Consider the following 288,358-nt stretch of genomic DNA (forward strand, 5'->3'; position numbering starts at 1 on the left):
GTGGGTATAAGCAGGCGGATAGGATATCTAATAAGGACTACTTTACTTATCCAGTGAAGCCAGAAAAAAAAGCACCACCGTCCACCGTCTAGCTGGAAAGTGGGAAAGCCTATTAAAAATAGCACGATGGCTCGGTGCGTTTATAAGATTTTTCTTCCGGCCAGAAACAGTGTTTTGAAACACTGTTTCTGGCCAAACAGTGATTCTAGCTCGAAAAAAATTCTTATAAACGCTCGCCGTGATTTGAAACAGTGTTTTGAAACACTGATTCAAATCGCACAAAATAGTGCGTTTCAAAACAGTGTTTCTGTAGAATCAGTGTTTCAAAACACTGTTTATGTGACGTCACAATGCCTTGCGCGCACCCTGTTTGACCTTTTGCCGAGGAAAAACTGCGCAGAGTGAGTTGCGCAATGGCACAATCTGAGCGAGAGCCCCAACACGCTCGGAGAAAAAAATCTTATAAACGCTCTCCTGACGAAAGTGTGATTTGAAACAGTGTTTCAAAACAGTGTTTCAAAACAGTGATTCTAGGCCCGCAAAATCTTATAAACGCATCGATTTTTTTTTTTTTTGTGGGAGGGTCCCATGCTGAACAGGACAATCTTATCAAAAATGAAAAATTGGTAGCAATGTCGCTCCCCGATGCGTGACAAAATTGCCCCCGCTAGTATGTAATAACTATTTTCCCCTTCATGAAACACCCTGTACGGGTACATGCATGACATGTAAATGACGCTGTTTATCCTGTAGGTCTCGTGAGCCTTCTATGCTTTAATAGTGTCGGTCTCGTGAGCCTTCTATGCTTAATATCGGTGTCGTGGGCCTTTGCCTAGTGTCGGTCTCGTGAGCCACTTTTGCGTACTGTCTGTCTCGTGAGCCTTTATTGTGTAGTGCCGGTCTTGTGGGTTTTCTTTGCTTAGTGTCGGTCTCGAGAGCCTTTTGTGCCTAGTGTCGAACTCATGAGCTGTATGAGTCATGAGCCGTATAACTCATGGGCTGTATAACTAATGGACCTATTTTTTATGTTTGTCTCGTGGACCGTATGACTCGCGGGTGTTGGTCTCGTGGGTAACCCCATCACTTCTGTGTGAAAAACATGAGACGGGGTCATCCCACTAGACCGACACCCATAACACGAGTCATACAGCCCATGTGTTCGACACTCATAGACAATTAAAGCCCATGGGTTCGACACTAGGTAAAAACAGCCCACGAGTTCGACAGATACAATACGGAGCTTGATGTGTCGGTCTCCTGGGCATTGTTAGCTTAGTGTCGAACTAATGGGCTGCATGACTTGTGAGCTGTTTAAGTCATGGACTGTATGACTTGCGAGCTGGAAGACTCGGGGTGTCGATCTCGTGACGAGCACCCGTTGAGACAGCAATATGATCGCTGTAAACTGGAAAGGCTGCCAGTAGACAATGCCTCAGCGGGGTCATCCCACGAGACCAACACCCATGAGTCATACGGTCATCGAGACCGACGTCAAAAATATAGCTCTGTGAGTCATACGGTCCATGAGTTATAAGGCTCATGAGTCATACACCCATGTGTTCGACACTACGCACAAAAGGCTCACGAGACCGACGCGGTGACTACGCAGTGAAGGCTCACGAGACCGACAGTACGCAAAAGAGGCTCATGAGACCGACACTAGGCAAAGAAAGCCCACGAGACCGACAAAAGGCAAAGAATACCCACGACACCAACACAAGGCAAAGAAAGCTCACGAGACCTACACTATGCAAAGAAGGCTAACGAGACCGACACAGTGCCGTATATTAAGAGAGTCTGGCCAACTGCTAATTTGGACGCCATGTCGTTACCGCGCGTATTACGCGTCACAGGATTAGCGTGTACGCTCAGACGTAACAAAATAACCAAGCCAAATAAGGGGCAGTTAACAATGGGCATTGCGTATGAGCGCACTTCAGTAACGACATGGCGCCTGTAGATCACGGGACCAGCTTTTGACCAATCACAGGCTTCAAAACACGTAAGCCAAAAACCGAGTTGGCCAGACTCTCTTAAAGGGGCATAGTCCCGGTAGTGTAGATGGCGCTGTTGATGCTACTGCCGATCACCGTTAGCATTGATACGAAGATTGCCGAAATTGAGCTGTCATCAAGAGTAAAGCGCGTAGGTGTTGCTAAGTAACGTTGCCTTCGTTGTCTTCTCTGCGCATCACGCAGTCTGTAGTAATGCCAGGGTGCGTGCATATGTGCTTCTTATTATGACATCACAAAAGAAATTTGCTGAAGCTGTCATCCCCCTGAGCCGAATCATGAGCCGAACTGTGATCAGACCACTGACACAGTGGATCGGACTTCTTCGGACTCGGGAAAGTGGGCCAAAGCGTAAGCGCCCAAGAGAAGTCGATAGCATAGGTCTCTATAGGAAACTTGCGCCGTGCCCCTGCGTACGCATTTGACTAGAAAAACACCGGGACGCGTGTTTTTTTTTAGACGGCACAGATTGGGGAAACTAAAAATCTATCGGGGACCCTATCCCTAAACCTAACCCTAATCCTAATCCTAACCCTAACCATCAAACCCTAACCCTAACCCTAACCCTAACCCTAACCCTAACCCCAACCCTAACCCTAACCCTAACCATAACCATAACCAAAAACCCTAACCCAACGTTTTTCCCATAGGTTTAACACGCGCCATGCCCCAATCTGTGCCGTCTTAAAAAAAAAAACGCCACCGGGACCATGCACCTTTAATATACGGCACTGGACCGACAGGATGAACAGCGCCATCTACATGTCAATTACAAATATCTACCTGTACAGGTATTCCATGAAGGGGAAAATTACATACTGGCGGGTGAATTTTGTCACACTATCGACAGAGAGAATGTAACTGATTGAACAGCACCATTTACATATTAACGACATTGTGCATGTATTTCTACACGTGTGGCTTTAAGGGGGCAGTTCTGTCACGCAACGGAGAGCGACAATTTTCCCATTTTTAAGTGGAAAAAGAGCAAAGAAAATGGGATTCCATCTGAATTCGAGCCCGAGACCTCCGGATCGCTAGCCCGGTGCTCTACCGACTGAGCTAAAGAAAGCCCTGGTCTAGTGTTTGTCTCAGAAACCCTTAATTCTCAATGCTAGAATGGTCAGAAGCTATAGCAGTGTGTTTGTGTGTGACACACACGCACACACTTGAACTTGGCATAAACCCGAAGGATGATTCATCTTGGGGATAAATGCGAGGGATCACCGAAGAGATGCAGCTTTTTGAGTATGTAACAAACACAAACAGAAGAAAACTGACCAGAAATGAATACGATTTATTAGTGTATAATGAGCACAGAAAATGAGATTCCATCGGGATTCGAACCCGAGATGTCCTCTTTATGGGACCCCCCCCCCCCCAAAAAAAAAAAAAAAAAAAAATGTGTGAAAAAAAAAATAACACAGGGCAAGAATAATCTCCTTGGTATGGTTTAATTTTAGATGCCATCGTGCTATTTATAGGATTTCCCAATTTCTAGCTGGACGGTTTTTTTTTTACCCTATTCATTCTCGCCTCACTAGTTAATTAGGCCTTATTCGATAATCTATCCGCCTGCTTATACCCGCCTGCTTAGAGTTCAATTTGTGATTATTTCTGTAACCATAATGTATGACATTAAACGGATGAAAACGTTTTATGTCGCAGCTATCCACCTCGATTTGTGGCTTGTATTTTTACTTTGTAAAATCATTCTCCTCAAAGCAGTACATTTTTTAATGAAATTTTGTTTTCATGGATACATCGTCTTTTTTCTAAATCCTTAACGCTACCCTGATCATATCATAGACGATTACATTGTTTCTGTGAATTTATATTAAATCAACACCTTTGAAGACGACTACTCCCCCTCCATATCATAAAAAGCAGATGTGCACTGCCGCATTGACCATTTTGTGATTTTTTTTTTTTGTAAACTTCATTTCATACCTGGGTATTTGTAGTTGGTTGATCTGAATGTCGAAATCATTTTTTTTTCTCTAAGTAGGTGTTTACCGGTATGCGGTTTGCTGAAATGGAAACGAGGGCGTTTTGGTATTTCCAAAATTAATGTGGACAGATCTGATGCACACTTTCATTGAATTTTGTTTATATTTTCACAAACACGCACACATGCAAGCACAATTAAAGATCTTCAACAGTTCAGGGGATGAGGGAGGGCAACTAACGGGTTAATACCCTTGCAACTCCTTTTCCATCTCGTGTCTTCCTTATGCCATTATCTGGACATCCTATACAATTTATTGGTCTATAGGTGGCCCTTTTCATCCTGTCGGTCTGGTGGGCCTTTTTTGCCTAGTGTCGGTTTCGTGAGCCCTTTTTGTCAAGTGTCGGTCTCGTGAGCCTTCTCTGCCTAGTGTCGGTCTCGTGAGCCCTTTTTGCCAAGTGTCGGTTTTGTGAGCTTTGTTTCCGTTTTGTCGGTCTCGTCAGACTTTTGTAGGTACTGTCGAACTCATGGGCTGTCGGCTCCCTATAACTCGTGGGCTTATTTTACTTTCATGTCGAACTCGTGGTCTTTATTTACTAAGTGCCAAACTCGTGGGATGTATAACTAGTGGGCTGTATGACTTGTGAGCTGTATGACTCGTGGGCTGTATGACTCGTGAGTGTCAGTCTCGTGACGCGCACCCGCAACAGCAGAGCTGATCGAGCATGGGAGAGAAATAGTGACTGATGTCCCCTACGTAACAATTTAAGTCTGGGAGAAGAGAGAATGGCCCACGGCATGGACGCGGTCACCTATCATTCGAACCGCTTCCTGCTCGAGTACGTACGCCCATTACTTTTTTTAAATATTTTTATCATGGCCACTACTAAAGCACTGATTAATTTAGTGCTTATTTACGTCGATTCAGGGCAATTTGTCAATTAGTTACAATAAAAACACTTCAACGGAAAAATTTCATGAATTTGAAAGACATGGCAAATTGATTAAACATTTCTTGTACTTAGTCATTATACGCTTCCAAGGTTAAGATTTAGATGGGAAAATAGGAGGAGAAGTCAGAAAATAAACCCCAAACCCCAAATCAAACTTTGTGTTTCCTTTCAAGAGTTCAGCTATCAAAAGCAGGAAAACCCAATAATTTTCAGTTATCCACGTGGAAAACGAAAAAAGGACAATATTTGCGGGTGTTGGGGAGGGGATTAAAATGTGACAGACATTCAGTTGCCTGCCTTAAACGAAAACGTTTGTAAAGGACATTTTAAGGAGCTGTTCCACACAGGCACATCCGCGGATACCGTTCGGCACAGGCGTGGGTGTGGTCGCAGGTAAAGTGGCCGCGAGTAAGATGAAAGTCCTTACAATCACCGGCACCAGCATGGTCGCAGGAGCAGGACACTGGGCTTCTCGTTTAAAATCTGTCAACAGTTGAAGTCACAACCATTGCGTGGCAACTCATAACATCATCAATCTATCAGATTTTGCATCATACTTATGGAGATCATGTATACCGTAACAATTACTTGTCTTACTGAAGTTTAAACTCATACTAAAAAGCCATAATAAGATATTTTTGTTTGCTTACTTTTTTCAGTGATTCATAACACATTATCATACTGTTGTTGTGCTTTAAAGAAAGAAGAAAGAGAGAAAATGGGTCCCTATACAACAAATAATTTGCCCCAGATAAAACTGACATAAATCAAACATAACAAATCTGAAAAGTATCAAACAAGAATAAAGAGATACCATAATGATGTCTCCACGAAAGTGTTCATATTGAAAGTCTCAGCCGTCAGCAGTGGAGCTCATTCAAATTAACTCCACAAAGGAGCTTATACAAATGTTAATGATTAGAGTGATATTATTGACAGTACCAATAATAATAATAATAATGTCTCTAAAAAGAGTTCATAATAAAAGAATACTATACGATACGGTGACAACATCTAGGTTGAAGAATTACCTCACTAAATCTTATCATATTACTACATAAAGAGTTTTATAGCAAACTGAATAAGCGTCATTTTTCAACTTCTGTAAGTAAGTCTATCATCGGACCGAGCAAACTAAAATTTTTCCAGTGATACCTCACTTGTATAATAAGAGAATATTCTCAAAGTTGTCTTATCGTGTTTTTAGCAGGTTTTCTCTCAAATATCGCAAATTGACAAAAACGGAGTTAACTCATATAGCGAGCAAACTGTTCATAATCTCCTGCAGGCAGAAAGTTACTTCTCTCCCATGAATTCAAGAACCTACCAATTGCATCTGTGTCATACTGACTGATATCCCGTTCGTGATTAATTCCAAGTGATTCTTTTACAAGTCTTGCCAATTAAATTCCTCCCTTCAGTTTTCATTTTTGTAACAATGTCGTTTCAAAGAAATCGATGATCGATGTAAACATTTCAAATCATTATATCATCACTGATAAAAATGTAAGAAAATTCTGATAGATTTCCACGACCAAGCAAAACGATTGATATGAATACGCCAAGGCAACATATCAGTACCAAACATACTAATAGCAGTGGCGGATCCAGGAGGGGCGCAATATGTCGCAAACACATAAAAAACAGGGGTGAGCTGGCTGAAGTCTACTTGGTTAAGAGCAATCTGTTTGTTTTGATTTTTTGCGTTGTTCTCTTTAATTTCAAGTCAAACGGGGGGTATCAACACTTTGCAAAGTGGTTCGAAAAAGATGACGTAGTATAGCTGCTTAACAACAAAGATGAACATCATTTTTAGGCCTGCATCCTTACACCGTATACCCATCACAGCTTTTGCCATGATCGTAATTAGTTTTCACACAACTCCCACAATACAGACACCAAACGCAGAACAAGTTCATTACTGGCAGTGGCGGATTCAGGCGGGGGCGCACCCCTTTATCTATTTTTTGTTAAGACAAAAGAAATAAAAAGAAAAAGGGGGTGGGGGTGCCCGGAATTACGGAATTCCTGGATCCGGCCCTGACTGGAACATTGCTACGACATAGAACTCTGTTTCTCTGGGCATGATGGAAAGCTGAGCTTATCGTCACCACTTCGTTGGTAAGTTATTTCTCCATCCATCCACGAGTTTGAGTGACATAGTTGAATGATATAGAACTTACCTGTTGGTAAAACTCGCAGCATAGGTAGCTAACAGTCTTGTTCGTCCAAGCACATCGATGCGTTTGTGTATTTCATCGCCTGTGAAAACATCGATTTCTACGCAATGAAAAAAAGAAAGAAAGAATAACATGGGAACGTTACCGGAACCATTGCAACAACCTCGTGATTGGAGGATGTCGTCGCATACGTTGGACACAGGACGAAACTTGTTTGTTTGTTGGTTGGTTTGTTTTCCAAGACAAGTGCCAGTAGCAGATTTTCAAAAGATTTGATTTAAGTAGGGGGTACCTCGTTTGTTAACGACACCAGGAGACTCAACAAATCAATTTTTTTTCTATGTATCAAAACTGAAATTGCACATCGTAATTCCCTTCATCTGTGCTGGAGACCAATAACCTACCAGGACAGCATCTTTTGGCACATCCGTAAATAACACTCGAGATTCGTGTGAAGAGGTCAGTCAGTCTGCAGGGTGAGACCATCTGTCGCTCACATCAGGGCGCATACCTTTGTCAAAACTCCGGTACCGGATGTTTTTCTGCAAGGTTTTTATCTACAAGTGAATTGAAGGAGCCTGGCTACTAATGTTTTGCTTTGACTTCAATAGCTCGTGACCTATAAGAGGGGTTATTCTCTGATGCCACATCATGCCCGTAACTGTACGATTTTTTTAAAATTAGAAATAGTGGCCCTTTCTGAGGGTATGCTAAGAGGGTATAGTTTTAAAAGTGAAATTCAAGTAATAATCTACCTTTAATAGTTGAAGAAATGCCTCTGATGTCTTTCATGGCTATAATGAATTGCTCTAATCTTTCATCTATCTTTCAGATTGCTTATACGTATACTTTCTTGAAAGGAATGTAGAGAATTCACTGTAAAACATCGGTGTTAGATTTAACACCACGGGTGTTAAATCTAACACCGATCAAACTTCAATAAAGGACCACACCCACAGGTGTTAAAAATGCACTGTGATGGTGTTGAAAAGTGTTCACCTGACACTTCGTGGTGTTAATTTGACACTGTACCTGGTGTTATTTTGACACTGTACTGGTGTTAATTCAAAAATGACACCACATGGTGTTGATTTGATATTTGCTGGTGTTAATATCAATGGTTTAACACCCGTCCAGCTTCAATAAGGGACCACACCAGCTGGTGTTACTTTGGTGTAGATTTATTTTCACATTTTTTCAAAAATCTAGTATCTTAATGTAAAATTCTTGATCGTCTTGTTTGAATAAAAAATCAACAAGAAGTGCAGTTACTAAAAAACTCTTCAAAAAACAGTTTAAAATTTGGAAATGACACCCGTAGGTGTTGATTTAACACCATAAATGAGCACCGAAAATTTAACACCAGCTCGGTGTTCACTATTCAACACCGGACTTTTTGCAGTGTTGTAATGTTTTCATGGTGTGGGTGCAAGAATAAATTTGTCCAATATTTTTGGAGAACAAGCAGGCGAGGGAGTGGGACGGGGACGGGATCCACAAGGGGAAGTTACGCCCATTTTAGAATTGATATTCAATGCTCTAGTGCACACTGTTGGTGGAATTCTCATGGAAATTTTCAATCCAAGATATAAACCGATGATTTTTGTTTTAATTTACTGATCAAATTACTTAAAATCCATTATCTAAGTGCAGTGTGTGTGTGTGTGTGTGTGCGTGTGTGTGTGTGTGTGTATGTGTGTGTGTGTGTGTGTGTGTGTGTGTGTGTGTGTGTGTGTGTATATGTGTGTATGTGTGTGGGTGGGGGAGGGGGCGGCACGGATTGTGGGAGGATACCCCTCTCCCACAAGAGGGAGCTCTTGCATTTTTACTATTGAAATTCATCGAGCTAGGGCACACCTTTCGGATTTTTTTTTGTCTGTGTGTCTACTAAAGGAAGACGATGCTTTAGTCATTTACTTCAGTTGCATCAAAAGAGAGAGAAAAAATAAACAAACAAACAAAGCCCGAATCAAAGCTACCTATGCGAAGAGATTATCTAGCCGGCGGATGGTGGTGGTGGTGGTAATGGGGCAAACTCCTCCCACACGGGAGAGCTTTTGCATAATCTATTATTATGTAAAATTGAGATTCAGCGATAAGGTGCACACATTAGATGGAATATTTTGGAAATCTTCAAATAGAAAAGTAAGAAAAAATATATAGATTTCCAGGGTAAATGAGAATTGCGAAATAGTTCTTCAGTGTGTAAAAGAGGGGAGGGGGTGGTGAAGGGTCATTGATCTCACATTTGTTCGGACTTTTCTTCCCTTTGAAATCTAGAAAATCACTTTTCTGTTGCATTTATATCTCTGAGAGGTAGTTGTCAAGTTCATTTTTTTTTCGAGTGGACCCTGCTCGGGGGGGGGGGGGGGGGGGGGGGGGGTGGCAACCTTCGAATCCCCCCCCCCCCCTTCATGGCTTGCACATTACAGATATGGGTAGTCAAAGGTATTTGTGGTCTCAGTCGATGCTTTGCGATGAAATGATATCACCACAAAAAGTTATAAAGGTTGATTTATCTCAAACGTTATGTGCACTCGGTGAATGCAAAAATAACATAACACATCACTGAACGTTGACGAAACACGGACAATCTGTTCATTGGATTAAAAAAAAATTGTAATTTTCATATTACACAATAGTGGAATGATACAAAGGAATTGCTAACAGTATTAAAAAAAAGATGTCATGAAATATTTACATTTCCTCGAGTTTTCATGAGTATACAATGTACCATTCAAGGCTAATAATATGATTTCTCCCGCTTTCCGATGGAATGAAGTCAAGGTGGTTTTTTTTTCTGGTCATTATTCTATAAACTAAAACTAAAACTAAAAATTAAAGAAAAAATGAATTACGTAGAAAGGCGCAGACCATAACGTGCTGACGTGTTGACGGGGGGGGGGGGGGGGGGGGGGGGGGAGGGGGTTATTCCCTAATCTCTTAATTGATCTACGGACGGGTGACAGTAGGGCGGATTATCAAATAAATTTATGGGACATGATGCATTGTGCATGTAATAAATACCCAATATATATGCCCAAAAGAAAATTGAAATACTCCTCACACCAAACCCCAGCTGACATATACCCGTATTTCCTCATTGCCTCTACGCAAATGAAAAGACACATTCCTGTTACCCTTCTTTTCCTTTCTTTTCCTTTTTTTTTTTGCCGCCATGGCGTCAAAATGTGATTCCTAATACTACGATGTGTGATAGATTTTTCGTCGTAACTCCAAGTCAGCAAAATCTTAATTTACCCGGAATATGAGGAAGAAAATTTATGCTTTCTAAATAAGCAATTGTTAAACCAAAATTCCTGTACAAGTCCACTATGGAAAGGACTGCATGCTGATAAAAAAGTGTCTGCCAATAGGCGCTAACAAGGGATAAGAACCGGGGACAAAAACACTTCTCTTTGTGAGTCATATTGCTTGTCTGATCTTACGCAAGGAAGATTTCTTGCTAGATCCAGTGATACAAGAGAAAAGGGCGGGATCTTTTTTCCCTTTTTCTCTCAGCACTTCCTCATTTAGCATTGTCAACCCTCACTCGCTCATATTTCCATTGCCGATACTCGAACTTTCAAAGACTAACCGCCATGAGAACCAGCTACAGGGCTTCGCACCAAGGCCTTGCATGGTTTCAGTCACTGTGGAAACGAAGGAGCAGCTAGCTCCCATTTAATCTGCCTGCCGTTACCAAGTGCTTAGATGACGGCTGCGATTGAACTCCTTTCTCTTTTCATTGATCGTGCATTGAGTAGGGATTTCCCCATCACTGGCCGAATAGTTAAATATCGGAAGGAACTGCACCCGCTGAAACACCGACGAGGTCAACATGTTGTTCTCAGCAAACTTTGACCTGCGACTCTTTTTATTTTTTTTATGGTTTATAGGCAGTTCGTATACCAGAGATATCAATATTCAGAGTACAATGATGTGACAGTTTGATACCTCACCCGCTAGAGCCAATTTAGGAAATCATGTTCCGGACATTATCTCGGTTGACACCAGCAGAAGAAATGATGTGATGAAGCTACGGCATCGCCTAACACAGCGATGTTTGGTGTCAAAAAGATGTTCATTTCATTCTGTATGTTCTAAAGCAATCAATTGCGCTGTGACATGATAAAATCATAGATAAAGATAATTTTCCTTCACTTGATTCAATTACCAGATCACATCATACAGTTACTGTACACATGACCTGTGTGGTATTAAATTCCTACAATCTAACAGTATTCCCATGTCTAAACATGCTAAACGCGATAGGAGTTATTCAACAATGTTTTTTTTTTTTTCTCACAGACTTCTCAATTATTCATCCCGTCTGAATATCAAAGAAATAAGTCAGCCCACATCAAGACATCGGTGAAATGTTTCATGGGGGGGGGGGGGGGTGGTTAAATAGTGTTATTTGAATACGGAAATAAAAAACAACAACAACAACAATGTTTTGTTGTATTCGTTAATGACAATTCAATCATGTAGCCCATAGTGGTTTGCTGTCGGATGACGACGACCATTTAGATGTAAAGAAGTAAACATAGAATGAACATTTTAGACATGATCACGTGGCTGTGATCTTGAACAAAGAAAATTCCTTTATACATGATAAATGTTTAGAACAATGTACATCATGTTTGACATCAATGAAATGACATGAAATTATTTATATATATAGGGGACTAGTAGGAAGCACTGCTTGTAAAATGTAAACCCCATACGGAACACAGACAAATACAATATCAAAGAAAAAGCAAAGTGTTATAACAAAAACACTATTTATGTAAAAGGGCTCAATTATGAACTCTGGTATGGATATAGCTCCATGTAATGTTACGTATAGTACAGGTTTATGTTTAAAAAAAATGTTTACCGAGTGCATTTATGTGACATTAGAATAAGAATGAAATAGAAAATAACCATCCGAGTACACGAAATGAAAATACTTCTAAAAAACATCAGTTGAAATATACAGACATTTAGGTACCATGAAATCAATTATTAATACTAATTAATAAACACTTTTTAAAGCTTACAATTAAAGCTATTAAAGCAGATTGGTATACATGTATATATATAAATATATATATATATATATATATATAGAGAGAGAGAGAGAGAGAGAGAGAGAGCGAGAGAGAGAGAGAACGATTTAATCATGCAATTCCGCGTTGTTCTAGAAAATTATGTAGAAAACAATTATTTGTGTTGATTTTTTGCTTCTTGAATACAAAATGAACTGGCAGTCCTCGGTGCCGTTATCCACTCTGTATACGTGTTTATGTAATGGGCACATGGCAGTGATGGGATTCTTATGAAGGCGTGGCCGTTCTGGGAGGGCAGTGCAAAGGGTGTCTGTGAATGAGTCCAATCTATTATTAACTGTTGTTACATCACCATATAACAACGACAACAACAACAACAGCAACAACGACAACAACAACAACAACAAATGGCAACACGCAGCCATTCGATAGGGAATTGATACGACCCGATATTTTCTTCGGATGGTTAACCTGTTATTGATTGATATTCATACGAAATGTAGGCCTTTCATACTAGTCCATTTTTAGGTTAAGCAAAAGTTCATTGTTGATCGAAATTCGCATGTATATCTTTGGGGTCATTCGTCTTTACAGTAGGGCACAGATATTTTGAGGATTACTTATCAGGAACACTTACGTAACTGTAGCTCAAGAGTTATCACATGTAGATTACTTCTCGAGCGATATTTTGTGGAGACACAATTAATCGACTTAAGGCTGATCGATGCGCCCTCATACGCACACTCATGTTGCAAGCGCATGCACATGCCGCACACGCACACACAGAAACTAGAACCACACCCAAAATAGTTTCCTTTCACAGACCAAAAGGACTATTCCTTTGAGAGCTGTTCGACCTTCGCCGCAAACAATCACTGTTTGCCACGACTGACTACACACCGCCAGGGTACGCATTCACATCCCGAATAATAGGATGCCTTCCTTATATCGAGTTAGATACAATGAGAAGAATAGAAAGTGGATATATCCCTCCGGGGAAGAAAACTAAGTACTCGTATACATCTCACACCTCTGTTGACGAAGAACAGAGGAGGATGGTAACTTCGGTTTCGATGTCAATTAACCCACAATGCTATTCATTCCGGCGAGATAAAAACAGCTAAGATGATGTGTTTGTCTTTACACAAGTATATATCTGGAAATGTTTTTTTTTTATCTATCTATCAAAACGATGTTGCATTCATCTTAACATTTGGTTAAAAAAAGAGAGTAGAAAAAAAATCATCAAGCAAATACAGCAGGTTAAGTTTGGGGACAGTAATTAAGTAATGAAAGTTTATCAATTAAAATATCAAAGTTTATCAAATTCCCATCTTGAATAGAGATGTAACAGGCTTTATCGGTTTTAGTGGATAATGTGATAATTATTGCATAGTACAGTTTTTCATGTTCAGGAATTTCACTTCTATCTCCTTTTTCCCCCTTTGGGTAAATCATGAGGAAATAATATACGAGTACTTAAAGGCAATGGCAACAGTAAACCGCTCAAGTTCCATTCTTATTTTATAGAAGAATCAAACAAAGTGGTCAAGCTACAATTTGAATTTTTAAGTGAACATTTAAAAAAGAGAATATACAGTTTACAATAAAACAAATATGATACAATTATTCCTTGAAATTTGTAAACAGGTAAGATAGTTAATACATTATGATATTAGCCGCATGCCCATATGCAAACATCGCTTAGCATATCTCATTCCTTTGTAACTGAGATATTACAAAATCATTTTATTGTGCTCATTATAATAACCATACGCAAAATCATCACACTGGATTTTATAAAGCGGGTGATATTCATTATCACGAAGGTACGTTATCCCAAAGTTTCGTTATTCTCAAGGTTCATTAGTCTAAATACAAAAGAAGGTTCGTTGATTTGAAGGATAGTTTATCCGAAAATTAAATCAGTTTCGTTTTTTTTTTCGAATATTTGTTAATCCGAAAAGGAATGAAGGTCCACAGGTTAGTTAATTCGGAAATGAAAAGAGGTTCGTTTATGTTTCGAAGGTTCGTTAATCTGAAAGCGAAATAAGGTTTGCAGTTCCGATATTCTTTAGTACGCACCTTGTTTCCATTTTCGGATCATCGAACCTTATTTCATTGATGACGAACTTTCGGAAATCTGCCAGAAATGTTTGGATTCCTGAATCCTATATTTCATTTTCCGAACAACGAACCTTCGAAGTAACGAACATCACCCAAAAGGAGATATACTAAAGTTTAGCTATCAATAAAGCTTATTTGGGCTTATTCTTGTCAATCGTTCTTCATATCAGAAATTAAGATGTAACGAATGTGATTAAATTGTGGATGTGCTATTGTAACGAAAATGCCTGAAATTGTACAACATAACCATAGGTCCTTCTGTTAAATGCCACATTTTCATATACATCGTTTTGATTTTATTGCTGAAAATTGGTATAATTGTAAAGCAATACCATACAGAGACTAAATCAAATCCAGTCCAATCAAATCAAATCAAAACAAATCAAATCAAATCAAATCAAATCAAATCAAATCGAATTTGTGATGGCACGAAACCACCATCCTCCTCATCTAATTTGCTTTTGGACTGAGACCATTTTCACTATTTAGGGAAACTAGGTATACTATAAACAACGATTTTATATGGTGGTACATATAGGAAAGATGTGAACACATCTTCTTTAAAAAGTAATATTAATAATAAGTATGGTGAATCTGATAATTTTGGTTCCTGAGATATATTCCTTGCATAAAACCATCATATTTGCATGATCAATTATCCTGACGAGATAAATGATACGCTTTGTACCTTTGATAATAATTTGAAATATGAGATTCATCGTAAGGTAATTCACATATTACTATCAGTAAGCTATAGTCTGAATAAAACGTAATAAACGCATAACACAGAAATACTAGTCCGATCTACTTTGATGTAAGAGAGTCACATGTCTCTTTTCCCACCACCCCCTGCCTAAAATGCGGAATGTACACAAAAGAACTATTGTGTGCCATCAGCTACGACTAGCTCATTCACAATATATACATTCTTATATAATGCAGAAGAACAGATACCAAGAATAAAAGAACTTAATCTACCGACAGTTTAGACTATTAACTCAAGCACATACACTTAACATGCTTAATGTGATATTCTAAATGCGGAAGCACAGATACCAAGGATTAATCTGGCGATGCGTCCAATCACTTGTCTACAACTTTTATTCTCTTCTAAGATCCCTGCTTATAGCTTAATCCTAACTTGTTGCTGAAGATTTCTTTATTCAGTGAAATCGCCAGTCAATGAATACAACCATTCAGTTTTTGTACACAGCTAATGGCTTACTGGATTAACCATCGAACTTTTGAATGACGATTTGCTTCGTCACGCTGAATCCCAAAAGACATCTATACAGAAAATATGGAGATTAGCAGTTGCGATCTCACAAAATACATTGTACAGACAACTTTTCAAAAACTGTCATTGAATAAGATGTCGTTCCTTCACACTGAATGCAGTGGAATTTGAATCCCCCTCCCCTTCCCCACACAGTAAAGGGTGACTTTAGGGATTGAATAGCAATAGAATCTCAACGTCTCTTTTCTCAAATGTAGAATTCATACAATCATGTATGAACAAGCATGTACGTAAAGCAGCACATATTTGCACTGGTAGTGATATTTTGCTCATTCAAGCCCTTTATCTAAAAAGTTGAATATTTTGAATTTTCATGATTTCTTTTTTTTATATCATACAGCAATAATTTGTTTCTCTTTGTTTCCAGAATCTGTTACCTCTCAACATTTCTCAATTGTCATTTTCGTAAATAACAGCATCCAAAAATAATTGTATTCGTAACAGTATTATTTATTTCATATATTCACAGTTAACGCAACTTTTGCTTTAAAAAAAAAGCCCTGTTGTATGGAATTCCTTATCTTATGATATAGTCCTACAGTCTTATAAATGTTTGAAAATGTTCAAAGTCACTTAAAAGTATTTTCTTGTTGAAAACTGAACATTATTGCTTTTGTCTGCACATTTTTATACGATTGTTACAATTCAATGATTTGTTGTCATTGTCGTTGATGTTTGAAATTGTAAAACACTCGATGTGCCTCTATAAGCACTTGTACATATCTTAGAGAGTTACTTCATACAAGGCCCGAAGGCTTTTTCTTTATAGTTTTCTTTTTTTCCGTATACTGCTTGATAGGGCAAGTATGTTAACTCTGATTTGTTTGCTTGAATTATGTGATTGATTTCATTTTGACTGATTTTTTTTTTGTGACCACTGTTCTTTTATTGGAATGAGTAAACGAAACGAAACGACCACCCCCCCCCCCGCCCAAACATTTATTTCGTTGGATTGTAAATATCCGATTTGATGAGTTGCGCGTCATTTACAAGCAGAGAGCACCTAGAAGAAAGATCCGAAAATAGCTAATATGTAGCTTCTTCCAAATGCATCATTTTCAGAATGTCAATTGAATATCAAATGACATTTATTTTTACTTTGATCTTTGTCATTCATATAGGACAAATCATCAAGCTATTGGAGGATACTGTTGAAAATTTCTCCGGAGATTTCTTTTCGTGTGCTTTTCTGTTTGATGAGCCCAGAGTGTGGGGCTGTAGCACCCCCCCCCCCCCCTCGTTGCTTGTGTGTATGTATGTGTATAATGTGTGCTTTTGTTGACTGTGTAGAGTTTGAGTTAACACGTTTGGACGAGAAAAACTTGGACAAAAAAAGCTAATATCAACCAATCACATACTAAATTGCTTTTGAACACACACACACACACACACGTACACACACTCACACACACACTCACACACACACACACAAGAAGGGAACATTCACCTTTAAGATTTAATGTAGTAGAAAATTCACGGAATTAGCGACAACTTTTTAAAACTGAATCTTTAGAACTAATGTGCCATTATATCAGCATTTATGTCTTGTTTGTTTGATTTTATTTTCTTCAACATACAAAATTGTAATTCCATACATAAATAAACTTTCTTTTCATTAATATCACAGAAAATATTGATATCACAATGTACATGATTCGAAGGAAGAAAATGAATATATACATTAATTCCGTGAACAAAATTTATATCAAAGTACCAAATTTGCAAATAAAGTTAAGAAATCGTGCAGAAGAGGGACTGCCACTGTAAACGATTGTTGAACACGTAGATGCCAACAAAAGCTCGTACATGTCGTAAGGGGGGGGGGGGGAGGGGCTGGGTAGAAGCAGTAACCATTTTGTTAAGCAGAATGGAGAAAGAGACCAGGGGGTGTTTCATAAAGCTGTTCGTAAAGTTACGAACAACTTACGAGCGACTGGTGATCAGTTCTTGTGCTGAATTATGGACATTATGATAAGTATAGCACATCAGAACTGATCACCAGTCGCTCGTAAGTTGTTCGTAACTTTACGAACAGCTTTATGAAACAGGGCCCTGAACATGTATACGGTGTATAGACTTGATATTCTGGTAACATAGTTTTCACACTATAGCCTTAAAAAGATAAGTTTTATGATGCAGATATAAGTTTAAATGCTAACATACATTGCATTTGATTCCAATCGTGACTCTACCTTTTTCATTTTCCCAAGTCGCATTTATGTCATGTTTACTTCAGAAATTTAATGACACCCTTATACCCCCACCCCCCCCCCCCCCAAAAAAAGAGAGAACATTGACACATATGATTTTAGAAGATTTGAATTGCCTCCGCTTTTTAGAAAATTAATCTACTTTGGGAATATTTTTTCTGGTTCAGGTTCAGGTTCAATGACATTCATTTCCAGCTTTATAAGTAAAAGTAGCACGCGATAAATATGAAAAAGTTGGGGGCACATCACTAGAAGTACCTCTACAACATAGTCTCACTGTCCAGTTTTTTGGCATTGCCAAAGATAATATATTACATTTGATGCACTTGCCTTGATATAAAATTGACAGCACGTTCCGTTGCAATGAATTCTCATTAGGATTACGTCATCGTGGCGATGAAGTCTTAGCGGTGCAATATGAACATAGTTATTTCCACAGATAATCTCAGTTAACTGTTTTTCTGTTGTCAAGACTTCTCAAAGAAAGCACATCAAACATAGTTGGATGCACTCAAAAACTTGAGTAAAATAGGGAGGTACAGCCCTCAGAATTGAGTACTTACTAGAAATAGTGATAACAATAGTGATGATACTGTAGAAAGATGAAGTGAATCCAACAGCTGGAAGACAAAGTTGCAACCAAAAAAAAAAAAAAAAAAAGACACACACACACACACAAAAGAACAAAATTGAATACAATGATAGATACACTGCCATCTCAATTATGTACATTTTCGGCCGAAATGGTTCCTCAAAATTATACATGTTGGCTTTGATGTACAGGCAATTCAAAATAAGCGAGCAAAATGATATAGGCTGAAGTTCTTTCAAAATCAAAATCGGACCTGAAAAAAGGAGAGATATAGAGTTGTAAAGTTTTTTTTTTACGTTTTCATTCAAATATTCGTGCTATGTATACATCGTTGAGACAACATTCCGAAAATTCGCCAAAGTGATATTGTAAAATCAACTAATAATTCTCATTTATCACGTAAATATCGTAGAATACGTTGATGATTTAAGATTTGCAACCATCCTCCGATGCTTCAAAAGGTCATTATTACCAATCTGAGTTGAAGAATGGAAGTTTTTCTCATTTATTTTGCGTCAAAAAAGACAGAATTAATCAGGGACAGTTTGTGAGTTGTCCCCGAGCACTTGTTATGACATGACATCATATTAACTCAATTCACTTCTATGGTCCAGCTATGTCTTTCATTTTAAAAGCGTATGAAATCTAAAATTCCACGTTTAATGAGACTTCTACCGTCGATTTCGTCCTTCTGACTTTCTTTCCATTTAGGCACGACGTAGAATTGAACATTTCGCATGTCAAATGGCAGCTGCTACGTCGTGGTACAAAATTTAGCTTTCCTGCAATGGGTCTTTTCCCTTGAACACTTTTTCGTTAAAAGTGATTGGTGTCAAGTTTGGTAAGCCTTTTCGCTGGATCCTGTGTTCTCAGGGTCCCGTTCCGTGAAGTAAAATCAACGAGTTACAGCCAGGTGAATCACCAGCACCTTGTTTGTCCACATGCATGGCCCAATGAAGAAAGAAAAAAAAAAGCACAATACTGCTGGGACGACACACCCTTTTACCTCATCCAACTTTCGTTCAAAAGAGCAACGATTATCATATCATTAGCATGCGAAAATAGCGAAACACTATACCCTCATCCCATTCGGAAACGACTTAAAAATCTTCCTTTTATGGGGGACAAAATCTCTGAGCCATCTGTCATGCTAACTAGAAAGAAGCTGACAAATCTTTAGGGCGTTGGCAACTATTTGTGTAAAAGGGAAATGCATGAAATAAAATTCCAACAACAACAACAACAACAAAAGAAAAATAAATGCTCTAGAAACAACAACAAAACCCAGACAATGAAAATCCTTAAAACACTGTAAAACCATGAAATGTTTTTATTGACTGATTTGACACGCTCTTCGAGTCTAAAATAGTGTGTTTTGCACCTCGAGAAGGTTAGCATCAGATTACAGCATGAATCCACCCTTCACGAAGATTTCACCGGGACCTAGAAGTTATTCCGAAAATGCCGCATGGGTATTAGGATAGTAGTGCTACCGTTCATTATCTGTCCGTTTCCCCCTCCCCCTTTCAGTCTTTCTCTCAAGCACCCCCTCCCCTCATATTCTCTCTTTCCTGTCTTCCCCCATACTCCTTAAAAAGAAGAGTTCAACTGATCTAAGCTATCCATCCCTTAAATCCTCTCTTCTAGCAAACGAGCCCGAGTCCAGCGCAAACACGCATGAGGTTCTTTAGTTTTTGTCTTCTACGATCGTCTGAAGGGGTTCTGTTTTTGTGTCCTCAATAATCTGTATGCCAAATACTGAACGGTGACAAGGGTTGGGCGCAAACAGTTGAAATATGCAGAATATTCCTGATTGAAGGAAACGTTCCGAAGCGGCCCTTTAGGCTTCAAGATCAATTTCTTAGACGCTTTGCGGTTTCCAACAAATATGATTGATTCTATTATTGGTACATGGCTGTCACAATTTATATATAACTTAACACAAGACAAACAGAACTCCATTCATATACACACCTACAGTTATGTACATACATAACACATACCACAGTAATCTGTTTGTACACTGCACTGGTAATGTGACAAGGAAGCTGGCAAACAATAATGAATATAGAATTGGCTATGACATCGATAAAATGATCAAACGTACGGATAATACAGTTTGCACGAAACATATGCATATAATTATAGATGTATGTTGCATATTTGTTAGCAAAAAGTTTCAGAAGTAAACGAAGTGACAGTTTTAACATGTTCCTCCTGGTTGATCAAACTTCACAAAAGTTTTAAATAATAGTCACGATATACAAGGACCATAATATCTATCGTTTTTTCTGTATGTTTTTAGAGACAGTCATCTTTCTGTTGACATTTGAAAGTGTTCACATTACTTTTCCTTTTAATTGTATTTCACTTTATATATCAGGATAGATATATTAAAATCCTTTGTTTCGCATTTCGTTATTTGTTATACACGGTTCAAATGACTGTACAGTATAATAGGCCTTTATTACAGAAACATATCGAATGGTTTTCATAATTGTATCTCTTTCTCTCTGTCTCTTCTTTTATGTATTGTTATATATACACATAATTATATACATGTATATGCAAATGTATTTACTATGTTAGCTGTCGGGAGAGTTATTCCATACCCCGAGACAGTATTGAGAGTGTATAAAAACTCTTTATCAAACAGGCCGCTTTTTTTAGACACTGCGCATGACAGAATCTGCTAATCCCTTAATGTTCACACTTCACATGAGCTTTTAAATGACAATCACTTCGAGGTCAATTCACTGCTGGAGCGGTGGACATCCTTTCAGCAATGATCATATCTAAAAGACAGTTCGCTCCAACAATGCATGCGGTAGCTGCTATTCTTCGCTAGGTGAGCCACACCCATATGCGCGTACAAGAGAAATTCATGTTTACAGTTCTATTATCTACCCACTGCACCCCTCCCGCATCTAAACGGTATTGTCCGTTACGTTGCGTCCTAACGGACAAACGTCTGTTCAACTTCATCGCACAATGAAAGCAAACATACCTGTGGCAGAAATAATCGCTTCTTTTGTCACCCGCCCTTTCCGTTATCTCGCGAATACGTGAATGACTACGGAAAGGTGAACCCTTGGGTAGAACAGGGAGAAAGTTATTCATGATCATTATGCGGCAACTGATAATGATCATGATTATGAAAGAACCTTAGCACGAGCTTAGCTTCAGTTTTCGAAAAGTATCAAACATATTCTAACAAGAGGTTTACACAAAAGGCATCGTGTATGAAAGGGGAGTGAGTTGATCAATAGAAAATGTTTGCATAGACATGAAAAGAAGGGTGCCCATAGTCTGTTACTTGGTGCAACGTAAGTGTTTTCGGACACCTATATTTTCCTCCAAAACTGACGCAAGTTGCTTTTTTAAAGTAAAGTAATATACAAAAATTTATGAGTGTAAAAGTAAGGTATGCTCATGTAATCCTAAGTGTTACGTGAATAAAGATTGATGCTGGAAACCGTGTGGTAAGCTCAGGAGGTATACATTCGGAGACTACGCCCAACCTGCGAGTCCGTTCCCCTTCAACGATCTGAAAGACCTATCAGACAGACCCCCCCCCCCCTCCTCCCCTCCTCCAACAAGGGGGATATTCTTGCTCCGTCTAGTCAGTCACAGACTATGCGAGTGGAGGAACCACAGTCCAAGACACCTCCCTGGTCCGAGGTTTCTCTTTTGGAGAGGATACACCACACTGGTCGAGGATAACGAAAAGTGCAGAAAACTTTAGTTCGAGAAGACAAAACATGTCAAGCCCCACCTCTTTATCCCCTTTTCTCGAGTTTTGTAAGTTAAAGAGCTTCACCTGCCGGCGTTTGGAGATTGCCATCTAACGTGTATTTGTATCCTCCAGTGTTTCCGTGTTACTTTGGATTTAGTCTTCCTTCCATCACACAACAGATCGTCTGGAAGAATTGATATTCTTTACCTGCCTATGGATATACTTTTGTCTTTGACGTCAATTTTTCTGTTGACTTGAGTTGAGTTCATCATTTTTCTTTTATCATGCCGCCCGGACACTACGGATTGGAATAGATCTACACTCGTCCGTTACTCAAGAGGCGCGAGCAAGCTTTGCTCTGTTTGGACAGATTTCTGTCACATCCAAAAAGGAAGTTTGTCGGACGGAAATGTGCCCGCTTGTTTCAAATACCTTCCTTAAAAGCACGGATGATATATGTCATCTTTAGGCGAGATTCCAGAGCGGTATGTCGTCGGTCAGAAGCAATGATCGCTAACGTCGTAATCTTCCTCACCCTGGCGACTTGCCTCGGTCAAGGTGTCGGAACGGTACCGGGTGAGTATCGATTTGCGAAGACGGTGCCACACCCTCATAATGGTCTGCGAGCATTTCGATATTGCCGCACATTTTATTCTTTGTAAAGGCAAATGAGTCATTGAGCCATATCCCCCATGGCTTTGTCAGAGTAAATGTTTTCATTATCATAAACAAATCATCAATTCAGTAGTGATCACGATGACAACATGGAGGATAATCTTATTCACCTACATGATTATCATGATGCTGCAAAGCAGTTAACACCATTAATTCTATTCCGCTAACTTCGACAACTATATGAGATTGAATGGGTTCGTCTTATCTTTGACACTCTTTGAAGACAGTATACACTGCAATATCTTTTTGTTTATATCACAGAACACTGTATTCTATTTTTTTTAAGAACAAAAAATCGGAAAAGGTAGAAAGCAGAATTGACACAGCTGTGTAGCTTATGTGATAACGAACAAGCTCCAAATTTATAGTCAAAGTCGTTGTGGAAACATAAAATTCATTATTTATGTATAGCCAGCTTATAATTTCTATACTCGTCAAAAAAAAATATATTCTATTGCTTTTACACTGTAAAAACTACTATAAAGGTTAAAGGTATAATTCAGTGTTTTTATGTTATATGAATAGAGCTGCTGTTGTTTCTTAACTAAATTGAGATTGGTATTCTGCATGAAGATGATAAAACAAATCTAGGCCTATATGATAGTAATAATGCTAAACAGTGTTATCAAACTCAGTGCCGTGAGGATGGTAAATGTAAGGACACAGTGTTTAGCACATATCCGATGTTGAATACCATAGAAAGACAAATAGACAGATAGATGAATAAATAAATGAATGAATAAGTGAATCAGTGAGTTATATGTATATATATGTATATATATATATATATATATATATATATATACTTTATCCAGATAAAGAGAACTTAAGCTCTTCTGAAATCAAAGCATTTGAACATTGTATTCCTAAGTTGTTGTTGTTGTTGTTGTTGTTCATTTTCCATCTGTGAAGATGGATTTAGATAAATAAGAAAAAATAGATGATATGATTTTTTGGGGTTTGGAAAATATTGTTACAGAATAATCTGCATAATTGACTATAAACCAGATGTCAGTGTAACATGACAGATACAACCATGGACCCTAGGGTCCATCATAATATAGAACAACATAGTTTATAACTATAATGCTAACATCCCCCCAACAAAAAAAGAATGAAATTTTAACTCCCCCCCCCCCCCAAAAAAAGAAAGATTTATATATATATATATATATATATATATATATTCCCTTTTATATGAAGAAACAGTCCTAATATGTATGAAAAACACTTTACACTTTCATTTCAGATATATCCACCGGATGCGGAACTTCGTCATCATTCACCACAAATTTCGGTAAGACTTCAAAATCCACGGCAGCTTTTCAAACAGCATTTAGGTACAACTTGCGATAATCTAATGTTCAATAGCATAACTTAATTGCCCACTGTTGATTGATTTGATTTGAATTTATTTCCAACTTTGTGTTAAAAAGGTATGAAACAAACATAGCTCAGTTGCAATGATTATTACAATTATTACTATACAGTAATATTTTGTCCACTTTTAGATACAAAAAAATAATCGGAACAATAATACATAGGCCTACATGTATACTAATAATATAGTTACAACACTTGGAGTCATGAAAACCAAGGTGGGGAGACTAAACCAAAAGCATAAAGCTTTGTATTACTTAGCCCCCCCCCCCCCAAAAAAAAAAAAAAAAAACCCAACAAAACAAACAAACAAACAAACAAACAAACAAACAAAAAACAACCAACCAAATAAACAAAACAAACAAACAAACAAACAAAAACAAAAACACAAAACAAATGTTATCATTATGAGACACATAAAAGAATAGACAGAATTATACCGGAATGGCATAAAGAACCACAACAATAACAAAAACTGAAAATTCGCATTAAGAGAGACAGAGAGAGAGAGAGAGAGAGAGAGATGAAATAGAGGGAAGAGATGAGATAAGTTGAGAGGAGAGGATATCAAGCAGGAGGATTGATGATTTTAAACGGAATATCTCTGTAAAAGTCTATTCCTAAATTGTCTTTTAAAATTACTCAACATAGACATTTCTTTTCATTATGTGCCCAATGAATCCCCGTTGTTGTGACATGTCGTTTCATTGGCAACAGCAAGTTGCCACGCTTCGATGCATAACCATGTGGTCGCTATTATGATTATAGTTATAAATTTTGAGAAGAAAATGATTTCAAATCCAACAAATTACGTCAATGCTATACTGTAAAATTGTGTTGAATTGTATTTTAAAATAGAAATAATCACATAGGGGAGACTGGGTCTGATATGTTAAATTTTATGGTCTATTAAGAAAACAAACAGAGAAATTAATTTCCCTTTTCTTTTCTGTGAGAATATCTTAAACCTTCTATCAATCATGGAAATAGTAAAAAAAAAATGCCAGTCAAGCAAGCATGAACAGCATACTACGGAATTAATTAACATCCTAGGCTGTTGGAGTAAGTCGTGACAGCACACGGGGTACTTCGTTACAATTTAGAAATTATGCGTAAATCAGGTGAAAGCAATCTGGTAATTAATATTGTTATTGTGCACCTGCCTGTGTATATGCATGTTCGTCTATACATTCGTATGTAATTACGTGTGTATGTCTGTCGGTCTGTGAGTGTGCGTTCACTCATACGTGTGTGCTAAATACACACCCAAACATCAGACGGTACTTCCAAACCCAAATGACATCGTCAACGCCTTTTTCACGCGCGTACCCATCATTTTTAGTGGAGATGAATGGTTTCGATGAAAGAAAACAATATCGAATATTTCATAATTTTACTCACTGAGCTGAAAAGGTACCTTTTACTTTATAGCCAACTTCTTCGTAGGGTGTTCATGGATGGTATATCTTACACACAGAGATCGTTGGATATTACAGTGTATAATGTTTGGATGTGATATAGCTTATAACGCCGTCTCCTCTATTGACTGAGAAAATTAATAACCATGTAACAACTTACCCGAGTAAAAACTAAACCGGGTATCCCCTACTTTAGAAGGGGAGTGAAATATTGGCCATTATGCTGCCCCATGAGAGTACATTGAGTACATTGAGAGGGTTTGCACTAAAAGTCCAAGTGATATGATAAAACTTCATTTTGATCATGTTGATCAAGAAGTTTTCGGGGTATAAGGAAGGAGAGAGAGAGAGAGAGAGAGAGAGAGAGAGCAAGGAGGGGGGGGGGGGACTTGGGAAAGTTGAGAACATTTTTATGCGAGGTGTTGTGTAGTCTTGTGGTTAAAGCATGGGCATCCATGGATTTATAGTCCAAGTCCAGTTAAGTGTTGGAAAGACTCATGTATCAACCGAGATGCACTACGACAGAGTAAGAAAAGAGGAGAAAGAAAGACAGGGGGAATGGGACATTATTGAGAAGAGCGTTCATTCAAAGCGCCGTGTCTAATGGCTCTCTCATGGAACTCTAGAATTATAATTATGGACTAGATCCATTTGTTGTGTCATGATATAAGATAGGGTGTATTTGCATCTACAGTGAGAAGATTCGTCTGCCTCACTTTTTTTCTTCTTTCTCTTCTGTTCCCTTCTTGAACTTCTTGAAATTTATTTCTCCTTTTCTTCGTTTTTGTCTTTGTGGTCAATGCCGATGCATAAGTATGCTCTTCTTTAAATTATCCTTGATAACCTTTTTTTCCTCCATCTTCTTTACGTTACATTAATGCTTCACAGTAAGTGTGTGTGTGTGTGTGTGTTTTTTTTTTTGTGTGTGTGTGGCCATTTCTTGGCATGAAGACTAATTGACAAGGATCCTTATAAAAAAAAAAATACCTAAAGACACGATCCATGAAAGGTGATGACAGTCTGTTCAGAATCTCCAAAATTGTGGCGATAATGCAGCGTAGATATTTTTTTTTTGTGTGATGTCAGAGAAAGGAGTCAAACAGCGAGCTACGATGTCCGACTTTATCATTAATGCTTTTAGCATCTTTATATCTTTATCCTTTTGTTGATATTTACTATCATTTCAGTAGTGTGCCCGCTTACAAAAATTATCGGTATCACTATTATTGTCATTATTATCATTATCGTAATCATTGTCGTGCTTATGATGTCTTTGGGGTCGGGACGAAGACAATCAGTTTATTAATTTCTTTCTTTCACTTGTTTCTCCCATCTGCATTGAGAACCTTAGCTCGTCTGACCAGCCTCAAGAGTGTATAGAGCCTTAATCATAACATGGCCATGGATTGAACATGTTTGTGCAAAAGAATTTAAGTTTCGAATGGGACCAGCTGGTTGCCACTCAGCGGTACTGCATTTTGAAGTAAGGTGTGGTCGAGTCTTGGTCTTGACCTGCTCCTGCATTAACAGTTGCAGGCAGGAAAATCAGGTTAAATAATCAAAGAAATTTGAGGTTGGTTTTGTTGTTTTAATCTTTATGCATTTGTTCTTTTACACTCTTCTTTTTTCTCGATTTCTGTTCATTTGTTTTGTGGGTTTTTTTAAACTGGAATATTATGTCTATTACACCATACGGTCTTACATAATGAGCACATTAATTTATGGCAGGTTTACATGATATTATGCAATCGATAATGGAGGGGTAACTTGGGGTAGGACAGACAGCCTAGTGATGATAAGCGCAAATCAAAGGTATAACAGATAAAAAAAAATAATAATTCAGTCTTGCTCAAAGCAGCCTGACAGAAAACAGAAGTATAAATAGTTGTGCTGGAATTTGTATAGAACTTCGTACAAGCATCTACAACTTCTGTAAAAATGTCAAGAAAACCATTGCGGAACAGAATCATTGATGAAATAGCACGGCAACTGAGCAATGGAAGATGCGCTCACCACACTCATTGTACATTTGTATCTACACGTTGAGGACATACTTGGTCGCCCAAGCGAGCCGATTGGTATCCTTACACTAACAGCGTAGGCCTATCGAGCCAACGAATGCCCGACGAATTCGAAAATTTAAAGAGACCAACTCATCAATGGCTATATAGATCAAAATACTGCGATAGTTCGTACTGTTTGACGTTCTTTATTTACTACCTATTCAAAGGGATTCGCAGAGATACGCTGGGAGCCGTTTTGTTTTGTTTTGTTTTGTTTTGTTTTTTATGTCCACTTGCGACTTCGGCTATTTCCTCATGAAAAATTAGTTGCTCTTCAATTGAAGATTTGGTTTCTTTTGTATCATTGTCATTGAATTGTCATTGTATCTATACATGTTTTGCGATATCCTGTCATTCATCGGCAATATCCTCAGTTTCTGCACAATGGGAACAGCGATTCGAGATTGTGCCAGAAGGAATATTGTTACTGCATAATGGATCCACTTTCTCTCTGTTTTTTCTTCTTCTTCAGCCTGGAAATTCAATTCGGAAATGCGTAACTAGGAGCAAATCCATGCAAATGGGACTGACTTGAGAGTTATAATTAGGCGTATACTACAGGGCCAATGCAAGTTCATCGGCTCAAATGAAACAGCCACAATACTTGGATTTCACGTTACTTTTCAAAATGAAGCTATGAGCTTCCGGAGTACTTTACTAAAATAAATCGATCTGTATAAGGCCTATCCACGTCGGTAGAACATTGATTAACAAACTAAAGATTCTCACTTGAAACATACGTAAATATACTGATACCACTCACTTTCAAAGAGCAGCATCCATGAATCTTTCACATTTGCTGTGACAATTCAATTAATCAATTTAATCGATTAGACAGCTATCAAAGTTTTTTTTAGCGAACAGTGTGCACTATTCAATAGTACAGAAGGTTAGATTAAACACAAAAAATAAGCTTTGAAAACATGTGAATGAAACACCATTAAACTGTAACGGTTTTGATAAAAGTTTCAACGGATAATTTATTTAGACTTCACTGAAGGAAGATGGAATGATGCGTGTTAATACTTTTAACAATTTAATCATGTGTATCTGTCTACTAAATGAAGAAATTCTTCAGTTATTTTGTTGGTAATGTGTGTTTTAGTGAGAGTACCGTTTGCCCCCACTTCGGTAATGCGGATGATGTTCGTTATTCCGAAACTTCGTTATTCCAAGACACACAGATTCCGTGTACGTTGATGTTTGTTCGAGCTCGAAAATGAACTTGGGTAATTCGTTAATCCGATCATTATTCTGGGTTTTTTTTTGCGTAATTAAGAAGGATTATTATGCCTTTAAACCACAACATGTTTAACAGAGATTAGTGATTTTTTGTCTGATAACCTTGACAAAGGCAATGTGGTTGGGGCAGTCTTTTTAGACCTAAAAAAGGCCTTCGATGTCATACCCCATGACCTGCTTTTACTGAAATTGTCCTACTTCGGCATAGACAAAACTGAACTAAAGTGGTTTAATTCTTACGTAATAGGGAGAGAGCAATGCGTTTCTTTTAAAGGCAAGAGATCCGAATTTCTCCCCGTTCAAACAGGAGTTCCACAGGGTTCAATACTAGGGCCATTGCTCTTTTGTATGTTCATCAATGATGTTCCTAACTTAAACTTTAGTACTTCGACTAAAGTATCTCTCTATGCAGACGACACGGCAATATTTCACCCAGGACGTGATGCTTATAAAGTACAGGAACAACTCCAAGCAGACACTATACTCCTCAGTAAATGGTTTTTAGACAATGGTATGATTGTTAATTTAGACAAAACGAAAGCTATGTTATTCAGACCTCGCCGAGGAAAACAGAGACATTCTCTTCAAATTTGTATGAATGACAGGCCTTTGGAAACTGTCGCGAGAATCAAACACCTTGGGGTAATCTTTGAACAAACTCTTGACTGGTCTCCCCACATCGATGAAGTAGTCACGAAAATGTCTCGTTCTATTGTATGTATACGAAGAATCAAATCGTGTTTGACACGTAAAATCATGAATCAGTTGTATTTTTCTTTCATACTTCCACATATTGATTACTGTTGTGCTGTATGGGGGTCATTAACAAAGACAAATTTAAATAGATTGCAACGCTGTCAAAACAAGTATGCTCGTGTAGTATTGAATGGAGGTTATTACATGTCAGCGCAAGCTCTTACTCATGCTCTCAAATGGCAGTCAGTTGAACAAAGAATTCAATATCATTACTGTGTCCTGGTGTACAAATTATTACACAATTTAGCCCCAACGTACATAGCCAAACTTGTGACCAAACGCCCTACTACTTTTACCACTCGTTATGCCCTTTCTTGCCAATTACATATACCCAAACCTAGAACTGAATATAAGAAATGCTCCTTCACATATGCTGCAAGCAAATTGTTTAATGAGTTACCCATTTTTATTCAAACAGCCTCCTCATTGCAAACATTTAAGAATCGTGTACGCCAACATCAGTCTCTCATTTGATATAAACCCTTTACACTAGCTACGAATTATTCAGATATTTATTTTCTCTGCTCGTTTTATGTTCTTTCTTATGTGTTTTATGTTCTTTCGAACCGATTGTTCTTTAGCTGTATCATATCTATGTTTGTGTTGTTCTTGGTTTTTTTTTATTGTGTGCACATGCAATGTAATGTATATCAACGCAGGGCTCCCTTGTAAAGCAGGCCTTTGTGGCACTGAATGGGACTACCCTGCTTTTAAAGAAGACTTAATAAATAAATAAATAAATGAATAAATAAATAAAATAAACATTCATTTTGTGAAACTTTCCGGGGTTAAAACTGTTATACTTAATTAAAGTAAGAAATGATTTATACTTCTCAGGTGTGCAGTGTACTGCCCCTAGATTCTTAATCCTGAAATATTCCATGCATGTTAATGAATATCAAAAACATATTAGAGAATATCTGGAATGTTCAAATGAAACATAACATTACCGTTTAAAAACAGATTGAACTGAAGGGAGCTCGGTGAGCACCAACCTCCTAGCTCCAATCAGCTCATTTCCAGTCATCTTCTGATTCCCATGCTATCATCTGCATTAATTTGGTATATTCCTCGACCAACAAAAAATACCGTTAGCATCTGGAATCACATTGATGTCCTTGTTTCATGAATAGCCCATTCTTAAATCGCGATATCACATTTTGACGCATGTGTAGGTCAGTTGTATCACAAAACTTCCATGATGTAAAAATTTTGCAATAAAGCCTATATAAGAGATATCACTATTTTTCTCAATAAACCATATAACTGTATACACTATATTCTGAAAATGTTTTTATTATACCTATTAATGATAATGATAATGAATAACATTTATATAGCGCTTAATACTGATGTTTCTAAGCGCATCAAATCGGGGAAAAATAATATATATAACGTAAAAACAAAATACAGCATTATGTACCTATTGTTCAAATAGGCCTAGATACGGTCTTAACATCAATTATACAATTCAAATGTTTACATAATTGGTTGTTTCTATCCCTAACTCATATTTTAGAACTATTTTGAAGTACTTATTAGACCTGGGTTTCTGTTTCATCTGCAAACGGAATTCCTGGATCCAGACGATGAATGGAGCACTATTAAATTTTATAATCTAATTCTTGTGTCATTATCAATTTTCTTTCATGGAATTTGCACCCAAATCCGTTCAGAACTCTTTGAGTTATTCAAAGAGACAGACAATCAAAACGGAAAAACAAAAACAGACAAACAAACAAACAAATCAACGCTGGCATTCAATATTGGGCGTGATAATAGTTATCATCTTCATAAATATCTTGAGGTAGAGGATTCCTACATGGCTGTTTTATTCTTACAGCGATTCTCCTTTCTAAATGAAAATTGGTGCACTTCTTGTGCACCAGATACAAAAGAATAAGGTGTCACCACTTTGCCCCTTCCCCGCCCCCTACCCCCCCCCCCCCACACACACACACAGACACTTTTTTTTTTTTTTTTTTTTTACAGCGGAAGTGCGGAAGTGGCACTAGAAAGAAATAGATAGAAACCTTGAAGTGTAAGGCTCTGTTTTTGCGCAGATTTGTTTGTTTGTTTGTTTGTTTTGCTTATCAGCTGAAGAAACCCGGAAGTGGCACCAGAACCTCATGAAACCCGGAAGTGCCCCCCCCCCCCCCCCACTTTTGAAAACGTTCCGCCGGCGGTGATAAGATTATGCTGGTAAAATTGTATCATAACTTTGCGCAAAATATCACAATTTCTAATTCCAAAGTCAAGACGCTCATGGGGGGGGGGGGGGGGGGGGGTCCGGAAAGCACCCATTTCCTCCCCCCCCCCCCCCCCCGCTCCTCATAGGGATTGCTCATTCCCTAAATCGCAGTTTCTCACTCCCATACATTTGACACAGCCAGTTGAAAAACTTGGTACAATTGTACTGTATCTCTGGATACGAAAATAACGCATTTTAAGAGCCGATGTATGGGATTGACCCACCACTAATAGGCCCTACCCCATCTTTTTTTTTTCTCTTTTTTTTTTCTATAGTTAAAGATTCAATACCGCCCCTCCTCATCCTGATCCCCCTCCTATTTGCGGCATGGCACAGCCTGTGGTGGCAGCTCCACCTGCACCAGCTGGTTGCGTCTTTACCGTACTTCCACACGGCCTAGGACCCACGTTAGGCTGCTGCAAACATCAAAGCTGTAGAGCTACAGCGCACGCAAGCAAAGCTAAAAAGTCGCCGCGAGATAGTAGCACATTAATTTAGAAAAAGAAAGTGTGGTACGTTGTCCGCTGCCGGGCCCGACGGTACGCTAAAAGAAATTAGAAGAATAGACTGTGTAGATTTGTTCAACACTCGACGGTAAGTAAACTCGTGTTCAAGCGAGTGTTTATCCGAGCGACGATCCAGCCGAGGGAATCCGTAGACATACAAAAGAAGGGTGGAGCTGGCATTCAATTCCCAGGTTCCCCACATTTTTCAATGGGCAGCAGCCATATGAGATGTTAAGCACTACTACTCATAATAGTAATGATACTTACACGTAGCAAATGACTACAGACTCAGTATATGACTCGGTGTATCTCTACGGCAGCAGTTCACTTCTCTTGCTGCAAAACGGAGGAACTCTCAGAACTCTCCCTCGACCTTGCGTAGACCCTCGACTAGACGCATCTACATGAAATATTGAGAAGCTCTGTTAGTATTTCGTACGATGGGCTGACAATGCAATCTATTAAATTTCAAGTGAGAACTGGTTGGGATCGATCTGAATATGTCTCCTGTCAGTGGCGGTGTTATTTTCATGGTTTACTCCTCTCTTAACAATTATTGCTGCAGTATACTAGTATTAAAAAGCGGTCTGATCGTCACTATCTTATAATACAGTGTACTAGTAACTTAAATTCAAAGACAGTATTGTCACACATAGGGCCTACCTAGGTAGCCCTTTGCTTGCAAGTTGGTACATGCTCGTGCAGGATTGCAACTAATGCAAGCAGGCTAGTTATATTAATTACCAAGTTAGGCTCACACCCTCCAAAGAACGAAGAGGAATTTCTAGTCCAGATATTTTAATATAAGTTTGTCTGATATTTGAAATTAAAAGAGTGAAGTCTAACAATTAAAGGGCGTGTACAGTTCATGGTCAAGGTGCGGATTTAGCTTTTCAGAAACCACTCTATAAGATATATGTCAACGAGCGTGCAATTCTAAGGGGTATCAAAAGTTTATTTGAGTTTGTAACAAATAAAGACAGAATAAACTGACCAGAAAGAATATAAATTATTAGTGGAAAAGTGAGCAAAGAAAATGGGATTCCATCGGGATTCGAACCCGAGACCTCCGGATTGCTAGACCGGTGCTCTACCGACTGAGCTATAGAAAGCCCTAGTGCAGTGTTCGTCCCAGAAACCCTTAATTCTCAATGCTCGGGTGGTCAGAAGCTATAGCAGTGTGTTTGTGTGTAACACACACGCACACACTTGAACCTGGCATAAACCCGAAGGATAATTCAACTTGGGGATAAATGCGAGGGATCACCGAAGTGATGCAGCTTTTTGAGTTTGTAACAAATAAAGACAGAATAAACTGACCAGAAAGAATATAAATTATTAGTGGAAAAGTGAGCAAAGAAAATGGGATTCCATCGGGATTCGAACCCGAGACCTCCGGATTGCTAGACCGGTGCTCTACCGACTGAGCTATAGAAAGCCCTAGTGCAGTGTTCGTCCCAGAAACCCTTAATTCTCAATGCTCGGGTGGTCAGAAGCTATAGCAGTGTGTTTGTGTGTAACACACACGCACACACTTGAACCTGGCATAAACCCGAAGGATAATTCAACTTGGGGATAAATGCGAGGGATCACCGAAGTGATGCAGCTTTTTGAAACCCAGAAACCCTTAATTCTCAATGCTCGGGTGGTCAGAAACACTGCACTAGGGCTTTCTATAGCTCAGTCGGTAGAGCACCGGTCTAGCAATCCGGAGGTCTCGGGTTCGAATCCCGATGGAATCCCATTTTCTTTGCTCACTTTTCCACTAATAATTTATATTCTTTCTGGTCAGTTTATTCTGTCTTTATTTGTTACAAACTCAAAAAGCTGCATCACTTCGGTGATCCCTCGCATTTATCCCCAAGTTGAATTATCCTTCGGGTTTATGCCAGGTTCAAGTGTGTGCGTGTGTGTTACACACAAACACACTGCTATAGCTTCTGACCACCCGAGCATTGAGAATTAAGGGTTTCTGGGACGAACACTGCACTAGGGCTTTCTATAGCTCAGTCGGTAGAGCACCGGTCTAGCAATCCGGAGGTCTCGGGTTCGAATCCCGATGGAATCCCATTTTCTTTGCTCACTTTTCCACTAATAATTTATATTCTTTCTGGTCAGTTTATTCTGTCTTTATTTGTTACAAACTCAAAAAGCTGCATCACTTCGGTGATCCCTCGCATTTATCCCCAAGTTGAATTATCCTTCGGGTTTATGCCAGGTTCAAGTGTGTGCGTGTGTGTTACACACAAACACACTGCTATAGCTTCTGACCACCCGAGCATTGAGAATTAAGGGTTTCTGGGACGAACACTGCACTAGGGCTTTCTATAGCTCAGTCGGTAGAGCACCGGTCTAGCAATCCGGAGGTCTCGGGTTCGAATCCCGATGGAATCCCATTTTCTTTGCTCACTTTTCCACTAATAATTTATATTCTTTCTGGTCAGTTTATTCTGTCTTTATTTGTTACAAACTCAAAAAGCTGCATCACTTCGGTGATCCCTCGCATTTATCCCCAAGTTGAATTATCCTTCGGGTTTATGCCAGGTTCAAGTGTGTGCGTGTGTGTTACACACAAACACACTGCTATAGCTTCTGACCACCCGAGCATTGAGAATTAAGGGTTTCTGGGACGAACACTGCACTAGGGCTTTCTATAGCTCAGTCGGTAGAGCACCGGTCTAGCAATCCGGAGGTCTCGGGTTCGAATCCCGATGGAATCCCATTTTCTTTGCTCACTTTTCCACTAATAATTTATATTCTTTCTGGTCAGTTTATTCTGTCTTTATTTGTTACAAACTCAAAAAGCTGCATCACTTCGGTGATCCCTCGCATTTATCCCCAAGTTGAATTATCCTTCGGGTTTATGCCAGGTTCAAGTGTGTGCGTGTGTGTTACACACAAACACACTGCTATAGCTTCTGACCACCCGAGCATTGAGAATTAAGGGTTTCTGGGACGAACACTGCACTAGGGCTTTCTATAGCTCAGTCGGTAGAGCACCGGTCTAGCAATCCGGAGGTCTCGGGTTCGAATCCCGATGGAATCCCATTTTCTTTGCTCACTTTTCCACTAAAAGTTTATTTGATGAAAATTGGTTTCGAAATGGCCGAGATATCCAAAAACAAGATGAAACAAGGAGATCCTAATAAAAGGCGTGGCCTGTAGTCTTTTATTATTATCACTTTTTTGGATATCTCAGCCATTTGAAAACCAATTTTCATCAAATAAACGTTGAATCCTTCTGAAAATTACATGCTCTTTCATATTTCATAAGAGGTTTCTCATTATCTCACTTAGGAATGTAAAAAACATGAATCCCCACCTCAACCAGTACTGGACAGTCCCTTTAAGTTATGGAATTGTTTTCACAAATTTCTTCAGAACAGTTCTTGTGCGATATGAATATGCAAATGAGTGAACTGATGTCATCTCACGTTTCCATTGATCATGTGCAAAAAAAAAAAAAAAAATAGCTAAAGAAATTCAATGTTTCTCTTCATTCTATTCAAGTGTAAAAGTCAGAAAACATAAAATAACTTCCGAATAGGCCTAATGATCAGTTAGGCCCTAAATATGACATCTCCCGGATTTTGAGACTGGGGCTTCAGACCACCTTATTGCATTTGAGTGAAAAACTGGAGATTTCAAAATTTTATGTACAAACTATAGTCTATGGCAAGTTGTAAGGGGATCTAACATTGTCACTTCTGTAATTTGCATGGTGACTGGTATGTTAAAAAACTGTTTCCTGAAAAATCGGTGAAACTTTAGAATGTCATAATTCTTTTTAATTTTCATCCAATATTTTATTCAAATTTTCATTACAAGTGCTAAGAAAATTTCACTCCATCTTCAGACTAAACTTTCAACAGCACTTGAATTCACCTTTAATGTTCAACCACATGATATGCAAATCGATTCTATTGTTCTTACTGCACAAGTTTCCAGGGACCATTAATTGATCACATACCAACATACCGTACAGTAACTCTTCATAAATGGATCTAGTAACACAAACATCTGGTATAACTGTTACCAGGGTACATGCAACTGTTGAAGTGTTTAAAATTGTAAATTATACCATCCTACATTGTAGCTCTCCAATTCATCATTCTTAATCAAGGCCATCAAAGCTCTTAAAGGAGGGATAATACAGTATTGGTAGAGATGAGAATTGGACTTTTAACTTTTTGCGAGATACCAAGAAAACATTTATGAAATAGTACAGAACATACCATTTTAGGAGGAATTCAAAGTTTATTTGATGAAAATCGGGTTTGGAATGGCTGAGACATTCAAAAATAAAGTAAAACAAAGCGATCGTGATAAAGTGTGGGTCTCACACTTTATTAGAACCGCTCTGTTTTGGGTATCTCGGCCATTTCAAAACCAATTTTCATCAAATAAACGTTGTGAATTCGTCATAGAATTACATGTTCTTGCATATTTCACAAGAAGTGGTCTCGTGTGTCGATTTTCAAGTTGAGGCATGCATTTATTGGGAATTAAAGTAACTATTGTAGAAGCTAGTTAAAGATCTTGCAGGATTTGATTTGCCAAAAAAAAAAGAAAAAAGAGACAAAAAAATTCTGAAGGTAGAAATATTGAGCATCAAGTAAATATATCTTATAAAAATGCATAGTACACTTTGTCAGGACAGGCTCTTGATGTACATGTATGGTAATCAGCACATTTGATGATGAAAGCATCAACCCCAAAGTGCTGTTTTGATGAAATGTGATTGACAGTATTGCATTTTTATATCCTTTTTTTTTTTGTCAATTGTACAGGTGGTCTCGTCTTGTCCATATACTCATCAAGCTCTTCTACTCTAGAGATACAGTTAGGATGGAACTCTCAGCAGCCAACGATAGTGGATTTCACAATCACTACAGTAAACGATGGGACAGTTATAACAACCCAGACTTCAGGATCTGCCGCTTTCAGCGGTTTAACTGCTTCGACGTTGCCAGAAGCAGATGTGTTTTACGATGTTACGGTCACATATGTAGATAGCAGCAATGAACAAATCACAGGAAATATCATAGTCTTCACTGGTAAGTTGCTAATAACTGTTGTCTTCAACTTACATGAACATGTCTTTAACAATATTGTATAGTACCGGTATGACCTTAAATACATGATATAAGAGTTTATAGTCTATGAAAAATAAAGAGATAATTATATCCATTTTTATCAATTTTCAATATTTGAAAACAAAGAAACTGAATGAAAATTAGTGATAATTCAGATAGTATCTTCAAAGTTTTCCTTGTCATGTACACAGCCTTGCATATGTACCCCCCAAATTAAGGACTCTTTTAAAAACCTTCTTCTCTAAAACCAGAAGTGATAGAGCCAAGTTATTACGATGAGCTAGTACAGTTCGACCTCGATTATCCGGCCTCCTTTTATCCGGAAATCTCTATTATCCGGACGCGTTCACGCAGTTAAAGACTTTTTTTTTCATCCAAAAATTGAGAAAAAACAGTGACTTTCATGGATCTACATGTATTTCACTAATTTCATATGATGTGCATGATAGGTTTCTCAATATCTAATGAGGTAAAACATGTATGATTTTCACATATACTTTATTTTTGTGAAGAAGGGACTACAATTTTGCGCAGGCTAGCATAGATTACACCACCTTTGCGGGGTACGCTACCTGCCTAGCTGCCAGTGCACTGGGACGGCAGCTTGGACGGCAGCTATATTGTGTCTCCCATATCCGGCCAATTCGCTTTAATTCGGATGAGCGCCGGTCTCGACATGGCCGGATAATCAAGGTCAAACTGTACATTGATGACTGCAGTTTCAAGATTGTTCATGGCAGATCCAGGGTACCCCCTTTGGGGCCCTGGGGAGGGGGATGGCGAAGCCCAAATGGGGACCTAAATTTTCATCTTCTTCTTGAAAACCCCTTGATGGATTTTCACCAAACTTGGCAGGTAGCATCCCGAGGAGATTAGAATCTCATTTTTTTAGCTCACCTGAGCCAAAGGCTCAAGTGAGCTATTGCGATCGCCCTTCGTCCGGCGTGCGTCGTGCGTCGTCCGTCGTGCATAAACTTTTTACATTTTCATCTTCTTCTTAAAAACCCCAAGACCGATTTTCATCAAACTTGGCAGGTAGCATCCCTAGGGGGTTAGGAACTCAACTTGTTAAAATGGGCACCATGCCCCACCCAGGGGGCCCCCAGGGGGGCCCAAACCCCCCAAAATTAAGGAATCTGTAAAAATCTTCTTCTCTAGAACCAGAAGTGATAGAGCTAAGTTAATACAATGAGTTAGTACATTGATGACTGTAGTTTCAAGTTTGTTCATGGCAGAATCAGGGGTGCCCCCCTTGGGACCCAGGGGAGGGGGTGGGGAGGGGTCCTAATGGGGCCTAAATTGTACATTTTCATCTTCTTCTTGAGAACCCCATGACCAGTTTTCACCAAACTTGGCAGGTAGCATCCCTAGGGGGTTAGGATCTCAATTTGTTAAAATGGGCACCATGCCCCACCCAGGGGCCCCAGGGGGGCCCAAACCCCCCAAAATGAAGGAATCTTTAAAAATCTTCTCTAGAATCAAAAGTAATAGAGCTAAGATAATACTATGAGTGAGTACATTAATGACTGTAGTTTCAAGTTTGTTCATAGCAGATCCAGGGGTGCCCCTCTTGGGGGCAGGGGGGGGGGGGGTTGGGAAGGTCCAAATGGGGGCCTGAATTGTACATTTTCATCTTCTTCCTGAAAACCTCATGATGGATTTTTGTCAAACTTGGCAGGTAGCATCCCTAGGGGGTCAGGATCTCAATTTATCAAAATGGGCACCATGCCCCACCCAGAGGGCCCCAGGGGGCCCCAATCCCCCCAAATTAAGGAATCTTAAAAAATTTGGGCCCTTAATGTGCATTTTCATCTTCTACTTGAGAATGCCTGGTCAAATTTTAGTAGAGCTGTGAATAATTTAGATTAGTGACTGCGTGAAAGGTGAACTTGCGATACTCAGGTGAGCGCTGGACCCGCGGGTCTCTTGTTTCAAATGGGCATCATGCCCCTCCTTGGGGCCCCCAGGGGGTCAACCCCCCCCCCCCCCCCCCCAATTATGGAATCTTTAAAAAAATCATCTTCTCTAAAACCAGAAGTGATAGAGCTAAGTTATTATGATATATGATGTAAGCTAGTACAGTGATGACTGTAGTTTCAAGTTTGTTCATGGCAGATCCAGGGGCGCCCCTTTTGGGGCCTCGAGGAGGGATTGGGGAGGCCCAAATGGGGACCTTAATTGTACATTTTTATCTTCTTCTTGAAAATCCCTTGATGGATTTTCACCAAACTTGGCAGGTAGCATGCATAGGGAGATAGGAACTCAACATGATCAAAATTAAAGAATAGTTTAAAACCTTCTTCTCTAGAACCAGAAGTTGTAGAGCAAAGTTAATAAGTTGGTACATGGATGACTGCAGTTTGTGTATTTATGACAGAGAAAGGAATGCCCCTTTTGGTGCCTGAGAAGGGGGGGGGGGGGGGGGGGGGTTGGGGAGTCCAAACAGGGCATTGATTGTATGTGACCCTGCATCACAAAACCAACAAAAAGTTGCCAGATATGGATTTTTAGTTAAGGGCAGATTATGAAAAAAGCAGACTCTAAGTTTTAAAATGATATATGATTCAATTCAAATGGACTCCCAGAACCTACCTAAATACCCAGAAAGAAAGCACACACTCTCGAAAAGTGTGAACTGAGAAAAGAGGCTCTGGAGTACGTGGTCTATTCAAGCGCTTAATCTTTCACCAAGCTGTGCTAGCTGTGCGATGAAAAGGACAAGACACATGATGTCAACCACTTGAGCAACAATAATGAAGAAATTATCAGATTAAGCTGAAATTAAGCATGTTCTATTTAACTCACTCTGTCCATGATTAATGCCAACTTACAAAGCAGTAGCATTATCCTTTCAAAAGTTATCAGACTTGAAAGTAAAGAGTGTACAAAGGATTTCAAGAAATGAAAAGGGGCCTCTAATACATGCCTGATAATTCTACACTCTCCCCAAAAAAAGGGGTTGTAGAAAAACTGCTGAAAACATGTTATGACCCCAAACTAAAGAATATGTAGAAGAAAGATAGCTCTTTCAGAAAATATGAAGAACTCAAGATTGACATAGTTGACCCATTTCACCTGTTTTGAGTCCTCACATAAATTCAAGGGGTGCAACTTTTTGTTTGTTTTGTGGTGCACGGTCACATATTTTCTTCTTCTTCTTGAAAAAACCTAGGGGTATAGGATCTCAATTTGTTCAAACGGGCACCATGCTCCCTTGGGGGGCCCAGGGAGCCCAAACACCACCCTCCCATTAGAAATCTTTAAAAATCTTCTTCTCGAGAACCAGAAGTGATAGAGTTAATACCATGAGTAAGTATATTGATGACAGTAGATTCAATGTCAGTTCATGTAAGATCCATCTTCTTCTTGAGAATGCATGATCAATTTTTCATCATCATTTGATGTTTTCCGATTTTATTTTTCCAAAAGTGTAATTTACCAAATAGAATCATTTTTATTGTACCTGCACTTCATACCCTAAAAAGAAATGATGGCAAAATATATGGTATAGGATATGAGGTTTTGACAGCCTGGAAGCTTTGCTCACAGGTGACCTCCACAGAGTCAAAAGTCTACATATATTAAAACATGTTTTATATTTGTGCACAGCATTCCTTTGCATATGAGACTGTCATAATGCAAAAGTGATATACTGAATGCTGTCAAGTGATTTTTCTTTTACACTCCTTTGCATTTTCTAAATATTTAGGCTGTTCATCAGGAACATCAACTCCAGACCAGACAACTGCAACAGATTGGAGTCAGCAGGAAACCAGTAAAGAAACTACAGTGAGTGTTGCGACATCAGACAGCATCACACTTTCTGATGTGACACATTCTAGCTCAGCAACAGTAAGCTTGGATGTTACATCAACAACATCAGTATCAACCACCATGCCGGCAATGGATGCTGCTACAACAACAGATGTGAGCACAGAGACTCTAATGACCACTGAACTGTCAACAGGTGGTGAAAGAACTATAAGTGAAACTGAACTTTCTACAGAGATTGGAACAACTGATATGGGGACAAGTCAAGATTATACATCAGATAAGACGACTGAAGAGACTGTTACGGATGGAACCAAAGCAACAGAATCAACTATTGACAGTTCAACTTCACTGCTTTCAACAGAAGTCACAGAAGATATTGATAGTACTATTTCAGTCACAACCCAAGGTCCAACAGCTTTCTTATCTACCGAGGGAATGACTTCAGACTCAATATCCAGTAACATTGTCACAACTGTACAAACCACTGAAGAAAAAGTGTTCGAGACAACACAGTTTTCTACCTCAGATTATCTTTCTACAGAAGCCAGAAGTACTTTGGGTCAAAGTACCTTGGAATTGTCAACAGAACAAACAAGGGTCATGTTCTTCACAACTGATTCTACATCAGATGGAAGCACAGAGTCTGTAATGACCACTGAACTTTCAACAGGTGGTGAAAGAACAATTAGTGAAACTGAACTTTCTACAGAGATTGGAACAACTGATATGATGACAAGTCAAGATTATACATCAGATGAGACAACTGAAGTGACTGTTACAGATGGAATCAAAACAACAGAATCATCAACTATTGACAGTTCAACTTCACTGCTTTCAACAGAAGTCACAGAAGATATTGAGAGTACACTTTCAGTCACAACCCAAGGTCCAACAGCTTTCTTATCTACCGAGGGAATGACTTCAGACTCAACATCCGGTAACATTGTCACAATTGTACAAACCACTGAAGAGAAAGCTTTGGAGACAACACAGTTTTCTACCCCAGATTCCCTTTCTACAGAAGCCAGAAGTACTTTGGGTCAAATTACCGTGGAATTGTCAACAGAAGAAACAAGTGTCATGTCCTTCACAACTGATTCTACATCAGATGGAAGCACAAAGTCTGTAATGACCACTGAACTTTCAACAGGTGGTGAAAGAACTATAAGTGAAACTGAACTTTCTACACAGATTAGAACAACTGATATGATGACAAGTGAAGATTTTACATCAGATGAGACAACTGAAGTGACTGTTACAGATGAAATCAAAACAACAGAATCATCAACTATTGACAGTTCAGCTTCACTGCTTTCAACAGAAGTCACAGAAGATATTGAGAGTACAATTTCAGTCACAACCCAAGGAGCAACAACAGTCTTATCTACAGAGGGACTGACTTCAGACACTACATCCAGTAACATAGCCACAACTGTGCAAACCACTGAAGAGAAAGTGTCTTATACAACACAGTTTTCTACCACAGATTCCCTTTCTACGGCCTCCTTAAGTTCTATAGGTCAAAGTTCCATGGGATTTTCAACAGAAGAAACAACTGTCAGTCCTTTCACAACTGAGTTTACATCAGATGCAAGCACAGAGTCTGTAATAACCACTGAATTTTCAACAGGTAGTGAAAGAACTGTAAGTGAAACTGAGGTTTCTACAGAGATTGGAATGAGTGATATGACAAGTCAAGATTTTACATCAGATGGGGCAACTGAGGAGACTGTTACCGATGGAATCAAAACAACAGAATCATCAACTATTTACAGTTCAACTTCACTGCTTTCAACAGAAGTAACAGAAGATATTGATAGTACAATTTTAGCCACAACCCAAGGAGCAACATCTGTATTGTCTACAGAGAGAGTAATGACCGACTTTACATCCAGTAAAGTCAAGACTACTGTACAAACCACTGACGAGAAAGTGACTGATACAACACAGCCTTCTACCTCAGATTCTCTTTCTACAGATGTCGGTAGTACTTTAGATCAAAGTACATTTGGATTGTCAACAGAGGAAACAAGTATTAGGCCCTTCACAAGTGAGTTTACATCAGATTCCAGCACAAATTTTATAAGGACAACTGTTATGTCAACAGAGGAGGAAAGAACTGTAAGTGAAACTGAACTGACTACCGAGGTTGGATCGACTTCATTGCTTTCAACATCAGTCACAGAAGTTACTGAGAGTAAGATTTCAGCAACAACACAAGGAGCAACCCAAGTACCAACTACTGCCTTATCTACAGATGGATTCACTAGTGACTTAACATCCACTGATAACAAGACTACTGTACAAACCACTGAAGAGAGAGTGTTGGAGACAACACAGTTTTCTACCTCAGATTCCCTATCTACAGCCTCCGTAACTACTTTGGGTCAAAGTTCCATAGGACTTTCAACAGAAGAAACAACTGACAGTCCTTTCACAACTGAGTTTACATCAGATGCAAGCACAGAGTCTGTAATGACCACTGAACTTTCAACAGGTAGTGAAAGAACTGTAAGTGAAACTGAGGTTTCAACAGAGATTAGAACAAGTGATATCATGACAAGTCAAGATTTTACATCAGATACGACAAATGAAGATACTGTTACAGATGGAATCAAAACAACACAATCATCGACTATTTACAGTTCAACTTCACTGCTCTCAACAGAAGTTACAGAAGATATTGAGAGTACACTTTCAGTAACAACCCAAGGAGCAACATCTGCCTTGTCTACAGAGGGAATGACTACTGACTTCACATCCAGTTATTTTAAGACAACTGTACAAACGACTGAAGAGAAAGCATTGGAGACAACACAGTTTTCTACCTCAGAATCCCTTTCTACAGATGCCAGAAGTACTTTAGTTCAAAGTACCTTGGGAATATCAACAGAGGAAACAAGTGTCAGTCCTTTCACAACTGAGTTTACTTCAGATTCTAGTACAGACTCTGTTAGTACAACAGTTTTCTCAACAAATGGGGAAAGAACTGTAAGTGAAACTGAACTCACTACTAAGTTTGGAACAACTTCACTCCTTTCAACCAGTGTCACAGAAGATATTGAGAGTACAATTTCAGTAACAACCCAAGGAGCAACAACTGTCTTGTCTACAGATGAAATGACTTCAGACTTTACATCCAATAATATCAAAACAACTGTACAATCCACTGAAGAAAAAGTGTTGGAGACAACACAGTCTTCCACCTCAGATTCCCTTTCTACAGATGCAGAAAGTACTTTGGTTCAAAGTACCCTGGGATTGTCAACAGAGGAGACAACTGTGAGAACCTTCACAACTGAATTTACATCAGATTCCAGCACGAATTCTGTAAGGACAACTGTTATGTCAACAGAGGGGGAAAAAACTGTAAGTGAAACTGAACTGACTACTGAGGTTGGAACAACTTTACTGCCTTCAACAGGAGTCACAGAAGATATTCAAAGTACAATGTCAGCAACAACACAAAGAGCAACCAAGGAACCAACAACTGTCTTATCTACAGATGGATTCACCAGTGACTTTACATCAACTGATAGCAAGACTACTGTACAAACCACTGAAGAGAAAGCTTTGGAGACGACACTGTTTTCTACCTCAGATTCCCTTTCTACAGTTGCTGGAAGTACTTTTGTTCAAAGTACATTGGGATTGTCAACAGAGGAAACAAGTGTCGGTCCTTTCACAACTGAGTTTACCTCAGATTTCAGTACAGACTTTGGTAGTACAACAATTTTCTCAACAGATGTTGAAAGAACTGTAAGTGAAACTGAACTCACTACCAAGTTTGGAACAACTTCACTCCTTTCAACCAGTGTCACAGAAGATATTGAGAGTACAATTTCAGTAACAACCCAATTAGCAACAACTGTCTTGTCTACAGATGGAATGACTTCAGACTTTACATCCAGTAATATCAAAACAACTGTACAATCCACTGAAGAAAAAGTGTTGGAGACAACACAGTCTTCCACCTCAGATTCCCTTTCTACAGATGCTGGAAGTACTTTGGTTCAAAGTACCCTGGGATTGTCAACAGAGGAGACAAATGTGAGAACCTTCACAACTGAATTTACATCAGATTCCAGCATGAATTCTGTAAGGACAACTGTTATGTCAACAGATGGGGAAAGAACTGTAAGTGAAACTGAACTGACTACTGAGGTTGGAACAACTTTACCGCTTTCAACAGGAGTCACAGAAGGTATTGAAAGTACAATTTCAGCAACAACGCGAGAAGCAACACAAGGACCAACAACTGCCTTATCTACAGATGGATTCACCAGTGACTTTACACCCACTGATAGCAAGACTACTGTACAAACCACTGAAGAGAAAGCTTTGGAGACAACACAGTTTTCTACCTCAGATTCTCTTTCTACAGATGCCGGAAGTACTTTGGTTCAAAGTACCGTGGGATTGTCAACAGAGGAAACAAGTGTCAGTCCTTTCACAACTGAATTTACCTCAGATTTCAGTACAGACTCTGTTAGTACAACAGTTTTCTCAACAGATGGTGAAAGAACTGTAAGTGAAACCGAACTCACACCCAAGTTGGGAACAACTTCACTCCTTTCAACCAGTGTCACAGAAGATACTGAGAGTACAATTTCAGTAACAACCCAAGGAGCAACAACTGTCTTGTCTACAGATGAAGTGACTTCAGACTTTACATCCAATAATATCAAAACAACTGTACAATCCACTGCAGAGTCCACATTGGAGACAGCACAGATATCTACCTCAGATTCCCTGACGACAGATTCTAGAAGTACTTTGGGTCATGGTACTGTGGGATTTTCTACAGAGGAGACAAGTATTAGGCCCTTGACAACTGAGATTACATCAGATTCCAGCACGGATTTTATCAGGACAACTGTTATGTCAACAGATGGGGACAGAACTGTAAGTGAAACTGAACTGACTACTGAGATTGGAACGACTTTACCGCTTTCAACAGGAGTCACAGAAGGTATTGAAAGTACAATATCAGTAACAACGCGAGGAGCAACCCAAGGACCAACAACTGCCTTATCTACAGATGGATTCACCAGTGACTTTACACCCACTGATAGCAAGACTACTGTACAAACCACTGAAGAGAAAGCTTTGGAGACAACACAGTTTTCTACCTCAGATTCTCTTTCTACAGATGTTGGAAGTACTTCTGTTCAAAGTACCGTTGGATTGTCAACAGAGGAAACAAGTGTCAGTCCTTTCACAACTGAGTTAATCTCAGATTTCAGTACAGACTCTGTTAGTACAACAGTTTTCTCAACAGATGGTGAAAGAACTGTAAGTGAAACCGAACTCACACCCAAGTTGGGAACAACTTCACTCCTTTCAACCAGTGTCACAGAAGATACTGAGAGTACAATTTCAGTAACAACCCAAGGAGCAACAACTGTCTTGTCTACAGATGAAATGACTTCAGACTTTACATCCAATAATATCAAAACAACTGTACAATCCACTGAGGAAAAAGTGTTGGAGACAACACAGATATCTACCTCAGATTCCCTGACGACAGATTCTAGAAGTACTTTGGTTCATAGTACTGTGGGATTTTCAACAGAGGAGACAAGTATTAGGCCCTTGAAAACTGAGTTTACATCAGATTCCAGCATGGATTCTATCAGGACAACTGTTATGTCAACAGATGGGGACAGAACTGTAAGTGAAACTGAACTGACTACTGAGATTGGAACGACTTTACCGCTTTCAACAGGAGTCACAGAAGGTATTGAAAGTACAATGTCAGTAACAACGCGAGAAGCAACCCAAGGACCAACAACTGCCTTATCTACAGATGGATTCACCAGTGACTTTACACCCACTGATAGCAAGACTACTGTACAAACCACTGAAGAGAAAGCTTTGGAGACAACACAGTTTTCTACCTCAGATTCACTTTCTACAGATGTCGGAAGTACTTCTGTTCAAAGTACCGTGGGATTGTCAACAGAGGAAACAAGTATTAGGCCCTTCACAACTGAGTTTACATCAGATTCCAGTACAGACTCTGTGAGGACAACAGTTATATCAACAGATGGGGAAAAAACTGTAAGTGAGACTGAACTCTCTTCTGAGGTTGGAACAACTTTACTGCTTTCAACAGGAGTCACACAAGATATTGAGAGTACGATTTCAGGAACAACCCAAGGACCGACACCTGCCTTATCTACAGAGGGACTCACTACCAACTTTACATCCAGTGAAATCAAGACAACTGTACAAACAACTGAAGAGAAAGCTTTGGAGACGACACTGTTTTCTACCTCAGATTCCCTTTCTACAGATGCCGGAAGTACTTTGGTTCAAAGTACCTTTGGATTGTCAACAGAGGAAACAAGTGTCGGTCCTTTCACAACTGAGTTTACCTCAGATTTCAGTACAGACTTTAGTAGTACAACAGTTTTCTCAACAGATGGTGAAAGAACTGTAAGTGAAACTGAACTCACTACCAAGTTTGGAACAACTTCACTCCTTTCAACCAGTGTCACAGAAGATATTGAGAGTACAATTTCAGTAACAACCCAAGGAGCAACAACTGTCTTGTCTACAGATGGAATGACTTCAGACTTTACAACCAATAATATCAAAACAACTGTACAATCCACTGCAGAGTCCACATTGGAGACAACACAGATATCTACCTCAGATTCCCTGACGACAGATTCTGGAAGTACTTTGGTTCATAGTACTGTGGGATTTTCAACAGAGGAGACAAGTATTAGGCCCTTGACAACTGAGTTTACATCAGATTCCAGCACGGATTCTATAAGGACAACTGTTATGTCAACAGAAGGGGAAAGAACTGTAAGTGAAACTGAACTGACTACTGAGGTTGGAACAACTTTACCGCTTTCAACAGGAGTCACAGAAGGTATTGAAAGTACAATATCAGCAACAACGCGAGGAGCAACCCAAGGACCAACAACTGCCTTATCTACAGATGGATTCACCAGTGACTTTACACCCGCTGATAGCAAGACTACTGTACAAACCACTGAAGAGAAAGCTTTGGAGACAACACAGTTTTCTACCTCAGATTCTCTTTCTACAGTTGTCGGAAGTACTTCTGTTGAAAGTTCCGTGGGATTGTCAACAGAGGAAATAAGTATTAAGCCCTTCACAACAGAGTTTACATCAGATTCCAGTACAGACTCTGTGAGGACAACAGTTATATCAACAGATGGGGAAAAAACTGTAAGTGAGACTGAACTCTCTACTGAGGTTGGAACAACTTTACTGCTTTCAACAGGAGTCACACAAGATATTGAGAGTACGATTTCAGGAACAACCCAAGGACCGACACCTGCCTTATCTACAGATGGACTCACTACCAACTTTACATCCAGTGAAATCAAGACAACTGTACAAACAACTGAAGAGAAAGCTTTGGAGACGACACTGTTTTCTACCTCAGATTCCCTTTCTACAGATGCCGGAAGTACTTTGGTTCAAAGTACCTTTGGATTGTCAACAGAGGAAACAAGTGTCGGTCCTTTCACAACTGAGTTTACCTCAGATTTCAGTACAGACTTTAGTAGTACAACAGTTTTCTCAACAGATGGTGAAAGAACTGTAAGTGAAACTGAACTCACTACCAAGTTTGGAACAACTTCACTCCTTTCAACCAGTGTCACAGAAGATGTTGAGAGTACAATTTCAGTAACAACACAAGGAGCAACAACTGTCTTGTCTACAGATGGAATGACTTCAGACTTTACATCCAATAATATCAAAACAACTGTGCAATCCACTGCAGAGTCCACATTGGAGACAGCACAGATATCTACCTCAGATTCCCTGACGACAGATTCTGGAAGTACTTTGGTTCATAGTACTGTGGGATTTTCAACAGAGGAGACAAGTATTAGGCCCTTGACAACTGAGTTTACATCAGATTCCAGCACGGATTCTATCAGGACAACTGTTATTTCAACAGATGGGGAAAGAACTGTAAGTGAAACTGAACTGACTACTGAGGTTGGAACAACTTTACCGCTTTCAACAGGAGTCACAGAAGGTATTGAAAGTACAATGTCAGCAACAACGCGAGGAGCAACCCAAGGACCAACAACTGCCTTATCTACAGATGGATTCACCAGTGACTTTACACCCACTGATAGCAAGACTACTGTACAAACCACTGAAGAGAAAGCTTTGGAGACGACACTGTTTTCTACCTCAGATTCCCTTTCTACAGATGCCGGAAGTACTTTGGTTCAAAGTACCTTGGGATTGTCAACAGAGGAAACAAGTGTCAGTCCTTTCACAACTGAGTTTACCTCAGATTCCAGTACAGACTCTGTTAGTACAACAGTTTTCTCAACAGATGGTGAAAGAACTGTAAGTAAAACCGAACTCACTACCAAGTTTGGAACAGCTTCACTCCTTTCAACCAGTGTCACAGAGGATATTGAGAGTACAATTTCAGTAACAACACAAGGAGCAACAACTGTCTTGTCTACAGATGGAATGACTTCAGACTTTACATCCAATAATATCAAAACAACTGTACAATCCACTGAAGAAAAAGTGTTGGAGACAACACAGATATCTACCTCAGATTCCCTGACGACAGATTCTGGAAGTACTTTGGTTCATAGTACTGTGGGATTCTCAACAGAGGAGACTAGTATTGGGCCCTTGACAACTGAGTTTACATCAGATTCCAGCACGGATTCTATAAGGACAACTGTTATGTCAACAGAGGGGGAAAGAACTGTAAGTGAAACTGAACTGACTACTGAGGTTGGAACAACTTTACCGCTTTCAACAGGAGTCACAGAAGGTATTGAAAGTACAATGTCAGCAACAACGCGAGGAGCAACCCAAGGACCAACAACTGCCTTATCTACAGATGGATTCACCAGTGACTTCACACCCACTGATAGCAAGACTACTGTACAAACCACTGAAGAGAAAGCTTTGGAGACGACACTGTTTTCTACCTCAGATTCCCTTTCTACAGATTCCGGAAGTACTTTGGTTCAAAGTACCTTGGGATTGTCAACAGAGGAAACAAGTGTCAGTCCTTTCACAACTGAGTTTACCTCAGATTCCAGTACAGACTCTGTTAGTACAACAGTTTTCTCAACAGATGGTGAAAGAACTGTAAGTGAAACCGAACTCACTACCAAGTTTGGAACAACTTCACTCCTTTCAACCAGTGTCACAGAAGATGTTGAGAGTACAATTTCAGTAACAACACAAGGGGCAACAACTGTCTTGTCTACAGATGGAATGACTTCAGACTTTACATCCAATAATATCAAAACAACTGTACAATCCACTGCAGAGTCCACATTGGAGACAACACAGATATCTACCTCAGATTCCCTGACGACAGATTCTGGAAGTACTTTGGTTCATAGTACTGTGGGATTCTCAACAGAGGAGACTAGTACTGGGCCCTTGACAACTGAGTTCACATCAGATTCCAGCACGGATTCTATAAGGACAACTGTTATTTCAACAGATGGGGACAGAACTGTAAGTGAAACTGAACTGACTACTGAGGTTGGAACAACTTTACCGCTTTCAACAGGAGTCACAGAAGGTATTGAAAGTACAATGTCAGCAACAACGCGAGGAGCAACACAAGGACCAACAACTGCCTTATCTACAGATGGATTCACCAGTGACTTCACACCCACTTATAGCAAGACTACTGTACAAACCACTGAAGAGAAAGCTTTGGAGACGACACTGTTTTCTACCTCAGATTCCCTTTCTACAGATGCCGGAAGTACTTTGGTTCAAAGTACCTTGGGATTGTCAACAGAGGAAACAAGTGTCAGTCCTTTCACAACTGAGTTTACCTCAGATTCCAGTACAGACTCTGTTAGTACAACAGTTTTCTCAACAGATGGTGAAAGAACTGTAAGTGAAACCGAACTCACTACCAAGTTTGGAACAACTTCACTCCTTTCAACCAGTGTCACAGAAGATGTTGAGAGTACAATTTCAGTAACAACACAAGGGGCAACAACTGTCTTGTCTACAGATGGAATGACTTCAGACTTTACATCCAATAATATCAAAACAACTGTACAATCCACTGCAGAGTCCACATTGGAGACAACACAGATATCTACCTCAGATTCCCTGACGACAGATTCTGGAAGTACTTTGGTTCATAGTACTGTGGGATTCTCAACAGAGGAGACTAGTACTGGGCCCTTGACAACTGAGTTCACATCAGATTCCAGCACGGATTCTATAAGGACAACTGTTATTTCAACAGATGGGGACAGAACTGTAAGTGAAACTGAACTGACTACTGAGGTTGGAACAACTTTACCGCTTTCAACAGGAGTCACAGAAGGTATTGAAAGTACAATGTCAGCAACAACGCGAGGAGCAACACAAGGACCAACAACTGCCTTATCTACAGATGGATTCACCAGTGACTTCACACCCACTTATAGCAAGACTACTGTACAAACCACTGAAGAGAAAGCTTTGGAGACGACACTGTTTTCTACCTCAGATTCCCTTTCTACAGATGCCGGAAGTACTTTGGTTCAAAGTACCTTGGGATTGTCAACAGAGGAAACAAGTGTCAGTCCTTTCACAACTGAGTTTACCTCAGATTCCAGTACAGACTCTGTTAGTACAACAGTTTTCTCAACAGATGGTGAAAGAACTGTAAGTGAAACCGAACTCACTACCAAGTTTGGAACAACTTCACTCCTTTCAACCAGTGTCACAGAAGATATTGAGAGTACAATTTCAGTAACAACACAAGGAGCAACAACTGTCTTGTCTACAGATGGAATGACTTCAGACTTTACATCCAATAATATCAAAACAACTGTACAATCCACTGCAGAGTCCACATTGGAGACAACACAGATATCTACCTCAGATTCCCTGACAACAGATTCTGGAAGTACTTTGGTTCATAGTACTGTGGGATTCTCAACAGAGGAGACTAGTATTGGGCCCTTGACAACTGAGTTTACATCAGATTCCAGCACGGATTCTATAAGGACAACTGTTATGTCAACAGATGGGGAAAGAACTGTAAGTGAAACTGAACTGACTACTGAGGTTGGAACAACTTTACCGCTTTCAACAGGAGTCACAGAAGGTATTGAGAGTACAATGTCAGCAACAACGCGAGGAGCAACCCAAGGACCAACAACTGCCTTATCTACAGATGGATTCACCAGTGACTTCACACCCACTGATAGCAAGACTACTGTACAAACCACTGAAGAGAAAGCTTTGGAGACGACACTGTTTTCTACCTCAGATTCCCTTTCTACAGATGCCGGAAGTACTTTGGTTCAAAGTACCTTGGGATTGTCAACAGAGGAAACAAGTGTCAGTCCTTTCACAACTGAGTTTACCTCAGATTCCAGTACAGACTCTGTTAGAACAACAGTTTTCTCAACAGATGTTGAAAGAACTGTAAGTGAAACCGAACTCACTACCAAGTTTGGAACAACTTCACTCCTTTCAACCAGTGTCACAGAAGATATTGAGAGTACAATTTCAGTAACAACACAAGGAGCAACAACTGTCTTGTCTACAGATGGAATGACTTCAGACTTTACATCCAATAATATCAAAACAACTGTACAATCCACTGCAGAGTCCACATTGGAGACAACACAGATATCTACCTCAGATTCCCTGACGACAGATTCTGGAAGTACTTTGGTTCATAGTACTGTGGGATTCTCAACAGAGGAGACTAGTATTGGGCCCTTGACAACTGAGTTTACATCAGATTCCAGCACGGATTCTATAAGGACAACTGTTATGTCAACAGATGGGGAAAGAACTGTAAGCGAAACTGAACTGACTACTGAGGTTGGAACAACTTTACCGCTTTCAACAGGAGTCACAGAAGGTATTGAGAGTACAATGTCAGCAACAACGCGAGGAGCAACCCAAGGACCAACAACTGCCTTATCTACAGATGGATTCACCAGTGACTTCACACCCACTGATAGCAAGACTACTGTACAAACCACTGAAGAGAAAGCTTTCGAGACGACACTGCTTTCTACCTCAGATTCCCTTTCTACAGATGCCGGAAGTACTTTGGTTCAAAGTACCTTGGGATTGTCAACAGAGGAAACAAGTGTCAGTCCTTTCACAACTGAGTTTACCTCAGATTCCAGTACAGACTCTGTTAGAACAACAGTTTTCTCAACAGATGTTGAAAGAACTGTAAGTGAAACCGAACTCACTACCAAGTTTGGAACAACTTCACTCCTTTCAACCAGTGTCACAGAAGATATTGAGAGTACAATTTCAGTAACAACACAAGGAGCAACAACTGTCTTGTCTACAGATGGAATGACTTCAGACTTTACATCCAATAATATCAAAACAACTGTACAATCCACTGCAGAGTCCACATTGGAGACAACACAGATATCTACCTCAGATTCCCTGACGACAGATTCTGGAAGTACTTTGGTTCATAGTACTGTGGGATTCTCAACAGAGGAGACTAGTATTGGGCCCTTGACAACTGAGTTTACATCAGATTCCAGCACGGATTCTATAAGGACAACTGTTATGTCAACAGATGGGGAAAGAACTGTAAGTGAAACTGAACTGACTACTGAGGTTGGAACAACTTTACCGCTTTCAACAGGAGTCACAGAAGGTATTGAAAGTACAATGTCAGCAACAACGCGAGGAGCAACCCAAGGACCAACAACTGCCTTATCTACAGATGGATTCACCAGTGACTTCACACCCACTGATAGCAAGACTACTGTACAAACCACTGAAGAGAAAGCTTTGGAGACGACACTGTTTTCTACCTCAGATTCCCTTTCTACAGATGCCGGAAGTACTTTGGTTCAAAGTACCTTGGGATTGTCAACAGAGGAAACAAGTGCCAGTCCTTTCACAACTGAGTTTACCTCAGATTTCAGTACAGACTCTGTTAGTACAACAGCTTTCTCAACAGATGGTAAAAGAACTGTAAGTGAAACCGAACTCACACCCAAGTTGGGAACAACTTCACTCCTTTCAACCAGTGTCACAGAAGATATTGAGAGTACAATTTCAGTAACAACCCAAGGAGCAACAACTGTCTTGTCTACAGATGAAATGACTTCTGACTTTACATCCAGTAATATCAAAACAACTGTACAAACCACTGCAGAGTCCGTGTTGGAAACAACACAGATATCTACCTCGATAAACGATGGAAGTACTTTGGCTCAAAGTACTGTGGGATTTTCAACAGAGGAAACAAGTATTGGGCCCTTGACAACTGAGTTTACATCAGATGCCAGCACGAATTCTATTAGGACAACTGTTATGTCAACAGAGGGGGAAAGAACTGTAAGTGAAACAGAACTCACTACCAAGGTTGGAACAACTTCTCCGCTTTCAACAGGAGTCACAGAAGTTATTGAGAGTACAATTTCAACAACACAAAGAGCAACCCAAGGCTCGACAGCTGCCTTATCTACAGAAGAACTCACCTCTGACTTTACATCCAGTGATATCAAAACAACCGTACAAACGACTGAAGAGAAAGAGTTGCAGACAACACAGTTTTCTACCTCAGATTCCCTTTCTACAGATGCCGGAAGTACGTTCGTTCAAAGTACATTAGATTTGTCAACAGAGGAAACAAGTATTACGCCCTTTACAACTGAGTTTACCTCAGATTCCAGTACAGACTCTGTGAGGACAACGTTTCTGTCAACTGAAGGGGAAAGAACAAGTCAAAATGTGACATCAGATAAGACAACTGAAGAGACTGTTTCAGATGGAATCAAAACGACTATGTCAAATATTGGCAGTTCAACTTCACTGCTTTCAACAGGAGTCACAGAAGATATTAAAAGTACAATTACAGCCACAACCCAAGGTGCAACAACTGTCTTATCTACAGCGGGACTGACTACCGACTATACATCTAGGAATATCAAAACAACTGTACAAACTACTGAAGAGAAAATCTTGGAGACAACACAATTTTCTACCTCAGATTTCCTTTCTACAGATGTCGCAAGTACTTTTGTTCAAAGTACCGTGGGATTGTCAACAGAGGAAACAACTGTCAGGCCCTTCACAACTGAGTTCACCTCAGAGACAAGCACAAACTCTGTGACATTTCCTGATGTCACTACTGTTGCCACCTCAGCCAGTTTTACAATGGACATGGACAATACCACAGATGTCACTCCCATCACAAAGGAAGGATCAACTACTGAAATGCCTTCAACCCAAGGTGCCATAACATCCCCTGCTGAAACCACTGATGTTGTCACATTTGGTACAACAGTTGCCACAAAGGATGGAACAACAACTGAAATAGATACCACTCACGGTGGTTTACCATCAACTGTTGTACCCACTGATTTCACTACAGATCAAGAGTCAACATCAGTTGGCACAACAGAAGAAACAATCACTGAAATAGACACCACCCAAGATGGTTTTTCATCTACTACTGAGAGCACTGATGTTGTTACAACAATTGGCACCACTAAACTAATTACATCCCAGAGTGATTTACCATCTACTGCTGAAACCACTGATGTAGGCACAACAGTTGGCAGAACGGAAGAAACAACCACTGGAATAGACACCACCCAAGATGGTTTTTCATCAACTGCTGAAACCACTGATGTCACAACAAGTCAAAGAGTGGAAGGTTCAACTACTGAAATGATTACCACTAAAGATGGTTTAACATCCCCTGCTGAAACCACTGATATTGGCACAACAGTTCGCACAACAGAAGAAACAACCACTGAAATAGACACCACCCAAGATGGTTTTTCATCTACTGCTGAAAGCACTGTTGTCACAACAGGTCAAACAAAGGAAGGTTCAACTACTGAAATGATTACTACTAAAGTCGGTTTGACATCCCCCGCTGAAACCACTGATATTGGCACAACAGATCGCACAACGGAAGAAACAACCACCGAAATAGACACCACCGAAGATGGTTTTTCATCTACTGCTGAAACCACTGATGTTGGTACAGCAATCAGCAGCACTAAACTGACTACAACCCAAAGTGATTTAACATCTGTTGCTGAGACCACTGATGTTGGCGCAACAGTTGGCACAACAGAAGAAACAACCACTGAAATAGAAACCACCCAATCTGGTTTAACATCACCTGCTGAAACCACTGATATTGGCACAACAGTTCGCACAACAGAAGAAACAACCACTGAAATAGACACCACCCAAGATGGTTTTTCATCTACTGCTGAAAGCACTGTTGTCACAACAGATCAAACAAAGGAAGGTTCATCTATTGAAATGATTACCACTAAAAGTGGTTTAACATCCCCTGCTGAAACTACTGATATTGGCACAACAGTTGGCACAACAGAAGAAACAACCACTGCAATAGAGACTACCGAAGATATTTTACCATCAACTGCTGAAACCACTGATGTCACAACCGGTCAAACAAAGAAAGGTTCAACTACTGACATGATTACCACTAAAGGTGGTTTAACATCCCCTGCTGAAACCACTGATGTCACAACCGGTCAAACAAAGGAAGGTTCAACTTCTGACGTGATTACCACTAAAAGTGGTTTAACATCCCCTGCTGAAACTACTGATATTGGCACAACAGTTGGCACAACAGAAGAAACAACCACTGCAATAGAGACTACAGAAGATGGTTTACCATCAACTGCTGAAACCACTGATGTCACAACAGGTCAATCAAAGGAAGGTTCAACTACTGACATGATTACCACTAAAGGTGGTTTAACATCCCCTGCTGAAACAACTGATATTGGCACAACAGTTGGCACAACGGAAGAAACAACCACTGGAATAGACACCACCGAAGATGGTTTACCATCAACTGCTGAAACCACTGATGTCACTACAGGTCAAACAAAGGAAGGTTCAACTACTGAAATGATTACCACTAAAGGTGGTTTAACATCTGCAGCTGGAACCACTGATATTAGTACAACAGTTGACACAACAATTGGCACCAAAGAAGAAACCACAACCAAAATAGACACCACCCAGGCTGGTTTACCATCTACTGCTGAAACCACTAATGTAGGCACAACAGTTGGCACAATGGAAGAAACAACCACTGTAATAGACACCACCAAAGATGGTTTACCATCAACTACTGAAACCACTGATGTCACTACAGGTCAAACAAAGGAAGGTTCAACTATTGAAATGATTACCACTAAAAGTGGTTTAACATCCCCTGCTGAAACAACTGATATTGGCACAACAGTTGGCACAACAAAAGAAACAACCACTAAAATTGATACTACCCAAGCTGGTTTACCATCTACTGCTGAAACCACTGATGTCACAACAGGTCAAACGAAGGAAGGTTCAACCACTGATATAATTACCACCCAAGGGGGTTTAACATCTGCAGCTGGAACCACTGATGTTGGTACAACAGTTGGCACAACAATTGGCACAAAGAAAGAAACCACAACCAAAATAGACACCACCCAGGCTGGTTTACCATCTACTGCTGAAACCACTGATGTAGGCACAACAGTTGGCACAACTGAAGGAACCATGACCAAAATAGACACTACCCAAGATGGTGTACCATCTACTGCTGAAAGCACTGTTGTCTCAACAGGTCAAACAACAGAAGGTTCAACTACTGAAATGATTACCACTAAAGGTGATTTAACATCCCCAGCTGAAACTACTGCTGTTGGTACAACATTTAGCACCAATAAGGTGACTTCAACCCGAAGTGGTTCAACGTCTGCTGCTGAAACCACTGATGTAGGTACAACAGGTGGCACAACAGAAGGAACCTTAACCAAAATAGATACTACCCAAGCTGGTGTACCATCTACTGCTGAAAGCACTGTTGTCACAACAGGTCAAACAACGGAAGGTTCAACTACTGAAATGATTACCACTAAAGGTGGTTTAACATCCCCAGCTGAAACTACTGATGTTGGTACAACATTTGGCACAACTAAGCTGACTTCAACAGACAGTGGTTCAACGTCTGCTGCTGAAACCACTGATGTAGGCACAACAGGTGGCACAACAGAAGGAACCTCAACCAAAATAGATACTACCCTAGCTGGTGTACCTTCTACTGCTGAAACCACTGATGTCACAACAGGTCAAACAAAGGAAGGTTCAACTACTGAAATGATTAGCACTAAAGGTGGTTTAACATCCCCTGCTGAAACTACTGATGTTGGTACAACAGTTGGCACCACTAAGGTGACTACAACCCAAAGTGGTTCAACGTCTGCTGCTGAAACCACTGATGTAGGCACAACAGAAGGAACCACAACCAAAATAGATACTACCCAAGCTGATGGACCATCTACTGCTGAAACCACTGATGTCACAACAGGTCAAACAAAGGAAGGATCAACTACTGAAATGATTAGCACTAAAGGTGGTTTAACATCCCCTGCTGAAATTACTGATGTTGGTTCAACAGTTGGCACCACTAAGGTAACTACAACCCAAAGTGGTTCTACGTCTGCTGCTGAAACCACTGATGTAGGCACAACAGGTGGCACAACAGAAGGAACCTCAACCAAAATAGATACTACCCTAGCTGGTGTACCATCTACTGCTGAAACCACTGATGTCACAACAGGTCAAACAAAGGAAGGTTCAACTACTGAAATGATTAGCACTAAAGGTGGTTTAACATCCCCTGCTGAAACTACTGATGTTGGTACAACAGTTGGCACCACTAAGGTGACTACAACCCAAAGTGGTTCAACGTCTGCTGCTGAAACCACTGATGTAGGTACAACAGAAGGAACCACAACCAAAATAGATACTACCCTAGCTGGTGTACCATCTACTGCTGAAACCACTGATGTCACAACAGGTCAAACAAAGAAAGTATCAACTACTGAAATGATTACCACTAAAGGTGGTTTAACATCCCCTGCTGAAACTACTGATGTTGGTACAACAGTTGGCACCGCTAAGGTGACTACAACCCAAAGTGGTTCAACCATTGCTGCTGAAACCACTGATTTAGGCACAACAGGTGGCACCACAATAGGAACCACATCCAAAACAGACACTACCCAAGCTGGTGTACCATCTACTGCTGAAACCACTGATGTCACAACAGGTCAAACAAAGAAAGGATCAACTACTAAAGTGATTACTACCCAAGGGGGTTTAACATCTGCTGCTGGAACCACTAATGTTGGTACAACAGTTGGCACCACTAAACTGACTACAACCCAAAGTGGTTCAACGTCTGCTGTTGAAACTACTGATGTTGGCACAACAGTTGGCACAACGGAAGAAACAACCACTGAAATAGATACCACCCAAGCTGGTTTACCATCTACTGCTGAAACCAGTGATGTAACAACAGGTGGCACAACAGAAGGAACCACAACCAAAATAGACACTACCCAAGATGGTGTACAATCTACTGCTGAAACCACTGATGTCACAACAGGTCAAACGAAGGAAGGATCAACTACTGAAATGCTTACCACTACAGGTGGTTTACCATCCCCAGCTGAAACCACTGATATTGGCACAACAGTTGGCACCACTAAGCTGACTACAACCCGAAGTGGTTCAACGTCTGCTGCTGAAACTACTGATGTAGGCACAACAGGTGGCACCAAGGAAGGTACAACCTCCAAAATGACTACCACTAAAGCTGGTTTACTATCTACTGCTGAAACCACTGATGTCACAACAGGAAAAACAAAGGAAGAATCAACAACTAAAATGACTACAACCCAAGGCAGTTCAACATCTGCTGTTGAAACCACTGATGTAGGCACAACAGTGGGCACAACAAAAGGAATAACTACAGAAGTAGATTCCACCCAAGTTGGTTTAACATCAACTGCTGAAACCACTGATGTAGGCACAACAGTTAGCACAACAAAAAGAACAACAACCAAAATAGATACTACTCAAGCTGGTGTACCATCTACTGCTAAAACCACTGATGTAACAACAGGTCGAACAAAGGAAAGATCAACTTCTAAAATGACTACCACCCAGAGTGGCTCAATGTCTCCTGCTGAAACCACTGATGTTGCCACAACAGTTGAGATTACAGAGGAAACAACACCTGTGATGACCACAAGTCAGGTTGATGTAACAACTTCACCTGCATTAACCACTGATGTTGTCACAACAAATGTGGTGAAGAAAGGATCAACCTCCAAAGTGACAACCACTGAAGCTCATTCTGCTTCTCCTGAAGAAACTACTAATGTTGGCACAACAGCAATTGTGCCAAAAGAGTCAACCACCCAAATAACTACTACCCAACCTGGTTCAACTTCTGCAGCTGAAACAACAATTGTTTTCACAAGTGTTGATACAACAGAAGAATCAACTGCTAAGATGACTACCACTGTAGTTGCTTTAACTTCTGCTGCTGAAACCACTGATGTCACAACAGCTATTGTAAAAGAGGGATCAACCACCAAAATGACTACCACCCAAGCTGGTTCAACTTCTGCTGCTGAAACCACAGGTGCTGCCACAACAGATGTGATAAAGGAGCAATCAACTACCAAAATGACAACCACTGTAACTGCCTCGACTTCTGTTCCTTTAACCACTGGTGTTGTCACAACAGACAGTACGGATGAGGAATCAACCACCAAAATGACAACCACTCAGGCTGTCTCAACTTCTGCACCTGAAACCACAAATGCTCTTTCGACAGTTGGGATAAAAGACCAATCAACTACAGAAATGACTCCCACCCGAGCTGGTTCAACATCTGCTGCTGAAACCACTGTTATTGGCACGACACCTAGTACACAAAAAGGATCAACCACGCAAGTGATGACCACCAAAGCTGCTTCTACTTCTGCTGTTGAGACTACTAATGTTGTAACAACAGCTGATATGAAGGAAGAATCAACAACCAAAGTGACTACAACCATGGCGGGTTTAACTTCTGCTGCTGAAAGCACTGATATTGTCACAAAAGATGAACTGAGGGCAGGAACAACTACAAAATTGACTACAACCCAAGCTGCTTCTACTTCTGCTGTTGAGACTACTAATATTGTAACAACAGTTGATATGAAGGAAGAATTAACCACGAAAACTACTACAACAGTAGTGGGTTTAACTTCTGCTGCTGAAACCACTGATACTATCACAACAGATGGACTAAGGGCAGAAACAACTACAAAATTGACTACAACCCAAGCTGTTTCTACTTCTGCTGTTGAGACTACTAATGCTGTAACAACAGTTGATATGAAGGAAGAATCAACCACGAAAATGACTACAACTGTAGCTGGTTTAACTTCTGCTGCTGAAACCACTGATACTATCACAACAGATGGACTAAGGGCAGAAACAACTACAAAATTGACTACAACCCAAGCTGCTTCCACTTCTGCTGGTTCAACTTCTGTGGCTGAAACCACTGAAACCGTCACAACAGCTGGTATGAAGGAAGAAACGACAACCAAAATGACTACCACCCTTTTAACGTCTACTGCAGATGCAGTGACAACAGACAGGGTTGCCTCAAGTATGGAGCCAGTGACTACAGAGAGTACAACATCACAAACTACATCAACTCCTGCATTCCTAGGTAAGCTTGACTAACAATTTTTTGTCATGATTTTTGTGATTGAGGATTTGCTTTCAGTATATTATGGATCCTGAATAGATAATTTGTAGTCATGATAGTGACTTGCTGTTTGATGACCCTTCCATTTTCTATGTATGGAATATGCAGTTGATGGAATGAATGATTCTTTGTCATGTCCATAAAATTTGCTTTTATTATTCCCCTCACCAAAAGAAATAAATGTATGATATTCCATTGTTTGGAGACATTGCGTTAGTATTTAACCATCACTTGTAATTACATGAATGGTATTCAAGTTTTGCTTGTTGCCTTTATGATATTGACATCTTACTCTACTTGTCACCCAGGGGAAACTGCCCATGTCTATGGAGATCCGCACTTTCTGACCTTTGACAAAAGGTCGTATGACTTCCAAGGGAAGTGCCAGTACCTCTTCACCTCAGATTGTCTAGCAAGTACGCCGCGATTCCAAGTGGTCATTGACAATAGCGAATCACCAAATGCCCCACAGTATGCCCAGGTTGCAGGACTGCAGATGACCGTTGATGGTGTGGTGAGGAAAAAAAAAAACAAACAAACTTATCAATCACTTTTTGTGAAGCTATGCTTTCCATTCTTAAGACCTTTTACTGTTGAAGAAAGAAAATGTATGTGAATAGTGCAAGTGTCAATCACAATGATTTATTTGGGTATCAGCTTTCAAATAAGCACTGAAAACTGGTCAAGCCAGTAGGCCCTACTGCAGGTTGCAAAGCTACCCTGTCATTATAACTTTGCGGAGAAGAGGAAAAGAAAAATCAGCAAAGCTTCATACAATCCATCTTGAAATGAAAAAAAAAAAAATCATGAGATAGATATTAAAACATTCCAGGAAATTTTCACCACCTTTTTCTCATTCAGAGAGCAGCATTGTAAAAACATGTTTATGTCAATGATATAAGATGACTTTAATCATGCCTTTTAATATTTAAAGAATATTCCTTGTTATGCAACAAGTGCAGTATCATAGGACATCCATTTGTTTTTATTTTGCTCTATCTGATGGTGGACTTACTTTTATGAAATGTTTCAAAATGGCACTTACTCTGTTTTTGCAATCAAACTCTTCAAATCTAATCATTCCTGTATTCCATTTATTGCGAAAGGTCATATCTCTCCAAGGAGCTTCTGTGCTGATAGATGACATCAGTGTGGTTCTTCCAGCTCAACCGGTTGCTGGTGTCACCGTTAGAAGTGTTGGCGGCCTCATAGTAAGTCCGCTTTTGGACACATGTTCTCCGAATTTCTAGAGCAACCTTTCTGGCGCTAGCTCATTTTTGTTGTTGTTGTTGTTGTTGTTGTTGACGATTTGTACTTAACTGCCAAGCATTGTAGGGAAATCAATCTTGACTCATTTGCTCCTGTGTGAAATGATAATGTTAGATCTTGCCAGGATTGAGAATAGGCCACTGTATATAGGATGAAAATTGACATTACTTGACAATGAATATTTGGCAGGCTGGACAGGAAAAACTACTTATTTTGCTGTTTGCTTTCATTGTAGTCACAACTTCTTGAGAAGATTACTGGATATTATGTAATAGAAATGCAACCAGACCGAATGATTGATAAACTTTGCAATCTTATCTGTTGCCATGTCTAATTTGTTGCTCGAGATCTTTTGGTCCCCAGATACTAGAGAGATTGAAAAAGAAAAACAAAACCCTCTTACGAGTGTGGTGTTATTAATGTACTTAATTATCTTTACAGGCAATAGTAACAGACTTTGGCGTACAGCTGCAGTGGGGAGTTACATCGTCTCTGACTATGGTGTTAAATTCCACCTTCTCGGAGCTCATGTGTGGCTTGGTGGGAGACTATGATGGCGATCCGAATGATGATACGCGTTCATCAACGGGAGTTGTGGTGAGAATCGATGGATTAATGAGCACTTTATTCCAGTCTTGTGACTTGTAGAAAGCTTGTACTGTGTAATGAGTCGGTTTGTTTAGCATCTTGTAGATAACAATGAACACTAAGATCACTTGGGGTGGGGGTGGGGGGGATGCAGCCAGGGTCACTCACTCACTCACTCCATAAATTTCTGCATAATGTATGAGATGTTATGCACTGGACACTGAACCAGCTGAGTGATTATTTAAGTAGAGGCATGCGGTAAGATGGCAATGCTGGTATAGCAGTGAAATACGCCCCCAGAGTTGTGAGCCCACCCAGGGCCAACATTCCTAAAATTTTACGAATATGCGAATGGGTTTTCAGGAGAAGTTGCCCCCCATCAGATTGAGTTGGCCGGGAATGAGTGCCTTCTTTCGTGCTGAGCCCCTCCCCCAAAATGTGAAGTGCTATTTATATTTGATATGAGATCAGTGGTTGCTGTGTTGGTATATCCTCCATCTATCTTTACTGAACATCTCCGGTTTGTACTGCTTGCCTCGCAGTCATGGTTTAAATATATAACAAATATATTTTTATATATACATGTAAAGGCACATATTATATACTATATAGTACATACATCTATACTTATTAATATTTTGTTTTGCCCTCTGTGTGCAATGCAGGCCTCTGTCATGCAATTTACTACCAGCTATGTTGAGAATCCAGCCTCTTGTCCACCTTACATCATGCCGTCAGACACACCATGTGCTGCGCTTAACGCATCGGACGCTTCAGCAGCCACTGCAATGTGCGACATCCTCGTAAACAGTTCTGGTGAGTTGCCATTATGGGCTCATTCCTCCATTGCATGATATGGTGCCCCTGCTGGAATTGAGGGCAAATTTAGAAGCACCTTTTCATAACTTTTGTCATTTTTGAATGACTTCCTCTCAGTGTACAGCTGTGTTTCTCAACTTTATATCATATTTGTCACCTTCCTGCTGTGAAACAGATAAAAGAGGTTGATTGTGCATTTTAGATGGTACATATGAGGTTGAAATATCATGTATCTTTTACAATCATTTACAAGCATTTATAAAAGCAACCAAACACAGCAAAATGACCTGATCTCATCGGGAAGAGCCATTCATCTTTTGCTACAATTATGGCAGGACCCTTTTCGGAGTGCGCACAGCATGTTTCGTGGCTGTCCACCTTCTACGAAAGTTGTCTCTACGATGCATGCGCCACCTACCCCCAGACTGGGACTGTGTGTGATGTCATCACCACGGCAGCCAGAGAGTGCGGTATACGTGGATATGCCGTTGTGGGATGGCGAACTGCGGAATTTTGCCGTAAGTAATTGCCATGTCTACTGTACTAGCCATGGTGCAAAGGCCTAAAAGATTTGTGATATTTGTCAACTATAGGATGTATTTGTGACTTCGCAAATACAATATATATTTCTCAAACATACAAATCTGCAAGCACCTTTATTTGTGATTGAGTACCACTACAGGAGGAAGAGGTGTAATTATCATTTCTTTATTATCCCAAAATAGAACGACATTGTATTTGTTTTACAGGCAACATATATTATTTGTATTTTGAGTGGTTGATTTTGCTAATATCATGTAGACGACATTATTACAGCATTACTGTGAAAATACAATCACTACAATATTCAATGGCTTTTGCAGTATGTGGTCCTGATCCGCTGATAGATGTATGCTGTGTGCATTTGTTGACGTTTAGATGAATAAGAACTATTTTTGCAAAGCAGAAACAGCTCTGCTTTTAACATCGACTCATCTGCCGTGTATGTTCGGATACACTATAATATTTCAGTCGTTGAATGCGGAGCCAATGCCACGTACAGCTACACGGGGCCATCGTGCCCAGAGTCTTGCTACAGCGTGCGGGAGCCCTCTGCGTCGCTGGAATGCCCCGATGTCTCCAGCGCAGAAGGTTGCTTCTGCGATCCCGGATACGTTCTCGAGGGAACTCAATGTGTTCAGGAAGAATCATGTGGATGTGTCTATGATGGCTTCTATCACATGGTAAGAGTGATTTGCTGTCTCACCCTCCACTTGTTGTAGGCAGTGATTGAATAAAACTGATGGAATAAAACATCTCAATCACATACATGAGCCCATTTTTGAAGACAAGCTTCAGAACATATGTCATTGCCCAGCTCAAAACCCACAAAATAATAGGCCAAAATAACTTTGTACTTTCTACATAGTTTCATAGAGTAATCTCAAAGCTTTAAAATGACATATAACTTGTTCAAATTTTGACCATCCCAAACCATTCAAAATGTGACTGAAATATGAGAGAGTTTCAGCATGCAAGTTCAAGAAAAGGGAGAAAAGAAGATTTAAAGATTAGGGTCACTCAGGCGTGCTGTGTAGAAAGTATCAATGAAACCCCAGTGGAAACAGCACTTGTCCGAAAAAAAAAGAAGAAGTTAAATTAGTCCACACAAACTTACATCACATCAAATTGGTTTTGTTAAGTTTGACAATAGGTAAGAGGAAAGACTCCCAGTTAAGACAAACTCAAAATTCTGGGTCGCTCAACCAAAATGACATATTTCGGTCTATCCATTTGGTGCATCACTTTCATGCAACTTGCCATCAGGGGCAGCAGTTGTACAGCACATTCACAACTCAGTGGTATAACTTCTGAAAATAATCACATCTAGCAGGCATATACATGTACATGTACATTATCTGGACATGTCAATGTGTCTGCTACAAAGCCAGCTGCAACATTAAGTGGGTAATGCTGCAAGAGGAAGTAGGCAACCTCAATAATATGAAGCTTTCTTTGCTGAGCTCAGATAGTACTGTACTGATGTTGTACATCAGTGTATGTCAAATGCAACCTGACTTCAGTTTATTTGCACTGATATTAGATAAGTGGTCAAGATTATGTTAAATGCCTCTCCTGTTTGTAGACAATTCATTTCGAGGAGATTTGTGCTGATATTGGAAAAAGAGCTAGCAATGTTTGCTTCAGATTGAATATGATATTAGTTCAGTCTGATTACAAAAGAGCCAAATGATTATGTAATAAGAGAAATCCCATCATTTGTACAGAGTGGCGAGACCTGGCTGACTTCTGACTGTGGTCAGCAGTGCACCTGCAGCTCTGGCGGGGCGGTCAGTTGTGTTGCCCTCTCCTGCAGCGAGTTCTCGGTCTGTGAGATCAGGAACAATGCTTACGGCTGCTTCTGTCGCGAAGGCTATGAAGGGGATGGCATCACATGTCTGAGTGAGTTGATAGATACTGTACCTTTTTGGCAATTCAATGACTGTTATGTTCTTTAGATGTGTGGTCACCTTTTTTGCAAGCTGTGTCTCCATGAGAAAAAGAATATGCAGCGTCTTTAATGTTCTGTGTCATCATGCGTATATCTACAACACGCTTGATTGAATTGAATCATCTGGACTCATACTGAACTATGAAATGTGACATGGACCGGCTAGATTTCATACGTACCCATCTATATGTACTTCGCTGTGATTAATGATATTGAGCCCAGATGCAGTCATCTTTCTTGTTAGTCTGATGAACTTGAATACACTAGGACCATGCCTCTTACACTTGCTAGCTAGGCGTCTTCCAGATGAAAGAGCTAGCTAGCCATAACTTTGATTCTGAGGTGTACACTGTATGCTGCACAAATTGCTCCATGTTGTATCTCATAAAGTTGCTGTGGCTGTTGATAATAATATGTATAATTCATATTTTTTTATTTATATTTTTATGAGTTGGGACCAAACCATGAATCACTTTACATGTAATGAGAAGAAGCTTAAACTCAATTCTCTAACAAACTGGAAGCCAGTGCAGATTGTAAAGTAATGGACTTACATGTGAAAGTTTGGAGGAATTGCAAATGAGTCTGGCACATGTATTTTGTACAAGTTGTAATTTGATTCAATACTGCTTCAAAAATGCCTACAGTCTCAGCAAGCAGTGCCTCCGCTGTCATTTCTATGGTTTTTGGAATACATATCTATTTGACTGGAATGTCCTCACCTTTAGTGCCTTAATTTATTAGGTTCCATCTAACCTTTCACTGATATAAGATATGCAGTAAAATTTGGAGATACAAATCTATAATGATGACAAGGCAATGATTTCTGTCGCATGATTCTCCCAGGGACTTAAAGACCTAATAAAATGGTTTAGGCATTTTTTTCTCAATGGTGTAATAATATTGAATGTTAAATTCTAAGTAATTCTATGGTTGTGCGGGGTTTTTTACTGTTCTGAATTTTGTTCTTTATTTGTTAACATAATGGACGCAATTTCCTCGGTTTGGGAAAACTTGCTATACTTTCGCCGCATGCGGCGCACTATCACTTCGAAATTGTGATGACGTCTAAGAACGGAGTCGTTCACGACCAGTCTAGCCGTAGCCAGCGAGCTGGCAAGGCTATGCTAGCGCAGCGCAGCGACAGCCGGCCGGCGGCTGCACTGGCTAGTAGCACTGGCGCGGGGGAGCGAGCTAGCGAGCGCATAGCAGGTGCTGCGCTGCACTATTGTCATTGGCTAAGCCTTTAGACAAAAAAATATTTAATGAACTGTATCGGATTTAATACTGCCAATAATACAGATTACAACTGTGGTACGCTTGGATATCCATTATTTTCGGCAAACTCGTGAAATAGGCCCCACCACTGCGTGTCTGTACTAATAGTAATACTACGGCGACTCGCCTGTTTCAGCCCCACCGTGTGGCGTTCATCTCGGTAGGTAAGGAGGGCGGTGGGGCTGCCTTCCAGTCAATACTCGTGAATGCGGCGAAAAATGACTTCATAATATGGCCCTCGACTAATTTAACGGTCAATTTAACCATAAATACAACCCTACCTAACCCTAAACCCTAGGAGGACCTACCTTTGCTTGCTATAAACGCACAGGTACGGTGCTCGCGCACTGTGGTGGGGCCTATTTCACGATAGCCCCACCACCACTGCGCGTCTGTACTAATATTACGGCGACTCGCCTGCTTTATAGGCCTAGACCTACTCGTGAATCCAGCCCCACCGTGGCATTCGTCGGTAGATAAGCACGGCGTTTGGGCTTCCTTCCACAGTATGATTTTTAGCATAAAACAAAAACTACTCGACCAAAATTGACGATCATTCTTGGTATCGTTTTTCTTAGAAAATGGCGCATCTAAATTACTGATAACAAATATTGCAGAAACTGACTATGGGAAACTGGTTAGGCCTTTTTTTTTTCTTTTTTTTTGAGCCACGACCCACCCTGTAACAACATATCCCCCTAACCGTTTGCGTTAGAGCGTAGCCTCTGTACTACTACCAAAGATTCTGCTAAATTTACTACTTACTAGTCTACTAGACCTAGTGCCGTAGTGGTAATAGTACTACTACTAGTAGTAGTACTAGTAGACTACTACTACTAGTAGACTGCTACTAGATCTACTACTAGACTACTATTAGTACCGGTACGTGGTTTAACTTGTAAGCGCTGGCCGACGGGCCAGGCCGCGGCCGAGACGCTCCCGCTTGCTTGCTGCGGCCGGAGTAGCCGCTCACTTTGTGAGCGAGCTGGGCCTGTTCTTTTAATCTACTTACTAGACAAACAGTTACAACTTACAACCCTTACGAAAAAGTCCTGTGGTACTCCTGTGGTAATTACCACAGGACGGTACCACAGGACAGTACCACAGGAAAGTACCACAGGAAAGTACCACAGGACAGTACCACAGGAATTGTCCTGTGGTATTTTGGGACATACCACAGGACAGTACCACAGGAATTCCTGTGGTATTTTGGGACGTACCACAGGGCAGTACCACAGGAAAGTACCACAGGACCGGTACCACAGAACAGTACCACAGGACAGTACCACAGGAATTCCTGTGGTATTTTGGGACGTACCACAGGGCAGTACCACAGGAATTCCTGTGGTATTTTGGGACGTACCACAGGGCAGTACCACAGGACTAGTACCACAGAACAGTACCACAGGAACTGTCCTGTGGTATTTTGGGACAGTACCACAGGACAGTACCACAGGTCGATCATTACCACACAGCATTACCACAGGGCAGTACCACACAGCATTTCCATGGTACCACAGGAGAGTACCACACAGGACAGATCGAAAAAAAAAATCTGGGAGAATTTTAGCCACATTTCACGGAATATTCCTGATAGGTGAGTGATGGATTTCAGGACAAACATGGCCCTACTTAATAACCTGTCCTACTCCTAACATATAACCTCAAACGAGAGTCTAATGGCCAAGTGCCAATCTAGTCCTATAATAGATCTATATAGTCATATTCTATTCCTAGGTAGCCATCGACCCTATCAGTACATATATATATGGCCGTCTATCCGTAAAGCATTAAGGCATGGTTACTAACTCGATTATACTTTATTATCAAGATATGAAATTACACTTTCATAACAATATCTATGATATTGGAAATAACATAACATAATTAGACAATCTTTCATAAAGTTCAAAGTAACTTCCATCATTAATACTTTGATTTTTTAAGACATATATGTATTTTCTAAAATCTAGCGTGCTTTTTATGAATATTCATGAGCTATGTAAAAATTTGTACCACAGGAGTACCACAGGAGTACCACAGGAGTACCACAGAAGTCCTTATGAAATTTCTCATGCTTTACATCAGCACTTTCACTAAATAGGTAATACTGTAGGAGTATAGGACAGGATAAGTAATGGCAAATCAATTGTTATAATTCACAGCATAACTCATCTATCAATTAATTGAGGAATATTAATATGTGTTTTTTTGTTTGTATTTTTGTTATAAATTTCAGTTGATTCTGCCTTACAATTTTCCTGTGTGGTACTCCTGTGTGGCACTGCTGTTTGATATTCTCCTGATGTGATAGTCCTCTGGTATAAAATGTTAAGAAAAAAAAGAATATCCTGTAGCATTTTTCTGTGGTACTTACGAATTTAATTTGCTGTGTGGTACTTCTGTGTGGAATAGCACCATATTATGATTTTCGGATTTTGGACAGTTCCTGTGGTACTCTCCTGTGGTATACATCGAAAATTACCACAGGAATTCCTGTCGTACTGTCCTGTGGTACGTTCCAAAATTCCACAGGACAATTCGTGTGGTACTGTCCTGTGGTACGTCCCAAAATACCACAGGACAAGTCATGTGGTACTGTCCTGTGGTACTATCCTGTGGTATTTTCCTGTGGTATTGTCCTGTGGTACTGCCCTGTGGTACTGCCCTGTGGTACTGTCCTGTGGTACGTCCCAAAATACCACAGGACAAGTCGTGTGGTACTGTCCTGTGGTACTATCCTGTGGTACTGTCCTGTGGTACGTCCCACAATACCACAGGACAAATCGTGTGGTACTGTCCTGTGGTACTATCCTGTGGTACTGTCCTGTGGTACTGCCCTGTGGTACATCCCAAAATACCACAGGACAAGTCGTGTGGTACTGTCCTGTGGTACTATCCTGTGGTACTTTCCTGTGGTACTGTCCTGTGGTACTGCCCTGTGGTATTGTCCTGTGGTACTGCCCTGTGGTACGTCCCAAAATACCACAGGACAAGTCGTGTGGTACTGTCCTGTGGTACTTTCCTGTGGTACTTTCCTGTGGTACTGCCCTGTGGTACTGTCCTGTGGTACGTCCCAAAATACCACAGGACGAGTCGTGTGGTACTCTCCTGTGGTACTATCCTGTGGTACTTTCCTGTGGTACTGTCCTGTGGTACTGCCCTGTGGTACTATCATGTGGTACTGTCCTGTGGTACTGTCCTGTGGTACTGTTCTGTGGTACTGCCCTGTGGTACTGTCCTGTGGTACGTCCCAAAATACCACAGGACAAGTCGTGAGGTACTGTCCTGTGGTACGTCCCAAAATACCACAGGACAATTCCTGTGGTACTGTCCTGTGGTACTATCCTGTGGTACTTTTCTGTGGTACTGTCCTGTGGTACTGCCCTGTGGTACTGTCCTGTGGTACGTCCCAAAATACCACAGGACAAGTCGTGAGGTACTGTCCTGTGGTACTTTCCTGTGGTAATGTCCTGTGGTACGTCCCAAAATACCACAGGACAATTCCTGTGGTACTGTCCTGTGGTACTTTCCTGTGGTACTGTAATGTGGTACTTTCCTGTGGTACTGTCCTGTGGAACTGCCCTGTGGTACTGTCCTGTGGTACGTCCTAAAATACCACAAAACAAGTCGTGTGGTACTGTCCTGTGGTACTATTTTGTGGAATTCCTGTTGTACTCTCCTGTGGTACGTCCCAAATGGCAATTCATGTGGTACTGTCCTGTGGTACTGTTGTGTGGTATACGTCCCAAAATACCACAGGACAATTTGTGTGTATACTGTCTTGTGGTACTGTCCTGTGGAACTTTCCTGTGGTAATGTCTAGTGGTACTGCCCTGTGGTACATCCCAGAGTACCACACGAGCCTGTGACACAGTACCACACAGTTCCTGTGTTAACATATATTTGTGTGGTACATCGTGTGGTACCAACCAGTACCACAGGGAGTACCACATGAGCCTGTAAAACAGTACCACACAGTTCCTGTGGTAACATTTATTTATGTGGTACATTGTGTGGTACTGACAAGTACTACAGGGAGTACCCTACAAGCCTGTGGTACAGTACCACACAATTCCTGTGGTAACATTACAAGTGTGTGGTACATTGTGTGGTACCGACAAGTACCACAGGGAGTACCACAGGACTTTTTTGTTAGGGAATGTCAATCATGTAGAATACAGTATATCCTTTCTAACGTTAAACTATATGGGGGCATACCAGACATACCACTCTGTATTTCCCAGGCGATCGTTTCCGTGAGGTCTATTCAGGCTTGGTGCCATGTTCATACGCTCAGTTGCACATGCAGCGGGGGAGATGCAGCTGGTTCATATCGGTAAGGTGCAGCCCCACGATAACGTTCTGGTTCATCGGCTGCCTCTCCCTCCCCATCTTCCCCTTCAACTTCATGTGCCTCCTCTTCTTCTCCGCTATCGTCAGAGTTGCAGTCTTCATCATCATCATCAATGTCGAAGTTTACCCATATAAGGGAAGACATTATGCTCGAGGTAACGGGTATCTGTGCAAGCTAACTTAGTGATAATGTACGTGGTAATGCGTACATATCGACAGTCAGTGGGTCGACCGGGAGCGCACATCCCCCGGGGCCCGGGCCCGGGCCTGGCCGGGCTAGCTATCGTGTACGCGCGTGTACCAAGCTAGTAATCTGAGTGCTTGTGCTGAGCGGCGTCTGCTAACTGAGCACAACTCCGTGCTTATACGTCATCAATCGGTTCAGGGGTGTTGGTCACGTGACTATCTTTTTCGCAAAAGCTGCAAGGGGGTCCTCCAAAAATGTGATATTTGGGGGAGTTTCTAGAAGCGATAAAAACCTGAACGACACTGACAACATAGTTACATTGATAATCATGACATATATTTTACATTTCTTTTGCATATTAAAACATTTTGCAAGCATTTTATTAGGTCTTTAACGAGTTATCATGATAGTACTGTCACCATTTTTCATGTGCAGAGCAATGCCAGGAGAACTTTTTCCGCTGCCCCGAAGGGACCTGTATCCCAGACTTCTACGTCTGCGACGCGTATCCGGGCGACTGCCTCAATGACTACGACGACTCCGAGGAGCTCTGCTGTGGTATGGCTGTCTTTTGTGACAACACAAAATGAAACATAATGAAATGAAATGAAACAAACCAAAATGAAATTCATATCCCACATTGATGACATTGTAAACATACATTGTACCACATATCACAACATTTTTTCATAAATATATATTATGTGTAATTACAAATGTTGAAGAGACTGCTCAGAAGCAGTGCTTGTAGAATGAAGACCCCAATGGAATTATTAGCAAATATGTTTAACAATTTTGAAAGAAAAAGCAAAGTGCTAATGAAAACACTATATGCATTTATATATGTACAAGGGCTTGATTTTCAGCCCTTTGTCTGAGTACTGTATACGCCAAATATTTTGCAAGGTTTTTGTTTTCGTGAGTTTTGCAAGTCAGGTGCTATTCGCGAAATTAAAGATACGCGAAAATATTGACTCTGATCCCGATGTGGATGTGACGTATGCAATGTACATTTCTCTGTTCAGTACAAGACTCCATGTTCGCGAATTTAACCACTCGCGAAATTGTCAGGAATTTCCAATTCACGAAAGTTTAGACTTGCGAAATATATGGTGTATACAGTATAAGGTTAGTACATAGTATAGGATTATGTCCAGGGTAATACATATATATACTATTAGAATTTTGAGTGAAACAAGAATATGATATGAGTATTTGTTTTTGAAAATACTACAAGAAAACATCGGTTGAAATACACAGAAGTTTAACTACCATGTAAACCAATTATTTATACCTCTCAAGAAACATTTTTTAAGAGCTTATATTTCAAGCTACTAATTAGCTTCATGCTTGTTTTAGCGAATACATGGGAGTTGAAGAGCATTTATATTTTTCCAGGCACTTACAAGGCATGGCTGATGCCTAAAACCATTTTGCATTCGGACTTTGAATGAATTTTCTCAATCGACATAATAATTCGGTGTTAATCCTTGCTGGCTACTCCACATTCCCATCCACATAAATATTTCGCAAATAGATACTCAAGTTTTATGTATGCCATTGAGTCTGACATCCTTTAAAGTTGAGATTCCATCCCCACCTCTCATTTGGCTGCAGATATTCGTAACGTGTCGGCCTTCTGCCCCAAGCCTGATTTCTTCCGCTGCCCCGATGGTTTTTACATCCCCAACTCGTACCTCTGCGATGGCTACCCGTACGATTGCCTGGACAACTTTGACGAATCCTCCGAACTCTGTGCAGGTGCAGTTTGAATCACTAATTTTTTTTTTTTTTTTTGTGCTATTTTTACTTGTCCATGACATTTCCTTGTAAATAGCTGCTCAATCCAGTGTTTCTGTTCTTCATAGATTCCTTATCAACATGAAAATAAAGATGACCTGTCAAATGTTTGCCCAAATTTGCTCAACTGTTCAGGTTGTGCTTGTATTCTTCTGCCATTTGTTTTCGATATGTTTGTTTTGTTTTCCTCTTTTTGTTATGTTTTGTTTTTGTTAGCGATGCTATTATCACTTGCCCATGACATTTCTGTGTACATAGTTACACAATCTAGTGTTGCTGTCGTATGCCTGTCTAGTATTTGTCCACATTTGCTCTACTATTCAGGCTTTGCCTCAGTCCTGCTGCCTTTTTAATCCCCCAACAGCCTTCTTCCAGTAAAGCCCTCACCAATACATTATTTTAAATATCCAAAGACATTCAGACTGTAGAGGCCAGAGAATACATTTTGGGTTGTAATGTCAGCTAACTAGCATGCAAAGTACAACCAATTACCAATAGTGTGTATTACCAATATGTCATTTGGAATGAAAAAGGTGGTATCAAGCAACCTGACTGTGATATGGTATAAATTATCATTTGCTTGTCTTCTCTTTGACCAGATGCCTGCATCAGCCCGGACATTTCCCCTCCGCTGATCATTACCCCTTACCAGACTTTCTATCGCAGTGGGTCATCGGTCACTTTCCTCTGCGACCAAGGATATCAGTTGATAGGTTCAGAGAATAGTACATGTGTGAACAGCTCCTTCTCTCCACCTCCCCCAGAGTGCTTTGGTGAGTGTCTTGATTATTATACAGATTATTTTGCCCCCTGCTTCTCGGACTTTTTCTCTTTTAGAGTTTATAAGGTCATATGTGAATCATTTAAAAGGTATAAAGCCAAAATCATTTTGGAACATGAATAGATGTTGTGAAGTTGTCATGATCAAATGATATGTACAACTTGTGTTACATATTTTATTTGTATTGTTTCCAATGTTTTATGTATCATTCTTGTAATTCTTTGTAAATGCTTTCTATTGGGATGTGGAAATAAATAAAATGAAATGAAAATGAGATATGTGTAAATGAAGAAGAGCATAGAAACAATTAACCCGTTGAGGATGAGTCTCGAGTAAACTTGGGCAAGTGCCTATGGGAAGTGTGTTTTGCAGCAAAACCAACCCATGCTCAACGGGTTAAAGTTAAAAAAAAGAAAAAAAAAAGAAAAAAGTATTAAAAAGTGGTATTAGAGTCTTTTTATATGCTCATGCAAAGGAAGTTTGCATTGCCTCAGAAAAGAACTCTGACTGATATCAATTTTGAAACATTTTTTTTGTGTGCACTTTCTGTCTATTGAAGGGGGCGGGGGTCATTGCCATTATCCCATTGAAGTTATCTTATGTGTCATTTTATTTTGCCATATGCGAATAAGGTTTCATCCTAATAAATTTTTTCTTGGGGTTTAGAAGACTGTGCATGTCCAAGGTGGAATATTGTACAGTTGAAATATAAGAAATGGATGATATGTAAACATGCTTGTCTTGCACAAAATGAATCACAACCAGGATACCTTGTAGCATTCAAATGGGAAGAATCAATCTCGTGTCGTTGCAATGGCCGGCTTCGGTTTTATTCGCTTTATATAATAGGCTCTGAACACCTTTTTTCCCTTTCCTTCTTTTTGGCCTGTATGAAATAACAAGCTGTAATAAAACTGTATCAGCATGTATTTGTCAGTTCAATCTTTGGTGTAAAATGAAATGCCAAGGCCAGTATACAAAAAATGTATCTATATATATTTGCCTTCTATGTACAGTGTAAGTCTCACTGGGGCAAAAAAAAAAGAATATCAATGTGCAATGTCATGATACCTCATACACACAGCATATTTTCAAATTTTGTCATCATTTCTCTCCTCAAAGCAACATGCGCTCTCCCTGCGGCACCAAACAATGGCGGCCTGAACAGAACTGTCAGCAGTCCAGTGTTTAGCCACAACGAAATCATCGGCTTCTTCTGCAATGCCGGCTACCAGATGAACCCTGAGGGCGCCGTTCTCAGATGCGATGATGGTACTACCATTGGCACAGTACCAACTTGTACAGGTAATCATGACCAGCTATTGCTAAAAGAATATATATATATATATATATATATATATATATATATATATATATATATATATATATATATATATATAAATTCACAAATGTGTGCAAGATTTCAAATATTCCACGAACGTGGCTTAATCGCTGTCTGCCGTGTTTATTTCCCCCGTCTCAGACATCGACGAGTGCTTGAGTTCACCGTGTCTGAACAATGGAACGTGCTTCAACGAGGTCAATCAGTTCCGGTGCCAGTGTATGTCGGGCTGGACGGGCACGATGTGTGAGCAAGGTAAATTTAGACACAGTTCTGTCAGAATTTCTTCACCATTATGCCTGCCAACAGATATATAATGGTAAAAATGGCTGTGATGTTGCATGGGTAGCATTTGTCACATGATATCTTGGCATGTCTCATTAATTTTAATAACAATAGGTGCTCGATCCATAATGAAAATCTGATTCGTCTCTTTTTTATGTCAGAGCTGAAAATGCCTGACTTGTAGTCAACCTTTATTTTTGTGCAATTGTCTTGATCATAATTATGATCTATGCATTCAAATAAAGTCACTTTTTAAAAGATGTTTTAAGTTGGTATAGGTCAAAGTTCAGCTACTCTTTCTTCCAGCTACATTTATTGTTTTATTTTTTTTCACCAGGTATGCAAAGTTAGAATGTAATGTGAAATCACATCTTGCACCTATGCACAATTTTCAAGAGGAGAAGTCGGCCTGTGGGTGTGTGAGAGTAGAGTTGCACATGTGTTGAAATACAGCAGCTAGGGCCCTATACAAGTGACTGATGAAAACAAAGTACATCTCCTCTTCTTTTCAGACATCAATGAGTGCCTGAACGACACCCTGAACAACTGCAGCCCCAATGCCCTTTGCACCAACCTCAACGGCAGCTTTGCGTGCGGATGTAACGATGGCTTCACCGGCAACGGCATCACCTGCATAGGTAAATTTACTCATCAACGATGGTACTTTATTACTCGAAGACCGTGTGCTTGTGATCTGCAAGTCACTGTGTGACTATGTGGCACTCACATCATTTTTACGTTTCATGTCCCACCATTTTGCGACTTATTTTAAGGTCAAGTTTAGTGATTTAGATGGGAAGAATCAGTCCAAATCACATCAAGGTTTTGTTTTCTTTTCAATTCTTTCAAGTAACGTTGGGGAGGGGGTTTGACTTGTCTGTTAAAGAGATACCTAGCATGACACCTTTCAATCGTGGCCATCATGTAGAAGTAACATGATGGCCACATGTTTAAATAAATGTTTGGTTTAGAAAATGAGCAAAGTAGAAACGAGAGAAAAAAGCTCTACAGTGGTTTAAAGTAAGAGATATGTCTTGGGTCGAATTGTGCTTCAAACTCCAAGCAGCTTTAACCCGTGGAGGACAGACTGATTTTGCTACAACACGCATTTCCCTTAGACACCTGCCTGAGTATACTCGGGCCTCGTCCTCAATGGGTTAAACTCCAGACTGCAAGAGCATGAGCAAAAATATTCAGATAATGGAGTGATTGGAGCTAGCAAATGTCATTGAAAATGTAGAGGGTGGTTTTGTATAACCTGTACACATTATGCTGTACTCAAATCTTCAGGAAATATGACCTGTGGACTTTGATGAGCTTTTCACTCCAATTCTGTTGTTTGTTTGTTTTTCATCCCAGTTTTTTGCATTTCTTGCTTTTGTCAATTCAAAACTGAAATAGGTTAATAATTGCAATTATGAAGCCGAGAGGGGCAAAATGACTCTTCTAAAAAGTAGTGAAATTGTAGCATGTATTCTGCCCTTGCAAACAGAAAGAATTGATCTAGGTATGTCATGTCCAGTATTTCCTGTAGCTGTCAAGTTTTCCAGTGCTTCATTGTAATCTTAACTCTCACCTTGCTTTGGACTGAGAATGATGTGTACAAGGCTGTGGGCGTTTTTGTGCCAATTGACACTGAAAGCACCCAAAAGGGTTAAACTCATGTCATCAGGGAGGAGGTCTAGCACCAAAGCCTGACTTCAATCTCTGCCTCTGTCTCTGTGCCAGAAATCATTCTGTTCCCGTACACAAAGTCCAATGGGGACAGCGAGTTGTCTGCCACATCGGAGACGGCAGCGCCCGACGGTTCCAGGAACCCTTCGCAGGAGGAGATCTCCCCGACGATCCGTCCCCCGACGGGATTCCCCTTCGGCGACACCTTTTACTACAGTCTTTACGTGAGTACCATGCAGGCAGTCTAGATCGGATTCGGCGTCCCATGTTCCCTAGGCAAGGGGTGTTAAACAGAATGATTGAAACTACAGAAGCACTCAGAAAGCACTTGCGACCTCCACGAAACAGCTTATTGAACCCATATACCAACAATGGCCCTGTTCCCCAATGAAAACAGAGAACCCTTTTTAGTAACCCTACCTTTAATAGCTTCTTGCTGCGCCTTGAGCTTGCACTAAGTGCGTGTATGCACACCTCAAATATATTGGACATGCAGCCTGAATTCCCCCGTTCGTTTGCCCTATTTCCCAATAGTAGAGAATCCTGCAAGAATCCTTTGAAAATTCCAACAAAACTTCTCAATCCGTAGTCTTCAAATCCTCTTCTCCCTTTCCTATGAAACTGCACCTCCCAACTCTCTCCTATTTCAATCACTTTAATTTTTGAATTGCTTATATAGGATGATCCAATTTTTATTAGCTTACTTTGATATCATTTGAAAGCTTAGAGCTTACTTAATTTAAACTATGTAGAATAGTAGAAACTCATTTTGTCCTCCTTTTTGTGGGTTTTGAACTGGGCGGTTACGTTTGGTTTGAATAGGATAGAGCTGTCCTGATGAAGAGCTTGCGGCTGAGTGGATAAGTCCATGGATTTTCCAGATACATTTGATTATGCAAAATTTCATTCTCTTCCCCACAGTTCATGGACAATGGCCTCATAGTCTTCATCAATGAGAATGACGAGAAGTACGGGTTCCCCAACCCGTATCCCAACGGGTTTTCCAACAGCACCACTGTCCCTCTCATTGCCCCGTTCTGGGCCGACGTTGACATCAGCCAGAACAGGGGAGAGGTTTACTATCAGGTAACTAGAAAAGCTCTCGGAGATTGAGAGCAAACCTCTGCCAAGCAGCAGCTCATTTCCACCCATATACACATTTATGCTGAATGTCGCCCCATTTCCCGATGACGACCGAACCCTTTTAATGTCTCTACCTTCTGTGGCCCAAGTACACACTCGTTGCGCATGATATACAATGCACTCCCATTATGACAAAAACGCTCATAATGAATGGATAATGAATGTGGTTGCAACGAAATTAAAATGCAGGTCACAAAATTATTGTCTCTTTGTTTTGTATTGTTTATTTGTTCGGTTATAACGAAATTTCAATATAACCAAAGAAAACTGCCGGTCCCGTGGACTTAGATCGTTATAACAGGAGTCCACTGTACACCTCCCTATTTGCCATTGATGAAGAATCCTTCAAAAATAAAAAAAATAAAATTCCTTGATCCAGACGGTGGTCCAGATCACTACCAAAATTTAATTGTCTGTTCCATGTGTTATTTTTAACTCTTTCTGTAAGTTTCATCCAAATTCAAAACCTTTTGGATTACGCAGAGATGTAACATCCTTAGTGGACAAAAATAATCACATGAAGATAAAGAGTGCCTTGTTCCTGTACAGTTTATGTAATTTCTTTCTTGAAATGAAATTTGTTTTTATGAGCTTTTTTGATATAATTATGCATCCATTATACAAATTTACAGGAACAGTAAGATGAATTGTCATAATGAATTCACAATACATTATTTCACAAATATGCATGACATTGTGGTGATCTTGTACTTTTGGCAGTGCTTCAGTGCTGATTGATGACAACATTTCCATTCAAATTGTGACTTGTGTGTAAAGAAATTGATTGCAGTACATATCCTAGGGATGCATGGTCATTTTCCTCTACTTACTTAGGCCTGGGTTGACATTATAGATATCCAATTGAAAAAAATTTAAAAGGTGTGTTTGATGCGACTATCAAACTTGCTCAGAACACTTGGGTTCTGCTCCAACTGGCTGTCATGCAGTCAATAATCTTAAGTGTGATTATGAGAGTTTTGTTGTTTGTTTGGTTTTTGTTTTTTTTAACAAACAATAACAGGTGTATGAGTTTTTGGAAAGCAACACAGCCAATGAAACGGCCGTTCTCGTAGATGCTAATGAGAGGATCCAAGCCTTTGACTCCGACTTCTCCAGCTTCAACGCCACCTGGATGCTAGTGATCACGTGGAGCAATCTGCCGTCGTTCATCTCTAGCAATGTGAGTCGGAAAAAGGTTTAATGCATTATTGCTGCAATCTCAAGGAGACAGATATGGATTCAGCTTGTGTTTAAGAGAGACATGTGTATAATGCAACAAACTACATTGCTAAGTTCCTGGATGATCTTAGATGCTATGAAAAGAAAAAAGAAGACTTATAAAAGTTGCTGGAACATTATGAATATTATTTCTTTCTTGCCATCCACTCGGTTTGTTGTGACAGTTATTCTTTTTATACCCCCGCCAAACGAAGTTTGAAGGGGGTATATAGTATATATTCTAGTGCAATATTGTTTAATAGTCTACCGTATGATATTCGTTCGAGTGATACAATCTGTATTTTTAAACGGAATATAAGAAGATATGATTTGTTTTGAGGCTGCGTTTTAAATATACATATTTTTTGTTGTTATTATACATACATACATATCACGAATGAATGTTTGCATACTCTGGCAGAAAATTCAATTCATCTAGGCACATTTTTTATGCTTTTGAAGTGAATAGGAATACTTGTACTTTTTATTTTGAGTATTTTTATTTTTATTCTTGTATGTTTGTTGTATACAATTATTTATGTAATTTGTATGTATTGTTTTACCCTGTAAATCATTGTATTTTACGTGGACCCCTTTGAAAATCAGTCTTGTGCTGAAAGGGCTATCCACCCTGTGAATGGAAATAAATAAATTAAAAAAAAAAAAAATATAGGAATCAGCGGACGGTCGGGCGGTCGGTCGGGCGGTCGGGCGGGCGGTCGGGCGGGCGGTCGGGCGGGCGGTCGGGCGGGCGGTCGGGCGGGCGGTCGGGCGGTCGGTCCGTTGCAAATCTTGCGTCGCGAACTACTTCCTCAGTTTTCAACCGATTCCCATAAAACTTGGCACAGATGTGTGCCTTGGGTTGTAGATGTGCAAGACGTATTTTTTGACAGTACCCAAAAGTACGTTGCCATGGTAACGGCATATTATGGGCAAAAATGGGTACAAATCTTGCGTCGCGAACTCCTCCCACAGTTTTTGATCAATTTTTATGAAATTAGGTACAGATGTTCATCTGAATATGTTAATGTGCAAGACACATATTTCCGCAGTGGCAAAAAGTGCGTTGCCATGGTAACGGCATGTTGGTAAAATATAGGGCAAAATGCTTCATGGCAAAACTGCTTCATCAGTGTTCTTCCAATTCTCATGGAATTCATATTGAATGTTTGTCTTAGGATATAGGTCAGCATGACACATTTCTTGACAGTGACAAAAAGTATGTTGCCATGGTAACAGCTGACATATTATGAGCCAAAATGATGGAAAATTTTGTGTTGCAAACTACTTCCTCAGTTTTTGCCCAATTTCCATGAAACTTGGTACAGATGTGTGCCTTTGAATGTAGATGTGCAAGACGCATTTTTTGACAGTACCCGAAAGTACGTTGCCATGGTAACGGCATGTTAATGGCAGAAGATCAAGGAAAGATCTTGTGGATTTAACTACTTCCTCAGTTTTTTGACCAAAGCTTATGAAATGTGGCACACACCTTGATCTTGGTGGGAAGATGTGGAAGACATATTTTTCGGACGTGTCGGAAGCTGCGTTGCCATGGTAACGGCATATGAATGGCAGAAGATCAAGGAAAGATCTTGCGGATTGAACTACTTCCTCTGTATTCGACTGAAGCTCATGAAATGTGACACACACATTGGTCTTGGTGGGAAGATGTGCAAGACATATTTTTTGGACGTGTCGGAAGCTGCGTTGCCATGGTAACGGCATATTAATGGTGGAAGATCAAGGAAAGATCTTGTGGATTGAACTACTTCCTCAGTTTTTGACAAAAGCTTATGAAATGTGGCACACACAATAGTCTTGGTGGGAAGATGTGCAAGACATATTTTTCGGACGTGTCGGAAGCTGCGTTGCCATGGTAACGGCATTTAAATGGCAGAAGATCAAGGAAAGATCATTCCTTGGGTAAGACTGTCGTCACGGGGCGGGGGTATTAATCACCTTCAGTGATATTTCTAGTTATTCTTGTTCTCAAATCTACCCTCTACATGTTTCCTATATTTGCAATGGAATTTCAGAGCAAAGCATAGATGTTATCCTCCATTATCCAAATAATTCATATTTAAAGAGACATTATACTATTAAAGGGCTAACTTTTTTTTTCTAAATCATACCATCACAAAGCTGATGTGGTTGAAGGGTTGGTTTTTATGACACATCAATGCTTAATAGCTGACAAAAAATAGTAACAAAATATTCCTCCTCCCTAATGTATGCCCAGACAAACACCTTCCAAGCCGCTCTGGTGACAGACTCGCGGTACGGCTTTGTGCTCTTCAACTACCAAGAGGGCGACATGAACTGGGATCCGCAGACTCTCGCCAGCACAAACGTCATCATCGGCTACAACCTCGGCAATGGGCAGTATGTCAACACCCACCAGGAAAGTCCATTTGTTGGGGTCAATGAGAGATTCAGGCCAGATCAGTGAGTGCTATGTCCCTGTTTCTTTTTTTTTCCCCTTTCACACCTTCACTTTGTGGTGACTTTTGGGAATTTTCTGTTCAAGAGTCTTGAGATGAAATGTGTATTCAAAAAAGAATCACCATTACTTTCTGATATTATTTAGTGAAAGGTCATATTGTGGAGTCTAAAGTTTACGTTTGTTTTTAATTTGTCCCAATTTTGGTTTTGCTGTTAACAAAGTAACAAAGAGAAACAATATGATTATTCTGTTTCTGAACTGTGTAGTTTTCTTTAAATTGATAATTTCCTGTTTCCCTTTAAGATTTTAGAAAACATAAAGACAGATTACATGTACTTTCGAAGTCAGAAAGAGAATATCAAATGCCTAATCTATGTGAAGAAAACTGATGTACTCATATTTCTTAGTTTCTTTTTGCATATTTTAATGGATCCCAATGTTTCTACCATAGGATGGTAGTTGTCGGAGATGTTCACTTTTCTCTGTATTTACCCCTCTTCCATGATATCAATATGATATGATATTAACACTGTCCCCACCCCCCCCCCCAAAAAAAAAGACAAGAAAAGAAAATAGATCCAAATAATTGATGCAGGAATACACTAGAGGGACATACCAGCAATACAAAAGTTTTCTGTAATTAGAGGACCCTTTGTCAATTTGATTTCAGGTCTCTAAACATATTTTTGAGTGAATTATTCCTCTGCACTAAATTCAATTCAATTCAATTCATTTCACTTTTCTCTATATTCATTCATCTTCATTCATATGCCATGTCAACACTCACCTGGACGTTTCCACGAATCGAATGGAATTGAATTGAATTTCCTGGAATTAAATTGAAGTGAATGATTCAATTCAGTTTTTCAAGAAGATGTCAATATTTTTCTTGTAAATGTGGTTAATCTAACACATTAGGCAAAGACTTGTGTACATCTCACACAAGCTTTGGGATGCTGTTAAGGAAATATGTATGGAGCAATGCATAATAGAATTAAACAGAGGAACTTGTAGGCCCCATGCAAGAGCCACCGCACCTGACCTGAGTGCTTATTTTTGGTGCGTAGGTATGTGGGCAACACAGGGCTGAAAGGGCGCTGGATCTACCGCTTGGAGAGCAACACTGACACCACCATCAACCCAAAGCAGTATTGCCTGGACTGGTACAGGGGGGAGCCCGACCCCTCTACCTGGGACCGCTACCTGGGCACCTGCCCCTGCTCCTTTGGCCAGGGAGGGGAGGATGGCTCCTTCAGCTCCGGGCGTCGCGACAGCCGCCGTGTCACGGCTTCTTCGTCCGCGAGGCCCTTGGATGCTGAGCTTCTGGATCAGATTAATAGTCTGGACGGTATGTGTCACATGTAGATCTCCTCAGCTTGCAGCAACAGAACAAAACAAATGACCCCCTCCCCCCCCCAAAAAAAAAAAAAGAAGAAGAAGAAAAAGAAAGAAACAGAAACAGAAAACGGAGCATGCCTTGGAGAACTTTCAGTTTTCTGTTCCCTTTACAGATTTGATGCAAGGACTTGAATTGATCAAGAACATGATGCACTGTTTTATTGTACAATTTTTTTGTACATGGCATACTGATAAAACTTGTAGACACATGTACAGAAATGATCTGTCATGACATTTATGCCTTAGAACTTTGCAGTGTATGCAGTAAAGAGACAAGATTAATTCCCTTTGTGCTATACATTGTATCTGTTGGTCATGCGCAATCCTGCTGTGTCTGAAGTTCAGTTGAAAGAGATATTAACCTGTTGAAGACAAGTCCCAAGAATATTCGAGCAGGTTTGTATGGGGAATGTGTGTTTTAGCAAAATCAATCCATCCTTTATAACTGAGTAACCTGTAAAGACTCATTGATCATGATAGTTTTTCCTTTAAATTTTGGAGAATTTTGGCCCCAAATTGACTACACGTACATGTATATGCTAAAAAGGTAGTATCTGAAAAAGCTGCCAGTACCCTGCTCGCTTTCAAGTGATAATGACTATTACTGGCACACTTACCTTTCTTATTTCATAATGAAATAGTTCAGTTGCAAAGGTGTATACAGTCATCAAAATATTACCCATGCATCCCCACATCATGTTATGCAGCAGGAAAGGTACTTCATTATTGAAGCAACTGAAATGAACCACCACAATCTGATTATTAAAACCATGGATGATATCATTTCACTGTACCCTCGTAGGCCAGCCGTTCTGTCTGCAGACCGCCGTGTCCCCCTTGGGCAACGGGGCGGGAATGAGGTGTTGCTACAACGGAGACCAGTCCCTCATCCCTGGCTATGGAGCTGGAGTCTTCACCAGCAGCTTTGAGGAGCGCTACCAGTTCATCTGGGGCGTGTCCTTTGACATTGAGTTGTTCACAAACTGGTTTGGTATGCCACCTGTTACTGTCACACAGAATGTCCTGCTATTAAATCAATGCATTTCCTTTTAGCTCTGTTTTATGCATATCACGGAGTAGAAATTTTGATCATGTCATTGAATTTCTTAAATTTTACTTGTTTCAGGCTTCTTTGCAGCTGGGGTTTGTTTGTTTGTTTGTTTTTTGAGGGGGGGAGGCATATTTTCCTCCCTTGGACAAAATTTTTTTAGCAAAGCCCACACATATTGATCCTCTTACATCAACACAGAGGCTAATATGTACAAAGTGTAGTTTGACAGCTCCTAAAGTTGGCCGGCATTGGGTTTTAAAAGCTTTGTTGGACAGCATGCCATCAAAGCCAGTACAGATTTAGTGAAAAATTGTAGACATTCTGTATCCAAATTTGACAGCAATCCAAGTTAGTGCAATAATTACACACACACACACACACACACACACACACACACACACACACACACACACACACACAATGAATCTACATGTACAGGGCAATACAATAGTAACATTTTACCCTATATACAGGTGTACATGACTTAAAGGTTATGAGTCTCTTATTTATTGTTTTAAAAAAATCCAGATGTTAACTTTTAGTTCGTGAGAAGTAAAGATGCTCTGACTCGGACTTACTTTTTACAGGTTTAAAAAAAATGCTTGTGAGAAAAATTTGGAAAAACACCAGACTTGATATCTGTTGTTTTCTTGAAATCATGATATTCAAAGAGCATTTTTCAATCGTTGTGATTTGCTATTTGCTCCCTATGTCATGAAGTCAAGACATAATTTTTTTTTCATTCCTTTCTTGATCCTCACACAGTGTTTGACTTGTCCCCTCGCTACTTCTGTTGCCAAGCGGCCAATGATGAGGCTTTCTGCAACCTCTATGTTGAGAAGCGACCAGCAGGAAGCTGCGATGGCTACCTTCCACCAAACTCAGGTACAGCTCCAGAAGCTGTCTTTGGGAAAATAAATTAGTAGATCAAAGAAAGCTTTGGTTGTCACTGTAGATTCACGATTTTAAAGCTTTATTCTCATTTCACCTCATCGTGAAGACAGACAAACATTTGAGACACCTGGTAAAAACAGTAAGGGTTAGTTTCACAAGTGAAGGCATCGGTAGTTGAGTACAGACACAAAGGTAAGTGCAGTAATGTGGACTCTGCACATACATTTTGCAATTTGATTGATAAAGCATAATGGCTTTTATGTTATGTGTGTACAAGTAAAACCAAAGACTGAGAATTTTTACTTCAGGCCCGTGTATTGCATGGCAATTTGTACTCTCCCAGTGCATCATGAATTCTGCTCAGAAATTTTTACAGTGGAATATAAGCCAAGTAGAATAAATGAGATGTGATTCAAATTGTCAATCAGTTGCAATAAATGAGATGTGTGTGTAAAAAAGATGTAGGGAGTGTAGATACATTGCAGATAGTTAGATAGATTGATATAAAGAAAGATAGTTAGATACGTATAGATGGATAGATAGATAGGTAGATAGATATATAGATAGATAGATAGATACACGTGTAGATAGAGAGATAGACAGACAGATGTAGATAGATTGGTAGATAGATATACAAAGTAGATAGATAGATAGATAGATACAGATAGATAGATAGATAGATAGATAGATATACAAAGTAGATAGACAAACAGACAGCTAGATAGATAGATAGAGAGAGAAAGAGATAGAAAGATGGATGAATATGAAAGTGGACCTGCCGTATCACAAATTCGTGCAGGTTGGATGTTGGGTGACCCCCACATCACCACTTTGGATGGCTACGACTACACCTTCAACGGCCTCGGAGAGTACACCCTGGTCACTGTTCCGCAGATAAACGGCACTGCCGAACTGTTCACACTCCAGGGTCGTACCATGCGGGCCCTGGATGTCGAGACGCAGCAACTGTCCAAGGCGACGTTCTTCTCAGGTTTCGCCGCCCAGACTGTCAATTCAAGTCTCGTAAGTGGAACTCCTCTGCCTCAGAGATCTATAAAGAGATAATTCTTCACGTTTGTCATTTTACGAAAAGGATGGAACATGTTTGCTATGCCCATGATTACTTTGGGGAAAATGATGCTGTACTTTTGAAGATGTCAGTATGTTTTTTTCCAAATGATTATCCGGCCAAACTCCCTCCATTCGTATCCCGTTGAGGACGGTTTGATTTTGCTACAACATGCATTTCCCATTGACACTTGCCCGAGTATACTCGGGACTCGCCCTTAACCCTTTGAGAACGAGTCCCGCATATACTTGGGCAGGCATCTATGGGAAATTCGTGTTGTAGCAAAATCAAACTGTCCTTAATGGATGGAGGAGGGAACATTGAGGGAAATTAGTATTCTTGAAAGAAATACATACAGGTAGGAGGGGGATGTGTATTGTAGGTGTTGCACCGAACAAGCATTATGCTATGTTGAGTATGATTATTGAGTAATTTCTTCATTGTCCTAAATAGTAATCTAAGACAACTTTCCCCACACTTAACAATTTATTCTTTACATCCTTTCAATCAAATACTGGCAATGACAGCTTTGAGTAAAGCTTTGATGTATATTATTCTTTTGTCCATGTGTGCAAGTTACTTGCAAGAGCACAACTTCATCAATATTTTTACATGTATGACCTTTGGCACTCATTAATGCTTGTTTTGTCCTCGTGTGAATGAATTGGTCTACAGGTGGAGATGATACTCCTCGAGACGGGGACGGACTTTGATGTCTATGTAGATGGCGTGCTGTTCAACAAATCCTCTCTTGCTTCTGGTAACAAAAGGAAATATTTGTGTTTATAATATATTTATTTATTTATTCATTGATGAATGAAAAGCATTGCCTTCTGTGTAAAGTAGAAAAGTTTTGATTTGTGTTGTCATGTTTAGACATGTGTTCAGTGTTTTGTAAATGAAAATAAAAAAGTACCATGTGAGGAGGTCAGGGTTGTCGTCTGAATCATTCATATGTATGTTTGTTTGTTTGTTTGTATGTGTGTGTGCATGTGTGTGTTTGTGTGTCTCTAAGAGAGAGAGATAGACAGATAGATAGACTGGTAGAAAGACATCATCAGTGAATAGAAATACAAGAGAGAAGATATACTCTTTAAAGGGACTGTACAGTACTGGTTGAGGTGGGGATTCATGTTTTGAATATTCTTAAGTGAGATAATGAGAAACCTTTTACGAAATATGAAAGAGCATGTAATTTTAAGAAGTATTCAACGTTTATTTGATGAAAATTGGTTTTCAAATGGCTGAGATATCCAATAATAAAAGGCAACATGCCACAACTTTATTAGGATCTCTTTGTTTCACCTTGTTTTTGGATATCAAAACCGATTTTCATCAAATGATATTTTGATACCCTGTAGAATTGCATGCTCTTTGACATCTCATAGAGTGGTTTTTGAATATCTCGCAAAACATTAAAAGCTAAATCCTCACCTTGACCAGAACTGTACACACCCTTTAATGCCATTTAGTTTTGCAGGGCTTTTCTTTTTGCAAAATTTTTCAAGTTGGGTACTAATTGGGATGATAACAACACTCAAACAAATATCAACTCTGATGCGAACATAAGTGCTCTGTGCATGCGAACATTTTTCCATTCATTACCGTACTCTACGATTTCAAATTAACCACTGGCAAAATTGTCAGGAAGTCCCAATTCACACACAAAAAATGGAACACTACCTAGTGATCTATATAGGAAGATACTAGGAGATGAAGAAACAATCAACTGTTGTCTAGTAAAATTTTTGCCATTTCTTTATCAGGTCCATATGTCAGCGGGATGTTCTCACTGCAGCAGCGATTGGATAACGGCACGATTCGAATCGTAGCATACTGGCAAGAGAGTGGGTTGTCCATCAATGTGGGTGTCATCGAGGGCTTTCTGGACATCGTGTTTTCAGCTCCCGAAAGCTTCAAAACGGGAGTCACCAGAGGGCTCTTTGGTATGAGATCATCTCTTTTAACCCATTGAGGACGGTTTGATTGCGCTACAAAACGCATTTCCCGTAAACACTTGCCCGGGTATACTCGGGACTCGCTCTCAACGGGTTAATCTTTTTTCGATTTCAGGGCTTGGGAAATGCGTGTATTTATTTTGCTATTTATTGGGGGGAGGGGAAGGGTGGAGGAGAAGCAGAGGCAATGTGTGGTTTCATTTCATTGTAACTTGTTCCAGTGAATCTTTGCACCATCTATATGATAAATTTATATTTCAACTATACAAGTACATGTATATGGCATAATTAACAGAATAGTTACACACCAAAATCAGCCACAATTATTCATAATGTAAACATTATGAATAATTGTGGCTGTATTTGGTGTGTAGCCATGTAATTTTTTATTTACATGCTGATGGCTGTAATGGCTAAATGCTTTTGACTTGTGAAGAATTATTAGCTGACTTATAGTAAATTTGTGATATGTGTGTTGGACACCACTGTATAACTACACATATGTTGTCATAGATAATTAATGATTCAGATTTCTTGATATCTCAACTGATATATACTAGTGACAAAATAATTCAAGACGAAGGAGGCACATATTAAAAAAAAAATGAATCACACATATAAATGTGAGCATATGTAGGCATACATGTTTGCTGTTCCAGTGCAATATCACATCAATGCCTTTTGGATAACCCCTTCTTTGCAGGTGTTTGGGATGGAGACATTTCAAATGACTTTGTGAGAGCGGATGGATTGGTTCAGCCACCCACTGGGGCAGACGGCAATTACACCGATGCCGACCTATTTGAGTTTGGTGAAACATGTGAGTGTTACCATTTTTTTAAAGATACTTTGGACGCTTAGCCAATAATCCCGGTTTACTAAACTGTCCCTTGTGTGACCTACAGGTAGAAATTAATTGAGATTGAAAAATGCCCATGTCCAAACATTCAGACACAACTTTTAATGGCCTGTATAGTCTGATCGTCAAAGATAGATGATGATATTGGAGGGAGTTTCACTCCTTCACCGAGCTTGGTGATTTTGCAGCATCAAGAGACTACTCGTCTGTATGTTTAGACGTTGCAGTTAAAATATGACTGTATACATACATAAACATTCACGCACAAGAACTTAATATGCATTTGTATACATACAAGCAAACAAGTACATTATGTATCAGTGTTTTTTCATATGCACTACTTGTTTCCTTCTTTGCACACAGTACTATGCTGTTTGGTATCCCATTTGGTCTCTTCGGCATATGTCAATATTTGTTACACACCAACATGATGTTTGGTTTGTCTTTTATGATATCATACATATTCATAAACAGTCATATTCCTTTCATGGGTAGCCAACCTATGTACATGTAAATGCAGTGCATCAATTCGATACCGCTCTCACTGTTCCCAATTCCCAGGGCGCATCTCCGCCTCTGAGTCTCTCTTCGACTACGACCGTGGCAACCTGACCTGGGCAGCCTTCAACAACGCCTCCTTCACGCCGGTCTTCCTCGACGAGCTCATCGCCGAGACGGAGATGACGAACTCCACCCTTCTGGCGCTGGCCCGCGCCAGCTGCGGGGACAGTGAGGAATGCCTCTTTGACACGCTGGCCACCAAGGACCAGAATGTCGGCCTTTCCACCAAACAGACGGAAGAGAACTTCATCATTAACAACGACATGCTGCGTGAGACATCATTAAAATCCTTCTCCCCTCCCCCTAACCCTCTGTACTCTTGCGCACAAATCAGTGTGTGTCTGGCACCCCACTCATAAATTACAAGAACGACAATTTGCACTTTATGTTCTGGTTCATGACATTTGCTCTTGTGACGATTGTCCCCATTAAATATCTACACACAGAGCCAAACATGAATTCTACCCACAAGCATAACCCAAACCGCAATCCCAATCCTCATATCAAACTAAACCTAAAATGCTATCCCAGCCCTACCCTTAATCCTAAGTCCTCGGAGTAAATAAGACTGGAGCAATAACATTGTCGTAGAAGCAAATGTTGTGTCACTGATTTCTCCATTTTGCTAAGTTCTTCTGGTTATATCTCTTCCCAGAAGAGACAAGTATTGAGCTTGCTTACTAATCACTTGAAAATCTGAACATTTTAGCCATCTGTCTCTTATGACCATGTACCTCTCCATTAAGACCACCATATTTGTTTCTTTTCGGAGCATTTAACCCATTGAGGACGAGTCTGAGTGTGTTTTAACCTGTTCCGTGCGGGAACCTGGTGGCCTGTGTATCAAATCTATGGACATTTCAGAATTCAATATGGAACCGGTTAAGAAGGAAAGAGTTCTACCTCTCCTATCCACACAAAGGTGAATGAGTGTACGTTTGTTCTCTGTCATCCCACAGTAAACTTTCCACCAAACGTGACTGGCGTCCAGCCCACTCTGAACCTAGTCGTTGGGGACCAAGTCAACTTTACAGTGTCAGCAAGTGACCCAGAAGGCGGTGTTGTGACCTTTGACCTTCTGAATAACATAGATGGTGCCGTGATCAACGATTCTTGTAGGTTTTTTTCTTTTTCAATTTTTTGTCAACAAATCTGTTCTCTAAGAATAGGACATGTTATCAGTAAATGAAAAAATAATGTTTGGAGAATGAATATGCACATAGGACTGCATGTGAATCTTCCAAAAATATCTGTTTGATGTGAAATACCTATTGCACATTGCTAATATATTGCATACGCATGGTAAAAGTCACAGATGTTAGCATTAACTATCAGGAAGGTGCTGCAGTTGTTTGAAGCATTCATGATGCTTACAAGTATCATAAAACCAAAAGAAATGCAGTGTTTCTGGTGTGGTGAAAGCAATACGTATTTAACATGCACATCATGTAGAATATATTCATATCTTATGAAGATGTTGCATTGCTCAAACCATACATGGAAAAAACAAAACAGATGAAAATTTCCTAGCTGTAGCATTGACACTGTAAAAACAGAAATATTTGCGGCATGAAATTTTAGTAAATTGCCCCTAGCATTCAATTCATGTACTGTAGACAAGAACTTACCGGACAGTGCCTTTTGTGTGCATTTTAATTTCACAAATCTTAGCTCTTTTGAAATTTGTGTATGTGAAAATTTCTGGTTTTACAGTATGCAGATCTGAAGAAAATGAATGATGTGTAATGACATTCTTGATTCATGCAATGAAAGATGTGCATACTATTTCATACTGAGTTTATACCTAATTGAATAGAAATACAGTGGACTAAGATTTCATTTTTTTCAATACTTTTTTTTTTGTCATTTGTGTGAATTGACTACTATCATGACAAGACTGTAGTTTTTGAGGAATCAAAAATCATACTCTTTTTACCATTGTCATAGAAACCAACAAATGCTGAGGGTCAACTATTCTGTGTATTATCTGTCTTTTTTTTTAACAGCTGGAGTCTTCGTGTGGACTCCCCAATCTACTGACCTGGTCAGCCTGGTCATCCGGGCATCTGACGGTCAGCTCTTCTCCCAGGTCCAGCCGGTGGTCAAGGTGTGTGACTGCCAGAACAACGGCACCTGTTCCTATGACCAGTACACACAGAACTCGGACATTGTCAACAACAGGTTTGCGGTGAGTGATCGATGACTGTTACTGATGGTCATGGGGAGGGCATTATGATTGCAGATATGTGAGCACGTAGAGAAATGTTGTCAACACCTTAACCCGTTGCTTCCAAGATTACTCAAATTCCCATTACTTCAAAACAGAGAGCACCCGGTTCCTGTAGACAAAGGGTTAATACAATCTATTCCCGTTATAACGAAGTCCTATCGATCGGATAACAACAAAATTTTGTTGTAACCAAATGAATTGTGTAAAGATAGTAGAGATATATAGACCTCTTGGGATAGATATATTGGGACCCGAATTTTTCACTTTGTTGTGAGGAGAGTTTCGTTATAACCATTTTCTTATTAAGAATGGGAGTGTGTAATTGATTGTCCCACATGCAGTAGTGGCTTAGAAAATATTTTTGAAAAGTGACATGTTTGGTCATGGTTATCCACATGAAAAATTTGATTACTAAAGGTTGATTTATGGTATGTTTTTGATTACTACATGGATATTTTTTTTTCAGTCACTGTCAAAGATGAACAAACATGTGTATGAAGAGCCACAGGATGCTTGAAAACCTGCCCAAAGCATCATTTTAATTTGCCTGCATGGCGTGGATGGGATTACTCCATATTGAATACATGGAATGCGTGCACAAGTATGTGCATATTCATGCCTGCACAAACAATACATAAGACACACACGCACACATACATACATATATACACACATACATAAACAACACTAGTTGAGATTGCCACAAGCATGGTATTTACATGTACTTCATGCAGTTTTTATGGCTGACTCAAAACCATCACAGGTCAGTGTGATGGAATTGTGCATACATTGGACAAAAAGAAAAAAATAAATGAAGAATTTCAAATTGGTGTGGGCCCCCTAAAACAAACAAATAGTTTTGTTTTCTTACCGTGATATGCTATTTTATGATCTCAGAGCAAATTTTGAGCAGAGATATGAGCTTGTCATCTTTATCTTTTTACTCTGACAGGTCGTTGTGTGCGAGTGTTCTCCGGCATGGGGAGGAGACTTTTGCGAGCAGGACTTCGATGCCTGCGCCGATAACCCCTGCTTCCCTGGTATCACCTGCATTGACAACATAGCACCGGGCACCGGTAACCAGTGTGGGACTGGGGAGTGCCCAGAGGGACTGGTCGGCAATGGATTCAAATGTGCAGGTAGGAGGATATAGGTGATGGATAGCAGTCTCTACACGTATTGTGCCTTTCCATCACAAGTACTGTCGTGAGCTGGTTAACTAGGCAGTAAGTAAAAACAAAAACAAAACAAACAAACAGCAGCAACTAAAAAACCCTCCTACAAACTGTATTGGCCTCAAGATGGATGTAATGCTACCACATCATTGAAAAGTGAATTGATTATAATTTTTTCATTTCCCTCAGCCATAAAAAATGGCATCTTTATCACAAATTTTAATAACAAAATCATATGCAAAAGAAAAAGAAAACAAAAGACACTATTAGTTTTATGAATTGAAAAAAAAAAATATATATGTAATATATCATACCCGGTACTTAAACACCTCAGCTCATTAGGTTGTGTTCCATATCTGACCCGTTTTGTATCAGCTTCTGATTGTATTATGTTGACTATTATGTTTACATCTTTAAATAATGTATGAAGTCTTTCACAAACATGTAGGAACTCTTGTCTGCATGACTTTCGTATTGACATCCATTTCTTCATTCAGGAGATCATTAAGTTCATCAGAACATGTCACTGACATTGGCACAATTTAGCACCAGCTACAAGCTGTATGCTTTTTCAGCTGGAAGTACTGTACAACATACGGTGTATTAATTCTCTTCCTCTTCCCCTGCCACCATTTCTACTTTGTTTCCCCTGACGAAAAGACTTTGACGAGTGTGTCGAATGGGCCAACCGTTCAGAAGCGGACGGCGGACCAGCCTGCCAGCAGATTTGCACCAACTTACTCTATTCGTACGAGTGCGGCTGCTTTGACGGGTTTTCCCTCCTCCCAGACATGAGATCCTGTTTAGGTGAGGAAAAACATAAGCAATTGCTTTTCTTTTTCTTTTTCTCATCTTTTTGTACACACGATATTTGTCTGTGACTATCAATCAAGAATATGCCATTATCATAACGTACCAGCATGTTTAGTATCCAGTCACCAAGAGCACATTATTTTATTATGTCGCTTGCATCTAGCATACGCGTACTTCACCTCACTTTCCTGAACTCATTTCTCTTTCGTGTGAGGTTGACATAAGCCATTTTATACGTTGCACCTTGAAAGATATGTATGTGGTAAATATGTCGTCAGTTATGTCTGAGAAATCCTGACATTATTTGAAATGATAAACTCTGACAAGTACTCTGTTGAAGGGACAATTACAGACCAATTTAGAATTAGTCTGAAAAGAAATGTAGATTTTAAAAAACAAAAACACGACAGTGAAATTTTGATCAAATTCAGACAAAAATCAAAGGAAGTTATAACATTGTGAAGTTTAGATACTCTTCACGAAACAGTTCTTGAACAGTCAATATCAATGTGCAAGTGAGTGAGTTTATGATGTCATCGCTTTACAACTTGCCGTGTATTATATGTTGTCTCCAGAATGAAAATTGCTAAAACTTGTAGTTTTGAAAGTGATAACACTTCTCTATTCTATTGCGTAATACTCGTGAGATATTACGTCAGGAGAGAGCCCGCCATGTGTGCATGCGCAGTAGAACCAATACGTCATCGTGCATGCTGAGATTCGGACGGAGGATTTTATCCCTCCGTTTTTTCTGGCATTTTTCTTCGGATTTTGCCTATCTAGTGAATGTGTTTTGGGGTAAAATTGCTCCAAGACACTAGAACTGTACCCTGCTATTGGGCAGACAAAACAGTTTTCGAGCATCGAAAGCAGTTTCGAGTATCAAATCATGGATTCATCGGTTTCGCCGATCTCGGTGAAAGAGAAATTTCGCGCTGCCGCTCCACGTGAGCCCACGGCAGCTTCACACGCCGCCACGGGCGGACAACCAGCCGCCGCACAGGGGAAGCTCACAGAGCTGTGTGCCCCTACGGCTACACTAGATGGCGGGAAATCGAAACCTGCTCAGCGCACAGCGCAAGTAAAGAAGAGCAAACCTACAAATCCGGCAAAAACCCAGTCATCGACAAGCTCCGATGTGAACACTAGACTGAGTAAATTGGAAGACTTGCTGGAGTCAGTTATTCAGCGATTACCGGCGGAAAATCGTACTGCAAACTCTACAGGAGTATTGCATACGTCTGCAGTTACACCGCAGCCACGGGCTGCACACACTACCGATGATACGTATTCACATACGAGTACACAGCAGCCATACAGTGGCGAGCATTGTGAATACACGGGCGCCGGTATGGGGCAAACGCATTCAATCGCGGATGACGAGGAATGCTACCCAATCATGCCAGACGAAGTTCCACATATTGCGGCGAAGTTCGCAGTGAACGCAGATATCGGGGAACCGATAGAGGAAGAAATTGCTCAGTCAGCTACATATTTGCTCACACATCAACTGGAAAACAAAGCACTAGAGGAGACAGCAGCTAAATATGCTCTGCCCAGTAACTGCCAAGCTATGGATTCCCCAAAAGTGAACCCCTTCATTTGGGACAATCTTCCGACACATACAAAGTCAAGAGACTTGAAACTACAAAAAATTCAGAAATCAATGACAAAGGGCATTAATGCCTTTGTCCGTTCACTTCCATCGGGCAACATCACGGACCCACAACAAGATGCGCTGGCCCTACTTTGCAGTTCTTCTTTTGAGTTGAATTGCTTACGACGTGAGCTAATCAAACCAGACCTAGACTCAAGATGTGCCAGGCTGTGCAAGCCAGAGAATATGGTTGGTACTACCAACAAACTACTGTTTGGCGACAACCTCAGCAAGAAGGTTAAGGACCTTATGGAAGAACAGAAAGTTACGGCAGGGGTGATGAAGGGACAAAGAAAGAGCTACTCAAGCCCACATCCCTACAGGGGATTTAGGCCCTCGCCGGGGTTCGCTAGTGCTACCCACCGAAGCTACAAGGAAGCAGGCTGGTCCAGATCTCGTGCCCCTGCCACTGCGACTCGGCCTTTTTCTGGTACTGGTGACCGGCCTTTTTTAGAGCGGAACCCGAGGCAGTACCGCCAGAGCCAAGCACAAGGCAACAAGAAGCCACTGCCTCCAGCGCCTCACACACAACGGAAACGCTAAGCCTTACAGAGGTGAGAGATGAAATAACTCTAGAAACCCCACATGATTCTCCCAAAGTTGGAGGTCGACTGTATGCCTTTCAGGATAATTGGCGAGCTGTTACATCTGACCCATCTATTTTAGAGGTCATAAATGGTTACAAACTAGAATTTGCGGCCACGTTGCCACCATCCAGAAACAAACCCCCAAGAAGCTACAGGCTTTCTGAAACTGATAGAAGAGCTCTATCTATTGAGATTAATAAACTGTCTGAAAAGGGGGTCATTGAAAAATGCTCCAGAGAAACAGGAGACTTTGTCTCTAATATTTTCTCAAGACCTAAGAAAAATGGAGGTACACGCCTCATACTAGATTTAACAGATCTGAATAAGTATTTACCTTACCAACATTTCAAAATGGAAAATATCCATACTGCCTCACAGCTCTTGTCAAGAAATGCCTACATGGCATCAGTCGACCTCCAGGATGCATATTATGCAGTCCCAATCCACCCATCTCACAGAAAATTCTTCAAATTTATTTGGGAAGGCCAGTATTGGCAATATAAGGCCCTGCCTAATGGCTTGAGCACTGCTCCTCGATTATTCACGAAATTGTTGAAACCTCTCTTGGCAATGTTAAGGCAGCAAGGCCACACTGTGGTTTGTTATCTAGATGATACACTCATTATTGGGGACACAGTAGAACAGACAAAGAACTCTGTTAAAGCAGTCACTCAGGGCTTCGAAAGCCTAGGATTTCTAGTACACCCAGACAAGTCTGTACTACAGCCACAAAAAGTGATCCAATTTTTGGGCTTTATCTTGAACTCGGAAGACATGACTCTTCGATTGCCAGAGGCAAAAATGCATGAAATTAAGATGCTCTGCTCAGAGCTCAGATTAAGCTCGAGCACTACAATTAGGCAAGTTGCCAAAGTGATCGGAAAGCTGGTGGCAGCCTCGCCAGCAGTCCAGTATGGGCCTTTGTTTTATAGGGCCACAGAGAAAGAGAAAGTTGTTGCCTTAAGATTGCACAGAGGTCACTTTGACAGGAGAATGTCGTTATCACATGAATCTAAACAAGAACTCAATTGGTGGGTTTCCAATGTCCAGTCGGCATTCATGCCACTAAGAAGACCCAATCCGTCTGTTGAAATTCGTACAGACGCAAGTGGTAGTGGTTGGGGTGCCACTGACCTACACAATTCCACAGGGGGTAGGTGGAATGAAGAAGAGTTAAGATATGTCAAAGACAGTAAGATAAATTATCTTGAACTACTAGCCGTAAAATTTGGGCTGCAATCACTATGTAGTAGAGCTAACGATGAGCACATTCTCATCCGCACGGATAACACCACTGCAGTTTCCTACATAAACAACATGGGAGGAATGAAATCAGTGGAATGTAATAACATTACGAGAGACATTTGGATGTGGTGTATTGATCACAATGTGTGGATAACGGCATCACATTTACCAGGCAAACTAAACGAAGAAGCAGATCGCTTGTCTAGAAAGTTTGATGACAGGACAGAATGGATGCTTGACAGGGACATTTTTCAATCCATCACTGCTAGATTTGGAGAACCTGAAATTGATTTATTCGCATCTAGACTGAATAAGCAAGTACAGAATTATGTTTCATGGTTACCTGACCCAGAAGCAGTGTCAGTCGATGCATTCACTCTCAATTGGAATGGATTGAAATTCTACGCATTTCCCCCATTTTGTCTGATTGCAAAATGCCTGCAAAAAATAAGGGAGGATAATGCAGATGGAATAATCATTGTACCCAACTGGCCCAGTCAAGCATGGTTTCCCCTCTTGCGAGAAATGACAATTGGGAAACCTATGTTGCTTCACAGGAGCAAGACACTCCTAACACTCCCAAATTTGAACACACCACATCCCTTACATGCAACTCTTGATCTTATTTGTTGCAGGCTATGTGCACACCACTAGAGCACCAAGGCATTTCGAGGGACATCATTAACATCATGGCTGCTTCTTGGAGAGATTCCACCAAGGCGCAATACAATATCTACATTAAAAAATGGTACCAGTTTTGCCGTGAGAACAATATCGACTGCTACTATGCAGATGTTACGGATGTCCTCAAATTCCTCAGTAAACTCTATCATGTGGAACATGCAGCTTACAGCACCATAAACCAAGCTCGCAGTGCTTTATCATCTTTCTTGACACTAACTGACGCTTCGTGTACAGTTGGTACACATCGCTTAGTCTGTCGGTTCCTGAAAGGAGTTTTTCACCTACGGACTCCCTTGCCCAGATACAAAGAAATCTGGGATGTTGGTCCTGTTTTTAGATTGTTGCGTATTATGTCACCAGCAAAGTCGCTGTCTCTGAAGAAATTAACATTAAAACTGTGCATGATCATTGCTTTGACTTCAGCGCAAAGGATTCAGTCTCTGAAATTCATGGATCTTGATCATTTACAATTGAGAAACAGTTCAATTACTTTTCACTTTGAAAAACTGATCAAACAGAACCGACCAGGGAATGTTGGGTTTTCGGTTACCCTGGAATCTTATCCTCCAGACAGACGCCTGTGCGTAGTAAGGTACCTCAGAGAGTATATCGAGAGAACAAGTATGCTCAGGGGGGATGAACGACAGCTATTCATCAGCTACAAGAAACCCCACAAAAGGGTATCATCACAAACTATTGCTCGTTGGCTGAAGGAAGTGCTTACATCAGCAGGTATCAACACTGATAAGTACAAAGCGCATAGCACTCGAGCAGCATCAACTTCAGCCGCGACCAGGGGTGATGTACCAGTGACTGCAGTACTTGAACAGGCTGGATGGTCAAACGAACGAACGTTTCGACGTTTCTACAATAAGCCAAAAGACGCCAAAATGAGCTTTTCGCAGGCTGTCACTCGTGTAGCAGAATACTAATGACCTCTTGGTAGGTGCTTCAGTTATTCACATAACTTATGTTATGTCTGGGGGAAAAATGTATCGTCACAGGCTTTAAAGTCTCCTGACGTAATATCTCACGAGTATTACGCAATAGAATAGAAAGATTAAACGAGAACTTACCTGTTCGAAGCTTTAATCTCGATTCTATTAAGTAATAGGAGGGTGATATTACGTCCCCTCCACACCCACCCTGCGGTTCTAACAGGAGTGTAAGTCGGCATTGTTTCGAACAGGATTGCAAGTTCCCGTTATCTTTCATCTAGTGACAATCCATTTTTCACTCTTCGAAAATTGGTTCTACTGCGCATGCACACATGGCGGGCTCTCTCCTGACGTAATATCACCCTCCTATTACTTAATAGAATCGAGATTAAAGCTTCGAACAGGTAAGTTCTCGTTTAATCTTTCTATTTTACAAAATTGTCTTTAACAAGTCCCTATTTGCTAATAATCATCCTCGCAAAATACAGAGTGTACAAAGTAATCCTGATGCGCTGAAACTGATGTTAGCTCAGACAGAGACTCCAACTCTCCCGTTCTCGACGGGAGATCTCCCGCCGAAAACCCAGTTTTGCAAAATCTCCCGTTCTCCCGCTGGAGATTTGATTTCTCCCGCCCTGGCTCTGTGTCTCCCGGTGGAGAGGATTTCTTACTTATTGCTATCGTATGTTGAAAAAATAAGCCTTAGATAGCACCAGAGAACATCTAGAACCCTAGGAACTTCGCGCTTCGCACACATCAACTCGGAGTCTCCCGTTTGCTAGGGGTTTCTGGCGGGAGAATCTCCAGATCAGAAGGTGCTTGGGGTTGGAGTCTCTGGCTCAGATATTGCATGACCATGCAATAATAGTATGCCAAATGATTTCACCTTGTGCATGCAGATATCGATGAGTGTGACATTGAAACGGACCAGTGTGACAATAACGCGGACTGCGCCAATACTCTGGGATCGTACACCTGCACTTGCAGGACTGGCTACGTGGGAGATGGTTTCGTGTGTGATGGTAAGTAGAGTTGGGGAACATAACACTTGAATCTGATGATGTTAAAATGGCAGAGACCAAAGAAAAAGTGCATTCACACAATAACTTGAAACTGTTGACCAAAAAATATTTCTCTCCCACCCCCACCCCCCCCCCCCCCCTATCTGTTTGTCTTCCGAGAGTTCAGAGGGAGTTGAATAGCCACGTTGGTGTTGATTAGGTGAAAGGTGATTTTGATATCGTAATGTCTCAAACGTTGAGAAAAGATGCACATTATAGGCATTTTTTTTCTCCGTTTTAGAAAATAGATTCATGAAGATGGAGAAGATGGTGTCAAGTCTTAAATAAAACAAAGAAATTTATCTGCTAGTGAAAATGTACTTTCTGCTATTTGTGCATGAAGACTTATTCTGTGCATTTGTAAGCTTTGTGCGAAGGTTTTTTTTTTCTTGACTTCCAGAAAATAGGTACATGTATGTAGGAAAATAGGAGCTGTCAACATTCCACAAAAGAACCAATCAATCTGATTGTTCTTTTAACTTTTGGCTGACACTTCGATATCTAAATGCAAAATCATTGTTGTTTTGTTTTTACTCATTACATTGTATATGTGATTGATATATTCACACCCATGTCCTTGTCCACTACACTAGAAATTGATGAATGTCTTGAGCAAGTTTGTGACCCGAATGCTGACTGCACAAACATTCCTGGATCTTTCATCTGCAATTGTATCGCTGGCTATGAGGGTGATGGCCTTGTGTGCTCTGGTAAGTGATACAGGATGGTAAGAGTTTCTTTCTGTTGTGCCTCTTGTAAGCTCTAAGAGGAGCAATCTTGCTGAAACTCATCTGATACTTAAGTTTGCTGTCTTATGTTTTCAGTTTTATGCACACGTCTGATATGGGGTTTAGATTTGCTTTTCTTTTCTGGTTTCTTTCTGCACTGAAGGAACAAAGCAAATCCATTTTGTGACATTTATGCTTTTTACATGTATATATAATGGAATATGAGGAACATTCTCTTGAAACTTAAAAACAAATGGACTATTGAAATCAATTCAACGACTATTTCAGCTTATGATGTGATGTGTCATGTTAAAATCAAGTAGTGACAACAAGTTGAACTTGTGAGAAAACATGTATGTTTGACTTTTATCTTCATAAGTGATGAGTAACAGGACTGTATTGCTCAGATAGAAAAGGAAACACAGAAGAGTGGTAAGTATCATGTAAGATCAGATGAAGTTTCATTAAAAGAAACATACTTTCAGAAAAACCTGGAAAATAAACTTTTCAATCTTGATGTAGCAGTGGTTGTGCATTAGCTGTATCTCCATTCAGCCACAGATTGCTGGTATAACTTCAAGAATTTTGTTGATTTGTCCTCTAAAGATATCGACGAGTGTGCCCGCAATGTAGACAACTGCGACGCCAATGCCGTCTGCACCAACACCCTTGGTTCGTTCGTCTGCGTCTGTGCAGCGGGCTACGCTGGGGACGGCGTGACGTGTGAGAATGTCAACGAGTGTTTGCTGGGCACGGACCAGTGCCACACGAGAGCTACATGTGAGGATACGGATGGGAGCTATGTGTGCGCCTGCGCTAGTGGCCTCGCGGGGGACGGAATCACCTGTGAAGGTAGGTTGCATACTGTAAAAGTGGAAATTTTCACGGTGTTGAATTTTTGCGCATTTCGCGCAACCAGAAACTACCACGAAAATAAAAGCACACGAATATTCTTGCTAGCCATATGTTCCTGTGCGTGATGTCTTGATTCCGCGGAATTAAACACACGCGAAATTCTTCTTACCCGGCCAAGCGCGAAAATTAGTTGCACGAAAATATCCACTTTTACAGTATGTACATATGTTGGGTATCGTGGAGGGACTTTGCTCGCCAAAGGTCGTTCTGCTAAGTTTTCCATTTCTGAATTATGTCAGAGAAATTGTAGTACAAAAGCTATTTCATGGAAAAATTTTGACAGAATGGTTGCAGTACTGCATTGAATTTTGCTCATATTGCATCCATGATAGTAATATACCTGTGAAATTTTCATTGTCTACTCTTCAGTTTTGTATAATGCAATGATCTCTAGACATCAAATGCTATGCTTTTTGAAATATTTCTGTGCCATGTTCACCCACTTGACACTCTCAAAGGCTTGCAAACTTCGCATGATTTACTCAGTTGCACAACCATGCTCAAACCAATTCGTTTTGAATACTGACCATTCGAAAGGCAGCATTGTCATAAAATTTATATCACAGCAAAGCTTGCAATTCTCTCTACAATTTTGCTGGACTATGTTTGAAACATAAGTGCTTCTATAAAATGTTACATAGCAATGAAAGTCAGAATGTTTTCCAAAAGAGCTCATGCCTTGCAGTCTCAGAATCATATGGCACGCAGGGGGTTTACTCCTGGGCACTCAAAGAGTTCAATCAAGAATCTATCTCATGATTCATTGCGTGACAGATGTCGATGAGTGTGCCACCGGCGATAACTTGTGTCCGGCCGATTCCAGCACCTGCTTCAACCTCCAGGGCTCCTACGAGTGCCGCTGCGTGGCTGGATACACGGGCAGTGGATTCACCTGTGAAGGTATGAGGAATATGTTGTGTATTTACTTTCCCCAGAAGATGTGATACCTTGTCATGCATTATTTATGATCTTGTTAACAAAACAAAAAAAAAACAATTTCATCACAAAATTGTCATTTTGTGATGAAAGAGACCATGCTACACTTGCCTCCCCCCCCCCATACTTAATCTATAATCTTATCCTGAACTTATGGCTTACTGTCTGAACGTTACTATTGTGATGCTCGTACTTAATGAATATGGTATGAAAGGCATGCAGATATGATCACAGCTCGTTATTCACTGCATTTAAAACAAATGTAAGTGCCGCAAGAAGAAAAAATCCTGCACAATTGATTTTTTTTTCATGCATGTGTGCCAGGCTGAATTCAGTGAACACTGAATTTTTTATTATTTCACAGATGAGGGGTTTTTTGTTGTTGTTGAAGACCTAAATCAATTTTCCTTTTACAAAAGTGATCAAATTTCTGTGCTATGATGTACTTAAGATTTACAGTAGTACATGAAGATTTAAAGCCACTAAAATAAGAGCAAATATTCTTGCATAAACAATTTTGTATTTGTTCAAAGGAACCATGTAATTCAACTTTTGAACTCTTTCCCCTCTTTTCCTCACTTTTCTTGTGAATGTTACCAACTTGATATTATACAACATTTTCCCTCTCTTTGAACTATTGCAGATGTGAATGAGTGTCGGTCCAATGTGTCTGTGTGTTCTGTGAATGCCCTGTGTCAGAACACAGCAGGTTCCTTCAGCTGCCAGTGCAAGGCTGGCTACGCCGGGGACGGCGTCACTTGCATCGGTGAGCAACGTTTGTGGAGATGGTCTGAAAATGTCAACTTCTGTCTTATGAGACTATTGGAGCTGCAATGTATAGTCTGGATGGTGACTACACATCAGGATTTATGATACTGGCAATATTCTCAAGCAAAAATCTGGTATTTTTCACTGCATCCTATAATTTTGTGGATCATTTTAGGTGCTTTCAGCATGCATTCAACATTTGATAAGGTGACTATGTCTTGTTTCATGAAAACAGAGGTTTTCCTTAGAAATTCATACAGCTCTGTATGTAAAGACTTCTAATTTGCCTTTATGTTTTATGTTTGAAAAGTGGCACACTCTAAGTTCATTTATTAAAGAGGAAAATGCAAATATTTGTCAGTGTGATTCAGACTTTTCGTACAAACTCTTGCACATCTCCAGACATCGATGAGTGTGCTACTGGACAGAGTGACTGCAACACAACCTACGGGATCTGCAGCAACACACAGGGCTCTTACACCTGCAGCTGCCTGTCTGGCTTCTCTGGGGATGGGAGAGACTGCGCAGGTATTCACTTCAAGTCAACTTCGTTTTATTTTCTTATTTCTCGTAATGGTTTACATTTGTACAACCGAAAATGATATAGGCACAAATTATCACAAACAGACGAATAAACTACATACATATAAACATATGATATTTATGATAATGGTAATGGTCAATGTAAAAATTTTGGTTCAGGCAGTACAGCTAAAGTAGAGAAATGCAAGTATGACAGGACCTACATGAAAGCAATCTTGTTTAACTTTATGCCTTGAATAATCCGGTGTTCTGAAACAAGGAGAGGGAATCAATTGAATATTTTCAATCGAACTGAAAGATATACCAAATTTGAAAAAAAAAAAATTATATGTGAACCACTGTGACCTTGTTTTTGTTTGCTTCGAGTATGCATCTATAGAACAATCATCCAATTGTATGATATCTTTGACGTCATAAAATTTAGCATCTATGTTTTGCATACCTTGAGCACAACTCCACTTAATTCTGAATGATATGTATAAATCTTCTTTCTGAGATATAACGCATGGTCTATATCAGAAATGTGTGTACAATTTCCAACATATATTAGCATGCTCAATGGACACACTTAAAGTTGCTGCTTGCTTGAAAAAATGTCCTCCTTGTAGCTTTAGCTAGCTTCAGCTTACAAAATCACTTGAAGGAATCTTTACTACTAATAACAGAAACTTCTGAAACTACCTCTTTATCCAGTTTGCTGCGTCAAACAGTTATCCTTCCTAAATGATTTTAATTTGTGTCTCATCAGTCCTTTGATTTCCAGTCAGAATAGCTTGAATGGCTGTATTCAGCAGTTTTGTACTTGAAGTTATCAAAAATATGAAAAATATGTTTTTTCTTTATGATGTGGACTTTTACATACTTCTTCTGTCCTCCTTGCTTAGATATTGATGAGTGTACTACAGACATGGACGACTGCCAACAGAATTGTCGAAACATTCCGGGTAGCTTTGAGTGCTTCTGCAACGATGGCTACAGAATTGACACTGCCAATCCAAACATGTGTCTTGGTAAGTGCAATTACGTTTTGCAGTTCTTCTTGTGGTCATTTGAAAGAACAAGGGGAATGATGCCTGGCGCTCAGATATCTGTTGTATCTTATTTGTTGAGGTCTTTCTCTCTATAGCCCTTCTTTCCCCATGAGTTTGTAAGAAAACAAAATGTAATTTAAAGCATCTTACACACACCCACTTACCCATACACACACAATTAAAACAAACATCTAGTTCAAGAAATTCAAATTTGATTGAAGTGTTATGACCAGGATTGAAAAGAAAATTTATCAGTACCAAAAGTACTGTACAGGTCTAAGTTACGAAATGTTTTCTATTAGACTAAGTACTTCAGGGCAAACAGATTTTGTGCCAACGCACATTCCCTATGTACTCCCCCCCCCCCCCCCCCCCAAAAAAAAAAAAAAAAAAAAAAGAATCACTATGAAGAAGTTTTGAAGAGTTAAAAAGATTTTTTTTGCCATGTGGCAGAGGAATTTTCTGCAGATGACAAACAGGAGGTAGAGTTTGCCAAACTGCTCCCATGACCATCTTTTGGGCGAATTGTTGAAACAACCCCCATCTCCCCCGAACCCTGGTTCTAGCCAGCTTTGTGACGAGTTCTGTATGTCCTACCTTTGTGTAGATGAGGATGAGTGTGCCCTGGGTATCAGCGGATGCCCACAGCAGTGCAACAACACAACTCCCGAGCAGAACCCAGACGGATTTGTCTGCTTCTGCTATGACGGTTTCATCGAGAACACCAATGGAGTGTGTGTCCGTAAGTTACATGTCGTTTTGTTATTAAAATCTTTCAGTTTTCCTGAACACCCAACCTAAGCAGAAACAATGCATCTTGAGTAATTGTGATGGGCAAATCCTAGATATCTGAAAAGGTGATTAGGGAACACCACATTCTGGAATTCACATTTAAATTCAGATATCCTCAAAACAAATCATTGCTAGAACTTATTCTATTAATTTCAGCTGAATTTTTCTAACGCACTGCAAACTTAAAGAGATCGATCATAAATATGCAATATGAAAATGTCTAAGACTCTGCTTTGAATTTAAATGTGGAAGAAGCATGTATGATTTTAAAAGCTCTGATTGGATTTGATATCATTATGAATTCTGCTTTGATTGTCCCTGGTTCCCTGGTACAAATATATCTCAATGAGCTGACTCCAATTTTGTAATCTCTCACAGCGGAAACCACCTGCATCACTACAGTCTGTAACAACGCAGACTGCATCAATCTGAACGGGATGGAGATGTGTGTCTGTAGCTCTGGCTACCGCCTCAATGCCTCCGACATCACTACGTGCATTGGTGAGATGGAATACATGCTGCTCAGTCCTGAAAATCATTTACCAAATTTTTCAATTTTCTTAATTTTGATGTTCATACAGTGATCTCTTATTTAGGTTGAGTTTTAATTATGTTTATGATGATACTATTTTTTTTTTTTAAGTCCAAAAGACATGAAGAGGCACTTTGGTATAGTGGATAAGACTCATGACTTTCAAACTGAAGTCCCCAGTTCACGTCCTACTTTGGTGCTCTCATTCTTGGACAAGATATTTTTATCCCATAAGTATCCTCTCAACCCAGGTGTAAAAGTGGCCATAGTTTTTGTCTCGCCCACCGGAGGTGAAGGCGAGACTAAGGGATCCAAATGGCGTCCGTCCGTCGTCCGTCCGTCGTCCGTCCGTCGTCCGTCACAAATGAAATGTTAAAGTTTACCTGCAAGACTCTCTTATGATGCATAACTTGGCAACTGTTACAGCAATGGCAGCCACACTTGGGTGATAGAAGCACTAGGGGTATCTTCATGTTATGGTGTTGTTGGAGGTCATGTGATGATGTCCAAGGTCATTTGAGGTCATATATTAAAGAGTATGTGCAAGACTCTCTTTTCTATTTTGAAGTTTACCTGCAAGACTCTCTTTTGACAAATAACTTCACATAAGTTGCTTAGATTACAACCTAACTTGGGTCATAGATGCACTGGGGGTACCTTCATGTTATGGTGCCGTTGGAGGTCACAGGATAAGGTCAAAGGTCATTTGAGGTCATACGTTAAAGTTTACTTGCAAGACTCTCTTATCACACGTAACTCAGCACATGTTGCTACAATGGCAATCAAACTTTGGTGATGGTAAATGTCTCTTGGGAAGTTGAAGGTAACCACAAGGTCAAAGGTCATAAGCAGGTCAATTAACTTCTGGGAGTTATAAAAAATATTAATTCCTTGTACGCGAATGGGTGAGACACAATTTGGCGATTGCCTTGTTTGAAGAATGTGACAGTTTTCTTCTTCAAAAATTGAAAAAAGGTGCCATATTATTTCCTTTCTTGTTTCAAATAAACTGTCAATGTCTGCTGTTGTCATGCGAGTCAAAATATTGCTGTTAAAAACTAACAGACATTTCGAGATGACAACAAATATCTGATCATTGTCCCTGTCTTAATATGTACTCTCAGATATTGACGAGTGTACGGATGTGGAGTTCCCTGATATGTGTGACCAGAACTGCACCAACACCATCGGTGGTTACAACTGCTCCTGTAACTCGGGCTACTCCCTCAACAGTGATGGCAGGACGTGCAGTGGTTAGTTATGTGCTTTATTCCTGAAATCATCTTCTTTTTCTTTTCTTTTCTTTTTTTGTCTTCAGATATGTGCATGTCGACAGGGGTATAACGTTTTCTATGAGCAGTGCTCATTATCTACATGTGTGTTCTAATCGCACTGTCGTTGTTTCCATAGTTAATTGTTAGCTTGCTAATTCTATACAGTTGTTCATTCTATCTGCATGGTGATGATGATGATGATGCCAGGGGGAGTATCATCTTTGTCAAAATAGTTATAATAAGCATTATCATTATCATCACCAACATCATTATTATGATTGATATTTCTCTTCGTCATACTTGTGTCTTAACATAATTTTTGTCACTCTTTGTCTTGTGATTTCAACTATTTCAACTATTTCATGTGCAATTACTATAGAGGTAGAATTAGAGTGGTACAATGTTTCAATTATTTTTGCCGTATTATATTGCTGTTCATGGAAAAGCACAGAATTTAATGATTCCAGGTCGAAGGTGAATTTTTTGAAATAGTCGAAATAACTTTTTGGAGTAATGCATTAGCCGGTTTAGAGCTACATGTAGTCCCACATTGAGTCATCTAGGCTAGACTTGATGTAAGATAGGGGGCTAATTGACAAAATCAGATGCCTCCATAAAAATGAATGTTAAAGAGAAATGGCAACTGATGAATGCTTCACTAACCTTGTCACACTTGCAGACATCAATGAGTGTCTTGATGGGAGCAACACTTGTGACGCTGTGTCCGAGGTCTGCATGAACACTGACGGTTCTTTCTCCTGCATGTGTCGGACGGGCTTTGTGCAGAACGGATCGGTCTGTCAAGGTACGATGGTACACAAAACTCAGTAAAGCTGTATAATGTATTTGATATGCATCACAGGTGCAGCTGTAATATGTGGTTTCGATGACATAAGGCGTGTTGTGTTAGTTTTCATTGCTGATCACATGCTGTATGCAGACCTCCCAACCATACTATTTGGAGGAAAGAGTCTTGAATTTTGACCATTCCCAGCTCTTGTTTCAACACGAATGTCCTATTTTTCTGGATAATTTTACTGCACACTCCTAAGAGAACTGCTCTTTCTTTCCTGCTTTTGAGCCAAATCATCCTATTTTTCAGTCAGTGTATGGTATCCCTAAATCATACAACACCCACTCTTTCCTCAAGTGGTGCATTTGAGTGAATGCTTAATGTATGCATTAGAGCACCCCTCACTATTACTACAATTTCCACATGCAAACATGGGCCACAAATTCATCCCAAAATTCATCCCATATTTTTTTTTATTGGCATTTACTCAAATTTCTGCCTCTTCCTCTCTCCCATTTTTTGTTTTTGTTTTGTTTTCATCTTATACAGATGTGAACGAATGTGAAACTCAAGGCGTCTGTGGCACGAATGCTGTTTGCACAAATACAGCAGGGAGCTACATGTGCGCCTGTCAGGCCGGTTTTGATGGGGATGGTCTCACCTGTTTTGGTAAGAAAGCACCCCAAGTTGCTATTCTTTACGTTACCCCCTCTTTATTCATTTATTCATTCATTCATTATTATTGTAATGAGTGTAACTATAAAAGCTTGCGTCGATACTTTACCTACAAATGCAGTGTCTTTCCTACTGCAAGCCAGTCTCACAGGAAACGCATGTGCTCTACCTCAAATTACAGGCATAGAGATGACACAGTTATTCTGAATGTGGCCTCTGAAAAGCCCATTTTTCCCAACTTTAGCCAAGAATCAACTTGGAACATAAGTAGGCCCCCTACTGTGTGTGGACAATTAAAGGGAAATATGTCACAAGTGCAAAATGTGATCTATCTCAGCATTCTTGTAGACTTTTTTTTAAAACAGTTGATGTTGCAATTATGCAAAGTAGATATTTGTGATGACATAATTATGTAATACTTTTTTGTATGTTCAGTGAAAGTTACATTCTCTGTAAATTATAACCACTGACATTCATCTCAAAATAGCTCCTTTCAAAAATTGAAAAAAAGAAAAAGAAGCATATAAATGTAGATGCATACATGAATCTAACAAATAGGAAAATTAGATGTGTTTTGGTTCTCAGTTTTAGCAGTTTTCATGATTCCATTCCATTAAAAAAGTGAAAGTTTTTATAACTTGCAAGACTTTTACATGTATAATAATAGTATTACCATGACTGGTCCATTGTTTACATTTTTCTTTGTGTCCATGGCCTTTACCATAGGTATTTTAATGAAAAGTTTTGTCATATCTTGTAGATTTGCATTAAAATTGACTATGGGTATGTCTATACTTTGCTTCATGTTTTTCACAGCTTCATTGTTTAAAAGTTGTTTTTTTGGTTTGTTGGTTTCTTTTTGATATGTGCAGATGTGGATGAGTGTTCCAATGGGAACGACTGCCATGAAAACGCCCTCTGCACCAACAGAGTGGGCTCATACAATTGCTCGTGCTTGAGTGGTTACCAAGGCAACGGGACTTTCTGTGAGAGTGAGTATAAACAGAGGAGGATGTTTATGAGGATATTTACACCGAGCAGGAATATAATGCTGAACTTTGATATGCTGGCTGTTGTTTGGGATAAATTTAAAAAAAAAAGAAGAAAAAAACACTTTCCCCTTTTGCTTGTAGAACAAAATCACATTGCTCTTGAGCAGTACACAATCTGCTCAGAAAATGCAGCATTGTACCTTCTAATCTACATGACTTAATTGTTTGTAGATCACCTCATTTGGTGTTGAAATGATGAACAGGAGACACTTTTAGCATCACTTTGAATAAAACAAAATGACACAAATTATAAGGAAAAGAATCATTTGCACAAAGCAATTTTGAATATCTCATATTAATGTACATTAGTTTTTTCTTTTATGTAAATATCTGTTGAACAGCATTATTTTCTCAGCGTTTGTCATCGGTGTAACACCTGTGTTTGGCTTGTGCTCTGTCTCTCCAGACATCGATGAGTGTGTCAACGACACGGTGTGTACACCTCCGGCCTTCTGTGTCGACACCCAGGGGAGCTTCAGGTGTGACTGCCCCAGCGGCTACAATTCAATAGGGACGTCGTGTACAGGTGAGTGAGGGGAAAGGGCAGCGTAAGCTTTCTACTTACCTGAGAGGCTTGAGGAACGTTTGGATGTGTCTTCGTCCAGAATGAAATGTTTCCAGAATAAAGAAACTGGTCATATTTCTCCTGCAGGTGCTGCTGGCTAAGGTTTTTCTTTTTCTTTTTCGTTTCTTTTTTGTATTGGAAATGAACTTACAAGCTCATAAATTTTGTGCTCTCTTCCATATTTTTCATCAAGGTGTCTATCTATTGGTAGAAAAAAAAAGTATAAGCAGTGTTAATTCAAATAAATGATCCGTGATTATGATTAATCATAGGACCTACTCCTTTTCTTTCTGAAGAAGTTTCGTTCCACAGCACGTGCCACAACTTAAAAAAGTGCTGATTGTTTCAAATTGGAAAGAAAAAACAAACAAACTAGAATCTGTTCATTTTTTGTATGGCTGGTTTAATTTGTGAAAGAACTCAAAGTATGGGGTGACTGGATTTAGTTGTCTCACTGTTCCTGTATATGAAGTCCAGGTATGCTACTTTTATCTTTATCAATTTTTGTATAAATTTAGTACATTGATATTCAAACAAGCAGTTCCAGGCAGCCAAGTTTGTTGCAAGCAGTCCATTCTGTGTAGGTCAAAGGTTACTCCCAATGTTATCCTTGTCTTCCCCCCAGATATCAATGAGTGTACTCTGTCTCTGAATGACACTATGAGGCACGACTGTGATGCCAATGCTCTGTGTACCAACCAGCCCGGCAACTACAGTTGTGCCTGTTTGACGGGCTATGCAGGCGATGGATTCCAGTGCCAAGGTACAAGAAAATTTTTTCCCTTTTTTTCCCCCTTTGAATGGTCAGTGTTGGTCCATGTTGTGGGAAAAAGATATGCAGTAGACTTTCATGTCTTTCTTCGCTGACAAATACTCCTACAGCTCACAGCAACGTTTATGATTGAAATAATGAGTAGATTTTGTTCCAAATGTCATTTTGCCCACTCCTCTGTTTTTTTATTTCTCATTTTTTTGTTTGTCTGTTTGTTTGTTTTGGGGTTTGTTTGTTTTTTTTTTTGGGGGGGGGAGGGTGAGGTTAGTTTTGTTTTGTTTTGTTTGGAATTGTTTTAAACATTCTGCTACATAGCACAAACCACAACAAAAGTTATTTACTCTTCCATCAATGTCTGACCAAAAAATACTTGTAGACACATGTACCTGATGAGACTGAGTAGTAAAATCTGTGAAAAAAAAAAGAATTTTTGAGTGCGTCAAATATAGTTTCATTATGATTCTGTGTGTTCAGTACCTGTCCATTTTAGAATCTATTTCGTTCTTACATGACACAGATATCGACGAATGCAACTCCACCAATGTGTGTGTAGCCAACTCGCAGTGCACCAACCTCCAGGGGTCTTACGTGTGCTCCTGCAGTGACGGTTACCGTGGCGACGGTCGCGTCGAGTGCACGGACATCAACGAGTGCGAGGAGCAGCCGAACATTTGCGGCAGCAACGAGATCTGCAACAACACCGCAGGGAGTTACAGCTGCATGTGTGAGGCCGGCTACACATCCAACGGAACAGACTGCATAGGTCAGATTTGATTTTGGCTGATAGATAGGTCTGGGCCCGGTTTTATCAAAAGATAAAATCAATTTTAAATGTCCTTACCATACAGGTTGCCGTAGACTTACAGTTGAACTCAACTTTAAAATCAATTTTAACTCTTCATAAAACAGGGCCCTGAAGCTTTAGTCTATGACCCCTACCCCCAACTCATTTTTGTGTGTGTGTGTTTTTTCATTACTTAAGAAAGTGCTGTGCTAACAGGAAATTCTTCCCCTCCCCCAGTAAATGATATCAGTGAAGCTACACATCACATACTTTATAAGCTGTTATTTTCGCGTACAGATATTTTCGCAAATGAGGTCACGGACATTTTCGCGAGTTGTTGTTTTCGCGATGTGACAACGAGGCTATCATAAGTGCCCTGTTAGCATAGTGTACAGCGACATTTACACATGTTGTTAAATTCGTAGTCCACCAGTGATTCGCAAAATTCGCGAAAATTAAACCCTCGCGAAAATAACAGCGTATACAGTAGTACTCTAATTTGTATGAAACATATTCATCATATGAAGAGGCATTCATGTACAATAATACGTGTGAATAGGACATACTGATATTGAATGTTTAGATTGTTGTTGGTTCAATTAAACCGCCTTAGGAAGGTATTATGTAACTCAGAACAGCAGAAGAAAAGAAAAAGGAGAAAAGATCATCGAGAGTTGTTTTTTGGTATGATGGGAAAAATGTGTTTCAATTCCATGCAGACATTGATGAGTGTTCAGACGGAGCCCTGAATGACTGTGATCCGCTGGCAGTGTGTACCAACACCCTGGGCAGCTACTATTGCACCTGCCAGGCTGGGTTTATCAGCCTGGAGGAGCCCTATGGAAGGCAGTGCAACGGTGAGTAGGTTTTTAATACTTGAGCCATTCTCCACCCTTCCCCCTACCCATCCCCTCCCTTCCCTTCCCCCATTCCTACCACCCCCCATTCCTCTTGAAGTAGTTGCGGTTAGATATATTTGCAGCGGCCATTGAAGGGGCACTTGAACTCGATCAACCCTATGACCGACTGCTGTATGGTCGGAGCTATCTTTGATAAGGACTATGCTGTAAGGTCCATTTTAGTGTGATTGCACTACTGCCACTTTTGAAGCAAGTACTTCACCCAGCATCCTTACAATTGAAAGTCTGCCTAGTTTTCCTGCGGAGTGACAATAATTGCTCCTCCTTTAACAGGGATGTGAGAGTGCAGAGCTAAATCTGATGTCAGACTTATTTTACTTTACTCAAAACTCAGAATTTCTTTCTTTTTTTTCTTTTTTCTTTTTTCTTTTTTGCTATTCAAATGCATTGAAATGTTCACAGTTAAATGCACTGCAGAACCGACTGCTTTTCAGAAGTTTCAGATTTGTACATTTTTTTTTTCTGCAATTTTTCTCACACCCCTGCATTACAATCCTTGCAGTTTTCAGACAAACCATCAAAAATTCTATTACTCTGCCTACTTTCTGGTTGAAATTACCAATAGCTAAACCCGTTGAGGACGGGCTGATATTGCTACGACACACATTTTCCATAGACACCTGCCCTAGTTTACTCGGAACTCATCTTCAACGGGTTAATCGTGATTCACATCTCGCTCTCTCTCTTCCTACAACCCTGCAGACATTGATGAATGCACTCTTGGTATCAGCACCTGTGACCCGGTGACTGAGGAGTGCTTCAACACCTTTGGTGCCTTTACCTGCTTCTGTGCCACTGGCTACCAGATCACCAATGGGCAATGTCAAGGTAAAAAAAAAAGAAATCATGACCCACCTATCCACCCTCTCCACCACCCCCCCCCCCAAAAAAAAAAAAATAAATAAATAGATAAATAAAAATACTTGTAAATGAATATCTGAAAAGATAGATACATATATATATAGCCATTGCACCATAACTCTATCTCTCCCTCAAGGGATTGAAGAAATTGTGATCTACAAGTACCTACCCATCCACCCCCAAAAGTGTAAATGAATACATGAAAAGATGAATAGATATGTACTGTATATGACCAATGATGCCTGTTGCTGTTGTACCCTAAGCAATTTTGGAGGGGAGGGGGAACTGAAAAAAAAAATAAAATGATGCAAACTTAGTGTGTCCTTTCATCCATTCTTGATAGCTGAGCAGTTTTCAAGACTTGAGAGTCCAGAAGTGGTCAAAATTATTCTGTGTGGGAATATAAAGCCAACTAAGCCGCTTAATATTTTATGTGATTGTGCTGTTTTTATGGATTGTTGTCATATAGCAATATATAGGACCAGTTTAGGCCTGTCTTATACCAGCATGAATTTACCAATCTTTTTGTATCTCTCTCTTCCTGTGCTACCACCACCGCCTGTCTCCAGACATTGACGAGTGCCTTGACGACCCATGCGCTGACCAAGCAAACACGAGATGCGTGAATCTTCCAGCCTCCTACGAGTGTGTGTGCAGGACAGGTTTTTACCGGGTTGGCTCAGATTGCCTGGGTAAGAACTCTTTTGGCTGGCAGACAATTTGGGCAATTTCAAACCAGAATTTGTGTTTTAAAAAGTGATATTTAGTGAAAATTTGAGCCAAAGTCAAGTGGTGATTTACTAGGCCATGTTATCATAGCTTTCTCCAATATGAATAAAAAGTGACTGAGGCTAGTTTTCCCATTTATTTTTTTCAGAATGTGTAAACAGAAATTTCTCAAAACTTTTGTAGCTTTTGCCATATTTGAATGAACCTTGCACCGTTCTGTTTGTATGTACTTTTTAATATCTATCTAAATTCAATGTGAACATGGAGTAGAGATTCACTTTCAGCTTCCAGGAGAAAAAGGACTTCCGATGAGTGTGTTCTGTAATACAAATAAGACAACATATCCCTTTCCTTTGCCAGAAGAAACATCATAATAAATTGGCACAAATCTTATCCCCTCACTGTACAGTGGCCAAGTCTATGGTGCTGACTGCAGTCTTTGAGGGTATTGCTGGTTTGACGGTGTTGGACCAGTTCTTCGACTACCAAGATTTCAGCTCCTACATTCCACAGCTTGAAACAGATGTGAGTATGCTAGTGACACTCCTCCTCCTCTGCCTCTTTCCTCTCCTCTCCCTCATACTCTCCTTTCTCCTCCTCCTCCTCCTCCTCCTCCTCCTCCTCTCCCTGTTATTCCTCCTCCTCCTCCTCCTTCTACTTCTTCACCTCCTCTTTGCCCTCCTTCTCCTTCTCCTCCTTCTCCTGCTCCTCCTCCTCCTCCTCCTCCTCCTCCTCCTCCTCCTCCTCCTCCTCCTCCTGGATCATCCTCCTCCTCCTCCTCCTCTCCCTGTTATTCCTCCTCCTCCTCCTTCTACTTCTTCACATCCTCTTTGCCCTCCTTCTACTGCTCCTCCTCTTTCTTCTCTTCCTACAACTTCTCTGCCTCTTTCCCCTCCTGCTACTGCTCCTCTTTCTCATCCTCCTCCTTTTCCTCCTCGTCCTTCTCTGCCTCCTCCTCTTGGTACTTCTTGTCTTTCTCCTTCTTCTCGTTTTTTGTTTTCTTGTTATCCTCTTCCTAGTTTTCCTTCTCCTCCTTTTACCCCTTCTTGTCAACCTCCTCTCCACCTTCTTCTACTTAGCCTCCATTTCCACCTCCTTCTCCTCCTCCACCTCCATCTACTCCTCAGCCTCTTTATCCTCAACCTCTTCTTCATTTTCCTCCTTTCTTCCTACTGTGTTATTATCAAAATCATTGTGATCATCATCATTATTACCATTAGCATTGTATTTCCTCATTCCTATAAGATATGTTGCCCTCTCAGGAAAACACAACCTCTCTTTAATACACACATAAACCCGTTGAGGACGGGCTTTGCTGCAACACACATTTCCCATTGACACTTGCCTGAATATATGTGACCGGCGACAACGGTTTCAGGCAAAAGTCGGGAATATTGAAAATTCATTTTTTCACTGAATCATATTGCCCGTTTCTTAAGCTTTGCATTGATATAAAACACTTGTATTCTTCGGCACCATAAGTGGGCATAGAAAGAGAAATAAAATGCACTTTTTAAGTTGTCAGCCTGACAATATTGCGAGAAAACAGGCTTTGAAGATTCACCTCTTTCTCAAAGACAATGTCCGAGCAGCGATGCGAGGGGAGAATCACCCATCCGTATGATGGTGCCAATCGATGTTAAGCTCCGCCTCTAGCAACCACATTGCCTTCTGATTGGCTCACTGAGAGAGTCAAATTTCCCGGGCACCTTCCTCGGAGCTCAGCGTATGGAGCCGAAAAACAATGCGTTTCGCTCAGGTTTGTTTACCAGTACGTCTTTCAAGATGGCGAATACGATAATTGCACATATGGTGTACATGTACATATGTACAACTGTATGGCGCATGCATTACGCAATGGCATCCACACGCCATGACCCTGTGCATGTAACAGGAGCGGTGGCGAATCCACACATTTACAAATCGCGTTTTCATTGTGGTTAATTTGTCTTTATCATTGGCGACCCTTCAGAAGGCAGACAATTGCTAGTGCTGGCAAGGGTCACGCTTCCTGTTTGTTTTGCTTTTACAAGACATGCATATGTTGCTGTGTTCGGTGGTGCTAATTAAATTAAAACAAACAAACAAACAAACACGACTCGTTAGTTTGGTGTGAACTTTACGTGTAGTATTTGAATAGAATTGGTCACATGTGACCGCTCCTTTCCTCTCATCTACCTTCCATTGAGTCAGTCTGCTGTCATATTTTTTACTACATGTACAAGTAGACAAATTTGAGAATATTTAGATTTATTTTCACACGATTATGTCATACTAAATGATTTTTGTTTCACTTCCGTTGTCTAACATTGCGGTAGAATAGTTTGGATAGAAAGCCAAATGAAGAGCACGCACTACAGAGCGAGCGTGTATATAAACCACTATAGCAAGAACAATAGAGCATGTAATCGTGCACGCGTGGACAAAGCATTCCCCAAACGCTGCAACTGGTGTCTCCGAAAGCCGAATTATGTAAATGTATGCGACGCACCAGCCAATCGCATGCAAGAACCTGCGCCGTAGCAACACTGGGGATATTGGCGCGGCGTTCGAAAGAAGCTCGAAACTGACGAGTGCGATCCAACATAGGGTGCTTAAAATTCCATTTTCGATAGGAAAAACTTTAGTCTTATGCTATGAAATTTAGTGTAGATGTAGAAAACATATCAAAGATTCGATTTTTGCAAAAAACCTAAATCGACAAAAATAATGGTCAAAATCTTTGTACCCCGCCTAGGAGGGAATTTACTCTTGCGACTTTTGCCTGAAACCGTTGTCGCGGGTTACATATACACTCAGGGCTAGTCTTTAACGGGTTAAACGTTAATTTGCTTGGCTTTACTTCACTACCAGGTGGACGCACTCTTCCAGACAAGCGTCCTCGTCAACTACACCTCAGTCTCCGTCCTCTCCTCCAGCCTCCTCCCCACGGGGGTCGAGGTGGTCTTCACCGTCGACTTCCTCCCCACGGCGAACCCCGTCGGCGACGAGATCGCGGCTGCCTTCCTGGCGGGCCTCCAAGGGAGGGACGGAGATATCCTGCTGCCAAACAACGTCGTCCTGAGGACGTCGGTCTTTGCTGGCGAACCAGGTGGGTAATCATGCTGGAAAGTTACAATATATATATACATTGGAACCTCATTATCACAAGCACAGATATAGCGAGATTCCTGATTTTACAAGGTAATTTAACACATCCCTATTCCTTTTTGTTTTTGTTTTTATGCCCAATACAATGAGATATCGGGTGTTAATGAGGAAAATTCCTGTGGTCCCAAACAGCTTGTTATAATGAAGTTGGTATGTAGTGGGTCTGATGAGAAGTTCTTTTTTTTTTTTAGGTAGATCTTGAATATGAATTCTCTTTAAGATCTGCTATAAAGAGAATGCCTGTTATATCCTAATGAATAGAATTCAACAGAGTTTAACTCGATTGTATCAACTGGACTGGATATTGATGTAGATCGAAAAGAAGAGGTAGGACACATATTTTTGTGATATAATTTTGCAGGACATCAACCACAGACTCTGACATGACGATTAAACCCATTTAGGCTAAGCTGATTTTGCTCTAGCATGCATTTCCCATAGATACCTGCCTGAGTATACACGTGAGTAGTCTTCAATGGGTTAATATATTATTGTGTATAAAGCATCATTGGACTGTCATGGCATGATTACATAATGTCAGTGATACCGATTGAATTGACCCTCCGTGAAGGAATGATTTACAACACAGTTTTCTCCCCTTTTGCCCACAGTTATGGATCCGTGCTTTGAGCAGACAGATAACTGCACTTCGAATGCTGACTGCATCTTCCTCGGGAGCTCCGGGAACTACACATGCGAGTGCATGGATGGCTACATGGGAGACGGGTTCACAAATTGCACTGGTCAGTTGTTTGTTGCGGGGGAAGAACTTTACAACAATTTGCCAACTTGTTGTGAGAGAGCAAAACTTGCACTATAAGCTTCTTAAATTTGTTGCAAATTTAATAATCTACATGTATTCAGTTATTGTACAGTAGTCCAGAGACTGTCTAGAGTGAAAATATGATTACTTTGAAAATTATGGTTATGATTATGATGCCACAATATTTCAAATGGTGAAACTACTGAAAGTGACACATTGATATGAAGTAATATTCACCGATTGGTGTTCTAGATGGTCACATCGAAAGAAAACAGAACTATTGAGCTAATTTTTTTACTGATGTTAACAGATATCAACGAGTGCCTTCAGGATCCGTGTACTGGTGAAGGAGAAACCTGTGTGAACACCCCTGGATCGTATTCTTGCCAGTGCGAGATAGAAATGGGGTACATTCCCTGGGATGGAGTCTGCACATGTAAGTATGATGTATTATCTTACGTCTTTGTTGTTGCATGTATACGCAATATATTTTGCGAGTCTAAATTTTTTTCAGATCGAGACTTAGCGACAATTTTCGCAAGTGGTTAAATTCGCGATCGTGGAGTCCTGTACTGAACGGAGAAATGTGTACACTTACGTCACATTCATATCAATATTTTTACGTGTTCTTAATTTCGCAAATAACAGGTGACTCGCGAAATTTGCGAAAATAAAAACCTCACAAAATATTTGCCGTATGCAGTACTCTGACTGCCAATAGCAACATCAGTATTTACTACATATTCAACCTACACACCCATAATGAAGTCGAGATATTAAAGAAAGTAGCATTTTCTTAGAATGACAGAACAAATTAGGTTTTCCATGAAATTGTGTTGCAAAAACTATTAATATGATTTGGAAGAATTTGGGCAAGAATTCAGAAAAGTTTGTAGAAATCATTGTGAAGTAATGGCATATTGTTTTCGGCCTACTTGTTTAGATGAAAACAGCATTGACCTTGTTACTCGTACTTGTTATTTCCAGTGGCTGAGGTTTACCTGTGTCAGTACATGATCACCACCATCAACAACCAGCCAGTTATCTTCACAACCAACCTTACAGATCCTACAAGCGCAGTGTACAACCAGCTGGCTATGCTTGTTTGCGATTCGGTGAGTCCCAGGCAGCCCTGCCTGAATATGCCCATCAGGAATCATGAATGACCCATCACGACCTTGCCCCATGGTCAACATGTCACCCCAAAAAAGTAACAGACATTATTAAAGCAAGAAAACTGCCCAATATGGTGACTTTTGGTTAAGAAACTGTATAAATTGATAGCTACCCGGAAATCAAAAAGTTGTTTTTTCATTAAATCCTGCAGTCAGATTTTTCAGAGTCTAAGAATACAGGAGAAACTTTCAATAATGAAGATCTAAAAACCATGACAATAACGATGTATCAGGGTACACAAAGAAAAATGAAGAGTCCAGACCTACAAAAATCACATTGAATGTGATTTGTAGAGGGAGACAAAGTGAAGAAACTCCCATCTGAAAAATCACATCGTTATAAGATTGCTACATGTATATCCGACCTCTTCATGAGGAAGTTCCACTGTATTTTGAAATTTGAACTGTTCCATTGTTGCAAAGCATGTAGTCATGGTCATTTTAATTACTTTTATAGTAAAGCGTTTAAATTATATCTGCTCGACTGGACTCACTTGTGAAAATCACGGAGAGAACAGTTTCGTGACTCGTCCGAGTCACTTCTTCAGCAAAATTCCTCGACGTACAGACAATAAAGGCAGTAACATCACCCATTCACCCTCCACGGGTGAATGCTCGCCAGCCAGACAGAGCTGAAGAAGTGACTCGGACGAGTCAGTAAACTGTTCTCTCCGTGATTTTCAAGTAAGTCCAGTCGAACAGATTTAATTTACACGCTTTAACATACTACCTGGATGAATCAAAATCTACATCGATATACTTTTATAGTGCATTTCCGTGCCAGTCCTCCCACATACTTGACTGTTGATTGTATCTAAGAAAGCAGTACTGCACAATACTGAGCCAAAAGTGGGCCACTTTCCAATGTGCACCAAAAGCATAGGAAACCCTATTCTGCTATGCCAGAGAGTGCTCAAATGCAAAGTGGTCCAAAAGTGCATCATATCAGCTTGTTGGTATGAGAAGAATGTGCATAACACACACTAAAGTCACGATGCAAAGAGTTAATTCTCTCTGTGTATTCTCTCTATAATCACAGATCGTTTCATGCTCAGCAATGATGCACAAGAAGAAAAGGTGTCTGCTGATACCCGTGTACAAAATTTGAAAAATGACATCACATAATTCTACATACATATATAAAAGAGTGTAATATCTCTTGTATTTCAGGCTCATTATGCCATACTGCTGGAGCCGTCCCTCCAGAATTTCTACCTCCTGTGTGTCATCGATGGGTTTTCCAATGGTTCGGTAGCGGCTTCTTTCTATCTGGCCTTTAATGAGTCAGTCAGCACGTCGGAGACGGACATCGCCAACGTCATTGGCCAGGCAGAACTAAGCACCGGCATCGCGTCACAGGGAAATATCACCATCGACACAAACTCTGTGTCTGCCAGATGTGAGTCCTGGGGCTTGACTCTCTTACCTCTTCTTGCATGTTGCTACATACATTTAGATATTGATTATGATTATGTCTTATATTGGGCTTGTTTTCTGTCTGTCTGTCTGTCTGTTTGTCTGTTTGTTTGTTTGTTTGTTTTTAATTTGTTTGTTTGTTGTTTGGGGGCATTTAGAATTACAGGATTTTACATGTAACCTCTGTACAGTTCGACCTTGATTAACCGGACGCATTGGCACCGACGGGCATCCAGATAGGCTATTTGGCCGGATATGAGAAATGCAGCTGTCCCCGCTTTCACATTAGTGCCCGCAACGCGGGGACAGTCACAAGAGATCTAATCTTTTTTACGACTGACCATCCACACTGCTTTCTCATCTGTCCCTGAGCTGTGGGGGCAGTTGGAGCTTGGGGGTTGAGCTCTGCCACTTGAAACCAGGTATAGCGCATGTGCACATTTGATGACCACAGCTCGACGCTATCAATTTCGCCCCAAGGTCACTCTCTCCTCCAAATCTTGTCCCCGTGCGCGACTTGCGTGGCGGGGACGAGGGGGACAAGTCCCAGTGAGCGTTCACATTATGGTTTGGGAGGAGAAAGTCCCGCAGGGTGGGACTTTCTCCGCATCGCGAGGACTAATGCGGGGTGTATGTTCAAACACAGCACTTTCCAGTATATTATGCTAGGGGTATACACATCTTATTACCAATTTATTGCTCCCTTGATACCTACACGCAGCTGTCCATATTTAGATGACACTGCTGATAAAGGCGTCTCAAATACTGGCAATAACTATAAATCTCTGTAATCTCTGCTTGGAAAGCGAAGTGTTGATTTTTTAATGTCTATTTTCGTGGGTCTATTTCATTCCATGGTAGGCCTATATTCAAACAAACAATTATCATACTAATCTTTCAGCTACAGTGTTGTTGCAGGATTAAGTTAGTGTCTGCTGCAATGATCAAATACAGTGTATGTCCTGCCGTGTATTTGCACCATCAATTATCTACAAAATATTAGCGATTGTATAAAATGGGAGCGAGGTGAAATGCTGACATCAAATGTGTATGCTGGAGTATTTTCCTTTTCTGCAGAGCAGATCATGTCACCTCAAACCATATCGTGATATTTTGATGATGTGCCATATGATTATTAGAGGATTTGTCAGAGATATATTCATCACCAAGGAGCACATGAAAAGAGTTGGTATTTCATTCTATGATATCTTGGAAGTCATGAATATTATGGCACTGTTGGTCTGACATTGAGTCTGTTTTGTGTTTTTCTACCATTTCTTTTTCCACCCTGTCATCTAGTGATCAACCAGCAGTGTACAGACGATTTCTGTCAGAACGGAGGGACGTGTTCCTTGTCTAATGGCCTCAGAATGTGCCAGTAAGTGGGACTATGCAATGTACCTGTACATAAAAAATATTTTTATTATCTGATTTTTTAGAATAAGCTACATAAGGATGGCTGCATCATGAAAGTCAACTTCAAAGCTATGCAGTACCATAATCATAAAATATTGACCTGCCTAGCTTAAAGATGTTGCAAAATTGTAAGATGAATTGGAAAAAAATATAACGTTAAATACACAACTTTTTGTGATATTGAATTAGACTGTAGCCTCATGGGTCATGCTTGGCACAGTACAATACTGTAAAACAAGGAATGTTTGCGTGCATTTTAATTTCGCGAATTTCGCGAGTGCCAAGATTCGCAAAATTAAAATGCACGCGAAAATTCTTGTCTACACTATATGCATTGAATGCCAGTGGCATTTCGCAAAAATTTCATGCCGCAAAAAAAGCCGTCGGCTCCAATTCGCAAAAAATTCCTACCGCGAATCTATCATGTTTTACAGTATATGATTTTGTGCGTGTGTGTGTGTGTGTGTGTGTGTGTGGGTGTTTTTGCAATACTTTGTGGTATACTTGTAACCAAAATACTTACACGAGTGCTGACTACAACTGCTTTTTTTTTGTTCAAGTTTTTGCTGCTCTTTCATTATGTAGAGAAAGAAAATTATGATATTGCAAATCTTACGTGTAAGAAATGAAATGACAATCAAGAAACTTTTCTCTGATTTGGAGTAACTAATGCTCTTATTTACCAAACTTTTTCTTCTAAGGCCTAATGTCCAGGGCGATTTTTACATGAAATAATGCTTTCAGGTCATATCCAAGAATATCACATTTTATTTATCCTCTTCAAATTTTAAACTCATAGAATTTTTTGTTTTTTCAAATCCTGAAATCCTGTCTGAAAGTAGGAATAATATTTAACTTGGAGATGTGACTACCACTAAGCTCAACTTACTTTTTTCTTCTCTTCTCTCCCCTTCATTCTCTCTCTGTCTTGAAGATGTCCTCCCGGTTATGAGGGAGACAACTGCGAGATCGCCTTGACAACGCAACCCCCGACAGCCACCTCACCGGATGTTACCACAACGCAGGCAGAAACCACAGCAGCGGGAGTGACAGCCACGACAGGAGTCACTGTAACGCTTCCAACCCTATCACCAGAAAGTGAGTGGGATACATGTATTACTTCCTGTCCAGAGAGCTACAGGGCTGACATTCCAAAGCCTGCTCCCAACTTTGAATATGTGTTAACCTGTTGAGGACGAGTTCGGAATATACTCGGGCCAGCGTCTATTGGAAGTTTGTGTTGTAGCAAAATCAAATGTCCTCAGCAGGTTAATACATTGTAGATGAAAATGTATCACAGTAGATGGGAAAGCTCTACAAAGCTGTTACTGGTAAAATGAAAATTGATAAACAGAGACCCACTCTATGTTGGAAACACTATACAGGGGAACCTCTTTGTAATGTGGACCTAAAAACCATGACAATTGCTTTTTTATGTATTGGGTGTTTTTTTTTTTTGCATTTCAGGGTACACAAACAAAGAAATATAGAGATAGGGTCTGCAAATAACCTTGTTTGTGATGGTTCTGTTATATTTGACCCCTGTAACGAGTTTCCACTGTACTATATACTTGTGTCTAATACACTCAAACCAACCTCAAGATTTGTAAGGTCCCATGGTCCTTGTTCAAGTGGGACTTTGTAGTTCAGTGGACTCCCGTTGTAACAAAGTCCTTGGGACCGGCAGTTTTCTTTTGTTATATCAAAATTTCGTTATAACCGAACAGATAAACAACAAGAACACATAGAGTGGATAATGTGACGGCCTGAGTTTTCACTTTGTTGTAAACCGGAATTTCATTGTTACCATGCTTGTTATAATGGGAGTGTACTGTAGCATAAGCTTATGCTTCGATGCACAGATTTGCTGACGGGCACTTTTTTGATTTTCGAATGTATCCTGAGGACAGTGCATGAAGTTCGATTCAGTCAGACTACCCATGTTACCCCACACTACCAGGTCTGTCCAACTCTGTCTTAATTAATGCTGCCATTATGATTTGTTTCCCACAGCTGGTTTAAGCGAGGCCCAGATCGTCGGCATTGTCTTCGGTGTTGTCGGGCTCATTGTGGTGCTCTTCCTCCTTGGCCTTGCACTGTGTGCCGCCCTCGTGCGGTACCGCAAGCGCAACCTCCTGTACGGCGGCAAACCGCTGTACTCAAGGAGGCGGAATGAACCTTCCAACGTCTTCTACAACATGCCATACTCGCAACGGGCTGCGCGCTTCAATCAGCCGTACCGCGGAGCCGCCAACAAGCTGCCATCGTACCTCGTCGATTCCGAATTTGACATGTACAGCGACCAGACCAGCGACATCTTCGACAGCCAGGACAGCTTCAGCGATGAGAGTTTCTCCAACAATCTCAGTCACAACACAGAAGAGGACCGGCGTATGCGTCACCTGGCTGAAGTCATCACACAGTCTCCATACCTCAATGTAAGTACAAGCATGCATGTTGTTTGTATCAGCTTTTGACACACTGCTTGCATTCTACATGGTTTGTTGACTTCTTTAATACTCATGAGGACAAACTGCATTCTAAGCACTGAAATGCTTTAACATGTGATAGGAATGGCTCAGGAATTGCTTGCAAAGAGAAGGATGGTCAATGTTTTGATAATAAGGGGTATATGATCCTGTTGCCTTCCAACTGTACAGTATTACACGGGATGCTCAGGAGAGAAAGTGCATAATTATGTATGTACCGTTAAGAGAAAAGTCTTGGCTACAAGAAGAACCCTTAATCCTGTGATTCTATCTTCCAATCTATAACACGGAGGAAAAGACAAATACTGCAAAATACAACACAAATTTCTCACAAGATGTCTCTCTTACTTCCTCTATACTCTCCCAACAGGAACGCATGCGGTCTCACATCTCAAATATCGCTCGCCGTCCTGATCCGAGACCTCGTCAGTCAGAGTTCATGCGTCCTTACATCGCTTCTGGCAGAGAGGCAGAGTATCTTTCACAGGTATGTTGCAAGGTGCTACCCATACTCTCTCTCTCAATATTTATAAACAGGGCATCCTTGTCATTTCGTAAAAGAGATAGCCGAGACCACAAGAATTCATCTGTTGGGATGAAATCTCTTTAGAATGGACAGAGTAAATAAGGGAAATAATGAGTTTTAACCCATTGAGGACGGACTGATTTTGGTACTACACGCATTTTACATAGACACCTGCCCGAGTATACTCAGGACTCGTCCTCAATGGGTTAACAGTAAAATTATCTGTCATGGAAATCTTGTATTAATGTTCATTATAGCTGGAATCGCTTGTATTTTGTTTGTTACAACTTAAACAGTGGGATTATGAAACCAAAACATGAACAGTCATAGGGATGGATTCTTATAATTGCTGTCTATGCATTATCCATTATGGCACATTATGGTAGAAAAAAGTTGTGGACACGTTAATCTCGCATGGAGGGGTTCTGCATTTTGTGGTCTTCTCATTATGATCAAATTGAAAAAAAAAAAGAATATATATATATATATATGATTAAAACATTCAAAAGAAAGTGACTTCTCAACCAAACTTTTTTTTTTTTTTTTTAATCCATTGCTTGAAATGAGCTAGCTATTACTCCCAGATACAATCTAATTGTATCTATGACATTAGGACTCTACTAGTAGTCAAACTTGATATCACAATGCAAGTGCCCTGGCCTGCGAAGGTATGTCTGGGCCAGATTTTGTATGTTCTTTTTTTGTGAATATTCTCGTGCATTGAAAATTTGAGCGTACATGGATACAATAATTGACCATCAAGTGTGGAAATTGACAAATGCAATTTTTTTCCCTTCACCCTACAGAGCAGCGAGTCATATGACAGCGTCAGGCAAGGTCGGAGGTTCCAGATCCCGCGAGCCCAAATACCATGGGGGATTCACGAGAGCTACAGCTAGGCTGGCAGCCCTGTGAGCCAGGCTAGTGTGGCACCATCAGAAGGCACTATAAGAACAAAATATTGGACTGTAACATCAGTGGCGGATCCAGAGTGGGGCGCACTGGCCGCCCCCTCTTCATTTTTCACGTGCGTGCCCCCTTTAATTTTGTAAAGGTGCCTCCCCTTTACGGAATTCCTGTATCCGCCCCTGAACATGCATGTGCCATGCAACCGTGTGTGCGCCTCATCACTGATCTGCTAAAAACGAGGAGCAGTGGCTAGGGAAGTGGCCATTTGGAGGAACATGAAATTATACATGCCGTGATGCAGCAATCATTTTTTACAGACATAGCATGGCTGAGCATCATCTTCGCCCGGGCACCTGACAACTATGAAATGGACCATACAGAGGAATGGATGAAGATGGTTTCAATACAGCAAATAACGAATATATCTCAATAAATACTGGGTGTTGTGAGCAACCAACAAGATTGAGTATTACACACTCCTTTGAACAGGTAACATACAAGAGAAACAGAAGTACAGGGTTTGTGTTTGCTCAGAACTCACTTGTATCTGAAAGGGTATGTAATATTCTTGGATTTCCACATTTGCATAGAATACAATCTTATCCTTTAAAGAGGATTTCATGTTATATTGCATTATTTACTTTCAAATAGTCAGTATAAAGTACTAAAAGTCGAGTGGCTTGCCTTCATAAGAAATTGTCCCTACACTGTGTATTGTCACCAGTTGATGGTATTTGATAGTTGATGGTTATTTCTAATGACAGTCAAGAATACTGAATGAGGCTGGTTTTATAAGCCTGCACCACTTGAATGCTATTACATTGGTATGTATGTAGTAGGTTGGTAGGCTTGTTCTCTCAATCTCTCTCCTATTACTACTGTACTAACAAAAAATTATTGTCATTAAACTACCATTGCTATATTATTGTGTCATTAAACTACTGTTGGTAGCTCTACAACTAGAATTTACAGCATTACCGTACAACTTGTCAGGAAAAGGTCACTTCTTAGATGGACAATTAAAAGTTGCTTGATGTGACTCACTATCATATAAGAAATGTTTCAGTAACAGAAAACTAAAAAAAAAATCATCATGTCATACTTCGATGAAAGAAAACTGGCTTGAAAATTATGCTTTATGTTGTAGTAAAATTATAGTTACTGTGTGAAGGAGAAGCGTGCATTCTGACACTATCACTAAATTATTTTCATTTTGATTTACATGTTTACATGGATATTACAAATGTGGAAAATGGATGGATGAATTTATTTCTTCATGTATTTTAACAGGTTTTGTTTTTTATACAGTATATGAAACAGTATCCTTGGCAAAACAGAATTTCTGTGTTTCAGCCAATTTTAGGATACTCCCAGATTTTCTGAAATTTAAACTTGTTTTTTTTTTTTTTGTCAAGGGGACACTTTCTGTGTAATGCTGATGAATATTTTTACATCTATTCACTCTTTCTGTCACATAGGAAATGGGCAAAATGGACCTTTATGAATTGTTATGTAATACATGTATAGTGGATGATTTCTCATTATCTGTGAAAATGTTTTCACTACAGACTTGCTTTATGCAACAGTAATGTGTGCTCTACATTGCCCTAAATGATGCATACTGTGCATTAATTACCTACAAATTGCAGTGAAGTTGCATTCTGATTGTTAACTTTTGTTGTAAATATATTGCAATGTATTTAGCATTTTTTAATTTTACACAGTACACAGAGTTTGTCTTGTGATGACGTAAGATATATTGTCAGATACGTTGTAAAAGCAAAACTGAACTAAGCTTGTTACAGTTGGATAAATTAGATGTACTGATCACGTTCATTAACGTTGTTATATATACATGTATATATATATTATACCTGTCTTTCAGTGGAGTTACAATCTACAGAATCCTGTTCAGTGTTGTTGGTTTGTTTGTTTTTTTTTGGTTATTTTTTAACATTTGAAATGAATTGTTGCTATAAAGAGACAATCATATTGGAGTACAGGTGTACTCACAGTAAATGATGTTAAATGAATTTAATATGTTGCAAATTATGGTTAGCAACATCTATGTCACATGCTATGCAATTGAATATGTCTTTTAAAATGACCTGATACAATATATAATAATGACTATTTTTGTACGCAGAAACTACAATAAAGATTTTTCAGTATTAAACAGAAGAGATCTGCCATTGTTTACTTCAGTTCATTTGTGATATTGAGTACTTGAGGGGAAATTCCCGACCTGTGAAAAGTTAGAAAAGAAAGGGTATTGTTTTGTAAGCACAACAGTAAAAATTTGATCAAAATAGGATAAAAATTAGGGAAGAAATTACATTGTAAAGTTTCACTTATTTTCACAAAACAGTTCTTGAAAAGTCAATATGAATATGCAGATCAGGAGTTGATTATGGCATTGCCTCACAACTTGTTACAATGATAGTTTGTTACCAAATCTTGAAATTTCTATTTCTATTTTTTTTTCTTCAAATAAATTATGCCCAAATCTTAAATGCTAATACACATGGTATGTCTGCCTGATCATTATTTCGGAAGTTATTCTGCCAGGAATATATTATTTTGTTTTGCATTTTCATGGCAGAAAAATTGACATTTTGTCAGCTTTCTCCACATGAACAATTAAAAGTTGTGAGGTAATGACATTCTCCAGCTCACTCATTTGCATATCTATATAGACTGTAAGAAAACTGTTCGTCAAAAAATAGCGAAATGTACATCAATTTCACAACTTTCCCAATTTTTATCACATTCCGATCAAATTTTCACTGTTGTGCTTAGAAAATCTAAATCATTCTTTCAGACTAACCTTTAACTATTGCCCTCTAACAATTTGGGCATGGGGCAATAAGAAATGAATATGCATAATGAAGACGTTGATGCTATTCACTTGACATTGTGAGACACAACGTGGCTGTGCTGTTTTGAATGGGCTTGACACAACCAGTCAGTCACAAACGGTACAGGATTTCCAATTTTTTTTTTCTTTTAAACAAACATGTAAAAATTTGCATCATTCGAAGAGTCACTGTATATCTATTAAAGTTCTGACTTCTGTGTTTGAATGTCAGTTACATCTAAATACTTGAAAGTACACTTTTGACAGTTGCTGGAAGTATTCTTGGATGACCTAATCCACTGTTATTCTGAGACTGTATTCTACGTTTACATATTTGAATTTTAAAAGAAAACAAAAATTCTTCACATGACTCACAGTCCTGCAACTGGAAGCACAGCTCTCCTAACATTACCCCCTGTGGCTGCTTATATTAAAACAGAAGACATTCTAGCTGCTAAAAGAACGCACAAATGCACACATTAAGAAGAAAAGTGGCACTTGAATGGGAAGTACATGTATTCACTACATTTATTCTGCACAAATGTAGAAAGTAACAATGGTTACGTATCCTCGTCGGAAGGCGCAAACATGGCGGAAAACCCTTCCAATTCCAGCAATGCGCAAGAGTCTCTTTCCGTCCAACTGGCATGCCCTCCAGGGTCTTCTGTCCTTGACATACTGTCATTTCCTGGAGCAGTCTCTGTTGTATCCAATCTGGACTCCTCTCCACTTACACCATTAACGCAGACCCTTGGTGAGGAGGTGTGTCTGGCTGGTGTATGCTCGACAGTCTGAACCGCTTTGTCCTGTTGATGACTGCTGGCCAGTCTATCACTCAAAATTCTAGATTTCGTGGTTTTTGAGCTGCTAATTTTGACAAGTTTGGTGTCTTCCGAGACCTCCACCCTCTTCAGGTTGTCAAAGAATCTGGGAGGTATAGACATTGCAAGAAAAGAGTGAAATATTCAACTCATTCGTGGCATGGTGCAGTTAAAAAACAAAGGGATTCATTGGACAGAGAACAAATTCAGAGCACTTTTTAAAATTTGTTTCAGTTTATTTATTTATCTTTTTTTTTTTCACCAAGCATCAAAAATACACAGAGCATACAATAAAACAAGAAGGCACAAGATGAATTACAAATACAGGAAAATTCATTATACAACATACAGTTTGAAATAGTAAGATAATATAAACATTCATTAGCAAAAACAATGCAATTGGTCAGGAAATGGCAAGGCAGAAAAAAAAAAAAACTCATTAATAGCTGACCCATGTGTCATACATCAACTTACATACCTCTAACAGAACATAAAGTACCTTTACCAGAATATAAATACCATTAGGTATACTACACCTGAAATCTTACCAGAAATCCAGAAAACTAGCAGTTTAAATATGAGGAATTTATTTCTGTCATGAAGATATTTGAACAAAATGATTTCAGGCACCTGAAGAATTTTTATTTCAAAGGAACATGAAATATGTGTTTACCTCTGAATCCTGGTAAAATTCTCCTTCATTTTCTTGTTGGCGAGGTTGACCACAAACTTGATGTATTCCTCAGATACCAGCAGTGTTCCTCCATCAGTCAGGGGAACCTCAAGGCCATGGGTGCTTCGTACGGCCTTCAGAGCAAGGAGGGGCACAAAACAAGTATCATTCAGCTGTTTGAGAGTTTAGCTTAACTTTCAAAGGGGAATTCCAAACCAGTTAAAAAGTTCATCTCAAAAGAAAGAGCAAATTAATAATAGATTAGCACAACAGTAAAAAACAAACAAACAAACAAACACACAAACACACAAAACCCAAAACCTGCACACACACAAAAAATGCTAAAAATCAGATAAAATTGAAGTTATGGAATTGGGAAGTTTTGCTAATATTTTTTTTTTCAAGAACAATTCATGAACAGACAAATGTGGAAAGGCAATTGAATGAGTAAATGATGTCATTGCCTCAAAAATTGTCATATATATAGTGCAGTTCATAAACATATTCTGAAATTTCCAGTTTCTGTCAAAATTTGATTATTCCCAAGTCAAATCAAATCCTACATGTAATTAATCTAACCAATTATTATTTTTAAGCTATTCAGCAAGAAATGACATTGTTTTACATTTCTATAGCAGAAAAATGTAATTCTCATCACTTTTTTTTCTCATGCAGTCAGTGTAAAATTGTGAGGTGATGACATCAACTCACTCATTTGCATATTCATATCAACTGTTTCAACTATTCAAGATCAATTGTGTTGCAAAAATTAGCAAATTTTCACAATTCCATACGTAACTTCCCTAATTTTCATATGATTTTGATCAATATTTCACTGTTGTGCTCATTAAATTGTACTCCCTGTTTTTTCACACAACTTTTAAATGGGCCAGATGGTGGAACCATCTGCCCCTTTTATCGGGGGGGGGGGGGGGGGGGGGGGGGGGGGGGGGGGGGGGGGGGGGGAGGTGAATAAACCACCAACCTGGCCAGTGACAAGGCCATGATTAATACCAAATAGCCAAAACAAGCTTTCTTTCAAGTTGGTGTCTGATTGATTTAACAGCGAAGTACTGGAAGATTTTTACTTGTCCAGAAGTGAGTTTTGGCTAGCCTGGACAAGTCACACTGTGGGTGAAAATAGTGGGTCATCTTTTGGAAGTACCCAAGAGTCCATCCAGAATCATCAGAGGATGGTGTTTGATTTTAGAATGGCAATAATGGCTCAAATAATGAAATACAAGAGCAGCAGAAGCAAAATTATGACAAATATTCATTTTTTTTTCTCTCTCTCTCCCTCTCTGACCACTTCATTGGATTTCCTCCCCCCCCCCCCCCTTGAGAAAAACTTTCGTACAGGAATAACATGACATTGGCATTTGCATTAAATGCTGTCTAATGTGCACTACAGGAACAGCCAATGTATGCTTCTCTGCTCAATAAGCCCTTAAACATTTGTGTTTGTGAGGACCATCAAATCTTATCAGATTGGAATTCTATTTTTCAAACAGTGGTAATCCTCCACCAGTGGCGGATCCAGAGGGGGCGCAACCGGCGCACGCTCCCCCCTTTATTTTTTGTAAAAAACAAAAGAAATAAAAAGAAACTAGATATATCGCTACGGCGACTGATATGCCTCCACCATAATGCATGGTTCTCCTAATAGGTCTATAGTACAATGTCTTGACAAAGTGTGATGACAGTTTCACACAATTGGCAAAATATTAAAATTACAGGTTTGACACAAATGTCCTGAATGTTCACTTTCCTAGAACTAGGTTCAATTGGATGAATGATTAAAATGTCAGAGCGCAGGTATTTGGGGAACTGATGATTTTTACTTGACTTTTGACCCTTTTATAAGTTTATGCATTGAGTAATTTTCATGGTATTGAGAAAAAGTATAATTTCAGTATCAAATGGGAAAATAGCATTATCTAAACCTGGCCTTTGACCTTTGACCTCACAGTTCCAAAGAGAATCACTGTTAGGTTGAACATGCATAAATATGTAAAGTTTCATGATGATACCTTGAGTTACTTTTGAGATATGGAGGAAAAAGTGCAATTCAGCACTTTCACTTGACCTTTGACCTTTTGACCTTTGACCTTTTGGCAAGAAACTTCCAACAGAATATTTATTGGGTAATACATGTATACATCAAGTTTTTTTAAAAAAACTTTCAGGCATTGCATAAATATAAGGAAAGTAGTGATATTTTGAGGAGTTGACCTTGACCTTTGACCCCTGACCTTTGAACCATGACCCCCAACTTCCCTAGATAATCACTGCCCATTGGAACAAGCATATATACTCAGTTCCATGAAGATACCTTGAACCATTTGCGAGATATGGAGAAAAACATGAATTTTCAACCTTTTTTTTCACAAAATAACCTGTGACCTTTGACCTTTGACCCCGTGACCCTAAAATCCAAACAAAGTATTATCCCCCCAGGATATACCCTCATACCAAGTTTGATGTAAAACCACCACACGGTTCTTGAGCTATCGACAAAAACAAAACGGGACGGACGGACGGACGGACGGACGACCCGAAAACATAATGCCTCCAGCCACTTCGTTTGCGGAGGCATAAAAAATGAAATGAAACCCGGAAATGGCAACAGAAATATCAGTTGCGCCCCCCCTTTACAGAATTCCCGGATCTGCTCCTGCTCCACTTCCTCGTAACACACATGAAAAGGGAGAAATATCTCTATACCGTCATGACTTTCCCTCCATTCCCGATGGTGATGCCCGAATTCCTGAATCCAGACGCTACAGCACTCTGATGCTGTCAGAGGGAAGAAGGAGAGAAAAGAAATCAATACAGGAGGATGTCATAGTGATTGTGCATCACAAAGCCAACAAAAAGTTGCACACCCTGATTTTACACAAGGACTCAAAATAGTTGAAACGGGTCAACCTGGTCAATCTTAGGTTTTTTCACATTCTTTAAAAGAGCAATTCGTCGCTTGCCCGGAAGAAGGGAACGAGCGCGCGAATACGCGTAAAAAATAGATTTCGAGAAAATCGCAATTTAAAGTTTCAATTGACTATATCTTTGATATTTGAATATCAATACTGCTGAAAATTCACAAGTGAACAGATAATATTCCAATTTGGTACTAGCTAAAGTGGCTATAATGAATAATCTACAAATCTTATGATATTGCTTATGATCTTACCTCATGCAGGTCTTTTCTCGAAATCTATTTTTACGCGTATTCGCGCGCTCGTTCCCTTCTTCCGGGCAAGCGACGAATTCTTCTTCTGCATTATTCTACATTTTGGGATCATAAAACAAATGTGAAAGTTTGTTTTTAGCAGTTTTTCTAGAACACTTTTTTGTAGAATGGTGTGATTAGGTATGATGTATCTTTAGAGGCCCCTTTCAATTTCTTAACCAGTTGAGGATGAGTCCCGAGTGTACTTGGGCAGGGGTCTATGGGAAATGCATGTTGCAGCAAAATTAGCCCGTCCTCAACAGGTTAAAAACCCTTTACACACTCTTCACTTTCAATTCTAATAACGTTTGAAAGGTTGATGCTACTTCTTTGGAAGTTTCTAGTATTAGTCATGGATACAATGTGTTAATAGAGCATGCTCACTGTGGGCTTAATCTCATAATCCCTTCATTGTTCTTGCTACTGAGTCTCACATCCTGTTTTTTGTCCCATTCACTGCACAGAGCAGGGCTAGGTAGAGATTAAGGGCTTTAATAGGCCCTATACTTCAGAGCCTCTTTTCTCAGTACACATTTTTTCAGAGTGTGTGCCTTCTTTCAAATATTTAGATAGGTAAAGGAGATTCCAGTTGAATTGATTATACACGATTTTAAAGCTTAAAGTCTACTCATTCAGAATCTGCCCTTAACTAGAAATCCATGTCTGGTGACTTTTTGTTGGTTTTGTGGTGCAGGGTGACACATGGAATAAATATCTCATTTGTATAAACTACTGCTCTGAAATCTAATTCCATGTTGACCACTGCTGACATGAACAGATCTTCATATAACATATCGGTATTCAGAAATTATCGAGTTTCATCAGGGTACAATATCGCAGATCTTCAATGATTTCAATTTTGCATTATTTTTTCTACACCCACTACGCTCTGTCCCCCCCCCCCCCAAAAAAAAAAAAAAGAAAAGAAAGGGGGATGTCTTGGCATTCATGACATCTTTATACACATTTTGAGTTAACTGTACGCAAAGGTGGTGTATGTACATAGGTCAGACTATGCAAGGGCATACTATCCTACAAAACAGACACATGATCAGATTTGAGCTGTTTTGACTTATTTTTAAGTAGACATATTCTTTATGTCTGTCTCACTCTCTCACCCTATCTTTGAAAGATTCATTACAGGAGAGAAAATGTGTAGGGGACAACATTTGCAGGAATTCTACCTGTAATTTCATTTTTTGTTAACACTTTAATGACCATAATCTATCCATTTATCAATAGCACCTTTTGATGCATTTGGCATGATGTGCCATTTGATACCGTTTTGTTGGCTATTGCTCATACATTGTATAGCTACCATGGTCTGCCCTGCTTCATATTTTACCGCTCACCATTATCCTGGCTTTGTCAATAGACTGGCACTGTACGTGAAGGACAAAGGGCTCGAACTTCAGGACTGCACTTCCGTCGGTGCCCTTGAGTGCCGACATCTGAGAGAGAGAAGAGTATAAGGCACATTCGATGCATGTAAAGGATGAACCCTATTGGCCACTTTACGTGAACTTTTCTCATGAATTACGCAGTATGTATGGCCCATCACACTCCCAGTTAGACCAGTTCAAAGGGGAGACCTTCGTTTTTCACCTTCTCTTCCTTAGCCCACATCAATATTCTTCCCCCGTGCTTGGTACATTGTATATCGAAGGACTCTTCACGTAGATTACAAAGATAATGAAAGATAGAGTCAGTCCTTTGTTGCTTGGACATTTGACTAAGAAACTTCTTGTGCTGACCTGCAGCCCCATTTTGACACAACAACTGAGCTCTGGATGCACAGTTAAGTGTAACCAGAAGAGCTTATCAAGAGATTCATGTGTAGACATAAAAGAATATGTGAAGTAAAGCACTCATTTATTCCAAGACGACTTTGAGTGCTCGCATGAACACATTCTATCTTCAATCAAATTTGCTTTTTCTTGCTCATTGAGGCAGGAGGCAAATTGTCTTGTGAGAGTGGCATAGCTAAACTTACAGCAAAATATAATTTTTCTGCCAATACACAATTTCATCTAAGAATACAGATTATAGGCATAGCTCTGCATTATTCATGCTGTTCCTTAACTACATTCCAAGATGGTAAAGACCATTATTTTAGTAATATCTTCTTTTGATCTGAATCCCATACAGTATCACACCTGGAAATATCCCGTGTGCAAGTCTCATACTTACTACTTCATCTGTATGTGCCCACTTATGTGTTACAAACAACCACCGACAACCCTTCTTCTTTATTGAAGTGTCATCAGAGTTCTGAAAATGAAAAAAAAAGAAGGATAACATCAAAGAATTGAAGTGATTTGATGGAATCCTTCACTGACCACTGGCTGGACATCCCTGCATGTCAGTATCCAAAGAGCTGCAGGTAACTGATTTTACAAACTCAACAGGCATAACTTTTCATAGCAACATTATAGACTACACATACAGACTATCAAAGTGACGGTCATTTTCAATACTCAGTGAGGCAGCTGCCGTGAGCTCCAGACCCATCAAATTGAGGTATTCCTTTTTTTCATTTTTTTTTTTTTTTTTTGTAATTGGCTCATCCTAAATTTTTACTATTTCCAGTTGTGTAATGCTTCCTTTAAATTACAACACTGCCCCATAGTTTTATCACACATTTTTCCATTTTTTTTTTTTTTATTTCTAGGGTCTTAGAAAGTTTATGTCATTATCATCATGGGGGGGGGGGGGGATGGGGTGGGGGCGGGGGAGACCCCTGAACTCCCTAGTGTATTTACAATGCACTCTTTTTTTTTCAGAGAGAGAGAGAATCTTTCTTATAAAACCTTTTCATATGTAACTGTAATGTAAGGACTTCAATGATTGGTTTAATGGCTATTGGTAAAACATAATCTAACCCTTTGGTCTAGAATCTATATACTTTGTAAGTTACAATGTATGCACCCTCCTCCCCCCCCCCCCCCCCCCCCCCATGCCTGTGGCCAGCTGATCCTTTATCGTTACTAATAAATGAAAGAAAAATTCAAAGATCTCCTCAAGTTTAATATAGTCGATAGACATGATTAAGGTAGGTCATTTAATGACAGCCTCTGAGTATAGTAGGACCACATTCCTCCTCAAAACAAGCACTCGCACGCAGTTCATCTTCCTGATAGTGACAACTGATGCCGATAGCCCGTTGCAAGAAAGAAGGAGGAGGAGGAGGAGGAGGAGAAAGAAGAAGAAGAAGAAGGAGAAGAAGATAGATTGCCCAATAAACTTTACCTGATTACAGTGAAGCCGAGTGGACGTGGACCTGGTTTATTGTATTTATAATTTAGACTCTAAGCATGCTATTGTTTATTCACCAGGGGGCACTGTAGCCAGAACAGCACGAACGTGTACGTTGGGGGCCAGGAGGTGTGGTTCTCACACTCAACTGTTACATGTATATAGATTTCTCAGCAGAAAGCTAGTTTAGGGTCTAGTAGTCGTACTGGTATTAGATATGTAGATATACTAGACTATGATGTAGATATATTGTATTTGTAGAATCTACAGACAGTGTAAATTAGAGTAAGTGTCCCAGTTTGGGGCGGCATAAGGGTTTTTTCACTCTGAAACGCAAAGCAAACTTGCAAATTGCTTTAACCCAGGTTATGTCATGGAAGTTGACCACTTATCAATTCACATTTAGTCACCATCGCAAGACCAATGTCAATTGCGATAGTAATAAAAAGATAACGGCCCCAACCCAGTACAGTGTCCGTCGGTTCGCAACAGTGATAGCTCGGTTCGCGGCCTGATGTACAATTCCTATGCGATACGCGCATGATCCGCGATCTTCTGCTGAATGCCTTCATTTGTCTCGCGAATGTTGCATAAGCGCCAAGTCCCATTGCGAAAGCACGCGAAAAGGGCTGGCACGCGTGCACTGACCACAAACAGGGCCATTGCAGTTGTGGCGGTGTTACTAATAGTAACACTATTTTCTTTCTCATGTTTTTTGTATTTTTTCGATCGTAACATCCACTTCCGGCAAAAAATGGCGGCCCACATCGGCTTGCAAAAGTTCTATTTCCATGTGAGGGCGTGTATTCAAAATACATCGGGAAAATGACACACACAAAAAATCCAGTTTCTTAGACCCCTTGACTGTTCCTTAACTGTTATGTTAAGAAGTACCGAAAATGAAATTTTGGATGCAAGATATCATCATTTATGTGAGAATATTTCACTTTGGACTGGGTTCGGTTGGAGATTTTGCCCATGTCATCGGTTGATTTTTGTAGATTAGCAGTGTGCTATTACTGTTGCATAGTGAAAGTGTGACATGTAGAACATATAATAATTTCAATATGTGTCACTGAGCTGTGTTCGGCATTATATTACCAAATATGCTGTAATGGCCGCGAACAGGCGCCTGGCCGCGAGCTGGAACATTTACTCTAGACCCTACTAGGCCTACATCATTTAACTTTAAACATAAATTTACGATTGTAAGTTTTAGGTCACCTATAATCTCAGTCTAACTACAGATACAATTTCCAATCTTAATGGTAATATTTACATTAAATTTAAAAGCTGGTGCTTCAGAGTATGAATTAGACTAGAGCGAGAAGATGTAGATTCTAGAACTCTTAGACTCTAGAGTCTAGATCTAGTTAAATTAACAGTACTCAATGACAATGTCTCAATAAATTTACTAAAAAATTAAATTTATAGACTAACTGTTAGGCCTAACGTTAGAGTGCCCTATTGGTGTCATATCGTTCACAACACATGGATTCAAACACGTGGGACTGAGTTAAACGAACTTTGCTCTTTACCTCGCAAACTACTATTGTTCTTCCAGAACATGAACTGGTTGTGAAGTAGTGTTCCTGCTGATTAATAAGTTCGACAAGACCAACGATCTCCTCATCAATATTTCCCTTTCGGCTCAAATCCGCTGACTTCAAGCGACTTTCTTTTATCCGCTGAAATGCCATATCAGCGTCAGGCTTGCTGCGATACTGCTCCCCACTACGGAAATCAATGTGAAAAAAACAAACAAGTAAAACTGGGTGTCCTATGGAACGCCACGTTAAACTCATCTCGGCTCACACACACAGTCGTAGTACACTGGCATACATGATACATGTACTAATACGATGCACCTTGGTCAGTTTGGTATGGCAAAAAGTGAAATACGTGATAAGATAATGTAGGGCCTATTTCCTAAAATTTCTGTAAAACACATGAAAGATATAATGTCGTTCTTTTTTTTTTCATTTCTAAGTAAACTAAATGATTTTCATCCATTCCTGAAATTGCAAGGGCGTATTCTTCTGAACTCTGCACGGCACAGACGATTGAGGTCACGATGACTTTGTGACATTGATATTATAAAGCTACATCCTTTCATATCACACTTATTCTTGCGGTCGGCTACACGTCACTTCCGGTTGACTGGAGTGAAAACAAACAGCTTGCAAGCGCTAAGCCTGCATAATGCGCATACTGCATGCTGTGCATGTGCGACGCGTATAATTTATATGCAACTCTACGCAGACATGGGGATCGACTGTTTTTCATTACTCATTTTGTCAGTTGTGCCATCATTCATGAGATACATGCACCATGTCTTGCCAGCAATATTCTAATAATCTGGATCCTGTCGATCGATCGGTCCCGGTATTTTGCCAAGTTGAAGGCAGTCGGACTGGACCTGTGCCCGTATGAAATCGCGGCAGGACTCTGGATGAACGACCCGACAAAATGGCCAGATGTGCAGTAGAACCTCTTTGAGTAGGCCCTACCCCGATATCTACGCTTACTTAGTACCTCATAGAAACTTCAGGTAGGTCTATATAGGCCTAACGTTAGTACTGTAGTAGGCTTAGGGTAGGGCCTAGTTTAGGGTAGGCCTAGGGCCTAATCCTGCCGCCCGCACAGCTACAGTAGTACAGCTTGCGCTAGCGCTATGCTCGCGGGGCGCGGGCGCTCCGGCAGATAACACGTACACCCCTCCCAGGCTCACGCGACTGTTTGTTTTCACTCCACCGCTATCCATGACACCCCGTGACACGCAAAATACCCGGATGTCCGACCATGAGAATAATGGCGGCAGTTTCTATAAAGACATGTGTTGCGACACGGATTGTTGCCCAAACAAGGATTGTCGCCCCCGGCTCGGGGGCGACAATCCTTGACGGAGTTGGCGTCAAGGATTTTCGCCCCGTCAAAGATTGTCGTCTGGCGACAATCCGTGACGAGGGCTAGCGGCAAGGCCAGGATTGTCGCCCGCCCTCGAAGCACATTTTGCTGGGTAATATCGTTCTTGACATAGTCATTGAAATACCAACACATAACTTACATGGCTACATCCATGCAAACATGCCATGTAAAAAGTCATGGTGAGGTTTCAAGGAACTATACATGTGCGCGCGCACATGATAATTTAGTGTCCGTTTGTGCGTGTGTGTGTGTGTGTGTGTGTGTGTTAGCGTATATGATGGAAGAATGTGCTTATTATGTCAGCTTTTTGCGTATGTGTTTTGGCTGCGCGTGGGGAGGAATACCTAGTAAGCTGTTGCTGGCATAAACGTTGATATTGATCTTATCAGCAGCTTTGACTTTGATGAGTTTGACGGATTTGTATATGAATTCGGAGTGGTGCTTGCGTGCGGGCGGATGCTTATATGCATACGGTCGTAATGTCTTATGTATCAACATTGGGAAGTCGTTTCATCAGGAAGGAAGGTGGTATCGGTTCGTGTGTGTGTGTGTGTGTGTGTGTGTGTGTGTGTATGTAGGGAGGGGGTTACATTTCGTTATTGCAAAAGTTCGTTATTCTGAAGGCTCTTTAGTCCGAAGGTTTGTCATTCCGAAGGTTTGTCATTCCGAATTTCATTTTTTGATCAACGAACATTTGGAATAACGCCACAAACGTTCGAATTAACGAACCCTTTTTCATTTTCGGATTAACGAACCTCTTTAGGTATAGGGAATTGTGTGTTTCGGATAAATGAACCTTCGGAATAACGAACCTTCGTGTGTGTGTGGGGGGGTGGGTGTGGGTGTGTGTGTATATGTGGATTGGTGAATGTGGGTGTGGGATGATTTAGGTTTTTGTTAATCAGGGGTTGCCGTGGGTTGGGGATCGGATTTGAAGAAGGATAGTTATAAATGGTATGACAGATTTTGGTATAGGATTTAATATTTAGGATAGATGTAGGCCCTAGATTTGTTTCGGTTGGGGGGGGGGGGTGGTCGGGTTTTTTATGACTGATTTCATTCTAGGTTTGTATAATGTACCCGGTATTTGTGTTTTTTTTTTTTATGTATATGCCCTTGTAAGTAAGAAGGTACTTTCATGATCCAAACCAATATATTCAAGGGATATAGGTTTGGTAGGGCCCTACATGTCAAAACTTTCTCGTGAAGAAATTGTTAGTAGTGTTGGTCTATAATCGAGTTATCTATGTTGAAGTGAGATTATCTGTAGTATAAATTGAAAAATGGATTTGTTTGTGTTTCGAATTGCCATTTGTATTTTTATTGCAACTCTCCGCAAGTGTTCCTAACTATTCGGAAGTTTATGCAAGTTGAAAGAACAAAATTACGTGCCAATTCGTAAGAATATCCGCAAGTGGACGCAAATATTCGCATTTGGTCGTATCTCTCCGTATCGCTCGCATATTTTTCCCGTATGTTTTGTAAAAATGTTCTGGTGACAGCAAGGGATCCGTGGGAGTCCGCAGAAAAAATGACTTATTTGGACGTAACGTCTGACGCAGAGCATTATGTGACTGGGGCCTTACGTAGACACACGAACGCTCACACACAACACACATACGTATATACGGAGCCCGCCAGGTGACATGAGGAAAAAAAAAAAACCTCAATGGATTATTGCGTTCCCTCGCAATAATCATTGCGTTCCCTCGCAATAATTATTGCGTTCTCTCGCAATAATTATTGCGTTCTCTCGCAATAATTATTGCGTTCCCTCGCAATATTATTGCGTTCCCACGCAATATTATTGCGTTTCCTCGCAATATTTTTGCGTTCCCTCGCAATAATTATTGCGTTCCCTCGCAATTATTTCGTTCCCTCGCAATATTATTGCGTTCCCTGGCAATAATCATTGCGTTCCCTCGCAATGATTATTGCGTTCCCTCGCAATATTATTGCGTTCTCACCCCTTGGTTGTTGTTGTTTTTTTTTAATAAGGAAGTAGATATGAACAGTCATCGTTTAACATTGCACGATTTTGACTCTGATTTGCCAGTTAGCGTAGTCGCCAAAGTTGTAAAAATAGGTTAATGTTTGAATATACACGGTCCCCGCGCCTTAATTGCTGAACATGATGCAGAATATATGTGCATAACCTTGCTACCCTTCTGACTTTCGTCATAATAGTCTCCATTGAAGGCCAGCTCAAAAAAAAAAATGAAAAAGAGAAAGAAAATGCTGATAAATAGATAAATAAATAAATAGAGCATTCCCCTTCCCGTTGTTAAATTATCACAGTTGGCCTAGTATTGAGAGAAAGCCAGACGATATTACCCACAAGGATTCCACTGCTATCAACCACTTATCTATTTAATTTGATGTCAAGCAGGGTCGTTCTTTTTTCCTGTAGCCATGATAGGTTTGTACGACTATGGCACCAAGCACTATAGAGGATGCTTAAAAAAGGGGGTCGCATATTTAAGGAGATCCCGAATAGGGTTTGTATCACACTCCCGAAGAATGTCAAAATAAGGGTAGTGCGACTCCATAAATGTTTCCTCCGATTCTCCGATGTGATTACTGTGTAAATTGAGTGTCAAAGCATGCCAGGTTGGCCTTCTTTTCGCAGCCCTTCCAAAACATGCGGGGGGGGGGGGGGGGGTACTTTTGCTGGCTGTCAGATGCCAAAAGCCCGTGCGAAGTAGGGGATAATTTTGATGGCTTTCCTTTTAAAAAGCCCGTGATACTAGATAGGGGGTCAAAATCCTATCCCATTCCCATCCATAAAGAGTGCATTTCTAAGAACCTGGAACTTATGTGTACAGAGACTCCAAATCTCCCGTTTTCGACGGGAGATCTCTCGCCGAAAATTTTGCAAAATCTCCCGGTCTCCCGCTTGTGATTTAATTTCTTCCGCCCTGGCTCCGTGTCTCCCGTTCGAAAGGATTTCTTACTTATTGCTATTGTATGTTGAAAAGATAAGCCTTAGATAGCACCAGAGAGCATCTAGAACCTTAAGAACTTGGCGCTTCGCACACATCAACGTGGAGTCTCCCGTTTGCTAGGGGTTTCAGGCAGGAGAATCTCCAGATCAGACGGTGCTTTGGGTTGGAGTCTCTGTGTGTATGATTGACCGCCTAAGTTTGGGGGGGGGGGGGATCAAGATTTTGTATTCCTGGAAACAAAAGTAGGCCTGTAGTGGGAATGAGATTGTGGGAGCTGAGGACACCAGACAGCATGGGCTGCACACCTGGGCTGCAAAATAGCATTTAAATTAACGACATTGACCAATGAAGTGCTTAGCCCATCAGTAGCTAAACTGACACCGAGATCTGTTATAGTATTTGTTTGTTTGTTTGTTTGTTTTTTTGTTGTTTTAATGATCTCATTTCCAATATCTCCGCATTTCCTCGACTTAATTGGAAACGGGGTCCGTACAATAAACCAGGGACTTACACGAAGTTTGATAAAGCACTAGTTACGCATTTGGCGCTCCATAGATCTTTTCTTTAACACGATGTACTTTTGCATAACAAACTACATGCGTGCGTTTTAGCATACCACCGGCCGTACCAGTAGGCGAGGGTTATCAAACGTGCGTTTGCCATACATCCCGGAACATTTGCATGCAATCAGCAACTACCGTGTAGCCATCTGGGCTGAATTACAAACGAATTTCTCTGCTGCAAAAAAACAACCAACCAAACGAAACATGTCCTCAGCTAGCGAGGATCCACATATTCAGGATGATTTCGACACAGCTGATGAATCTGCTGAGGAGCGTGAAATCAAAATGGAATCGGAGGCGCTGAGTGAGGCAGGTGACGATGGCCACTCCGGAGCATCGGGCGAGATCTACGTGCCCCGAGTGTCAGCCGATGGGGAGCACGTCGGCACGGGTACGGAAGAAGAGGAAGACGGAAGTCCAGCTCCTGTTACAACGCTTGCAACCATGACTCGAGACGACGGTTATGGCCGTACAGGCAGTCCTTATCCGAAGAAAGAGCTGCAAGCCATGGTTGAAAATGTTAATGACTCTCGCGTGTCTTTTGAGCCTTTCACTACCAAGAGAATTCCGGTATTTGACCGGTTTGTGCAAGTCTTTGTCGACGGTGAGAAACAAGAATATGTCGCCTGCGTGGAATGCCGTTCGCTGATTAAGTACACGACCCGTGACGGCACGCGGGGGCTCCATCACCATTCGTGTCCTCACAATCGTGCTAGGAAAGGGGCTCCAAAGTCGCAAGGCCAGGTCCAAGCACAACAGCAGCAGCCCCCACTGGTCAGCGCACGGGCAGTGGAAACCGAGGGGAAACAAGTGGACAATGGCAACGGAAGCAATGGGGACAACTACTTGCTGGACGGAAATTTTGCAGAAAGCCCTACATCTGGTGCTCTCAACATTCCCATTGTTCACATGAGGCCCTCCAAAATGGCACTAGCTGGGGCTGTTGGAATTGCGCCCAAGATGAAGACCAAATTTCCAACATCTCCAACCGCTATGGTGATTGTGCTTTTCTGTCATGTACACTCAGCATTCACAGAAAGTCTTAAAAACATTGATATCTGAATTATAAATTAACGTTATAGCCAATAAAGTATGAACCTACAAGTAACTTACAAGTCATTTCTGTTAAAGTTGAAATGTACAAATTTTCTCCAAGTACAGCACAATTGTTCTGGAATTTTTTAATAGCTTTTTATCCCTTGACAGTATTAAGTAAAATAGAGTACAGTGCACTCCCGTTATAACGAAATGCTCGGGACCGGCAGTTTTCTTTCGTTATAACGAAATTTCGTTATAACCGAACAAATACAATATATAACGAAAACAAGGAAACCACGTTTACATATCATATCATGTTTGCTGAATACTCATCATACACTGGAAAGCTATGTGAAATGTGAATGGATAACTGTATTACAATAATAAACGCAAGGTCCCCTCAGAAACTGTGCGTGACACAAGGAGCGGACACACAGTCGTGTGAAGCGTTCACACATGCAGAGACGCTATAAATGCTTGTTCCGCTACGTATTTTCGAAAGCAATTCACATTTCGTTATAACGGAACACATTTCTTTTGTTTTTCTTTGTCTGTGGCGCTCGGAAAAGACTTCGTTATAACGGAAATTTCGCTATAACCGTGTTCGTTATAAGCGAACTTTGTACCATAGACTTTGATGGTGATAATTTTGGGACCAGAAGATTTACTTCGTTATAACGAAATTTCGTTATAACCGTGTTCGTTGTAACGGGAGTGCACTGTATTTGTAATGCTGTATACTGTAAATTAGGAATCATAATGACACAGTGATTGCCCCCTGTGCCCGATTCCTCAATTAAAAGGTGGGCAGAGTGAAACTGGTCAACAATCATCTTGAAGGCTACTTTCTTTCATGTACTAAAACTGTTTCAAAGAACTGCCAGTTGTGGGAGCTTGGAAGTTGGAGATTGTCATGTATCTTGTTTTTCCACAGAAATCTTGACAACGATGCATTTGTAGTCCATGTTGGTTGTTTATGCTAGTGCACTTTTAGTCTAGTATCTCTGACCCTACTAAACTCAAGACAACAAAATCCCAAACAATAGCTTAAAAAAGATTTAAAACTGAATGAAGAATACAAAATGAACCTGTGGGCTGTAGTATCAACTCTTCATATTGTATCAATTGGCAGTACATGATAATTAGTTCTGCTGTAGTACGGATTCAGATTGGAGATGAGTCATGTTGCAAATACTGCAGTTTAAGAAAAACCTTTTATTGTAGGACATGTAGTGAGTGCAAATTCCAACAAGCTGTGTTGATCTCCAGTTAGTCATTTATTCCTTGACATTTAAAATTTATTCCTTTGACAGTGAGAGATGTCTTAAATGAAGGATCTTTCCACATCTTGGAGATGTGGAAAGTTTAAAAAATGTATTCTGTACAACTTGAGAAATTGTATGTTTGTTCTTTCACTTGGAAGTAATTGTTTCAGTTTTAATATTAAAGAGGACTACTCAACCTTTCACAGACATTGCCAAGCTGATGGTTATGAATCAAGTATTTAGAGCCACAGAAGCCCTAGCTTCACAAAAACAAACAAAACAAAAATATACTTGTGTGTCTGGAACTGTGATTGTCATATCAAGTATTAAAGCTCTGTGTTTACCCACATGTATTTGCATTATCAGAACCTTTGTTTACCTTTGCCTGTGTGCTTTGGACTTCTTTGCAACACTGCATCTCCACAGCCCAAGAAAAAGCCCCGCACTGCAGCCGGCTTCTACCAGTGTGCTTCAGAAATTGGCATGAATTCACCGGTGATACCACCCCCTAAGCATGTCCTACACAGCACTTTCCACCATGAGGTCCTGAGGGCATGGCAAAATGTGGACACCACGATTACCCCCGACAACTTGGTCTATCCCTTGTTTATATTGTGAGTACTTTACCATCTTTTATGATTGTTCCAAATGTCTGAATTTGCTACTGTGTACAAATGTACTTCAGTACTTGTAGCTGAAGCCTTCATTATGTTGTGGAAAAGTATACTGAAATATACGTACAAGGAATGGAAATGTTATAAAGAGGAGTAGAATGATAAAGATGTGATTTAGCATATTGAATAGGAACATCTAGATTTGCAATCACAGACCATCTCTCCACAAAGTGTTGTATGATTGCATGACAGCAGGACCATTATGTGTACAGTGTACCTACTGTATGTGCAGTTCTAGGACAGCCTTCCCAAAGCATTGAAATGTGAGGATGTTTCTTTACATTTGTATTCACTCCTACCATTGTCTTTGAGTTCAAATTGTTGTTTACATTGTAGTTTTGCAATGGCCTGTTGATGGCAAGTGCACTGTGTTTAAAATTGACTGATATTAATGAAACAATGATTCTACTTTCAGAGACATACCAGATCATACTGAGCCAGTGTCCAGCCTGCCCGGAGTGAACCGGTACGGAGTGAACACACTGCAGTCTGCATTGGCACCCCTCGTGGCCAAGGGGCTGAAGGCGGTGCTGTTGTTTGGCGTTCCATCTGGATTACCCAAGGTGACTGATTGATTGATTGATTGATTGATTGATTGATTGATTGATTGATTGATTGATTGATTGATTGATTGATTGATTGATTGATTGACTGACTGACTGACTGACTGACTGACTGACTGACTGACTGACTGACTGACTGACTGACTGACTGACTGACTGACTGACTGACTGACTGACTGACTGACTGACTGACTGACTGACTGACTGACTGACTGACTGACTGACTGACTGACTGACTGACTGACTGACTGACTGACTGACTGACTGACTGACTGACTGACTGGTTGATTCATTCATTCATTCATTACCTCCGCCAAGGGAAGAGGTTATGTTTTCGTTACCGTTGGTTCGTTTGTTCGTTAGCTACGTAGTTAGTTTGTCCGTATGCAAAATAACTCAAAATCTAGTCAACGGATTTGGATGAAACTTGCAGGAAATGTTTAGAATGATATAAGTAAGAGATGATGAAGTTTTGGGGGAATTTATGAAGGATATTTGAAATTTTGGCAGTAGGGTCAATGAACTTGGGAGTTCAGGCTAGGTGTATTTGAGGTTTGCATGCGCGCACTAAAGTGTGTGCTCTAGTATACGAATAATTTATGAGTTGTGAGTGCACAAGCACAAATATCGCACGAGGCGCGAGATAAGCCACTATTCAACAAGGCGCGTAGCGCTGCGTTGAATAGACCAGTGGCGAATCTCGCGCCGAGTGCGATATTACGTGCCCCAATGCACGAACAAAATCATAAATTATTTGTTTTATGCAACACCTTGTCCATAATCACAGTACTAAATCAGTGAATGGCAACTCAGGAAGGTCCAAATATAAATTTAACAATTAGGCTGAGAATTCTAAACCAAACACTCGCAATGATTCGACCACACAGTCACAGGAATGGCAAACTCTGCAGGGTCTAACGTTAGGACCTACCCATTCTAACCATTGTACGGCGTTTACTGATCACACTATCGTTAGATCGAGAACGCTAATGTTAGGTCTAAGACAATCTGAGATGTCGGTAGATCGTAGGTCTAGACTATGTCTATTTCCGACAATGATTTTGAATAAAACCACAGAAAAAAAGATCAAATTACGGTTTCTCAATTTGATTTTGAGATCACTGTGGTCCACGTAGCAGATCCGAGTCAAAAGTAAAAACACAGCCGTGGCCGTAGGCCCAAAGGCTTGTATACCGAGTATGCAATACATATCACTCAGTACATGCAACTAGCTGCAGCTGCGCGCACACGTTGCATGTACTCGATCGCTGCGCCTTTCCTGTGAATGAACCAGTGCAGCGCTGCAGTCGCACGTACAGTACATGTACTTTACTTGTGAAGTCGAGCGGCCATGCATTAGTAGCCCCCCGCGAAGCCGTGCATTAGTACTTGCGAGCCGTGCAATAGGGGGCCTAATGCACGGCTGTCACTCTCAATGAGTTTGATAGGTATTTTCAAATGAATGTCATGTGACATGTTCTTGGCCAGTCACAATTCGACATCATTCTAAGGTGTTGTATAATTTCTGCTAGGGCGAGGCGCGCCGTGCAGCTGAGGATTTATGACGTAACAAAGGCTTCTATATTGGGAAATCGGGCGACTTTCAGCACACAATGCTATAAGTACGTATGGGTGGAAATCATTGATATCTCTATGAAAGAACAAGATCTGTGCTGGAAATGAGCTGCATGCTTGGCAAAGGTCTGCGCTCTCAGAGTGCTTTTCTAGTTTATTTGTTTATTCATTCATCTGGTTATCTATGTGTTTGTTTAAATTCTACTCAAATATTTATTCATTGTCAATTATTCATTTAATAGTTAATTTCCTTATTCTATTCTTATTATCATTTTTTTTTTTCATAGGATACAAGAGGAACATGTGCAGATACTGAAGACACTCCAGTGATCCAGGCTATTCACACCATCTCAGAATGTTTCCCAGAGTTGCTAATTCTCTGTGATGTCTGCCTGTGTGCTTACACTAGCCATGGCCATTGTGGTAAATATCTGGAAATATACATGGTCTCAGCAAATGGATTCAAGTGCCCAGACATTTACATCTTTCTATGGTGTTATTTTACAATATTTGAAAAGAAAACTTTACCAAACCAATCAAAAAAGCAGAGACATTTACAGTATTTCATTTGATCTAGTCTAAATGCGGTCTATTTATTGTCTACATTTATGTAGACATTGTGTGCTCTTCAAATGTATGCCTTTAGAGCTTGAAGTTTTCCATATAGTGTATTTGATTTTTGTTATGGAGCATGACAGCAAGAGAAAAAAAAACAACAAAAACGAAAACCTTTCACCGAATTCTGTGAAATACTCCACCAGAAAGAGAAGGAAAAAAATCACTGTAGGCCATTCAGGATGTGAGAGCAAAGTACGATGGTGACATGTTACACGGCTAATGTTTTGTGTTGTCCTTGTTGACTTAAGACAGAATTGCAACCTTGGATTAGTGTTGCTGACTAGTACGAGTTTGTGATAACCATGATTCATGATTCATTTTCATGGTGTGCCCGATGCTTAAGAATTTTGAGCTCTTGTGGTGTACAGTGCAAGTAAAAAATAAACATATTTTTGATGGTATTCAACCAGTACATGTGTTTGTGAGGAATGGATTTAAGAATGCTAATGTCAGATTTGTTTTCTTCTTCATCTTCTTTTTCAGGCATCTTGAATGAGGATGGCACTCTAGATAATGATGCCAGTATCCAGCGCCTTGCAGAAGTTGCTCTGTCGTACGCACAAGCAGGTGAGTTAGTGATAGCACCTTCCCCTTGTTCACATTTTACATTGAACTCTGGAAAACAACAAACGACAAATAGCCAGTAACACATACAATGTACCTGTCGCTTGTGTTTGCATTGCTTTGCTAGTGAACAATGTTTTGATATGGAACACTATAACAACAACAAACAACAAATCACCAGTAACACTGGTTAGTGGTTGCATTGCTTTGCTGATGAATAGTGTCTAATATCAGCTCCCTATTATGTGTGTCTTGCCCATGCTGTACGTAGTCTTTAACTTTTAAAGTGAATTTAAAAAAGCAAGACATAACGAATGGTGCATATAAACATTTCATTGCACTAATGTTTGTGTATTGATGTAATGTCACAGTCGTTACAGTGCTCCAAGTTGAATACGGATGCAGTAGCTGTCAAAATGTTAAAAAAAAAAAAAAAACAGCTCGCTCTATTTAACTACTTACTTGGGATGTCCCGTTCCATGTATCAATGTTACATTGTTGTTATTTTTCTAGTCCCATGTTTGCAAATTCATTTGGTTTAGTCTCAATGAGGGCAAAATTGTTTAAGACTTGGAATAATTATACCCCCACCCACACATAGTGTGTAGGGGGGGTATATAGGAATCACTCTGAGGTCGGGTGGCCGGTCGGTTGGTCGGTCGGTCGGTCGGTCGGTCGGTCGGTCGGTCGGTCGGTCGGTCGGTCGGTCGGGCGGGCGGTCGGGCGGTCGGGCAGTCGGTCCGTTGCAAAATCTTGTGGGTCGAACTCCTCTCTCATTTTTTGAGCAATTGACCCCAAATTTGGCATGTTTGACCACTATCAAAGGTAGATGTGCAAGACACCTTTTTCGTTAGTATCGCATAATGCGTTGCCATGGAAATGGCTTATTTTCATAAAAACTTGTGGATCGAACTACTCTCTCATTTTTTGAGCAATTAACCCCGAATTTAGCATGTGTGACCACTATCAAAGGGAGATGTGCAAGACACCTTTTTCGTTAGTATTGCATAATGAGTTGCCATGGCAACGGCAAATTTTTAAAAAATCTTACAAAATGTTGTGAATCGAACTCCTCTCTCATTTTTTGAGGAATTGACCCCAAATTTGGCATGTGTGACTGCTATCAAAGGTAGATGTGCAAGACACCTTTTTCGTTAGTATTGCATAATGCGTTGCCATGGCAACGGCATATTTTCATAAAAACTTGTGGATCGAACTACTTTCTCATTTTTTGAGCAATTAACTTCAAATTTGGCATGTGTGACCACTACCACAGGCAGATGTGCAAGACACCTTTTTCATGAGTATTTCATAATGCGTTGCCATGGCAACGGAAGATTTTCACAAAAATCTTACAAAATGTTGTGGATTGCACTACTCTCTCAGTTTTGTAGTTTTGTACTCTCTCAATTTAGGATAAGCGATCAATGTAATGTATATTTGTGCAAAACACCTTTGATGTGTGTGTTAATAAATCTGTTGCCATGGCAACAGCATTTTTTTTAAACCAATCATACAAAAATGTGTGGATTAGCTTAACTCCTTCAGTTTTCAAGCATTTGGCTGGAAAATTGGCACATGTGACCACTATGGTACGTAGATGTGCATACTTACTCTTTCGTCATTGTTGATCAATGTGTTGCCATGGGAACGGCATAGTTTGAATGAAAATCATACGAAAATATTGTGGATTCAGTTAACTCCCTCAATCTTAGAGCATTTGACTTTAAATTTAGCACGCATGACCACTATAGTATATAGATGTGCAAACTTAATCTTTCGTCAGTGGTGAGCAGTGCGTTGCCATGGTGACAGCTTTTTTAAAGCAAAAAACATACAAAAATATTGTGGATTCAGCTAACTTCCTTTAGTCTTCGAGCATTTAGCAAGAAATTTGGCACACATGACCACTGTGGTACGTAGATGTGTAAACGTAATCTTTCGTCAGTGTCGATCAATGTGTTGCCGTGGTAACGGCATTTTTAAATGAAAATCATCCAAAAATATCGTAGATTCAGTTAACTCCCTCACTCTTTGAGCATTTGGCTTGAAATTTGGCACATGCAACCACTATAGCATATAGATGTGCAAACTTAATCTTTCGTCAGTGATGAACAATACGTTGCCATGGTAACAGCATCTTTTCACGAAAATGCATACAAAAATATTGTGGATTCAGCTAACTTCCTTTAGTCTTCAAACATTTAGCTAGAAATTTGGCCCACATGACCACTGTGGTACGTAGATGTGTAAACATAATCTTTCGACAGTGTCGATCAATGTGTTGCCATGGTAACAGCATATTTTTAATGAAAATAATACAAAAATATCGTGGATTTAGTTAACTCCCTCACTCTTTGAGCATTTGACTTGAAATTTGGCACATGCAACCATTATAGCATAGAGATGTGCAAACTTAATCTTTTGTCAGTGATGAACAATACGTTGCCATGGTAACAGCATCTTTTCACTAAAATGCTTACAAAAATATTGTGGATTCACGTAACTACCTCAGTCTTTGAGCATTTAGCTTGAAATTTGGCACACCTGACCACTGGTACGTAGATGTGCAAACTTAACCTTTTGTCATTGTTGATCATTTTGTTGCCATGGTAACGGCATAGTTTGAATGAAAAATGTATTGCCATGGTAACAGTGCATTTTGAATGAAAGTCATACAAACATTTCAATTTTCCTAACTCTCTCTGTTTAGAGCATTTTGGCTTCAAATTCGGCACATGTTACCCCTACATTACCTAGATGTGCAAAAAATCTTTTTTCAGTGTGGAAAATGTGTTGCCATGGTAACAGTATATTTTGAATGAATATGATACACTAATATTGTGAATTCAACTAAGCCCCTCATCCTATTTGCATTTGGCTTGAAATTTGGCACATGTGAACGGCTATGATATATGGTTGTGCAAACTTCATTTTGTTTCTTAATGTCCAACATTGTGTTGCTATGGTTACATAATTTTTAATAAAAACCATAGAAATCGTCAGTTTATTTATAAATCTTGCTCACTCAGTTTTTGAGCACTTGACTTGAGATGTGGGACATGTGACTAACAGTGAGCAATACATTTATTCACTGTTGAACAGTGCATTGCCATGGTAATTTTTTTTTCATTAAAAAGTAAAAAAAAAAATATACAGTGTATAATCCTGGTAGAGCTAATTCCCTCAGTTGTGGGTAGGGGTATATTAATCACAATGAGTGATAGTTCTAGTTTTTCTTGCAAACATATTTTGAAAACAATTCTTCATCTATGTTTGTTGAATTTATGATTGATCATGCAAGAAATACTTCCAATATGCTTAAGAGGAAATCTGATTACCACGGGTAACCAGACATACAATTTGCAAGTAGCTGGAAAAGATGTTGTGTAAAATGTGTGGGGTCTTTTTTCTGTATCCTAAATGCAGGATGCCACGTGGTTGCCCCTTCAGACATGATGGATGGGCGCATTGGTGCAATCAAGCATATGTTAGCAGCTAATGGACTATCAAACCGAGTAAGGCTTGCCTCTGTACCCAACGCAAGCTTTCCACTTTTTCCAATTTCTCCCTCTCGCTCACAACTGGTGTCTTTCAAAATATCGTCTTCTGAAACGATTGATATCATTTTGTCACAGCAATGCCCTGCTTTTTGGAACAAAAGTGTCTCTGGATAAGGATCATGAGCAAAAGTAATAAACATTTTGTAGAGGATATATGGATTTGAGCATGCCTTACTCTTATACATAAACATAGTATTTGAACTGTGTCATGGACTAGATGTCTGTTCATGCAATATCTTACAGAAATCAACTATTTTGAGGGACAATGTTCAAAACTAATTGCCCAGAGATGATTTCTCGACAGCGCTACATCGGGCATAGCACTTATGCATCAGTGCATCAGTTGGTTATCGTTATAAATATTACTTTCTCAAATATTTTGTGTTATGAGTGACATAGCTAACAGAATAGTGTGATAAGTTTCGCATATTTTGCTTGCCATGAAACTAGTGTGAAAATAAAAGTGTGCCAATGTCGTGCTTGCTGTATATGTAGTACTATTTCATATTTTTGATCTCAGGGTAGGTCAGTGATAGGAGTGTAACTGGTATTTTACGTTTAGTTTTCTTCCTGTTTGCTAGTCCTGCAGTGTTAGCGACTTTGCTATCGTAATGCAGACCATTTACCTTATTCTGCAGTTTCCACTGCCAAAGCCTTATACCATTGTGGCAGTGGTGAGCTTTTGAAGTGCTTCCTCAGTTTGAAATTCATTTTACCCTGACAAGCAAAAATAAAATTACATGTGCTAGAATTTCCACTTTAACAGTTACATTCTTATTGACATTGCTCTAGGTCTCTGTGATGAGCTACAGTGCCAAGTTTGCGTCGTGTTTCTATGGCCCCTTTCGGGATGCTGCCAAATCCGCGCCGACGTTTGGTGACAGAAGGTGTTATCAGCTTCCCCCTGGAGCCCGGGGTCTTGCCATGCGAGCTGTGGTGAGTAGTGTTGCCTTTAAACATGGCCTGTCTCATGTTGGGATGTGTACTCATATGATTTGAGAGGTGCTGTACTGTAATGTGGCACTTTAAGTAAGATTGAAGATTTGTCAGTAGCCTAGCTTTGTCGGGAATATTGAAATTCTGTTCTCAAATGTGGCCCCCACAAAGAAATTCTTTGTATTTGATGATGATCAGTGTGACTGGCTTTGAAGTGTAGTGTTAGGAGGGACAATGACCAGAAAAACAACACAAATTTGTGAAAGATTTATAACGGTGTAATGAAAGACTTCATAAATGTATGCCAGCGAGGGTCAAACTAGAAAGTTACTTTGCAACAATTATTTTACATTACATTTACATCACATTTGCGTGAAATGCAAAGAAAAAGACCTGTTGTGGTTCCATGTACACCAACCATCAGTGCTGGTAGTGTGCTGTACACTTGTACTTTAGTCCTGAACAAAGTTATCATTATTTCACTTACTCTGTAATTACCAATTTTTTTTTCTATTTTCTGTACCACTCAGTCTTAAATTGGCATATTGTATGCTTACACCCATTACATAGTATAATCAGGTTCCCTTGACATGAGTGCTTCTAACCAAAACACTATTCAGGATCTTTGACAGTGTACATAACACGAAGATGAGGGACAGAACTCTTTTCAAAGTTGAATGACCTTTCAAATATTTTGTCAATAGTAAAGATTTGATGGTTGCATTACAGAAAGTACGTGCCCTGTGTGAGGAGTACCTTGTGTATGTGTAAATTGTCACAACACTTTAGATACACCCACAAAAAAAGTACACTGAGGAACAATGAAACTTTCATGAGGGTAAAAATGCTATGAAATCGCTTTCTTGTATTCTATACCTCTTGCAGGACCGAGATGTTGCTGAGGGCGCCGATTACCTCATGGTGAAACCATCCATGCCGTACTTAGACATCGTCAGGGAAACCAAAAACAAGGTCAGTCTTTCTCTTCCTATTGATGAGGAGGAGGAGGAGGAGGGTGAACTGGGGAGAGGAGGGGATGGAAGAGGTAGAGGGGTAGGAGGAGGAGGAGGAGGAGAAGGAGAAGGAGGAGGAGGAGGAGGAGGAAGAAGAGGAGGAGGAGGATGATGAGAAGGAGGAAGAGGAGGAGGATGAGGGTTGAGCTGGGGAGAGTAGGAGGAGGCAGCATACCATTTATCAACGATCACAGGTACACTCCATTTCAGTCTGTGGTGTGTGTGTGATGAATCTCTGGAAGGTGTTTGTATGCTGTTTCTAACAGAGTGACACAAGATAGTTAATGGGCTCAAGGTGTGACTCCGCTATCTATTGTCATGATGAAAATAGTGCGGGTGTGCCCTCCAGTAGGCAAGTCACTTTTAATATCCTCATACATGGTAGCCCAGTCTTTCAGAGGAGGTTCAGAGCTGTCGGTCCAGTGGTATTGTGCACATGGTATTGTGTCATGAGCATTTAAAAACCCGGTAGCATAATGATACCATGCGATAGGAAGGCTAGCCCGACTCAGATATATTTGGGAATCCCCCCAAAAGGAATTGTGCAACGCTCTATCACTGATCTCTGTGTAAATACCATTGGTACACTCACAGCCAAAGAATCTTGACTGGACTCATTGTTACCAATGAGTGTACGCTTCAATGCGGGTCTAGGGCAATTACACTGGACCCTTCCCCTGACCCTAACCCTAATCCTAATTCTGAACCTACGGATTGTAATCCTAATCCTAACCCTAACCCTAACCCTAATCTTTACTCTAACCTTATCACTTACCAGTATTTAGCCGGGGGTTAATTGTTCTCCGGGGGGTAATTGCCCTGATATGTTCAATGCACTGCACATATGTGACCGGCGACAACGGTTTCAGGCAAAATTCGGGAATTTTGAAAATTAATTTTTTTCACTGAATCACATTGCCCATTTCCTAAGCTTTGCATTGATATAAAACACTTGTATTCTTCGGCACCATAAGTGGGCATAGAAAGAGAAATGAAATACACTTTTTAAGTTGTTAGCCTGACAAAATTGCGAGAAAACAGGCTTTGAAGATTCACCTCTTTCTCAAAGACAATGTCCGAGCGGCGATGCGAGGGGAGAATCACTCATCCGCACGATGGTGCCAATTGATGTTAAGCTCCACCTCTAGCAACCACATCGCCTTCTGATTGGCTCACTGAGAGAGTCAAATTTCCTGGGCACCTTCCTCAGAGCTCAGCGTATGGAGCCGAAAAACAATGTGTTTCGCTCGGGTTTGTTTACCAGTAAGTCTTTCAAGATGGCGAATACGATAATTACACGTATGGTGTACATGTACATGTGTATGGTGCACGCATTACGCATTGGCATCCACATGCCATGACCGCGTGCATGTAACAGGAGCGGTGGCGAATCCACACATTTACAAATCGCGTTTTCATTGTGGTTGACTTGTCTTTATCATTGGCAACCCTTTTGAAGGCATAAAATTGCCAGTGCTGGCAAGGGTCATGCTTCCTGTTTGTTTTGCTTTTACAAGACATGCATATGTTGCTTTGTTCGGTGGTGCTAATTAAATTAAAACAAACAAACCAAAAAAACACGACTCGTTAGTTTGGTGCAAACTTGACGTGTAGTATTTGAATATAATTGGTCACATGTGACCGCTCCTTTCCTCTCATCTACTTTCCATTGAGTCAGTCTGCTGTCATAATTTTTACTACATGTACAAGTAGACCAATTTGAGAATGTTTAGTTTTCTTTTCACACGATTATGTTATGCTACATGACTTTTGTTTCACTTCCGTTGTCGAACATCGCGGTAGAATAGTTTGGATAGAAAGCCAAACGAAGAGCACGCACTACAGAGCGAGCGTACTATGTATATAAACCACTATACAAAGAACAATGGAGCATGTAATCGTGCACGCGTGCACAAAGCATTCCCCAAACGCTGCAACTGGTGTCTCCGAAAGCCGAATTATGTAAATGTGTGTGACGCACCAGCCAATCGCATGCGAGACCCTGCGCCGTAGCAACGCTGGAGATATTGGCGCGGCGTTCGAAAGAAGCTCGAAACTGACGAGTGCGATCCAACATAGGCTGCTTAAAATTCCATTTTCGATAGGAAAAACTTAGTCTTATGCAATGAAATTTAGTGTAGATGTAGAGAACATATCAAAGATTCGATTTCTGCAAAAAACCTAAATCGACAAAAATAATGGTCAAAATCTTTGTACCCCGCCTAGGAGGGAATTTGCTCTTGCGACTTTTGCCTGAAACCGTTGTCGCGGGTCACATATTCACTGATGGGCAATTCTAGCAGGCTTCCCCTATTTGTGTTTTGTTTTTGTTTGTTTTTTGTGTACCCAGATGGGTTAGCAAATGAAGATTGATTTAATCAAGCAACCTTTCTTTCCTCATGGTACCAGATCTTTAAATGCTTTCTCGATAGCCATGCTAAATAAATCCAAAGAACAATAAATCCAAAGACCAAAAGAGAAACAGTGTCTGCACTATGTTATTTTTAAAAATCATTATTACTTCCACTCAAACAGCACCCCCATCTCAAGCTCGCTGTGTACCACGTGTCAGGGGAGTACGCCATGCTCTACCACGGGGCCAGCAAGGGGGCCTTTGAGCTACCACGGGCTGTTATGGAGGCCATGCAGGGGATGAGGAGAGCAGGTAAGTTTGGAGGACAAACACACAATCCACGCTCGCAAGTACACCTCGACAAGCATGTGCACACAGCAACACACAACAGAGACAAATGGAAGAGAGAGAGAAGAGCACTAACATCACCATCGTGGAAAATAATATCAGTACCTGCATGAAACAAAAACTTTGGGGAAAAAAAGAAATTAGAAAAAAAAAGACCATAATATTATGGACTTGTTCAACAGCCATGCCCTGGTTTGGATAAAAATCAGCAATTTTCTCTTCAACTTAACATTTGTATTAAATGATGGCAGTCACCTAAAGGGGAATGAAACTCAATATACTGTATATGTGAGTTGGGTGACTGCAGCAATGAAATTTTGAAGAAAATGGGACCGTCCATTTGTAATTTGTAAAGTTTTAGTGCCAGCATCATTGGATTGGAAGACTACAACACTTTATGATGTTGTGCATAGAAAACAGTGTGAAGAAAATATAAAGAAGATTCTCCCCAAATTTCATTTTTATGAGATGTAATGGGTAATGTCATACCCCCTGCTTTCTGAATGAGGTAAGTCAAGTTTTCTTTCATTGCGCTAGAAAATCTCTGTTCTTCATGTTCTCACTGCAGGCGCAGACATCATCATCACATATTTTGTCCCGAACATCCTCGACTGGCTGAAGAATTGAGGAGACTCTGCTGGTAAAACCGCGACAGAGTAAAAGGAAGGGAAACCAGATTCTGATCAAGTCTCTCTGTGTGATGTACTCATGCTTTCCACCTGTCTTGTGCCTTCACCGTTACCTACACCCCCACCCCTTCCCCCGAGAACTCAAAGTTACTACTCATATTATGGGTGGTTCATAATGCTTGATTCATCGTTAAGAGTTACTTGTATTAGATCGAGGTCCTAATGCACTAGCAATGCAAAAAACAAATGATAAAGACGTTTAAAAAAAAGATAGTCACTGCCATATCAAGAGCCGAATACAAGGTGCAGGCTTTTTGAAGATGCTGTCATGGCGGTGGCAGATGATGATATTAATCTCTGTTATGGCAAGGCTCGAGTATAGGTTTGCCCAGGAACAGTCAAGCTGCGAAGGGAGGATGCTTCTGTACACTCAAGATGAGGGAGGACTAGTCCTGGTCCTAGAGCACAGGTTGCCAGGCAACCACCGGAGGAAATCCGGGGTAATTGATGCAACAGAGAAGGACGGCACCCCAACCTCAAATGGCTAGTGGAAGATTTTGTGTTCCAAAAGCACCCTACATCTGTTCAGAGATAGAAACAGGATAAATGAAATAGAACATCCACAAAAAGACCCTATATCTGAGCTAGGAATATCATTTTCCCCCTTGCTCATGCTACTTAATCTTAAAGCTGCTAAGGTTTTTTTTTCTGTGTGTTACGGCTTCACTTTCACTTGTATGCTTTCATGTCCGTGATAAGGACAATAAACTGACTTCATTCGAGACGTGTTATTATGAGTACATGTGTTACTCTCAATGTCATTATCCAGAGTACTATTTAAGACAAGTATAGTGAAGACGGCATGAGATGCATAGATTGCTGAATATTGGCCATCTGTTTCTTTATGATTGTTCTGCTGGTATTTGAATCTTGTGTGTAATGTTCTCAAGGAAGTTAAGTTTATTCTAGAAGAGTAGCCCTAAGAAAAGCATGTTTTAGAGCTTCCATGAAACAAAAGTGTTACATTATGTGCAATTATAGACAATTCCTAGGGTTTATTAACAGGCTTTACTGTTGTCACAATGTTTGAATTTCATTGTGTCTTGATCAATGATGGCCTGAACAATAGCAGATATTGAATAATTATGTGTTTACATTAATTTCTGTTGCCTGCTTTGAGTGTAAATGCATTATCCAGTGTAAAATGACTTACCTGGTTAGGTTATTAATTTACTTCGCAGTCTCTGAATTTTGTAGAGTACTTTTTCTCAACTTTTCTTCCCCCCCCCCCCTCGAGATTTCCTTGTGTGTGTTTTGAACGTAATATTGCACAACAGCGTACTATTTTGTATCTCGCTTTTAACCCGTTGAGGACGAGTCCCGAGTATACTTGGGCAGGTGTCTATGGGAAATGCGTGTTGTAGCAAGATCAGTCCATCCTCAATGGGTTAAGAGAAGGTTATGACATTCGCTTGGGAATTTAAGAAGTACATGTGGTAGTGCCAAAGCCAGGCAACAGAAATAGCTTGTAAACTGATGCATGAGATCAACAGTAATGAGGCAGAAAAGATGCCGTTGAATCATTAAAGGAGGGTTGGATTTCAGGCCAGAATTGTACATTGATGATGCCCATGCAGTGTGCAATAAAAAGGGAGGAACAATGTAACTTCTTCACTGTCAAATGTTTCAAAGCCAAGAGAGTTACTTACAAATCTGAAAGGGCTGAAGGTGGCTGAGAAAAACTCTTGAAAGCATTGGGCGTCAATGTCATTGATACTAGTCTGTGGAGCACATTCTCACCCTTACAGTTTATTTCCATCATACATCACAGTAATGTGGTTTGTATGCAGTCCTGAGACTCGTTTTAGGGTGAAATGAATGTACACAGCTGATTCTGCTAAATCAAATCTGTGTGCACCAAAGAGAAGCAAAATAAATGCTTTGCCTATTACTTCTTGACACATATGTTGGCCAAACTTTGTATTGAAGTTCAGTGTGGACATTGATGAAGCTTCAAGTGCTTGACTATGTGAGGTTGGCTTATGGCATGCCAACTGATATAGATTGCTTTCTACATAAATATAGGAGTTTTGTTTTATTCAAGTCTTATACACAGCACATGAGAACTAAGGATGATTTCCCTATAAAAGCTAATACATTGTAGAAATCTCCTCTGACCTTGTCCAACCCAGCACCAACTAATGACTGCATACTGGATCAGACTTTACCTTTAAAGGGATAGTATAGTTTTGGTCAAGATGGGGATTCAGATTTTTAACTTACTGCGAGATAGTCATACACCACTTATATGAGATATTACAAAGCATGCAGTGCTGAGAGGAATTCAATTTTATATGATGAAAATCTGTTTTTTGAAACGGTTGAGATGTCTACAGACAGAGCAAAACAAGGTGGTCCTAATAAGAGGTTCACGGGTCTCACCTTTTATTAAGACTACTTTGTTTTACTTTGCTCATAGAAGACACCTTGAGAAAACCATTTTACTGTACTCACAAAATGAACCGACCGACTATAGCTTTTTCACAGCCGTTTCCTTGGTTGGAACAGGCTGACCAATGTGCTGTAGCCTTGCATATTGATATGAATGGGTGAAAAAGGTTCCATGGAATGTAGCTCAAAATGTCTTTTGGTTTTTTTTAGTGCTTTGAAGATGTCCTGATGTTACATGTTAAACATTCTATGAGATTAGAAAGATGTGATATCGTGACACATTACCAAATACCGTTTTTTCCCCACATTTGAATGACCGTTCAATTAATGCTTCAAGTTTGCAAGTCCAGTCATATGAAGGGTGGAATTTTAAATCAGTGGAACAAAATAGTATCTTATATCAAGTATGTTTGAGATTACTTTGTCACGTCCTCGGCGTTTTCACCCATCAGTGTAGGAAGTAAGTAAAGGACATCTCTACGAGGAGATTATATTCTGTGGAATTTCCTCCATATGGGTATTTAAGGGCTCTTTGATCCAACAGATTATTTCGTTTTCCAGAATTATCGTCACCACTGATTCCCTCTTCTCTTCATGCCAGTGGATAAGTATGCCACGAGTGTTAGTAACTCAATGAAACCAAAAGAAATCTGTTATGATCATAATTGTGTATTCTAAGTAAATGAGTGATGTGGCTCAGAAAATTTAATACATGTACCAATGGATGGTTTGATGCTCAAAGTGAAAGACATTGCAAAATATCTGGCCTTCATCCAGCCCCCGTTTTTGCCCCTCCCCATCTCTCCCATGCCCACCCACGGTTCTGTTATCAAAATTGTATTTGAAAAGGGGGTGTATAAAAGTTCATTCTGCTTCATCATGCATTGAATATTCAAGTTGTGGTGAATCTGCCGAAGGGTATAACAACTCACCGAACACTTCCGGCACCAAGAGGAATGTATGGGACATAGGTGTGTTGATGCACTCTTCTCCCGCGTGATTTCATTTTGATATCTTTTATTTTAGACTCGAAGTAAGTTTCTCTCGTATAAGATCGAACACAGAATCTTGTCTTCCATCTAAATCTTAAAAGCTATGTGTACATCTGTGTTTACTGTACAATTGGATCTCAGTCGGGTCATTGATATGATAGATATTCTATTACCGATGGGCCATTAGCCCAAACCACCTCAGGCCGGTGGGTGATGTACTGCTGTCTCGATTCAACAGGTACTTGTTCGTACTTGGAAGAGGAGAGTGAATAAACTGCTAGGTAATCGAACATCAGCAATGTAATCGTGTGTTTGATTCAGTGTATATGACAAAGTAAACCGTGTTTAACTCATTTGCTGAGATGGTGATCATAGAACTGGTGAATAGTGTATCCAGTTACCGGGGGAATGATAGTCTGTTTGGTTGAGTTTGGGATTCAGGTTTTAACTTTTTGCGAGATAATAAGAAGCCACTCATAAGAAGTAGTAAAGAGCATACAATTCTGGGACGAATTCAAAGTTTATTAATTTTGATGAAAATTGGCCTTGAAATGGCTGAGATATCAAAAACCAAAATAAAACAAAACGAACGTAAGAAAAGGTGGGTCCCACCCTTTATTAGGATCCCTTTGTTTTGGATACCTCGGCCAATTTCAAAGCCAATTTTCATCACATTAATTTTGAATCCCTCAAAGAATTGCATACTCTTTCATATTTTATGCAGAGGTTTCTCATTATCTCACACAAAAAATGTTGGAACCCGAGGTCCCATCTGATCACCGGTGATCAGGAAGTCTAAAGTTCGAATCCTGCTCGAGTATGTACACCCATGTTTTTTTTTTTATTTTTATCATGGCTACTACGAAAAGATTGATCAATTCAATGCTTATTTACGTCGATGTAGGGCAATTTGTCAATCAGTTGCAATGAAAACATCTCGACGGAAGAATTTCGTGCATTTAAATGCATCTCATTTGTTTTGCAGACGAGCTAGATCTTCAGTATGTTTTGGTTTGTTTTCGTTGTTTGCATTTTACTCTTCCGGAAAATCTCTTCGTTGGACTTGGGTAAGAGTGTACCCCAATTTTTGTATTGGGGTGAATGAAAAAAAAAACCAAAAAAAAAAAAAAACAAAACAAAAACAAAAACAAACAGTAGACCGAGCTACCGCTTCATTGGACCAAGCCGAAATGTCAATCGATGAGAACTTGAATAGAATTTGAGCATGCTCTCATTTTCCTTCTCCTTGCATGCTTATTTTCCCGGGGTTGTTTTCACCTCCATATATGGGTCATGGATGATGTTGTATCATTACTCGATGTATTTTGACACAGTATGTAGGGGCCATTTTTTTTTTTTTTTTTTTTTGGGGGGGGGGGGGGAAGAGAAAACTACTTTTCTGTTTGATTGGAAGCAACAAAATTTGTGTACGTGAAATCTTGAATCCGACATTTGGGCGGATGCAATGTATTGTTATCGATTCGATTAGGATCAGTCGTCAATCATCTCTCAAAGTGGTCGCCTCGAAAAATTCTCTAAGTCGACACTTACAAGTGATTTTCACAACACCCTAACCTCATGTTCACACATTGAATATAACGTACAATATTTTGTGATATTTCATGCGGGTCTAGGAACAGTACCCCCTGGAAAACCACCCTCCGGATAACTACCACCCGGATAATTACCCCCCAGGACAATTCCCCCCTAGGACAACTACCCCCCGGACAACTACCCTCCAAGGGCAATTACCCTCCAGGGTAATTACCCCCTAGGACAACTACCCCCCGGACAACTACCCTCCTAGGGCAATCACCCCCCAGGGCAATTCCCCCTTAGGAAAACTACCCCCTGGATAACTACCCCTCGGATAACTACCCCTGGATAACTACCCCCGCGGATAACTACCCCCTGGATAATTACCCCCGGAAAACTACCCCCTGGATAACTACCCCCCCCCCCGGAAAACTACCCCTAGGAGAACTACCCCCTGGGTAACTACCCCCAGGATAACTACCCCCCCCGGATAACTACCCCTCGGATAACTACCCCCCGGATAATTACCCCACGGATAATTACCCCCCGGATAATTACCCCCCGGATAATTACCCTCCGGATAACTAACCCCCCCCCCCCCCCATAATTACCACCAGGATAATTATCCCCAGGTTATTTACACCCTCCTCTGATAACTAGACCCCAGATAACTTCCACCCGATAACTACCCCCTCCGATAACTCCCCATGGATGATTACCCCGGATAAGTAGGCCTACAACTCGCCCTCCCCTATAACTATCAAGAGGAAAATTACCCCCAGGACAGTGCACCACGTCAATTACTCCCTGGGTAACTACCTCCCGGGTCACTGCCCCCACCCCCCCCCCCCCGACTCTTACTTTTAATAAAAAGGATATCATTACTACAGAAAACGAAGTTCTTTGTATTATTTGCCAGGAATCACGGAGATGCCATACTGAGACATCATCTTATGAAAACAACATCTTAAGGATTTACGATTTGTATCGTTTGCATTTAGGACGATTTATGTACAAGCTTAATTTCTCCCTCTGTATTTTGACTCTATGTTCATAAAACACGAAGCTGTCCCTTCATATCCTACCCGGTAATCCAGTAAATGTCAATGCCTTTAACCAAAACTATTTTCGCTAAATCTGTATTTTCTTTTACTGTTCCGAAATTTCGGATTTCTCTTGACAGTATAGTATAAAAGAAGTTCTGGTCGAGGTGAGAATTTTGCTTTTAACGTTTTGCGAGATATTCAGAAAGCACTCTATGAGATGTAAAAGATCATGCAATTCTAAGGGGTATCAAAAGTTTATTTCATGAAAATCGGTTTTGAAATGGGCTGAGATATCCAAAAACAAGGTGAAACAAAGAAATCCTAATAAAGGTGGGCATGTCGCCTTTTGTTATTATCACTTTTTTGGATATCTCAGCCATTTGAACACCAATTTTCATCAAATAAACGTTGAATCCTTTTAAAATTACATGCTCTTTCATATTTCATGAGATGTTTCTCACTATCTCACCTAAGAATGTTCAAAACATGAATCCCCACCTCAACCAGTACTGTACAATCCCTTTAAGTTTGAATGCCTTTACCATTGAATTAAAGACATTTTGAAGAAATGTTACACTTCAGAATGAGTTATACTTTTTGCAATATTTTTTAACCACAATCGTCTATCGTTTACCACAACTCCATGTAACACTTCTTTATTTTGAGGAGCTTATATCTCATGCCTCATACCACGTGCCCTGGTTTTGACCCATCATCTTCCTCTTCCCTCTCGCTTTTCTCTGTCCACCGTGAAGGTAGTCTATTCCTGTCATTCATTACTCATCTTTTCTCTTTCTCTCATTACAAGGGATTTATCTCGTGTGTGTTCATGTGCAATGCACTCCCGTTAAAACGAAATGCTCAGGACCGGCAGTTTTTTGTTTTTGTTTTTTTTTCGTTTTAACGAAATTTCATTATAACCGAACAAATATAACATGCAATGTATAAGGAAAAGAAGGAAACCACGCATAAAAAATTCTATTTGTTGAATCCTCATCATACGCTGGAAAGCTATGTGAGATGGGAGAATACCTTTTTAATTTCGTTTAAATATTACATTTTAAAAAGAGCATAAAGTTGTTTGTGTTGTCACACATGTGTAGAAAATGACGGTGTAGGATTTGGTTACAATTCGCTATTCCAAAGGTTCTTTTCTTACTAAAGTACATTACTCCGAAGGCTCCTTAATCCGAAGTTTCGCCATTCCCGGGATTCCGATGGTTTGTTTATCTGAAGGTTCGCATTTCTGAAGAATCATTATTCCGAAAGTTCATGATTTAGATCAAAATAATATATTGTTCATTTTCCGAAGGTTCGTTGATCTGAAAATGAAATGAGGTTCGTCATTTTGAAGGTTAATAAATCAAAAAGTGAGAAAGGTTCACTATTCAGAAAGTCCGTTGTTCCGAAGGCTTTTTCATCCGAAAATGAAGTAAGGTTCATTATTCCGAAGAAATTTTGTTAATGAAAAAAAATGAGAAAGGTTAGTTATTTCGAAGATTTATTTATCTTAAGACGATTATAAGGATTGCAGTTCTTAAGTTTTGTTAGTGTACTCTCCTTTTTTCACCATGGATTAACGATATGTTTGTAATGTTCCGATTAACGAACGTTTTGAATTCCTATCATGTTCGGACTAACGAACCGTATAAGAATGAGAATAAGGACCATATTTTATTATCGGATTAACGAACCTTTGTTATGGAATAACGCCAAGATGTGCTTAATATTTCATTTCCGAACTATTACGGACATTTAGTTGTATCAGAATATGTGTGTTTTGTATTAAAGGACTTCGGAACAAGGAAACAAACCTTATCTGAATTCAGATTATTGTATTACAATAACGCAAGTTCCCCTCGGAATCTGTGCGTGATACACGGAGTGAACATTCAATGATGCATTCGCTCATGCAGAGACGCTTTAAAAATGCTTGTTCCGCTACGCATTTTCGAATGCGATCCGCATTTCGTTATAACGGAGCACATTTCCTTTGTTTTTTCTTTGTCAGTGGTGCTCAGAAAAGACTTCGTGATAACGAAAATTTTGTTATAACCGTCTTCGTTATAAGCGAATTTTGTACCATAGACTTTAATGGCGATAATTTTGGGACCAGAAGTTTTGCTTCGTTATAACGAAATTTCGTTATAACCGTGTTCGTTGTAACGGGAGTGCACTGTATCTTTATTTGTGTTCTTCGTCTCTGTCTTAATTTGCTTTCTTTGCATTGTTTCATCAATTTTGTAACTATTTTACTGTTATACCGCTAACGCTCATTTCAGAATTGCCCTACTGCATCATTGGGCATTAACAACTAGTATATCAAGAATGTGGGAAGAGATTGTCACCTCCTTGGTATGATCACCGCAGAGCATTACCTCCCTTGACAATTACTCCTTATCAAAATTAGGCTCCAAACAGTCATCCCTCTTACAATAACTCTCCCCCAGAAAATTACGTTTCTCATTGTTATTTTCGAACAACGTTTGCTATTTGAATTGAAAAAAAAAAAACATTTTTCACTACATATCGTCTGGTTTTGGTCGAGACCAACTTCAGGTTTTAAACATCTTTTGGGTGAGAAAATTAGAAACCCCTTACGAAATATTAAAGAGCATGTTATTCCAAGAAGGATTCAAGTTTTTGTGAAAAAAAATGCTCTTGAAATGGCCGGGATAAAACAGAGCAGCCCTATAATGTAAAAAGGATTCTGTCAACTACGACTCTCTATAGATCTATTAAAAAAAGAGGGTGCAGGACAAAAGACTTCGTTAACAACTAGGGGTGTTTTGTAAAAAAAAAAAAAAAAAAGAAAAGAAATATCGTTAAACTCGTAATATTTTACTCTTTCTAATCAGACTAACTTATATTTGAACTGGATTTCCCTTTAAAGTGTCGAGAACATTTAATTTGAAAACTAGCACAATTCTACTTGTATGTAAAACAAGCTGTAATCTTACTCTTATGACAGATTAGGGCACCGTTTGATAAAAGTTGCCAGTTATGACATCTTGTTAGTCTCTAATAATTTCAATAAAACCATGGGTTCTGCTTGATTGATAAGCTCGAGTCACCGACTTGTTACCATGGACCTGCTTTGATCGACCTACAACGATTGGTAATTGTGTGGAACTGACAGCTTGTCAGGACTGACTTCATAAAACCGTGCCCGGATCCTATCAGAAATTATGGCTTTATATCGAAGGGTCCCTCGCTAATGTTAAGGAAATATGAATTGCAGTGAAATCAACTCTCCTTTTCTTATGTTTATCTTCTAATGTGTTATAACAGTAGAAAATGACAAGCCAAAAGAGTAAATGATGACAGTGTAAGAGAAAGGTGCATCTTCTGATATGGTGTTATGAACTTATGGAAAAATTACAAAGGGCGGTACTTCTTTCGGGGGGCGGGGAGGGAGGGTTGTCCAGTAGGTAAGTATCAGGAGGGGGCGGGGGGGGGGGGGTCGGGGTATGGTTATGGGGGGTAGTAATCCGGGTGGTAGTTATCCGGGGGGTAGTTATCCGGGGGGTAGTTATCCGGGTGGTAGTTATCCTGGGGGTAGTTATCCGGGGGGTAGTTACCCAGGGGGTAGTTCTCCGGGGGGTAGTTATCCAAGGGGTAGTTATCCGAGGGGTAGTTATCCAGGGGGTAGTTATCCGGGTGGTAGTTATCTGGGGGGTAGTTATCCGGGGGGTAGTCATCCAGGGGGTAGTTACCCAGGGGGTAGTTATACGGCGGGTAGATGTCCTAAGGGTAATTGCCCTTGGGGGCAGTTGCCCTAGGAGGGTAGATGACCGGGTGGTAGTTGTCCTAGGGGGTAATGGCCCTGGAGGGTGATTGCCCTAGGAGGGTAGTTGTCCGGGGGGTTGTTGCCCTAAGGGGGAAATTATCCGGGTGGTAGTTATCCGGAGGGTAGTTGCCCAGGGGGTAAGTGCCCGGATACGATTTCATGCATATGCAAGGATGAGTCGAAGAATACACCTAACGGTGATATCAGCCGCGGTCACACTGGCAAAAGATCGCGAAGTCTTCGTGGTCTTTGGTCGTCCGTCCACACTGGCAGCCGAACTTCTCCAAGTTTGGGTCACTGGTGCGCATGGGCAAGAAAGAAGAAAGAGGACGCCGTCTGACGCCTGATGATTATGACGTAACAATGCACTCAGGTGCATCCCAATTATGCACCAACCGCAAGTAAACCATCGATCAATGCCGCAAACAGGTGGTGGGCTGGTCACGTTAATTCCATTCTTGTTAATTTGACATTTTTACGATTGAAGCTCCCATAAAACGAAGAAAATGATAAAGAAATATGGGATATTAATCAGTTGTTATTAATCGTAACTTTAAGAATATTCATAATCACGTAACAAGTTAGGTATCACTGGAAAGACTTACTTTAAAATGCTGATAGAGATAGCGCTTAACCCGTAGTGCAATCAAACTCGTCAAATTTTACTGACAAAGTCGAGTTCAATTCTCCTAATTTTTTCAATGATCTCTCGTTGCGAATTAAGAAACTTTGGAAATTATTCCACGAAAGCAAGCTATTTATGTATGTAAGGATGTATATAATGTATATATATATATATATATATATATATATATATATATATACTATGTTCGACAAAGGACTCATATGAAATACCGACAACGTAAAATAAGATGAAATCAAAACATATACACATATATATGTATATATACATGTTTATATATATACACTCAGCAAAAAAAGAAAGTAAACACTTTTTCCAGTTAATACTTTTCATAGAAGATTTTGATAAAAATCAATGTGTCATATACCATATCAAAGATTATTGAATTGGCTATCAACCTGGACGGTTTATACGAAGGGAAATTTTACGCAAAAGTGAACACGTTTGTTTTTGTCCTCCAAGGCAGAAAAGTAAAGATTGCAGAATTGGATATATTGAAATTCATTTGCAAACGCCTTCCAAGATAGCAATGATAACAAAGGACCAATTTAACGCAATGAGAGACATGAATGAAACAGCAAAAATAAGTTTCCGTTCCCTTGTTTCCCTTTATATTCAAAACAAAAATAAAGTGGGGAAACTGAAGGTGGAACATAAGCATTTTCCATCAATTCAAACTTTAAATGACATAAAGAGTAGGCCGTAAAGGTGATAAAATCGACAGAATTTCTTCATTTTACCTTTTAATTAAGGAATTTAAGAATGCATGCATGAGACAAATTTAAAAAACCAAGTATCATTTCAAATTTTCTTATGTTGGAATAACGTTTCAAATTTAACTTTCTTTGTTACCATCATTTTTTCTCTTATGTCTTTTGACTGCGGATTTGACAGAAGATTCTTCATTTTCCTCCATTATTTTTTGCCTTTCTTTATCTTTGGAGGGTTACAGAGACATTATAGAGATCATGGGTTGATTTGTGCATATTTGATTTGCATTTCTATTGTGTTGAATTTGTCTTTTGTTCTCATTATTATATGGAAGAGCAAATACGCTTGAATATTAACTTGTCCATTTTGCAATTTTTACTTTTGTGCCTTGGAAGAGAAAAACGAATGTGTTCACTCATGCGCAAAGATAACCTTTTTATAAACCAACTATAGGTTGATAGCTAATTAAATTATCTTTAACATGGTATATAAAGCACTATTTTAGCCAAATAGATACTTGAAAAAAGTGTTTACTCTCTTTTTTTGCTGGGTGTATATATATATATATATATATATATATATATATATATATATATATATATATTTGTTCGACAAAGGACACATGAAATACCGACAACGTAAAATAAGATACGAAATCAAGACATACAGCATCAAAATTAACCAAAACGAGGGGGGAAAAGTGGTTTCAGATGGGACTTAATGGGTTAACTGACAAAAAAAAAAGGTCACCGAGAGGTAGGATATATTTCCGCTTGGGGCACTGCAGGGTGTCGAGCATCTCCTCCACTCGAGCCCCGCTCTATACGGTCAGGTTCACCAGCAGTGCAGAGAGGGATTTCACGACCTTTTTTTGGTTATTACAATGCCGTGAAGGTGCCCGAACAACAATGACAACAGCATACTGAGTACATTAATGCATTTAGCAACAACGACAACATGTCATGCCCAATGCTCACGTGTTCCTAGGCACATCTCGGCACCTCTTTCAGAAGATATTTGTTCGTCTTCTTCTTGTTCTTTTTTTGTTGTTGTTGTTTCTTGCAAAGAATAGCAAAAGAATCCGACACATCGTTTGGCATCTCTTTTGTGTTAGGGAAAATAGGCCCTTGTGTATGAAAGTGAGAGGATGAGAACAAACGTTTTTAACATGTTGATAAACTACATTATCACGCTTTTCAATTTCTCGAAGAAATGTTTCAAGCGTACGCTTCAATTAGCTAACATATTTGGGTTTGTTGTAGAAGTTGACAAATAGAAGACGAAGAGATTTGATTATGGTTTTCGTAATCAGTAGCCTCAGTACCATGAAATGACCAAATATTTGCGAAGTGTCAGATTTTCTATTTTAGCCCCTGTTTTGTCTTTTCCGTATACTCGTCTTCTTACTCAGTGTTTGTCTTACTTTAATTTTCTTTGTGCCTGAGCTATATATATATATATATATATATATATATATATATATATATATATATATATGTGTGTGTGTGTGTGTGTGTGTCTGTCTGTCTGACTGTCTGTCTGTGTCTTTGTGTTTATGTGAGTGAGGTGCAAATAGATAAACTGAATGATATCGTTTCAATTATTTGTTCAATGGGGTGAGCAGAGAAACCTTGCAATTCGAGTCACTGAAGGGCCTCCAAATTGAGAAAAGTACGAGCTAGGGGGAATAACACCTTGGCCTTTTTTCTTTCCCTTCTTTCTTTCTTCCTTTTTAAGGCATTCAGCAAGTGAGCCGTATTCTTGTTCGCACATCAAGATCAAGGGAGTTACGTGCAACTCCGCCATATCTCTCGCATTGACACGCCCATGAACTTCTCGGAAGGATCTGTGGATCCGGATTAAAAACAGAGGCTGCTGCATTCTTCTCCATTTCGATGGATTATTATCTTTTTTCTCTTTCCCCTCTCAACTCCAGATCTCTACGTATTTTGATGATGCAAAGTTGACACCGTCCTTGAAACAGTTTGTTTTCAGCGAGTTCGTGGGGAGGGTAAGGCATAGATTTGGTGGCTGACACGGTCTTGTCGAAAAGCGTAGGCGCTTTCCACATCCCCCTTACGCTGATTGAGGAGAGCTCTCCGCCCCCTGCTTTCGTTTTATTGGAATTCTTTTCTTAGTGGACCAAGCTAATGACCTCACCATCAAGATTTTCGATAAAAAAAGACGAAGCAATGTGGTAAAAGACATTCCGGAACTGTTTTTTTTTAACTAAATTCTATAGCACTAGTATTCTGAGCTTTGAAAAACAGAAAATAATAATGACAGATATGATTTAATGTCAAGGAAGACAACATTTTTAATTTACTGTTACTTTTTTTTTTGTTTTTTTATTGTCCGTTACAAAGAGATTGAGAAAGCAAGGGATTAACACTTATTCAACCACAAACACAAGTAAAAAAAAAACCAAACAAACAAACACGAACGCAAGTGGACACACGTACATCATCTCACTCGCGGTTGACCCTCCTTTCCCCTCCTGATTCGTGGAAGATGTAATACTAACTGTCACGTGATATTCATACAATTTGGATAATTCCATCTCGACCTTTTTCCCCCTTCAATTTGAACAATTCTAAATGTTTGACATCTTTGTCATCACTCTTTTTCTCTCCCTCTCATGTTTATGTCATTTCATTTCATTTCTTTTCGTTTCGTTTCTTTTCCTTTTAGCTGGAGTGGTGGGATGGGGCGGGGCGACTTCGTCGCAATATCTTGATGCATTTTTTTTTTCACCAGCCGTTCAGCATTTGCAATGGAATGTTCGATTTCGAATTTGATATAAAAATGGAACCCTGAAGAGCGCCTCTCCCATTTCCATCAAGCCACCGGTGATTCGTGATTCTGGATCGGGTGTTTTTAAAGACAATATCTTTGCGAGTTGCCACATCGAACAACAAGGTAACAACCATTCACCCGTTTACCTCACTGCCTAGTTAGAACATAAGAATCTATCGAATAATGTTTTTAAACGTTTTAGCAATTTGTTGATACATCTTGAACATCTTTTTATGTGATTAAGCAGCAAAGATCATGATTTTTCCCGTCGTTGCGAAAAAATGGGAATACATAGGGCAAGAAAAAATTTGCCGCACTTTACAAACAAAAAAGATGAAATATGAATATGCTTTCAGAAATCATACTCGTCATCAATGTAATTCGATTATTTGGTGTTTCTTTTTCTTCAGTATTGTCGCCAGATTTTAATGAATTTCTACAAGCATATTTACTTGCATTTTTCCTCGGGTGACTTACAGAATTTTCTAATTAGCTGCTACATTGTATGTGATTTCCGCAATCTATAGGCCCTAACTCTCGATACACGGTCTTCAAACACTATTGACTAAGATTCGACAGATTTTCCTCAATACCTCTCTCTTTCTCTCAGGTTATTCAATTTCTGTTTACCTACGAATTTCCTTTCTTTCTTTGATTTGCAGAAAATGATGGTAACCGTCTACATATACGCTGTTACAGCAGTTGTATTACTAGGCTCATCAAGGTCCCGCGGTTGTCCTCCTCATCGGGCCAGCGAAGACGACTCAACTGCAACCCCCCTTACTGGAACCGTCCCCTCTGGTCCTGGTCATCGTGAGCCAGAAGGGACAGGTGGACAAGTGGCTGGAGCTTATGACCATGTCAGTCTTCCAGCTGCGAGGGGTGACTCTCTACCACCCCGGGCGACGCCCTTCGATCTCGCCAACGTGTCGGATGAGGACAAACACGGAGAATCCGACGCTGCGACTCTGCCGTGGGAAGGTACACCTCGGCAGACGGATGGTACAATTTCATCCCAGTCAGCAGATGGTCGCACTTACAACGTCAAATTCAAAGAGATGCACCAGCATGCCCGTGATGAGCTATCCACGACCCCAGTCACGGATTCTCCTCCTGATATCAGCCGGGCTGAGGGGGACAAGTTTACACGCTATTACCCCTTCTCAACGCCACCATCATCCTCCAGACTCGATGGTGAATATCATCGGATGCTTCTTCCCAAGGCAACACCCTACAATCTCCGAAACGTTGGAGCTACCACAGCACACCCTGATGACAACGTCACAAAAACGACCGCAAATGTAGACAGAACAAGTCAAAGCAGGAATATGTCAGCAGAGAGAACAAAGCTGATGAGAGGAAACAATTTGCTGGCAAGGGCAAGACCGGCGATGCCTCAGCGATCCTCTGGTAAATCCTTCCTTCGAAAGCATCGCCCCTTGATGCATGCCACTCCTTTCCAGCATGAAGGGCGTGACAACCAAGAACACTCAGCTACTGAGAGACCCGCAAAATCTGGGCAACACGTCCGAGACAAGGTGGCCTCCATTCAGGAAGTTGATACTGTTACCGAAGGAATCCCTATCCATCCGAAAGGTGTCGGCTCTGTTCCGATTGGAAGCGAGAAGCTGATGGCAATGTTGCGGGGCCTCCCGGACGAGCTCTTGGTGTATCTTCGGACTCTGGGGTCTTCTGTTGAGCCGCACCTTGTGGAGGAGTTTCACAGCATTGGATTCAGCCTTGGTCCTCGTGATGAAGGGTAAACGGAGTACATTACCACTTGAATACAACAGCCCATAGTTCAATTTAACAAACCGTTTAATTCTATTGTGGTTGACAAAGAGGAAATCGTGAGTCTAACTTTTAATACAACACTAATCTCTATTAGTAATACTTCAATATGTATTGATGAGTGCAGTGCTTCTGTGTGGAAGTCAACTTTTAATAGGTACTGAACAAGTTCATTATAGCGAAGAAGACATTACATCACATCTTAGAATGCATAATCTAATCATTTTATTATTCTATAGCCTTGAATCTTGAAAGTTATGTCTACTATTAAAGACTGGACCAGTATGTAGTCCCTACGCATTGGTATCGGGTAGAAAGCTGAACATTAGTATGGCAGGAATTTGCATGTTTGCATCGTTAAGTAGCAGCCTAAAGTGAGTATAGTGAGCGTACTCTACACTTATTAGGATTGTTATCATTATCATTTTCATTATCATTATAATTACCATTAATATCATTATTACTATTCATTGGGCAATTTCCAGAGAACCTTGCAATAGTCACAAAAGCATAGTATAAGGGTATAAGAAATCAGGCTTCCCCTTTCCCTAAGTTGCGGGGTGGGGGAGCAATCAGAGTTTACTGTGATCCTTGGGCATTTTAAATATCTTAAGTACATGGGAAATGTGACTGAATCACAATAGAAATTATTAGAATATCCACTTTTCAAGTGTTTTGGCTCCAATCATTATTTAAGTGTGTCACTAACAAAGTATAACGTCCGGAGTTGTCAATACTTTGAGCACAACGACATTTTGGACAGGCGTCATAGTACACGACGAAAACTTCGTCATCAGTTGCCTTATACTCTTATCAATGTTGTCATCATCATCCTCGTTGTATATATTTGCTATTCTAATTCCTACGTATCATAATGATTATTACTACAAGTATAATCATGTCTCATCTTAACTGAACTGTCATGTGGTACAAACTGTCAGACAATGGATGCCTCGTCTTCCTCATCATCGCTTATGTGCCGCGGACGAGTACGAAGTGCGACGATATGGCAGAACCACCTGGGTGTCGACGTCGGTGAACACGTCATCGTTCGACGTCGCGACGTACATCGGGTTTCATCGATTGTTCAAATACATCCAGGGTCGAAATGAAGAAGGTATTTTATTTTCACTCTCCTCCTACCAGTCTGGCTGATGTTTTGGTTTTTGAAACTACAAAACATTTGAGACTCTGTTGACACAATACGCCCCCACTAGGGATTGCTTCTGGGAATTTGGTGTACCTCTTAATCAAATCTATGTCAAGTTTATCATATCTGGGAGACATTGATGTATCTTTACTGATGCAATTTATTGTTTACACGGTGAAGCTACCCGAACTAGAAGATGATGGTCGGAGTGGCCCTGGCAAGTTGCGGGAGCGCATCAAAGATTGTTTCGAACTTTCCAACAGGCATGTGACAGGCGGGCAAGCCAAGAATGGCGAGGAGTCTAAAAACGAAGTTAATTTGATTGATGTGAATGTTGGCGCGTCTTTAGGGCTTCATACAAACAATGAAATATAACGAGTCTTGCAGATTCGAAAAGGATACAGAGATAATTCGTTGAAAACACACGAAAAACAGCCTCTGCTATTCATTCATACATTGTGACTCGTATTAATTACGGAAATGTGATGATTGTTCAAGGCTTCATCTTACCAACGGGCTAAACTCCATCGTGCTCAAAATTCTTCTGCTCGGTTTCTCCAATGTTCTCCGTGGAACGTCTCGCTTCTCCAACATTACCCCAGTTCTAAAAAGTCTTCACTGGCTGCCAGTGTCCGAAAGGATATAGTTCAAAATTCTACGCTACACATGCATTGAATCTTCGGCTCCAAAATATTTGCAAAACCTGGTCTCAGAATATGTTCCTGGTAGAAATATCTGCTCTTGCGATAGTTAACAACTAACAGTCGAAAGAACAATCTCAACCGAACTGCAGCCCAATTTCTCTGGAATGCTCTTCTACTAAGGGTCCGATCAGCAGAATCCCTAGAAACATTTAAAAAGCATCTGAAGTCAAATAATATGTTCGCATCTTGTATTGGTTAAATGTTTGTTGGAATTTTATCACATCTATCTTTCCCTTGTCCTTTCTACTTTAATATGTACAGTTATATGTAATTCGCTCTATTTGTCCCCCTGGGCCTCACCCCCTAGGAACATTTGAAGTGTTGTACTCAGTATTATCCGCAGACGCAATGAGAATGTGGCCGCATCATTAACTTACGGCTCGAGTATGCAACGTGGTAGGCTTTTTGAATAGGACAAAGTAAATGATATATAATGGCAAAACATTTGTAATTGTCTTCGGAATAAAAAAAAAAGAACCCAGCAGAATGTGATAACAATTATAATAGACGCATTTTTGTCCTCCATTCTGCACTCATCTCACCAGGGGCCTTAATTGCCATGGCCAAGCCCGTAAGTACTCGCCTGGACTTGGGGGTGGATGGCACGGAAGCTGGTAGCGATGCGGGTGCTACCTTCCCAGCCGCAGCGAGCTACGTTGTCTCGTTCTACGTACCTCAGAAAGAGATCCACCGCTTGCAAGGCCTGCCGAGACCGCTGGACGAACGGGTAAGGAGGACAATGACTACTCTTGCAACTTAATTTTTTCAAAGTCCATAACACGAAAAAGGAAAAACGCCATCAACAGGGATCACATAGTTTGATTAACCCCTCCCCCCTCAAAATATAAAAAAGATAATTAAATGCATTCTACTACATCCCAGAATTTATTTATTTGTTTGTTTGTTTGTTTGCTTGTTTGTTTTTGAATATGGTTGGACACTAAATTCCGTAGTCAGATGGGATTCAATAAAGAAAGAAAGTTAAAACGAAATCCGAAAAAAGCGGTGAAATATACGATGTCTCAAAACTAGAAAAATTTGTTACTCTGTTGAGGAAACTATGATATCAGCCATATTCAAACATGCCAATTGAACGAAGAGCTAATGTCATCGACCCACAAATTTTCTTGTGTAGTATGTACAATTATCAGGGGAAAATACTATTTTTACTTTTAAAACGATGTCTTCATAGCTACGTAATCGCGGCTATGCGTGATTTGATACAGTCAATTTAATTTGGATTCACGAAGTTTAGCGGAGTGAAAACCTGTAGAGAAGCAACGTGGGGTGAGTCCTTTGAAGCGCTGACATTATGACTTTATTAATTGACAATTTGCATGATTTATGTACTTGCTAGCAATAATGTAATTTCTTGCAAACAGGTTGAATATAAAACATCGTAATTTTCGTATTATGTCACGCTGTGTCAGGCAACATAACAGTGCATAAGACTGAGTTAATAGTTCTCAAGCAGGCCCATAATATATGAAGGAAGGTGTGAACGCCTGTTCTTTCGTTCCTATACATCTCCGTTTCAGACTATGGATAATGGAATATTTGTGTTGCCCATGTCATTTGTTAAAAAGTGTTCCACCATTTTCCACGATATCGTTTGAAGGCTTAACTAGTATAGGCCTACCCATATTGTCAGTTCAATTTCGCTAGCAAAAACCCTCCCCCACCCTAAAAAGATAGAAGGAAAAAATATTCTCACAGGAATAAAAAATGATGTATCCTATAACACCATCAATTTGTGTTTTTGTTCTCCATTCAGATATATATTCATCACGAAGAACCCGGAATCTACTTTGCCCTGACGTTCGGCGGTTTTCCCATCGGGAGCCGAGTGTACGAAAAGGTCCGCGCGTTCCCGAATATCCTTTCGGTCTCTCTTCGGAACGCAACGAACGTCTTCGAGTCCATTTCCGTTGACGTCTTTGACTCGTAAGTGAATACAGCATGTATTCGGAATTGCAAGGAACGCGGTTTCACTCATACTACTAAAAAGATTTACCCAGATGCACAGAATAAGAACGAAAAATTAAAACGCAGCCATATAACATCATACTTGGCGTGTATAAATCAGTTAATTTGACAGGGCCCATCGCTTTGCGCCTGTTTTCAGAGAGCGTATTAAGGTTCATTCATTCATTCATTCATTCATTTCATTTCATTTCATTTTCAACAAAATATGCAATTGCAAATAAACATTTGAATATACGACATTTTACGACATATCAAAGTCAGAATTGATAGGAAATGGAGGGAACTGCTAAAAAAATAGAGCTTGTATTTTGCAGTCTCCCTATAAACAATTAGGATCCTACTAATTACCAATTGCTGAACTAACAAAACTATGCAAAATACTATTCAAAAAGATAAAGGCAAAAGAAATCCTCATATACAAACAAAATACGGGCAGCTCTCTTGAAACAGAAAAGTAGGAGAAAAAAGATTTCGCGTAGAAGAAATAATAGAAAGAGGCTGAAGGTGCATTACATGTGTTAAAACTCGTCAAATCCCCGGGGAAGGTAGTTGCAGAATTTCATCGTCTTGCCATTTTGTACGTCGAAACCACTGAATTCCACTGCGTATACTATATCGGAGAAAAATTACATTTATTGAGTTCATCTTCATAGAATCAAAGAGAAATTTGTCCTTTCGAGAGAGAAGTAGGAGGTTTTGCTGAATGCGTTGCCAAAAAGAAGAATCATGAGAAAGTTTATGTGTTAGTTTTGGTTTGGTTTATGATTTCGACTTTCAGAAAAATTGCATGCACTATATGTATTTCAAAATTCATACTTTGGTATTCACCTACACTCGCCGGAGATATGGAGAGTTACAGAGTATGAAGTACACTCAAACGAACAATGAAATACATTATTCACCATTTATGTGATTACTCAGTTGCTTGTGGCCTTGAGTTAAGTGTTTTGTATCTGTTGAATTTGTAACGATAGTTTTGTACCCTGACAAGTTTGTTTTGTTCTCATCGAGACCCTAATACATTAATTGATATGATGAATACTGAGCTTAGGTCTGTGCAATCCTGGATTTATGCCAACAAATTATCCCTGAATATAGAAAAAACTTATTATATGGTATTCAGTAATTCTTTGAATGTTGTCCCACATGAGATCAAAATAAATGATATATGTTTAACGCAGGTCAATAACGCAAAGTTTTTAGGGCTTTGGATTGACCGAGAATTATCCTGGAAAACTCATATTAATTTTGTAAGTAAAATTTTGTCCAGAAATATTGGAATTTTAAACAAGCTTAAACATTTGTTCCCTGTTTATATTTTGCAGAGTATATATTCTTCTTTAATATCTCCACACTTTAATTATGGAATTTTGGCGTGGGGAAATGCAATCAATTTACTATTAGATTCCCTTCTTCGTATTCAGAAGCGTGCAATAAGAATTATAAACCACACCGGATATTTTGCTCATACCAACTGTTTTTTTCATCAAAACAGAATTCTGAAAATTCCAGACCTATTTTATTATAATCTTGGAATTTTCATGTATAAACTAACAATTAATGAATTACCATCCGTTTTTATTCATATGTTCAAAAGAAATCGCTCTATTCATTGCTACCCCACTCGTCAGAGTGACGCTTATCACCTTCCCCGTACTCGCACTATTTTTGCAAAGAAAACAATTATGTTTACTGGACCCAGATACTGGAATGACCTCCCTCAAGATATTACTTCTTCCTTATCCTTATTCACCTTCAAACGCAAACTAAAACGGCTATTACTTAGTGGATACACACTACCCGGCTCTTAGCAACATTTTTTTTTAATACCCCCAGTCTTTTGTCTTTGTCTGCAGCTCCAAGTTATTTGACGATACCGTTATAGCACTTTGTGTGTGTGTGTGTGTGTGTGTGTGTGTGTGTGTGTGTGTGTGTGTGTGTGTGTAAACAAGGCGAAATATGTACAGTCTCGTTTAAGCGATACTAAAGTATTCATGTGGTTCGATAGTTCGTTTTTAATACTGATTTTGCACTGGTACAATTTAAGTTGATCGAGATAAACATGTCCGTTCTCCGTATAATTTCACGCCTATAAATTCGGGAACCTACAGTTTTTGCAAGCATCATTGCTTTTATGTAGGCCCCATCATATTTCTGACATTTATTTGTGATATCCTCAGATGAAAATGACCATTTATATTTGTGTGTAATGTTTGTTTGTCTTTTTTTCTTCAAACATAAGATATGGTTGTATATGTTTTGTACTTTTGTTTTATTGTCAATCATTTTGTAATCCCATCACTGAGAAATGGAAATATGAAATAAAACTTGAAACTTGAAACTTGAAACTTGACAAATAGGAGAGACTAACACGAAAAAAAAATTCTGCGAACGAAATTTGAAAGATGTTGATATGAGTCGTACAACTACAGTATCATAATTCAAAAGACTCAAAATGCATTTTGATATAAGTTAGCCAAAGTTTACCCCGACCCCCAACCCCCGATTTCGCAACTTTGACGTTGTGCTCAAGATATACTTCATTGTGGTTATTTGATGAATAGCACATTCCTCTTCACATGATATTCTCTTTTATCTTTCCGTCTCTTAACACTCACAATAATTATTGTAATCTAGCCTGGCAAATCACAAGCTAATCAATCTGTTTTCAAACTCCTCTTTCTCTTCCCGTCTACGCCGCAGTCCGATGAAGTTGACCAATCGCCACAATGAAATACTTGTCCCCGCGAGATCGACGAATCGCACGAGGCCATGGTGTGCAGACGCGGTGGAGGCGGCGGCGAGGGAACATACCAAGCAGTGATAGGGTCAAAATCGGGAGAGGGCAATGAGATGGGGTGTTCAGAAACGAGAATCATGGAGTATCGAGTATATAGTTGAGCAACCAAAGTACCTTTGCCCAATCCGGTATCCCGCTCATCACGGAAAATGTATACGTCAGCTGTTGATTGAATGAATGAATGAATGCGTGAGTAAGTGAATGAATGAATGAATGAATGAATGAATGAATGAATGAATGAATGAATGAATGAATGAATGAATCAATGAATCAATGAATGAATGAACGAACGAACGAATAAATGAATGAAGAGTCCATAAATAAAATTTTAATGGATGATTGAATGAAAAGTGGTGGTATTATTATACAATCTGCACCTATCCCGAGACCCGTTAGAAACTTTTGTTCCTTCTCAAGCATCGAAAAAGAAATAATCTTATTCCACTGTTATTCCACTGAATAAGCGATGATCAGCAATAATAACCATGCCCCGAGACCTGGCGAGTATAAGTTAATCTCACGTCACCTAGTACCATTCAATACACCTCTTGTACATTTAATCTTGTGTACTTCTGTAGAAAATGCTACAATTGCTAGTATAATCTATCAAACCCCGAATTCACAAAACAGAACACAGTTATGCCATCAGGATAACCGGTCCAATACGTTTTAGCTGTCACAATAACTATTGCAAGAAATCTGGTTTTTCACGATTATTTGTGTGAAGCGACGGTGAAAATTTTCACAAGGATAGGGCGGAATGTTAGCGCTATGTGGAACTACAATGTGAATACAATTAATGGATTTTACTGAACACTGGTAAGCATAATATGATTGGTGTGTAAAAATTGCACAAACGCTTTGATATTCGAGAGACTAATAAACATACCATCAGTCAAGATTCCCCGAAAAATTCCTGACGTCTGATTGTGCCCGCTCTATGTACGTAATACTAGTACTTTGTACACACCTGCTACAGTTGTTCAATGGTATCAAAAGAGTAAAATTCAGTGCGCCCTCTAGCATTTAAGACTCCACAGCGACTGTCGGTAGAGTTCCTGAACAAAGCTTCAGAGACACTTATGACGGTTGTGGGCTTTGTACTCCGCATAGATAAACGGGATTGAACGCAGCGGCGGATCCAGAGGGGGGCGCACCGGGCGCGCGCCCCTCTTTATCATTATTTTTTTGTTAAAACAAAAGAAATAAAAAGAACAATTAATGGGGGCGCTTGCGCCCCCATTTAATCTTGTAAAGGCGCCTCCCCTTTACGGAATTCCTGGATCCGCCCCTGGAACAGTCCTCCAACTGCTTAGATAAACAGAACAATGTGACTTATATCATGTTATTCAAAGTTTTATCCAAACCAGTAGCTATTATCTCAACGATGATGTCCTATTTCCGGGTGCAAAATTACCTTTATGATAACGATTTTCGTTGTCATTACTGTATTCTTCTTCTTCCTTTTCTTGCCTTTTATTGTTATTTTTGCTAACATTGTTATTATTATCATTGTTATTGTTTTTTTCATTAACATTATTGTTATTATTATTACCATTATCATCATCATCTTCTTCTTTATTATTATTAATAATATTGACCACCACCACCACCACCATCTTCATCATTATGAGCGTTATTGTTGTAATCACAATTATTTTCATTATCTGAGGCCTACCACCGTTAATAGCAAGGTTACGTGCACTTTACGCATTCTGTCCCTGAAATGTCACTTGGTACCCAATATCATAACATATCGTAATATTTCACACTCCGGCAGTTATTGCTCCGGTGATGCCCTCCTCCATGTGTTTGAGGAGTAATTAGTGAACGAGCAAAAGGAAGTGGTGGTAAGTTTTCCCCGACGTGGGTCCGCCGATTAATGGACCCGACGGAGGGTTTTCCGTTAATGAGCACCCTGCCTAGGCCGACAAACTTGATCAAGATGTCCCGGCCATGTGTTCCACCAGCCGTACACGCATGAAATGAAAATAATATAGTTTATAACGATCTTGTAGGGGGCATTGTGGCATTTATGGCTACACTGACTTTCACTGGGAGGACCCGAGTTCGAATCCAAGTCCAGTGCTTACTTCTTTGGACATGCTATACTTTTACCCACAATGTCCCTCTCGACCCAGGTGTGTAAATTGGTACTTGGCAACGACAGAGCAGTGATAATGGCAATGCCCTCTGCTAACAGTGCCAACACTGATGACGCTACCCTGCAACAGAAGACAATATCGTTATATTATCATCTAAAAAAAGAAGAGAAGATTACGTGTGACGATTAATTGATTTACTCAAGGGGTTTGACAAAAAACATGTTGAGGTGGGGTATTTTCAATCTATGTAATTTTTTTTCTTTTTGATTTAATATTTCAAGGTGTGTGTGTGTGTGTGTGTGTGTGTGTGTGTGTGTGTGTGATGTTTGTTGTTGTTGTTTTCTGCACTTGAGCTGCGGAAGGACTAATTTCTTTAGTAGCTAACTTTTGTGTTGCTATGGCAACCGAGGACCCATCACCACCCGTTGTCATTGCTGGCAGGAAAAGCTGGTCTTCCGTCGGCATTCCATTCACGACCACAATCCACTATACGTAGATTATTAGTCATATGGCATTGTTTTGTGAAAGCAGTGGACGATACCAGGCTGTAATGCATTATACAGCTCAGATTACAGCAGAACAAAACATGGCCAATGTGCATATCAAATTCATACAATATATACATTCAATATATGCAATTAAATATAATGTATAAACAAAATAATGTCACTGGTGGTTTTTTTAAAGAAGAAAATCGTAATTTTCATACTGCAAATCAAATTATTGTGGAATCATCGTAATTAAGGAACTGTGACTTGTAATGGTAGGTGTTATGTTGCTAGATTATCGCTGAGTATTATACGGCATATTGTGATATATAGTTTTGTATACACACCAATCGTCTGACGAGGACATACTCAACTCATCTTACTTATTTTGCATTGTATTACGTTACTGCTGCGGATATTGTTGTTTCGTGGATATCATAAGAGACGCAGCGGCTTAAAATCCAATAAATTGACCAAATCCAAGATCATGTCCGATTATCATGACATCTTCCTCAAGCATTTTGCCGCTACATTGTATTTGATGATATTAACTATATATAAATAGGGCCTGTACAGAACTAGTTGAGGCGGGGATTCATATTTTGAACATTCCTAAGTGAGATAGTGAGAAACCTCTTATGAAATATGAAAGAGCATGTAATTTTAAGAAGGATTCAACGTTTATTTGATGAAAATTGGTTTTCAAATGGCTGAGATATCCAAAAAAGTGATAATAATAAAAGGTGACAGGCCACGCATTTTATTAGGATCTCTTTGTTTCACCTTGTTTTTGGATATCTCAGCCATTTCAAAACCGATTTTCATCAAAAAAAAAACAACTTTTGATACCCCTTAGAATTACATGCTCTTTGACATCTCATAGAGTGGTTTCTGAATATCTCGCAAAACGTTAAAAGCTAAATCCTCACCTCGACCAGAACTGTACACACCCTTTAAGATGGCGTGGAGATTCACTTTACGGACGCAGGCAATATACAGTCGGCTTGCCATCATCAGATTTAGCTCGGAGGACGTGTGTTGGCAAGAGCATTTCATGAAGTGTATACCAAATAAGAGTTACAAGAAACCAACAGCTGCGGATGCCTATATTCTTAGCCCTACATGATTCACACGCACACATCATCCCTCATTACCTCGAACAGAATGATGATTTTCATGTTTAACATTCGCTTTGTTGTGTGTCTGGCTTTTTTTCTGTGTTTTTTTTTTGTTTTTTTTTGTTTTGTTTTTGTTTTTTGTTTTTTAGGGGTGGGGGGGGGGAGGGGGAGGGGTTGGGGAGCAAAATTAATTTCTGGAGACCGGATATTCAACATTCTAAAATGACAAGGGGACGTGACTAAAGCGTCGCTTATGGCGCGAATTGCTTCCTGAAGCACTATCCAAAAATTTTTCATGTGATAATGTATACACTGTCATTAAAGTCTCAATTCTGTCCTTTACTAGCATCTATTTACTAGCATCATTATCTGTCCTTATTCGCAATGATGCCTCGCTCGGGTGACTACATTTAACTACATTTGTTTGACCAATATTGCAATTTTATGTAGCATTGAATCCTTGAGTTTTACCTTGAACATTATAAACTATTTTGTACTTTCCGTAGATTTTATCATAATCTCGACATACTGAATTTCGCGTGTGTTTCGTCATCTTTCGTAATTAGCATGTTGTACTAAACGCTTATATTATTTCTTTGAAACCTACATCCTACAAGCATTGCTTTTTAGTATAGGTTCCTCACATTCACACATCATTATATTACATGTCCTTATACATTTGTGAAATTATATCTAAAATTGACTGTTGTGTTAAACATATTTTACTTCGAAATCAAATGGAATATGATACCTGAATATGAAATGCGGAATATGGAACATGAATTTTTTTTAAAAAAAGATCTATAGAGGAGTATCACTATTTTCATGACTACTATTGACTATATTCTCAGTATTTGCTGAAGTGGGTGTATTGTGGTAGGAGGTAAAAGTACTGTTATCAGTAGCAGCACCATTTCGAATGCTTCAAATGTCATTTTTATGTAAATGTATGACTCTTATAAACGGTACTAGTACTACTATAGCATAATAGTCGATCATCATCATGATCACCGACGTCGTCGTCGCCATCGTTATCATTATCATATCATCCTGAATGTTTTTATTATCGCTGTTAGGCCGATATTAATTCTATAAGCTTAGCACACAACATTATTTTTGATATGCATGTACGGCTTGATGCCCCTTCCACATCCTCGACCTGGGCGTGTCCGATCGGACCCCAAAGAGCAACGCCCTTTTCCAACCGCTTGCCTCACACCTTTTTTTCCCACCTAATTTTTCGATTTTCTTTGGCAGCGATACACATGATTACAGCGAAAATCGTGTCTTTGGCAAAGATAGCTTATAAGTGAGCTCTGATGGCTTCAATAGCCCTTGTGACATACTCGATAACTAAGTCCCCTGATTACCCGTATCTCTATATCTGTTAGATTTATCAAGGTCTGGATTGAGGAAGCTTTAGAAATGTTAGTCACGTATTTTTCTTTTTCAATGTAAACACAAACAAGAACCATCTTCTTGGAGTGTCAATTCAAATACAATCAATTGCCATGTAAAAAAAGAAATGCAATGTTTAAGTATATACACTCACGCACGTGCACAAATGGACACACAGTATATAAACGCATATGCATAAAACAGGGAGGTTTTGTCTCACCTCCCTGCATGAACTCACACTCACAAACATTACAAAAAGTCCTTCATTTGGCTCTGTCCATATGGCCAGGTGCTGTAGTGTCCCCCAGGTGTGGTTCAGGGGGGTGTTTCATCAACGTTTGTCAGCGCTGACAAGTTGTCAGCACTGACAGTCACCATAGTAACAGTCAGTGACCAGAGCATCTCATCCAATCAAAACCAAGGATTTTGCTGAAATTGTCAGCGCTGACAAACGTTGATGAAACACCCCCTGGTCCTTTCTCTCTCACATCACTCACGAAAATCTTTGCCATGAATTTTAGAGGAAATTTCTTGCAGTCAAAGAAAGTTTGAGATGGAATGTTTGCTGTAAAATGGAGGTCTGTTTGGAGAGCACCCACGTAACTATCAATCTTTGGTTGTTGCTTTGTCCCTCATAGCAATTATGATAGAAATGGAGAAAGAAAAAGAATGAATGAAGATAGTCAGTGGTAAAACACAATGTTAATTCTATTTAAGATCAAGATCAAGGTTATAATTGTAGTAGTGTAATGTTTCTTGAGAATGTAAACACCCAGTTAAAAAGTGTTCTTTTTTTTAAAACTAATTTGCAATAGATTCTATTTTGACTAAAAAAATTGAGAGAGAAAAAAAATCTGTCATGACGGATCGTAATTATGGACAAGATGTAGACCCCTACTATAGGATTTGTGTGAAAGGGTGGGTCATGCGTATAAAACTGTGAATATTTCATGATGAGCGGTGGATTGAAAATGTAATTTGGGTGCCTTTAGGCAGAGGTAATTACACACAGATTCCGCAGCCCAAACTGTGGCGAATTAGAGTCAGATAGTGTTAGGATGTCTTCTGATGGAGTGACTTCGACATTTTTTTTCATCTGTCTGTTTATTCACATCTTAAAACGGCCTCCCCTTTCTTCACGCTCATCCAATTTTCCAGCTGAGAATTTTACGTACGCATTTGCTTTTCCTATAACAGCCAATAACTCTTCTTGAAATCCTTGAATTGCTAGAACGTAGTTTGTTTCTGAGAGATGACATTTGTAGCGTGTAGTGTATCATCGTGCAATTTCAATAATTGTTTGCTCTCGACAACTGCGCTATGGCTCATATCTTTTATTGCGCATGTTTTGACTATACGCAATTTACAAACTATACTTTTGGGACGAGCCACACGAACAACACAAATAGAATCCTAATGACGCCCTATTAGGTTCCTCTCTCTTTCACAAAGAAAAAAAAATACTCCACAAGACAAAAGCCACAGCAGACCAAAATCATAATTTGATAGACAACCGATCACTGTCGAATTTTGTCAGAAGGTCAGTCACAGCTCGAGACCCCGAAAGCGGGAAAAAAGAAGGGAGTCGCAATTTCCTGCCATTTACGCGCGCCCTTTGTGGTTAGCGCCTGCCCAGGAATTTAGTCACGCTCAAGTGCAAGGCGATACTCATATCATAATTCTTCCTCCAATGGGGCAGGTGCCACGGGGCTGCCGTATAGAAGAGGCGGGTCCGGTTCTCTGCAACTTTGTTTTTTTCTAAACTCCGCGAGGAGAGATTTCGAAGTTGGTCGACAGTATAATCTAATAATAAAGTCTCAGGAAAGAAAAGACAATGACTTGATGCATTTTGTGACGATTTTAATGAGATGAATCCTCCTAAAAAGAGAATGAGAGAGGAAGGCCAAGAAAGAGATAGGGAGAGAGAAAGGGGGGGGGGGGATCTCCAGTATCAGAATTTAGGTGTTGCTTGTTCTAAAGCTAGAGCATGGCCAAACTGGAAATGGAAAATTAACGACACCTCTGCATCATGCCTTCAACTTCAATTTCTTTCGATTTTTTTTTTGTCTCGTATAGAGGCCTGAAACGCATTTTATATTATACACATAGAAAGGATTATGTTGTTAAACAAGACATTCTTTGAAGAAAAAGTATGTGACTTTCTTGAATGACGATGCAAAAAAAAAGAAATGTCATGTAAATTTAGCACAAAGTATTGTAAGATTTCAGGGAATTTTTTTTTTCTGTCATGACAAATTGAGAATTGTTGTTAATTATTCAACTAATTAGCATTTTAGTTGAGAGAAGTTGAAGCTCAAGTTGAAGTTCTGCCAGGGTATTTTATTTCATCTATCTACAGTAAGACAAAAAGAAAATTGAGAACGAAGGAACGAATTGATATTCTTGCATCAAAACTGTTGTTGTTTTTTCACCTTCTTTGTCAAACTAATTTTCAAAATATGATTTCAGTGACAATGATCATAACATGACTATATTGGAACGGCGGAAATCTATTTTAAAAGACGCCAGACAAAATCAAGCTAAGCTGATTTAATTGGATTAATCAAGCTGATATAATTGGATGCTTCAGGCCAAAAAAAAAAAAAAAAAAAACTAATAAACTTCGCGTGTCAATCGCACGTCCGACACGATTTGCGACATTTTGTTTCACACAGGCCATAAAGTGCACTTGACTTGCAAGTGTTCCCTCCCGCAATGCGTGCTTGATCAGCACCGTCACTTCGCCATCACAAAAAAGAAAAAAGGAAAAAAAAATATGGAAAGGTTATGCCGGAATCTTTGCGCGTGTGCTGGGTTAAGAAGTGCATGGTATCGGAAGGAGATGAAAGCAACAAAAAGCATAGCCCCAAATAGCTTAACATTTCGCGGAAATGGTCATTAGGGAGGCAAGAGTGAGCACACACACACAAAAAAAAAATGAAAACGTAGCTATTACAGTTGCAGTTTGTTTCTTTTTTTCTTCGCCAGATGTGTGCATATTATTGCTCGCCAGAGGGCCAGAGTTCATTATTAGGTTACATGCGAGGAAGGCTCACTTGTGACAGAGTGGAAACTACGATATTAACTCAGTTATGATTTCGAACGGTAATTGAAATGACTCAGTATATATAAGCCGAGTCGCTCTAACGATTTATTAACCCTTTTTTCGAGTAATTTTTCTTTCTCTGTTTTTGTTCGAATAACTCCTTCCCTCCTCTTTGTATTTCTTTGCTTGACTATACTTTTAGACTCACCTGCATGAAATATAAAGATTTTTGCCCTGCTGAAAGATGGAATTACAAAGGAGACAAAAACAAAACAATCACAAGGGCATCCTTTAATTCTCCTTTCGTCTTACAGTATGAACGAAGACATCTTCCCACTTAGGTGTCAGCAAGATTAACACAATAAAGATATTCATTTACCCTTTTATAAAGTCAGTAATGACTATGTATCATCGCATAGTGTGCTTTTATAGTATAGTAGTAGGCCCTGTCTACGCCAGCGTACTTTATTTCACCTACATTTTTGTTTGTATACATTCGTATTATATAATTATATATATATATATATATATATATATATATATATATATATATATATATATATATATTATATGTACATATTGTAAATACTGTGCTATTTTCTACTTTTTTTGAGGAGCATGTAAATTGTACAGAGGTGGGATTATATTAAACGGGATGTCTGTCCCCGCGAGTTTACTCTCTTACAGACAGTGACAGACAAATCACATCCCATCCCTTAATCAAATTATCCGATAGACATCATTGCCAACTTCCTTTATTTGCTTATCACTCACCTATTACTTGTCACGATGTCGGTCCCCCCCCCCCCCCCCACGCCGACTCTTCTTCTTTCTTTTAACTTAAGGGATCACAAAATAGTCAAGATTTTTATTAATGCCGATCAGAGCAAGATGTGTTCACTTGTTACAAGAAAGATACTAGGAATGCTGCCTCAGCCTTTGTTCTTTGTATGATGTTGTCCAGGGTGATGTTCATTACTTCGAAGGTTCATTACAAATCCGCATTAATGAAATAAGATTCGCTATTCCGAAGGTTCATTATACTCCGCAAGACATAGAATACGTAAACCTATAGATGTTCGCTAAACCGAAAATGAAATAGGCTATACGTTGAGGCGTTATTCTGAATGTAAATCATAAGTCTGAAGGACTCTGATTCGTTAGTCCAAAAATTGAAATAAGGTTTGTTTGTTTTTTTCCAAAGGTTCGTGAATCCAAAAATGAAAAATGAAAGGCTCTCACTCGCTAACCTTATTTCGTTTTTTTTTATCATCGAACCTGCGGAATAACGAACTTTATTACCATTTTCGGAATTACGAATCTTCGAAATAACGAAATGCAACCATCGTCCTTGTAACTTTCAGTTTGAATTATTTCAAGGTACAGATTTAGGAGATTGACTGCTTTCAATATGACGTTTGCTTGATTGGGATAGTGGCCTATAGGGTGACATCGTACCTCTGTAAATTTTCTCCTTTTTTGTACTGAATGAACAAAAAGATGAAAAGATAACTTGAATGCCTTGTGCATATGATAAAACGATCTGAAGATAACGTAAAGGTGATATTTAAGTAATTACTAGGCCTACAAGTCCCATTCGATACCTTCTTGATATAACTAGACGGAAAAATGAACACAAGAAAGGAAAGGGAATTAAGAGAAGAGAATAATTATATCAATTTAGAGCAATAACTTAATCATGTATAAAGAAAATTGACTTTACCTAAAAATCTCAAAGTTCAGCGTACAAAGTTCAAATTTATTTTCATTTCCATCAAATAAACAGAGAGAAATTATACACAATGTATAAGCAGAACATATTTGTAACAGTTGCAAAAACGTAAAGTAACAAAATACATGTGAAAGTGAGTAACAAAATGAAGAAAACAATTGTATATAATATATATATATATATATATATATACATATATATATATATATATATATATATACATATATATATATATATACATATATATATATATATATATATATATGCATTATGCGTAGTACAAATTAAATAAGGACCGGAATGACGTACGATATGCGACCCTCACCTAAAAAATTGTAGTTTACCTGTAAATGTAAAAAAAAATAATAATAACGATAGGCAAAGTACTTTTTTTTTATCGTGGTTGGGGTGGTGGTGGTGGTATGAAACTGAATATAGTGAGCTAGATCGTTATTACTCGGAGATTGTATTTATCATTCTTATAATTATTTCTTTTTTTTGGCAATGTATCGAAGGGAAGCACTGCGTCTAAGATCATCAGACAATGAGTTTCGTACGTCAGGTTCATGATGTCAAAATAGGGTTCTGTGCTACGATACATCTAGGACGACATGGCGACATGAATCGATTCTGCTGGACACATGCATACACACAAATGGTTTATATGGCTTCCAAATGCACGTGAGTCTAAGTAGAGGACTATGCCAGGTTTGCTTCGTGTTATCAAAGAGGTATCATATACTTAGTGTTCTTACAAAGTGAAAACTGTATAGAGGTATGACATCACAGGGTCGTCTCTACATGCCACCTGGAGTTAACATTGTGAGGGGAAAAGTACTGTGACCTATGACTTTGACCTTTGACCTTTTACAACTATAAATGCTGGGAATTCCTAGATTGAGACACAACTGAACATGTCATATGCACCTAAAGTTCAGCAACCTTTGACCTTTAAAGATTTTGTCTAGAATCTGTAAATAAGCACATATGCCCACAGCATAGTTCAGGGAGGAAGCACAGAAAAGAACAAAATCATCAGTGATGGCGCTCTTTATGTAGCAGTCTTTGCTACTTCCGATGCCAAGAGCTGAGCGCTCTATCAACAACAGTGTGACAAAAATGTGCCAAAAAGCTGTCTTTGTGTCAAATTGCTGTACATGCAGTACACGGACGGTGGGATATGATCTGGTCTCGAATCGACGACAAAATATTTGACTTTTACCCTTTCCCACTACCGAGTAGACTTTTGTTCTCTATAATTATTATACACAACCTTAACACGACTTTCATGTATCTTCATCCCACTTCATCCACTCCAAAACTCTGCAGTGTCATGTCCGCAAAGTCAGTGCAACATACTGGTGCCATATGTTGCCGTCACCAAGGGAAACCGGAAGTTAGAGCTCAATTCATTTAAGAGTAGTAAGTTTTATTATATTGCAGGATTCCATGATATTGCCATTAAAAAAAAAAAATAAACCTAAAAGATAATCCATCACTATCTCCAGAATGTCCTCCTTCACCAAGAGAACAGAACTCAAGGGGTTTTATTCCATAAGATAAGTTTATTTAGCACACTGTGCAAACAGTAAGTTTGTTTGGGGTTATCTTTTTTTTTTCATCGGACAGCGGACTGATGACTGAAACTAATTGGCCATCACTGCAATCGGTCAGTAACCTGCTGTATTCTTTTTTTAGTTCTCGGTATAAGACCACGACTATACAGGTGATAATACATTGTATCATGCTTCTCTTCTGTTTACGTCATGATTTGTTTTCCCATGATAGATTTGCACAGCTCTCTCGATTGCACATAATTCGACTTGTCAATTGAATGTCAGCCGAAATGATATCCTTGAAGGTCCTGTTTACCTTTGGGAGCAGTGACTTAAAAAAAAAAAATCAATATATTACTATTGATGCATATGTGTAGGTCAGTTGTATGACAAAACAACCTATCATATAACATTTTTGCAATAACGCCTAAAAATATCATAGGGAGATATCAGTATTTTTCTCATTAAACCATAACTTTAGACGGTTTAGTCTGGAAACATTTTTATCATAACTATTGTTTACATTTTGTATATTTAACAATACTTAACATCGATTATATTGGTTCAAATTTGTACATTGGTTGTTTCTAACCCTAATTCTTATTTTAGAACTATCTTAAAGCTCTTGTGCTGGGGTTTCGTTTCAGCTGCAAATGGTAAATCATGCCTTTAACCTGCAGGTTTATTATTCACTCTTGGCTGAATTTGACACATGCCATTAAGAAAATGCCCATGACTCCGCACGAGAAACCGCACGAGTTGCGCTCAATTGGATTTCTTTTTATCCTTTCTACTCTCACCCTTTCCCGCACTATTTGGTTACTCGCTCAAAGTTATCGGTACCATAATGGTTGCTAAATGACATCATCAACAGCACGCATTATTCTAGGCCCTATCATAAATGACAGTGTAACGATGTACGTGTCTTTCCCGGTCATTCATCATCTGATGCTAAGATGATCGTGTTACGTGTCCTCTGTTGTATTCACAGACAGAGGTAGGGCAAGTTTAAAATGTCTATCAAAGCGTGGATCCCTTATGCCTCTGTTACATTAGTGCATATTATTCACCCAACGACAAAAGGTGAAATACCCCCCTTCCAGAAAAAAACAAAAACACCACGATGAGTTTGAGTCTAATTAACCTTTTGCTATGTATCATAGATACAATGCAGAAATAAAACTGAACTGATCTGAACTGAAGTATCCAAGTAAACCAACTTGTATTGTTTGAATCCCTAAAATTTTCAGGGGTTTCCTTCCTGCGTAAACTCCACTCAAAATACCATAAAAGTAGACGACAGTTTCATCACTTGCAACTGCCAAATGTTTTGCGAATCTAGGCAGAAACAAAACAAAGTTCCTCTTACTCTAATGGAATGTAAATGTCCGGGATCTACTGAGAAAGACTTCGTAAAGACGAACAATTCTCATCAGCTGCACCTACATTGTTTTTATCATACTGACAGTGCGTATAGCATGTTTCATGAAATTCAGAAATTTTTGTCGGTATCTTTGGTAAAACAATATTACGGGGCACGGGGATATGTATTTCTCGTATATTATATTAAGGTGGGACTTGAAACATACGCAGATAAGATCTTAGATAGCTGCTGTTTCTAGGGGTCTAGTAGAAAATCAAAATGTTGACAAGGTCTGCGGTCGTGGTTGTGCTGATTAAAGCTACCATAGCCTTTGTTTTTAACGCAGTTTCAGTATGACGATTGGAAATGTCAAGCCACAAAGTGGAAATCAAGAAAGGAAGCGTCTGCACACGGAGACCACGGCGACTCCAAGCTAACCAATGATTACGCTCGCTTTGTGTAGTAATCACAAGCAGTCGCTGAATGAAAAACAGGCGGATAAAGGTCTACACTCGGCAGTTTCTCGATCCCTGGATAGACTGACATTGACATAACCAATATGTTCTGGTGACGGGGAAATCTTTGCAAGACTGGTGACTACTGATATTTATCACGATGGTTGCCGAGATTTAATTTTTCCAATGCAAATCAGGACTCTGCAAGGCCTCTCTAAATTCGGGAACTCAGTAGGTACCTACATCCAGGGAGGTGGGAAGAGAACCCACCTCCCTGGTACATCTGAGCACTGTTGCATAAAAGTTGAGATCAAACATATGTCAGGAAATACGAATACGTGTTATACTTGTATGTGATTTTTTATGAAGTCTATTGTAATCCAGTGTTTTATCAAGTATATGTACACAGGGCTCCCCTGGAAAGCAGTTGAGAAGCTGAGGGGAGTACCTTGTTTAAATATGACGGAATAAATAAATAGATCAATACTTAATTCAGATTGGCTGACTCCTGACTCAAATTTGATTTTCTGACTTATGTTTGACTGCATTTTTCATGCAACAGTGTCCTGTAGTACTAAATTCAATGAGCTTTACTAAAATTTCATGAAATCATGTTTGTGAGGCGTCATAGATTGTTGTACGTATTACGTTAAAAAAATCAACAAGATCTAAAATGTACCATAAGCTTGTCAAATTTCTGTCAGAACGGTGTAAATGTAATTCATCATCTGTAAATGTATTCATTAACTTGATAAGATAGACAGCTTCCGTTGAAATTGGGGGAAGGGGGTATCGGGAAGAAGGAGGCTATTCGGAAGGAGGGACGCTCTGCCAATAAACTTTCCCTGCGTCGTGGGCCTCCCCTGTTCCCCCTCCCCCCCCCCCCCCCCCACGCAATCGGTGGAAGTTGTGTCTTTATGTTCATACACCTGTTGTGAAATATGGTTTATTGGCAGCACATAAAATGTTCAGACTCCAAAATGGAAAACAATCAACAATGCACACACACACACACACACACACACACACACACACATACACACACACACACACATACACACACGTGCAATACACATAATATGCGCACATCCTACGCAAGGACAAATTGTCGATGACATAAAAAAAGTAGTGAATTAGAGGGAGAGCCAAATGCTAGCTTGAAGTAACTGACGAGAGAGTGTTTACGGACGTGCCAACAACGTTGCTTGATTTGACCATTCTTCCTTTTAAAGAATCGTAAGACTTTGTATTCCGAAAGACTTTGTAACCGCACGGATTCGTCAACTCTGTAAGCCTTTGCTTTACATGGTTTTCGATCACTTTTGATACTGCTTGTAGCCGCCACAATTACACGTGCGTGGCTCAGGATTTGACACGCACGCAAACTTCAATCCATCGGCGTTCGAAAGGCGACGCACGCAACTAGGCTCTAGTCGTGGAGGCAGCTTGTCCAGTCAGAGAAGAGGGAGAGAAAGAGTGAGAGATAAGAATCGCGCGGCAGTCATTTCCTGACGTACTAGTACTTTCATTAAGGTAGAATCCTTGTGGAAATGCACACTTCTAATTAAGTTGTTGACCACTGCAAGCTCGACCTGACTAAACGTTTCCATTTACATCACCGCGTCAAATGTACATCTGTGTAAAGTGATTGGGCGGCTCATCGTTTTGGAGCGGGTATAAACCACCGGTACACGTGAACACTTTGAACCCCGGCTTAGTCTGGATACCACTCGAGCAATGCGAAGAGATCACGCGCGTGGACTGGGAGATCTCGTGTGCCCTTGCTTTCTTCTGTTCTCAGGCCCGTGTGAAGGAGAATTCTCAGCGACAGCTTACTGAGAGGAGCTCTCGAACTCGTGGCATCATCTCGGCTCCCCTTGCAGGCCCATTTAGTCACCTTTCGGGTCTCCGAGTTCAAGCACTCGACTGACTTCTAGTCGAATGTATTGCTGAATGTACAAATGTATCGCCGCCGTCTGTGATGTTTTGGGCTCGCGGCCAAGACAGAGAAAGCTCCTCGCGGTCTTACCGCTGTCTGACCCAAAAAACCGGAAAACTGGAGTAATGCGGTGTAACTTCTTTCAGTATGATCTCACCACGGCTGAAGATAAAATGGTAAGGAAGCTTATTTTCCATCTTATCCGTCCTTTCCGATTACTCCATTGCTCGCTATTACATGAGATCGTCTGTAGGCTGCACGCAGCAGCGCACCGTGGTATGCTGATTAGACTATTTTTCTTTAAAGCGGTGTTTGGATCCAAATTTCCACTAGAAAGTTACGAAGGCAAGGCGTGTTTCGGTTGTTCAGGGTGTCGGAGATTTATGCAGCATTGACGAACGGCGTTGCGAGATATTAGATGCGTGTCAAAAACAAAACAATAGCGTTTCGGATCGTTGACACCATTTACAAATGTATATAATTTATGCGAGTTGCAAGGGGAAAACCTATTAGTAATATTATCGGGGAAAATACATATATGCGAGTTTACAAGGGGGAAAACGTAAGTATTATTATCTGGGACTATTTGGCATGATGAAAGGTATAAACTGAATCGGAACCTATCCCGAAAGGGTATTTGGCCGATTACTACAGGGTTTGTTGCTTGTGCTATGGTGCATTTTGATTAGGCTCTGATTAACATGCTGATTATGAAGTGAAATCGCTTCTCAGCTATCATGCCCTATAGACTATCATAGTATTATCGCATTGGTCGGAAGTACTTTGAAGGCTAATAATGTCGACACTATCACAGCATGCCACCAAATCAACGGGTTACCACAATACATCAACAACTACTTATAGTATATTATAGTAATACTGCCAACAATCCTATCGACTTATTGTAGTATTACTACTTTCGGCACCACAATAGCAGCAAGTACAACCACTGTCATATGTTCATGTCACAATATATTACTGCGATTTCTATCACATAGCTACAACCAGTACCACTGAATAAATAGCTATATTGTTACTTTTCCTACTTATAGTTTTACTCATCATGCGAGTATGTTTCGATCAGTATTAGATGTTCTCATAATTCCCATGCATATTTACTATGTCCGGATTTTTCTCTTTCCAACATTTTGCTGGTGTTCTTTTTCTGCCTAAATTTCGGCATTGTTGCTACTTACTACTAGTATTACCAATACTCCTGATGCAGGTATGACTGCAACTGCTTCATCTGGTTGGGTTTCACCAAGGGTGTGCATGTGCATCTCCTTGGTTTCACTAATTTCCCGCGTTTCATGTAGTGATATTGTCCTATTCAGGAATTTGTAGTGACAGTGTGAGTAAAAGCGCTTATGAATGTCCCACCGATGTGGTGTGCGATAATAAAGAAAAAAAAAATCAGCGGAAGTGAAATGATCGTTGACTGAGTGGGAACTAATATTTGGCGATTAATTCACCTATTAACCTGATAGCGTTGCCTGATTTACGACATCAATCTTCTGTGGATCGTATGATACTTCTGACAGCTGTTTATTTTAGGGTTTGGATGTGTTTATCAACTGCAACTGTTGTCACGCCGCACTCAACAAGCCTGTCCCGCATTCGGCAATTTTGCGACTCCCAGATATACTTACATGTATACCCCTCCTTCCGCCCCTCACTATAGCCAGGGAGGTGAAAGCACCTCCCTGCTATAGCCCACGCCTCATATGCATATACTGCGGTTTCTGAATAGGTGGCATTTAAAGCATGTGCTCGCCCTATTAATTAGCTGTATCATTATCTTTGGGGGTTTTTTTTTTCCTCGCTGTACGGTGTACAAGATTTTCGAAATCATCGCAAAATTTTGGTGAATTTGTCAGCGAGCGTGAAACTTATTTCTATAAACATTTATTAATTCATCATTCCGAGTAGAGTATATGTGAGGATATATGAGTTAGCGTTTGTGGGGTTTTTTTTTTCAGCGATCGAGAAGTGTCGTTGAGAAGGTTGTGTGGCTTACGTGATAGCTAGACAAAATAATCTGCGAAAAAATCGTATTCCTCGGAAGGTGCCATGTCATTAATGCAGCTACATTAATTGCATTAAATGTGACGCAAAAAAAAAAAACAACAACCGCAAATTGTCCTTCAAGCTTAAAAAATGCATTGTCTTGGACCAGCATTTTCTGTCTTGAACAGCAACTCTACTGAGTCAACACTCAAAGGAATGGTTGTTGGCCCATACGATTTGGGATTGTTTTCAGCAGCATATTAAACACATAAGAATACTTTTGAATATTTCATATATATATATATATATATATATATATATATATATTGCACAGTAATTATATATTGTCTTTATTCTATGAAAAAAGGCAGGCCAAAACCCTGAGGTCAAATGTTTGTGGCGAACGAATATAATCAAAATATGTAAAACTCGTATAAACGACAGATAATCCGTCAGTACACAAAATAGGCCTACTAGTACATGTAGGGCCTATATCGTAACAGATATACGATAAGGGGATTTCAGTGTGAAAACACGCATGATAGAATGTTTATATACTTATACTATACGACACACATAGTTACGTTCATTATAGAAACACATGGAACATTTGACAACACACATGATACATTGTACCAGCGCGATGCCAAAGATTATCATTATGTGCGTTTTTGCCTGTCCTTACGCTGTGCCCTTGGTGTGTGGTGGAGAGGAAGGATATGTTAACTAAAGAGACATCAGTCAACCTCGATAGACATGTAAGATCTATACTGATGAAGTAGGTGTAATGGAATATGGAGCATACCCTTTCCACCTTCAATTTTGCCTCGTAAGGCATAATTAGCTCCATTTTGCTTGGCATTCGTGCCCCCTTTTTTTCCACATCACGCCTGCACCGACAACCGCGGAGATCTGTGGAAGCATTGCGTTATATCCAGCGCTAAATTTAGACAATGGACCGGAGAAGGAAGTGAAGAGAGAGTTTATCTAAACGATTCCTAAATGTCTGACCCAGAATGTGAACTTCAGTGCTAAATGTTGCGAAGCAAGGTCACCTGTATTCATTCATGCACGCCAGACCTCGTGTGTTACCGTGCTAGATTTTACAAGCTGGATAGGCAAGCGAGGGATGAGGGAACTCTCCAGAGCATTAAAGGGATGGGTATAGTATTGGTTGAGATGAGGGTGCAGCTTTTAACTCTTTTTTTGAGAGATACTTTGAAACCACTCTATGAAATGTTAAAGAGTATACGCTTCAAGAAGAAATTCAAAGTTTACATTGATGAAAATCGGTTTTAGAATGGCTAAGACATCCAAAAACAAAGTAAAACAGAGCGATCCTAATAAAACGTGGATATCCCATCTTTCAAAACCAATTTTCATCCGATAAAGTTTGAATTCCTCGTAGAATTATATGTTCTTTCATATTTCATAATACGTTTCTCATCATCTCACAAAAACAGTTGGAAACATGAAGTCTCAGCTCAACCAAAACTATACTATCCCTTTCAGGGCCAGGGGACGCACGAGTCACGGTTATTATCTTCGTCTGTGTTCTTATTCTTTTGTTTCTTACTTTTGAAGCGTAGCCTAGCATATTAGCGCAGTATTATAACGGCCTAACGAAGATGTAGTGCTAATTTTCTGTAATCACAATAACTATTATACCCACCATCATTAGCTCGTTTCAATTTTCACGTCATCGGGCGGAAGAGACCCAAGACATTTCTAAGACAACTTAAGACCATTGTTGCCGTGGGATAATGATATCAACAGCATGAACGACAAACAAATAAAAAGCAATGAACTTTTCCATCAGCCCACCGGAAAAAAAATACAAGGCGTTGGATGCACGCTTCTACATGTACACTCGATGTCACTAACGAGGTCCTCCGTCATTTATACAGATGTCAGGTTGTGGAAAATCGGAGGTCTTTCGAAAGGACATTATAACTTGTAGCAGAGCGGGAAATGAGAAAGACAATGTGAATCCCATTCACTTCCCTTCTTTTCTTTTTTTTTCTTTTTTTTGTTTCGTTTTGTTTTAGTGGGAGTGGAACCAGACGCCTTTGAATAATTTCCGGTTTATAACAAACGTCACCATCCCCTCGTGAACTCTGCAGAGTGAGGTCAAATCGTGTCGTATTCATGGTTCGAGTTGGATGCCGCTCCTTTGCTTGCCCATAATGTCATGGTGTTAAGGGATAACAGGCATTAAATCTTCAAGATGTTGGTGATCACAATGATTGCTATTCAACAATTCTGAATGTAGAGGGTAGCATTCACTTCGAAAATTTTAGAAAGCTGTGAAGAAAGCACGGAATGACTTGAGACCAAGGTTTTCGTTCGACAAGTGCTCGCCTATATTCGTCGAAGTATGTGCGACTTCGTTATATTGAAGGCGTAGGCATCGCTACCATTGACTGAAGGCCTTTCAATTCAATACTTGCCCCCATTGGGATGCACCCCATTAACCTTGACTATCACAAAACCCACTGAACTCCTACGCCACATTTTCAGGTGTATCCCTGTACGTAGGGATATTGACCCGACTTGACTCTCCAGATATTAATGATCAGAGGACTTTATGAATTTCGTGATCACATGAAAACGAACTTTTTTGTGTGTAAATGTAGGTAAAAGGTTCGGTTCATAAATTGGAGGCGCATAGTATAATTTAGGCCTATTCTGGGAGACCTGTTGACGAAGACTCCAAGCTGCTCGAAGATGGCATTATCATAATTGGTTATAGCTTCTGTCAATGGTTTGCCCTGGAGGGTGACAAATAGGCCAAAGTTGATATCTCCTGCACATGCATGTGCTTCGGATTTGCTCTTGGCACGAATCAAAAGGTCAAATGTTGCTGTACACATTCCATCTTTTATTCTGGACTGTGCAATAGAGACACGTTTGCGGCCAACGTACTTGGCAGTTGTACGTAATTCCGTTTAGGTATACGAGGAGTACGTTGAAAGGTGGCCCGAGTTCACGTAAACACACAGACACACACGCACACACACGTTTGGTGTACCAAGGTGTTTTCACGGACCCTGGGCGCCAAAAATGAGTCGTGAGTCAAATGCGAAGCCGGAAATTGGCCGTAGATTCATAATTGCCTTCCTGCGGTCCACTGTTCTGTAGAACTGCAGTCTTTCATCACCGACTGGTAAACTGTTCATGCAGTCTACATACATGTCCTGGTACATCTCTCGGGAAGATCTGAATTTTAGTTCTTCACCGCGAGGAGGTGTTATTGAAAGACAAGGAACAGCCTTGGTGATACATCTTCTTCACCAGGACAAGGTACACTACTGACAATAGGCAAGCTTCCATAGGTCTTGATCTCGACATTAAGCATTTTGATTTAGTTACGACAATGTCGTTTGTATAATCAGATTCCAAGAAAATACTCGTCGAAAACCGACGACAAAATTGCTAGGAATACTAAGGTGCTTAGCTCTAAGAAATCCTCTCAAACTTAAAGATTTTTGACTTTGAATAAACGTTACACAAATATATTAATGGTTAGTTGTGTTGCCGAATTTGAGATATTTGTGTCCAACCCGATTCTGAGTGGACACCTTCAAATTATTAATGATGAAAGTCTCAGCTCATCAGGCAAAGTTAATACCAAGGAGATAGGAGTCAGAGCGACTCTTCTCGGATCGACAAGAGTAACTTTCTGCCGACATATGAGACGATGGAGACGTGGCCTGAAGACCCCATCAAGCTGGGACCTCACGCTGTTTCCGAGCACACGTTACCACCGGTTCATTCAGGTGCCACCCAAACACTAGCAGACTCGGTCCAATTTCCCGCCGTCGGTAATGGCTGGCAGGATTGCTCGCTGTTGTGCTATAGTTGGTAGTCTTTTTTTTTCTTTCCCTAAAGAATTAAAGGGTAGCTTGGAGAATCGTTGATGAGTCGATATCTAGGTTCTTTCTTGCTGATCAAGCAATGGCCATTCGCCAAAAAGTGAGACCTGCTCGCCTTTGGTACTAAAACGAAAAGTGCCTGAATGTTAGACATAAACGTATCCTCTCCTCAGGTTTTTGTTTGTTTGTTTTTGTTTTGTTAGTTAGTTTGTTTGTTTCCAATGCAGTATTTTTGTTTATTTGTTTACCATCATTCTTTCGGACTGCACTTTAACAAAGGAATATCCTTGGACTTTCAGCGAGAGTTACCTCAACAATGAAACCAAATCTACTATCGATCTATTTACAACATATCTGAAGATGGTTCGACGTTCTTTCGTGGCATGCCTTGCTGCAACACGCTTTGATTATTGTCCACGTCTATGGCAACAGTGCTGGAACCTACTGACTGACGATAAAGATTGAATGTGATGAATGATGACCTTTGTTCCTCTCGGAGAAGCTAACCCGGAGGTCCCACGAGGCGGGGGGCACGCCCATCCAACTCACTGCATTGCACTTTTCGCGAAGAGCGCGAAGAGAGCGATGTCTCACTTCAGACATCTTCGTTTCTGAAAGCCAAATTCAAAAAGTTACTCGTATCTGGCGTTACCAGTCGTCAAATCCTTATTCTGCTGATAGGCGTCGTGTTTCCTGTGTACACTCGGTGTGACAACCCAAATAATCAGTTTATGTTACGGACAGAAAATCTTCATTTAATTTACATGTTTAAGAGGAAAGAAAGCGAAAGAATTTCCGCTCTATGTGGAAAGATTTCTATTTGACTATACAGGGACGCATAAAATGCACAATGAGGACTATTTTCTCCCCTGATATTCACCATTGCGACAAACGCTCACCCGACCCCCCACCCCCTCTTCCTCTTATTCTTTCTGCGCCTTGGTTGATATTGAAAATAGCTGTGTATCCGTTCCAACGCTTCATGATGATGAGCTTGTCCAATAATTTCAGGAATTACGTATTTTGAATGAAATGGATGCCCTTGATTTACGAGCGCGCCGTAAAACTGAATGAGTTAAGCTTCTCGATTAAGGTCGCCTGAATTGATTTCTTCTCTGCGTCGTCTGGTGTGGAGCAATCTGGCAGGTTAAAGGATGGTATAGTATTGGTTGAGGTGAGGATTCAGCTGTTAACTTTTTTGCAAGATACTTAGAAATCACCTTATGAAATGTTAAAGAGCATACAATTCTAAGAGGAATTCAAAGTTTATTTGATGGAAATTTCGTGTGAAATGGATGAGATATCCAAAACAAAGCAATCCCAATTGAAGGTGGGATCCACTTTTTATGAGGATTGCTTTGTTTTATCTTGTTTTTGGATATCTCAGCAATTTCTAATCCGATTTTCATCAAATAAAATTTGAATTCCTCTTAGAATTGTATGCTCTTTAACATTTCATAGAGTGGCTACTAAGTAAGGCCTATCTCGCAGAAAATTAAAAACTGAAACCTCACTTCAACCAAAACTATAGGCCTACCAGTGATTCAAGATACCCAAGTTCACTAGATGTAGAATGGATAAGAGCAAAACGGAAAGAAAGTGGAAGTTCCTATGAGGGCGATTTTTTTTTTCATTTTTTCTGAAGTTTTTAAATGTCCCCATCCAGAAAAGATAATGAAAAGGGGGAAAGAGTAGAAAAATGAGGAAAAAAAAAACAAACTATGAAAAGTCCCGAGGCTGTGATGACAAGTGGTGGTTTCAAGAGGGACACATTTGAGCCTATGAAGTCAACTCTTCAAACCTGAATATATAATATGCAGAGGCGTTTTGTTGTAAGTCAAACTTTATATACGGGACACTTTTATAGCTTTCTGCCTGACTGTGCTTAAGCCAACTGTTTCTGACACGATATCACTTTGATGCGGTTTCAAATCTATCTATATAATTGATCATTAAGAAGTGGTGATCCATTTCTGCATCTTTAAGAAGCTTTAAGAAGCCGAGTCCCCTTCGTTATGCAGAAAGCCTCATGAGAAATGAAATATCTTTTCAATGTCTGAAAAAGAATCTAAAAATTCGTGATTTAAGATTCTTTTTTCTTTCTTTTTGCCCGTTGAGATGCATGTGACGCACTAGCATTTCCCTGATTCATCTTATGAACAGCCAAGACTTTTATTGGGCAGCTCCACAATTTGCTGTAACATTTTTGTCCGCTTAAACTACTTTTAGCGTGTTTCGAGGGCATCTCTCATGCCTTCAGATGATTTTTGCCAGGTTTTTAAACATGTCAAAATATTCAAAACATTATATGACTTCATTCAAACCAGTAAACAGTGCCATTCCCTTCCTTCTGTGACGACATTTTGAGTCACAACTAAAATCGTGCGGTTTCTATGCGTGTGAAATTTTACACCCGATACAATTATCTGTGATTAAAAGAAGGAAAAAAAAATCCCCAAACAATTCATGCTGAAGTTGCGGAAGCACGAGGGGATAGTGAGGGGAATATTGGGGTTAGATTTTACGAGAAGAGATCAAACTCTTTATGCCCAGACACTGTCGACCCACTTCTGACTCCGGATATATATGCTCCACATGAAATTTCTCATGCGAACATTCCTTTCCACTTCATTTGCACTCAGCGAAGGGTAGTAGATTAAAGGAAGCTAACTGAAAAAAATCACGTGTAAAGTGTAAAAAGATCCGATTATTTTCATGTTTCCGGATATGTGTAATTCATCGAAAAATGTTGCGACCTCGGGAGGTTGTTTTTGGTTTTATTCTAGTTTAAGATGACAGGGATTCAAAGATTGTTAACTACTCGTAATTGTCTGACAGAACCAATAAAGAAGTGGTTTATTCCGCACCCCCCCCCCCCATGCCATACGTGTGCAGTATATAGACATGCATGTTGGGAAAATTGTACGGCAGAGGTATGCTGGAGATAACGTATGCATTTATATGACACTAATGAGCTACGTGAGGTAACTGACAACCAGAAAAAGAGCGTGGAGGCTGTCTCGCTTTCGGTGGAGTTTGCTGAATGAATGCCACGTAAGCGATTACATTTTCGTGATCAACTTGATGAATCTATTGTTTTACGATGGGTCTGATGACCGTGATTGTCTGATGACAAAAATGGAGCAAAATATTCCAGAGGAAACCATCAGCTGCAAGTGCTTTCATGGTGTGCCGGTGGTCTTCGAACGTGCGGATCCAAGTATGATATTCCTCAGGCGTAGGTGGACCTGGTACCTGTGACCAATCCATCAAATCTTTCTTTCCTGCTTTCTGTAATTTTTCTCTCTTTTTTCCCTTGATTTTTGTCTTTCATCATCTCTTGACAACGATGATAACCGCGTAGTAAGCTGTCAGCGCTTGCCTACAGCTGAATGCTTTTTTCCTGCATGTGATTTAAAACTATGAATGCTGTTATACTCACACGTCCATATACGATGTAATGTTTAATTATCATGGGAACAACGATGACTTGATGTTTAATGACTAAGCGATGAGATGTGAATCGCTTGCAGGTGTGATATTCATGAACGGAACAAGTAAAAGTGATGTAGGCCCAATTGTAAATGTAAGCTAGGAGAAGGGTGGTAATACTAATAGGTTTCCTTGGGTTGTTTTTTACAGGGGGATGGCGAAAAAAAGGCCGAAATACGCAGTCTACTTGGGCGTTCTAGAGATATGCTTTGATGTTTCTGTAGATGAAAACATAACTGAACGACGGCTAATTTAGAAGCTTTATGATTATACAAAAAGAAAGGAAATAAACCCGTGTACACATTTGCACAACCAACCACAAGGCATAGGCCTAGGCCTATATCATTCGGTAAGCGATTAATCCGCAACCGCGATCGTTCGTTCGGTTCAGTGAAGAAAAGATGATTGTGAACTACTCTGCCCAAAGGGTGTCCACGTAGGTCAGTTCATCCAGGGAGGTCCCCTTCCTGGTTCATCCTTGTGAATTTCTCCTGCATCTTGTCAAGGTGTGCAAAGGCTTTGGAAAGGGATAAAGTGTAATTCCTAGTGATTTGGCCAGTAAAGCCACACTTGATTGGAACATGAAACAACCCGGGTTTTGTGCTGTTTTACTTGCAAATGTTCTCTGAGCTAGTACCAAATTTGGAAGAGGTGGACGCGGTGTTTATATCCTCACCAAAATGTGCAATCAATTTGTGTTTAGAAAATAGGATTTGTTCTCTGTTCCCAATCCCTTGTTTCTTCTGCTCCCCACCCCCACCCCCACCCCTCCCATCATGAGTAGGCAGTGTGCAACAGGTGTGGCGCTGCCTTTAAGGGGTAGCGCAATTTAGGGGCAGACCAGATTTAATGCGACTGTGATGACGCCGTGCTCGGAGTGGAACGGGCTGTGAATGAACCAATGACTGGTTACCGAGTCCCCAGAGGCGCTTCGTCTGCATGCCAGACAAAGAGGGTAACATGATTTGCATGAAAGATCAGTGCAGTTGTTCGGCAATTTGCAGACTTTGCAAATCGGTCCGCGGGACCGTCGGAGGGGTTTATAAACGGGCGTGCTCGAGGTAACATGACTACACACGTGATGCTATTTTCATGCCACTTGACTGCTCTGCGACGCGAAATGGCCCGCACCGGATGATGCGAGTGATGTTAACGGCCCAGTTATCTTTTGCACTTCCTTAAATACTATACGTGACATTCGTTTAAGGTTTGTTCCTTAAAAAACAGGTGCTTTCACGAACAAATAGGGGTATACCATTAAAAATATAGGCCTCATGCACTCACGCCTTTCTGGGTCAAGTGAAGGATCACGACCTATCCAAAGATTTTGCAGATGCCGCTATAAACAAAGTTGAGGCGACTTTTTATACTTCTCCCTTCTTTGTTAATGATTAAATTGCTTGTGAATATCGCCATTTGGGATCAGCGTATTAAACAAATGTTAAACATTTCAAGTCATTTTACTCGGACTAGTGGGCACAGATGAGCTTTGAGGCTCACGACCTTTGTTGTTGTTGTTGTTATTGATTTTTGAGGGGTGGGGGTGGTGGTGGTGGTAGAACCGCCTCATGAAGTCTTTGAGCATTTTTGTGCGTTATGGTTCTCACGAGACATACCCCACAGTGAGTATTGAGTGAAGTTGGCACTTCATGAAGGAGATACCTTTGGCTAACTGTTTGTATACACCTTGTCCTTCCATAGGGGAATGAGCATGCCCTCAATAAACGAACAACTACCCATAAAACAAACAAACAACCAAGTAGGTATCCCCCAAAGTTTCTTAAAGTGGTAGTAAGTCGTCGCACAATACTCTTTAGATATGTAATGATCCCGGGAAGAGATGTTCTGCAAGATCTATTCACGTTACAACGTCCTTTTCCTACGATTTCATTTCAAAAGACAGTATCTTTTCAGGGTGTAGCCTAAGGGCTATACAGTCCAAGTGAACGTGGACAAGTGGAGCGGCGTCTTTCTTTAACTGTGACAGTTAGTTCCTATCTTCAGAAGAGATAACATGCTGGACAGATTCTGATTGACATGCTATCGCGATGTCACGTTCGACGATGCGCGTAATTCGATTGACAAAAAAAAAAAGGTGTTGCATGCGCTTGGCAAGCAGAAGAGGTCTGCCTCCGGTTGACCAGCTACCTCGCGCTTGGATAGCGATGGAGGAACAGGTGCGCAGGTGCAGGTCGTGACCTCTTCATCCGTGAGACAGCCAGGGACTAAATGTGCTTAGAGAGACTTTTATTAAGTTTAATCGTATCAATAAGTCTATTTTCATGATGACAGAACGCGGAAAACAATTAGGCCTATAGAAATTTCATTCAAATGGCCATTGAGAAAAGATAAACAAACAAACAAACAAACAATGTCATGGTAATCTCAGGTTCGACTAATCTTTAAAAAATGTGATATCGGTGTATATGAATATGCAAATAAGGTATTGCCACACAGTTCTCCCATTGGTGTGCACAAATTTATTACTATGCAAGACATGTTTTGTGTCCACAATGAAGTAAGTAAAGCCTAAGCCATACTCTTTGAAGTCATCTTTGCTAAGCAATCACAACACAGAATTGGTGAAATGGACGTGATGTATTACTTCATTCTTGTTTTGTTGGTTTTAACATTTCTTTTCCTTTTTCTTGTGTGGAAACAACGGATTTAATCACAATCGCACATCAGTAAAAAACTTTATGAGATGGTGATATCGTGACTAAAAAGTCTTAACTGACTTGCACGCAGATGTTCACGTAATGCCATTTAATATTACATGATTACAACATTATTTACCACCCGTCAAGAAAGTATTTTGTCATAACTTTATATTGCACAGTTTGATAGGTTCGGAAGGGGGGGGGGGAGTCGCAAAATTTTAGACGATAATATATATATATATATATATATATATATATATATATATATATTATATATATACACACATATGAAATATCATATCCGTTCTTATGTGCAGACCAATAGTATTGTTGTGAATCTATGATGACAACACCGCCAAATGTAATTAGTATATGAGGTTGTATTACTATAGACCTATGTGAAATTTTGCAATGTTATCACTTTCCCCATTCAATAGTACAGAGATTTCACTGATTATCTATTTGATTCTGAGATATGCTTTTCAGTAAAACGGCGATTCCGTTTGTGTAGCGTAAGCGGAGATTTTATCTCAGCGTGTTAACAGATACAGACGAGACAACAGATAATTAACAAGGACGAAGCAATATTAGTCATCTCGATTTTGTTCTTTGGTTCTCTGAGGTGAGTGAAAGGAAAGTGAAAAAAGCCATTTACCTCACACGCTCTCTCTCTCTCTCACACACACACACACACACACACACACAGACACGCGCGCACGCACACATACACACATAGGCCTACATGTAAATATATAGCCCCTTTGTATTTATGTTTTTGAACATGTTGATATTATGGTCACAAAACTATGATATGCATGTGTATGTGTGTGTGTGTGTGTGTGTGTGTGTGTGTGCACTCAGTACCTGTAAACAGGGAGGTGATTTTGTCTCACCTCCCTGCTGTAAAGTAACGTTGCATTTTCCGTGAACGTGAAGAGGTTTCAAAATCAAAGAAATTGTCTGTATAGGTATATTGAGTTCGTGTATTGAACCACGTCAGGCATCGCAAAGAGCAGGGTGTTTAACCCGGTGAAGTGGTCCCACCTCACATCCAACTGGACCCCATGGAAGACAAGCTTAACGTAGCTGAATATGGACTATCCAGCCATCTCTCAGATGGAAATGAACAAACAAACAAAACAGGCCTATGTCGTTATCAAATCTACATCCGACATTCGGAGTGGAAGACCATAATAAACTGTGTTGGCAATGGCGTCCTTTCATGTAGGTCTCTACTCTTATATATTATATATATATATATATTATATCCATATTATATATAATATATATATAGGCCTATATATATTAATCGTCGTTGTAAGCTATTGATTAAATCTGAGATGACTTCATTCTGTCTCGACTAAAAGAATAACTTTCAGTCTGGAGATAGTGTTTCATAATTTTAAGTATACGCGGTTTGAATTTAATTGGTTGAGGCAATGTTTATGTGGATGAATGAAAACTTCCGATGTTAAGAGAGTATCCCAGGAAACGAGAAGAAGGCAGTAAAATAATCCACCTTTGCGACCAGCTGAAATAGGGAAGCACGTTCAAGGTTTAACAATTCTGATACTCTGATGTTATTTTTCGCCTCCGCTAAGTCATAAACTTCGTTTGGAAAAACAAATATTGCGTTTCATCACTGCATCGTCTGTCAAACTGCGGAGATGTTAGAGGCATAATTTACCGTTTCCAGATGAAACAAAAACCCAGCATTAGTGCTTCAAAATAGTTCTAAAATGTGAGTTAGGGATAGAAACAACCAATGCAAAAATTTGAACCAGTATTGTTGAATATACAAAATGTGAACAATAGTTATGATAAAAAAATGCTTCCAGACTAAACTGTCACAGTTACGGTTTATTCAAAAAAATACATACATCTTCTCATATTTTAGGCTTTATCGCGAAAATTTTATATGATATCGGGATGTTTTGTGGTACAACAGACCTACACATATCCATTAAATGTCATGTCTTGAACATTTTTAAATCACTGTTCCCAAAGGTAACCAGGACCTTTAAAGAACCTCGCTTCTCCTGTATTCATGCATATGCCTTTTGTTATGTATTGTGCCATGTAAACATGTGAATATACATAGATAATAAACTTCAACTTCAACTTATTTTCTCTGCTGCATCAAGACTGTCGTATTTTTTTTTTTGTAAGGATTATGTACAATTGCTGTCCTCGGATAATTACCGTCTGAAATTAGAGACTACGGACTTTTTTTTTCCTTTTTTAAATCGCATGACATTGCAAATTGGCAGATCTGTGTAGGCCCTATATCATTGTCTGTGTGTTTATTGTGACAAAATAGATGTTGAAGGCCGCCCTCGAGTATCACATGTTTTGATATGACTAACCTACTTTTTAAACGCAAGATTTTGTCCAAGAATGTCCGTGCCGGAAACAATTGAACCCAGGATTACGTGATGTCAATAAGTCCAGAGTCGCAACCACAGCGAAGCGTTGTTTAGATAAGCTGCATTATAACATGAATATATGACCATCTATGCTATATAATGATGATGACACGACAGTGACACCTGTCAGTGTTTAAGGGCAGACTGGGGGAGGGGCTGTTTGATCATTTACTTTCAATCTTCCGTACAGACGCACTACACTTGAATACAATATGAAGCGGCCTTACAGCATAGTTTCGTGAAGTGAGCCGGTCGCAGGTGAGAACAATTTAGTACTGGAAAAGTTGGGAAAAAATCTAATATATAGATATAATACTGAGAGTAAAACATTGAAGGGAATTACACCACACAAAACTATCCCTTCGTTCGCTCTAGGAATCAGTCAGAATCGAAACAGTAAGGATGATCCAATCGCTTTGGGTCGTTAACATTGTAACGTCATGTTCAGTGTATCAAATATTTTTGAACAATTTAACCAAATATTGAACGACTAATATTTTTCCCTCAAGTGAATATCGTATATGTCATCTGCAAATTGCAAAGGGGATATCTCCAGAAATACGATTACATCGAAGTCACGTTCGAAACAGTCTGTCGACTTCGACGAACGAGATTTGGTTACATTGTGGTACTTGAATGGTTTTGATGCGCGGTGCAGGAACATCTGTTTGGTTGTTCGGATGCGCTAGGGACCAACACTTTGTTCATCTCATCAGTAAACACTGCCAAGGGTACCGTTAAAACTTGACCGAAAGATCGGTCTGTATCTTGTCGTCGAGCATATATTCCGCGGAGACCACGTAAAATTAAAAAAAAAGAAAAAAAAACCCTAGTCCTCCGGACAGACGGATTTTTCTGTCTACTATAGAACATACACGGTTTGGTTTATTAAAAGTTGTTGTGTTTGTGTGTGTGTGTGGGGGGGGGGTATGGAAAGTCTGACAATGCTCTATGCCCTTTTAGAACAGTGCGAATCTGAAGTCGTTCATCCTCATCAAGCACTTGTGTGTCCTAACTACGACTTTTCCAGTCCTTCGAACGATCACTCCCAAGGCTGTTGATGCGTAAATGTCCATGGAAAGTCGCATTTTTCGAATCGCACGTCTTCACATAACGGCGGGAAGTGTTGTTATTGGTTCAAGAGCAATAATAATGAAAGGATCCCGGTGAAGCGATCGTCCTCTTTATTTTCTGGTCGATAACCAGCCAGCAACAGGAGGAGGAGGAACACATGTGCATGGGGATGGAAATCGATATCATGAAACCGATTTTCAGACTTGATTGCCGTCCCGTCTTACTCGAGACGCCATCCCTGGGGACACCATATGCCGCGGAGCGATGACTGCAATTTGTGCCTCATACACGTCAGTCATCGAAGTTCAAGTTGGCCCCTGAAGTCGGTGTGATGTATAATTGTCAGGATAAGATGTCGTGTTTTGCGCACTGAGTTCAACTACGTGTTTAAAAGTTTCATAAGTTGTCACTTCATGTTGACGTCGTTCTCTTCAAAAATTATTATACCACTGGAAGAGCTCTCCTGCATGGCAAGCAGTGTCATTTCTGTCGAGTGAGCGGGTAAAATGCAGTCGTACAGAAGAATCATACTCTAAATAGTTTATTAACTTTATCAGGTTTGGCGTACAGTAGCCATGAATGTAGGGAGCAGAATCGCTACTGAAATTTTGTTACCATGGTAATGATAAGCTGATCCCAGACTATGGCTAACCACCAGTTGACCAAGATCTCAAACTATTACCTTCTCTACTCCCCATGTTTTGGAGTGTATTTTACACAGCTGTGCCGGGATACCAAGGCCTTGGAGCCTACTAGTACATGGCTCAATTTTGCCGTCAACATTGATGATAATTAGCCTAGATTAGAATTTCCCTTTTCCGCTGGTTTGGCCTGTAGGAATTATGGAGAATGTTAACAATCATGTTTACCTTGTCTGGAACGTGATAGTTGACACAACGTGTTGCCTCTGTGCGTAACAACTGCTGTAGTTGGTACGGGCCTAAAATTTTGGTACGTCATAGTGGTCTTAGTCTTTGCCGTAACAAAACGGCGAGAAATGGATCGCACTATAGTCCATTACACTCTGAGTATTATCAATTCCATTTGACATTATCCCCAACGTGCAAGGTAAAAACGATAGCCTTTATGTGTGCTCCATCCTCCTTGCTCTACATTTAATGATGTCTAACACCCTCCATGTTGCATTTGCAAGGAATAAGCCAGCATTCATGGATATCGATGAAACGTGGTGAGTGTATCAAATGGACAGCTAAACGCTTAGGCCTTCGTCGTATTTCATGGGTAAGCCTTCAGTTTGTAATCGCGTCTTTCTGCCTTAGGGTCACGGATCTATTGATGTTAGAAGTGATGAAAACGTGTAAATCCTCGCGCGGAACAACTTACCCGGCCTGTCCCCAGGCGAGCGTTTCACTTGTTTTCCGTTTTACATTTATCGCGGGGTACTACAAGTGAAATCAAAGCACCCCGGGTCAACCTCACCCGGCCTCAAAGAAGCGTTAATCATTTTGATCTTTATCAAAATATAACCGATTTTTTTTTTTCATATCAGCGCTGACTTTCTTCTAGGAAGTGCTGTATGCATTCTTTTGAGAGTTTTGAAGAGTGTTTGCGCATGGCTAGCATCGAGCTACTTTGTCGTAAAGTCATTCATAGTAAATCTGAATGCATTGCAAACTTAACTTATGCTCATGGAGTTCCTAAGAAGCCACTGAGTGGTGATAGAATTGGTGTGGAATCATAATTGACATGAAATTATGATTTGTATTTTAGCAGCCACAACGATATGTGATGAACGTTTCTCTTATTTCTCAAGGTTGATATCAGCTACCACTGAGTCAAGTTTAGAACACCAGGATTCAGCCACAAAATGATTACTCTCGCTCTCGCTAAGACGAAATATTACCCGACAGTGCTCTCGACCCCTGTGGTTTGTTTTCGGAAGTAAAGGAGACTTGTTAGCTCGCCACGCTGCGTTATGAGCTGCCTACCACACCGCCGAACGAACCCCAATCATGGGTTGCTTATCACCAATCAAGAATGAGGAAACGGCCTCCTTCACTGGCGCGTTATGCTAATTTGCAACACTTGACGATGACGTCAATTTTAGTAACTCCAAACCCTTAGGGAAGTGTACACCAAGTGATAGGTACAGCAATGCCCGCCATGATAATATTTTCCCACTGATCAGTGATGGGATTCATCGCTGTTACACTCGCGATGCGAGATACCATACTTTATACGACGTATTAGTCTATTACGCGTCAACGTAAGCTGTATTCTATGACCATGGATGCTTTAAACTTCTGAGCATTTAATGTTCAACAAGGGAAAGAGTTCACCTATATACAATTACGTGTACTGACATGATTCAGCATGAATTGTATTCAGGATCTTGATCTCAGTCAGTCAACGACAACTTAGAGGAGTATCATTTTTGTTGGGATGATGTGAACTTCATGAATCCAACAAGGAGACAGTACAGTTCATTCAGGGAGGTTTCCACCTCCATGGCTCATTAGTACAGTCCAGGGAATAGAGAATGAGAAGCGATTTGACAGCGTCATTGCGACGCCCTTGTGCCTGAAACCCGTTCTGACGCCCTCATTGTTTCACACAAATATCGCGAGTGACAGGCATGCTAACAGTTCCGTTCTCACTTTTGCTTCCAGAAACAGTAGACATTGACCCAAATTCTGCGCCTCGAGTTTAACATGGCCAGGGTATTCCGCCGGTTACCCGTTTAGCCAATCACCACGTCGCACTGTTTAGTCTGAGGATATGAAGTTGACATTCCTCTTTACGGGAGACCGCGCAATGTGATACGTAAACAGAACATTTACCGTGAATGAAGTGCCACCGACGCATCAATTGGATTCTTTGATGAAGAATGCTGCGAGAACGTGATTGAAGTGGGAACAAGAGTCAAGACCCTTCAGATAGCTCATCCTTGGTGTGAATAGAGCTCGACATGTAGATCTTTGGACCAGTTATTTTACCTACTCTTTTCCTCCTGGCCTAAGTATGGCGGTGGCTTTAGGATAGGCTGGGCGCTATTGATAGTAACAAGACGGAAGAGCAGTGCAAGTACTGTAAAAAGCATCCACCATAGTAGATGAATACAACTATATATAATATCATTATTACAGCATCCGTAAAAAATCTGAATTACGTTGTTTTCCCGAGAAATGAGAAATGTAATTACATGCCAACATCCTGATTCCGAAGTCTCAACTCGAGACAGTAGCCACACCTCGATGTGAGCATAAATTATTTTCTATGGAAGATATATTGCTCTCCTTTTACTCTAAATGTCTTTATTGTGAATGATTGCGAAATTAAGGCACGTGAATTATACGAACGCTGACGAAAATGTGTGCAGAAAAACGAATGACTGATAAGCTCTGACGTATGTATTCCGTTGTTATTAGGTTAGGACTCCGACTGAATGACCATTTGAATTGATCGAATAGCTGCTGCAGTTGAAAATATGGACATCACAGTTTGATACACGTGCACACGATGATATAACCAACTCCTGTTGAGAGCAGAAGAGAATATTCAACAGGATGGTAAAGTTGCACTCTAACGGGATATTGTGATTCAACCAAGTGTCATGAGAGTGCAAAGCCGCATTGACAGTGCACTCAAGGATGGAGCGCAAAACCAAACGCGTTGCCCCCTTTAGTTGTGTTGAGAAGAGTATTCGGCGACCTTTTAAATGTGAACTTGATTTTCCTTGGACCGAGTTGAGACCAGCAAAATGACGTCATGGTCTGGAAGGGGACCATCAAGTTCTTTAACCAGCCACACTCGCACGCTCAGCTGTGGTAACTTCTGCTTGAACTTGATTAACCTAACGGACTCTCCAGCCCGCTGCGGACTGGCGTTTTCTCCGGCGCAAAGAGAAGTTATCAGATGCGCACTATTGTTGACTTGTCGTACCCTCTGGTAGGACAATCTGAAACATTCCTTGACAAGGAAATTGCGTTTCATTTGTGGCAACGTCATTAAAGAGCAATATAGCCCATTTGCGGTTTATTTGAGGGTCTGACTGTTTATGGCATTGCCAGGGACCGAGTCAGGAAGTGCGAATTGGAGGGCATTGTGCCGATTAACCTTCAGATTTTCCCCTTTTTGAGTGGGAGGGGGTTTGGCATTGAGGGACGATGCTGGCACTTTGTAAAGAAGAGTATTCCTTTACTTGCCCTTGGAGTATCTCGATAGCCTTTGACCAAGGAGCTGGACCAGTTGAATCGCCCACGCTTCAGGTTGATTGCTGGTGGTCTGAATGCAGACATTACGTGTCTTACCCTTACCGGGCGAAGTGCATGTAATAATATTGGACATGCATGTCCGAAATAATTGAAATGAACAGTTCAAACACAAGACGGTGGCGCGTCTCTGTGGAAGAGCTATCTCCATTTAGACATGGGATCCATTGATTGGCAAGGATAGACCTGCGATTAAATGCATTTCAGCTTGTGTACCTACAAGATTTACTTACACAAATTATTAGTAAATGTCTGCTACAGTCGGCTCTCACTTGAAATCCTACACCCATACTCTGTAATACTTATTCACAACATTTGATCTAACGTTGGATTGGTTGAAAACTCGAACAAGAATTCTACCACCTGTATGCCTTAACTGTCTTGGCTAATACTTGTTTTGCACGTCCCAAATTACCAAAGCACTAAGCAATAACCCCGAGTTCATTAATACCGTAAACGTTATGTCAGAACACCTTAGTAGGACCTATATGATAGGTCATGGTAATGGACGTTTCACAGTATACATAAAAGAACAAATGACACGCATAGATGTGGCCTGAGCAGACAGAAAACGCCACATCACGATATTTAGAACTACTCCCGGTGGTCCATATTCAACTCTGTTGCCTCACAAGTCGATTTGACTCGCTTTCTCACGGAAAAAGGTCAACAAGTTCAATCACATAATGTCGATAGTACCGGTAAGAATGTTAGAGGCGCGACATTCTCCAAAGACTATCTTCCTCGAAGGCTTGAGAACAAGATTGCAAAAGATACTGTCAATGGAACGGTTTAGTCTGTTTGCAGAATTACGTGCGGAAGTTTCACCGCGACAAGATTGCGCAAGTTTTGTGCTTTATGTGAATACTAAAACATCAATTCAGAGATCGATTAGTTTGGATTGGGAACGAAACGTATTGACGCATATAATCAAAGAGAACTTCGCAAATGCATGACTTCACATTAGGGCACATATCGTGTAAATTGTTGCGCGTAGATGGTGGTACCTTGTACAATGTCCGCCTTCTGTTTTGGCTTCTTACCCCTGCCCCACATGCCGTCGAACTTAGTTCACATTTTACGATATACAAACGTTAGCACATGCTCGAAACTGCGTCGTATGACTAGTAACAAGATGAAATACATAATTCCATACGCAGAGACGTGGAGAGGCTGGGTGACCTACGCCCCGAGAACAGCTGCGGGGATTAGGTTCAGACCCTGGTCAAAGAGAGAAAAATCTCGACAAGCCCTGCGATTAAAGGACCAGTAAACACGAGATGACATCGGGCATATGGTTCCACCGTGGAGCTACTGAACACGAACTCCCGCTCTCACCCGCCCCGTATTCTTGATGGAAGATTAAATTCACAGATTGTACTTCTATTTCAGCGCAGTATAAACAAATTTTACAGGGTAATATATAGGCCCTATGTGGCATCTCTTCTCAAAGAGAGGGGAAGGGGGAAACAGACACATGATCAGTTTCGTTAACATGGATGGCTCTTGACACAAGAGCTTATAAAGTAGAAATTTCAAAGGCACCTACCCCTTGGTATCTTTAGCTGTTACTGAAATCTTTTCATCATTCCTCACCTGTCTTGAAATCATTAGAATCGCAGTAATGGGTCACAATGTGTCTAGTATTTTTTGTTTCTATTGTTTCAAAAAACAAAAATCGTGAAAATGAGTTGAAACTTAACTCCAAATTCCTGAAAAACGTGAAAAATCCAATGAGTGACCAGAGTTTTCCATACTTTCTACAAAGCACTGAATCGTATTCGAAAGCTTCTTTTCCTTTCCGCTGTCATAGATATATACATGCTGTCATACTAATCAAGCAGCGAGTTTTTAACTCTTCCACAAGTGTCTTTTTTTTTTTGCCATAATCATACTGCTCTTTTGGTCTGTTTTTCTTCGTCCCAACCCAAACGGAGGGACAGGATAGGTTTTTTGAAGCAGAGATAGATGAGATAAATCAAATGGAGATCGTTTTGAGCAACGGAAAATGCTCCTTGTTTTCCGCTGCTTCGCGCGATGAAGATATTCCACAATCGGGTGGAGAAGGGAATCAGCTCTGAGTGATCGTGAGGTATAGCCTAGGCCTAGGTATCTTTTAATACCGTAAGGTTAGACTTACGAATGACTGACCAAATGTTATCTGTGGGGAGTGGTTCTATGATGGTAATGGCAAGTTATAGTAGCTCCTTTGTTGGCCCAATATGGAAGGCAAAATCACAAAAATCGTATACATATGAAACGATTTCCAAAATTGGAAAAATGGTACCTCAAAAACACTCCTTGCACATCGTATCAATGGCTGACTTATCGTTCCAGATAGAGTCTACCCGCCCCCCCCCCCCCACCAATGCAGTCTAAATAAAGTATCATGCAACTTTTGGGAGATTCAATACGATTTTGTAATTTGCCTCTAGTCTAAGGTTTGTTCGACAGAAGGAAAGAAACAAAACAGATATATCCCCGTGAATGAGAGATTTTTCAATTTGGCGAGTAGCAGAATGTTGGTAGGTAGAATTTCACGTTGAATATGGCCAAGTTTTTGCTCTCTCAATGTAAAAAGATTCAAAAACCATGTGATATAATATGGAGCTGTGACGTGTCAAAGATGATTATAAAAACGTGGTTACCTGTGACTATTAAAAACCCTTGTGAATGCACGGATAAACCGTGGCACTAAATCGCTTTGCATGTGTTTTGAACCTTTAAAGTTCTTGCACAGAATACCTTTATGAGTGGAAACAGTATGACACCCGATGATCTGTCCAAAGAATTGGTAGGGGAAACGAGGTGCCACTGTGAGGGTGCGGGGAGGGTGTCGACACGAGATAGGAGTACACATGGTCGGTGCCCAGACAGAACTTAGCCGAACTTCACTCCAACATTCTTCTGTAGAGACGAGGGTAGCGCCCTGTCTCACCCCTCCGCTCCGTTGGACATGATAAAACGCTCACTGGTATACACCTGTTTGAGTTTTTTTCCCTTCTCCGGATACCCATTCACATCAATCCACAGAATGGTGAAATTCATCTCAAGGCTGTAAATCGGGGGCATAATATCCGTTGTTCACGGCTTTGAGTTCTGCTTCGCATTCGTGCTTTTCCGGTGCGCCTCTCTTTGCTGTCTAGTAAAGCCCTTAGATCAATGGATGATCCCCGTTTCATCCTAGGATGACGGGCTCCGAATACATTCTCAACTTTCTCACGTTGTAAAAAAAAAAATATGGAATTTCTTCTCCAAACATCATAAGGGCAGTGCAGATGTGCTTTTGAGATTGCTAGAGCACGAAATTTGCTTGCTGCGGCACTACGAATGTAGCTTCTTTCATTAGCACACATAAGTATGTATTCAATGTGGTGGCCAGATGCGCCCACATTCCTCCACTAAGTGGCGGTGTTCGGTATGTCTGTAGAGTTTTATTTACACATCACTTGGTGAAGTATCCCAAATTGAAGTCATTAGAGAGAGAGAGAGAGAGAGAGAGAGAGAGTGTGTGTGTGTGTGTGTGTGTGTGTGTAAGAGATGGAGAGAGATGGAGCAGAGAGACAAGGAGTGAGGAAGAGAAATAAGCAAAATACTAAGTAGAAGAAAAATATGGAGGAAGATTCTTGCGTCTAGACTCCGGCAGTGCCCCTCCAGCCTTTACACGATAACTGAAGTGAGAACCAGAAGGCGATGAAATGCTGACCGACGTGCATGTGGGGAGAGGTCATCCAGGGGCCTGCCAAGTCTGTCAATGCAGACTCCATACTTTACACTGACGGAAAGGGAAAAGTCAGTGAGTGAATCGTTTTGCGTTTATCAGGTATCGTGTAATGTATTCGGTTCCAGGTAATTTCTCGCGGTTGGCTAGAAATACGTGTAGCCCTGTTTGCCCCTCATAATTTTACAGAATGTGAAAAGCATCTCTCAGACTGGCGGCAGGAGAAGCATGCATCTCCGTCCCTCGTACGTGAGTTAGCAATGAGTGAAAATGTATTGCCCCATGTAAACTTTGTTGCGTAAGTTGTCATGAAAAATTTCATACACAATATTTTGATTCAGTGTTCATTAATCAATTCGACTGACTGATATTAAGCAACCTGAAGGTAAGGCTGCTTTCTTAGCTTCATCACACTTGCTTTGAGCGTAATGCCACTTTTACCCTTACGGTGTATTTATCTTGTCTTCAAGTCATTTCAGACACAGACTTTGATGTGAGATGATATGTTTAATCAAGGGGGTACTAGACGAGACCCTGGTACCTCCTTGGTTCAATTAAGTGCATGTACAGATCAGGGATGACTTGCAAAAGAAAGGTACTACGAGTACCTGCCAAAGAATGCAATGATTGTCAGGGAAAGACTAAGGAAGTACACTGTATATACAAGCGATTGCTCCTTGTTCGATAAGGAGTGTGTGTGTGTGTGTGTGTGTGTGTGTGTGTGTGTGTATGTATGTGTGTTAGAGGGCAAGGTTAGGGTCGTTGAACGAATCATCCGAGATACCAACTCATTTCCTCGTCCAAGGTTGCAACGACGCTGGTACTGAGCCACGAGAGGGATATTCCCCCCTCTTTTTTTGTTGTTGGTAAGTTAACAGTTTAGATATTTTGAACTTAACCTGAAAGTATTTACGATTCACATTTGTTTTTAAATATCATAAGTTTTGTCCATGAGAAATTTATATAAGCCCTATATGATTATAGGCCTACATGTATGCAATCGTCGCTCTTCACAAATCGAAGTGCCATGAATGATTAAGTCATATCCTTGTCCTTCTTAAAGGATCAGGAAGTTATGTTTGCGATGAATGAATGTGCCCAAATCTCTACAAACGGTTTGTTGTTTTTCGTAAATGATTTTAGGAAAGTGCGCCCAAACATTTCGACTGATCGCATTGATATAGGGTAAGTAGTAACTCGTTGATGTGTTCCTTCGCTTACTTAATTGGCTTGGATACTTCCTCTAATTGGTTTAACCTCGAGGTTAGGTAACCTCGAGGTTAAACTCCTGCCCCCTTGAGTGTGTTGATTTTTGTGTCCACACGGTGCTTAACTATGAGTGGGGACTCCCCGCGGCTCGTCGTTAGAGCGCTAACCATGAAATATCTTGTGGTTAACATCGAGCTAACCTCCAGGTTAGCTGACTACGAGTGCGTCTACACGGTCCCTAACTACAAGCTTAACCTCGAGGTTTCCGAACCTCGAGGTTAAGGCTTGTCGTCTGAACGTAGCTGTTGATAAGATCAAGTCGGTTTCCGATATGACATTGCGTAACGTGCGGGCCTGTAACAGGGCTTCCTGTCGTAAATACTGTACACGCAATTGCTAAACCCTCGTTTTGATATGCATCAGCAGAATTTGGTCATGTGTGCTCGGAACTGCGATAATCACCATCTTGGGAACGATAATACGTCAAGCCAGAAGTTTTCTATAATGTTCATCCGAAGGACACAGGAATTGCACTAAGTGTAAGTTTCCGAATGGATAGTTGCTTCGGGGTGAAGTGGCAAAATAACTTCAACTCCGAGAGAGACTCGAAAAATGGTTCGCGTTTTATAAAAAGCAACAACAACCGCATACAAATCAGCTTATGATTTATGAAAATTAGATCCATAGGCATGGCCTAACAGTTGGGGCTTCATCAATGCCAAGACGAAATAAAACCCGGAGTGCCGTTTGTACTGAACTACGACCACGCTGCCACCGCATTCTCAAATGCCCTCTGCGGGCGGGGCGTGATGATTTAATGGCCATGCACAATTTTCAAGGCAGAAAGCACCTGTTCTTTATTACGAGGTACTTTGTACCCAAGAGGAGCATCCTATTCTCAAGTCAGCAAGAGTGAAGATACCCTCAAATGCTTCGTTTGGAATAATGAAAAACTATCTCGGCACGGTAATTTCCTACAATGAAATTTGACCATTACAGGGTAGTAACCAAGTTTTTGGGACAAGATGCATCAGTGCTTCAAATTGTAGACACTTTCTAAGAACACGTGGGGTTCCCTTTTTCAAAATCATTTATATTTCATCTTACTTCAGGATATAGAAATTGCCTTTGAATTAATTGACAAAAGTTTCCGCTCCAGCTCAGACACCCTGGTTTTACCAGAAGATCGTCTCACTCGATGGATTCAAGAGCCAGTCAGTAATTTCTACTACGGTATACCCAAGCTGCAGGATAAAGATTACTGTTTCTGGGAGAGGAAACGCTTAATATTACAGACTTGGCGCGAGAACAGACACCGGGCCATCAACAGTTTGAACTTGACAATAAATAATGTCACTCCCCAACGCTGGTAGACAGCAGCCCGGTTGGTTTCGCGATGGGGCGCAGTAGACAGGGAAGACCCAGCCTGCAAAACTAATCACCCAAACGGCATGGATCGCCCCGCTCTGCCGGGGAACTCGAGCTTCTTGTCGAAGTCAAGGTGTGGAGAGAGTTAAACAAAACGGACAAATCTACCGAGTTGTCTCCCTTCTACCCCCGTTCTGATACATACTGATGACGTGGCATGCTCCCCAAGTCCTTTAATTGACGTCAACGTATCAAGGCAGTCTACCACGACTTGGTATCGATGGAGTTGAACCTGGGACAAAAATTTATGATGTCATGACAACCTCTTGCCCGGCCCTCTGCATTGAAACCATAAAGTTGTAGATTTATGAATCGTGTTAGTGTCAAGGAGGTAGAGTATGGAGAAGCACAACTGAACTGTCTATACGGAATTCCCACGCAGTTCATACTTCTACAACTTATCGGAATAAGGCGGCAATTTATTCCCCATTTATGCTATCTACTTTGGATTTTGTAGTGTTCATTCATCTCAATTGAATGGTAACTGCAGTCCATTCGCAGAGCGTCAGATCTCTCTAGTATGAAGGAAAGTGCATTACAATCGAGTTGAAACTTTTTTTCCTTGTCATGTGTTCGAATGATTTTCCCATTTCCCCCATAACGTCTTAATTTTCTTCCGTTTCCTTACGCTGACTGTAAAACCCGTTTGGCGTGCCGCAGTGGCAAAAATAATTTTATTGGTGCTTTTTCTGCCAAGACATCACGCGTGGGAAGAAAAATATTTGTTTGTAGTCCACGTTTTATAATATCACAGTCTGTGTTGACCAGTGCGTGTTTTAGCGTGGGTTGTGGACTGAAAAGGAAACAAAATAATGCCGTGAATTTTAGCTCTCCGGATAAGTTCACTTCCGACTCTTCAAGCTGGTTCGCATCATTACTCGTCATTGACTTTCGACCATCAATTCCTAGAGATCAGAAATCATCGCATTGATTGATTCTATAGGCATCGAAGACTAATAGGCCTTGAGTTTCGTGCGCACGTTGATGAACTTGTCTCTTGCAGTTTTCCATGTCAGTCCTTGACTTTTCACCCTTGACCACCAGAGATCTCAGCCTAATTCAGCCACAGGGGACTGTTTTCTCGTCGGCGGTCCGAGGATGGGACTTTTCACCCTTAACTTGTGAAGAAGATTTATTTCCAATTTGTTCAACAGTTTATTGACAGTTTCAGGGATCGTTATACCAGGTATTATTATCCCATTTGTATACTAAACGGTAAAGCACAGCTAGACCACTAACGCGGACAAATTTGTGTATCTGGATTATCATTATCAGGGAAATTACCGTCAGTTTTGGAACAAAAACGGCCTATCCAGCAGTAGTTATTTAATTTGCGGCGAACTGCAACCTGCGGCAAGGGACAGATGTAAAACGGACATCTGTGTGATCTGTTGACCTTCTTTGTCAACCCGCGTTCATTGACATTTTATGAATATACTCAAATGGGCCTACAGCATAAGAATAGCGTTATTGTTATCTAGAGATTAATTAAGAAATTAAAAGTAACGTGTCATTATTTAATGTAATTGATTCAAATGATACTAAATTAGTTTATTCAATTGACTTTGTGTTACATTTATGTATGAAAAAGAAATGCAGAAATAAAATAAATCAGTCCATTCAGCAATCAATCAATAAAATCTATCAGCTGATATGGTATTCATAATGATCGTTTACGAAACCTTTGAAGGAACAGTCAGTGCGTCCCCAATGTTCTCTTAGGGTAGTAATTGCATGGCTATAGTTTTCTGTGATGGGGCTTCAGGTTTCCCACTTTTTGTAAGATAATGAGAAACCTCTTATGAAATATGAAGGAGCATACAATTCTAAGAGGAATTCAAAATTGGTTCTGAAATGGCTTAGATGTCCAAAAACTAATAAGTCCTAGTGAAAGTCCTATACCGTGTTTTTGGATATCTCAGCCATTTCAAACCCGATTTTCTTCAAATAAACTTTGAATTCCTCTAAAAATTGTATGCTAATTGATATTTCTCAAGAGGTTTCATGACAATAATAATAAAAAGAATATCTTGCAAATTGTAAAATCTGAATCCCCATCTAAACCAAAGGTATACCATCCCGTTAAACTATCTTTTTAAGGAATAAGTGGTTTTGCGGCATAATGGAGAATTTTGCAGCGAGTAAGTGGATCTTCAGAGTAATGAACTATCATCTTTCCGACAGAAATGCCGTTCCTGTAAGGATCATACAAGTCTCAATTATATATCTTAACACTGAGCATTTGGCTAAGAATGCACTTTTTTTTTTCTTAAAAACGATGGAAGTAATTCACTTCATCAGGACGGCTCGTTTGCACCTTTACTGACGTGTCGATGCTGTTATAGTCGTTTATAGAGTTACAGTTCCTTATTCCCAAGGTTCGTTAATTCGAAAACGAAATAAATTTCGTTCGTCAGTATTATAGATCCATCTTATTTTACTTACGGATTATCGAATCTTCACAATAACGAACCTCTTTTTTTTTTCATTCTCGGATCAACGAGCATTCAGAACAACGAACCGTGTTTAATTTTAGGATTATTTGACGAATTTTTGGAATAACAAACCTCATTTCATTTTGGGAATCAAGAGCCGTCTGAGTAATGCCACATACGTTCGGATTAACGACCTCTTTTTTTTTTTGGATTAAAGGTCATCTAGATTTTCGGAATTTGTATGTTTCGGAATAACGAACCCTATTTTATTCTTGGATTAACAAACCTCTCAAATAACGAACATCACCTGTTCATAGTTTATAGTCGTGATATTTCGGACGACACAGGCATTTAATCCTGATGTGATGAGTGGACTAAAGAGAGAATGAAGGTGAGAGAGGAAAGGTGATGACGTTACTTAAGGATTATTGTAAGGATTAGGACTGCCATTGTCAGTGGGACAACTGTCGCAGGAGCTTTTGTAGTTTAATCCATTTCATACGATGTATAGCGACTATGTAGCATACTCTTCGACGTGCAAAGAGTCACTGACGATATCACTTCATCCACTGCGCATGATGATTGTCTTGTCAAATTTCACTGATTTTCATTCTGTGCATATTTTTCCACGTTCTTAACATTTCTGCCCTACTTTGGCAAAAGGAAGCAAGTGACAAAAATGACATTTCTCGTAAAAGAGCAAAATGTGTCTGTCATTTACACTGACGTCAATGGACTATCATGATGTCTTATCTAACGTATCTCTTAGTATAATGAGTGTTTCTGCATGAAATTTGGCCTGGAAGAAGAGTTTATGATGTGAATTATGAAAACATCAATAACTCAAATTCGGGTGGTATGTCACTTGCTTCCTCTTTCCAAAGTAGGGCAGATTTCATCAGGCAAGAATTTAAACAAAGTAAAATGGAAAGTGTTAAAAGACTTCTATCAAGTAAAGAATAAAGATGAAAGTTACTTTATTCGATTTCTCCGTTCCATTAATTGCTTTAGATGCGAACCGTGCCATATTATGTAGGCCTAGAATGATATGCATTTTTCTTTCATGTTTTTATAGCATAGTTTTTAGAAACTGAATTCCCATAGTTACATGAATGAGAATAGTTTAAAATGTGATAGAAATTCTGCTTACCAGACGAAATGCCCTTCAATTATGAACAATTCGACCATAAAGTATGGGGTGTGTTTGGCGTTCGTGTTGTTGAAATGTTGGATAATCAACTCAAGTCAGAAGTCATAAAGATCTCCCCTCCTCTCTCTTTCCAAAATGACTCTTGCAGGAAACAAACTTCACTCAGAACGAGATGTTCATGACACATGTACCGGAGTATGTTCATTATATGCTACAACACGCGTCAGGTAAATTCATTCAGACTAGGAATTGCGCGGAAGGTTTTTTTTTTTTTTTTTTGTGCAGAGCGACATGCTAGCCTGTTAATGTGATTTTGTCGCAATCCTGAGTAAAATAGAACACGTGTTTTTTTCCCCTTCTTTCTTTTTTTCTTTTTTTTTTTTACCTGAGTTCAGTGGCTGACCTTGTCCTGAACTTCTAATCCACTGATCGTACTGCTGGTGGAACGCCCTCACGAACACCACAGCTCAAGCATCTTTATTCTCTCTTGAGAAGACTGAGGAAACTGCCAATTAGGAGGCCTGCTTTTTGATTCGATGTAATCATATAAGTCACAACATTTATTCTGTTTGTATTTTATTTCATTACAACGTTGTGCTGATTTTGTGTAATTGTGTTACGAGTGTATGTAAATGTTTTACCGTAATCGCACTTTTTGATGCGTGGAAATGAAACTAAATCTGAATATCTTGGAAGGCCAACAATAAGGAATGAAGAAGGACGGAGATAATGTAGATTGGTGCCTAATGAGGTGAAAATGAGGAGTAAGAAGTAGAATGAAAAATAGGAAAGGAAGAAATTCGTCTGTCCATTTATTGTTTTATCATTTAATTTAATAGCGATTTGACACTGTGCTAGAATTTGTTTCTCACGTTACCGTAGCACAAGTTGCATTTTTCTAAAATATGCCTTAAAATGGATACAATGTGTAGGGAGCTCCAACCGGACTGCAATGTACCGTATTCAAGTTGGCTGTAATAGAAAGAGGAAAAAAACACCCGAACGAAATGGCAGTCTTGAGGTGTCATCGCAAGTGTACCTAGAAAATAAAGAGAAAATTAGGAATTTAAAAGTTTCACATTACACATGTTTGCAGGAAATAGCGATACGACCAGCAGTCACAACGCAACATAGAGGGTGTTCTGAGGTCAAACTTTCCTCAAATTTTTTCAACGAAATTTTCCTTCTTTTTAATTTTAACATCAGATCAATACAAATAAATAGGATTAATTTTTGTCATTTTGTAATTTTTGTATAAGTCTCGAAATTTTGCATGGTTGAAGAATAATATCTCCCAACATCGTTTCTTCAGAGTAAAAAAAAGAAAGAAAAGAAATGAAAAACAAACCCTATGAATACGCTCCCTCTTTGTTCTGAGAATAAAGTTTTGTTTTGTTTTTCTTAAAGGGGGGGGGGGTGCGAATGAATTTACTAGAAACCGATGATATTTAGGCCTATTCCTTCTCCATCATAAACAAGTTTCCATATTCTATAATTCTGAGGAGAGGTCTGAATTACTTGCCTCTACAATGATTATGCCAGCTTATGAAATGAATCTAATTTTCAGGGTTGCTCTAAAAGGGACAAACATCATTTGATCATTGATCAAAAAAGTAAAATGATCAAAAACAACAAACAATGATCCATTTCAGTCTCCAAGCCAGACAGATGTTTGTAAGATCCATCAGCCTTTGTCATTAGATCAAATTATTCAAGAAGCCATACACATACTTTAGAAAAGTGATAGTGTATGAGGTCCATCAACACTTCTCTGTGGGTTCAAATGATTCATTGTGGGTGAAAGAAAAAAAAAGTATACGTGTACCCTGGATGAGTGAAATTGAACTTCGGTCGTTTCAATAGGAAAGTGATTCTTATTCCAGATATTCGTCGAGAGTCGCTTCTTCTCAGGCTCGAGCTGATCATGCCTCGCATGCCGGGAAACTCTGTCCTATTTATCGAGAGAGAGAGATATACGTGGAGGCCTTAACCACATGGGATTCAAGTGTACTGAGTGCCGCTACAAATTCCTTTCACAGCAGACTGTTTTCCCACTGCAAAAATCACTATAGTCCTTGTTGTAATGAGGAACCTTTCAATACGTTGGTAATACACATCGGCCTATATACCAAACCCTTGATCACACATCTCAGATACACAGACACGGACAACTTAGAATGAGACAGGAACTTGGCATTGGGTACAATAGATCTTTTTTTTTTTATGGAGACAGAACCATTAATGCAGTCATATTAATTTCTGACTCACGAGGAGTCACACCTGGCGGTATTATTCACATGACTGCGTACTGCATGACGGCTAATTAAACATGATATTTTCTAAAATGACCAAAAGCTTTGGAGGTGACTTTGTGTTCTTATAGTGATGATACCTGTTTATGGTTACCCTCTCAATATTATTACCTCGATGTCGTACATGATATGCCCTACCTAGAAACTTGAATTAAGTGTATAAAATTGCGGGTGCATGGTAAAAAAGTGGTAGAAATGACAATAACGGTTATAAATGCATAATTCTGGAATTATGACATGTCTTTATAACGCTTATCTTTACATTAAAAAAAAAAACTCAACCCGATCACCGTAAGAGATGTTTTGTATACAAAGGTGCTTGTCTGTGGAATAATTTACTGACATATGTTCCATGTGCGCCTAATGTATCTCTAGATACATTTAAAGACATCTACATGATTTGATAAAATAAGTTTGAATGTATTGTACATTTAACGATTTAAAGGGATCGTACAGTTTTGGTTGAGACCTAATTTTAGGTTTCTAAAATTTTTTGGTGAAATAATGAGAAGCCTTATGAAATATGAAAGAGCATGTAATTCTATGAGGAATTCAACTTTTATTTCATGAAAATTGGTTTTGAAACGGCTGAGATATCCAAAAAAGAGCGATTCTAATGAATTGTGGGACCCACACTTTATTACGATCGCTTTGTTTTACTTTGTTTTTGGATGTTTCAGTCATTTCAAACCCAATTTTCATCAAATAAACTTTGAATTCCTCTTAAAATGGTATGCTCTGTACTATATCATAAGTATTTTCTTGGTGTCTCGCAAAAAGTTAAAAGCCCAATTCTCATCTCCACCAATACTGTACCATCCCTTTAATATCAACCGTTGCACTCATCAACGCACAGCTTCATGTTTATTTCCCAACTGAATATCACTCTTTACAGACCTTTGTTTTTCCTTTGTAAGCCTATACTGTACGTTGTAATCGACAATTTTTTAATCGTTTTGTTTTGTGTCTAAAAAATAGTTTATACACATATATATATATATATACACGTATATTATACATATATATGCGTATTATATATATATATGCGTATATATATGCGTATATTATATGCGTATATATATATATATGCGTATATTATATATATATATTATATATTTATATAATGTATATTTCATTGGCCTACTGCATGTAAAATGTTAGTATTTTTAGCCTGTCAGTGTGAACCCCTCTAAAAAACAGCTTTTAGCTGACGAGGTTTTTTGCACCCCAGGAGTGGAAAATAAGAAATTGATTGAACTGAAAAAAAAAAAAAGATTGAATTGAATTGAATTGAAACCAGGAAGATGTAAGAGACCCCGTCTCCTTTAACTACACTGAACTCTCGGAACATACATTACAATGTGATGCTTCATAAAAACTAGAGTATATCAGTGATCTGTGTAATACCTGACGTACTTTGAGACACAACGAAGAGAACTCGACTGCCCCTCAGTGAGTGGGGTCACTGACCGCTTGATGAGGAGTTGAAGAAGACCCCATGAGGTATTTATGTAGGAGTTAATGAGGTGTCAGAAGCAAAGGGGCGTCGTTAGGGACCGCCGAGAATGAAAGGACGGAGTGTAACCACAACTTCTCATTGTGTGATGAAATAAACTAATGAAGACTTGAGATTAACAGTTCTATACATGTCATTTATAGTTTATCGAGATACACAAACATCATCCAATGTACCTGAAGTCTAATGACATTGCTCAGTTTATCTGCGGATGCGATGTGCAATGGCGCGAACCAATAAAATCTGTCAGATATACTAACTGTTGCCTTTTTTGTATTTTGTACCATTTGTTGTTGTTTTTTGGCCAAAAATACTACAGGTTTCATCGAAAATACTGATATCCTCAAATTGTATTATGTCAGTGCAGGAAAATTAGAAACGGTGGTTCCCACCAAAAATATGCGTTTTAAGCCCTCAGAATAGTTCAGTGCTGTTCCAAGCAATTTTAAGTCTTGTTAACCAACACACCCTTTTTTATTGATTAATGTCTATTAATGTCAACCAATATTGCGATATTATGTAGGTCTTACATTACCTCCGTTATTTGAAGATTAGCTAGTAACTTGTTGGTCTTTCCGTTTCCAACGATTTTAGAATTTTGTTTTTGTTTTTGTTTTTTATTTGCCATATTCAACGTTTTAGCAAATAAACCATAAACGTATGAAATTGAATGAGTGAATTGCCGAATACAACAAATAAGACATTTAAGGCATAATGTGTAATATATTTATTATAGGGCGTAGATTCCCAGATGCCGATTTAAGATGAGTTCTTGCGTGAAACTTCGCTGAGTGAGCTGTATAATGACGTTCAAAGGGGTGAAAAAGAAAACACTAAAGCATTCAAGACTTTTCAAGATGATTCTGTCAATATCAAGAAATTTATGAGTTTTTTTTCCCAAGAGTTGTATGCATAGGGAAAACAAAGTAGGGATATATCGCTTACGAGTTTGTCACTATTATAAAGCTTGGTATGTAGCTTTCAACTTTCCAAACTTCATATTCACACGGTATAGGAGATATGACGTGAACGAAGAACCTTGCAGCGTAGATTCAACAAACGTGACACATTTTTCAAACATCAGTCCCCTCAAGAGGATCTGTTGTATAGTTCCTGTCTTTTGGCGACATTGGAGTGACGTGTATGGGGTTACAGCTCGTTATTCCGAAGGTTCGTTATTCCGAAGGCTCTTTATTCCTTAAAATTCGTTATTCCGAAGGTTCATTTTTCCGAATTTCATTTTCGGATTAACCGATCTTCGGAATAACTGGAATAACGAACCTTCGGAATAACGCCACAAATTTTCGGATTAACGAACTCTTTTTCATTTTCGGATTAACGAACCCTTTTTCATTTTCGGATTAACGAACCTCTAGGTATAGGGAATTTGCGTGTTTCGGATTAACGACCCTTTGGAACAACGAACCTTCGGAATAGCGAACCTTCGGAATAACGAACAGCACCCGTGTATGGGGCAGGTTTGAAAACAAAAATTAAAACCAAACCAAACCTTGTTTTGTCCAGACACAGCGAGAAGTCTACTAGGCTCATCACTTTCCGCGTCACGCATGAAGAGCCTGAAACTCATCTGACCCCTTCGGCCGTGGAAAAGGGCAACGCCTGTCAATTTCTCTGGCACGTGGCTGGCGAACCAGAAGTTCAATTGCATTACCGTCACGTTGTTACCTCGCTCGACGTATGTCAAATCAATCGGCTGGAGAATTTGACAGATATATTTCATCCGCTTGTGTTTAAAGCATTCTGAGACAAAATTATAGTGTAGAGATCATCACATTTCATCACAGGTTGATGTTGAGAGGCCCTGGACGAAATGATACTTCCCTTGACCCTGCGTCAGGGCGGAGACACTACAGTTTAGCCGATGCCTAGCGTTAATAGCAAGGGTTTTAGCTCTTGAACTTCTGTGCATGGGTCACGCTTTGTTGTGTGATGATGTTTGTCTTGTACGTCCTTGGTACGTTGATGTTCGCTTACAGGAGCACCAATTTTAGTTGCCCAGACGTGAGGCCATTGACGAGGTGTGCATGTATGTACATGTAGCTGTAGGGCCCACTATTGAAAAAACCCAACAACAACAACGAAACAAAATGTATATCCCACATTATGGTACGTCCATGAACACCATAGGACTGTGTAGATGGGATCATATCAATACCGGTTTTGTTTTGTTTTGGGGTTTTTTTCGGCCATTTAATTTTTCTTTTCTATCGTTTGTGGATCCTAAAATAGTAAGCCTGACCATGATAACTTTTCTCGGTCTTTATTCTCAGGAGGCTGGGAAAGAGATGCAAACGAATAATGTTTTTCACGACCATGTTATATCACATAGATGCGAGTGCATTTTACAGCGATTTAGGGAATAATTATGTCTAATACCGGTACGTCTGGAAGGACGTTGTAAAACAGTGATATTATAATTAGTCTCACTCATATTTGCAGATAGTTATAATAACATTCCCTTTAAACCTCCTCATGGAATTTTCATATGTGGTAATGACCGTGATAGCGATATTCAGTTTTCATTACAGGTAAGGAATTGAAATTTCCCATAAGTCTCTTATTGCCATTTGCAAACGTTTTGCACAACACACCATAGCTTTAATTTTGACTGTCTGTGTCTTGTCCGTGGCAGGGTTAGAAATGACCGTGTAGCCAAAGTCAAAAGTGCAAGGAGCTCGAATAGGGCAGTGTCTGACCCTCGTGATTGCCACACCACAGTGGGTCATAACAAGTCAGAGTCCCCCTTCGAGGTTTTCTACAGTGAGAGAGTACATGTGGAAATAGAGGACAGTGACCTAGGGGCATTTAAAAAAAAAGAAGAAAAAGAACATAATTGGGAAGTAATGTACTCTCACACCCAAATACTTCCGACTTGTGCCGAACAAAGAACTGAACAGCAGTGAGGATAATATGCCGCCACGCGTTGGGCGTGTCCCGAAGGTGACAAGGGCAATAACCAGGGAGTTCCACGGGGGCAACATCCGTTTTGTCTGCCCCTGGTACTCTGTTGTCCTTTTTCGACACTGAAGTGTAGCTAATCATCATCGTTTTCTGACCTTGTAGGGGATTACTGCGAGTCAAATGTACATTGTTATAGTATCGTCACTGCTGTCAATGAGTGTATTTTGTAATGGTGAGAGCAACGACGAGTTATTCTGCATGGAGTCCATTGGAATGGTTCGTCAGAACCGCCATGTCTTTGCAAGCTCTCGACAGTTTAACGCGATTATTTCTTTACGTTTACTACAGGCGACTCCAGTTAGAACGAGGTCCTCAGGGCCGGCAGTTTTCTTTTGTTTTATTGAAATTTCGCTTTAGCCGAACAAATAAAGTAAAAAGATTGGTATAAAGTAATTGATAATCATAATTACAGTATATAGGCGTATTTGCAACCACATTTACACCAGGACCAAACTAGTAAATGAAACCAGTAAAAAAATATGAATTAACTAGTGTAATTTGGTACCTATTATAGGCCCTGAGTGTAACTTCAGATCGGATGTTTTGGTATGAACTGGTAAGGCTAGCATTAAAAGAAACAAAGGTCTAAACAATGAACATATATTTCACCATAGATCTTGGATTTCACCCTACTAGTTTTATCAAAGATGCCTATATGGTTGCACAAATTCTATATAAAGCTCCTTTCAAGTAATTCTTCCTCGCAATACAGATTCGGATGATTATATATCGAAAATGATGAAAAAGTACAACAGCTAATTAAAAAGGGGCAAAGTAATGACTCGCGATTTTCTTTTCATGTAGATTTTGGGGAAATTGTAAGACTCATATTTCGTGTCCATATGAATAAAATCATTTCTTCTCATCATTCACAAGAATGGCAGGTGAATCACTGGGTCCAATCTTGCAGTTTCATGTTGCCCAGCCCCTGCCTTAAGCGTGACCTTCTTTTTTTCCCTCGAAAAGATTGTACCAGACCCTTTTGTCCAAGTATGGAGCTACAGCTTTATGGTCCAAGTGACCACAGTATCCTTTGGGAAGCCAGAGGCCACATGGAAATCGCCTCTATAAACATGAACTCGCAAATTTGTCCAAACATACCCTGCGTTCCTCGATCACCACGGCCCGACCCAAGAGACGCGTCTGCAGGCCCGAATTCTGAACCATTATTAATGGGAAATAAATAGCCCAGGGAGGTGGCAGTGTTTAAGGTCAGCCTGCAATTTATGAAAGGTGATGTTATTTTCCATTTTTCATAATTTTTTCCCAACTCGGTCCTCCTCCTCCTCCTCCTCCCGAAGTGTTCGTTGGTAAGCGGGTAGTGTGATTGTCGAGTTGTAATGAACTCTGTCTCAAGTGCGACGGAGGGAAGGACGACAAACTTGTCATAGAGTATAGCGTCAATGCATAAACCAGTCTATTCGTTTATACGATGAGGTCTATAGGCAGGGAGGTACCTCCCTGCTATAGGTAAAGTAACTCCTTTATGCCTCCCGCATTTATTACCACTTCATCATCTACTTACGAAGTTACGATCTGTTTTTGTTTTTGGTGGTTTTATTCGTTGATTTCATATGATTCGCTCGTAGTCTTTGTTCATGAATTTACCTCTCTGTCCACTTCTTATACCATATATGCATGAGGTTAATGAGGGTTACACACGTTATCATTTTTTTCTGTTTACTGGAATTAAAACAAAGATAATTTGCGACATGATTATGTCACTATGAAGATGGTCTATCTGCCATTGTACTTTGTAGTGAACCCCTTTCATGAATGTTGGCTCAGTCAGTTCTTTACCAGGGTAATTGAACTTTCGTGAGTTTGGAGGTACCAGGTTCAAGTCTGGGTGGATGTATATCCCAGTGTGTCTTCATGTGATGCGTTGTGGTTCATAATTTTGATGTAATCTTTTATTGAATATGTCAGCCGTGGGAGGGCGCAACATTTGACGGCTGATAGTCCCGTGCTGCTAAATTTGAATCTCCGCAGGCAAAATTTAGACTCGGCTTTCGCTTGTGCGCAGCCCCGTTTTCCATCACAGCTGTTCGCTACGTAATGTGTTTTGACAAATATAAACCTTTTGTTACTGACATTGTTACAGTTGTGTAGCGGCAACAGTCTGAGGAAGAGTTCAGGAGGGGAGATGGTTTCCTTCGTGAATTGTGCTTGCGCTGCTGCAGCCAGCATAGCCGGTACAAACGATATTGTGTGGTTCTTCTTGACTGTACACATACAATTTAGGAATATAAAGCTGAGAGTTGACTTCCAAACCAGTGAAATGTCTGTGGTTTTTTCCTTTAAAAGGAAAAGTAAACATAACAAGCACAATAGTAAACAATTTTATCAAAATCGGAGTATAGGCCTAATTAAGGAAGTTATGACATTTTAAGGATTTGCTAAGTTTTGCAAAATAGTTCTCGAACAGTAGATATGAATGCAAATTCTCTCCATATGTCGTGTACAAGAAAGTGAAAAAAAGTGTAGGTCATATTTTTCTCTATAAAAATCTGTAACATCAAAACTTCAAAGTACTGATCGATCAGATAGACCTATTTTAGGATTTTAGCCTGTGGCATAATTGTATTTGAACAAACAAACAGAAAAAAGAGGAAATTTTTAAGATTTTATGTCAAAACTAAATGACACTTTGTGAGGCGATGACATCATCAACTCGCTATTTGCATATATAACTGCCTTGATTTTATTGGATTTTTCTTATTTGTGAATTAAACACTTTTTTCAGACTAACTAGAGAATTTTTAAACTTTTTTCAGACTAACTTTAAACTGGTCCGGAATTCCCCTTTAAATGCTTTTCTTCTATTATTCATAGTATTTTGTTTCTTTTTTTGATTTGATAGTTCTTATAGCTTCGCTTCTATTCCAATAAATTTTTCCATTTCAGTTTCTTGATGTCTTGTTACTCCCACATTTTTCATCCTTCAAAAAATGATAATCCATAAATAATTATGCAGGCCTATATAAATATATATATATATATATGTATATAGGCCCTATATATTACTCTACCTCAAATTTACTACCAGCAAAAAGGGTATTTTTAAGCACATTGCATTTGACATGTATCAATTCTGACGATGCTGCAAAAAGCACAGCTTCATATTCGGCATGCAGTACTTACTTATCTGACTGTCATGCTTGCATATAGGCCTATGATCTCAGACACGTTAATGATACTGTAGTAACCAACTGACCAAATGGCATACTGACAGTCGTATGATATTATTCTATTAAACAAAATCTCGTCTTACTTACATTATAATGTAATGATTGTTCTGTTGCATTTTTTTTTAAATTTACGTTCATGGTATTTGTGATCTACATTTTCGAAGTGCAATCTTAGCAAAGGAATACTTTGTGTGAAAGAGGGAATTGATGGCGAAAGCTTGTAGAAGTGTGTCATTGACGCGAGTTAAGATTTGCTGCAAAGGGCAGCAATGGCACCTATTCTGTCTACTCTCTTCGTCTTCAATCCAACCCAAATGTCTAGAAATACATTTAAAGTTTTGTGGCACAAATTCCCTGATCCCAGGACGTCAGACTTATTACAAATCAACTCTTTACCATGGTTACGACGGATCAAAGCAGTCGAAGATCCTGACAGTTTTTCTTCTTTTAAGCAGGGAGGTTGGGAAGGAAAAGTTTACCGTGTATAGACCTACATAATAAGTGAGTACTTGACTTGCTTCTTTCAGAAGGCTGGAGGAGTAATATCACCCTTAACATGCAGCAGTAACAAGTCGAGGGAATGAGTACTTTAAAAAAAAAGGAAGAAGGAAATTTGTGGAAATCTCGTTATATATTTTTTGTTTTCATATCGTCCTCCTCATTGTGACATCACAAACTGTAGTAGCCTTCTCACCTAGCAATGACTGCACAGAAACTTTGAAAATGCATAACTTTTGAATGGACTGTCCGATTTCCTTCAGACTTTAAGTGATGCGCTCTACTGATATCGCTGCGTTTAGTCAATCCACGTGTATAATGGTGAAGGTGAACTTCTCCTTTAAGAGCATGGTACAGAATAATTGTAGGAAGATTACTCAAATGCAAGATCAAACTGGGCCGACATCGGGTGTTCTCTTCTCAACAGGGGGAATGATGCCTTGAAAATATACTCATACGTCAACATTCACAGGAGGTAACCACTCCGATGAGGGCTTATCGAAGGATATGTCAACCATCGTATGGGGTTATTCCAGGGGCATCACCAATTAAACCGAAATCCCATTGCGTTTGTCGCATTCTTTTTTGGTGCCCGCCGAAGTTTCGACATGATCGTTGATGATCTCTGGTTTCCCGGGGAACCAAAAGCACGTGATCTAACTCCCGACAAGAAAGCACTCGTGGTAAGAAGAGGAGAAACTTGTTATAAACTTCATGCACTCTTCTAAAAGGATGTGAGCCTTTTCCTCAAGTTCACGGAATTCCTGCCCCAACTTTATGCGTGCCTCGAACATGTTGAACAATGTCGGTGCCCTGCTTCAAGTATTCCGATTCAAAAGAAAACTATCACGATCAGTATAATTTCAAATGATTGCTGATGAGTTTATAGTCACATAAATTGATCTTTACAGGAACTGAAACTTGTTCTTCATGCTTGTCTTTTGAAATACTTGTAGGAAAAGGTATAGAAAGTAGACGACGCACAAAATTTTCACGGAAGACATTTACGCTGAAAATTACCAAGATGTATGTCATTGCCTCTACCTTGTATTTCTTTTTTTTTATTCTTCTTCTCGATGAATGTAACTTCAAATTCGGTAGGTTGTTGAACTTCGGCTACCTACTCTTGGAGATGCTGATAATGTTTCATTAGATTCCATTTCATTTTTCCGAAATTACAGAAAACATTTCTCTCTCTCTCTCTCGCTCTCGTCTGTTATTTTGATGAAGACACGTTGATGTCATTTCTCTATCAGTTACGAACGGAACGTCTTTCGGTATTGACGGCTTTGTCTGATTTAGCAAATGTCTCTGTTGAATTTGTTTCAAGAAAAGAATCGACATCAAATTTATTTGCATGATTACTCAGCATCCAATCCTGCAATGTAAACATTGCTCATGATCTGATTCATTATATAATAAAATCACTTTCACCATATTCACGTTCCAGTTAAGCTTAAACGTGCTGCGAGAAGGCAGCTTAGTCAAATTCGCTATCATGAGTATAAAGTCGCTCTGCTTAGAACGAGAATCTGTGTGTCTCGATGAAGTTAAAGAAGTCGTTTTGGTCCTAAACAAGGCGCTTCTTGCCTCGTAAACAAGGTGTTTCTTATACAGCGAATTTCAGTAAGTCTCCTCGTCGCTCTTTTAAAATTCCATGTCCCACAGTCTTTGAAGTCTTACATTCTGATGTAATCACTAAGTCTTTTCTTCTTTTTTTCCCCTCTAGGTTTCCGTGGTTAACATGTGGAATACTCCTGATTCTTCTTTTTACTCAACAAGTTCATCTCACCTCAATACATCCCAATGCTACATCGAAGTGTAAGTAAAGTCATATCCTTATTAAATCAGGTTTATTCGAATGATGAAATTCTTCCGTCGAGTTTTAGTTGTTGTTTTTTATTGCAACTGATTGACAAATTGCTCTATATCGACCTCTTTGTGTACATCGATGTAGGACAATTTGACAATCGGTTATAATATGTCAGGTTGTCATTCGAAGCTGTATGAATACTAGTAATTGTCCAAATCGCTAGTTGCTGCTGCTGCTGAAATCATGATGATATTATAATTGATATATAAATACATATATAGGCCCTGTAAGATGCAATTGTTGATCTTTGTATCAAAAAGACAAACCCAGGCGGGTGCTGTTCGTTATTCCGAGGGTTCGCTATTCCGAAGGTTCGTTATTCCGAAGGGTCGTTAATCCGAAACACACAATTTCCCTATACCTAGAGGTTCGTTAATCCGAAAATGAAAAAGGATTCGTTAATCCAAACATTTGTGGCGTTATACCGAAGGTTCGTTATTCCGAAGATTCGTTAATCCGAAAATGAAATTCGGAACAATGAACCTTCGGAATAACGAATCTTCGGACTAAAGAGCCTTCGGAATCTTCGGAATAACGAACCTTCGGAATAACGAGCTGTAACCCTCCCAGGCTATCATTGTTTCCCTGAATATGATTTACACCTCGTATCATCCACACACAAGCCAACAACACAAAACACAAGCATTCGCGTGTAAATTCTTCATTGAATATTATTATGTAGCAGGATTGGTGTTGTTCTTTGTAATGAGCCGTGACAAAGTTAGCATTACTAAAATTCTTTACAGCGTTTTGGACTGACGACGTAGGATACAGTGTTTCCAACTTTACGTGACCCACACTGCCGTGCACAACAGACGGGAAACAACTTATATTCCGTTTTCGTCACAACGAAAAGATAGATTTTGTTTGCCAAAGGAAAGGGGCAGCATATCAAACACAAAGAATGTTCAAACGATGATCAGGTGTAAATGGAGAGAGACAACATTGAATTAAGACATTAAAGTCTTGATACCGTTAATTAAAGGATGTTTTTTTTTATCGTTCATTGCCCTTTTCACTGTTATATTTGCGCGATATCTTAATTTGTTTTGTTTTTTTTTTTTGTTGGAAAAAGGGGTTAAAAATAGAATCTGTGGAAAAAAAAATAGGAAGAAGTTTAACACTGTGTTTGAAATGGAGGGGAAAGGGACTTGTATTCTCGTATATGATGGGTTTGCATACTGCGGCAAACTTGCAAAAGACCCGCCGACACAACAGTTTACGACTTTCAACCACCCGACATGTCTGCTGTCAATTTATTTAAGGTCAACGAACTTGGCAATGCCTGGCATAGACGTGGCGCATGTGTCAGCGGTGTAAATCTGATGATCCTTCCACATGTTGGGTGATGTGTACCGCAAACAAAATTTGTAGCTTTGCGGTAAATGTTTGTTTGCTCGCTATGGGAACATTAGGATGAAAAAAAAAAAAAACACTTGTAGGCCTCCCTACTAAAGTTGTACCTATGTTAAGGAATGATGGGGGGGGGGGGGTTAATGCCCTCTGAAGATATTTAAAACGCATGAGGTACTGAAACAAACAAGTAAACAGCGCAGTGGAACGGACAAATTAGTTTTATTCGTCATTTATTTTCAATATGTAATTGTAGGATTGTGATATAGAGCATTTTCTTATTTACCGTGATGTTTTATAGATAACGAACAAGGGACATTCCGACCATTTCATCATGCTAATGTTTTCTTATGGAGATTATACTTATCTAAAACGTTAATTCACTAAGTGCGTCAGTAATCAAACAAAGAAAATATTTAGTCAACTTCTCTAACCAAATTTGAGGAAAATAGAATGTATAGTTTTAAGGGAATAGACGAAACATTGGGTTCTGCAGTTCACGTCATAACAAAATATTTCCATATTTGGTTCATTTTGGCGCACATTTCCTTCCCTATATTATCATTTTTTTTTTTTTGCCCCAGATTTACAATTATGTCTCAGAAAACCTCTTACTTTATTTCGGTTGCCGGATGATGTTCGTAAAATTCCGAAGGTTCCCTAATCTGAAAAGTGATGAAATAAGGTTCCTTATTCCGAAAGTTCGTTATTTCAAAACAAACAAATTCCGTATACTTTGGTGCTCGTTAATTCGAAAATGAAATAAGGTTTCTTTATCCGAAAAAAAAATGCGTACAAGCGAGCCTTCAAAATTACAAACCTTTTTTCGTTTTCGGATAAACGAACCGTCGGAATAACGAATTGCAGTTCGTAATCGTTATTTCAACGGACATTAAAACACATTGACTAATACCTTCCTCACCATATATGTGACGCCAGCGGAATGAATGAGTATACACGCCTTTAACTATAGACTACTCTATCACCGAAGTTGCGAGGGATGGACCACATTACTTATCACGCTCCAGTTAATATATCAGCCCCGTGGGATTTATGTTAAGTTCAGAAACCCACCCCGACAGGTTCATTTTCACGGCGGAAATCAAAACTTTCCGTTTATGGCAGCAGGCTTCCCGAATTCTCAGTTGGCTTGACAATGTAGGTCTTTGAAGAGAGAGAGGGAGAGAGAGAGAGAGAGAGAGAGGGAGAGAGAGAGAGAGAAGGGGGGGGGGTGGAGGGGACCTCAGTTGTGACCTCAAGCCAGCTCAGAAAAGGGCAATTTACCTTTGAAATGACGATCAGAAAAAGAAAAGTTTTTGTTTCTTTCTTTTCTTTAGGTAGTTGTATCTGGTGAGCGGTTAGTCGTAGATGATAGGCTTAGTAATAAAACGGCAAGTCAATAGGAAACAATGCTTGTTTTATCTTATTTTACAAGAACTATCATTTTCTGTTACGTTGGAGCCAAAGTTTCACGTTCTCCCAAGATGGTTCTTGAATATATTGTTATTCGTACCCTTTTGTGCCTTTTGACGATTGTTGCATTTTGATAGATGTTTCGTCGTATGTTACATACATGCATTCATATTATATCATAAGTATGATATAATATGAATATGTCATATGACATATTCCACGGGTTCAAATTTTGTCTCCGTCTTTATTCTTTCTTTCAGTCATGCCTTGGATTTCAGTGTGGTATATAGAAAGTTGTTGAATCCGAAGGTGTTTTCTTGTGTTTCTCTTCTCTGATGGTACCTGCTGTTTGGTTTGGACGCGATTAAAATGGTGAAGTATAGAAATAGAGAGGGTTAAAAGCTAGAATTTAGAGTACTGTGTCGAAGGAAACATGGGTTGCATTTGTGCATTATATGATTATTTTTCCTCGTGGTACTCTATTCGTGAATTTAGCCTGCCAAGTGACCCTTTGTTACCCGCGCTCACCCGCGCTCATTATTCACTCCTAGAATAAACTCGAGAGTCAGTCTTGAGTCAACTCCTACTGTTGGATTCTTTGATTTCATGTTTGTCTTTTCCATGGAGTCGCGTAAGCTATTCTTAAAGGTTATAACCTTTCGTGTCTGGGCTTGCCTTAAAAAATCTGTCTGCAAAAGTCGAGTTGTTTCAGAAAGTCGAGCAATATTTTTTCTTTTCTTTTCGAAACCTTTCTCAGTGTTTCCTGTCACCCTTAGATAAATTCTTTGTGTTTTTGTATGTATGTGTACATATTTTTGGCCAATAAAGCATGAGTTTATTCGACTTGAATTTTCGGCGTCCTGCGCCTTCTTAAGGAGTCTTGATAATGATGGTATTAAAACAAAGCAAAACAAAAATTGAACGTGTGTGTGTGTGTGTGTGTGTGTGTGTGTGTGTGTTTTAGGCATCTAGCTTGTATCTGAGTAGTTATGACGGCATCCCGTCCACCACCTATCAAAGACTGAAGAAGGGAGGAAAGAAGAAGATCCTAGTTAGCAGGATGTTGTACTGTCTTATACAGAATGATATTCTCCGGCCCGTGTTCAAATGTTGAAGACTATAGGCGTACTCCTGCTAAAATTGTTCAATAGTTGTTCTGTCTTGAGGAAAATGTGGTGCGCGGATTAAGAGTTCGCTCTTTGAATTTAACGACAATACCACACTTTGGGTCATCTGAGGGACAACGGTTAACGACACCTACTTACATTGACATCATTGTCATAGTCATTCGTCTGTTTCGTTTTCTCGGACGTTAGGGCGATGCAATGATTTATGCATTGATACTATTGCAGAAAGTTAAATACAGATGTAGCGTTACCATCTCTTTTTATGGTTTTTCGACTTTAAACAAATTCAGCGAGCTAATTTAAGTTTTGTATTAAATTTTTATTTTCAGATGAAACGGGGAAAAACTCGACGACAAAGTATGAAGAGTACGAGTTACACACGCCGAGGAGCACCACGGGGTACGCAGCCTCCAGTGGATTCCCCATGGAAGCTACCGAGAGTAGCTCCACCCAGCTATCAACGGCATCTCCGCCGGCATCAACGCCATCTCCGCCGGCATCAACGCCATCTCCACCGGCATCAACGCCATCTCCACCCGAGCCAACAAGCAGCACAGAGCCTGCGAATACCACTGAGTTTAGCTGGGAAGAAATACCAACAATCGAGGTAGAATTCACCACGGAACTCACTTACACTGAAACAGTGACAGAAATTTGGGAGGAGGAGGAGGTGGATGATATACGAACTGATGCGCCTTCGGGTGACTCAATACAATATGCAGCTAACTTAGTTGGCGTGTCGCCGTTTAACGTTTCGCTTTCTCAGGGTGTAAATAATTCAGACGCAGACAGGACTATAAGCAATGTTAGTACGATAAACCCGCCAAACAGCCTACCCGTCCCGCCCACAGAACCTCCACCAGTGCCCAAGCCCGTACTTCCGACCGACAGCCCAGAGACGCTCCTAGCGCTCGCGGAGTCCGCGTGGACGCATTTGGGTTTTAGCAGAGACGCGATGGACTCAGCCTTTGGGGAATACTTCAAGTACTACAGTGTGTTTCCCTACATCGACCAGAAAGGACCAACGAGAACATGGGTAAGAGGGATTCCGATCACATTGAGTGAAACTGACAAAAGATGTCATGCTCGTCTTCCTTAAAGGTGGTCGAATCTGGCCCATGCAGTCTAACTCCACCCCAAAAGTTCAGGGCCGAAAGCATTCTTCCGAAATCACTTTCCGTCTACACACATCCAATTTTACCATCTTGAAGATGTGGAATGTCTAAAACGAGACGGCGACATACCATGGCCTAGAGATGAAAGTACCTGTGGGATCAATTTGTCCGTCTGTGCCCGTCTATAGGTGTAAAAATTACCCAAACCGAATCGTTCTGACATTTCGTGACACAATTCGTCGTCGGTTCATTGTCAAAGCTTTAAAAAATGGTTGTCAGCCAGACTTTCCTATCTTGCCCTCTTCTGTTTTGGTGGCTCTTTATAACCTCATTCGAACTAAAATGGCACATAAATTATGATCCTCAGAAGGTTTCTTCTTTATGATGCAGCTGCCAGTGAGGATAGAAATGCGGCGCTCGAATATTTACAGGGGCTTTTTTATCCCTTATCACACACACCTTTGCACTCACTGTTTGATGGCAGCAAATGACTTCCAGCTTTGTTTAAACCATAAACTGTAGACATGTAACTTTTTTGTCGTGTTTTTCAAACGGGTTGATCGTAGCGCATTTTTATGAATACCAATTAGTTACAACTACTTAAATGATATTGATAATTATAATGTTTGCAATTACAAATCAAAGGGAGTGGTTGATCTTTTGGTATGTGTGTGCGCTGGTCGAGCAACATCTGATTGTGTCTGGAACTTCATTTAAATAAAGAGCTGACGATGACGAAGGGTGGGTGGGGACTTCGGATGGGATGCCAGGCCGTGGCAGTTGCGTTGCTAAGGGCGTGGTTGCACTGGTGCCGGTCCGATCAATCAATCTTTGTGAGAATGAATGGGTTTGCCAATAAAATACAGGATCCGGAACAAATCCAACTGCCTGCGTGCGGCCACGACAGTTCCCACCATTTTTTCATGATAACTGATAACTTGATGGCATCGAGCCACGATTGTTTTATCTGTCCAATTGTAGTAGCGTAGATCATCACACTCTAGACGCGGGGGCCCCGTGTGAATGGAGCACTTTACAATATCGACCACCGGTGATTGTAGAATTAATTGCCGCAGCTATAAGTAACCTCTTATTAGTTGTGAGTTTTTGTGGCGCTTCCGGTTATTGTAATAGATCAATCAATTAATCAAATCAATGCTTAAACAAAATCCTGAGAAATGATTGCCGCATTAACCATCCGTAACCTCCCATTTGTTGTGAATTTTTGTGGCGCTTTCGGTTATTATAACTGATAATGATAGCAAAAGTCACGATGAAATGGGCCTCAGGAGGCAAGGACATCGACCCTTCATGATCAATAGATCAATTAATCAGTCAAATCAATGCCTATACAAAATCCTGAGAATTGCTTGATGCAGGTATTAATAACCTCCCATTTGGTGTGATTTTGTGAGTATGTGTGTGTGTGTGTGTGTGTCGCTTCCGGTTATTGTAATTGATAATGATAGCAAAAGTCATGATGAATTGGGCCTCAGGAAGCAAGGACATTAACCCTTCACGATCAATCAGTCAATCAATCAATCAATCAATCAATCAATCAATCAAATCAATGCCTACAAAATCCTGAGAATTGCTTGATGCAGGTATTAGTAACCTCCCATTTGGTGTGATTTTTTTTTTTTTTTTTTTTTTTTTTGGTGGCGCTTCCGGTTATTGTAATTGATGAGGATAGCAAACGTCATCATGAAATGGGCCTCAGTAGGCAAGGACATTGACCCTTCACGATCAATCAATAGATCAATCGACCAAATTTATTGCTACAAAAAAAAATCCTGAGAATTAATTGCTGCAGCTATATGTAACCTTCTATTTGTTGTGAGTTTTTGTGGCGGTTCCGGTTATTGTACCTGATGATGATTGTAGAAGTCGTGATGAAATGAGAGGCAAGGACATTACACCTCCACGATCGATCTATCAATCAGTCAGTCAGTCAATCAATCAATCAATCAATCAATCAATCAATCAATCAAATCAAATCACTGCCTACAGAAAACCATCAATATTCAGTCTCGTTTTTTTTTCCTTTCCGTGAGAGAGATTGAAATGACATTGTCATTTGTTTATCGAAGTCTCTTGTCTTACGTGATATTTGGAGTATGTTCTGCGCGTGGAGGTGTGACGAAATCTCAAATGGCAAACCTGACACCTCTCATCTCTCTCTCTCTCTCTCTCTCTCTATGTCGAGAGGGAGGTGATTCCATGCGTGACAGGCGGACGTCAATGAATGTGTATGTCCTTGTCTCTTCCTTCTCGTTACAGATGGTTCGAGGCGACCCAGGACCACCTGGTTTGAAGGGAACTCGGGGACCAAGGGTAAGAGTGACGAACTAAAGGAAGGAAAGACTTGGGCGTGTTTCCCCAAACCCAAACTGCCCACAATCCCTCTCTATAAACACATCAAAGTATTATAAACTTTGGTGGTATGACGAACGCCCACATGAATATGAAGACGAAAGGTTTACACGTTGTATGACTCACGTATTTTTTTTAAAGTAAATAATAATAACGTTGCTTTTACCTATACCATAGCAAACCTTTGGTATAGCCATTTGCGGTTGGATTAATAGTGTTAATGAGTATCAGAAGGAAAGGGGGGAAAAGAATGATGTATCAGTTACATATTCATTATTGTAGATATTATGTTATTATTAAAGATATAATTTAAAGAAAGCACAACATAAACCTATTATGCAAAAAACGAAAAATGGAACGCTGGAAGGGAAAAGAATGGTAGTACCATTTCTGCAGAACTGTGGCAGAGACCACATTTGTGTGGACTTCTTTGTGATATTTGTTGGCTCTTCACATTTTAATGACATACATTGCATTACGTGATTACGTGATTGATAGTGAGTGTGAGCAGTGTGTTAATGGGGGAAGCATGAGGAAGTTCGACTTGGCTTTTTGTCTGTTTAAATCATTCTGAACCACACCTAAGACAGATTATGATCGGCATCAAGTTGACAAGATGACACTCGAACACGATCATACTGCACGTTCACAGGTGAAATTTTCGAGTCAGCTGACGTTGATATTGGACGTTGGAAAGTCCTTCTTACCTTCGATCAAGCACTATGACGTGTCTAGACTCTCAACCGCAGCCTAATAAAAGATTTCCTATCGGGATTCCCTCATTGATGATGCGTCTTTCTTCTTTTTTCATTCCTTCAATCCCCTCCTCCATCCCATACATCCTGTCACTATTCTCTCAGGGCCAGCCAGGTTATGCCGGCAGAATGGGAGAAAAGGGAGACCGAGGAAGAACGGTAAGAAAGACCGGACGGCTCTGGGCCATATCCAATCAGTCGGACGCTATAGTGCCTTGTGACGCTCTACGTTTTTCCACTTGATGTAGACAACGATAGAATGAAAGCAGTACATTTGAGTGTCACTGTCTATGAAATGTGTTATGACTACGATACAAGCCAAGACTATTATTAATTAATTATTATTGATTATGCTTTTCGAATGGTCTCTCTCTATGAGTGTGTTTTTTTTAATGAACAATGAACAATAGCCCTTGGACAAGTGACAAAAGTCAAATTGTACTCTAATCTAGGATTTGAGGCACAGTAGCAGCGGATGCGCCAATCATTGGTTCATAACAGTTAGTTACTTCTAAAGGCAACGGCTAATCGCTGCGTATTTGCCTCATTTGTCTGTATTAATATACCTACAAAGCTGTGTACTTGATATGATTTCTACATAAGTTATTTCGATAACCATAACGCTACGACACTTCACCTAATTTATTGTGGGACCGAGCACCCCCCCCCCCATCCTGTGCGTCATCTACCGATCTGTGTATCATGAAAAACACAGTAGAGAAATCGCACCATCCTTGCCGCCGCCACACAAAAGCACATGAATGTATAATAGGTGAATTTCTCTGTACTGTATACTAAGTTTGATTTTTGTACCAATCTTAGGGCTCGGTTGGACAAGAAGGAGACCCAGGAAGGAGAGGCAGGCGAGGCGATGAGGTGGGAATTTTTACTCACATGAATAAAACTTTAATAAATAATAATTAATAAAAGGGCAATGAGTTGGCTCAGTTGGTAGCGAGTCTGCCTCACGATCCTAAGGGTCCGGGTTCGAACCCGACTCTGGACTGAGCAATATTGTGTGTAATCATACCGTCCCCTCCAGCAAGAGGCAATACACTGTCCCTCGGATAGGACATAAAATGGAGGTCCCGTGCATGAGAGAGTCACAACTCATGCACGTAAAAGATCTCGCTTCATTCATTCATCGCAAAGAGTAAGACCTATGGTGTTTAACCCGGTGAAGTGGTCCCACCCCACATCCAACTGGACCCCATGGAAGACCAGCTTAGTGTAGCTGAATATATGCTATCCAGCCATCTTTTCAAATGGAATTGAACAAACAAACAAACAAACAAACAAACAAACAAACTTTCACATAAAAATCGTATCAAGCACCAGTTCATTACTTTTCCAAGAACAGTCGAAATGCTTCTGGTATATCTTTGTTGTTGTTACTTTCAGACATCTGTTGTGTATTCCAATGTCGTTCAATCGCATTGACTTCAAGTCGTGTATAGCGAGAGTTCAACTCTGTCCTCAGTGTATAGGTCCGACGAATCAATCAGAAATATATCTCTACTATCAATCATCATATCTTGTTTTGATGAATGTTTCACATGTCCCTAATGATGAAAAGGAGACATGGGAGAAGTGCTATCGCTTCTATTATTTTTACTATATGCCATGATGATAATTACGGGTATCGCTTTTGCTCATGATTGTGATGTTTTCATCGACACTATTTTCGCACCTTAGATGGCGATTGCGAGTTACTGCATAAGAAAGAAAATTAGTGGTTGCCAGTCCACAGAGCCCCGTCGTGTAATAATCAACTGACGAACAGTGTCCAAATTATTATTTCTACCTAGTATAATCCCGTACGCAGACAACTGTCGAATGAAACAACACACTCTATTTACCGCGGGGCAGTTCTTTGTAATGAAGTGGACAGTGCCCACATATGGAGAGTTCAAGATGAATGATGACAGCGTTCCACCTGTGCGCGGGTCTGCGTATCTAACTTGATTTTGTTTTTATTGTTTGTATTATCAAGGGGGCTATGGGAGACCACGGCCGCCCAGGACCTCAGGGACACAAAGGCATCAAGGTACGTGACGTATGAAACACTCTTGACGAATCCGCGAACGTTTTAAGAACTACAGTAGAAATCATTTGACCAAAAGCAGACACATCGTGATTATGGTAGTTTGCAAATTATGAAACGAGTACTCCTGGTGGTGCATGTCTGAACCTGGTGTTAGACCGATTCGCTCAAAGCCAGGGCCATTATCCAATAGGTACATCCAAAATAGAAAACTGTACAACAAAATACCATCGCCCTAAATGCTAGTGTTGTAATTGTAAATGTCAGTGTTGTAATTGCGTTGGCTGCCAAACAACAAGTTAACCTCACTAATGCATACACACCTGTCAAGAGTTTAATAGTCATGTCTTTCAAAGTTTGCTGCTTATTCGCGTCCTTTATCGATATATTTATATACACAGATGAGCATATGATATATCTTCGACCCGAAGCGTGTCGGAATGTTGTGGTTCCCAGGGTTGTTATCATTCTGTCGTCACTTAAATCGTAAAAACGATTTCGGAATACCTGAAGAGCCATTTCTTGCATCTTGCTCCGGTTATACAACGCAAAGCGTTGATGCGTTGATTAGATAATGAGCGGAAATACATGATGATAGGGATGAAAATTAAAGGTCAATGTCAAAGGTCACCAAACTTTCAATTCGCCTCAATGTGAGTCTCATTCTCCGACATATTTTCAGTTAGGAATCTACAGTGATTACAGGGATATTGTTTTTACTGGTCCAGTGGCAATATAACGTGGCGGGGAGCGTAGACGTTTTATAGACATAATTTTGAGAGAAAGTGTCAAGTGTTGCAGTTGATGATCAACCATATAACAGGTGTATATGCCGTTTGTAGCCTCTCAAAGTCCTATTCTCCAGCAGCTGTTCTAGACACTGCGCAATGACGACAACTGCTTTTGTAGTCTGTTTCTGCTCTCTTTAACTTGTAGGGTGAAAGGGGAGTACCAGGTATCCATGGTTACAGTCCGGAGGAAGGTCCAAAGGTAAGTACCAGAATCATTTCTCCTTATACAATTCGCACATAAAATACTTTTAAATGCTTTCAGGTAGGTTCCATCATATTTCTTTAGCATTTATTCTCAGATTCAAACTTTCATAGAGTTCAAAGATTCAAACTTTCATATGTTCTATTTCTTTGCAATATTCTATCATGCTTCCCAGCTAGATATCATGTATTATTTCATCTTGTTATATTTGATGTATTCTTCACCGAGCAATATTAGAATAAATCAAAATTGAAATTGAAATTTCAAAAGCTTGTTGGCATCGAGTTTTCAGATTGTAGCAGAATAACGGCTGTTAATAGTTCTGCTTCAAGTTAGGGAAAATTGTACAATTGCTTGTGATTGACATAAAATGACATAAATGGAAAAAGAAAATACCTTAAATACCGAGAATGATTGATATATGATCAAGCATGAGTGAAACCCTTGACGTCTTGTAGTGTCAATCCGTTGCCATGGAATGGAAATGTTCATTATTTAGATCAGGGAGGTGGGAGGAGACTTCCCACTTCCCTGTTCAGATCTTCTGCTGTTGATGATGACGATGATGCATATTCGAGCAGAAGCTGGCTTAATACCGATGCAGGGTGAAAAGTGTAAAACTGTATAAACTTGCTGTCGAAATTATGATGTCGGTAGGTGGCGTGATGGTTTTTGTTGGTGTTTTCTTCTTCTCCCTCCCACACTATCAGGGCGAACCGGGGATTCCCGGGCCGAAAGGACAACCGGGTCCACCGGGAGAAAAGGTAATTAAATTTCCTGTACTTGACAGATTGGACGAAATTCTCTTCCCTCAAACTTGGCTTAGGATCGTGTAAGTTTGTAATGTGACAAGTTCACCGTAACTGAGTGGGAATGCAAAGCCATGTCCTCAGTACCAGTGTACACCTGCTACGCTATCCATCAAAGATCCTCTTGTGGTGTCTCGAAAAGATAATCATGTTGGACTCTTCTTCGTACAGAAAAGTATAAAAGAATAAATCTGTACTTTGGTAGCTAACTAAATCTATGGACACCAACATGGAAACTTATCTTTCAAGTTTGATATGTAGGCCTATACGTGTACACGTTGCATTTGTCTTTTCAGGGAAGTATCGCAATTGCAAGTCATAGTCCATGTTTGTCGTAAGGTTTGTCAAAGGTATGTGACAACTGAAAATCGGCTCATTGCAGGAAGATGGAATCAACTTTCCCGAGAAAGGCACTCGTAGGGTAACAAATGAAATAAAGACCACAGTCTTTCATGGTAATCATCTGGGTTTCTTTTCTTCTACGCAGGGTGACATCGGACCTCAAGGGCCACGGGGAGAGAAAGGCACACCGGTAAGAGACAAGCGGCTTGAAATGTGTGAGGTCCAGGTGGGAAAGATGACACGGGTGGGAGAATCCCCAGCCGTATGTATACTTAACAAAGATGAAGATATTTAGATGATGTCATCACAAATACCGATCTGTATGTATCAATCTTTGACACTTTATGCAGTGAAACTTGACTTTAAAATAATAAGAGTGAGTTTTCCTATTATCCTGAAATAAGATACAATTCATTTGGAAGACAGAAACCTTTTATGATTTTCAGGATTCATCTTTCGAAACTTTCTCTGTCAACATGCCATTTCTCCCACCCTCGATTTCATGTTTATAAATCTCACATTCACAGAAGGCCACTAATATCAGATGTAAACCTGGATATTGTCAGTTTGTATTTGGCATGCGTTCTTACATATGGATAATGTGAACCCTACCAACATGATGTACCTACGATAAGGAAAATGCATAGACTCATATTTTTTTAACTCCCTGTCGTTTTTATGTCGTCAGGTGTTTTTATATGATGACAGTTTTGCATGTATGTCTCTTCGCGGATTATGTATCCAGCACGCATGCTTCATACTCTCATCTTCTGTTTATTATCATACATGTGAAAATTGGAAGTGTGACAAATGGTGTATGTTACCTGAAACGTCACGTGTAGAAATGCCAGATTAACTCACGGTGTCACTTTGCGCCACTTTTCGACTGGATTACCCCCGATAACATTGTGTGTTTATTTTTGATCAGGGAGCGCGCGGGGAAAATGGACCCCCAGGAGCTGATGGGATGGAAGGCCCACAGGTATGTTGTTATTTCCAGTTCCATATCTGCAGGTGTTCTCAAAGTACAGATCCGCGCCATGTTTAGGTTGGCTTTGAATAGGAGAGTAAAATCAAACTAACTGTGAAACTTCGTACAAAAATCGGAACAATACTGAGAGTGCTTTGGCATTAGAATGTTTCGCAAGATTCCCTTACACAAGAGCTAGGGAGGTGGGAATCCCACCTCCCTGCTATAGAAGAGTGATTTAATCTTTGATTGGTCACAGACAATGAAACGGGATGACGTCATCATGACCTCACAAGTCTCTCTGTCGTTTGCATAGGCCTGCTTTATCTTAGCTTTAGGAAAAGGACAAAGATAGTATGATTGCAGTGATACCATGTACAAGTACACTTTCGGAAAGTTGGTGTCGTCACTGAGTGGTCTCAACTTGTATGAGTGGTCTCAACTCATTATGCGCACTGTTATGATTGGTAGTCCATTTGATATTAAATTCCGGATGAAGGTATGTCCTTATTGCATACTGCGTAATACATATATATTGAGGACTTGAAACAGTCTTTCTTGGTGTTTTTTCACATGATTTCATACTTATTCTGATCTCTTCATGTATTTTTCTCCATCTGCTTCACGATTGTAGGGTTTACCTGGGCGGAAGGGTCAAATCGGACAGAAGGGACCAAAGGTACGACACCTTTCTTTGCGATTCACTCATGATGTAGTTAGCCAAGGAGATATACCTTCTTGGATATGCTATCTCGTGCATTCCCATCGTTACACACACATAACATAACACACAAAACACACACAACTTTTTCATCCTTTTTTTTTCCTCTGCAGAATTTAACATTTCAAAGAAATGTTCAATTTTCAAAGAAAAGAAAAATGGTGCAATATATGTAATTTGTAATTACTCTGAATTTTATAGGTAATACCTTTTCTTACATGACCACCAACATACCATCCCGGAACTATCTTCTGTCTAAGCAGATGCGTTTATTTGTGAAGTAAGAATGATGCAGGAGTTTCATAATATATCATCGATGCAGATTTTGATCTAATAACGTAATTTAACTGCCTCCAAGGGATCGGATGGGTGCACCCTGGGTATAGGTTTGGTTCCAGCTGCTCGGAATATAATGCATTGCGAAGTGCTTTGAGCATCGCGACTTGGTTTGAAGAGAACTATAAAGAAAGACTCAAAAGTATTATTCCTTCCAAGAGAGGACAACTATCTTTCTTGACCGTGTCCTCTGGACATCTCTGTGGCAGGGGTAACTGATTTGATGCAGGCGAGAGCCATGGGATCATTCATTGATACTGTCACACATTTTACATATTTCTCAATATATTTCTCTTTCAGGGCGATAAGGGAGCGGCCGGGTCGATAGGTCCGCCGGGAAAAGCCGGCAGGCCGGTAAGGAAACTTCTTACATTGCAGCCATGTGGCTAGATGCGTGCAACATGTATGTAATAATTCAATGTGTAATAATAGAGCATAGATTGTATCTTCATGCTATGCCCCCCCCCCCCACACACACACACTCTCTCTCTCTCTCTCCCTCTCTCTCTTTCTCTTTTTACCGTTGTGTAGTTCGTAATCAGTTTAAACTAAAATCCTTTTTATATATTTTTGTGCCCTTTTTTCAATATTTGATATGATCGTGCATGAGTGGTGATATCAGTTAAAGTTATAGTAATCAATATTCAATCAGCAGACGAAAATTGAACAATTCTTTTTTTTTCCTACATGCTGTACCTTCTCTTGAGCAGGGGCTAGATGGAGCGGTAGGCCTGCCGGGACCCCGGGGATTTCAGGTAAGAATGCAACAATATTATATAAATAAGTTTTTGTGCGGTGCAGTAGTAATTGGAAAAATGAACTCGTCAATACACACACATACGCACTGTATCACTGCGCCTTGATCTTGACACAATTGGATGTGTAGGAGAGAATACATGTGTATTTGCTAATCATCGCAAGAAATAACATTGTCAAGTACATTACCAAAGAAACTGCTTTGTGTGAGAAAATTATTACTTTGTTATGTACGGCATTTTGACATGAAGCGGCTGTTGTCTGATTATTAAAGAGACAGGTAACTTAAAGTTTGTACTAGATTGTTAGCTTACTGCTGTAAATGCCAACCACTCCGTCACACGAAAGAGATTTACTCACCGAACTGTTGGTCTTTATGTTGTCAGGGTTTCCAGGGAAGTCGGGGATCACCGGGGAACCCTGGTCGTGATGGACAGCCCGTGAGTACATCTCGTTTGTTCACTCAGTGTATCACGAAGACGTTTATGGAACGTTTATACATTAATACATTCATTAAATCATGCATATAAAAAAATAAGATATATATCTATATCTTTTATTTATCTGTATATAAAGATATAGATGTAGATAATAGATATATGTAATTTTTTTTTTTTGTAACACTCGCTTATCTCGGTTGTTACTCTATAGAAAATCGCGAATTTGATACTTGAATGTAGCTGTAAATTTACGTGCACGACTCTTTGTGCAGCATAAAAACGTTGTTTGGTCATTCATTGTACAGTATGATGATTTCATTACTTTGCTTGGTAATTTAAAGATGCTCTCCTAACCATGACAGCTAAAGTTAATACTTATGTTTGGGTCACTAACCTGTTTCACACCTGTATTACCTCCTTGCACAAACAGGGCATACACGGACTATCTGGAATAACTGGTTCTCCAGGGGATGACGTGAGTATAACCCCTCACCTTTGACCTTTCATGCATAAAAATAGCTAACAGTCTGTTAGTAGTCCACGTAAAGCGTAGTATTAAAAATATATGTAAAAGGAAACTCTAAAAAGAAAATCATACTATATTATGGATTTTCACAATATAAATGACATGTTGGAGCAATTGCGTTTGGTATACATAGTGGCCAAAGATCAAAGGGTGTGGTTAAAAAAAAACTTCCGAAAGGCCCTTTACAAATCTTCATAACATGGTACGTATGACCTTTTATCATTCTACAGGGAAGTCCTGGTCTTAAAGGAGAGAGGGGTATTCCTGGGCCCAGGGGACTGAAGGTAAGCAAACGGGCTCAAAGAATATACTCATTCCTGTATATGTATGTGCATGTGAGGTGGATGTATATGCAATGGTGTGTGTTACTTTGTATAGTAAAACCAGTTTCGATATGCTGTCTTATAGGTATTATTTGAATAGAACTGAATACGTGTCATGGAAAAATGTATGTGTGTGTGTGTGTGTGTGTGTGTGTGTGTGTGTGTGTTTCTCATTAACACCATTTGCATGTCCATCCACGTGTATTTAAATACATTAAAGTTTGTTCTATCACCAATTGAATTTTTAGACAGGCATTATGACATGATAATGACGCTGATATATGTTTTCGAATATTTCTTTGTGCATTTCTTATGATTCAGTCACATTTTGCCCATGTATTTTTTCAACTAGTATGTTTATTGAGTCATGTAAACAAATGACGTGTATCTAAATTTCATTTGGAAATGTAACAGTTACATTGTACTTAATTTGTTTATATGAAATTGTCATATTATATGTTTTGGCCGGAAACGAAATAAAAATGAAATGAAATGAAATTAGAAGAAATAATCATAAGGTCTGTGGTACGGACGAAATTTGTTGTGAAATATTCTTTCCTCCTCAATACTTCCAGGGCGAGGCTGGCGACCTAGGACAGCAGGGGTCAAAAGGTGACAAGGTGACACGTGATTTGATGTATTGATATTGGCTGGGTGTATGTTTTTGTTGGTTTGTGTTGTTGACTTTTAGTATTACGCTGTCATGAATGCTTTGTTAAGGACAACGTAAATTTGAATTGACAATTGCAGGTACTAACATTCTACCTGTAGGCGCTCGTAGCCAAGTGACGCACATACTTTTACTTACATCAGTATGGATGTAAGATACATAAGGATAATATGGTACTACTATGCCTTAGTAGGTGGGATATGACTGTAAAAACAAAACAAAACAAAACAAAACATCAAAACTTACCCACCAGTACGATATTGCACTCCCTCATAACTGCCGCAAAAATTGTGCACGCTCGACTCCCCGCCAGGCGGACGTTAAGGGTTACTTCTAATTTGCAATCTTTGCTCGCTAATTCGAAACGTGCTTCAGCCTTGCTGGATGTCGACCTGAAACTAATACCTCAGCAGATGCCAGGGCTAATAACCCATTTACACCTCACCGATAAACGCAAACGTATAAGGGTCGCATAGTTCCGCGGTAAATCGGATCGAGAACGGGGAGCCCATGCCTAGCTCGTGATGGGAGTCATAATCGGGTGCGTCTGTATTTTCGTGTTTTTATTTTTTCGTTTGGCTGTCTCTCCCTCTCTGTTTCTCTCCCTCTCTCTTTTTGTTCCCCCCCCCCTCTCTCTCTCTCTCTCTCTCTCTTACTCTGGCTCACTCTCATTCGTCATCCTGAAATAGGCCTGCCGCCAAACCGCAACACAAGTGGAAAACGCGTTATCCAAAATATGACTAAAAGAAAAAAAAAGGGATGGAGTGATTTACGGCATTTTCAAAGTCTGCTGATATGCCTATTATAAACAAAACAATCTAGTTTCCAAGTGGTTTTTTTTCTATTTTCCTCATCCGAGGTACTTCATTTTCCACATGGCTCTTCTTCGCATATTTACAATCACTTTATCCGCAAGTATCCAAAAGGCATTCAACATAATCATTTTGACAGAAAAAAAAATAATTAAAGGGTACATCAATGATACCAACCAAAGAAGTTGCGTATTCTTCTTAATCCAATATCATCGAATCTTGTTTGGTTGCACTTCAAACTGATATAAAATCTTGATTCCGTTTTCAAGTTTTCAAGTGTGGTATAATCATCTCACTTGCATCTTATTTAGTGCTCAAGACGAAGGTAAATAATTATGATAAACTGATATTTCTGTTACATCCACTTTACGGTATTGGTTGATACACCCTTTTTAGACGTTTGTTTATAGTTGTGTTTACGCTTTACCATAATTGTTGTAATCTGTACTCCCAAAAGCATGATAAGAAAATCATGATGAGACTGTTAACTGAACATCTTGAGCGAGCTGTTGCCAATTGAATTATATATATATATATATATATATATATATGTACATACAAATTTTGTTCCTTTTTTAAATGTTGTAAAAAGACGAGATAAGGGAGTAGGTATTATGACTGGAACTCATTCTTAGTTTTTTCAGAAAAAAATTCGATGTTGCTTCATCAGTAATTGTGTTGCCTTTAGTGCTCTTCTTATATTTCAAATTATTCTGTAAACTTAGCATGCGAAAAATGCATGTACTTTAAATCTATTCAACAAAATGGGAAACAGGCAAAACTAGGTCCACCAAGTGCTTTTGCGTGTAAATTACAGTCAACCGAATTGACCCAAGGGGATAGACCCGAGAAGTAAATAGGGCCGTACGCAAAAGGGGTGGCTGGGGCAATAATCCCCGAGAAGTTTCTGTATTATAGGACCAATACAACACCCAAACTCAAAACATTGAATGACAGTATGAACAAGGGATATTTCAAATACTTCAAAATCGTATAATATAAGAAAATGAAACTTGAAATGACGAACAAGAAGGTCATAGGGACTATGCACAGGGAGTGTCATACCCTTTTCGTTTAAATAAAAAGACTTTTAAAAAGGTCCCACGGATGTGGTTTACGGGAAAGGAGTCAAAACATAGTTTGAAAACACGTTTTAGGACTTTTGGAGAGAGATTCAGCATTATTGAGTTCTATAAACTCTTTCATGTTAGATGAATAAGAGTTAGTATGAAACTTTCATGTTCGACCTGACGTGATTGGTTGTACGGATAACCAATCAGGATTTTGGGCAAACTTAGTGTGAAACTTTCATGTTCGACCTAACGTGATTGGTTGTACGGTTAACCAATCAGGATTTTGGCCAAACTGGGTATATGAAACTTTCTTGTTTGTGTTTTTAAATTGCCGTTAATCACATCGTTTTCTTAGCAAGGGCCCTGCCTGCTCATTTTGTTTGTTTGTTTTCTAGCGGTTCATTTCTCAAACCTAACAGCTTTTCTGTTCTTGGTGATCTTTGTCAGGGTAGTCGTGGCAGAAGGGGACCTCCAGGAGACTCCGGCCAGCCAGGATATCAGGTAAGGTTTGGCCTCTTATACCCCACAGGGGAACCCAAAGTTAACACCCGGATACCAGGTGTCTTCTAATAGTAATCCCCCGCCTGCCCCTCATATTCCAAGACTTACCAAGCTTTTAGTTAAAATGTAATTGGTGTATAGTCCACGTAGGTTTAAAGTAAACACTTATTAAAAGTATAGTTCGGTTGCCGTCTTGTTGGTAATACATATTTTAAAATGTGCACCCCTCCCCCCCCCCCCCCGCTCTGATCCTATGAAATGGTCAGTGGTTCCTTATAGTAATCATTCATGGTTTTATATTTGTGCTTTCTCTTCAATATCACATCATCGTCGTCATTTCTGATGTGTGTGTGTTGTAGTTGTTTACATATTTTTTTTTATCATGCGAGATAGCTAGTCAATGTCAATCCAAAGGTTTCATCTTTCTTCTCTCCTGTCTCACTGATAAAATTATAGTAAAATCTATCAGGAGGTACGACAGAACAATCCTTTTCCGTCGCTTTAGACAAGTTTTAGTCGTAAGGAAATAATTGTAAATGTTTGTTCGTAACAATAAGTTGGATATTTGATTTTTTTTAGTGAGTTATAAGTGCTGTGACAGGAAGTAAGATGAACAATTTGGTCTCCTGACGAAGGGAAAAATATTCAATCTATCCAAACTTTGCCGTGGCCGCTCCATCACCCTTCATCGCATTAGCTCCCCGAGGTTTTTCCGTGAAAGCACCCTCGTGCGCGTAATGAGGAAATGTATGATCTAACACCGCGTAGCGGCGGGAACTTGTACAAGTTAATTTGTGGTTGGCAACACATGTTGATACAGTAATCTGAGAAGATTTTTTTTGTTGAACTTGCAACATCTTGTAGTGATTTTAGCCGGATCCGGATATCGATGGCCTTTGCGACATTTCTGTTCTGTGTCGCAGTTACTGTTGTTTATATACACTCAGATAAGAATCTGGTTTTGGACGGGAAAAGGTCACACAAAGTTCACTGGAATGTAGGTCAAAAATACATGGGTTTTCCTGTTGTTCTGCAAGATAAAGAATGTCTTAACCGTGTTGACCTATTTCTGTCTGAATTTTGTTCGTGGTCGCTGAAAACCCACTCATATCCATGGCGCAAACTGAGAGAAATTACAAATTCCATAAGGCATCCTCGCTCTTTTGTCAATTCTAATGTATGATGTGAATATACCAAACGGAACGGGATATATTGACACAGAAATCACTGATGCACAGATACTACTTAGTGAAATCGTATCCCAATGACCTTCAGTTTTACATTAGGATGTACAGGTATATACGTGTATAGGTATTGAGGTATACATAATAGAGCGAGGACAGAGGGTTAGAATTATCGATAAAAACCGAAATATTGATAAGCAATGAACTTATATTGACAGTGAAGTAAATGCTGAATATATCTCTCCATTTGAAATGAATTCATTTGTGAATTTGTAATGGTGTCATGTGATATGAGTTCCAGTCATTTTTAGTGGCTTGAATATTTTTGCTAAATCTATCCTGTTGTTTTTTGTGAGGTGCATTCGTCAACTGGAAAAATGCTAAATTCTTGTACACCCTGGATTTCTGCGACGAAAATAATGTGTGCAAAATGTGTCATTTTCATTGTACACTTTTTTGCTCTTCTCATTGGTTTACAGGGTGAAATCGGCCTTCCAGGCGAACCTGGAGAACCCGGCGAAGACGGCAGTCCGGTGAGTTGTGATTTGTTCTACTATTGGATATCTCGTATAATTGGCAATATAATATATAATCTGCCATTGACATCATATAAGCCAAAGCCCGGCACCTATGACAAGACAAAAGTTGTTTTGTGGATTATTCTTAGCTGATCTTGCACTCGAGGTACACATAATGTACATCTCTTTACATATTAAGTTTATATAATAGGCTTCTGTAAAACTAGAGGAAAATCCCCTTAAACAAGCTGAGCTACGAGGAGCAATGTTACAACACGAAGTTGTTGCGATTGCCATCTTTTCGTCCTGCTGTGGAAAGTGCCGTTGTCCAGTGGATTGATTACCTATATGCTTTCAGTTGAAATTGCCCGGGTTCGAGCCCAGTAGGGAGCGGTTCGAGCCCACTAGAGAGCATACCGATATTATGATAAGATTATTACGTATCCCCTGAAAAGTGTCATCATCATCATCTTAGTCGTCTTTATCTTCATTATTATTACAATTATCATCATTAATATCGTCGAAATTATATGGTTATTTTTAATGTCGCTGTTATTCATCGTCATCATCGCCATCATTTATGATGTTATAATCGTCATTGTATTGTTACTCTATTTCCCAAAATTTCAGTTCAGCACCTTTTTAAATCGTGTAATTTTTCACCAGGGTGAAGATGGCGAGGACGGAATAACTGGACGAAAGGGCCATCAGGGACTGCGGGTAAGACTCATGCTTCCTTGTGAATTTTTTGTCGGCTTTACAAAAGTTTTCATCTTCTTTAACAACATTACTCAACAGCACCTACTTTTCGCAAGTCTTGTTAACGCGCGCAAGCTTCATAATGGTTGAAACTCCGTCAGTTTGTTGATGAATGGGTAAGTGGGTCAGTTAATTAAAGTAATATTTTTAGTGCAGTATAAAATGCATATACCCTAATTGATTTGGAATTATTAAACCCGCATAAAAAATAACCGATTACAAGCGCCATATCAAGAAGTGAATAACAATCTTGTTTTCCAGCTGGTTTCCATAGCAACCCATCCCCCCCCCCCCGAAAATACAAAAGGAAATAAAAAACAAACACAAAGGCCGTTGATGACATAAACAGCGAGTCCCTTAATTATTGATTTATGTACACATAACAGGTGAAACGCATTCTATGTTCATCGATTTTCACAACTATTTTGTGCAGGGAGTTCTGGGAGAAAGAGGCAACAGAGGTCGGACTGGACCATCGGGAGAAAAGGTAAGATCAAAAATTCAAGGTGAACGCTGAAACCTAACATAGTTTAGCATCAATTATTATATATTTTTTGGTTTGTTTAGACACTGTTTCTTTGTTTGCATGCCTTGGTTTCTTTGTTGTTGTTTTTACCGGACACATGTCTACACGTCTCTTTATGTTCCAATACATACAAATTTGTATGCCTGGGTTTCTTAGTTGTATTTACCGGAGACATGTCTCCGCTTGTCTTTGTGTTCCGATACATGCAAATCTCCCATATGACTGTGTGCTAATTAATAACATTTAACAGAGTTACTAAGTTCATTTAGCCAACAATATTTTGCTAAAAAACATGGGAATCTTGACAACTGGATTCACTTCAATAATCTTTGAAAGACTATTGCTTCCAAGTTTTTCAGAGGTAGCACATGGTTTGTCTTGCCTTTGGTATCAAACGTGCTTGATACCAAAGGCAAAGGTAATCAGGGCCCTGTTGCATAAAACCCTTACCACTGGACTTACCGCTCCTTTCTAGCGGTAAGTCTTCAAACTAGCGGTAAATTTTAGAATCCTTGATGCTGATTGGTTGTGATGCCTAATTTTGACGGTAGTTACCATTGAAATTCAACGGTAAGTTTTATGCAACGGGCCCCTGGAAAAGTTTTCCTTATAAGGAAACACTCCAGTTCTATTGTATACTAACCTTTTAATTGACAGGTGGTAGAAACGCACGTAAAATTGTCCTCATTATAATGTGTGTCTCGGACAGGGTGCTAGAGGGGAACAAGGCGAACGTGGAGAAAAAGGTCAAAAAGGACAAACGGTGAGTGACATCTTCAAATTCCTGCCGTGTGGAAGCGATGTCAGTCTTGAAAGTTGATGGCCAAAATGTCAATATTCCAAACATTATGCATATATATCATTGGTTTGAGAATGTTTTTCCATCTTCTTCGAGCCCTTTTGATCATTGTTTCATTGTTTTGACGCATTGGAAACAATTTATAAATTGCTGTTTGAAAGATGTCGTCATGTATATAGCACTCAGTTACAGGATAGTGGATGAGCAGACGTTTCTATTGTTCTATAGATAAAGCTCTGTAAATAATGGTTGGGGCAAATGGACCTCAATTTTCTTTTTGATATTCACAGTGAATTATTTAAAAAAAAAATATGTTGAAGTCGTTTTTGAAATATTCACTTTTGATATCGTAAAATTGTTAATGAAATGTGCACATGCATAATTGTACCATTTATGATCTTGTCAAGTGTTGTTTGACATCGTTCCTCTTGAATGACGACCCAGACTGAATAAACATTGTTTGTTTCGCCATGAAAAAGTCAAAAGCTTATACATGATATTGCGGCACTGATTTAAAAATTGTATTTGATCAGTAAGCGTCTCGTCCGTGCCGAAATGACAGAAAAAAAAGTAAATTAAACCAGGCGATGAGATTGATTTCGGTGTTTTTAGTGGTAATCATAATGGAAGGAAAATTCTAATGCAAGATTTGCTTTATCATTTTAATAGAATGACGATGATAGTAGACAATGATATCCGTACCCATGATTATTTTTATGATAACAATTTTTTGTACCATAATTATAGATGTACAGTATTATGTTGAAAAACAAAAGATATGTAAAATAGATACCATATTATTTGTCCCGGGATGCAGGGGGACCAGGGAAAGCCGGGAACGCAAGGACGTCCGGGAAAACCGGTAAGTTATCAAGTTTTACAGCTAAACAGCAGATTTGCCTACTCTAATTGACAGAAATGCTCAATATTAAATGTTGAACATTTCAATCGGCCTTGCAGTGAGAAAGTTCTTGAATTAAAAAAAAAAGATAAATAGAAAATATCATATTTTCACCATTCGGTGACTTGAGGCAATGATGTTATTATACATCACACGTCTCTCATTAACCTGTAACATGTAAATCCTTGTGATTTTGCTCCATTCATTAGAGTCAAGTTGGTTCATGGTTCCGAACTTTATTGAATCTCCTTTGTCATTAACAGGGCCACAAAGGGAAGCCGGGAAAACCAGGAAGGAATGGGCCGCAGGGGGACAAGGTAAAGTGGTATATCAGGAATCCTTTCTCTCTTAGTGTAGGCCTGACGGCTAGAGTTGAAACCAAACTCTAATATAAATGTGGATTGAGTGAAAGCAGCGATATTTAGTGAATACATCATTGAAAGTTTCAGGAAAATCAGACAGTCAATTCAGAAGTTATGATTTTTTTAAAGTTTCGGTGCTGTCATTGCTGAATAAGAAGTCTAGTATCGTTCATGACTTCGTTTTAGAAGACGATATGAAGAAAATATACGGAGAACTCCACAAATTTCATTTTCATGAAAAGTGCGTGTACCCTAGTTTTCCACCGACTTGTTACTGACATGATATGAGGGTAATACTACCCCCACCCTTGCTTTCCGAAAGACGTAAATCAAGTGCTCTGCTATATTGACTAAAAATGTGACAATATATTGATGGTATTTCACTGGAAGATGATTGTTTAGTTCTAACTGCATTGATTTCTCTTTCTACAAGGGGAGCAAGGGGTCTACGGGTGTCCAAGGCATCAAGGGAGTTGTGGTGAGTTACAATATGGTTTCCTAATCATTCCACGACATTCATGGTCAGTTTGATAATAAAGAGATGAATTATTCAAAACAATTTCCTCGTGCTGCTGTTACACTTTATCGTCACAAATCCCTGCCACTGCACACACTGTTAACCTTCTTCCCATGAGACTTTGATACCCGCACATTATTTGGGAGCTTTAGATCTGCAACGCAAACGCTGTAGACGACGCGACCTCTCAGGTTGAACAATATCTCTCGCATTATGTGCTTAACATAATTTTTTGCCTAATACCATTAGCGTCGCAGAACTGAAGCTCGCTGTCGTTCAGAATACATGAGGTTCCGGTACACAATGGCTTAATACATAGCCATCGCAGGAAAGAATTCAACCCATCATTTATCCACACACTTTTGTACTACAATAGAAGGCAAAAATATGTCATTCATCGTCATGGAAACTGATTATAAACAACCTCACCTCACCGGAACATCTGTGATCTCTATTGTTGCTAACCATGCTCACACCTGGTTTCGACACAGGCTATTGTGACATCATCACTTTGGTACTCTTTAAGACAAAAAAACAATGACGAAATCATCCTCAACAACAATTAGACTAGCATTTTCTCGTTACTACTTTCAATGTATACTTGGGTTCCGTGAAGTTGTGTGTAAAAGTCTATGACACCTGCAAGATGGTGTGTGCGTTTCCGTGTAGAAGCGTCTGTATAATGATGTATGCGCTAGATTATTTCTTTGAGCGTGGTATTTGTTCAACTCTTGTGCCAAATCATAATTTACAGAAGAGTGATTGTAAGTAGTATTGCATGTTACATGTATTCAGATTTATTGTTCAAATTATTATTCATTCGCAGTTGTAAAGATGTAAAAATGTCAGTCTATCTTAGGCAATCGCCACCAATTTAAACTGTCTTTGTCATAATGTACCTCTTTTTTTCCCCTCGTATCTTCCAGTGAAGAATATTATGTAGCCCTACTTTATTTGCATTGTTCAATTTTGGGTCCATTTATTCCACTTACCTGTATTTCAGTGCTCAATGTGAAAGGAAAGAGCAACGTGAGAAGAGAATGCAGTCGAGAATCAAAATCAATAACCCCTGTATATTTGATATTTTCGGTCCGTTCTCCATTCCCGCTCAACACAGGGTCCCATTGGACCAATAGGTACACGAGGGCCTCGCGGGCCGGGCGGGCATGCGGTAAGAAAGACCATACTTCGAACTTCCAGCACCTCCGAATCGAGTTATTTTCCCGTGTTTGGAATATAATAGAGCAAGTCTCCTTCCAAGTAGCATTTAGTTCATCGCTTGTGACAATAAAGGCAAAGTCCGGAGAACATGAGCTCTGTCTCTAGTTTATAATCTTCAGATTCTACCTGTCTTGGTCTAAGAATGTTATGAAATCGTGTAATATCGTCAGTATTCATATGTTATGTTTTACATAAATGAAAATTGTGGATATCGGGTTCTACCTTGCATTTTTTTCAGAATTTCAATAATTCATGAAATTGATGAAACAACCCCGGGCTATTTAGGTACTAAATGATAGAGCCTTTCGGGGGAGGGGGGAGGAGACTCCCTTCCAGATCTCGGCCGTCGACCGCGTGATCGTGATGAATATTGGCACACATATTGCTTTTAACGTGCTATACATAACTGCAGAGGAGATTTAAAAGAATTATAATAATAATTTATGATGATTTATGCATAATGCATGAGTCAAATCGGAACATAGCGGTAAAATAATAGATAAAGCTCTTTCTATTGTCCTTAGCACGTGTTAGTGAAAAATACTGTGTCACAACCACCCCCCCCCCGAAAAATAATAAATCTTGAGTATTTTATTTGTCTAATTTCTTATTTGTTTCTTTGTTTTCCTGCCATTTGTTTTAGTTGTTTTCGGTGAAATTTGTCTGCGACACTGTTCCGAGAATAAAAGTATGTCTTTAATGTCTTCAAATGATATATATATATATATATATATATATATATAGACATTTACATATATATATATATATATATATATATATATATATATATATTAATATTATGGTGTTTCAGACAAATTGATTGAACAGTTACTTTGTTCTGCAGGGTGACCCAGGTAAACAGGGACGGAGTGGGATTCCAGGGCCCGCAGGACCACAGGTTCGAAGTTTACCACTTCTTATTTTTGTTTGTGTATGTGCATGTGTACGTGCATGTTTGTGTATAATTTTGTCTACCTGTATTTCTATGCCAGTCTATGCATTTGAAGATATGAGATATTTATGAATGTGCACTTGATAAGCACTTGGAATCTAAATGATTAAGAACTGTGATAGATTAATAACTTTTAAAGAATAATTACGTATGATTCAAAATGTTACAAAGTCACAACTACGGAGACGAAATTTAGCTTGCGTGTTGCAAGCTCAATTTCTGAAAATCTGTGACCAATGCAGAAATCCAGAGTCAATACTTGTGGTCGTCAATACATTGGAATATTAATTGAATAAGTATGGATAGTTGTGACTCAGATACGGTTATATAACTTCGTAGTCATCATAAGACAAGTTTGCGCTTTTATAAAATTTGGTTTAAAAAACTGACGTTTTCGAACATGACATTGTCTTCGTTTGTTTGATCCACCACCAGGGTAATGATGGCTTACCTGGTGTTCCCGGACCTCCTGGACCCATGGGCCCTCCGGTAGGTTACCCACTCGGCTAAGTAGAGGAAAGAGAATTGCACACGACCTTTAGGACTTTTGTTTAATTACATTCAATTTCGCAAAATTCATCAAAGTCAGTAAGAGTAGTGAACTAGGCTAGGTTCGTTTAACCCTATTTTAACTGGGCTATTTGAGACCAAGTTTTTACTGGGGGGGGGGGGGTCAATTTGACCGATCGCGCGATCGCCGCAAAAATTTGCCTGAACATAAAGCCGGATGTCATCTACAAGATTACATGGTCATACAATAGAAAAATATTGACTTTCTATTTTTAGTAAAAACAATTATGCAAATTTATGCATGAAATCATAGTTTCACCTGTAACTCCATTAAAAAGGCTGAAGGATTGCTCAAGTTTTGTGTCAGAATTCCTCAAGACACATCAAACATATTCGTGTAAAAATATTGCACGATCAAAATCAATTTCTTTTGTTTTTATTGTTTTGTTAATTTCTTATGTATTTCATTCTTTTTTCCACCTTTTGTTTTCTGTTGTTTTTTGGCCAAATTTTGTTGCAGCGACTTTTTCAAGCTTATCTATATTAGAATATATTAATTTCTGTGATTAAGAGTTGAAATAATCTAATTTATATCAATTTAACAAAAAAAAAAACAATTTGCGTTGGTTTTGCACACGTATTGTGAATTTGAGCTGTTTTCGGGTTGACAAAACATTACGTAACTTCAGAACGTCGCATATTTGGTCTGAAAATATGCGGGAGACTTCAATGAAAAAAGTCATGAAACGACGCGGCAAAATCTTTGCGCGTTACGGAATCGTGGCGCAAAATGTCGAGGGGGGGGGGGTCAATTTGACCCCCCCCCCCCCCCCATTTAATATAGGGTTAAGTAAGTGTGGAAAGGAATTATTAACTGATTACGTTTGACTACAACATCTCGCGAATGTTGCAGGCTTCAAACAAGTTGTGGGAACAAAAATAAAGTGAAATATGTTGTCTGCCGCAGAAGCGGGCATGTTCATCTTCAAGCGAGCTCACTTTAGATTTTATACAGTGCGTCATTGAAGTTTCAGTACTTTAAAACAGTGACCGAGAAACAAAGTAACCATAATACTTGATGACCAACAATTTATGTGTACTTCTTGATTGTACGTTCAAGACCCTGAAGTAATTGCCATTAGTGCGATTCTACCTTCATTTCGCTTGAATTCTGTGCAGAAATGTTCTTTTCATTCATTCATTCATTCATTCATTCATTTTTCATTTCCAACAGAAACATATAAATATATTACAAAAATTGAATACAGTGCATAAATTTCAACATACAAAGTAAAGGATAAATTTACAGAAAACTTGTAGGTATAGGAAAATGTTGGAAATGGGGAGGAATGCTAAAAAGCTGAGCTTGTAGGCTGCATTCCCCCCACACGTAATACAAGAAATTATATGATCGATAGACTGATAAGCATTGAAAATGGATGAAACAAAGAAACTAAGACAAAAAGACCTATAACCTAACTTCTTGCAGTTCAATTCAACGCAATATTTACGGAACTTTGTAGGAAGTGAGTAAAATCAGACTGGTGGTAGCAGTTTCATGAGGAAAACCGAAATCAATGGAAATGGTGCAGAACTTTCTAAGTTTCGTAGCCAGCTTCAACATTATGCGGAATTGAACTTATTGGCCAATTCGACTGCTGAAACACTTGAAAGTGTTTCAGCTGTTTTTATTTATATCATATCTCCTTTAAATACGATGCGTGACTTTTTTTAATGAATGCGCACGTCTCACTAGCGGATTGATGCCAAGTCAACATTTTCTATTTTACACTTACCCAGGGGGACGTCGGCCCGAGTGGAAGACCGGGAAAAGCTGGAGATCCGGGACTGCCGGTGAGCTAACCAAGTATTAAAATTATAAATCAAAATTGATTTCCCCCAGCAATTTCGAGCATATTTCCGTCTAATGCCACACGATTAATTCTTTGATTAAGTTTACAGAACGAAAATAGTAATGATACAATGTTCCTTAATGGAAGCTCTCCAAAATTGCAAGCCTAGCTACATTTCATGTGGAAATTCCGCAGGCATGTCAGCCTTCTGAAGTTTGCTAGGGATACAAAACGACCGAGTCGGCGTTTTAGTTTCGCAACGGACACAAAAATAATGAAGAGAGTGGCAATGTGCTCTTTCAACACCCACCTATCATTAATCTTTGACGGTCATGTGAAAGGCATGAATAGTTGAACTTACATGAAATGAATCATTGGCAGTTGCATTCACAGTTCTTCATTGCAAATTATTATGGTGCATGTCATAAAAAATAATCATGTGTTTATATTTCAATACTTCTGAGGATTTTTTTTCTGTAGTATTTCTTTTATGTCTCACAAAATACTTGATTTTTTTTTTTTCGTGCGAACATTTGATTTAAGGGCACACCTGGTATTACTGGCGACGATGGACTTATTGGAAACCCTGGACCGAAGGTACGTTATGATCAGGTTTTGTGGTGTTTTTGATTTGTCTCATGATCAGGGCGCATTAAAACGTAGTTTTTTCAAGTTATTGTCACCATATCCATCATCGAGTAGAGACAACTTTTCATTTGTGAAATGCGAATTCCTGGCAAAGTTCAATTATGACCGCAAATGAAAAACAGGTACGGTTTCTCGTGTTACCTTAAACACGAGATTTTGCGGTCACATCATTAACTACAAGCTAAAGCAGTTTTGCAATGTGGATAAAAATGAAACATGCGTGAAGAGAATTACACGTCTGTGATTGAAGAGGTGTGATGGGGATTGCTGTGATGAAAGGGGAAAAAAGAAATCAGTAAAAAAATGATTTGGACTCCTGCCTTCTGTGATTGAACTCCTACTGGGCGTGGAGTAGTATGAACTGGAGTAACCCTGACTGCACATGAGGGAGATGAAATCAAGTCCCTTCTCCAACATCGTCGGGAGGTTTTGCGGCCGACGCCGAGCTTTATTTCCCGTCCATTTCATTTTCAGTCACACCGTGCTGCGTTTTAATGTAATTAAGTGTGGGCAGACCATACACTTCCAACGCGGAGTCTCAGATTACACTTATAATAATGATGCCTTTGTGATATACTTGTAGCATTCTTGCCCTAGACCTTCGATGAGAAGGAACTCAGTGTATTTTGTGCACTGGGAGCTTTAAAAACACAAAGCCGTGACAAGGGTGAGAAGAGTGAAAATGTTAGAAAATAATGCAAATAAAAAGTTTTGTCGCTAAGCAACAGGAATTAATTCTTCCTGCTATGTTCCATCCCCTACATCAAACAAAAGTCTAGGCCAATGCCTGGGGATAGGAAATTTCTCCCTACTAGCAGTGCGTGACTGCATACTTCCCACGTCCGCCAAAGATTCGAAGGGGATGTTGCGGGTTCGCCGGAAGTGGAAAATGAAGATCTTCATCAGTTAACGTTGAGAAGAAGCGCCCTCAAATACCCGACTACCCTGCAACCTTGCTTGCGCAGATTGAGATTGTCACTCGTGTTTCTATGGTTTGAGAAGGGGAGGGGGTACTGTCGTAGCAGTGAGACGGGCTTCATGACGTCATAACTGTACTAACATCCTCCATGTTTCCACACAGGGTTCAGCCGGCAAGCCTGGACCTTTGGGTAGCATGGGTGAGCAAGTGAGTCATCAGTCCACTTTTGTCGACAATTTATTGTAGGATTCACTTTCTGTCAGGAGCCAAATGTTTTAAGTGGAAACGTTTAATGGTATTTTCAGAAAATCAGTCTTGCTTAGTGTTGCTGATCAAAGATTGTGGTATTTCGGGACCATTTTATTCGATGTTGTCTGCACGTAATGCATTGGAAAAATGTGGATGCAAATCATGAAATATAGACGTAGACATAAGTAACATTTTTACATTAAGACTAAACCGACCGGTTTACTGATATTTAGTCGTATACATTTATTGAGGATTTTTCCCCGTTGACCTTAGTGTACCAGCTGTTCAGCTAACCTGTTAATACCAATTGTATTTCATTACTCTGACTCCATCTAGTTAGGTTGGACTGATTTTTGCTATGTCAGACGCACTTCGAGCAATCCTTCAACAACAACTTTATTGAAACGTTAATGGTACGATTTGAATGTGTAAGTAATTTGTAATACACGTATTCACGTAGCTTGTCATGCTTTTGTTATGGTTGTATATTTGGAAAGCTTCTCATGCGTCGACTACCCAGACTTTTCTTCTAGCTCGAATCTAAAAGGGACACTGCAATTACTGGATCTGTAACCTTATTGGACATTGCACTTGAGGTCTTTTTTGACCGTATAATAAACGAGTTATTTATTTGTGCAAGATGTCTTTGCAAGATTGTCATACTCTTACATAGAACATTGTGTTTTTCTTTGCTTTCTTTCTTTCTCTAAAGGGAGGCCGTGGACCAAAGGGAAAGATAGGAGAGAAGGGGTCTAGAGTAAGTCAAACAAACAGCCTCAAATCCTAAAAACGTCGGAGCCTTGCTTCAGACGCTCAATGAATCAATCCAGCTTTCATGTTTCAAAGAACAATATCACAAATTAATTATCTTCTTCATTACGTGGCTTTGGTGTGCATCAGTCTTGTCCAGATTCGATGTCACTTTTCTTCTACTTCGTGGCATTTTGTATCGAGACAACATAATAAATTGATGAATACACAAGGAGTATGCTTAGTTGGTTGAGTCCAATGCTTCTGATCTTCAGTATGCCTTGATACAGTGAAATGTTATATGCCTGATGATAATTCATGTAGCATAGTATAATTATATATGTACTAATACGTTGCCTTTGACCCCCGAGTTTACAATACACCAAGTGGTGTTTGGTTGATCGGAGATTAAGGGGATCGTACTCAAAGCTAGTGGCACTTAGATATCGTTATCTTTTTCACTAATTCATTCTCTTTTTAGGGGACGGGTGTTAACATTGCATCAGATTAACCAAAATTTTATGAAAAGTCATGTCATGTCATGTGTTCTGCCAAAGTTTCTGAAACGTTATTTTATAGTGATAGTATATTTTTGGTTTGATAATGTGATTTTATATTTAACTACAGTGAATTGTACTGGTTTGATAGTGTGATTTTATATTTAACTACAGTGGATTGTACTGGAAACACGTAGATTTTCTTATAGTAGATGATATTCAAACCTCATTATACGTCAAGTAGTATGTCTTGTAGAATTGCTCGGTATTCATTTCTTCGCGTTAGGGAAAACGAGGACTCGACGGCCCGGAGGGTGACCCGGGGCCAGCCGGACCAGAGGTAAGTAACGAACTGTCTCACTCCCCGTAAATGTAAAATAAATGTCAGGGGCTCGTTGTAGCAAAGCAAGATTGCGTTTATTTTCTTCATTACTTTAATTCGGAAACTTTCGTGCTCAGAATATCAGTTTGTGTTTGCGCTTAACTTGTTCCTGAAACTTCCATGGGCTCGTAACAGTGTTTCAGAATTACGTTTAACCGTTCAGTAACTCTCGGTCAACTTTTTTTTTCCATATGCAACAGTTACGCGTTTCGGGTGTGGGCTTTTTTCGTCACAATCTTGCAAGAATGATTTTATTTGACTGTATCTTTTATCTTACTTTCCTTCTATTCTGATGTTTGGATAGAGTTCATTCTATGAGTATTTTATATTCTATCAGCGTGTTTTCTTCACAATTTTAGACTTTGATGCGTTTATATTTTACAGGGAGATATTGGACCCATCGGACATCCTGGCAACCCTGGCGAACTTGGTCTTTCGGTAACATAAACCTTGTCGCTTAAATTCCAATTTGACACAAACGATAGCATACGTGAAGATAGTTGATATTATGTGAAATAGGTTGTTTGAAGTAATGTAATTTCTGTTTAAGTTAACCCCCCCCCTCACTTGATGTCGTTTTCGCCCACTGTGTTTCGTGAAGCTTCCTATATTAACATAAACCTTGTCACTTAAATTCCAATTTGACACAAACTATAACATACGTGAAGATGGTTGATGTTCTGTGAAATTGGGTGTTTGAAGTAATGTTATTTATGTAAAGTTAAAGCCTCCCGCTCACCTGGTTGCGTTTTCGTCCATTGTGTTTTCTACAGCTTCCCATATCATTGAAAGCTTATCCTCTTCATTTAAATTCAATCTCTCTCTCTCTCTCTCTCTATCTCTCTCTCTCTCTCTTTCTCTCTGAATGTACCAGGGTTTTCCAGGACACCCGGGTGAAGATGGCGTACAGGGACCAAAAGGAGAAAAGGTTGGTCAAAACACTATGAGTGTGTGTTTTCTAATATCTAACTTTTATCACAGATTTTTACAATTTTTTTTATATTCCACAGAGTGCAGATGCCTCTCAAACCCAAAAGAAATGTGCACTTGAGGATTTCAGGGGGTAAAGAAAAGAGCCTGGGAAGTATCTGGTGATTTGCAGTTCCTTTTGCTGAACTGCTCTTGTACTATAATGAATTATATAGAACACTTTCTTTTATTTCGATTTTGTAATGTACCGCTATGTCTACATTTGCCAGTCTTGTTGGTTCTTTTAGTAATAATTTTAGTTACAAATAAGAATGATGTATCGTTATCAACATCATGACGATGTTATCATTGTTCGTTTCCGTTGTTAAAATGATAACATGCGTTATGATTTGTATCACTGCATTTGATGATGATGATGATAATGATGCTGATGATAGTGATGCTGATGATGACAATTATTGCAACGACGACGAGGATGATGATGTCGTCTTTGTTTTCCTCAGGGGGAGCCAGGAGCGGTGGGACCAAGTGGCCCAGATGGTGACCGGGGGAATGTGGTAAGCCCCAAACTCCGATTTTATACACCACACACCCGCAAGAATGAGATGGGCGTGCACTTATGCTCATAATCGTTCCATCATTATACTGATCCTGCTGTTTTGATGGTGGTCTTTGACGCATTTTTACAAGTGGATGTCTATAAAATATTCGCACAAGGGGTCTCAAAGAGAACAAGTGCCTGCTTTGTATTCGTATGCCTGCAATCTCTCTTCTACGTTTCTTCTGGATAAGATTTTTGCCTTTATTTAGCTTATCTGCCATGTGTGTATGTTATAAAAAGCAACTAAATTGTTCCAATAATCTTCTTGCAGATTCATCGCAACGTTGAGCAGATTAGTTTAGTTTTTAATAATCAAATGATATAACACACTGTCATTGGTCTTTGTGTCTATTTCTAGGGTCCGAGAGGACTACAAGGAAAACGGGGAAAAACAGGCAGAAATGGAAACAAGGTGAGAGGGATTCATGATCGCAATTCATAACACTGTCATTACTTTTCATAATATAGAAAGGATTGTGTAGACCTTGGCAGTCATCTCTTATTTAGAAACAATCTGAAACAATAAATCATCTTGACATTTTAATGAGATCTGCCATAGCCAAGGCAAGTAGGCTTCTCACAAAGTGGAAACTATCAACAAAAATTTATCAATTCACCGTTGGCCGTTGACATATCAACTGTTAAACAAGTTTTCTTTTTTAATGTACGAAATATTGCTGATACTACTATGTTTGCAATCGTGTTTGTAAGATTCTTCACAGTGTACACATTGACGACGATGTTCGATTTTGATTTCCGATTTAACTTAAAACAATAATCTGACGGAAACTGTCACTTAAAAGTTATTTGGTATACTTTTAATAATTGTCCGAGAAGCGCTATTGATACTTAATTTCTACAAGCATCAGGTGATTTAGTTTTTCCGCTTGTAATGCAACTTAGATCCGTGTAAATTGACTGTACTTTGTACATATTCATGTACTTCCTGATCTAGGGAATCTTCTTGAAACTAGCATTTGAGAAATTTTGCCCTTGCCAGTGTATGCGAGTTTAATATGTTAAATTATGCTCAATTTGTGTCTCCAAATATTGGATATGTTTTTGACATTTTCACGAATCAGCATTTGGAAGCTCGTAAATAACTGATTGATCAATTGATTAACTAACTTACCCATTCTTTATTCAATCATTGATTTATTTATTCTTTAATTATATTAATTAATTTCTTCATTCATTCATTCGCTCAATTTGAACAGGGTCCGACAGGTATAGAAGGAATCAGAGGGGAACGAGGCGACGTGGGTGACACTGTAAGTGATCGGTGTGTAGGCAAACCTTGCTGTTGATTTCTGTACACCGTACATAACAATTATCATTTTATATAAATAGCTAATATTCGGTCTTATTTTAATAGCCAGGTTAAGTCTTTTGCTTGTCTCAAACAGCGCCCCTTCATAATGATAACCTCATTATTGTTAGATGCCCATTTTATTTACACCTTAGTCATCAAGAACAGTCTTTAGCGAGAAATAAAGTTTTATCTTGTTTTGCACGGATACATAAGTTCTGATGTATTATGTTGCCAGCTGTGAGGAATAATATCCAACGGCTTGTTCAGGTTTAAGATAGTGACAAGAAATAACAATATAGACATTTATAACACGCAACATATCCACTCGGGGCGCTCAAAGCGCTTACAACTATGAAACTACACAATCTGACAGTGATTACACACTGCTGCAACATGTCCTTTAAAAAAAAAGAAGAGGTGTTTGTACAATTTTAGTTTTCTCTTGAAGTTGTTCACAGTCTCACAATCAGTAAAGGACACCAAAATCCAATTATAGTGGAATGAGTGAAAGCAACAATATTAGGAGAACACATTAGTGAAATAAGTTTAAGGAAAATCGGACAAACGATTTAAAAGTTAGTATTATTACTACAACGTATTATTACTACAAGGTTCCACAATTATTTTATACTCTTCTCAGTTTACTTTATTCTGCTTATGTAACCGTATTCTCTACTACCAAAGAAAGTGAAATGTCTATGTTCTGTTCGAAAACTGAAATAAAATTTGAATCGAATTCGAATTGAATTAGTAGTCTTCTAATCCAACGATGACGGCACACAAACTTTACTAAAAAGATCATAACTTTTGAATCGATTGTCCGATTTTCCTCAAACTTTCACTGATGTGTCTGCTGATAATGATGCTTTCATTCAATTTACATCTATATTTGGGATTTGGTTTCCTTTAACTGAGTCCGGTAGTCTGTTCCATAAGCGGGGAGCTGCTGACGTCATGTATGCTCTATCTCCCTATGATATTTTAGTTTTGGGGACGAGAAGATATGAGGCTTTAGAGAAACGAAGAGGAATGAATTACATAGTCTTTGGAGCCTTGAAATCAAGCAAAGGTGTACATTTTCATCATGACTCACTGTTTAAATTGCGTCAGAGCGGAAAAAAGACACGTCCATTATTCATTCAGTTGTCGTATTATTTGCTTCACAGGGCCCCGAGGGTAACCCCGGTCCAGTCGGGGAAAGGGGACTCCCCGGATTCAAGGGGGTGGCCGGTAAAACAGGCAGACCAGGACACAATGGCTACGCGGGTGCGAAGGTAAGCCGAAAGCAGTACGTTACTGAGGCATTTTTTCAAAAAATTATGTTCATGAATTTGATATAGCATCCAGAGTGTAAGGAAGTATCTGTAATTGTAGTACCATTCAATTTGATAAAAGTGTTGGGTTTTTTTTTTTTCATTCAAAGTGTTATTGTGATTCTTTCTTTTATACGGCACTTCTGATTTCTTGTTGTTATACAATACATGTACATGACAATTCCCGTTTGATGTACGGAGAATTAGTCAGGGAAAAACGCACGTTAATCATTGTCTAAGTAGGAGTAACTTTGAGTGCCAATGCGGTTAATTTACAAGTTTTCTGTGTTTCTCTCTGTGTGTGTTCGTGCAAATCAGAGAATATCGTGATACTGTATATCCATATTCTAGTCACGTGTGTTTGTTAGATTGTTTGTTTGTGAGTGTATGTGTGTTAGGCGTTTCTTCTTTCTTTGTTCGTTTGTTTGATTTGGAGTGAATGTTTCGTCTTTGCTTTCTTTCCAAACTTTAGGGACTTCCCGGCGAGAAAGGACGGAAGGGCGAGCCCGGAGTTCGGGGGAGCCTTGGTCTGAAAGGTGTGCAGGGAAACAACGGGGACAGGGGTGTTCGCGGACCGGAGGTGAGCTTTGATGTTCCGATGTATTTATAGAGTTCCTCCTTTTTAGGACTTGCTCAACTTCTCAGCTAGTCGAATAACAAAGGGCAAAGACGTAACTACTCTTATAATATCAACTTTGAAAGTACACCTTTACATGTGTTTCCAACCTATGTAATATGATAAACGTAATCTCGTTTTCATGAACTCTTTCAAAAGTGTTTCTTTAGCAAATTGAACATTAGAGGGATCGACTCACATGAAAGATGCTTACCAACGTAAGACCTTAGTTCGTTGTTCTTTTTTGCAACTTCCCATCCACCACGGCATACGGCTGGGTTGAAATATGTCGACAGATATCTCCTATTTTATTACTTCACATCAGGGTGCTCGTGGTGTGACGGGATCTGAGGGCCTAGGAGGTGAGACCGGACCAGCGGTGAGTTGTCGTATATTGCTAAATATCAGGGGAAGTACTGATTAATTTGAAGTTCTTCTCACTACGTATCATCTTAATCGCAAATCAGTGCTACTGGAGAAAAAAAAGAAATCACAGATGGAAAGCAAGAGGTTTATATATTGCCAGAAATTTTATTTGTATTTTTGGTCTGCTCTTTATTCTATTTTTTTTTTTCGTAAAATTTCGAAAATATTAGCCTGGAGGACAAACAATTCATCAAATATGTTCTCGTGTTTGAATTAATGATGAGTTAATTTTTTCGACATGTATGCTGTGAGCATATAGAACTCTGCCTCGTCTAGCTCAGACTGAACGCCTCAAATACGACATTCGAATTCATGGTAATGAATTTTATCAAGCCGCGCAGCCACCTACATTTTGACGTAAGAATATTTATTTGAATAAATTAATCTTTTTTTTTTCAAATGACCTAATTTTGTCGTTACTGTAAACGATGCAGACGATGCCAATTATGTCATTGGACGGTGGCACCGAAAAGGTATTCTCGGCTATGGCTATTACAATGTATATACTGTTCGCCATCTGGTTTTTTTTTTATATTCAGGGTCGTCAAGGACCACAGGGTGTTAAAGGAGAACGAGGAATCCATGGGCCACAGGTAAACAAGCTTCCTTTTCCACCATAACATGCGATGTCCAAGGGGAAGGTTTATGCACAATATTTCAAAGCACACAACACTTGCTATAACTGTGTGAATATTGCTTTGGACAGTCCACAATGCACTCATGTATATAAACCCATACACATAGGCCTACAAAAACACATTCACTGTAACAGGCCTATTAATTATACAAACGCAAGCAAACACTCTCATCGGGAACTTTTGCGCAAACTGCGTTATTGCGCAAACAAGAATTTACCTTCAATGCATGTGTAGCAACGGATTGACGATTATTGATCTTGTTTTGTTTTGTTGGGAACAGAAGAATGAAAATAAATGAATGGAATTGAATTGAATTGATATGTAAATAGGTATACACAAGACTAGTGTGTAGATGCTTCCTCTTTAGTATCTTATGAAAACGGAATGGTAAAATGTTTTCACTTACCGTCCTCCCTACGCGCCTGCTCTAAGCAGACCGAATGGTGCATTGGGACCAATTTGAATGTGACTCTATGAGTTTACTATTTATCGTTTCAGGGAGCAGAGGGTGAAGGAGGTTCCCTCGGACCGGATGGTTACATCGGCATTCAAGTGAGTGTCAATCATTTCTTTATGCGTGGAGCTGGTAGATCCCATGTCATGTCTATTGGGATTATTTTAGAATCTCGTGGGGACGGATAACTTCATTTACCTTCATTTTGGCTGTCGCCTGGATTTAAGGTATCGCCTTGAAATGCACCGCTTAGTGATACCGCTTACTCAGATGTTTTGTTCAAGTCGATAAATACCCAGTATGAAAAGTAGTATTAGTATAGCTAGTTGTACGGGTGGTAGTTGTATGTCTGATGGTATCTGTGGTGGTGATGGTGGTGGTGGAAGTAGTAGTAGTAATAGTAATAGTAGTAGTAGTAGTAGTGGTAGTTGTAGTAGTAGTGGTAGAAGTGGTAGTAGTGGTAGTAGTGGTACTAGTAGTAGTAGTGGTAGTAGTAGCAGTAATGTAGTAGTGGTAGTAGTGGTACTAGTAGTAGTAGTGGTAGTAGTGGTAGTAGTGGTACTAGTAGTAGTAGTGGTAGTAGTAGCAGTAATGTAGTAGTGGTAGTAGTGGTAGTAGTGGTAGTAGTGGTAGTAGTGGTAGTTGTGGTAGTAGTGGTAGTGGTAGTAGTGGTGGTAGAGGTAGTAGTAGTAGTGGTAGTAGTAGTGGTAGTAGTAGTAGTGGTAGTAGTAGTAGTAGTGGTAGTAGTAGTAGTAGTAGTGGTAGTGGTAGTTGTAGTAGTAATGGTAGTAGTGGTAGTAGTAGTGGTGGTAGTAGTGGTAGTGGTAGTAGTGGTAGTATTAGTGGTGGTAGTTGTAGTAATAGTGGTAGTAGTGGTAGTAGTAGTAGCAGTAATGTACTAGTAGTGGTATTGGTAGTAGTCGTGAGTAGTCAGGAGCAGCTGTGGTAGAAGCCATGATAATGTAACACCATGAAAAGAAAAGAAAGTATTTGTGTGTCAAATGCTTAATGGCATGTGTAAATAGATTCAGTAGGTCATCGTAAAGTGCGTCAGTGACTACGTGAGGATGAGTGGTGTCGTTTGAAATAATAATCCTGCGGACGGTTTGTGTCTCATAATCTCCTGATAGTGATCCACTTTTCCTCAAATTTACCATGCAGGGACCGGCCGGTGTGCTGGGAGACCACGGAGAACCAGGGACCCCGGGTCAGAATGTAAGTTAGCCAATCACATCGGTCGTATAGCCCCTGAAAACTTGATATGAAAAGAGTTTGAGATGCGGCAACTACTGGCTCGCTCTGTCCTTCGGAAAAGACCATTTCCTTCTGGAATACATTTTAACTTATTACTTAAAATCGTTTCAATGTCAGAAAAATTTGCTTCGTATTTCGCACATTAGTGAACATTTATTTCAGGTTTGCACGTTCAGTTGCGCAGGCGTAGAGGTTGAGCTACACTGTAGACTAACTATTGCAGTTTTGGACTGGATGCTTCTACGATTTTGTGTGTGCCCACAGGAATGTATCACTAATAGATCAGGCTAAAGTTAAACATGTATTTTCATGTCTTTTCCTCCGACCGTAGCTGGGAGCAATCATGTTTTGGGGTTGTCTGTTCATCTGTACGCCCAAAATCTTGTGTACACTATACATTAGGAAAAACGTTTCAGTAGGTTTTCATGTTTGATCCAGGTATTCTACATGTTAATTGATGGAAATAAAGACATTTTTGTATAGGTTTTTAGGTTTTTGTAATAGTAATGACGATAATAATATTTTGTAAATGTCACCACTCTGTCAGCATTAGAGTCCGTTTATGAACTAACTACTGTCATGCTGGATCTTACAATAGTTTATGGTATATTAGGAATTTTCACTCTGAGAAAAATAGGTTCAACTTTGGACCCATCCAGTCCAAATATAAGTTAGTCTGATAAGAAAGAGTAAAATATTACGAGTTCAACGGTATAATTTCGATCGAAATTGGATAAAAACTAAGGAAGTTACGAAGTTTTGCTATTTTGGGGGGAAACAGTTCTTGAACAATCAATATGAATATACAAATGGCAAAGTGAGCATGTCATTATCTCACAGCTTACAATATAGTTTGTACATAAAATTTTGAAATGTCCAGTTTTTCATTCAAATGCAATTAAGACCGACCCTCCAATCCTTGAATATCTAAGTGATCACTATTCTGAAGTTATTCAACCAGTAATAACATCATGTTTCAGACCTCAATGACAGAGACATTGAATTTTCGTCATTTTTTGTGCACGATCAATGGAAAATTGTGAGGGTATGACATGATTAAGTCACTCATTTGCATATTCATGTCCATTGTACAAGAACTGTTTTGCAGAAATTAGCAAAACTTCAAAATGTCAGAACTTCATCCGATTTCAGTCAAAATGTTACCGTTGAACTCGTAACATTTTATTCTTTTTTTATCAGACTAACTTATATTTGGACTGGATTTCCTCTTTAAGTGTGCAGTTTTGAACCTTTCAGAACGGAAAGGTGCAAAATTGCACCTTTGAAGTGCTCACTGGTCTGAAAGGTGCAAAGTTGTACCCGCAAAGGGGCTACAATATGGTGTCACACGTAAAGGTGCAAAGTCGAACCTATTTTTCTTATATGGTGTATGACTACACTGTATTGTGAATGTTCCATGGAACGGATACCACGCTGTTTATTTTTCTCCTATTTCATCCTGCGTATGAGATGAGTTTTAGTCACTTCAACTTTTTTTTTCACAGTCGAGTAATTCATTGTTGTCCGGTCTTTCTCATCTAGGGTGAGGATGGGCCCCAGGGACCACAAGGCCAGATTGGGCACCAAGGTAAACGGGTAAGGAGCCCTAAGAGCTGTAATGGGAGGTAACTGGTATCATAGTTACCCTACCGCACTCTTCTCAATCTTTGGAATGCAATGCATGTCTTGATTTCATCATCGAACAATTCCTCGTTTTGTTAAATGCTGATGTAACAATATTGGTCAAATATGTAGTCATTGATTTTAATATATTTGTGAAATCAGTTTAGCTTTACAATATCCAGTAACCGCCATGTACAACTTCAGTTTTCTTAGTCAGTTTCATAGTATAGACTGTTTATAGGATTCATTCAGACATCTAACAACAACAAAAAAAAAAAACAAAAAAAAATCCTCTTCCAAAAAGTAACGCAAAAGTTAAATTCATCGAATAGCTATATGTATGTTTTCCAAAGGCTAGAAATATGTGATGAAACGGATCTTACCTATTATGCATTATCAGAATTTGATTTCTGACACTTCTGCAATTTCCGCCTTGTTTTTTTTTTTACATGTATTAAACTATGTAAAAACATACAATGCAAGTTTGCTTTTTCGTTTTTTGTTTTTGTTTTTTTTTTTTTGGAGTAGGGCCTATATAACGTTTAAACGGTCAAACCTACCACAGAGAATATAGTGCAGTGTTGTAAACTGAATACCTGAATAGTGAATGTATTAGTTTGTGTTCCGCAAATCAAGCGAGATAAGCATTGACTCTATAATAATAATCTTTACACCTTGACAGGGCCACAAGGGACCTCCTGGCGGCAAAGGGCCCACGGGACCTGCTGGCCCTCAGGGAGAAGCTGGTCCAGCCGGGACACCGGGCGAAGACGGGGAGGAAGGATCCCGGGTATGTGCTGAATCCGGCCCGAGAACTAACCCTTCCATGATACCGATTAGATTTTGAACACAACTCCCAGTTTCCAATTATTCTGGTTTCTCATTGGTGTTGTGTGTTATGGTGATGAGTGCATGGTTTCACTATCATGAGTCAATTCTCCTTACTCAATACCGCGAAATCTTCGCAAGAAATGCATCGGAAAATTCTTTACTCAATACCAAATTATTTTCTGTCCCCTATTTGTTTTTATCTCGTTGTGTGCCTGCCACTCATGGAACATAATTCCATGTTTAGCCCACTGCAGAAAAAAAAATGAGGCAAAAGTTGTCAACAGAAGATGTATCAGGACACAATGCAGCGACTTCGTTGCTGGGTGTAGTATAATGTTGGACTGCAACTTACTACATTCCGTCTACGATATTTGTCCGTCAAATATGAAGTTAAAGATTTGTCTTTTTTAATGCACTTTCTCACTACATGACTTATCAGATATTAAGTCTTTGTTCACGTCTGCACTTGTGTTTGTGCGTATTTTTGACTGCACAAATATATTTTGCGGAACTGTGTAATTATCGTGTTTTAGTACTAACCTGATTGATGTGTATAAATAGAATCAACAAAGAAACCTGGTAAGTCGCTAAGTTGTGAGATCCACGGATATCATTATTTGTCATTGCACAAACAGGGTTCCCAGGGGCCAAAAGGACCGCGTGCCAGGGATGGTGTACATGGTGAAGAGGTGAGGTTAGCTCGGGCTCTATCTGCTATGAGAGTAGGCCGTAATTAAGGTGTGTTTGTATGTTTTTGTGTGTGTTTCTCTCATTCAACGTTTTTAGATGCACGTCGTCATCTTTGTTTTGGGCCTACCAAGTAATAATAATTTAGTATTGAAACGTATTTTATAGTTTATTAAATCAGTCAAAATACATAATTTGCAGTTTCAGTTGTAGCTATTTAAGATTTGTTTTTTGATAAAGTGGTACTATTACTAGCAATAAAACGAAAATCTACGAAATCAATTATTGAGCAATAATAATTGTAACGCATGGGGCCTTTCTTTTTAGAGATGTGAAATTTGTTTTAAAATGCATTACGCATGCGTACGATATAAACAATACATTATACGTAGCGCGTAATTTGGGATACACGGTCAGTTCTGTCAAGTAATGTATGAACCCATTTGGAGGTAAAGATAGGTCTGATATTTCATTAATATTCATCGCTTATTCATTTTTGTCGATGAAATGAAATATTGATTTGAATATTGGCTTGTTTCAATTTACACCATATTACAGGGTCTTCGCGGAGCGATAGGTACTCCCGGCACTGACGGTATCAAAGGTGAAAAGGTATGTACTGATTTCTCGCAGGATTTTTCCATGGCAATCTTACATTTTCTACCGCTGACTAAACTCTTCCTATGGAGGAAGACACGAAAGCTATGAGCGCACAGAATAACAGGAATCTTGAAAGCTGGACCCCATATCCATTTTCAAAAATACATTTATAATTATATGCCCCAACGACTAAACCACTCCATGACGTTAATGAACAGTCATTAGCATGTCCATTTTATTAGTTTCCTGTTTTTGTTGTTGTTGTTGTTTGTATATTATACCAGACTCGTATAAAACTCAACTTGCACACTATAATGGCTGCTAATCAATGTAGCCTGTAATGCGTAGTTATGATATAGTCTGTATAACCCCAAACATTTCCAGGCGCCTTTTAGCGGATGCTGTGATCATTTAATCGGAATTTGCGGCAGACTATTTGTATAATCCTAAAACCTTAATATCATATGAACTGCAGGGGCCTGCAGCTAATATCATGCCGATGTGGGAAACCGACCAATGTTTGTTTTTAATCTATTTGACTGTTTTTTTGTCAGGGAAACGCTGGATTACACGGGATTAATGGGAGTCCCGGAACCCCGGGACTGAATGTAAGTTGCTTTCAAATTAGTTACAAAATGATATTACAGTATCTTGGGCAAACGTGTAGCAGATTCTTATTTTGAATGATTTTGGATTTTTGATAGCTTGGATTGGACAAAAAAAGTGCCACATGAAACTGAAATGCCAGTTTAGAATTGCAAAATGTTTAGTTTTGTCAGAATTCGAGATTCAGTATTTTTGTGCATGCGTTTTTCTTAGGCTCATCGGAAGTCCGATGAGTGATGTGAATAGAAAAAAAAAAATGCTGGCCCGTTATCATAATGTTCTAGAATATCATTTCGATTATTCATACCCCCAGCGTGGTGCAGGTGGGAGTGTGCAAGGGCTTCGTGTTAACTGTTGTTCATTTTTCTCACTTCCAAGGGCGACACTGGGCCAAGGGGACCACCCGGCGAGATGGGAGACACTGGGGAACCGGTAAGGACATGGACATCAGTGAATTTAACTTTAATCAGTGAATTTAACTTTTGCGTTAGAAGTCAGAGGGTCGTTTTGAATGGTATTAAATCTTCTTCAGTAGCGGTAGGATCTGGAGTGCCTCAGGGGTCGGTTCTTGGGCCTTGCCTCTTTCTACTTTACATCAATGACTTGCCTGATGGTCTCGCGTCAAAGGTTCGCCTTTTTGCCGATGATGCAATTTCTTACATGACCATCGACAATCAACATCATACGCAAAATCTTCAAGAGGACCTAAACAAAATTGGTGACTGGGCGAAAAAATGGATGATGGATTTGAACACAGATAAGTGTAAGGTTTTGACAATATCCAGGAAAAGAAGTAAGGTGCAACACGTGTATCATCTAAATAACGCCCCTCTTGAATCTGTTGAATCCGTGAAGTACTTGGGTGTAACCATAACTTCTGATTTGAAGTGGACCCAACACATCAACAATACTGTCAATAAAGCCAATAACGTGCTTGCATTTCTAAAACGCAATCTTCGCATAAAATCTTCTGATGTTAAAGCCACAGCTTACAAAACGTTGGTTCGACCAATTGTTGAGTATGCTTCCACAGTTTGGGACCCATCTACCAAGAACCTAATCCACCAAGTGGAAATGGTCCAGAGAAGAGCTGCGCGATTCACTTTAAATCGCTACCATAACACCTCGAGTGTCACCAAAATGCTACAAGAACTTAATTGGACCACTCTGGAACAGCGCAGAGAAAATGACAGGCTAATTATGATGTACAAAATACACAATAATCTCACTCCTCTTTCAGCACAGGACTATATCATCAAACAGGCTACTCAGTTAACGAGAGCCTCGCAACTCTCAACCAATCAAAACCAAGGATTTTACTGAAATTGTCAGAGATTAGGTTAGAGCTGACAACTTTCATGAAACGGTGCCCGGATCATCTACGCATTACACATCTACGGTGGATCAAACCGCTCACACCATGCAGTGCACGCAGAGAAAACATTTACGTGCTCATGCAAGAAGAAGAAGAAGAAGAAGCATAAGAAGAAGAAGAAGGAGAAGGAAAAGAAGAAGAAGAAGAAGAAGAAGCAGAAGAAGAAGAAGGAGAAGAAGAAGAAGAAGAGGAAGAAGAAGAAGAGAAAGAAGGAATTAAACGAAAGGTGGATAAACTGTAGTTGAAAACATCATTTTCACATACTGGTAGTCAGCTGTTTACGCTTGAGTTTTTGTAAAATGTTGTTTTTGTTGTTGTTTTTGTAAGCTAATAACTAGGCCTATGACGAAATGACTGGAACAATTTAACATACCACGTACCAATTAAGTAGTAAGTAAAAAAGACCCATGCAAAATAATGCATGTTGATTTCTTGTGTTGATCTATTTTACCCTGATCATCACTAACCTTGTGCATGGCCAAAAGAATAGGCCTCACACAATAAGTTTTCTACTATACACTACAGAGTACTTGGATACGCCGCCCCCCCCCCCAAAAAAAAAAAAAACAAAACAAAACAAAACAAAACAAAACAAAACAAAACAAAAACAGAAAAACAAAAACAAAAACAAAAAAACAACAACAAGAAAATGACTTCCACTGAAACCAAGAGACTGGAACGGAAGTGGTCACAATTAAAGACAGTGGATGTTCTTAAAATGCTTACTGGAAAATATAGGGAAATTCACATGTAAGTCTATTTGATAAATAGATAGGAATAAACAATGAAATGATCGATCACCGACGACAGTAATCATCAAAGTCTTCATTTTTATATCAATAATATTGATAATACGCTTCTATCTTTTATTGATGCTGTGTGTGTACGTGTGTGCGTGTGTGTGTGTGTGTGTGTGTTTGTGTGTGTGTGTGTGTGTGTGTGTGGTGATGTTGGACTTGTACTTATAAACCATTATGTAAGTCCAGAGCGGGTTGCTATACTTGCTATGTACTTGAATACTATAACAATGTCTTTAAAAGTTCGGTAAAACCCTATGGAAATCAGTCATAGGCCCATACGAATCGTATATGGCTCTCCCATGAGTGGAGAATTAAAAGAAAGGAATTATAGAATGAAACGATTTACACTAACTGCGCTAGAGAATTAAAAGTTTGTGAGAAAAAAAAAATGAAGGTACTCACGGAGTTGTGTAAATTATCAACGTGCATTGCGTTTTCAAAGGCTATGCCAGGTCTCCAATGAACCGGTATTGATCAATCTATATATCGAGAGATCTGGATTTCTGTATCAGAATGTATACATGCGATTTTTCAGCTTCAGTACCATCTCAAAAGAGAGGTAAATGAAATTCATTGGCTCATCTGGAAGGAAAATTACGGAACGATTGATATCTGGACATATGATATAAAAAAATATGTCTTACTTCCTTTTGAAATTGTATTATTTCGAATTGACCTCATTAAAGTGTTTTTGGCTTTCAAGTTTTTTATCATTATTATCACCATTGGCATTAAAAATAATGCATATTTGGTGCTTTCTTTGCACTTTCATTGATTTGTATATTTCAGTTTGTATTGCTTCATTCTATAATGTTTAATTCCTGCTGAAAAAAACACATTGTTCTTCAAGGTATTCACAATGTGTTCACATAGTCGACTGCGTGTTCACATATAATAGTAATACGTTTATAGTAGTAATGATTCACCATGGATTGTGTTCACAATGTTAAAACGCTCGAACCACATTGTGTT

General features: G+C 39.7%; 4 protein-coding genes across 4 annotated transcripts; 3 read left to right on the forward strand and 1 right to left on the reverse strand.

Moving 5' to 3' along the window:
• The first annotated feature begins 42,479 nt into the window (after positions 1 to 42,479).
• On the forward strand, positions 42,480 to 44,556 carry LOC139714300 (uncharacterized). Its single transcript, XM_071626015.1, has 3 exons — positions 42,480 to 42,963; positions 43,639 to 43,781; positions 44,497 to 44,556. Exons 1-3 carry the CDS (start codon positions 42,480 to 42,482, stop codon positions 44,554 to 44,556), a joined length of 687 nt encoding a protein of 228 aa, XP_071482116.1.
• Positions 44,557 to 61,700: 17,144 nt separating this feature from the next.
• On the forward strand, positions 61,701 to 128,224 carry LOC139714301 (uncharacterized). The gene is made up of 60 exons (XM_071626016.1): positions 61,701 to 61,824; positions 62,172 to 62,377; positions 62,970 to 63,074; positions 63,574 to 63,729; positions 64,386 to 64,536; positions 64,875 to 65,057; positions 65,551 to 65,762; positions 66,807 to 66,981; positions 73,287 to 73,409; positions 74,469 to 74,612; positions 75,251 to 75,424; positions 76,555 to 76,737; positions 76,916 to 77,029; positions 77,572 to 77,697; positions 78,788 to 78,957; positions 79,655 to 79,819; positions 80,898 to 81,056; positions 83,337 to 83,542; positions 84,608 to 84,888; positions 85,741 to 85,929; positions 86,755 to 86,874; positions 87,683 to 87,906; positions 88,628 to 88,712; positions 89,719 to 89,898; positions 90,614 to 90,730; positions 91,331 to 91,600; positions 92,290 to 92,445; positions 93,337 to 93,518; positions 94,513 to 94,699; positions 95,396 to 95,542; positions 101,559 to 101,681; positions 102,314 to 102,430; positions 103,055 to 103,300; positions 104,138 to 104,263; positions 104,943 to 105,065; positions 105,470 to 105,595; positions 106,495 to 106,620; positions 107,249 to 107,383; positions 107,812 to 107,934; positions 109,090 to 109,218; positions 109,919 to 110,044; positions 110,582 to 110,701; positions 111,580 to 111,699; positions 112,166 to 112,285; positions 112,950 to 113,087; positions 113,614 to 113,859; positions 114,600 to 114,737; positions 115,503 to 115,628; positions 116,231 to 116,353; positions 116,800 to 116,915; positions 119,244 to 119,481; positions 120,152 to 120,283; positions 120,614 to 120,739; positions 121,291 to 121,418; positions 122,649 to 122,877; positions 124,194 to 124,272; positions 125,245 to 125,408; positions 126,324 to 126,748; positions 127,170 to 127,286; positions 128,132 to 128,224. Exons 1-60 carry the CDS (start codon positions 61,701 to 61,703, stop codon positions 128,222 to 128,224), a joined length of 9,492 nt encoding a protein of 3,163 aa, XP_071482117.1.
• A 3,427-nt stretch (positions 128,225 to 131,651) lies between these two features.
• LOC139714302 (tRNA wybutosine-synthesizing protein 3 homolog) lies at positions 131,652 to 140,769 on the reverse strand. The gene is made up of 6 exons (XM_071626017.1): positions 140,608 to 140,769; positions 138,005 to 138,085; positions 137,167 to 137,265; positions 135,310 to 135,381; positions 132,586 to 132,719; positions 131,652 to 132,018 (listed from the first exon to the last, which is right to left on the reverse strand). Exons 1-6 carry the CDS (start codon positions 140,767 to 140,769, stop codon positions 131,652 to 131,654), a joined length of 915 nt encoding a protein of 304 aa, XP_071482118.1.
• A 4,924-nt stretch (positions 140,770 to 145,693) lies between these two features.
• Positions 145,694 to 162,330, forward strand: LOC139714299 (delta-aminolevulinic acid dehydratase-like). The gene is made up of 10 exons (XM_071626014.1): positions 145,694 to 146,501; positions 148,235 to 148,422; positions 148,898 to 149,045; positions 150,908 to 151,043; positions 151,722 to 151,805; positions 155,232 to 155,320; positions 156,158 to 156,301; positions 157,187 to 157,273; positions 159,850 to 159,979; positions 160,584 to 162,330. Exons 1-10 carry the CDS (start codon positions 145,710 to 145,712, stop codon positions 160,640 to 160,642), a joined length of 1,857 nt encoding a protein of 618 aa, XP_071482115.1. The 5' UTR covers positions 145,694 to 145,709; the 3' UTR covers positions 160,643 to 162,330.
• Positions 162,331 to 288,358: the final 126,028 nt, after the last annotated feature.

The sequence above is a fragment of the Diadema antillarum genome, unplaced genomic scaffold, assembly GCF_040938485.1.
Source record: "Diadema antillarum isolate AM-2024a unplaced genomic scaffold, OU_Dant_1.0 seq00002227_RagTag, whole genome shotgun sequence".
Taxonomy (NCBI): domain Eukaryota; kingdom Metazoa; phylum Echinodermata; class Echinoidea; order Diadematoida; family Diadematidae; genus Diadema; species Diadema antillarum.

Bases quoted from the DNA above. Each gene is read 5' to 3' on its own strand.
- LOC139714300 (XM_071626015.1), top strand. From the start codon at position 42,480: ATGACAAGTGAAGATTTTACATCAGATGAGACAACTGAAGTGACTGTT. The intron at 42,964-43,638 runs GTCAAGATTTTA...CCCTATCTACAG, and splicing joins TGGAATGAGTGATATGACAA to CCTCCGTAACTACTTTGGGT. The intron at 43,782-44,496 runs GTAAGTGAAACT...CCCTTTCTACAG, and splicing joins CAACAGGTAGTGAAAGAACT to ATGCAGAAAGTACTTTGGTT.
- LOC139714301 (XM_071626016.1), top strand. From the start codon at position 61,701: ATGACTACCACCCTTTTAACGTCTACTGCAGATGCAGTGACAACAGAC. The intron at 77,698-78,787 runs GTAAATTTACTC...TCTCTGTGCCAG, and splicing joins CAACGGCATCACCTGCATAG to AAATCATTCTGTTCCCGTAC. The intron at 112,286-112,949 runs GTGAGTGAGGGG...TCTTCCCCCCAG, and splicing joins AATAGGGACGTCGTGTACAG to ATATCAATGAGTGTACTCTG.
- LOC139714302 (XM_071626017.1), bottom strand. From the start codon at position 140,769: ATGGCATTTCAGCGGATAAAAGAAAGTCGCTTGAAGTCAGCGGATTTG. The intron at 135,382-137,166 runs GTGAGCGGTAAA...TCCCTCTGACAG, and splicing joins TTGACAAAGCCAGGATAATG to CATCAGAGTGCTGTAGCGTC. The intron at 132,720-135,309 runs GTATAGAGATAT...CTTGCTCTGAAG, and splicing joins ATGGAGGGAAAGTCATGACG to GCCGTACGAAGCACCCATGG.
- LOC139714299 (XM_071626014.1), top strand. From the start codon at position 145,710: ATGTCCTCAGCTAGCGAGGATCCACATATTCAGGATGATTTCGACACA. The intron at 146,502-148,234 runs GTGATTGTGCTT...GCATCTCCACAG, and splicing joins CAACATCTCCAACCGCTATG to CCCAAGAAAAAGCCCCGCAC. The intron at 155,321-156,157 runs GTAAGGCTTGCC...ACATTGCTCTAG, and splicing joins CTAATGGACTATCAAACCGA to GTCTCTGTGATGAGCTACAG.